Consider the following 288,358-nt stretch of genomic DNA (forward strand, 5'->3'; position numbering starts at 1 on the left):
AACCAAAAGTTAGCAACAGTGGGCGCCGCCATCTTCCCCGCCTCAGGACCCCAGCTCGTCGGCCACCTCATCGGGCCACTCATCGCCTGCAACCGCCGCTGACCAGCCACATCTCGCCTCCATCACGATCGATCAGTCCCGACCGCACAACCTCGTGATCGCGTCGACGACAGTGAAGGTCGACAGGCACAAGATATCCTGCCTTCTGGACTCCGGGAGCACTGAGAGCTTCATTCACCCCGATATGGTAAGACGCTGCTCCCTCACAGTACACCCCATTAACCAGAAAATCTCCCTGGCCTCTGGATCCCACTCCGTGGCAATCCGGGGGTACTGCACCGCAGCACTCACCATCCAGGGCGTAGAATTCAGCGACTTCCGTCTCTACATCCTCCCCTACCACCAGCTCCCCGTTCGTAAGGCAGACTGCCCGTACACCGCGTTTGAAGCGGACGGCCACCTTTACCACTTCCTTAGGGTTCCCTTAGGCGTCACTAACGGGGTCTCGGTCTTCCAACGGGAGATGGACCAAATGGTTGACCGGTACGGACTGCGGGCCACCTTCCCGTACCTGGACATCACCATCTGCGGCCACGACCAGCAGGACCACAACGCTAACCTTTCCAAATTCCTCCACACCACTAAACTCCTCAACCTAACCTACAACAAGGAGAAGCGCATGTTCAGCATGAATTGATTAGCCACCCTCGGCTATGTGTTCCAGAACCATCCAGAGCTAGGGCCTGACCCCGATCACATGCACCCCCTCATGGAACTCCCCCTTCCCCACTGCCCGGCCCTCAAACGATGCCTAGGCTTCTTCTCGTACTACGCCCAGTGGGCCCCTAACTATGCGGACAAGGCTCGCTCACTCATTCACTCCACCGTTTTCCCCCTCACCAGGCCTTCAACCGTATCAAGGCCGACATTGCCATGGCCGCGATGCACGCGGTCGACGAGACGCTCCCCTTCCAAGTTGAGAGCGATGCATCAGACGTCGCTTAAGCCGCCATCCTCAACCAGGCAGGCCCGTGGCATTCTTTTCCCGCACCCTCTATGCCTCCGAAATTCGGCACTCCTCCATCAAAAAGGAGGCCCAAGCTATCGTTGAAGCTGTTTGGCATTGGAGGCATTACCTGGCCGGCAGGAGATTCACTCTCCTTACTGACCAACGGTCGGTTGCCTTCATGTTCAACAACACACAGCGGGGTAAGATCAAAAATGATAAGATCTTAGGGTGGAGGATCGAGCTCTCCACCTACAATTATGAGATTTTGTATTGCCCCGGTAAGCTCAACAAGCCCCCCGATGCCCTATCCCGAGGTACTTGTGCCAGCGCACAAGTGGACCGACTCCGGACCCTGCACGACGATCTCTGTCACCCAGGGGTCACCCGCTTTTATCACTTCATAAAGACCCGCAATCTGCCCTACTCCATCGAGGAAGTCAGTGCTATCACCAGAGACTGCCAGGTCTGCGCGGAGTATAAATCGCACTTCTACCGGCCAGACCGAGCGCCTCAGCGTGGACTTCAAAGGGCCCCTCCCCTCCACCGACCGAAACACATACTTTCTTAATGTGGTTGACGAATATTCCAGATTCCCCTTCGCCGTCCCATGCCCCAATATGACGTCTGCCACCGTCATCAAAGCCCTCAACACCATCTTCGCTCTGTTCAGTTTCCCCGCCTACGTCCACAGCGACTGGGGATCCTCATTTATGAGCGATGCCCTGCGCCAGTACTTGCTCAACAGGGGCATTGCCTCGAGCAGGACAACCAGCTACAACCCCCGGGGAAACGGGCAGGTGGAGCGGGAGAATGGAACGGTCTGGAAGGCCGACCAGCTGGTCCTACGGTCCAGAAAAGTTTACAAATTCAGACGATCGGGCGCCTTGACCCGTCGTTGCGAGCGCTGCAGTTCTGGTGGCGATTTTGGCGGCGGTTCGGTCGTCGGTGACTCTGGGAGCGTGTCGACCTCATCTTCATCCCCGGGTGGGACCAAGGGGAGGGCGGATGGTCCTGGAGCAGGGGTTGTGGTGGGGTGCGCTGGGGGGAGGGAGGGTGGCGCCGGGGCAGCGGCCTCCCGCTGGCAGGAGGTCCTCCCTGACGCCTTTCACTCCATTCGGTCGCTCCTTTGCACTGCGACTAACAAAACTCCCCATGAACGTCTCTTTGCCTTCCCCACGTCCCAACGTGGCTGGCAGCTCCAGGACCCGTCCTCCTCCGCAAGCACGTGCGGCTACACAAGGCAGACCCGTTGGTTGAGAGGGTACAACTACTTCACGCTAATCCACAGTACGCCTACGTAGCGTACCCCGATGGCTGCCAAACCACAGTCTCCCCCAGGGACCTGGCACCAGCTGGGACCCCACAATCCCCCCCTCTGCCCCGGTGCCCCCCCCCCCCCCCAGCGCACCCCACCACAGCCCCCGCTCCAGGACCATCCGCCCTCCCCTTGGTCCCACCCGGGGATGAAGATGAGGTCAACACGCTCCCGGAGTCACCGACGACCGAACCGCCACCGAAATCGCCACCAGAACTGCAGCGCTCGCAACGACGGGTCAAGGCGCCCGATCGTCTGAATTTGTAAACATTTCCTTAAAATGTTAAACACCTGAATGTAAATAGTTTTCCACCATCCCCGCTGGACTCATTTTTAACAGGGGGTGAATGTGGTAGTCACCACTGTTGTATTGTATATACCGCATACGAGGGGTATTATGGTAAGGCCCCTTTACTACCGGTACAGAGGTAGATCCCTGCCTGCTGGCTCCGCCCAGTAGGCGGAGTATAAATGTGTGGGCTCTCCGAGCTGCGGCCATTTCGGCTGCGGGAGGCTACACATCTCTGCATAATAAAGTCTCGATTACACTCTACTCACGTCTCGTCGTAATTGATAGTGCGTCATTGGGTTTTCTAAATTTATTTTTTTAAAGTGACAAAAGGGATGATCGTGCAAATCAGAAGAGACATGGGACAAGTAAAGAAACAAACGATGGGTCTGGAGGAGGATAAAGGCGAGTAGAATTTATGTAGAAAACTCTTTCTCCATTTTGCTGAAAGCAGCTGTTGGTGATGACACTGCTTTTCCCATTTGCACCTCTTTCCTTCACCTGTTACCATCTCCTTTCGCCTTTATGTCAGCTGTGGCTCAGTATGTTGTGCTCTCCACTTCTGAGTCAGGATGTTCTTGGTTGAAGCCTCACTTGAGCACGAAAATTGATAATGCTCGCACCCAGCGCAGTATGGATGAGGTTTTGCACTAGTAGGAGATGAAATTGACATGAAAACAGTCTGCTCTCACACGTATAAGATCCCATTACATTATTCAAAGAATAGCCTGCGAGATCTCCCCGGTGCTCTGGCCAATGCTTATCCCTTAACCAACATAACTAAAACAAATTATCAGCTTGTTATTACATAGCTATATATGGGATCTTGCTGTGTGCAAATTGGCTGCTGCGTTTCCCCTAAGTTACAACAGTGACTATGTTGTACTACACTGTGAATAATAATAATAATAATAAACTTTATTGTCACAAGTAGGCTTACATTAACACTGCAAGGAAGTTACTGTGAAAAGCGCCTAGTCGCCACACTCCGGCACCTGTTCGGGTACACTGAGGGAGAATTCAGAATGTCCAATTCACCTAACAAGCACGTCTTTCAGGACTTGTGGGAGGAAACCGATGCACCCAGAGGAAACCCACGCAGACACGGGGTGAACCTGCAGACTCCGCAGACAGTGACCCAAGCCGGGAATCGAACCTGGGACAATGGCGCTGTGAAGCAACAGTGCTACAGTGCCGCCCTAAAGTGCTCTGGGACATCCCAAGGTGGAAGATGCAATATATATGCAAGCATGCAAGTCTTCCTTTCTTTGTCTTCTAATTTTGCCTTCAAACTAGTATTTATAAAATTGTATTATCAAGATAAGAAGCTAACTATGCATGACAAGTATCATCATTGATTAACAGAATAGCACAGGGCTTACCTGCAACATTGGACAAACAATCATTAAACCACTCTGTTCACGTCACTTGGAAGACATTGGTTAGCCACATCTTCTGATAATCTACCAGATTGGAAACGATTTCCAAACATGGTCATGTGGTATCTAGGTTCATTTACAACTCAGATCATCAGATATAAAGACTGAGCGAACCATTCGATCAATATAATGCATCGTGTGATCTCCATTCTCACTCCATGGTGACTGCAGCGGAATTGATTCTTTTCTAATGCAGTTTGGAGCTCTGTTGCTGGTTCAGGTCAACCATAAAACTGCAAGGCTCAGTATTATAGTTATTAGTAAAAACATGCCAATACTGAGTTACTTATAAACCAAAAACATTTTTTAACTAATGTAACGCTAACAGCAGTTGAGTTTATGTTGAAAAAAAACCAGCAACAAATTATTTTTTACTATATTCGATTAATCTTAACGTTTATGGCAAATGATGCTTGACTGCTATTAAAATGTCTGTGTCTTGAAATGTCTTCATCAATATAACCAGTAGAAAATTCTGGAATGCTGTGTCAGCCATGGCTCAGTTACCATTTTCGCTGCTGAATAGAAGTATGTGGATTCAAGGCCTACTCCAAGACTTGAGCACAACAATCTGGCCTAAGACTCCAGAGCGGAGATGAGGGAGTGCTGTACTGTGGAAGATGCCATTGTTCGGGTGAATCATCAAACCGAAGTCCCACCCACCGCCTCTCGGATCCACGACACTATTTTGAACAAGGGCAAGCGAGTTATCCCTCATTGTTTATCCCTCAATCAACAACATCAAAAAAAGTTATCTGATTATTATCCCAGTCCTGTTTGTGAGTGTCATAACCTGACAGGAGGCGCAGGGATCTGCAACATCAGAGTCCCCACGACTTCACCTGAGTCCGATTTACCCAGATGAGGGGTCGGGGCTACCCGCCTTTTCCTTGGACTGCTGGGATACAAAAACCCAAATCCGGGTTGTGGTAATACCAGGTATTGCAGTACCTGAGAGGTGGATGCCCATTGGCTAGACCTAGGAGTCTACCATTGGCTAACGTACATAGCTCCGCCCTGAGAGGCGGGGTATAAGAACCAATGCCATCCCAGCAGCCTTCACTTTCTGTATCGAAGCTGCTGGGTACAGTTCTAGCTGATTAAAGCAGATTAGGTATGACTCACCTTGTCTCGAGAGTAATTGATTGTGCATCAATTTAATCAGCTATTACTTCTGAAAGGATGGATCTCCGCATCAAGCCGGAGTGCCTTCAGCTCAGCCCCCACGCAGACAACTCCGCTGCTATCTTCAAGCACTGGCTGGAGTGTTTTAAGAGCTTTGTCGACACGGCCGCTGACACCCCCACGGAAAGGCAGAAAATGCATCTTCTACGCTCCGGGGCAGCCCTGCAATCTACCCTCTGATCGAGGAGACAGAGAATTATGCTGCAGCTATCGAGCTGCTAGAAGGACATTACATCCATCCTCTGAACCAGGTCTACGCCCGTCACCTGCTGGCAACTAGAAGGCAGAGACCAGAAGAAACACTGGAAGACTTCTATCGGGCTCTACTAGTGCTAGGCTGAAACTGTGGCTGCCCAGCAGTTACGGGGAACGAGCACACGGAACTTTTAATTCGGGATGCTTTTGTGGCAGGTATGACTTCACCCGACATCCGCAGAAGGCTTCTTGAAATGGACACACTGGGCCTCACTGAGGCACGGGCCCTGGCAGGGTCCATGGATGTTGCATACAAAAACGCACTGGCTTTTGCTCCCGGACGCACAGCGCCCCCCTGGGCTGCGTGGCACCCCGTTGCAGCAGCCCCCCAGACTTTCCCGCTAACCCCGCAGGCCTGCGCGGCAAGACGGCCCGTTTTCACCGCTGGCCAACGCTGCTTCTTCTGTGGCCAGGCGAATCATCCCGCGCGCGCTGCCCGGCCCGCACCGCCACCTGCAAAGGGTGCGGCAAGAAAGGCCACTATGTCGCAGTCTGCCAGGGCCGCGCCACGGCAGCGGTCTCCAGCGACTATCGGCAACCTTTGTTTCAGGTCCCAGCCGTCCAAGGCCCACCGCCGCCCTTCTATCCCCAGGCAACGTGCGACCCACGGTCATTTTGCCCCCCGGCCACCACGCTGGATGGATGGGTGCCGCCACTTTGTCCCTCGCTGCCGCCATCTTCTGCATCCCCGGATCCATGTGCGACCCGTGGCTGACGCCATCTTGGATGGGGCCTCAAGCCCCCAGCACAGCCGACTCCACGCTGCCCGACCAGAACTCCCCCTTGCTGCAGCTGGCCTCCATTACCCGGGACCAGAGTCGGCCCCGGACGCTAGCGAAAGCCACCACAATGATCGCCATCAACGGCCACGTGACGTCGTGCCTGATCGACTCCGGGAGCACGGAAAGCTTTGTCCACCCCGACACGGTAAGGCGCTGTTCTCTTGTCACCCATCCCGTAAACCAATGGATCTCCCTGGCCTCCGGGTCACACGCGGTGGAGATAAAGGGGTTCTGCCTAGCGAACCTCACTGTCCAAGGCAGGGAATTCCACAATTTCCGCCTGTACGTTCTGCCGCACCTCTGCGCAGCCACCCTTCTTGGGCTGGATTTCCAGTGCCACCTACAAAGCCTGACCTTTAAATTTGGCGGCCCTATACCCCCCCTTACTGTCTGCGGCCTCGCGACCCTTAAGGTCGACCCGCCTTCCCTGTTTGCGAACCTCATCCCGGATTGCAAACCCGTCGCCACCAGGAGCAGACGGTACAGTGCCCAGGACCGGATCTTTATCAGGTCCGAGGTCCAAAGGCTGCTGAAGGAAGGGGTCATCGAAGCAAGCAACAGCCCCTCGAGGGCTCAAGTAGTGGTGGTAAAGACCGGGGAGAAACATAGGATGGTCATCGACTATAGCCAGACCATCAACAGGTTTACGCAACTGGACGCGTACCCTCTCCCCCGTATAGCCGACCTGGTAAACAGGATTGCGCAGTACAAGGTTTTCTCCATGGTGGATCTCAAGTCTGCCTACCACCAGCTGCCCCTCTGTCATGGTGACCGCCAGTACACTGCCTTCGAAGCAGATGGGCGGCTCTATCACTTTTTAAGGGTTCCCTTCGGTGTCACGAACGGGGTCTCGGTCTTCCAACGTGAGATGGACCGAATGGTTGACCGGTACGGCTTACGCGCAATGTTCCCGTATCTTGCTAACGTCACCATCTGCGGCCATGACCAGCAGGGCCACGACGCCAACCTCCGAAAATTTCTCCAGACCGGAATATCCTTAATCTGACCTACAATAAGGATAAATGCGTGTTTAGCACCGACCGTCTAGCCATCCTAGGCTACGTAGTGCAAAATGGAGTCATAGGCCCTGACCTTGAACGCATGGAGTTCCCCCTCATGGAGTTCCCCCTCCCTCACTGCCCCAAGGCCCTAAAGCGCTGCCTCGGCTTCTTTAGCTATTATGCACAATGGGTCCCTAATTACGCAGACAAGGCTCGACCCCTGATCCAGTCCACAACTTCCCCCTGTCGACGGAGGCCCGCCAGGCCTTCTGCCGCATCAAAGCGGACATTGCAAAAGCCACGATGCGCGCCATCGTCGAGTCCCTCCCCTTCCAGGTCGAGAGCGATGCGTCCGACGTAGCTCTGGCGGCCACCCTCAACCAAGCGGGCAGGCCCGTGGCTTTCTTCTCCCGCACTCTCCATGCTTCCGAAATTCGCCATTCCTCGGTCGAAAAGGAGGCCCAGGCCATAGTAGAAGCTGTGCGACATTGGAGGCATTACCTGGCCGGCAGGAGATTCACTCTCCTCACGGACCAACGGTCGGTGGCCTTCATGTTCGATAATGCACAGCGGGGCAAGATTAAGAATGACAAGAGCTTGCGGTAGAGGATAGAACTCGCCACCTACAATTACGAGGTCTTGTACCGTCCCGGGAAGCTGAACGAGCCTCCTGATGCCCTGTCCCACGGCACTTGTGCCACCGCACAAGTGGACCGCCTCCGCGCCCTCCACGAGGACCTCTGCCACCCGGGGGTCACTCGTTTCTTTCATTTCATTAAGACCCGCAACCTGCCCTACTCCATCGAGGAGGTCAGGACAGTCACCAGAGACTGCCGAATCTGCGCGGAGTGCAAACCGTACTTCTACCGGCCAGAGAGAGCGCATCTGATAAAGGCTTCCCGTCCCTTTGAACGCCTCAGCATGGATTTCAAGGGCCCCCTCCTCTCCACCGACCGCAACACGTACTTCCTGAACGTGATTGACGAATACTCCCGGTTCCCATTCGCCTTCCCCTGCCCGGACATGGCCATGACCACCGTCATCAAGGCCCTCCAGGGTATTTTTACACTGTTCGGTTTCCCCGCATACATACACAGTGATAGGGGTCCACCTTTATGAGCGACGAACTGCGTCAATTCCTGCTCGGCAAAGGCATCGCCTCGAGCAGGATGACTAGTTACAACCCCCGGGGAAACGGGCGGGTAGAAAGGAAGAACGGAACAGTCTGGAAGACCGTCCTGCTGGCCCTTCGGTCCAGGAATCTCCCAGTCTCCCGCTGGCAAGAAGTCCTCCCAGTGGCCCTTCACTTCATTCGGTCCCTGCTATGTACTACCACAAACCAGACACCTCACGAACGTCTCCTTGTTTTCCCCAGGAAGTCCTCCTCCTGGACCTCGCTCCCAACCTGGCTAGCGACACCCGGACCCGTCCTGCTGCGGAAACATGTGAGGGCGCACAAGTCGGACCAGTTGGTCGAGAGGGTCCACCTGCTGCATGCCAACCCCCAGTACGCCAACGTAGCGTTCCCTGACAGTCGCCAAGACACGGTCTCCCTTCGGGACCTGGCACCCGCCGGAGCCCCACGCGCACCCACACCATTGCCCCCATCCCCACCCTACCCGCAGCACCTGACCGGAGGGTCAGTACTGCCGCCGCCCCTACTCAGCGCCGAACAGGCACCGACGCCCCCTACAGGCGCGCCCCTCCCCCCTGCCCACTTTTTGCACCAACAGCGCCGCCTAGCGGTGACGAAGCTGCCTGGGAGGAAGACACCACGTTCCCGGAGCCACAACCGCCGGGACCCCCACCAGGATCATTGCCGAAGCCCAGACGCTCCAGAAGGACGACCAGGCCACCCGATCGTCTGATTGCTGCACCATAAAACAAAAAGAAACTTTCTCTGTTACCCTCGACATCACGGTACCTCCATACCTGGTCCTACCATGCAAAAGGTGACAGTAACGCTGGCCATCACTCCGCTGGGTTCTTTTTTTAAACAGGGGATGAATGTGGTAATACCAGGTATTGCAGTACCTGAGAGGTGGATGCCCATTGGCTAGACCTAGGAGTCTACCATTGATTAACGTACATAGCTCTGCCCTGAGAGGTGGGGTATAAGAACCAATGCCATCCCAGCAGCCTTCACTTTCTGTATCGAAGCTGCTGGGTACAGTTCTAGCTGATTAAAGCCCATTAGATATGACTCACCTTGTCTCGAGAATAATTGATTGTGCATCATGGGTGCTGGAGACCCTTTGGGGAGCAGGAGGAGTGTGCAGTAAGGAGAATAAAACTGAACTTTTCTACAGTCATCGTTTCCGAGTGGTTGCTGTCGTGATCTTTATATGTGCTTGTACACAAGGGGTTAATGTGTAATCAGTAGCACCACATGATCACTAGAGGGCCGGACCAACAGGGGTATAAAAGGCAACCACCATTGGGTCTCGGGCTCTCTCGGGGGTGCACTGTGACCAGGGCAATAGCAGAGTAGTTCGGATGGCTAGTGGAGTTACGTATAGTTACTGTAGTTAGATCTTGTTAACCTTATCACTAGTATCAAAGTTAAAGAACTCATGCAATTATTGTTATAGTTACTCAATAAACCTTTTGTTACTACTGGATGAGTTTGAGTCTTCTTCATCGAGATTCAGAAGACCTCTTCATTAGCCAAGGATTGAGTAGCACATGTTACCTACCACACAGGTAACAAAACAGTCGCTTTCCTGAGACTTTGCAGTGGGAGTTTGCCGTGTGCAAGTTAGTTGCCAGGTTTCCTACATCACAACAATGACTGCACTTCAAAAAGTACTTAATTGGGGCTGGTGTAGCACACTGGGCTAATTCGCTGACTTTTAAAGCAGACCAAGGCAGGCCAGCAGCATGGTTCGATTCCTGTACCAGCCTCCCCGAACAGGCGCCGGAATGTGGCGACTAGGGGTTTTTCACAGTAACTTCATTGAAGCCTACTTGTGACAGTAAGTGATTTTCAATTTTTCAATTGACTATATTTTCAACATCTCAAAGATACAAGATGGGTTAATGAAGCAGGTGGAGCCCTTGTCCTGAGTCTTTTGTTGATGTTGTAACAGTGACTGCACTGCAAAATGCTCTGGCTTGTCCCAAGTTCATGAAAGGTGTTATAAAATGCAACAAAAGCAAAATACTGCAGATGCTGCAAATCTGAAATAAAAACAGAAAATGTTGGAAAATCTCAGCAGATCTGGCTGAAACTGTGGAGAGGAAAACAGTTAAAGTCCAATATGCAAGTTCTTTTGTCAAAATTGGTCCATGATGATCCCTTTATAGCATTGACAAAGTGGATAATATAAAGTGGCCCCTTTATGACATTGACCAAAAGGCTGCAGCGTGTAAAAGGTGTATAATATATTGAACAAGATAGAATGGTCAAGGTAGAATGGTTAGTTGAGTCAATGAAGGGATCAGGAAGACAAAAGCTGAGTAAAACAGCTCTAAAATGTTTGGGAATTCAGTGGATTATGAGCAGGGGAATCAAGAAGGAAATTTTGGAAGATAGCTGTCAAAACATGCAGCTATTCACACCCACATAGTTATGTGTAATCCTCAATACTTACTTCTAGTCGGTCTGCAAGACCGTCCCACAATTGTGGTCTATATTATGAGTGTAATAGACTGATGTGTCTGGTCTGACGTAAGGTTTTGTGAATCAAATTGCATTTTCTTGGCCTTACGTGTGTATAATCATTTCTAGTAATAATAAGGTATTGTATTTGTCACATAATAAAAAGTCATTCAAGATCAGACTTGTGATTTTACAGCCATAAATTGGGCCGTAAGATGGTAAAAATGAAGTCACCATAGTCCCAGATGACCCTACCAGGGGGAGAGCTGACTGGTGGTGATTTAACTTTTTAAAAAAAATTTAGAGGACACAATTCTTTTCTTCCCCAATTAAGGGGCAATTTAACGTGGCCAGTCCACCTACCTGCACATCTTTCGGTTGTGGAGTGAAACCCACACAGACACAGGGAGAATGTGCAAATTCCACAAGGAATGTGACCCGGGGCCAGGATTGAACCCGGGTCCGCGGTGTTGTGAGGCAGCAGCGCTAACCACTGCGCGCACGGTGGTGATTTAACCTGAGGATCACCACACCTCACGCAAGGTTGAGGTGGCCTTCATGGATAACCTCAGCTTGTACGGGAATTGGATCCTCGCTGTTGGCCTCGCCCGGCATCATGAACCAGCTGTCCTGCCAACTGAGCTGAATCAGCCTTTGAACATAAAATACGGCAAAATGATATGGCCAGCAATGCAATGTCATCATGCCATTGTTAGATATTATTGAAGATAAGCAGGCATATAAATCAATGCCTGTCTTTCATTACGAAATAATCAGTTAACAAACTGTTGAGCTTGTTAACAACCCAACCATCTGCAATATTTTGTTGCCTGCTGCATTCCTTGATTTTCAGAGGTGTAAAGTTTTGGAATGTTTTCCAGCAAGAATGACAAGACATAGGTGGAAATAAAGGCCTGCTATTGGTACTGTGACTGAATGTAGCAGCAGCCTGCTGGTAAATGTGACAATGTCTGTTTGTTTTCGGATTTCAATTGGGGGGGGGGGGCAGGGGGAGGGGTGGCAGGGCATGGGGAGGGGGGCGGGGCAGGGGGAGGGGGGTGGGACGGGGCAGGCCAGGGGAGGGAAGGGGGGCGGCAGGGGGGAGGGGCGGCAGGGAGGGGTGGCAGCGGGAGGGGGGGGCGGTGGCAGGGGGATGGTGGGGGCGGCAGAGGGGGAGGGGGGCGGCAGGGGGAGGGGGTGGCAGGGGGAGGGGGGGCGGCGGCAGGGGGGCGGCTGCAGGGGGAGGGGTGGGGGGGAGGGGTGGGGGGGGCGGCAGGGGTGGGGGGGTGGCAGGGGTTGGGGGAGCGGCAGGGTGAGGGGGGCGGCGGCAGGGGGAGGGGTGAGGGGGGGCGGCGGCAGGGGGAGGGGTGAGGGGGGGGCGGCGGCAGGGGGAGGGGTGAGGGGGGGGCGGCGGCAGGGGGAGGGGTGAGGGGGGCGGTGGCAGGGGTGAGGGGGGGCGGTGGCAGGGGTGAGGGGGGGCGGCGGCAGGGGGAGGGGTGAGGGGGGCGGCGGCAGGGGGAGGGGTGAGGGGGGGGCGGCAGGGGGAGGGGTGAGGGGGGGGCGGCAGGTGGAGGGGTGAGTGGGGGGCGGCAGGGGGAGGGGTGAGTGGGGGGCGGCAGGGGGAGGGGTGAGGGGGGGCGGCAGGGGTGGGGGGGGCGGGAGGTGTGAGGGGGGGGCGGCAGGGGGAGGGGTGAGGGGTGAGGGGGGGGCGGCAGGGGGAGGGGTGAGGGGGGCGGTGGCAGGGGTGAGGGGGGGCGGTGGCAGGGGTGAGGGGGGGCGGCGGCAGGGGGAGGGGTGAGGGGGGCGGCGGCAGGGGGAGGGGTGAGGGGGGGGCGGCAGGGGGGGGGGGTGGGGGGGGCGGCAGGTGGAGGGGTGAGTGGGGGGCGGCAGGGGGAGGGGTGAGGGGGGGGCGGCAGGGGTGGGGGGGGCGGGAGGTGTGAGGGGGGGGCGGCAGGGGGAGGGGTGAGGGGTGAGGGGGGGGCGGCAGGTGGAGGGGTGAGTGGGGGGCGGCAGGGGGAGGGGTGAGGGGGGGGCGGCAGGGGTGGGGGGGGCGGGAGGTGTGAGGGGGGGGCGGCAGGGGGAGGGGTGAGGGGTGAGGGGGGGGCGGCAGGGGGAGGGGTGAGGGGTGAGGGGGGGGCGGCAGGGGGAGGGGTGAGGGGGGCGGTGGCAGGGGTGAGGGGGGGCGGTGGCAGGGGTGAGGGGGGGCGGCGGCAGGGGGAGGGGTGAGGGGGGCGGCGGCAGGGGGAGGGGTGAGGGGGGGCGGCAGGGGGAGGGGTGAGGGGGGGGCGGCAGGTGGAGGGGTGAGTGGGGGGCGGCAGGGGGAGGGGTGAGGGGGGGGCGGCAGGGGTGGGGGGGCGGGAGGTGTGAGGGGGGGGCGGCAGGGGGAGGGGTGAGGGGTGAGGGGGGGCGGCAGGGGGAGGGGTGAGGGGGGGGCGGCAGGGGGAGGGGTGAGGGGGGGGCGGCAGGGTGAGGGGGGGGCGGCAGGGGGAGGGGTGAGGGGGGGAGAGGTGAGGGGGGGGTGAGGAGGGGGAGGGGTGAGGGGGGGCGGCAGGGGGAGGGGTGAGGGGGGGCGGCAGGGGGAGGGGTGAGGGGGGGCGGCAGGGGGAGGGGTGAGGGGGGGGCGGCAGGGGGAGGGGTGAGGGGGGGCGGCATGGGGAGGGGTGAGCGGCAGGGGGAGGGGTGAGGGGGGGGGCGGCAGGGGGAGGGGTGAGGGGGGGGGCGGCAGGGGGAGGGGTGAGGGGGGGACGGCAGGTGGAGGGGTGAGGGGGGGCGGCAGGGGGAGGGGTGAGGGGGGGGCGGCAGGGGGAGGGGTGAGGGGGGGCGGCATGGGGAGGGGTGAGCGGCAGGGGGAGGGGTGAGGGGGGGGGCGGCAGGGGGAGGGGTGAGGGGGGGACGGCAGGTGGAGGGGTGAGGCGGCAGGGGGAGGGGTGAGGCGGCAGGGGGAGGGGGGAGGGGTGAGGGGGGGGCGGCAGGGGGAGGGGTAAGGGGGGGGCGGCAGGGGGAGGGGTGAGGGGGGCGGCAGGGGGAGGGGTGAGGGGGGGCGGCAGGGGGAGGGGTGAGGGGGGAGGGGCGGCGGCAGGGGAGGGGTGAGGGGGGCGGCAGGGGGAGGGGTGAGGGGGGCAGCAGGGGGAGGGGTGAGGGGGGGCGGCAGGGGGAGGGGTGAGGGGGGGCGGCAGGGGGAGGGGTGAGGGGGGGCGGTAGGGGGAGGGGTGAGGGGGGCGGCAGGGGGAGGGTGAGGGGGGGCGGCTGGGGGAGGGGTGAGGGGGGGTGAGGGGGGGCGGCAGGGGGAGGGGTGAGGGGGGGCGGCAGGGGGAGGGGGGAGGGGGGAGGGGGGGCGGCAGGGGGAGGGGTGAGGGGGGGGCGGCAGGGGGAGGGGTGAGGGGGGGGCGGCAGGGGGAGGGGTGAGGGGGGACGGCAGGGGGAGGGGTGAGGGGGGACGGCAGGGGGAGGGGTGAGGGGGGGCGGCAGGGGGAGGGGTGAGGGGGGGGCGGCAGGGGGAGGGGTGAGGGGGGGGGCGGCAGGGGGAGGGGTGAGGGGGGGCGGCAGGGGGAGGGGTGAGGGGGGGCGGCAGGGGAGGGGGGAGGGGTGAGGGGCGGCGGCAGTTGGGGGTCAGCGCGAGGGGCGGTTGTCCGCACGAGGCTGTTTTGAGGTCAGGCAGCGCGAGCGGGTGGCGAATCCGAGCGAGCGCGAGGGGACCGCGAGCCGAGTCACACTGCGAGCGGACGGCAGTTGGCCGGGAGGTGGCGGCGGAGGAGTTGGCGCTTGGCTGGGGCTGATCCCCGTCGGGGGAGGGGGGAGAGAATCCAGACGCCGGCGGAGAGACGCTCGCTGCCAGCCACTTGCGAAGCCTGTGAAACCGGCGTCGGTGCAGCCGAGCCGATGGAGGAACTGCGGCCTAGCGGCCCCGGTATCGCGGCGCTGCTGCCGCCGGGTTTGCACGCCATCTACCAGGAGTGCAGGAGGCTTTACTCCGACCAGCCGAACCCCCTGCAAGTCACCGCCATCGTCAAGTACTGGTACGTTCCCCCATCCCGGGCTCAGCCCGTTTCCGAGGCCCCGTAATCCCACAAGAATAAGTTAACTTTAAATCCAAGCAACACAACAGTCCATTGCTTCGAGGAATTTAAACGCGGGTTAAAAAAATTATTTGTGGTTGTGCAAAATATATATTTTTTCTGCCTCCAAATCCTGTTTGTGCTGCACTGATTTCTTTGTTGAAAAGTTTACGACTGCTTCTTTTAGCGAAATAAAAGTTCTTTTTGTGTTTTGTTTTGAGAGAGTTGGGGGGGGGGGGGGTGCATAATGTTTACCTTTTTTCGCCTCAATTATTTGCAGCCAATGCGATTTGAACCGAAGTTTGGGCGACCATCAATTTATAACGTGTTTGGGAAGAAATGGGTTTGAAAGCAAAACAGTTGCTGGTTATGTTGGATTATAAGCAGGCAGCTGTATGTAGCCTGTCTGAAGCTTGCACGTTGTGGTAACATCAGGCTTTATTTTGTTTGGAACTAACTTTTCGTCCGCACCGTCAAGTTGATTTCAACTCTCGAAGTCGTCTTGTGTGCCCCGCCGACAAAGAGGGCTGGAGGATTTTCTTGACTTCCCCCAAAACAAAAACGCTGCCGTCAACATGTTTCTGTTTTGTGTCTCATGCCAGGTACCCTCACCAACCTGCCCCCCCCCCAAAAAAAAATTGAATTTGAAGATTACAATTTGTTGTTCACTCTTTTTTTTTCATCGCTAGCAATAATCCAAATCCCAACTTCTGACAAAGTTACTTCCAAAATTGTGCTTTTGAGAATTTTCTGTCTGAACTATGAGCAGTTTTGATGACATCTGCTTGAAATGGCAAATTCACATCACAACTTAACTTGCTTCAATTGGACTGTGCGCTTTTGTTTTTCTTTGGTGCGGTAGTAATTTGGTGATTTTTTTAATTCTGTTGCATTCGGTTGCAATCTCGAATCCATTCACAAAGGACTTGAGATTTGAAGAAATTGACTTTGAATTCTAAAGTGCCATTTTTTATTGACAATCCAGTTGGACATGTGTTGTTTAAATACCAGTCAATGCTACATTATCAAAACAAAAATTGTCCCATGCAGTATATTTAAATATTACGGTATTTGAAATTTTTTATTAAAGTAACATAGACAATGACATCAACATGGTATAATAAACATCCCCCCCCAATCTCAATCTTCACACACCTCAACCATACAACAACAATCCGGCCCTCATCTCCCCCCCCCCCCCCCGAAACGGGTGAACCTGACCATTGACCTTCTTAAGGTGAACTTTATTTTCTCGAGACTGAGAAACTAACCCAGGTCTCTACACTCTGGGGCTTCGAGTCCCTCCACATTAACAAGATCCGTCTCCAGGCTACCAGGGAGGCAAAGGCCAAGACGTTGGCCTCTTTCGCCCCCTGAACCCCCGGCTTTTCCGACACTCCAAAGATCACTACCTCTGGACTCGGCACCACCCATGTTTTTAGCACCGTGGACATTGCCTTAGCAAAACCCTCTAAGCTTCGGGCATGCCCAAAACATGTGGACATGATTTGTCCCATGCAGTATATTATGCAACGCTTAGGAAGTTAATGGAGGGAAGTGTTTGGATGCATTTCAGTAGTTTTGCTTTTGTTGCAAGAATCATTTCTGTGTTAATGTTTGGGACATATCTCCCTACACAGGCCAATGATGGCATGTCCATGTGATGATAGATCTGGGACTCTTGAGGCCCCATTTTGAATGTTATTGTTCCCATATGTAGAACCCAAACGGGAGAGACAACAGGAACACACGGTAGGGTAGAAATGAACGACTGGTTTATTACGGTATACATAAATAACAACATTACTACTACTACTCCTCTCCCGAAGGGCCACCCTGTCTGACCTGCAACCATGTCATGGTTTTTAAACAGACCCCACCCCCAACTACCGGGTGAATTCATCGTCAGTTTGTAAGGCGGAAATCGACTGGAGCACAGTCCTTGGCCCCCGAGGGGAGGAGGGGGCGGGCCAGGTCATTACACGATATAATAAGACTTCTTACATAGCATCCTTGTTATTCCTGTAGTTTTGGGTAATCTTACCTTTTATAGGAAACAGCATGAAAACAAGCAAAACAATGTTGGGAAGTTTTGATTATTTTGGAAACGGCTGATTTCACAACATTACTGTTGAATGTATGCAAGAAGAATTGTAATGGAAGGTTCTAACCTATAACTTGTGCACTGTTCTGCCTCAATTTGTCTTCCATCTTGTTTTCCTCTTGCTGTTGGCCTCTGCTTCATCTTTCTCTTTAATGCTCTGTTTCCTTTTTTCTTACTTCAAGGCCTAGAATGAGCACCTAGCTGCCAGACACCAAGGTCTTCCAGGTAGGGTAGTATAGATGAAAACTTTATGTCTCATTAAAGAGACAGCTAGGTGGCTCTTTATGGCCTTGTCAGCTTTTCTGGATGGATGAGTTAAGATGAGCTGAATGACCTTCCTTGTCCTTCTTCATGTGTTTGTGTGTAGTCTGTAATTGCCACTGAGATTTTGAGAGACATGAGCAAGATCATGAATTCCCTCCTCCTGTTTAGGAATGGAGAGTTAGGGCAGCACAGTGGTGCAGTGGGTTAGCCCTGCTGCTTCACGGCGCCGAGGTCCCAGGTTCGATCCCGCCTTTGGATCACTGTCCGTGTGGAGTTTGCACATTCTCCCCGTGTTTGCGTGGGGTTCGCCCCCACAACCCAAAAGATGTGCAGGGTAGGTGGATTGGCCACACTAAATTGCCCCTTAATTGAAAAAAATGAATTGGGTACTCTAAATTTATATAAAAAGAGGAATGGAGAGTTATATAATAGAAAAATGGACTGGATGGTTAATAGTGAGGAAGGTATCAATAGACTGGTCAGGTGGGTAGAAAAGTGACAAATGGAGTGACTATACCAAAAATATTGTTACAATATCCGATTAACTACCTATTTGGAAAGGGAGAGTAATGGAAAGCATAAGTTTGTCCTGTCTTGTGAACCACTTCCTAAGGGAGGGACAGGAAAGAAGTTATTAAAGTTAAGAAACACCAAAGATGTATTGCTACCTTTATCAATGCCTGATGAATTGGGCGGCACGGTGGCACAGTGGTTAGCACTACTGTCTATGGCGCTGAGGACCCGGGTTCTATCCCGGCCCTGGGTCACTGTCTGTGTGGAGCCTCTCCATGTTTGCGAGGGTTTTTAACCCCCTAACCCAAAGATGGGCAGGTAAGGTGGATTGGCCACACTAATTGCCCCTTAATTGGGAAAAAATAATTGGGAACACTAAAATTTTTTAAAAAAAAATCAATGCCTGATGAATTAACTTAGCTGCAGTCAAACTGCAAAATAGCAACCTGATGTGACATATTGATGATGCATACTGATTGCATTTAGGCTGTCAGCAAAGTTTGTGGCAATGAGTAAAATCCATGTTCACTGGGAATTTTGCTTCTTTCACTGGTGTGAAGTAATCTTTGGATTACTTCTACTACAAGTTTGCCTTTAATGCTGTCCTAGCTGGAGGCTTCCTAAATAATAAAGGGAACAGTGAAAGAAACTTGAATTAAAGGTCTGAGGCTGGCAGCAGCTATTAATTTGCTACTGAAGATCTCCTGTTGACAATATTTGACAACTGCAGGTCTAGTACTGATCCATTACGTTCCAGCTTAAATTCTTTAAAAAAAGAATTTAGTGTACCCAATTCATTTTTTTCCAATTAAGGGGCAATTTAGCTTGCACATCTTTGGGTTGTGGGGGCGAAACCCACGCAAACACGGGGAGAATGCAAATTCCATACAGAAGTGACCCAGAGCCGGGATCGAACCTGGGACCTCGGCGCCGTGAGGCAGCAGGGCTAACCCACTGCGCCACCGTGCTGCCCTCCAGCTTCAATTCTTTGGAGTTAGGTGGTTTCTGTCAGTGTTGCTGGTGGTACAATATTTGTCACAACAGCCCAGATCTGTGAACAAATTGGCAAGAAACAGCTAAAGGTACTATTTGGTACTAGTTAGAATAGGGATATTTGGACATGGCTGTTGTTCAGACTTGCACGTTACACAATTGAGTTACGCGAGAGCTGTTGATGGGCATGTGTCCCAGTATGAATTGCCTCCAAATAGAACTGAAGGACAAAAATTGGAGGGCAGGGCAACAAATGGAGAACTTTCATGCAATCTCAAATTCTCTAGATTTCCAGTGCTTGAGTAGCAAAGGGGAATTGAATAAACCACATTTAGGTTCAACTGACTCAACTCTGACTCAACTTCTGTTTGTTATGAAGATGATCTGTACTAACTTCGGAGTTATTTTATGCTGTGTGTGAATTAATCATGGTTAGTCAACATGGATTTGTTAAGAGAAGGTCGTGTCTGACTAATTTGATGGAATTCTTTGAGGAGGTAACAAGTAGGGTTAATGAGGGTAGCTCATTTGAATTAGTCCGTGTAACTATTGACCAGATCTCACAGGGCAGACTGGTCTGAAAGGCAAAACACATTGGATCCAAGGGAAAGTGGAAGCTGGATCCGAAATTGACTCGGTGGCAGAAAGCGAAGGCTGTTTACAATGGGGTTCTGCAGGGCTCTGTATTGGTTCCTTGCTTTTTGTAATTTGTGTCAATGATTAAAAAATTTGCAGATGATACAAAAATTAACTGGGATACTTAATGGTGAGGAAGAGAGCTGTAGTCTCTTGGAAGATAAACTGGTCAGGCGGGCAGGTCTTGCGCAGATCAGCTGGTGGGGGTATTTGCAGACATCTTCAACCTCTCTTTACAACAATCTGAGGTCCCTATTTGCTTCAAGAAAACAACCGTCATCCCTGTACCAAAAAAAAGCCAAGCAGCGTGCCTTCATGACTATCGTCCAGTGGCTCTGACATCCAACATCATGAAGTGCTTCGAAAGGTTAGTCATGGCACAAATCAACTCCAGCCTCCCGGATTGCCTTGATCCACTACAGTTCGCCTACCGCTGCAACAGGTCCACAGCAGACGCCATCTCCATGGCCCTGCACCCTACCCTGGAACACCTAGATAACGAAGACACCTATGTCAGACTCCTATTTATCAACTACAGCTCAGCCTTCAACCCCATCATTCCTATGAAATTCATCTCCAAACTCCGTGGCCTTGGCCTCGGCTCCTCCCTCTGCGGCTGGATCCTGAACTTTCTAACCCACAGGCCACACTCTGTAAGGATAGGCAACAACACCTCCTCCACGATCATCCTCAACACCGGTGCCCCACAAGGCTGTGTCCTCAGCCCCCTACTATACTCCTTGTACACCTCTGACTGTGGCCAAATTCCCCTCCAACTCGATTTTCAAATTTACTGATGACACCACAGTAGAGGGTCGGATTTCAAACAATGCCGAGACCGAGTACAGGAATGAGATAGAAAATCTGGTGAACTGGTGTGACGACAATAATCTCTCCCTCAATGTAAACAAAATGAAGGAGATTGTCATCGACGTCAGGAAGCGTAGTGGAGAACATGCCCCTGTCTACATCAATGGGAACGAAATAGAAAGGATCGAGAGCTTCAAGTTTTTAGGTGTCCAGATCACCAACAACCTGTCCTGGTCCCCCCATGCCGACACTATAGTTAAGAAAGCCCACCAATACTTTCTCAGAAGACTAAGGACATTTGGCATGTCACCTACGACCCTCACCAACTTCTGCAGATGCACCATAGAAAGTATTCTTTCTGGTTGTATCACCTGCTCTGCCCAAGACCACAGGAAATTACAAAAGGTCGTGATTGTAGCCCAATCCATCACGCAAACCAGCCTCCCATCCATTGACTCTCTACAATTCCCGCTGCCTCGGAAAGGCAGCCAGCAAAATTAAGGACCCCACGCACCTCGGACATACTCTATTCCACCTTCTTCCGTCAGGAAAAAGATACCACCGTTTGAGGCCACGTACCAACCAACTCAAGAACAGCTTCTTCCCTACTGCCATCAGACGTTTGAATGGGCCTGCCTCGTATTAAGTTGATCTTTTCTCTACACCTTGCTACAACTAACATTATATTCCGCAGTCACTCCTTCCTTCCCTATGTATGATATGCATTGTTTGTACAGCATGCAAGAAACAATACTTTTCACTGTATACTAATACATGTGACAATAATAAGGCAAGTCAAATCATAACTTATTTACCAGTCTCCTGCAGCACCTTGTAAAAAGCCTTCGGTAAATCCAAGTTAATCAGGTCCACTGGTTCTCCTTTGTCTAGCTTCCTGGTTACCTCCTCAAAGAACTCTTAACTGGGGCTGGTTTAGCACAGGGCTAAATCGCTGCCTTTGAAAGCAGACCAAGGCAGGCCAGCAGCACGGTTCAATTCCTGAACCAGCCTCCCCGAACAGGTGCCGGAATGTGGCGACTAGGGGCTTTTCACAGTAACTTCATTTGAAGCCTACTTGTGACAATAAGCGATTTTCATTTCAGATTTGTCAGACATGACCTCCCCTTGACAAAGCTGTGCTGACTTAGTCCTATTTTATCATGCACTTCCAAGTACTCGGCGATCTCATCTTTAATAATGGACTCTAAAATCTTACCAATGTCTGAAGTCAGGCTAACTGGCCTATAATTTTGCGTCTTCTGCCTCCCCCCTTTTTAAAAAAACAAAAAAAAATTTTTTATTAAAGGTTTTCATAAATTATCAATAACAAAATGAAAAAGGAACCCAACAGGGTTAAGTACAAAACACAGCCCAGAAAAACAACCCTCCATACCCCCCCCTGTACATAAATAATACATTAACATTAACACCCCGACTTAATACAACAAGTATATACACCCCCTCAGACCCTCCAGTGTAAATAACAAAAACAAAAAAAATAATAAAGTGGCCCCTCCCCCCTGTAGTTGCTGCTGACCAGTGTCTACCACTCTGCCAGGAAGTCTAAGAACGGTTGCCACCGCCTAAAGAACCCCTGTACCGACCCTCTCATGGCGAATTTCACCCTCTCCAACTTAATAAATCCTGCCATATCGTTGATCCAGGATTCCACGCTTGGGGGCCTCGCATCCTTCCACTGAAGAAGAATCCTTCGCCGGGCTACCAGGGACGCAAAGGCCAGAATTCCGGCCTCTTTCGCCTCTTGCACTCCCGGCTTCTCTGCCACCCCAAATATTGCGAGCCCCCAGCCCGGCTTGACCCTGGATCCTACCACCCTCAACACTGTCCTCGCTACGCCCTTCCAAAATTCCTCCAGCGCTGGGCATGCCCAGAACATATGGGTGTGATTTGTTGGGCTCCCTGAGCACCCAACACACCTGTCCTCACCCCCAAAGAACCGACTCATCCTTGTCCCGGTCATGTGTGCCCTGTGCAGCACCTTAAACTGTATGAGGCTGAGCCTCGCGCACGATGAGGAAGAGTTCACCCTCCCCAGGGCATCTGCCCACGTCCCTTCCTCAATTTTCTCTCCCAACTCCTCCTCCCACTTACCTTTTACCTCCACCACCGAGGCCTCCTCCTCCTCCTGCATCACCTGTTAAGTTTCCGAGATCTTCCCGCCTCCCCCTTCTTAAACAACATAAAAGATCTTCTCTTATTGAGCTGTCCCTTGGGATTGAGGCTGACTTGCCTCCACTCGATGGGTTCTCAGATGGCTGATAAATTCAAAGTGCAGTCCGCAGACTCTGGCACATGGGATATGTGGGGTGGGATTCTCCGGTCCTCCTGTCGCAATTTCCAGCACGGCGCACCCACACCAGCAGTGGGATCCTCCGTTCCTGCAGCCAGCCAATGGGATTTCCCATTATGGCCACCCCACACTGTCGTAAAACACGTGGGCGTGGGTGCGCTGCCGGTGGACCGGAGGATCCCGCTGATGGAGAATTCTGCTGGTCGCGCTTGAAGGTTTGGGCAGATGAGGTATTTGGAAGTCTCTGCATTCCCTCTGAAGCTTTGACCTCCTTTCTGTGTGCTCCTGACACAGTGTCTCTGTGTTTGGTGCCTTCCGAATAAACCTTTTCCATTTTGGTCGGTCACACGCCAGGCACTCCCATGCGTTGATGGAATGTTGGATCTCTTCACGGATGCTTTGAGGACATCCCTGAAATATTTTCTCTATCCTCCTCGAGTCTGCCACCAAGACTGAGTTCTGAGTATAATGATTGCTTCGGGAGTCTGGTGTCAGGCATATAAGTGACATGTCCAGTCCAATGGAGCTGTTATTTTTAGTGATCAGTGCCTCAATGCTGGGCACAATGTCTTTTTTGCAAAGGGATTTGGGGGATCTTGCGAAGGGACTACTGAAATACCTCTCTGGTGCTTTGAGGTGATGGCATACAAGGTATTCCTTTTTTGACTGAGATGTAGGATATAAGAGCAGAGAAGTTGTGCTATAACTGTATAAAACATTAGTTTGGCCATAGCTAGAGTGCTGCATGCAGTTTTGGTCACATTCCAAGAAGGCTGTGATCATACTAGAGAGGGAGGAGATTTGAGAATGTTGCCAGGAACGCAGAATTTTATCTATGCACAAAGTTTGGAAAGGATGTGGTTATTTTTGGAACAGTGGAGGCTGAGGGGAGATTTAATTGAGGTGTATCAAATTAGGACAGCTCTAGATAGAGTGGATTTCCTCAGCAGAGCGAACAATAATCCTGGGCATGGATTCAAAGTAACTTGTATATGAAATAACAGCTGGAAAGTGGGATTAGGCTGAATAGTTATTTTGGCATAAGCACAATGGGCCAAAAGCCCTTCTTCTGTGCTGTTAAATTTTATTTCTGTGATTTTGTGTAACCTGTTAAAAGTGCACATGTCAGTGCAATGTATTATCACTTTACACCAACATAAAATGGCTTGTACTGACAAACTGTGCACTTCGGGGTGCCTTTTCCAGAGCTATCTTTTTCTTTTTTTAAAATAAATTTAGAGTACCCAATTTTTTTTTTGCCAATTAAGGAGCAATTTAGCGTGGCCAATCCATCTAAGCTGCATATATTTGGGTTGTGGGGGTGAGACCCATGCAAGCACGAGGAGAATGTGCAAAGTCCATACGGACAGTGACCCAGGGCCAGGATGGAACCTGGGTCCTCGGTGCCATGAGGCAGCAGTGCTAACCACTGCGCCGCCATGCTGCCCACTTTTCCAGTGCTTTTGACCGTGTTTTTCAAACTTTATTCCCGGGACCCACTTTTGTCAACCAGCTGACCTTCGAGATCCACGCTGGCCGAACTTAGAGATCCATGGCGGCAGACCTTTGCGATCCATGCCGGCTGACCTTTGGAACTCACGCCATGTTAGCTTACCTTTAATGCGAAAGGGGAGACTGCTTGGTCCTCATGATCTCACTGCAATCAGGTTCACAGGAGGCGAGGGTAATGTGCAAATCAGGTGCAGACTTCAACCAGATTCTTTGTGCCATTTTCAACTTTGTGAGAACAGATAATCCAACCTTGCACATGTAAGCCATCGTGAAGTGCAATAGGAACAAAATTCTTGTTTTACTCAGGACAGGATACTCCTGGGAGATGCTACTCCAAAATACTGATGGCTTCATGGGCTCTTGCCGTGTTTCTGTGCTATCACAGGTCAGGTACAGCAGCATAGTCTTTTAATTTGGAGTCAGCTATAAGTTATTTTTTTCCCTAAAATTTAGAGTACCCAATTCATTTTTTCCAATTTAAAGGGGCAACTTTGCATGGCTAATCCACCTACCATGCACATCTTTGGGTTGTGGGGGTGAAACCCAAGCAAACATTGAGAGAATGTGCAAACTCCACACGGACAGTGACTCAGGGACTGGATCGAACCTGGGACCTCGGCGCCATGAGGCAGCAGGGTATCCACTGCGCCACTGTGCTGCCCGGAGTCAGCTGTAAGTTAATAACTAACTAGGGTCTCAACCTCAAATGGAATTTTTCACCGACCACTTCTCTTTCAATATCTGAAATTTCTTCTCTCATTTGCCAGTACTTCCCTGCGTATAACACACATGCATTGGCACAATTGACAAAACCATACCTCAAGAAATTGACTTTATGCTGATTTGTTACTGAGTTACATTTCTTCCTTGTAGGCTGTTAACCAGAGACCCTGGAGTTCTGTATGGAGCTAACACTAACACTTCCCTAGACTCTGCTGAGCAGCTCTCTTCAGCAGATTCCGATGTGGCTATTTGTGACTCTTTCTTGGTAAAAAAAATGATTCCTCTTCACAGTCCTCTTGCCTTGCATGCTAACAGCTAGAAAATGGAAGATCTCCCCCCATGATTTGATGGCAAATGCAGATGCAGGGCGCGCGACGTTGAGCGTACGTGCAGGGCGCGCGACATTGAGCGTACGTGCAGGGCGCGCGACATTGAGCGTACGTGCAGGGCGCGCGACGTCGAGAGTACGTGCAGGGCGCGCGACGTCGAGATTACGTGTAGGGCGCGCGACGTTGAGAGTACGTGCAGGGCGCGTGACGTCGAGAGTACGTGCAGGGCGCGTGGCGTCGAGAGTACATGCAGGGCGCGCGACGTCGAGAGTACGTGCAGGGTGCTCGGCGGTGAGCGTAAATGCAGGGGGCGAGATGCTGAGTGTACGTGCAGGGCACGCAACGGCGAGCGTGGGCACAGGGCATGCGACGCCGAGTGTGGGCGCAGGGCGCGCGACGCCGAGCGCGGGCACGGGGCGCGCAACGTCAGGATCAGGGCGCGCGTGACGTCGAGCGTGGGTGCATGGCGCGTTAGCTGCTTCTGGCTGGAAGACTGCAAACAGCCTCATTCCCTTCTCATTTAAAAGGTGGCAGCGGCTGCCATTCTCAATAAAAATGCCGAAAGTGGTCATTGAGCGCTTCCCCCACGATCAGTACCATCGCGGGAATGCCTAGATCGATCATTCCGTGACCCCCTCAACACCTGGGTTGGGATCCGCACTTGGAAAAAAAACTGTTTTAGACCATCTGGAGAAGCTTTGTCTGAATTAGTTTGTAAAATTTGACCCAGTAATGAAGAGTAAGATGTGCAACTTGGGAAGAAATTCTTAAGACAAAACTAATTAAATTTAGCCTATTGAACATGTCATCTTGTACGTTAAAGTTTATTTTTAGTGGCTAATTGCTTATTTTTAGTTGCCCTGTTAATACTATTTAAAAAAGGGAGCGAGGTAAATCAATTCTTTCCTTCCATTTATGAGATTCTCTCGCAGTACTAGCCTGTTCTTCAGAGAATAAAGCGCCAGGATAGGTCATCTTTACTTAACTCTGAATTCTCAACTTCAGAAATAAGTCTTCAACCCTCTTTCGGACTCTCTCCACAATTCTACTTCTTTCCAGTAATACAGAAATTATTTGTAATTTTCAAAGCAGATATTCCAAGACTGAACGCACTACTTTTACTTTTGGAAGCATAACATCTCATTTCACAAATTAAAATTATCATAACTGGAACCATGCCAGTCGAGGATCCAATACATGCACAATGCATCTCAAGGACAGCCATGATGAATGATCAGCAAGCGACAGTTTAAACTTTTGTTAATATCCAAACTTTTTTCAATTTAAAAAAATAAGTGAGCATCCAGGGTAAGGCCATAATACAGAACACTATTGAAGTTGCTAAAAGTAAAAAGTGAGGCAAATTGGGGAAATAATGATTCGGTTACACAATCCTGAAGATTGTAAGAGGAAGGACAATCTGAGGGAGGTGAGGAATTTCAGTCAAGTGTAGTCATTGTTGTGATGTGACAGCCAATATGCACACAGCCAGCTCCCACAAACAGCAATGTGATAATGTCCAGATAATCTGACTGTGGGGATAACTCCTCTGCTCTTTGAAATTGTGCCATGGGATCTTATACGTCTACCCAACAGGCAGAAGGAATCTTGGTTCAAAGCCTCGTCCAAAAGTGGCACCTCCAGCAGTGCAGCGCACTGTCGCCGATTTTTCCATTTACACTGGAGTGTAATCTTTAAAAAGAGCCAGTGAGTTAGAGATTGTGATGAGCAACATCAACCCAGTGATAATTTAGGGAAGACGAAGTGCATGTTTCATGCTTAGATGCAAGGAGAAAAGAAGATTCTGAGGACTGTGAACCTGAATAAAGATTTTAAAATTCAGAGCTCATATTGCAGACTTGTACAAATTGGAAGTGAAGTGGTGTTCTTCAAGGATCAGTGCTGGGACTGCTGCTGAAACCGTATTTATGTAAACAATTTGGTTTCTGGAACCAGAAGTACAATAAAACATTTTGTGGGTGACACCTAATTGGGGGAGGGTGTGCCAAGGGCTGTGACAAGATATGAGAAAACAAAATTGCAGAATGGGTTATAATTGGCAAATTAGTAAGTAAGTGTGAGGCGGTTCATTTTGGTAGGAAGCATAAGGGCCAGTAATCTAAATGCGGTAGATGAGAAAAGGGATTTGGGGGTACATGTACAAATCAGTAAAAGCAATGGTGCAGGTTAATAAAGCCACTAAAAATAAACAAAGCAGTGAGGTTAATTTCAAGAGTGTCAGAATTGAAAAGCAAGGAAGTTATGATAAACTTGTACAGAATCTTATTTAGACCACATTTGGAATGCTGTGCCCATTCCTGATATTTATAATCATAAAAAGGATAAAGAGGCATTAGAGAAAGTGCTAAAATTATTTACCAGGATGAAGTCAGAATTGAGAGGGTTGACCTGCTGGGAAAGATTGAACAGGCTGAGCATTCTTTTCTCTAGAAAACTGAAGAATGATAGGTGACCTTATAGGCCTTTAAGACAACAAAATGATTTGAGAGGTTGTTGTAAAGATGATGTTGTAACTTGCAAGGGAGACTAAATCAAGGTGATATAAATATAAGATAGTCACTAACAAATCCAGTTGGGAAGAGATTGGTTACAATGTGGAACTCGCTATCACAAGAAATCGTTGAGTCAAGTAGAATTTACATTTTTAAGCGGAAGCTAGATAACAACGAGGGTGAAAGTAATCAAAGGCTATGCTGATGGGGCTAGATGATAGGGTGAGGGGAGGCTTGCATGAAACTAAAACAGACATGGACCAAATTGACTGAATGGCCTGTTTCTGTGTTATACATTCTATGGCAATATTTTCATCATTTGCTCTTAATTAGGAAAGGTGATTTGGTAAGGGGTAAATCCACCACGAGAATGTGAAAATGGAGAAGAGCCAAGAGTTCCTTAAATCTTGCACGTAGGATTGAAAACCAGATTGGAATTTCCAGAGCTGGCAGCTTTTCAGATGCAATTAAAAGTAAAATGTAATTACTATTTGTGCAATTTGGCTGTGGAGTTAATGTTGTAAATCATAGCAGACACTGTCACTGTGTATTGCTGAAGGTGAGACCCAGAACCACATTTTGTGAAGTGAATTTGGACGGATGAACAAAAAGTAGCAATTTTCAGTTTGAAATAATGGAGGGGCTATGACTGATAACAACTGGGATGGGGAGAGAAAACAGTTGGACGATTAATAGCTAGATGGGTTCAGATCTACATTCAAGTCTCTCAATGCCAAACATTTGATAAGTTAACAAGAAATTAGAAATATAATGAATAATCGGCATAGATTTCAAAAGGGAATATCTTGCCTGACGAACCTCATTAAATTTTTTGAGGAGATAGATGTAATTTATCTAGATTTTTGAAAGGTCTTCGATAAGGTGCCCCATAATTGACTAATGAATAAGGTTAGAGAATGTGGAGTCAGGAAACAGTAGCAGAATGGGTTGCTGGCTGGTCTCAAGACAGAGGCGGAATAAAGAATAGTTTTAAGAGTTCAGAAGGTGGAAGTAGTGTGCCACAGGATCAATGCTGGGATCAGGCTTTTCACAATGATTTGGACTTTTGAACCAAAACCACAATTTCTAAATTTACAGATGACACACATTGTAGGAATAGTTGCTACTGAAGGGGACTGCAACAAATTAGAGGAGTATATTGATAAACTTGGAGAATGGGTAAATAGTTGTTCAATACAGAAAAATGGGAGAGCATACATTTTGGTAGGGAGAAAAGGGAGTTCACTGGAAGGTGCAAGTCCAGCTGGGATGGAGGATCAAAGATTTTGGAGTACAGATACATCATTAGAAAGCAAACCAAACACTAGACTTTGTTTCTAGAGAGATAGAATTAAAAATGAGGATAGTTATGGTAAACCTGTATGAAACCTTGCTTAGACCAATGTGTGCAATTCTTGTTGCCATGTTATAAAAAACGATATAGAGGCACTGGAGAGGGAGCAGAGAAGATTTAGTAGGATGATACCAGAAATACATGGGTATTGGTTATATATAATATATATAACAGCAAAGAATTGACAGGCATTGGAATGACCTAGTGGAGACCTTTAAAATTGTGAAAGATTAAAATAGTGGATGCAGAGTGAATGTTTCCTCTTGTGGGGAAGAGCATAACTAAAGGCCAATAATATAAGATAGTTACCAAAAGAATCCGATAGGGAATTCAGAAGTGACTTCTTCACCCAAAGAGTGGTAAAAATATGTAACTTACTACCACGGAGTGGTTGAAGTGCATAGTATAAATGTGTGTAAGGGGCAACCAGATAAGCACATTAGGAAGAAGGGAGCTGAAAGTAATGATGTTCGGTTTAAATCAAAAAAAGGAGGTGGTTTGGGTAGACCATGAACCGCAGCATGGACTATTTCGGCCAAATATCTGTTTCTGTGCTGTATAAATGGTCTGTTCCATTGTGAGTTGTATCATGAAAATGATGAAGAGTAAGTAAAATATGAAAGTTAAACTTGCAAGAAACGTAAAATCTGATTGAAGAACCTTTACATGCATGTAAAAAGGAAGAAATTGACAAACAAACTTGCCCTAGAGGCAAAACAAAATCAATTATAATGACGAATAAGGAAATGACAGATTTTGAACCAGGTTTGTCCAAGCGTTTTGTATGGGGGGGGGGGGGGGGAGAAACTCATTTCCAGTTTTTTTTTTTTTTTTTTTTTTTTTTTTTTTTCTCACTCGAGCTGATGAGAAGATTTAATTAACATATGAATTTCGAAAAAGTGTTGAGTGTGAAGAAAAGAAACAACTTGATAAAAAATAAAGCAATGCCAAGCAATAACGTAAAATAATTTAAAATATAAGAGTAACTCATAAAAATGGCCATTAGTGTATGTATGACTGACTCACCTGCAATCTCAGGGTGTTTACTCCCTCTCCCTCACCCACTGTGAGAGTGGATGAGAGTATGTTAGTCCATGAGGGTAACTGAGAATCCTGAGATTAGGAGTGAGCCAGACGCATGCACGCACTCACTCAGTCTCTGTCATGCTCCCTCATTCTCACCCTCTCTCCCTCTCATGTCCTCTCTCCCTCTCTTGTCCCCTGTCGCCCCCTCCCTTCACCCCTTGTCCCTTTCCCTTCACCCCCTGTCCCTTTCCCTTCCCTCTTCACCCCCCCCCCCCCATGTCCCACCCTCCTACTCTAATTTTAAAGCAATTCCCCCTAGTTCTGGACTCACCCACATAAGGAAACATCCACCTTGTCAAGACCGCTCAGGATCTTGTATACTTCAATCAAGTTGCTCCTCTTCTAAACTCAATTGGAAACAAGCCTAGTCCGTCCAACTTTTTTTCGGATGACAACCTGCTCATTCCTGTTATCCATCTAGTAAATCTCTTCGAACCACCTCCAACACATTTACATCCTTCCTTCAATAAAGAGACCAAAACTGTACACCGTATTTGAGATGCACTCTCATAATGCCCTGTATAACCGAAGCATAGCATCCTTACTTTCATGTTTAGTTCTTCTCAATGATAGCATTCCATTAACCTTCGTAATTACTTGCTGTTTCTTCGTAATTTTTTGTGACTCCTGTGCAACAACACCTAGATCCCTCTGCATCTCAGAATTCAGCTGTCGTTCTCCATTTAAGTAATACTCTGCTTTTTTATTCTTCCTGCCAAAGTGAACAACTTCACATTTTCCCACATTATACTCCATCTGTTAGATTTTTGTCCACTCATTCAAACTATTGATATCCATCTGCAACTTCCCTTTGTCCTCTTCACAACATAGTTTCCTACCTATCTTTGCATCACCTTCAGATTTAGCTACTGTGCCTTTGGACCACTCATCTAAAACATTGATATAATCTATAAAAAGTCGAGGCCCAGCACAGACCCTTGCAGAACTCCAAACGTCATATTCTGTCAGTCAGCAAAAGACCCTTCAAAGCATACTCTTATTTTTCTCTATCCATGTTACCTCCTACACCATGAAGTCCTACTTTGCGTGATGACCTTTTCTGCTTGCCCTCGTGCCTACCCGTCGTGCCCTCCCCCTCGCAGGCACCTGCCCTCCCCCTCACGCGCGCCCACCCGCCCCTTCACGATCGCTTGCTTGCCCCCCCCTGCTCACTCGCCCCCTCACTCACGTGCTCACACTCGCCCCCTCACTCATGTGCTCACACTCGCCCCTACCGCTGTCCTTAGCAGGGCAGTGCAGACAATTAAGATGAATGTATGCCTTGGTTCCCCTTCCTATTCAGAACCCTCCCAATCTTCATCCCAAGGCCTTCTTCACCAAAGTAGACAAATTAATCATGGTGTTTGTGTGGCGGGGGTGGGAGGTGGTGGTTGAAGAACCCTGGGATCCGCAGCAGTGTCCGACAGAGAAGTAGGAATACAGGGAGCCTGGCACTTCTGAACCCCTTATTCAAGCACTAAGCAGCCACCACAGAAAGCGTACGGGGATGGATCAAAGAGCTGGGAGCAAAATGGGTAAAAATGGAGGAGAGCCCCTTTGTGGGGACTCCCTCCAAGCACTAGCCATGGCCCCACTCCTATTTCCCCAGCCAAGTACTCAAGAAACCCAGTGGTGGGCAGCGTGGTGGTTAGCACTGCTGCCTCACGCGCCGAGGTCCCAGGTTTGATCCTGGCTCTGAGTCACTGTCTGTGTGCAGTTTGCACATTCACCCCGTGTTTGCGTGGGTTTCGCACCCACAACCCAAAGATGTGCAGGTTAAGTGGATTGGCCATGCCAAATTACCCCTTGGAAAAAATGAATTGGGTACTCTAAATTTAAAAAAAGAGAAGCCAAGTTGTGGTGGCCACACTGAGAATGTGGAATCAGCCTTGGCACCACTTTGGGCAGGTCATAATATCCACCATGGTCCCCATCTGCAAGAAACATAGATTTACCCCAGCGACGATTGATTCCTCCTCTAAAAGATGGAGACAGCAGGGGACTTACACATAGACGGCAGAGTACCAACACTGGGGGAACTGACGGACAAGCTCCAGAGCGGAAAGGGCTCTGATATATGCAAATAAGGAATTTCCTCCGCAAGAATACAGCAACATTCCTCAGCTACCTGGACACTCCCTACTGGACAGACTTCTAACCGCGGGTGAACCAGGGGATGGTAGCCGCGCTGTCATGTAGGGACGACTACTGAAAGAGGTACGGTCACTGCTGGATGAGACACGGGAGAAGTGGGAGAAAGAGCTAGGCATGGAGATAGGGGGCGGTCTCTGGATCGAAGCACTGCATAGGGCAAACTCCACCTCATCATATGCAGGGCTGCCTAGCGCAGCTAAAGGTAGTTCACCGGGCGCACTTGACCAGAAAACACATGAGCGGGTTCTTCACGGTGGTGGAGGCCAAATGCGAATGGTGCTAGGGAGGCCAGACCAACGACACCCACATGTTCTGGTCCTGTCCCAGACTTGTCGGATACTGGTCCATCTAATAATAATAATCTTTATTGTCACAAGTAAGCTTACATTAACACTGCAATGAAGTTACTGTGAAAAGCCCCTAGTTGCCACATTCCGGCGCCTATCGGGTACACAGGAAGAATTCAGAATGTCCAAATTGCCTAACAGCAGGTCTTTGGGGACTTGTGGGAGGAAACGGGAGCACCCGGAGGAAACCCACGTAGACACAGAGAGAATGTGCAGACTCAGCACAGACAGTGATCCAAGCCAGGAATCTAACCTGGGACCCTGGCGCTGTGAAGCAACAGTGCTACCCACTGTGCTACCGTGTTGCCCATCTTTTTCGAGGCCATGTCCAAGGTAGTAAGACTGGAGCCGTGCCTACTAGCGGCGGTCTTTGGGGTATCGGAACTGCCAGAACTCTTTATAGGGAGAGGAGCAGAGGCCCTAGCCATTGCCTCCCTGATTGCCTTCCGGAGACACCTACTCCGCTGGAGATCAGCAACGCCACCCAAGGCCGCGGACTGGCTGTCCAACTTAGCGGAATTCCTTAAATTGCGATGGATAAAATTCTTCTTTCAAGGTTCGGAAGAAGGCTTTCATCACATGCGGAAACAATTCACCAGCCTATTCCAAGACTTGTATGTAACCAGCAACCAATAAAGAAGGGGGAGGGGGTTGCGGAAGGGGGCTGGAGGGCCGTGACAGAAATGGATAACGGAAGAAGAAAAGGGGGGGATGGTGCAGGAGAAGGGAAGGGGGGCAGGGGACACCAACCAGGATACTGGACAAGCAAAGCAGAGGAGCTGGGGGAACAAAGGGCAAGGACACACATGGGTGCGATCACAAGAACGGCACGAGTAGCGCCCAGGTAGCACCAAACCCGCCCCTGGTATGTTCTAATACCAGGAGGGAACATGTGCAAAGCTAATATGGCACGGTTTTGGTTACTGATCACTGCGGGCTAAAGGTTAGTGTCTCCGTATCTGTACACGAGTTACCTTTTTGATTTCTAATTATTTTCTTTTTTCTCACATACCCACTGTGTAAATATCTCTCTATTATTGTGTGATGTTCCTTGCAATGTTATGAATACAAAAGCAATTCAAATACTTATTTAAAAAAGAATGCTATACTTAAGTTTAGGTTTTTATCTTTTATTTATGTGCATTACATTATAACTAAGTTTTTAGATATAAATCACTCATTTTATCTTGCAGATCAAAACACATAGTTGTTGTTGCTCATGACCTCAGGCTGCTTCATTTGTTTGAATGCTTTCTGCACAGCACTGAGTAAATGTTTTCAATTAAGACTGTTTATTTTTACATGGAGTTAAAATATTACCATAACTTCCGGCATAACCCAGGGCACTTGATAAATCTGGTTATTCTGGTTCTATTGTGCATTCAGTGGAGTATCTACCCAGAAGTCATTAAATTTGTAAGCACAGATATCTGTGATTTTCAGATGCATGTTTATGCTTTTTTGTTAATATATATAATTTATGGCTCCTGCTTAGTATTGATCTTTACAGATTCCTTCAGCACTAATAAAAGCCATAACGACATGGCATCTGAAGTTGAAGCACTTTTCCAGTTCTGGCATGAATCAATCAACAAGTGGTCATGTTCAGGAATCTCTTTGGATTCTGTCACTCTAGCCTCATTGAGAAACTTGCATTGATGGGGTATGTGAATAATTTTATGTGTGTGTCTCACTGTAAGACAGTGTAGAACCAAAATAAATGCATGTTGATCCAAATCACTACTCTGATTTTTATTGTTTAGTGATGGAAAAAGAGATTTTCTTGCTCATGACACCAACCTCTCCCATGCGGTTAATTCCACAGGGTGACCATTGACTCATGGTTCACAGCATTCTACACAGCGTTTATCTGTGTTTTACATTATCTTTCTGCTGTCTATGCAGTTAAGGTTATGCAAACTATTAGATGAGGATTTCTTGTGTCTGAGTGCAGAAGTTTTTCCTTTGTTCAATCTAAGCTTTGTTGGATGTATTTTGACTATTAGCCCACTGCAACAGGTATTTCCAACAAGTTACAGCAGCAGACTGTCTTTCACAAATTAGTAAATGGAGGATACAGGACTGAACGAAGCACAGAATGAAATTGAGGTTCCCACTTCCATGGTCAACCAATTGCATGTTCAAGTCCACTTTAGTATTAGTTGAAGATACTAAAGTAAACATTTGATAGGGGTGTTGTCAGTACAAAAGAGAGGCTTTCTATGCAAGATTTGTACAAGATGACTTGCAGTTCCGAACAATGTAATATCAAATAATCAAAAGATTAATTGCAGAATTTTTGGACAATTTGTAGAATTACCAAGGAACTACTTTTCATACACATTTTCATGTTAGTGAAAAAGCACAAACACTTGCAGTTAATAAAATTAAGTAGTATTTGTATACTATAGTCACGGTAAACTTCGTTACCAATTTAAAAAAATTAATTTGAGTCCAACATCATACCTCAGCATGCTGTGTACACCTCTGCTTCATTGCAGCCTATTGCCCCACATTCTCCCAATCATGGAGAAAGATATTGTACCCTTCTATACATTTATAATTCAGTACCCTGGTAGTGCGCCACCTGGGTGCCAGCCTGACGGGCACTGCCAAGGTGCCAGGCTGGCATTTTCTGTGTGCTGGTGATCAGGCAGGGGGTGCCCTGCGCAGATGTTGGGCGGGGGGGGGGGGGGGGGGGGGGGTCAGGGACTCTCCATAGTGCGTTGGGGCTTGGGGTCGAGGGTCGTGTCGGGGGCCTTGGAGATCGGGATGTTATTTTTAAATCGCGCCCAATGTTTCAAGTCTGGATGACTGTCAAAGCTGGAGAGAACTGAAAATAGGGTCAGATTTATTCTGTTATGGGGGGTGTGTGAAGCGGTGGGACTGGATAGGGGGCCAGCGGTAGATGGACAGAAACACAAGGATATTCTACTCAAATTGAAAAATTCAATTTAGCTCAACAGTGCCAAATTTTTTGTTCTCTCTCTTCCAGACAGCATCATCATTTGAAACTCTAGCACTTAAAATTTTTAAGTTCTTATTTTGCGAGGACATTTGATGCATCAGTGGCTTGTCCCTAAACTAACACCTTTGATCTCTTTTTCTCTGGCCAATGAAGTCCAGGGAACTCCTATTTATCATTTGGTAACGGGTTTGCCCTGCTGGAATTTTGGGGCCTGAAGGCTTCGAAAAGGCTGTGGTTAATGCAGTTGTCTCATTAATGGAGTATGTTCTAAGTCAGAACAGCAAAGTCTGCAATCTGCAGTTAAATACATATATGAATCAGTGGGTTATTTTGTGTGACTTGAAAGCGGCCCATGTAACCAAAAATCTTGTACACCTCTCTCTCTATCTCTCTCTCTCTCTCTCTTCACCCCACCTCAATGTCTATGCTGAATTTCTGTTTTGTCCTTTGATATCTTTTTTTCTCTTTAACATTTTTTTTCGAGTACTCAATTATTTTTTTTCCAATTAAGGGCAATTTAGCATGGCCAATCCACCTAACCTGCACATCTTTGGGTTGTGTGTGTGTGTGTGTGTTGGCGGGGGGGGGGGGGGGAGGAATGTGCAAACTCCACACGGACAGTGACCCAGGGCCGGGATTCAAACCCGGGTCCTCAGCGCCGCAGTCCCAGTGCTAATCACTGCACCGCATGTCCTTGATATCTTGATTTAATTAGGTGCTACTGGATTGAGAATTTATCTACACAAAGCAAAACTGATTTTATACCTGTTTCTTCCTGTAATATATGTTATAGCTGTTATGTAAAAATAATTATTAAAATAAATACTCCTGGGCCAGACTTATTCTCCTTTTCCTGTTGTGAATTTGGAGTGTAATATGCATTTTATTGGATAGTTAATCCGCTGTAGATTAATTAAAATTATTAGATTAATATTTTATTGAGATAGGAAATATCATTGGTTAAAATTTGCCTGACTAAGCCTATTTTTATTAGATTTTAACAATACAACACAACAAAGTAAAAAAACAACACCCAGTAATTCAGAACAAATGCCCCCCCCCCCTCATCCCCACAACACTCCACCCTAGCTCTTTAAACTGCAATATAAAGAGACCTCATCTCTTGTGGAACTCCTCACCCGCCCCCTCAAAATGAACGTAACCTTCTCCAAGTACAGAAACTCCATCAAGTCCCCCAGCGATACTGAGGCGTGGGGGGGGAGGGGGGGAGAGGCTGACCTGTAACCCAACAGGAACCCCCTGTGAGCAATCAGCGAGGCGAAGGTCCCCGCTCCCATCTACTGCTCCAGCATGTCTGACACCGCAAACGTGGCCCACAGGGGACTGGGCTCCAAATCCACATGCCGGGCTGCCCACACGATGCTGAAAAACGACTTATTGAATTTTACCAACTTGGGGCCGGACCAGAACATATGTGCATGATTGGCCAGACCACTCCCATACCGTTCACAAATGTCCTCCACCCCTCAAACAACCGGCTCATCCTAGACGTCAGGTGCGCTCTATGTACCACTTTTAGCCGAGCGCCTCACACGAGGGTTGAGGCATTCCCCCTCGCCACAACTCGTCCTCTAGCGCCATCCCCGTCTCCTCCTAAATCCTCCCATTGATCGCTGAGATGACCCCCCCCCCTCTTTCCAGCCCCATCACCGAAGATGGAGGGCGGTGCCATCAGAAAAGTCGGGATAACGTTCTTCGCAAAGTCCCGCACCTGCATGTGCCTTAAGGCGACCCCCCCCCCCCCCCGTAGAATCCCAAACCGCCCTGTCAGCACCTCCAAACTCGCGTAATGCTCTTCTAGAAATACATCCTTCATTTCCATCTCCCCCCCCCACTCCTCCCACCCCCGAAACCTAGCATCCAGCCTCACCAGCTCAAAACACATGATTCCTCGGATCGACCTCGCCCCCTAACCTAAATTGCCTCCATATCTTCAACATGGCCACCACCGGACTCCCTGAATATTTCCTCGGTCCAAATGGGAGCAGCGCTGTTGCTTGCGCCCGCAACCCTGACCCCTTGCAGGCATAATATTATCTTAAATGTCTTTTTTCCCACCCCCAAACTAGTCTCTTCTTTTGTTTTTGGTTCCTTATTCCTCCTCCACTCTCTCCCCCACCCCCCAAACCACATTAGCAATCTATAAACATTTAAACTTGAAAATTGTGTTTGACGCTTCAAAAGCCATTCTTAGTTGTCTTCTTTTCTTTCTCTTAAGGCTGGGAGGACCAGACCCACTGGACTACATTAGCATGTATAGAAATCCAGGAAGCCCAACACAGGACGTTCCAGAGCACTGGCATTATGTCAGCTTTGGGTTGAGTGACTTGTATGGTGACAATAGAGTTCATGAGTAAGTACCATAAAAGAAAAATCTCAAATGCTGGAATTCCAAAAATAATGGGAACATTGATTGTTTGGTAGTACATATTTGCACAAGATTTTTGTCTTGCACTCAAAAGGACAACTTGCACGAAAGCACCTGTAGTAAATTGAACAATTTATACTGCATGAGAAGAGATTGAGTGCTGATTGGTTAGCATGTGAACTCTGACTGTTAGAGGCTTTGCCATAGGGAATGCAGCAGGAAACAGTTAACTGCCAAGCCTCTCGTTCAAATTCAAACCAGGCAACTCGACTCTGGTCAAGGCATTATTGGGAATGGTGATCTTCCAAGCTTTTGTTTAGTTGAAAAAGGTGCAATGCATGGTCATGCACCTTTTGTCTGAAAGGACAGTGCCCTGTGTGTGAATATATGTGGCATCTAGCATGTGTAAGTGCGCCACACTGCGAGTCCGGCTGATGATCTTAAATTGGTTTTCACTATAATATTTAGCACAATCAAGATTGTTCAGCAAGAAGGCCTTGTTAACAGCACCTCCGCCGTTCTCGCTGGCTTGGCACTCCACAAGCCCAGTGGTAGTGGCAGCCCTGAGAGTGTGGGGGCAATGGAGGCAGCACATGAGACTGGAGGGGGCATTGGTGTGGTCACCGATCTGTGATAACCACCGATTCATTCCGGGGGGGGCTGGACGGGGGTTTCAGGAGGGGTGGGCAACCGGCAGGGATTGAGAGATCTGTGGACTTCATTGAGGAGGGCTTCCCGAGTCTGGAAGAGCTAGAGGAAGAGTTTACGTTACTGGGTGGGAATGGGATTTGGTACCTGCAGGTACGGGATTTTGTTTGGAGGCAGATCCCGAGCTTTCCTCGCCTCCCACTAAGGAGGCTACAGGTAAGGTGTTGTTTAAAACAGGGGTCGGGGAGGGGACGGTCTCGGAAATATACAAGGAACTGATGGAGTGGAAAGGGGTCCTAATTGGGGAGGTGAAGAGGAAGTGAGAGGAAAAGCTGGGAGGGGAGTTGGAAGTCGGGTTATGGGAGAAGGCCCTGAGGAGAGTCAATGCATCCACGTCGTGTGCCAGGCTTAGCCTGATCCAGTTTAAGGTAGTCCACAGGGCTCAAATGACTGTGGCATGGATGAGTAGATTTTTTGAGGAGGTGAGAAACAATCGAACATTACAGCGCAGTACAGGCCCTTCGCCCCTCGATGTTGCGCCGACCTGTGAAACCAATCTAAAGCCCATCTACACTATTCCATTGTCATCCATTTAAATGCCCTTAATGTTGGCGAGTCCACTACTGTTGCAGGTTGGTCGGAGGGTGTGGGGGGGTGTGTGTGGGGTGGGGTGGGGGGGGGGGGTGTGGGGGGGGTGGTGTGGTGGGGGTGTGTGGGGGGGTGTGTGGTGGGGGGGGGGGGGTGGGGTGGTGTGTGGTGGGGGGGGGTGTGTGGGGGTGTGGGGGTGTGGGGGGGGTGTGTGTGGGGGGTGTGTGTGTGGGGTGTGTGTGTGTGGGGTGTGTGTGTGTGGGGTGTGTGTGTGTGGGGGTGTGTGTGTGTGGGGGGTGTGTGTGTGGGGGGTGTGTGTGTGGGGGGTGTGTGTGTGGGGGGGTGTGTGTGGGGGGGGGTGTGTGTGAGGGGGGTGTGTGTGTGTGTGGGTGTGTGTGTGTGGGTGTGTGTGTGGGGGTGGGTGTGTGTGGGGGTGGGTGTGTGTGGGGTGGGTGTGTGTGGGGGGTGTGTGTGTGGGGGGTGTGTGTGGGGTGTGTGTGTGGGGTGTGTGTGTGTGGGGTGTGTGTGTGTGGGGTGTGTGTGTGGGGGGTGTGTGTGTGGGGGGTGTGTGTGTGGGGGGTGTGTGTGTGGGGGGTGTGTGTGTGGGGGGTGTGTGTGTGGGGGGTGTGTGTGTGGGGGGTGTGTGTGTGGGGGGTGTGTGTGTGGGGGGTGTGTGTGTGGGGGGTGTGTGTGTGGGGGGTGTGTGTGTGGGGGGTGTGTGTGTGGGGGGGGGTGGTGTGTGGGGGGGGTGGTGTGTGGGGGGGGTGGTGTGTGGGGGGGGTGGTGTGTGGGGGGGGTGGTGTGTGTGGGGGGGGTGGTGTGTGTGGGGGGGGTGGTGTGTGTGGGGGGGGTGGTGTGTGTGGGGGGGGTGGTGTGTGTGGGGGGGGGGTGGTGTGTGTGGGGGGGGGTGGTGTGTGTGGGGGGGGGGTGGTGTGTGTGGGGGGGGGTGGTGTGTGTGGGGGGGGGGTGGTGTGTGTGGGGGGGGTGGTGTGTGTGGGGGGGGTGGTGTGTGTGGGGGGGGTGGTGTGTGTGGGGGGGGTGGTGTGTGTGGGGGGGTGGTGTGTGTGGGGGGGGGTGGTGTGTGTGGGGGGGGTGGTGTGTGGGGGGGGTGGTGTGTGTGGGGGGGGGTGGTGTGTGTGGGGGGGGTGGTGTGTGTGGGGGGGGTGGTGTGTGTGGGGGGGGTGGTGTGTGTGGGGGGGGTGGTGTGTGTGGGGGGGGTGGTGTGTGTGGGGGGGGTGGTGTGTGTGGGGGGGGTGGTGTGTGTGGGGGGGGTGGTGTGTGTGGGGGGGGTGGTGTGTGTGGGGGGGGTGGTGTGTGTGGGGGGGGGTGGTGTGTGTGGGGGGGGGTGGTGTGTGTGGGGGGGGGTGGTGTGTGTGGGGGGGGTGGTGTGGGGGGGGGTGGTGCGTGGGGGGGGGTGGTGCGTGGGGGGGGGTGGTGCGTGGGGGGGGGTGGTGCGTGGGGGGGGGGTGGTGCGTGGGGGGGGGGTGGTGCGTGGGGGGGTGGTGCGTGGGGGGGTGGTGCGTGGGGGGGGTGGTGCGTGGGGGGGTGGTGTGTGTGGGGGGGGGTGGTGTGTGTGGGGGGGGTGGTGTGTGTGGGGTGGGGGGGGTGAGGGGGGGGGGGGGGGGAGCCCTGCGAATCACGTACATATGTTCTGGGCATGTCCGAGGCTGAGGGGATTCTGGCAGGGGTTTTCAGATGTCATGTCAGAGGTCCTGGAAGGGAGGGGGACTCAGAGTCCAGAGATGGCAATATTTGGAGTGTCGGAAGATCCGGGAGCCCAGGGGAGGAGAGAGCCGACGTTTTGGCCTTTGCCTCCTTGGTGGCCCGGAGACGGATTTTGCTGGGATGGAGGGACCCGGAGCCTCCAAAGTCGGGAATCTGGGTCATTGACATGGCAGACTTTCTTAAGCTGGAGAAAATTAAATTTGCCTGAAGGGGTTCGTTGCAGGGGTTCGCTGGGAGGTGGCATCCGTTCATCGACTTCTTCAAGGAAAATTGACCGTCCGCAATGGGGGTGGGGGGGGGGAATAGGCATGGAAGGGACAGATAAGGGCAGGGAATCTAAGGTTTAGGGATGGGGGGGCGGGAGGAGACTTGGGTGTGTTATTGCGGGGTTCTTGCGTGTGTTGATCTCTCTGTTTAAAATATTAATAATGTTAAAATTATAAATGCCTCAATAAAATATCTTCTTAAAAAAAAGATTGTTCAGCAAGTATTGTCAAAATGTCTTTTTGGCTTGGGCAGCACGGTGGCGCAGTGGTTAGTATTGGGACTATGAGGGTGGCATGCGGTGCAGTGGTTAGCACTGGGAATGCAGCGATGAGGACCCGGGTTCGAATCCCGGCCCTGGGTCACTGTTCGTGTGGGGTTTGCACATTCTCCCCATGTCTGCGTGGGTTTCACCCCCACAACCTAAAAGGTGTGCCGGTTAGGTGGATTGGCCATGCTAAATTGCCCCTCAATTGGAGAAAATATAATTGGATACTCTAACTTTATATTAAAAAAGTACTGGGACTATGGCGCTTAGGACCCGGGATCAGATCCCTTCCTGGGCCACTGTCCGTGTGGAGTTTGCACATTCTCCCCGTGCTTGCGTGAGTTTCACCCCCACAACCCAAAGATGTGCAGGTTAGGTGGAATGGCCATGCTAAATTGCCCCTTAATTGGAAAAATAATAATTGGGTACTCTAAATTTATAAAAACGAAAAAAATAATGTCTTTTTGGCTTGACGGCAACTGTTACGATGTAGTAGCAACAAAATTGATATTCTCCACGAACAGGATATTGCCATCAAACCAAAAAGATGTTATGCCCATCACACAAATGAGTAATGTGGTATATGAATTTTAATGCCAGTGTGATGCCTGTTATGTAGGCCATACCTCCTGATGACTGGCAGATCATATCACACAGCACATCCCGTTGCTGTTTGGAGCAGGCAAAGTAATGACCGTGCTTGCAAAACACAAAACATTTTTTGTTTTTATAAATTTAGAGTAACCAATCCATTTTGTTTTTCAATTAAGGGTAAATTTAGAGTGGCCAATCTTTGCACATCTTTGGGTTGTGGGGGCGAAACCCACGCAAACACTGGGAGAATGTGCAAACTCCACACAGACAGTGACCCAGAGCCGGGATTGAACCTGGGACTTCGGCACCGTGAGGCAGCAGGGCTAACCCTCTGCGCCACCGTGCTGCTCTCCAAAACGCAAAACATAGACACTAGATGTGATTCCATGGTTGGATTTGTTTTATCAAAAGTTACTCTAGTGAAAAGATGTAATAAACAGCATACAAATCAGATTTGACAAGGAAGCCATAACCTAAATGTAGCAGCTTTAGCTCCTTCAAGAGTTGGCCTATGGAATAGGCTGCTACCAAGCACAGTGAACGTGAACTCTAGAAGTTATTAAAAACAAATGTACTGAGTCTTATTCTAATAAGGACTTCATGTACTGGATAGACACTGTGGTAGGAGGAAGATGGGAAAATTTACAGTCTTTCCTCAACAGCATAAAACCCATCAGATTTCTACCTGTTTTCACATTTCTACCTGTTTTCACATTTCAGAACTGGGGACTGGTTATAAAGCTTTCAGAAAGGACAGGAAAGATGGCAAGGGAGTGGAGTAGCCTAATTGATTAGAAATAGTATCACCTCAGTAGTGAGGGAGGATATAATGAGGAGGAACAAAAAATGATCTAAATCTGTAATGGGGGAGGGTGTATCGGCTCACTGATACCAGTTCTGAGGCGTTAGATTGTATAAATGCAGAAATTAGGCAAGTGTGGAGCAAAGGCAGAGTAGTATTAATGGGGAATTAAAATTAAAAAAAAAAAAAATGTTTATTAAGAATTTTTAAACAAAATTTTCAGCCATACAAACAAATCATCCCCCCCCCCCCCCCCCCCCTGTAACAAAAAGAAAAGAAAATTTGCATAGCAAGACATAAACATGGCAAATCAATATGATACAGAACTTTGTACATTGGATTCCTCCCGTACATATCAGTTTTCTGGATCATTTATGTTTTTTCTTGCTCAGATTCCCCCCCCCAAGAGAGATGTCCCCCCCCCCCCCCCATCTCCCCTGGATTGCTGCTGCTGTCGACCGAACTTCATCTAACGCTCCGCGAGATAGTCTAGGAACGGTTGCCACTGCCTGGAGAACCCCTGCACAGACCCTCTCAGGGCAAACTTTATCCTCTCCAACTTGATAAACCCTGCCATGTCATTTATCCAGGCTTCCACACTGGGGGGCTTCGCATCTTTCCACACTAACAAGATCCTTCGCCGGGCTACCAGGGACGCAAAGGCCAGAATACCGTCCTCTTTCGCCTCCTGCACTCGCGGCTCGTCCGCTCCTCCAAATAATGCTAGCCCCCAACTTGGCTTGACCTGGACTTTCACCACCTTAGATATAGTTCTCGCAACTCCCCTCCAGAACCCATCCAGTGCCGGGCACGACCAAAACATATGGGTATGGTTCGCCGGGCTTCCTGAGCACCTCCCACATCTGTCCTCCACCCTAAAGAACCTACTCAGCCTCGCCCCCGTCATATGCGCTGTGTGAACAACCTTAAATTGTATCAGGCTAAGCCTGGCACACGAGGAAGAGGAATTAACCCTACTTAGGGCATCAGCCCACAGACCCTCCTCAATCTCCTCCCCCAGCTCCTCTTCCCATTTACCCTTCAGCTCCTCTACCAAAGCCTCCCCCTCTTCTTTCATCTCCTGGTATATCGCTGACACCTTGCCCTCTCCGACCCATACGCCCGAAATCACCCTGTCTTGAATCCCCTGTGCCGGGAGCAGTGGGAATTCCCTCACCTGCCGCCTCACAAACGCCCTCACTTGCATGTACCTGAAAGCGTTTCCTGGGGGTAGTCCAAACTTCTCCTCCAGCGCCCCTAAGCTCGCAAACGTCCCATCGATGAACCGGTCCCCCATTCTTCTAATCCCTGCCCGATGCCAGCTCTTAAACCGCCCGTCCATCCTTCCTGGGACAAACCGATGTTTATCTCTGATCGGGGACCACACTCGCCACTGGGGCTCTATATAGGAGCTTAACCCAACTAATAAACCCTCCCCCGAACCCAAACCTCCGCAACACTTCCCAGAGATACTCCCACTCTACTTGGTCAAAGGCCTTCTCCGCGTCCATAGCTGCCACTATCTCCACCTCTCCCTCCACCGATGGCATCATAATCACATTTAGGAGCCTCCGCACATTGTTATTTAGCTGCCTGCCCTTTACAAATCCCGTCTGGTCCTCGTGAATCACCCCCGGGACACAGTCCTCAATCCTCATAGCCAACACTTTTGCCAGCAACTTAGCATCTACGTTGAGGAGTGAGATCGGCCTATACGACCTGCATTGCAGTGGGTCCTTATCCCGCTTCAGCATCAAAGAGATCGTCGCCTCCGACATTGTTGGGGGCAATTAATGGGGAATTGTAACTTACACATAGATTGGGAGTGGCAGACAAGTACCTGTCAGAAAGCTGGTGAATTTCTGGAATATGTCTTGGATAATTTCCTGCAGCAATATGGTCTAAATGCAACAAGGGGACAGGCAATATTAGATTTAGTCGTAAGCGATGAGCCAAATTTAGTAAGTAGTCTAACTGTTTGCGAACATTTATCAAATAGTGATTACAACATGAGTGTATTCAGCGTAGCGTTTGAAAGTGGAAACCACAATTCAGATACTAGAACTTTGGACTTGGGTAAGGCTAACTTTAACAGGATGAGGTAGAGACTGTCGATGGTAAACTGGGAAGATCTGTTGATGGATCAAATAACTGAAGATCTGGGGAATATTTAACGTGATACACAGTGAGTATACCCTTGAGAGGATAAGGCTCCACTTAACAAAGAAAACAATCATGGCCAACTAAAGAGGTTAGGGTCAGCATAAAACTAAAAGAAAGGTCTTACTTAAATGCAAAACATAGAACAGATCTGGACGAATGGGATAGATACAAAGACCAGCAAAGAGTTACAAAACAGCTTATAAGAGCGACTAAAAGGGATTATGAAAGAAAACTTGCAAGGGACATCAAAATCAATCAGAAGAAATTTTATAGTTCTATAAAAGGGAAGGCAGATGGTCAAGAGCAAACTAAAAGCTGAAAATGGAGATAGTGTCAGATATGGGGGAAATGGCAGACATGTTGAACAATTACTTTGCCTCAATATTTAGAAACAGTTTTGTGAGGGCCATGAAGAATCCAGCACGAGTTTCAAGGATACAAAGAAATAACATTTATTTACTATAACATATATACATAACAGTAGCAGTAACTTCCCTTGCTACATACTCCTTCCTCCTGGTTCCTGAACTGGCCAGCTTATTTATACTAGGAGTTTACTAGTGGTTTCTCCGCCCCCCCTCATTGGGGAAGCTCATACTCCCACAGGATTGTGGGATAGTCATTAGTCCCCAGCCAATGGTAAGTAGGCAGGTTATAACACTGTACCACTGCTATAGTTTTAATAGCCATTTCCTTTTCAGACGCTTATAAGAGCGACTAAAAGGGATTATGAAAGAAAACTTGCAAGGGACATCAAAATCAATCAGAAGAAATTTTATAGTTCTATAAAAGGGAAGGCAGATGGTCAAGAGCAAACTAAAAGCTGAAAATGGAGATAGTGTCAGATATGGGGGAAGTGTCAGACATGTTGAGCAATTACCTTGCCTCAATATTTAGAACCACCCCCCCCCCCAATTGGGGAAGCTCATACTCCCACAGGATTGTGGGATTGTCATTAGTCCCCAGCCAGTGGTAAGCAGGCAGGTTATAACACCCCCCCACCCCCCCACCCCCCCACCACCCCCACCCAAAGTCCAAGGAATCCACCGAAGACCCTGGCGAAGGAGGGCGTCGGACTAGTTTTGCCGCAGGCCGGACACCATTTGCACGAGGCTCTGGATCGGACGGCGTGTAACGAGAAGGAGACCGGCGCTTCCGTGATGAACGGCATAACAGTTGTACATCCACGGCCTGTGGGCCCCGAGGATTCCCCCTCTGATGTGTCCTGTGTCTCCATCTCGGAGTCAGAGTCTGCTGCCTCTGTCATCTCGGTGTCTCTATCTCCACGCGATTCTGTAACAACCTGCGCAGGCTTTGAGTGAGGCACCAGAGGAAGATTGTGAGGACTACTTTCCATAGTCTCTGGTCTCTGTGGCTTTAGAAATTAGCTCTGGGGGTGGGGAATCTTTGGAAGGGATAGTCTTCTGGACCAAACGTGGTCTACATGTTTGCGCTGGAGACGACCCTGGGCTTGCACCTGGTAAGATATAGGGCCCGTTTGGCGAAAGATTAAGCCAGGGACCCAATAGGCACCACCAGCAAAATTGCGAACGAACACTGGGTCACCGGGCACAAACTGCCGAACTGAGAAAAACCCTGTCCCTGCCGTTCTTGTGTCCGGCGTACTTTTGCGCCAATGTCCGGGAAAACCATACTAAGGCAGGTGCGAAGTCTCCGGCCCATTAGGAGTTCTGCGGGAGCTACCCCAGTTACCGCATGGGGGATGGTCCTATATGAAAACAAAAAGCGAGCCAGTCTCGTGTCCATTGACCCGGAAGACTGCTTCTTTAGGCCTCGTTTGAATGTCTGCATTGCGCGCTCCGCAAACCCAATTGAAGCCGGGTGGTAAGGGGCAGTGCGGATATGGCGTATGCCGTTCATCTTCATGAACCTCGCAAACTCCTCACTGGTGAATGGAGTGCCGTTATCCGTGACCAGCACCTCGGGGAGGCCATGCGTACTAAAAGACAAACGCATCTTCTCAATTGTTGCGCAGGACGTTGTGCCTAGCATCTTATGCACCTCTAGCCATTTAGACTGGGCGTCGATTAATAAAAAGAACATGGATCCTTGAAAAGGGCCGGCGAAATCTGCATGCAAGCGCGCCCAAGGCCGCCCTGGCCATTCCCAGTGATGTAGGGGCGCGGCCGGCGGAAGCTTCTGATGCTCCTGACAAATGGAGCAGTTTTGGGCCACCTTCTCAATGTCGGCGTCGAGGCCTGGCCACCAAACATAACTCCGGGCCAACATTTTCATTTTGGTCACACCTGGATGCCCATTGTGCAGTCTCTTAGTACCAGCTCCTGTCCTTTTTCCGGGACAATCACACGCGTCCCCCACAAGAGAATGCCGTCTTCCACGCTGAATTCTGACAGCTTGGAGGAAAATGCACGCAACTCGCCTGGGAGCTGTCTATGCTGCCCACCATACAGGACTATGTGTCGAACCTTTGACAGGACTGGCTCCGTCTGGGTCCACTCCCTGATCTGTGATGCCGTGACAGGCAAAGTGTCCATAAAATTTAGGGTTGCAACTACCTCACCGGTCGTGGGGGTCGACATGGGGCCGGTTGATAAAGGCAATCAGCTCAGTGCGTCGACATTCGCTATCTGCGTCCCTGGTTTGTGCTCCAGAGAATACTCGTATGCAGCGAGCAACAAAGCCCAGCGCTGGATCCGTGCGGAAGCAATGGGCGGTATTGTCTTATCCTCTCTGAAAAGTCCCAGCAGAGGCTTATGATCAGTCACGATAGTGAAGTGGCGGCCATACACGTACTGGTGGAAACGTTTCACCGCAAAGACCACTGCCAGGCCCCCCTCCTCGATCTGCGCATACTTTATTTCCGCTGCAGTCAATGTGCGGGAGGTGAAAGCTATCGGCCGGTCGGCCCTGTTCTCCATCTTGTGGGACAGGACGGCCCCAATACCATACGGGGATGCATCACATGTGACGAGCAAAGGCTTTCCAGGATCATAGTGGGTTAGTAACCCAGGCAACGACAATTGTTGTTTTACCCGCCGAAAAGCGGTTTCTTGCGGCTGACCCCAAACCCAGGTGTGATTTTTCTTTAGCAGAAGATACAATGGGGCCAGCGTAGTTGCCAGATTGGGGAGGAACTTCCCGTAATAGTTTACGAGGCCGAGAAAAGAACGAAGATGTGAAGTGTCAGTCGGGGCGGGGGCCTGTTGAATCGCGCGCACCTTCTCTGCGACGGGGTGCAAACCTTCGCGGTCCACCCGATAACCCAGGTAGACTACTTCCTACGCCTGAAAGACGCACTTTTGTACGATGTAAACGGACTCCAGCCTAGGAAAAGCGTCTAAGGACAGCCTCCAGATTTTCCAAATGTTCCTGCTCCAACGTCCCTGTGATCAAAACGTCATCTAAGTAGACAGCGACACGCGGTAAACATCTCAAAATGCCCTCCATAACGCGTTGAAAAATAGCGCAGGCGGAGGATACTCCATAGGGCAAACGTGTATATTCATACAGGCCCCGGTGTGTATTAATCGTTACATATGGTCGGGAGGCAGGGTCCAGCTCCAACTGTAGGTAGGCGTGACTCATAACTAATTTTATGAACGAGGTCCACCTGCAAGCTTCGCGTAGAGATCTTCTATGCGAGGCATTGGATATCGGTCGAGTCGTGAAGCCATATTCACTAAGTTTATAGTCGCCGCACAAGCAAACTGTGGCAACTGGCTTCATTACAGGTACAATTGGTGCTGCCCAGTCAGCGAAATGGACGGGCCTGATAATACCCAAAGTTTCCAAACGAGTGAGCTCCCCTTCTACCTTCTCGAGCAAGGCGTAAGGCACCGGGCGCGCCCGGAAATAGCGCGGCATGGCTCCTGGTTCGACTTGGATACGGGCTACGGCCCCTTTTATTTTCCCCAAACCGGGCTGGAATACATCTGGGTATCGTCCAAGCACCTCAGTCAACCCTCCAGAAACTGTTTGGAGGATGTGCTGCCACTGCAAGCGCAAATTGCGCAACCAGTCCCGACCCAACAGGCTGGGCCCATGGCCACGCACCACGATAAGTGGGAACCGCCCCCTCCTGGCGTCCATAAACAACAGGGGTCATCGTAGTTCCTGCAATGTCCAATGGTTCCCCCGTGTAGGTGGCCAACCTGGCCTGTGTCGGTTAATGTAAGGGTCTATATACCCTGCTTGATGCGGTCGAATGTCCTCTGGGCGATCACGAGACCGCTGCGCCAGTGTCCAACTTCATCTCAAGCAGGTGACCATTGACCCGTACTGTCACCTTAATGGGGGTCACACGGGGAGCTGCCACACAATGCAGCTGCAGGCAGTCGTCCTCCGTCTCCACGTCCTCAGGAGTAGTCGCCGCAGGTTCATCCACATGGAAGGTACGGCCCCTGGGCTGGTCCCCGTTTCGGTCGGAACTACGGCGCCTCTGGCGCCCCCAGGACCGGCGTCCGCGACGGGGTCGGCGCCTACAAGTCTGACACGGACATGGCTCCTCATCCATTGGTTCTGGAGAAGGCTCCCTTCGGGGAGGAATGTCCGACGGCCACTGGCGTCGATCCGGACGTCGCCTCGCCCAAGGTACCGCAGGAGTGCGGGGGGACGTTTTCGGACGGAAGGGGTTGCGCCCCAAGGCATGCACTTCCATTCCCTGTAGCTCCTGCACTCCTCGTTCTGTGCTCTCTCGGGACAAAACTATTTGAATGGCCTGTTGAAAAGTCAATGTTAGCTCTGCTAACAACTTTCTCTGGGTGGCCGCATTATTAATACCGCAAACCAAACGGTCGCGTAACATTTCTGACAGGGTCTCACCATAGTCACAGTACTCCGCAAACCTGCGTGGCCTGGATAGAAAGTCGGCAAGGGATTCTCCTGGGGTCCTCAGCGGTATTAAACCGATAATGTTGGACTATCGTGGACGGGGTTGGGTTAAAATGCTGGCCCACTAAATTCACAAGTTCATCAAACGTTTTGGTGTCCGGCCCAGCTGGGTACGTAAGGCTCCTAATCACCCCAAACTTATGCGGGCCGCAGGCGGTGAGCAATATGACCACCTGGCGCTCGTTTTCGGTGATATTGTTTGTCCAGAAATAGTAACGCATCACTGGTTCCAGCTTTCCAACGCAGCATCAAAAACATCCAAATGTCTGTACAGAGACATGGTGTAATAGAAAACAACCTCCAACCTGTATCCAACAAAAATCCAGGGAGGTGGCTTCAGTAGTGTAGACAGCTATTCACTTTTTAAAAAAATATATTTTATTCAACTTTCTCGGCCATACAAAACAGTACAAAGGTTTTTCCCCCTTTTACAACAGCCAAACAATATAAATAACCGTGACCGTATTTTAACAAATAAATAAATAATATATAAATTAAATGGCAACTGCCATAACAAAAATAATAGCGCTCCCAAATAATAAAATCAGCAATTCAATATACATAACCAAGTACCAATATCTTTACAAAAACGCCCCTGAGGACCCACCTGAGCCCTCTTTTCCCCCCCCCCCCCCGGGTTGCTGCTGTTACCTTCCCATTTCCTTTATCGTTCTGCAAGGTAGTTAATGAACGGTTGCCACCGCCTGGTGAACCCCTGAGCCGAACCCCTTAGTGCAAACTTTATCCGTTCCAGTTTTATAAACCCTGCCATGTCGTTTATCCAGGTCTCCACTGGAGGCTTGGCTTCCTTCCACATAAGCAGTATCCTTCGCCGGGCTACTAGGGACGCAAAGGCCAAAACATCAGCCTCTCTCGCCTCCTGCACTCCCGGCTCTTCTGCAACCCTGAATATAGCCAGCCCCCAGCCTGGCTCGACCCGGACCCCACCACCTTTGAATGCACTTTCGCCACCCCCACCCAGAACCCCTGCAGTGCCGGGGACAGCTATTCACTTTAACCCTCATCGCCAGTTTTGTGAGGGCCACGAAGAATCCAGCACGAGTTTCAAGGATACAAAGAAATAACATATATTTACAATAACATATATATATAAAACAGCAGCAACTTCGCTTGCTGCTTACTTCTTCCTGCTGGTTCCAAACTGGCCAGCTTTATTTATACAGGGAGTCTGCTAATGATTTCTCCGCCCCCCCCCCTCATTGAGGAAGCTCATACTCTCACAGGATTGTGGGATTGTCATTAGTCCCCAACCAATGGTAAGCAGGCAGGTTATAACACACAGAAACAAAGAAGATAGAAGCAGGATGAGGCTATTTGGCCCTTTGAGCCTGCTCTGCCATTCATTATGATCATGGCTGATCATAAAGTTTAAAAAAAAATTTTAGAGTACCCAATTATTTTTTCCAATTAAGGACCAATTTAGCGTGGCCAATCCACCTATCCTGCACATCTTTGGGTTGTGGGGGCGAAACCCACGAAAACACGGGGAGAACGTGCAAACTCCACACGGACCGTGACCCAGGGCCGGGATTCAAATCCGGGTCCTGAGTGCTTTAGGCAGCAATGCAAACCACTGTGCCACCGTGCTGCCCGCTGGTCATCGTTTGATACCCTGATCCTGCTTTCTCCCCAAGATCCCTTGGTCTCTTTAGCCCCAAGATCTATATCTAATTCCTTCTTGAAATTGAACAACATTTTGGCCTCAACTACTTTCTGTGGTAGCGAATTCCACAGATTCACCACTCTGGGTGAAGAAATTTCTCCTCACCTCAGTCCCAAAATGTTTACCCCTTATCCTCAAACTATGACTCCTAGTTCTGGACACCCCCACCATCGGGAACATTTACAGTTGGAAAGGAAGATAACTTGCCCCAAGTCCTGAAAAAATTACTAGTCGATAAAGGACAGGGTCTTACTACAATCAACGTAAAGTACAGCATCAGTAACTGGAAAATTAATGGAACTGAAGAGTGACAAATCCCCAGGACCTGATGGTTTCCAGCCAAGACTGTTGAAGGAAGTAGGGGAGCACACTGTAGATACTCTAGTGTTTCAGAGTTTCCTAGATTCAGGTGTAGTCCCACTGGATTGGAAAATTTCACATGTCACTCTCACTTTTTAAGAAGGGGGGAAACCAGGCAATAACAGACCAGTTAGCCTAACATCTGTGGTGGGGAAATTACTGGGAGTCTATAATCAGGGATGGGGTAACTGAACACCTCTCAAAATGTAGGTCGATTAGGGGGAGCCAGCATGGATTTGTGAAGGGAAGGTCATGCCTGACTAATCTTATTGAATTTTTGAAGAGTTGACTGAGGTAGTGAACAGGGGAATGAATGTCTATGGATGTTATTTACATGGTCTTCCAGAAGGCATTTGAGAGAGCCCCATATAAGAACTTTATTAATTAAGGTGGAAGCCCATGGAGTTGAGGGCAAATTATTGACATGGTTCAGACACTGGTTGAGTGGCAGGCGACAGAATGTGGGGATAATGGGTAATTACTCTAATTGGAGGAAGATGACTAGTGGTGTACTGTTGGGATGAGATCTGTGTTGGGGTCTCAGTTATTCACATTATTCATTTATAACTTGGATGACGGCATGGAAAGCCATATTTCCAAATTTGCTGATGATACAAAGTTAGGTGGCACAGCCTAGATGACAGCATAAAATTTCAACGAGATATTGACAGACTAGGTGAATGGGCAAAGTTGTGGCAGATGGAATTCAGCGTAAGCAAGTGTGAGGTTATCCAGTTTGGTCCAAAAAAGTATAGAGCAGAGTAATTTCTAAATGGAAAGAGGTTAGGTACAGTGGATGCCCAAAGAGACTTGGGGGTTCAGGTGCATAAATCCTTAAAATGGCACGAACAAGTGCAGAAAATAATCAAAAAAGCTAATGGAATATTAGCCTTTATATCTAGAGGATTGTTGTATAAAGATGTAGAAGTTATGCTGTAGCTATACAAAACTCTGGTTAGACCCCATTTGCAGTACTGTCAGTAGTTCTGGACGCCACAGGAAGGATATTTTGGCCTTGGAAGGAGGTGCAACGTACGTTTACAAAAATGATACCTGGACTACAAGGGTTAAGTTACGAAAAGCTATTACACAGATTAGGCCTATTTTCGCTAGAATTTAGTAGGTTAAGGGGTGATCTGATTGAAGTATTCAAGATATTAACAGGGAAAGATGGGGTAGATATAGATAACTATTTCCGCTGGTTGGAGATTATAAAACTAGGGGGTATAGTCTAAGAAAATAGTATTTTAACCATTCAGGAGTGATGTTAGGAAGCACTTCTTCACTCAGAAAGGCGGTAGAGGTTTGGAACTCTCTCCCACAGCAGCAGTTGAAGCTAGAACAGTATTCATTTTAAATCTGAGATAGATATATTTTTGTTAAGCAAAGAAATTGCGGGATATGAGTTAAAGGCATGCATATGGAGTGAGGCCACAGATCAGCCATGATCTCATCAAATGACGGGACAGGCTTGAGGGGCTGAATGGCCTTCTGTTCTTATGTTTCTTTCTTCAGCTCTGAAGAAGAGCCATATGGACTCAAAGTCTGTTTGTTTCTCCACAGATGCTTCCAGATCTATGTTTTTCCAGCATTTCCCATATCAGATTTCCAACATCCATAAGATCATAAGACATAAAAGCAGAATTAGGCCATTCAGCCCATCGAGCCTGCTTTGCCATTCAATCATGGCTGATATGTTTCTCATCCCCATTCTCCTGCCAACTCCCCATAACCCTTGATTCCCTTATTAATCAAGAACCTATCTATCTGTCTTAAAGACACCAGTGATTTGGCTTCCACTGCCTTTTGCGACAATGAGTTCCACAGATTCACCACCCTCTGACAAGAAATTCCTCCTCATCTCTGTTTTAAAGTATCGTCCCTTCAGTCTGAGGCTGTGGCCTTGGGTTCTAGTTTTCCCTACTAGTGAAAACATCTTCTCCGCGTCCACTCTATCTATGCATCTCAGCATCCTGTAAGTTTCAATAAGATCCCCCCATATCCTTCTAAACTCCAACGAGTACAGATCCAGAGTCCTCAACCACTCCTCATATGACAAGCTCTTCATTCCAGGGACCATTCTTGTGAACCTGCTCTGGACCCTTTGCAAGGCCAGCACATCCTTCCTTAGATATGGAGCCCAAAACTGCTCACAATACTCCAATGAGGGTCTGAACTGAGCCTTATACAGCCTCCGAAGTACATCACTGGTCTTATATTCTAGCCCTCTCGACATGAATGCTAATGTTGCATTTGCCTTCCTAACTGTCGACTGAACCTGCACATTAATCTTAAGAGAATCTTGAACTAGAACTCCGAAGTCCCTTTGTGATTCTGATTTCCTAAGCCTTATGCCTCCATTCTTCCTACCAAAGTGCATGACCTCACAATTTTCCACATTGTATTCCATCTGCCACTTCTTTGCTCACTCTCCTAGCCTGTCCAAGCCCTTCTGCAGCCCCCCTGCTTCCTCAATATGACCTGTCCCACTGCATATCTTTGTATCAACTGCAAACTTAGCAACAGTGCCCTCAATTCCTTTCAGGTCGTTAATGTATATTGTGAAAAGTAGTGGTCCCAACACCGGCGCCTGAGGCACACCACTAGTCACTGGCTGCCATCCTGAAAAAGACCCTTTTATCCCCACTCTCTGCCTTCTGCTAGTTAACCAATCCTCTATCCATGCCAGTATCTTACCCTTAACACCAGGGCAGCACGTTAGCACAGTGGGTAACACTGTTGCTTCACTGCTCCAGAGTCCCAGGAGTCTGGACGTTCTCCCTGTGTCTACGTAGTTTTCCTCCGGGTGCTCCGGTTTCCTCCCACAAGTCCCGAAAGACGTGCTGTTTGCTAATTTGGGCATTCTGAATTCTCCCTCTTGTGTACCTGAACAGGCGCCGAAATGTGGCTTTTCACAGTAACTTCATTGCAGTGTTAATGTAAGTCTACTTGTGATGATAAAGATTCTTATTATTTTTTAACTTATTTAATAGCCTCCTAAAAGGTATCTTGTGAAAGGCCTTTTATACTTCGGAAAAAACTCTTGCTATCTTCTTTTATATTACGAGCTAGCTTACACTCGTATTTCATCTTCTCCCCCCTTATTGCTTTTTTTTGTTTTCCTCTGCTTGCTTTTGAAGGCTTCCCAATCCTCTGGCTACCCATTAATTCTCGCACCCTTTATGCTTTTCTTTTTGCTTTTATGCTGTCCTTGACTTCCCTCGTCAACAATGGATGCCTCGCCCTCCCCTTAGCATGTTTCCTACTCCTTGGGATGAATTTCTGTTGTGCCTCCTGAATAACCCCCAAAAACTCCTGCCATTGCTGTTCCACTGTCTTCGCTGCTAGGCTCCCCTTCCAATCAACTCTGATCAGCTCCTCCCTCATGTCTTTGAGTTATCTTTATTCAATTGTAATACCATTACATCTGATTCCATCTTCTCTCAAACTACAGGGTAAATTCTATCATATTGTGGTCACTGCCCCCTAAAAGTTCTTTCACCTTAAGTTTCCCCATCACACATCATCAAATCCAGAACTGCCTGTCCCCTAGTGGGCTCGGTCACAAGCTTGCTCCAAAAATCATCTCTTAGACATTCCACAAATTCCTTTTCTTGGGATCCACTACCAACCCGATTTTCCCAGTCCACCTGCATATTGAAGTCCCCCATTATTATTGTAATATTGCCTTTCTTATCTCCTGATTTATTTACTGGCTCACATCCTGACTACTGCTGTACATACCTCCCATCAGGGTCTTTTTTAGTTTGCGATTCCTCAACTCTCCCCACACAGATCTAAAAGTATTTTGCTTTCATTTTAGTGACTATTGGAAAGCAGTTCCACTTTGCAGGGTGTTACTTCTGATCATAATTCTGTCTTAACTGGGGGCAGCACTGTGGTGCAATGGTTAGCACTGCTGTCTCATGGCGCTGAGGTCCCAGGTTGGATCCCACCTCTGGGTCACTGTCTGTGTGGAGTGTGCACATTCACCCCGTGTTTGCGGGGGTTTCGTCCCCACAACCCAAAGATGTGCAGGTGGATTGGCCACGCTAAATTGCCCCTTAATTGGAAAAAATGAATAAACAAAATTCTATCTTAACTTGGCTATCACGGTTCAGGCTATCTTTTCTAAGAGGAATAATAGGTTAGCAACCTAGAATGGGATTTTTTCATAGTCCACTGTCCCCTCAATCTCCTTCCTTAGTAAGAGACCCTGAAGACCATGCAGGTTTCCAAATTAAAATCAAAATAACAGGCAAATTTAAAAGCATTTATAAAAAAAAAAAAATTAAAAAAAAATTTAGGATACCCAATTCTTTTTTTTCCAATTAAGGGGCAATTTACCGGGACCAATCCACCTACCCTGCACATCTTTGGGTCGTGGGGGTGAGACCCAAGCAGACGGGGGAGAATGTGCAAACTCCACACGGACAGTGACCCTGGGTCCTCGGCGCCGTGAGGCAGCAGTGCTAACCACTGCTCTACCATGCTGGCCTCTAAAAGCATCGCTAATTACAATTGGACATAATATTATAACAAAGCACAGATTTAACAATACTTAATACTTATAACATTTGAGGAGAGATAAGTAGGTTGAAAAAACAAAATGAAATGATCTGGTAGTATTAGTCTGTGATTGACCAAAAGGTCAGAACATAAGAATATCCTGGAACTACATCCATACAGAATTGAAGAACCACACAGCACAAAACGAAGCCATTCGGACCACTGTATTGTGCTACCTCTTTGAAAGCTATCCACTTGAGTTCTGCTCCCTTATGCTTTCCTTTCTAGCCCTGCAAATATTTTCTTCTCAAGTATATATCCAATTCTCTTTGAAGTTACTATTGAATCTGCTTCTAACACACTTTCAGGCAGTGCATTCCAGATCAAAACAATTTGTTGCATTATGCATTTCAGATCAAAACAATTTGTTGCATTCATAGAAAATATTTTCATCATCTCCCCTCTGCTAATTAAATGTGCCCTCTGGCTACTGACTCTCCTTCAAATAGAAACGTTCTCCTTGTTTATTCTATCAAAACCAATCATAATTTTTGAACACTTCTGTAAAACTCTCATTAAGCTCTTCTGTATTCTCTCCTGAGAACTAAAGTTTCTTATCCTTGATAATAGTTCTATTAAATCCCTTCTGTACCCTCCAAGACCTTGATACAGATGAGTTAAAAAAACGGATGATGAATGTATACTTTTTGCAGAGTATTAGAGACTGCCAAACACTGAAAATGGGTAGTGCTGGATCTATGGCAAGTAGTGGAGCATACAAGAAAGAACTTCAGGGCAACTTTATTGTCCCAGGAAAGACTGGAGTAAGGTTAATGCATGTGGCAGAAGTAAGAAATACATTTTAGATAACTTTCCAGAACATTGTTTTTCTGAAAAAAGAGACTTATCAAAGATTTTGTCTTGTACTCATCAAGACAGACTCAAGAATGCCAAATTTCAAATGGGCAGCAATTTATACTGCATGAAGAAAGGGTGTTGATTGGTTGGTAAGTTGACTCTGGTCAAGGAAATGCCATGGGGAATGTACCAGGAAACTATTGTCCTCCATGTTTTTGTTCAATTAAAAAAGGCCCGATGCCTGCAAAGGATATATCCCTGCATATGTGAGTCTGAATTATATTGAATTGGTTGTTAGTGTAATGTTGTTAGTAGTACACTTGGGATTGTTCATCAAGTGCGGAATCACATCTAACGTTAGACATTGTGTTATGAGTTTTGTAACACTAGTTGTGTACGGTCAGTACGGTGCCTATTGCGAATAGTTGAATGGATATGCAGCTTGATGTGACCCGCCAGTCGTTGGGACGTACAGCTTCCATAACTGGCATTGCACCGGCACTGAAATTCATATAACACATTACTAATTTGTGCGGTAGGCAGAAAGTCGTGTTGGCTTGATGGCAGCATCCTGTTAATGGAAATTACCACTCGTGTTGATACTGCATAGTACCAGTGTTAAGCAGCCAGCCTCACCTGTTGCTCATACTTTTGAGTTGCCTTAACCCTCCAAAGTAATCTGAGGTAGACTAGGTGTTGTTCAGCTCCAAAAGTGGCAGCCTTAGGCCCATACATGAGTATACACAATGCAGAGTGAGTATTGATCTGATTGGGGTAGACTTTATCCTGCGGGATTGCTTTAATACACCCGATTTGAGTGTCAAGCTTGCATGGTGAACAAATAGTTTATTGTAATCTGAGATTACTCATGAGGCCAATCATATGGTGCTTGAAGCTGTAGGAATCCCGATGTTTATATTTACCAGTGAAGGTAGGCTTGTGGTAGACAGAAATACAGAATCCAAAAGCAGGTTTCTACATTAGCTTGTTACATTGCTGCATTTCAAAGGTGAATTTGAGCACAGGATGGAGTACATTAAGGTGTAAGGAATCTTTTACATGTAGCTGCGGATTCAAATAAAGCAGATATTTTTGTGAGGGCCAAGAAGAATCCAGCACGAGTTTGTAGAATCAAAATAAATAACTTTATTTACAATTACATATATACAACAGCAGCAGTACTCCACCATTGCTCTCTCCTCTCTCTAGCTGGTTCCACACTGGCCAGCTCTATTTATGCAGGTGACTCTGCTAATTATTTCTCCGCCCTCCTCATTGGGGGAGCTCATACTCACAAAGGATTATGGGATTGCCATTAGTACCCAGCCAGTAGTAATCAGGCAAGTTATAACAGGTATTTTATCCACCTTTGGAAATATGCAAAGTCACTTGTCATTATACGCATAGGGATTCCCACAGCTCCATGTGCTGTAAGATTGGCCCAGTCAACAATCTGATAAATAGGGCCTGAGCACACTGTGCAAGCTTGCCACTGACATAGAACATAGAACGATACAGCGCAGTACAGGCCCTTCGGCCCACGATGTTGCACCGAAACAAAAGCCATCTAACCTACACTATGCCATTATCATCCATATGTTTATCCAATAAATATGGTGCATCAAAGCTATTCTGCAAGATAATGGCTATGATAAACAGATCATTGCTAGCTATGCTCTGTAGATACTTGCAAATGGGACGAAGGCTGCTACTTTAGGACTTGAAAGTGCCTAGACTACCCCAAATTACCGTGGAAAGGTAAGATATCTTAGAAATTTGAGCAACAGGTGAAACTAGTTTCATGTTACAACAACACGGCAATATTTTCAACTAGCAGGGAGCTTCTCTCAAGACAAAAAGACTTTCTGCATTTCAAACAAATGAGTAATGTGGTTTAAAATTTCAGTGCTGGTGCAATGCGAGTTATTTAGATCCATCCCAACTGTTGGATCTTATCTAATAGCATGTCTTTTTGGCTGTTCACAGCAAGCAGTACTCCATCAGCCAGTGCTTGCAAAATTCAGAACATACTGTCTAACATTAGATGATTAGATGTGATTCTGTGATTTGACTGCACTTGGCTGAACAATCCCAAATGTGCTCATAATTACACTAACAACCAATTTAATATTATCAGTTGTGCTCGCAATGTGGCTCACTTACACTTGTTAGACTTTTTTTTAGATTTAGAGTACCCAATTATTTTTTTCCAATTAAGGGGCAATTTAGCATGGCCAATTCACCTACCATGCACATCTTTTTAGGTTGGGGGGGTAACCCACGCAGACACGGGGGAATGTGCAAACTCCACATGGACAGTGACCCGGGGCTGAGATCGAACCACTGTGCCGCCACACTTTTCTTTTGAACAAACAATTTTATTGAGGTATTTTTTGGCATTGTAAACAGTTACAGATAACAGAAATGTGCAAACATCAATATAAAACCAATACTTCAATCAAACCATACTGCACATGCCCGTTCCTCTCCCCTAGACACTACCCGCCTATTTATCCCTCCTACTCTACTCTAATCCCGCCCCCCCATGCCACCACACTTGTTAGACATGCATGCATTCATGCACCGAAACCTGTGGAACGAAAGTCGCCATTGTCCCGAGGACCAAAGGCTGCCCTCCCCTTTTTTTGAGAGAGCTGACTGGTGGTGATTTAACCTCATGGTCACAACACCTCAACAAGTTTTGTGGTGAGGCAGCATGGTGACACAGTGGGTTAGCCCTGCAGCCTCATGGCGCCGAGGTCCCAGGTTCGATCCTGGCTCTGGGTCACTGTCTGTGTGGAGTTTGCCCATTCTCCTTGTGTTTGCGTGGGTTTCGCTCCCACAACCCAAAGATGTGCAGGCTAGGTGGATTGGCTACGCTAAATTGCCTCTTAATTGGAAAAAATTAATTGGGTACTCTAAATTTATTTTAAAAACATGTTTTGTGGTGCATTTTCCATGGCGATGCCTTGACCAATCAGTCAACTTGCTGACCAATCAGCCTCCTTTTCTCATGCAATATAAATTGTTGCTCCCATTAAAATTTGGCATTGTTGCATGTGTCCTGATGAGTGCAAGACAAAAAACTTTGTCAATATGTCTCTCTTTTCAGCAATTTTCAAGATCATTGTGTTTCTTGCTGAACAAGATAGTTTTGAGATAATAAATCGAAGCAAAGAAAGCAACTGGGGAATATTGACCACAACATAAGTTTAATTCAAGATTATAAAAGGATAATGAAGAGATCGAGGTCACTGCAGCATCAGTGTTGCCTAGAGTTGCACTATGCTCTTCAGATGCTTCTAATGCCAGTCTTGGAACCACGATCTGAAATAGAACTCAGCTGGTTCTTGATTTATACAATGGTTTAACTTTGTAGAAATGACATTTAAAAAAAGAATTATTTATGAAGTACCTTTGTATTGTATTTAACTAAATACTGCTTTGCAGCCATTTCTTCAGGTTTTTAGGTTCTAAGCATGAACTAGTTTTACAGCTGAATCAAGGTCAGAGTTAAATGTGGCTGTGAGGTGCTGCTCATGGGTGAAATAAGCAACAAGTAATTTCTTGATTTGATGTAACCTGTTCTGTGTCCATGTCTCTATATATGTATTTGAGTTTTAAATGTTGTTCCTGCATCTCTTTTTAAAAAAATTTAGCGTACCCAATTATATATATTTTTTCCAATTAAGGGGCAATTTAGTGTGGCCAATCCACCTAACCTGCACATCTTTGGGTTGTGGGGGTGAAACCCAAGGAGACATGGGGAGAATGTGCAAACTCCACATGGACAGTGATCCAGGGTCGGAATTCGAACCCGGGTCCTCAGCTATCCCAGTGCTATCCACTGCGTCACATGCCACCCTGTTCTTGCACCTCTTGACATGCCCTCAATGCAGTGAAACAAATTAATTTCTGGGGCAAGAGAATCTGGATTTTTAAAAGCTGTTCATTATACTTCTAGGGTAAGGATACAGTGCATCTTCACCAGCAATGTACCTTCCCTCAAGCTGGTTTTCTGTCCTTTTCTAGATTTAGATACTTATTTGCAATATCTCTGATGAAAGAGACCTGTTCAAAAATTAATTCCTCAAACAAGAAAGGTAGGACTTTCCAAAGTGCTTTACATCACTTTTGAGATGTAGTCATTGTTGTAATGCATTATTTGTAATTGAATATAAAAGATAACACAAAGATTATGACATTGCAGCTTTTTAATTTTTTAAGATTAATTTTTAGATAAAGTAAAGGACTGATTCAGAAGTGACTCCAGTGTCTTTTGTAACTTGTTGGCGGTGAACTTTTTCAAAGAGTGTTTGTAGTGTAATTATATGATAATTGAAAATAATTTTTTGAGACGAGGAGTAATGCAGTTATAACCTATCCTTGTAGGTCCAATAGTAATTCTGTGAGTTGCAAGTTTAAAGTATTAATATTGCTTGATCAGAGTTGCATGGTGATCTGAGAGAAAATCTGTACTTTGTGGGTTTTGTTAAAAAAAAAATTGGATTGTTTGGTGCTGCCAGCGAGATTTGCAAGCTGGCTACGGTTCAGTTGTACCTAAAGACTTGCTTAGAACTGGCCGAATTTTGTTGTCTACAATCTGTTCACCACAGACAAAGCATCAGGCTATATGAAGAAAAGCAAATTATTCATGGCTTTGTAGCTGCAGAGTAGGTTAATTGAAGTCTACTTCAGTTCTGATTACAGTATAAAATTGCAGTGACCTGCCAACCATTCATTGAACTGCATAACTTGAATACTGGTTGAGGGAAGTCTTTTGTGATTTTCCTATTGAGTAAGATCAGGAGAGGGTTGTACAACACTCCTATTTTGCTCTGAATAATTATAAGAAACCATTTAACTGAATGGTGTGGAATACAACTTCTCTATTCTTAAGGTATGCAATGACCTCAATTTTTGTCTTTAATTATAAAATAGTTTAACATTTAGATGTATGTATTTTTGGATTGTTAGTTCCAGCTAAATATACACAGGAATTTGTTCCTATCTACTGAAAGAAGAGTCACAAATGTGGGTTGTGTTCTTCCAGGGTGTTTGTACATTGTCAAGCTATTAATTGGAAGACCTAAGAATATGTTTAAATCTTGCTTGTGTGCCACCATTAGACCAAATCATTTTTGAAAATGGATTTAAATATTCTCTAATTTGCCCGTACAGTAGGCTCATTGACCAGTACGATATCAGTTTGTAGTTATTTTGACTTTTTATATTTATATTTTTCATAAATAAAATGGTGAAGCTTAATAGTTGCAGTTTAAGACTTGTTTTTATGCATTAGCTTTAATGCTAGGATTGTGGTAAATTTTTAAAAATCACCAGTTCCTTCATTTAAACTTTGGACCTTTCTGATCGCAGTATTGTGTCTATATGCTGTACATCTAAGGATGGGATGGTGTCTCTTTTCCGCTGCTTTGTTGGAAGCACATCTGCTGTTCAAAGTTTTCCATCAGATTGATTACCATGTGGAAGCTGTTTTATTTCAGACAAACCTTAATGGTTTATTGTGATGTATGAGGTGATCATCAACAAATGTTTCCCTGATTGAAAATAGCAGACTTCCGGTGGCAGCCATGGAGTGAGTGGTTGCATATTAGGTGCCCGAGGTGGAATTGTTTTGGTCCTTTTACACATTTTGCAGGGGGTTACATGGGTGGAAAGTGGAAAAGTACAGAGAACTAAGAAGTCTCCTTCAGTACAAAATGCATAGGACTTATCAAACCAGGAGTGCAACAAATAAGGGGCAACAATGAGACCAGAAGGACTCTTGAAGTGCGACAGAGGAACAGGTGGCGAAGAGCTCTGGTGTTGCTGTCCGCACAATGGTCAAACGCACAATGGTCAAACGAACAATTGGTGGAGTTTCTGATGGCTAAATTTCAGCAGCAGAGGAAGGAGGGCTCAGACGAGCTGGCCAAGATGGCCGAGTTGATTCAGGCAGCCATTGAGAGAGTGGAGCAAAAGGCTGGAGGTGCAGAATGTGTCGCTCCAGAAGGAGTCAGTGGCTGACCATGGGAAGATCGGTTGGCCTCGTTGGAGGCAGAACGCTAGTGATGGCAGAAGGCCAGAAAAAGTTGCGAGAAGGCAGCTGATCTGGAGAATTACTCGAGGAAGCAAAATCTCTGAATTGTGGGGCTGTCTGAAGGGATCGAGGGAATGCAGGCAACAAAGTATGTGGTGAGGACATTTGAGAAGTTAGTGGGGGAGTGGGTCTTCGACCGACCTCCTGAAGTCGATCGGGTGCAAAAGTCGCTGAGGAGGAAGCCGAAAGTGGGTGGAGTTGCCGAGGGCGATCATTGTGCGGCTGTACTGATACCTGGATAAGGAGAAGATTTTGTGATTGGAAAAAGGAGACGAGAGAGTGTGCCTGGGAAGGCCACGCAGTTCACATTTACCAGGACTTGGGAGTGAAGTTGGCCAAACGACAGGCCGGGTTCAATCGGGTTAAAGTGGCCCTATTCAGCAGTTTAGGGTGTTGAACCCTGCTCGTTTGTGGGTCACGTATAAGGACTAAGAGCACTATTTTGATACGCTGGAGGAGGAGAGGTTTTTTTTTCTTTTTCTTTTCCTTTATAAATTTAGAGTGCCCAATTCATTTTATCCAATTAAGGGACAATTTAGTGTGTTCAATCCACCTACCTTGCACATCTTTGGGTTTGGGGGGGGGGGGGGGGGAAACCCATGCAAACACGGGAGAATCTGCAAACTCCCCACGGACAGTGACCCAGAGCCGGGATCGAACCTGGGACCTCGGCACCGTGAGACTGCAGTGCTACCACTGCGCCACCTTGCTACCCTGAGAGTAGGTTTTTGAGGGACTGGGGGCTTGCCATTTTCAAATATATACATAACAAAGAAGAAGAGGCACAACCTTGGGGGGGGGGGAAGAGGAGGAGGATGATGTTTTATGAATCCTAGCTACCTTGCCTGTGATAAATGACAAAATCACCTATTCCGCCCCATGAAGAATTATTTTGGCAGGCAGACCGATGACCATTGAAATAAAAATAAAAACCGCGGGAAAATATTAATCTTTACCAATTGTACACAGCCTGCCAATGAGAGAGGGAAGCTGTCCCACCTCAGATCAGCCTTGACTCCCACCCCCCGTGAACATTTCAGCTCAGAATATCTCCAACTTTTCACAGCCCCAGAACATATGCGCGTGATTCGCTGGCCCCTGCCCAAAATTCTCACACTCGTCCACCACCCCCTGGAAGAACCCACTCATTCTTGCCCGAGTCAAATGTAACCTGTGTACTACCTTGAACTGTACCAGGCTCAGCTTTGCGCACGAGGAGCTCACATTTACCCTTCATGGCGCCTCACTCCATACTCCCCAGTTTATCTCCCCTCCCAGCTCTCCCTCCCACTTCTCCTTGATCTTCACCACCTGCTCACTTCCCTGCTCTCCCTGCCACCTGTATATGTCCTGATCCTATCCTCTTTCCACATCGGGAAGCAGCAATCACTCCAACAGGGTGTGCCTCGGTAACCTGGGGAACTTTTTCCAAACCATCCGTGTAAAGTCCCTTGCTTGCAGGGACCTAAGCTTACTTCCGTTCGGGAGCTCCACCCTCTCCCTCAGTCCCTCTATACTGGCAACCCCCTCTTCCAGGTACAGGTACAGATCCCTCACCTTAACCAGCCCCACTTTTCTCCACTTCCTATACATATTGTCTATACCGCCCCCCCCCAACCACCACACACACACACACACACACACACCCCCCGGTTCGAAACCGTGGTTTTCACACAGCGGCGCCTGCACCTACATCCCTTCTACCCTGAAATGTCCCCTCAGCTGGTTCCAAATCTTTACTGTGGGCTGCACCACCAGGCTCTCCACATATTTCCTTGCCGCACATTGGCAAAGCCGCCAGGGCCCTCTATTGCCTGTTATCCTGACAAGGGTGTATGATATACGAGCACAGAGGTGTCTGCTGTCTGGTATCCTGTTATACTGTGAAAATCATTCTGAGATGATTGTATGGCATGAGGGTTGTGCAGTATTTAACTGTTTTGTATGTGCTGTAAGCTGTAATCCATGCTTTTAGACTGAGGGAGCACATTTTTTTGATACCCTTCATTTTATTTATAGCTACAATGAGTAACACCAGCATGGCCTTGTAAGTCCTCATTAAGATTATTGGTATTGTGTTTTTCTTTTGTACTTTTGTTATTTTAGATTAAGAAATCCTTGCTTGTTGCCTATGAAAGTACAGACAGATCATGTATCCTGAAAAAGACTGGGTTCTTTTTTTGTTTCTGTTGTTGGCATCTTTGGTGTTGTAAGAGTAGGGGGAAATAAGTACTGGTGCATGCCCGGGTGTGGTAAGTTTTAAGAATGATGAGTATCTTTGTCTATCAGCCCCTATTCTGGTATTGTTGGTCCTTGTTTAGCTTGATTGAGTAGGTTAGGGCAGTAGTAACTAAGTTTATTCGAGTCAAGTGGAGAATATGTTGGGTAGGGGAGGTGACCCTCCCTGAGATATCCCTCTTTTGAGGGCTTCTGAACTGCTCTCCTCCTTGAGATTTTGTTCCCCTGGGGGTATAGTGGTAGCACAGTGAATAGCACTGTTGCTTTACAGCTCCTGGGTCCCAGGTTCGATTTCCAGCTTGGGTCACTGTCTCTGTGGAGTCTGCACGTTCTCCCTGTGTCTGCGTGGGTTTCCTCCGGGTGCTCCGATTTCCTCCCACAAGTCCTGAAAGTCGTGCTGTTAAGTAATTTGGACATTCTAAATTCACCCTCCGTGTACCCAAACAGACGCCAGAATGTGGCAACTAGGGACTTTTCACAGTAACTTCATTGCAGTGTTAATGTTAGCCTACCTATTTTTTAAAATATAAATTTAGTGTACCCAATTATTTTTTTTTTCCAATTAAGGGGCAATTTAGCATGGCCAATCTACCTAACCGGCACATCTTTGGATTGTGAGGGTGAAACCCACGTAGACTTGGGGAGAATGTGCAAACTCCACACAGACAGTGACCCAGGGCCGGGATTCAAACCCGGGTCCACAGCGCCGCAGTCCCAGTGCTATCCACTGCGCCACATGCCACCCTATGTAAGCCTACTTATGACAATAAAGATCATTATAATTTGGACAATCCTGTCGCTCTCCATTTTTGAACGATACAGTTTTTGGTACCTTCCAAACTTGTTCAGGTATTGTGCTTTGTATGAATCTGATTGATGTGCAGTGAGCACTTTTTTTTTTTCAGTCCCTTGCCTTGAAATCACAACTCATCCTGCAGCATGGTTGCAATTTTGGAGCCTAAATTACAAAAATCATCTGTTGTCAACTCCGGAGAGGGTTTTTCTGGTTGACACAGATGGTGTTTGTGTAGAAAATGCTGCATAAACTCCCACCACGGCAGATAATAGAATTTATACTCAATAAAATATCTTGAATTAAAAAGTCTATATGATGACAATTAAATCCTTGTCGATTGTCGGGAAAACCCATCTGGTTCATTAATGTCCTTTAGGGAAGGAAATCTGCCATCCTTACCTGGCCTGACCTAATGTGAATCTAGATCCACAGCAATGTGGTTGACTCTTAACTGTCCCTTCAAGGGCAATTAGGGATGGGCAATAAATGCTAGCACAGCCTGCGATGCCCATATTCCTCGAACGAAAAGAAAACTCAGCAGGTCTGGCTGCACTTGTGGGGAGAGAAACACAATTAATGTTTGGAGTCAATTGACCCTTCTGGGATCCAGGGACCCAGGTTCGATTCTGACCTCTGGTGACTCTTGGTGGAGTTTGCACATTCGTCCCATTTCTGCACGGGGTTTCTCCGGTTTCCTCCCACAGTCCAAAGATGTGCAGGTTAGGTGAATTGGCCACACTAAATGACCCCTTAGTGCTCAAAGGTTAGGTGGGGTTACAGGGATAAGGCAGGGAATTGGGCCTCGGTAGGCTGCTTTACCGGAGCAGGAGCCAGTACAGACTCGATGGGCTGAATGACCTCTTTCTGCACTGTAGATGTTCTATGATTCTATGATAACTAAATTCATACTTTATTCATGCCCTCCTTTATGAAGACAGAAGCAATGCACCTGAAGTTCTGAGAAATACAAGTTTTAGTGAAAAGCTGAAGGAAATCAGTATTAGTAGAGAAATGGTTTTGGGGAAAATAATGGGATTGAGGTGAATAAATCTCCAGGGCCTGATAATCTTCATCCCAGAGTATTTAAGGAAGTGGCCCTAGAAATAGTAGATCCATTGGTGTTCATTTTCCAAAATTCTTTGGACTCTGGAATAGTTCCTATAGATTGGAGGCTAGCTAATGTAAGCCTACTATTCCGGAAAGGAAGGTAGAGAGAAAACAGGGAACTATAGACCAGCGAGCCTAACGTCGGTAGTAGGGAAGTTGCTGAAGTCCATTATCAAGTGTCATGCGAGAGTGCCTTTAACACATGGATGTTTAAGCAATGTACCTTTTAAGAAAACAGTGATGTCATAGAGTTGGTGGAGCTCAGCTCGGGTCAGTCATTTTGCAGGTTTTTAGTTTCAGTTTTGAAAGCTGTGTGTGTGTGTGTCTGTTTCCAGAGAGCTGCAAGTTTTGCAGTTTGGTTTTGCAGCTAAAAAGTGCCTGGCTGGTTTTGCTGAGAGAAGTTTAAAAGTGCCTGGCTGTTTTGCTGGAGCTGAAGGCAACCAAGCTAATATATCTCTGCTATTCTACAGAAAATATATATATCCTTTAACCTGATGTGATACTGTTTAAAGGTGTGAAGTCTCTTGGAAGTTTGAAGGAACATTTTAAGGAATGATTTACTGTTGCAATATTTTCTGAGTTATCTTTGAAGTAAGGGGTGTTAAGAGATCCAATGTTTATTTAAGATGTTAAGTTGAGTTCATGGAATAAACAGTGTTTTGTGTTTAAAAACCCACGTGTCCATAATTGTAATCCCACACCTAAGGAAAAAACCGTGTGCTAGGAAAAGCAACAAATACATTAAAGGGAGAGGTTGGTTGAACTCCATGATGCATTTTGGGGTTCTGAAAACACTCGCCCAAAACACAAGAACTTTAAATCACAGCGTTTGTAAAGCAGTGGTATAATCAGCCAAAGTCAGCATGGATTTACGAAAAGGAAATCATGCTTGACAAATTCACTGGAATACTTTGAAGATGTAACAAGTAGATTTGACAAGGGAGAACCGGTGATGTGGTTTATTTCGACGTTCAGAAGGCTTTTGACAAGGTCTCACATAGCAGATAACTATGTAAAGTTAAAGTGTATGGGATTACAGGTTGTGTGTTGAGATGGATAGAAAGCTGGTTAACAGACAGGAAGCAAAATGTTGGAATAAATAAGTCTTTTTCTGATTGGCAGGTAGTGTCTAATGGGGTACTACTGTAGGGATCTGTGCTGGGACCCTAACTGTTCACATTATGATTTGGATGACGGAATTAAATGTATTATCTCAAATTGCAGATGACACAAAGTTGGGTGGGAGGGTGAGCTGTGAGGAGCGTGCAGAGATGCTTCAGTGTGATTTGGACAGGCTGAGCGAACGGCATATGCATGGCAGATGCAGTATAATGTGGATAAATATGAGGCTATCCACTTTGGTATCAAAATTAGGAAGGCAGATTATTATTTGAATGGATGTAAATTGAGAGAGATGGATGCTCTGCAAAACCTTGGTGTCTTTGTGCATGAGTTGCTGAAAGTAAGCACGCAGGTACAGCAGGTAGTAAAGAAGGCAAATGGTATGCTGGCCTTCATAGTGAGAGGATTTGAGTATAGGAATAGGGTTTACTACAATTGTATAGGGGTTGGTGAGGCCACACTTGGAATATTGTGTGCAATTTTGGTGTCCTTATCTGAACAAAGGTTTACCAAGCTGATTCCTGGGATTACAGGACTGTCATATGAGGAGAGACTAAGTCGGTTAGGATTCTATTCATTGGAGTTTGGAAGAGTGAGAGGAGATCTCATAGAAACTTGTAAAACTAACAGGATTAGACAGGCTAAATTCAGAAAGGATGTTTCTGATGGCGAGGAGTCATAGTTTGAGAGTAAGGAGTAAACCTTTTAGGACTGAGATGAGGGGAAATTTCTTCACCAGAGAGGGGTGAATCTGTGGAATTTATTACCACAAATGTAGTTGAGGCTAAAACGTTGTGTGATTTCAAGAAGGAGTTCAATAAAGCTCTTGGGGCTAAAGGGATGTGGGGGAAAGCAGGATCAGGGTATTGAATTTGATGATCAGCCACGCAGGGGCTGTTTAGCACAGGGCTAAACGCTGGGTTTGAAAGCAGACCAAGGCAGGCCAGCAGCACGGTTCAATTCCCGTAACAGCCTCCCCGAACAGGCGCCGGAATGTGGCGACGAGGGACTTTTCACAGTAACTTCATTGAAGCCTACTTGTGACGATAAGCGATTTTCATTTCATTTCATAAAGAATGGCACAGCAGGCCGGAAGAGACGAATGGTCTCCTGCTTCTATTTTCTATGTATATAGTTTCTATGTATGTTTCAATGTAAACAAGGTAAAAATGGCTTGGATGATTTGTTGCAGACTATGAAACAATGGTTAGCGGGAATGAGCCAAATAATTATGTAGGTTTGAAGGTAAGGAAAATGTTTAGTATTACCATGATAATCAGTAAAATGGTTACGTTCATAGAATTTACAGTGGAGAAGGAGACCATTCGGCCCATTGAGTCTGCACCGGCCCTAGGAAAGAGCACCCTACTTAAGCCCATACCTCCACCCTATCCCAGTAACCCACCTCCCCTTTTTGGACAGCAAGGGCAATTTAGCATGGCCAACCCACCATCTTTGGACTGTGGGAGGAAACTGAAGCACCCGTAGGAAGCCCACGCAGACACGAGGAGAATGTGCAGACTCCACAGAGACTGACCCAAGCCGGGAATCGAACCTGGGACCCTGGAGCTGTGAAGCAACAGTCAGTGCTAACCACTGTGCTACCGTGCCGCCCATTGACCATTTGCATTAGATAATTTTGGTTTGCAAAGAACTTGGAAGTTAATGTGGTGCTAATCTGTGGGCGGGCATCTGAAATATCTCAACCTGTAAACATTCAAGTTTCAAGCTCTGTAATTTCAACAGGAGGGAAGTTGAAAGTTGATTTCATTCATCAAGTTTTGCTTGACAAAAAGTTTATTCCAAAGAATGATTAAGATTATGCTGGATAGATGCCAGAAGAATTTAGGGAGGTTAGGTGGAAAGATTTTTTACCACAAGCGATTGAAGTCAAGAGTCTTAAAATGAGTTAAAGCGGCTCAAAGCAATGTTAAAACAAACAGATGTATCGCTCCTTTGGATGTTATTGCAAACCTTTAGCCCATGCCTATTTCATGTTGATGGAAAAAAATCATTGACACTATGGAATATGAGGTGAAGATGAGCTCATCCCAAATATTCCATATGGAATAATGGAATGTTTCAGCATGGAAGGAGGCATCATCACCAACTGCTTCATCAATGATCTTCCTTCCATCATAAATGGAGGTGTTTGCTAACGTTGCATAATGTTAACCATTTGCAGCTCCTCTGATACCAAAGCAATTTGTGTTCTTATGCAGCAAGACCTGGACAAAATTCAGGCTTGGGCTGATAAGTGACAAGTAACTTATATGCCACGCAAGTGCCCGGCAATGACCATCGCCAATTGGAGAGAATCTAGCAATTTATCCTAGAGAATGAACCGCTCTCAGTTCTGCGAGAAGCAGAAGTAAAACAATGGAATAATGAGCACGAAAGCAAGTCCCCACCAAAACTAAAGAACAGTTAGTTCTAGAAACTAGGGAATTAAAGATATGTTTCGGGAATTCTGGAGTCAAAGGAACAAATGGAAACTGGAATTGGATCAAGGCACTGTTCATTGAAGTTAAAGGAAAGCTGAAAAGAGTGAGAAGGAATGGGCTCGTGAGACGCCAGAGGTATCTGAAGTAATTCTAACGTTATGAGATTTTGCTACAGCCTGTGAAGTGATAGTTGAAGCAATTGTGAAGGTATTTGTGGCTGGATCTTTTGAGAGTTTATGTAAAAGCTTGAGAGATTTCAAGACAAAGAAATACTGAAAGGAGAGTTGTAAAACCTGGAAGCAGAGCCTTGTTGGGAACAGTTGGAGAAAGCATTGTTTGAAAGAAGATTCTAAAGTGTCTTCTTGAGAGTGGAGTTTGGAATCACTTGTGTAGAAACTGGAGTGCAGTGCGAAAAGTTGGCCCACGGTGGGACAATCACCTGCGGGGGGTGGTGCGGAGAAATCCACTGAAGTTCACTTGGTTTCAGAGCAGAGTGTGTCTGACTACAGTCAGCCTGTGGCCTTAAAGCAACTGAAGTGTGTTTGCTGAGACCATTACAACCTAAGATATATTTTGTAACTAGCATAAGATATATTTTGTAATCCGAATTATTCTTAAAACCTGTGAACATTTGTGAAGACAAGTGGGAGTAAAGAAGTATTGTATTATTGTCCAACTTTTCATGTTTAATAAATGTTCATTTTTGTTTTCACAAGCTAATTGGCAGTCCTGTGACTCTGTTCCTCCGTGTTTTCTAAAGTAAAGGTTATAGCCACTTGAGCCAGGGTTCCATTCTGGGACCTCCCCATCCAGTAGTCACACCAGCTGGGATCGTAACAGAAGTGACTCGGGAGGTTTCATTATGTTATATGAGTAAACGGTTGTTGTGGTGGAAGGATAGTCATTGATGAAAGCAACTGAAGATGGTTCAGCCGAGAGCACTGCCTTCAGGAACTCTGCAGTGATGTCCTGAGGCTGTGATGGTTGACTGCCAACAACTACAATCAGCTTTATTTGTGCTAAGTATGACTGCTAACCATGGGAGAGCTTACCTCAATTTCCATTGATTTGAGTCACACTCGCCTCACCACTGGAACTCAGCTCTTTTATCTATGTTTGGACCAAAGCTATCATGACGTCTGGAATCCATCCTGGCAAAATCCAACCTAAATTTGAGTGAATAGGTTATTGGTGAGTAAATGTTGCCTGATAGCACTATCGATTATGTCTTCTGACACTTGGTTGATGATTAAAAGTAGGCAGATGGGATGCCAATTGGCCAAATTGTATTTGTCCCACCTTTTGTGGACAAGACACACCTGGGCAGTTTTCTCCTTTTGTTATGTTGATGTCAGTGTTCAGTTGTACTTGAGCAGCTAGACTGGAGGTGTGGCTAATTGTGAAACACAAATTTTCAGCACTTCACTAGCATGTTGACAGGGCCCATTGATTTAGGTATATCATTTGGGGTGAAATTGAATTGGTTGAAAACTGGCCTTTGTGATGGTGGGAACCTCAGGACCATGGCTCCCTCTAAGCAGCATGGGTGTGCGGCTGCGCAACAATCATGTCATGGAAGGAATTAACAGGTCAGACTGTAATTTTAAAGGGGACTGCATTGCAACAAATGCACCAATTCAATTTCCATTTACGAACAGCGCAAAGAAATCTGAAGGTACCAGCCTGCTCCAGGAAAACCCGACCTTGAGCCCAACCATCCAGTCCAGGACCAGAAACTGTCAGACACACACACGCACACTATATTTGTGATGCAAAACATCCACGAATTGCCAAAGCAGGTGTCGCCTTTGGCACACTTCTAGGGTGGCATGGTAGAACAGTGATTAGCACTGATGCTTCACAGCACTAGGGTCTCGGATTCGATTCCCGGCTTGGGTTACTGTCTGTGCGGAGTCTGCACGTTCTCCCCGTGTCTGTGTGGGTTTCCGCCGGGTGCTTCAGTTTCCTCTTGCACTCCCAGAAAGACGTGCTGTCAGGTGAATTGGACATTCTGAATTCTCCCTCCGTGTACCCAAACAGGCGCCGGACTGTGGCGACTAGGGGCTATTAACAGTAACACATGGTGTTAATGTAAACCTACTTGTGACAATAAAGATTGCTATTATTATTATTATACATCAGTCTGGGAATGAAGAGAAGTAAAGTCTATAGAGCATTAACGCTGCCCACTATGCTCTACGCTTGCAATATTTGGGACAGAGTGTAAACATCATGCCAAGGACTTCGGTGGCTGCCATGGTGTGAGTGGCCGTATATTTGGTGGCTCCAACTCGTGGCGTTTGTTTTGGACCTTTTCACTGGTTAACGGCTGGATGTGAGGAGACAAAAAGGTGCAGGAGTACCAGCAGAAGAGAGTGACCACTGGTGCATTGAGCTGAGGGCCAGAAGTGGTCGCAAAAGAGGGGAACAGAGTGCAAAAGCTGGTGCGGCATCTGCGAGACGCGTGGAAATGGCGGAGGGTTAGGGAGCAACCCTGCTGGCTCAGTGGTCAACAGAGCAGCTGGTGGACTTCCTGAATGGGAAGTTCACCTAGCAACGTAAGGAAAATCTGAGGACCTGGCCAAGGAGGTGGACTCGATTTAAGGCAGTGATCGACCGCGTGGAGCCGAGGCTGGAGCCCAGGGTCAGGCGATCCAAAAGATGGAGGAGGTGGCAGGAGAACACGAGGAGCAACTTGCCTCGATGGCAGCAGAGATGGGGCTGATGTGGGATCAGCAGAGGCGGCTGCAGGAGAAAGTCCTGGAGAACCGGTCACAGCTCCAGGGTCCCAGGTTTGATTCTTGGCTTGGGTCACTGTCTGTACAGAGTCTGCACGTTTTCCCCGTGTCTGCGAGGGATTCCTCTCGGTGCCCTGATTTCTTCCCACAGCCCAAAGATGACCAGGTTATGTGGATTGGACACACTAAATTGCCCTTCGTGTCCAAAAAGGATAGGTGGGGTTACTGGGTTACGGGGGATAGGGTGGAGGCGTGGGCTTAAGTGGGATGCCCTTTCCAAGGCCGAATGGCCTCCTTCTGCACTGTAAATTCTAAAAAAGAAGGCATGTGGTCAGGATGTTTCTGGAAATTACAGCAAAGCATCGCAGTCATGATTTCTAATAGATTTTTATGTGGTACAGTGATCTTGCTTCGTCAGCACCATCCCTATTCACCTAGATAAAGATTTTCTTGCCGTATCTTTTTAATATAACTTTTTCTGATGCTATTGATGCATTTAGGGCATCTTGGGGTGGGCCTCACTGAGGAGGGATTCTCCCTCCCCTTTAATCTAAAGACAGGTGGGCTTGGATTACAGTGGTGCATAGCATTAGTACATAGCAAAACTATCTCATACCAGTACTACAATTAGTACAGTATTTTCGGATTAAATTTTTTAATTTATTTAGAGTAACCAATTATATTTTTCCAATTAAGGGGCAATTTAATGTGGCCAATCCACCTAACCTGCACATCTTTGGGTTGTTGGGGTGAAACCCACGCAGACACTGGGAGAATGTGCAAACTCCACACGGACAGTGACCCGGAGCTGGGATCGAACCCGGGTCCTTGGTACGTGGGCAGCAATAATAACCATTGCGCCACCATGCCGCCCGTATTTTCGGATTTTTTTTCAGTAGAGTGAGCAAGATTGCTGGAGTATTAGAAGCAGTGATAATCTCATTCTTCTCGCCTCCTTTAACTCCTCTACCTCTTGAAGAGAAGGAAGACATGGCGAATAATACTGTGTGGGCTTCGCGTGTACCTTTTGAGTGTTTTTTTTTAAAAATAATATTTTATTGAAAATTTTTGGTCAACCAACACAGTACATTGTGCATCCTTTACACAACATTGTAACAATACAGATAATAATGACCTTTTTTAAATTTAAACAAAAACAACAACAAATAAATAAATATTAAATAACAAAAAAAAAACAAAAACCTAGCCCTAATTGGCAACTGCCTTGTCTCAGGCCACATCCCCCCCCCCCCCCCCCCCCCAAGTCCTGGGCCGCTGCTGCTGCCTTCTTTGTTCTCCCCTATCTATCTTTCCGCAAGATATTCGACGAACGGTTGCCACCGCCTAGTAAACCCTTGAGCCGACCCCCTTAGGACGAACTTAATCCGCTCTAACTTTATGAACCCCGCCATATCATTTATCCAGGTCTCCACCCCCGGGGGCTTGGCTTCTTTCCACATTAGCAATATTCTGCGCCGGGCTACTAGGGACGCAAAGGCCAAAACATCGGCCTCTTTCGCCTCCTGCACTCCCGGCTCTTGTGCAACCCCAAATATAGCCAACCCCCAGCTTGGTTCGACCCGGACTCCTACTACTTTTGAAAGCACCTTTGTCACCCCCATCCAAAACCCCTGTAGTGCCGGGCATGACCAAAACATATGGGTATGATTCGCTGGGCTTCTCGAGCACCTCGCACACCTATCTTCCACCCCAAAAAATTTACTGAGCCGTGTTCCAGTCATATGTGCCCTGTGTAATACCTTAAACTGAATCAGGCTTAGCCTGGCGCACGAGGACGACGAGTTTACCCTGTTTAGGGCATCTGCCCACATCCCCTCCTCAATCTCCTCCCCTAGCTCTTCTTCCCATTTCCCTTTTAGTTCGTCCATCATAGTCTCCCCTTCGTCTCTCATTTCCCTATATATATCCGACACCTTACCGTCCCCCACCCATTTCTTTGAGATGACTCTGTCCTGCACCTCTTGTGTCGGGAGCTGCGGGAATTCCCTCACCTGCTGCCTCGCAAAAGCCCTCAATTGCATGTACCTGAATGCATTCCCTTGGGGCAACCCATATTTCTCGGTCAGCGCTCCCAGACTCGCAAACTTCCCATCCACAAATAGATCTTTCAATTGCGTTATACCTGCTCTTTGCCACATTCCATATCCCCCATCCATTCCCCCCGGGGCAAATCTATGGTTGTTTCTTATCGGGGACCCCCCCAGTGCTCCGGTCTTTCCCCTATGTCGTCTCCACTGTCCCCAAATCTTCAGTGTAGCTACCACCACCGGACTCGTGGTATAGTTCCTTGGTGAGAACGGCAATGGGGCTGTCACCATAGCCTGCAGGCTGGTCCCCCTACAGGACGCCCTCTCTAATCTCTTCCACGCCGCTCCTTCCTCCTCTCCCATCCACTTACTCACCATTGAAATATTAGCGGCCCAATAATACTCACTTAGGCTCGGTAGTGCCAGCCCCCCCCTATCCCTACTACGCTGTAAGAATCCCTTCCTCACTCTCGGAGTCTTCCCGGCCCAAACAAAACCCATAATACTCTTTTCTATCCTTTTGAAAAAAGCCTTCGTGATCACCACCGGGAGACACTGAAACACAAAAAGGAATCTCGGGAGGACCACCATCTTAACTGCCTGCACCCTCCCTGCCATTGACAATGCTACCATGTCCCATCTCTTGAAATCTTCCTCCATCTGTTCCACCAACCGCGTCAAATTTAGCCTGTGCAGTGTGCCCCAATTCTTAGCTATCTGGATCCCCAGGTAACGAAAGTCTCTTGTTACCTTCCTCAACGGTAGGTCTTCTATTTCTCTACTCTGCTCCCCTGGATGCACCACCAACAGCTCACTCTTTCCCATATTCAATTTATACCCTGAAAAATCCCCAAACTCCCCAAGTATCCGCATTATTTCTGGCATCCCCTCCGCTGGATCCGCCACATATAGTAGCAGATCATCCGCATATAAAGATACCCGGTGTTCTTCTCCTCCCCTAAGTATTCCCCTCCATCCCTTGGAACCTCTCAGCGCTATCGCCAGGGGCTCAATCGCCAGTGCAAACAGTAATGGGGACAGAGGACATCCCTGCCTTGTCCCTCTATGGAGCCGAAAATATGCCGATCCCCGTCCATTCGTGACCACACTCGCCACTGGGGCCCTATACAACAGCTGCACCCATCTAACATACCCCTCTCCGAACCCAAATCTCCTCAACACCTCCCACAGATAGTCCCACTCCACTCTATCAAATGCTTTCTCGGCATCCATCGCCACTACTATCTCCGTTTCACCCTCTGGTGGGGCCATCATCATTACCCCTAACAACCTCCGTATGTTCGTGTTCAGCTGTCTCCCCTTCACAAACCCAGTTTGGTCCTCATGAACCACCCCCGGGACACATTCCTCTATTCTCATTGCCATTACCTTGGCCAAGACCTTGGCATCTACATTGAGGAGGGAGATTGGTCTGTAGGACCCGCATTGTAGCGGATCCTTTTCCTTCTTTAAAAGAAGCGATATCGTTGCTTCTGACATAGTCGGGGGCAGTTGTCCCCTTTCCTTTGCCTCGTTGAAGGTCCTCGTCAGTAGCGGGGCGAGCAAGTCCAAATATTTTCTGTAAAATTCAACTGGGAATCCGTCCGGTCCCGGGGCCTTTCCCGTCTGCATGTTCCTAATTCCTTTCACCACTTCTTCTACCGTGATCTGTGCTCCCAATCCCATCCTTTCCTGCTCTTCCACCTTGGGAATTTCCAGCCGATCCAAAAACTCCATCATTCTCTCCCTCCCATCCGGGGGTTGAGCTTCATACAATTTTTTATAAAATGTCTTAAACACTTCATTCACTCTCTCCGCTCCCCGCTCCGTCTCTCCATCTTCGTCTCTCACCCCCCCTATTTCCCTCGCTGCTCCCCTTTTCCTCAATTGGTGTGCCAGCAATCTGCTCGCCTTCTCTCCATATTCATACTGTACACCCTGCGCCTTCCTCCATTGTGCCTCTGCAGTGCCTGTGGTCAGCAAGTCAAATTCCACATGCAGCCTTTGCCTTTCCCTATACAGTCCCTCCTCCGGTGCTTCCGCATACTGTCTGTCCACCCTCAAAAGTTCTTGCAACAACCGCTCCCGTTCCTTACTCTCCTGCTTCCCTTTATGTGTCCTTATTGATATCAGCTCCCCCCTAACCACCGCCTTCAACGCCTCCCAGACCACTCCCACCTGAACCTCCCCATTGTCATTGAGTTCCAAGTACTTTTCAATGCATCCCCTCACCCTTAAGCACACCCCCTCATCCGCCATTAATCCCATATCCATTCTCCAGGGTGGACGCCCTCTTGTTTCCTCCCCTATCTCCAAGTCTACCCAGTGTGGGGCATGATCCGAAATGGCTATAGCCGTATATTCCGTTCCCCTCACCCTCGGGATCAATGCCCTACTGCCCTACCCAACACAAAAAAGTCTATGCGTGAATAGACTTTATGGACATAGGAGAAAAACGAGAACTCCTTACTCCTAGGTCTACTGAATCTCCACGGGTCCACCCCTCCCATCTGCTCCATAAAATCCTTAAGCACCTTGGCTGCTGCCGGCCTCCTACCAGTCCTGGACTTCGACCTATCCAGCCTTGGTTCCAACACCGTGTTAAAGTCTCCCCCCATTATCAGCTTTCCGGTCTCTAGGTCTGGGATGCGTCCTAGCATTCGCCTCATGAAATTGGCATCGTCCCAATTCGGGGCATACACGTTTACCAACACCACCATCTCTCCCTGTAATTTGCCACTCGCCATCACGTATCTGCCCCCGTTATCCGCCACTATAGTCTTTGCCTCGAACATTACCCGCTTCCCCACTAATATAGCCACCCCCCTGTTTTTCGCATCCAGCCCCGAATGGAACACCTGCCCTACCCATCCTTTGCGCAACCTAACCTGATCTATCAGTTTCAGGTGCGTTTCCTGTAACATGACCACATCTGCTTTAAGTTTCTTAAGGTGTGCGAGTACTCGTGCCCTCTTTATCGGCCCGTTAAGCCCCCTCACGTTCCACGTGATCAGCCGAGTTGGGGGGCTTCCCACCCCCCCCCCTTGCCGGTTAGCCATCATCTTTTTCCAGCTTCTCGCCCAGTTCCCACGCGGCTGTATTTCTCCCAGACGGTGCCCCCCCGCCCATCCTTTCCCGCACCCACTCCCCCCTTTCCCCAGCAGCAGCAACCCAGTAATTCCCCCCTCCTCCCCCCCCCCCCGCTAGACCCCCCGCTAGCGTAATTACACCCCCCATGTTGCTCCCAGAAGTCAGCAAACTCTGGCTGACCTCGGCTTCCCCCCGTGATCACGGCTCGCCCCGTGCGGCGCCCCCTCCTTCCTGCTTCTCTATTCCCGCCATAATTATCATAGCGCGGGAACCAAGCCCGCGCCTCTCCCTCGGCCCCGCCTCCCATGGCCAACGCCCCATCTCCTCTCCCTCCCCACCTCCCCCCATCACCACCTGTGGGAGAAAGAAAAGTTACCATACCGCAGGATTAATCATACAATCCCTCTTCGCCCCCCCCCCCCCCCCCCCCCCACTCGTCCCACCACTTTGTCCAAACGTTCATTTTCGTAGTCCAATCATTCCAATTTTTCTTCTACAATAAAAGTCCACGCTTCATCCGCCGTCTCAAAGTAGTGGTGCCTCCCTTGATATGTGACCCACAGTCTTGCCGGTTGCAGCATTCCAAACTTTATCTTTTTTTTGTGAAGTACCGCTTTGGCCCGATTAAAGCTCGCCCTCCTTCTCGCCACCTCCGCACTCCAATCTTGATAGACGCGGATCACCGCGTTCTCCCATTTACTACACCGAGTTTTCTTCGCCCATCTAAGGACCATTTCTCTATCCTTAAAACGGAGGAATCTCACCACTATGGCTCTGGGAGCTTCTCCTGCTCTCGGTCCTCGCACCATAACTCGGTATGCTCCCTCCACCTCCAACGGACCCGTCGGGGCCTCCGCTCCCATTAACGAGTGCAGCATCGTGCTCACATATGCCCCGACGTCCGCCCCCTCCACACCTTCAGGAAGGCCAAGAATCCTCAGGTTGTTCCTCCTTGCGTTATTTTCCAGTGCCTCCAACCTCTCCACAGATCGTTTCTGGTGTGCCTCCTGTATCTCCGACTTCACCACCAGGCCCTGTATGTCGTTTTCATTCTCTGCTGCTTTCGCCTTCACGACCCGAAGCTCCTGCTCCTGGGTCTTTTGTTCCTCTTTCAGCCCTTCAATCGCCTGTAGTATCGGGGCCAACAACTCTTTCTTCATTTCCTTTTTTATCTCCTCCACGCAGCGTTTCAAGAACTCTTGTTGTTCAGGGCCCCATGTGAAACTGCCACCTTCCGACGCCATCTTGGTTTCTGCTTGCCTTCCTTGCCGTTGTTCCAAAGGATCCGCTGCAATCCGGCCACTTTCCTCTCCTTTTTCCATCCGTGTCCAGGGGGAACACCCTTCTGGTTTACCGCACGGTGTTTTCAGCCGTTAAAATTGCCGTTGGGGCTCCTATCAAGAGCCCAAAAGTCCGTTTCACAGGGAGCTGCCGAAACGTGCGACTCAGCTGGTCATCGCCGCACCCGGAAGTCCTACCTTTTGAGTGTTAACCAGTAAACCTGACTGTACTTGTTTGACAAATATGTTACAGATACTTAGCTGTGAAATATTTCTGTTTTGAAGATGAAGTAAAAGTTTTTTAAAAGAGGAATTTTGGCTAATTTATAGAAACCTTCTATTGGTGTAAAATTAGAGTTGGGAAGAGACGAGCTTTCCATCAAATTAATTAGTTATTAAGAAAATGGCTTAATCTCAATATTGTGCCTCATTTTACTGGAAAATAAATTGTACGTTAACAGTGCAAGACATTAATGCTCAAAACAGTCATCAAGTGCAGGATATTAAGACACAGGCTGGAATTCTCCTAAAAAAGCATGATGCGCGGTGCAATTTCCACTAGGTATTGGGCGCGATCCCGATTGCAATCCACCCACACGTAATTTTATTGAAGGGCGGGGTGTAGTTTTGCACGAGCTCAGAGATGGACGAGGCCTAAACACGCCAGCAGGTCTGGTTCTTCCAAGAGCAATGTGCCGTTTTTAAAGGGCACCCTGATCTCTTGATTAAAGTGACAGGACCTGTTGCTAACTTTCTCCTTGGTTCAATTGCTCTGTTTTATTACTTTTGCTCTCGAGTCGCCAGGTATCTTTATGATACCGCCACGAGGTTCAAGTCCGAGTAATGATCAATAACCCAATACACCGATTAGTAAGATTCAAATCAAAGCACATTTATTATACACAGTAATAAGTCATGTTGCAGCTGTATAGAACCTTAGTTAGGCCACACTTGGAGTATAGTGTTCAATTCTGGTCGCCACACTACCAGAAGGATGTGGAGGCTTTAGAGAGGGTGCAGAAGAGATTTACCAGAATGTTGCCTGGTATGGAGGGCATTAGCTTATGAGGAGCGGTTGAATAAACTCGGTTTGTTCTCACTGGAACGAAGGAGGTTGAGGGGAGACCTGATAGAGGTATACAAAATTATGAGGGGCATAGACAGAGTGGATAGTCAGAGGCTTTTCCCCAGGGTAGAGGGGTCAATTACTAGGGGGCATAGGTTTAAGGTGAGAGGGGCAAGGTTTAGAGTAGATGTATGAGGCAAGTTTTTTACGCAGAGGATAGTGGGTGCCTGGAACTCGCTAGCGGAGGAGGTGGTGGAAGCAGGGACGATAGTGACATTTAAGGGGCATCTTGACAAATACATGAATAGGATGGGAATAGAGGGATACGGACCCAGGAAGTGTAGAAGATTGTAGTTTAGTCGGGCAGCATGGTCGGCACGGGCTTTGAGGGCCGAAGGGCCTGTTCCTGCGCTGTGCATTTCTTTGTTCTTAGTTCTTCTTTTGTTCGGGTTCTGAGTCTGCGGGATTCGAAGTTGGTACGGATTGGTAGCTAGGAGCGCATATCTCGTAGCGAGCGTTGAATTAAGACTTACTTCGTTCGGTGGTCACTGCACCGGTCACGGTCAATGTTGGTTCGAGTTGCTGGGTGGCCCGGGCAGGACGAAGAGGTGAAGAGAACGATTTGAACTTGGGGCTTAACTCTTATAGTCCTCAGGGGCTTCCCGCCTTTCGGGGCGGACCCTGTACCTGGTCCCAAGTGATTGGACTTTGTCCCAATCGCTTGGTTCGATCTTTGCTTTGTGTGTCCAAAATGTTACTTATTGTTCCCGGGGATTGCTCATCAGTATGCAGATGGCTGCTACATTGTTATGGTGATGGTCGCTGGTATCGATGTTGTCTGGCCTTTTGCAGAGTTTTAATACACAGCAAACCTGCACCTGCCGGTTTCTGTCTTGGCTGAATTTCCCATCAGCCTTTGCCGTTCTCCATTTTAAATCGGGAGTTGGCCATTTTAGGTGGCTACAGACCCAGCCCCCCCCTTTCCCAGGACATTTCGACCCCTGCAGATTAGGGGAGCACCCCCAACCTGTCACCACAGAAGGGCAAACTCTTCTCCCCCCCCCCCCCCCCCACCACCACTAAATGATCATGTGCCATTCTCTTTCCCCCCCCCCCCCCCCCCAAAGCAGAGGCATCAATGCCACCCACAGTCAGAGGCATCATTGCACCCCCCCCTTGACAAAATACAAATTTCTTTACCCGTCAGTCTGGCCTCAATAAAAGTCGAGATGGATTTGCAGGTACAGCATTAGTTATTTTATTTGGCTTCTGTTGCCCGACGTATTAAGCAGTGGCCACTATGATGCCTTCGCAGGACTCTCAAGCACCTGGAGGTGTGGGCTGCCGAGACCCCCAACAAGCATCCCCAGGGGCTGTATCCCAGTAGATGAGGCCCTTAAGTAGGCAGATATTAAGAGCCTCAATTAGTGTCCAGGTGGGAAGGCTGACCACAGGGTTTTCCACCCCATACTTGATCAGGTGGAGGCAGGAAGGTGGCGGGGTCCCACCGAACACTTTCCCACCTGTTTAAATGGCTCCCTGTCTCCAAACCCACTACTGAGTGGACATTAAATTCCACTCCAAGTCTCACTCTATTGCTGAACATGCTAGTTTCCAGTCTCCCCATAGCGCAAATTAAAATATTTTATCCCCCCAATTAGCCATTGCCATCCCCAATTGCTTCATGACCGACAATATTCTCTTCCCCAGCCCGAGGCTCTGTTTCTCCAATTTTGGCCTCCTCCCTTTTTCGCATCCATGACAGCCGAGTCTTCAGCCATCTGGATCCCATGCTCAATTCTCCAGACAAAGTGGGATCATTGCCCCCGTGGAGTGAATTGAAGATCTCCGGACCTTGCTGGTTGGTTTATGCTGCTCCACTATTTTCTTTATATAAACATTTGTATTTAGTTCTCCATTATTTTTAAGGCATGTTGGATTTGCACACTAATTGGCCATTAAACTTGTTGCAGAAAGTTAAGACTAAAACAGTGCAAGTATCTTTTAGTGACATGATGACTGATAATATACCAATCAACTTCTAACCCAGAAAGGGAAAAACGTTCAACCTCATTTCTGGATTTAGTAAATCATTGTTTGAGATTTGAGACGCCAGTTGCAAGTCTTGCTGCCTTTGAGACTACTGCTTAACCTGACAGCATTCAACAAAAGCTTCTGTTCAGCTTCAAGCTCCCGCAAAACTCAAAGCTAAACTGTCTGCTACAGACCCGCTTCCTCCCATTAATTGCATCACCTTTATCCCACTCAGTTCCTCTGACCCGTTTACCTAGGTTTAAACACAATGTCTCAAATTACCTACTCTCCAGGGAATATTCTTTCTATGAATAATGGTCCATTAATTCTCTGTTTTTAAATGCATAGATGGCTGGAATGATTGTTGATCTCACTTTTATGACATCTTAATGGCCCCTTTTGCAGCCAGTGTCTGGATACCTTAACCTAGATTTGTGTATAATATTACAACAGATATGAAATACTATATATATATATATATATATATATATATATATATAAATATTGTTTCATAGTGGGTCTTATGCTGGAACTGCACACCTGTACTGGGGGATTCTTTCAGCCATTGAAGACATTGGCACAACTTACAAATTAAAGTCCAAGGGTACCACAATGAAGGGGGGGGGGGCTGGTGTTGGTGACCACATAGCAGAGGGCCTCTCTCGTGTGAGGGTGACGAATGTGATATAAAATAGCAACATAGGACTCCTGCTGTTTGGAAAGACCCCCTATTCCATGTATTAAATTGCACTCTTTGGTGTGGAATAGGAAATTGATAGCAGAGTTCTCGATGAGTTGAAGTTTATCTAGTGTTAATGATGAGAGTTTACCTAGGAGAGCATTGAAGCATTGTTACATATGGAGGTGACAAATCCATAGATATCCTTTCTTCACCGTAAAGTCAGATTTGGACTGTTAGACCGTTCATCTACTCCAGTGTTACTCCTGCAAAAGGTGTGTTCCTCATACGATCCCAGCTGATGTTACGGAGTAGAACCCAACTTGATAGATCTTAACTTTTATTTTTTGTTTAGAGATGTATTTATTCTTGGTATTTTGGTGCCTGCTGAGATGTAGTTACATACTTTACTATGAGATTTAATTTCATTTGATATTTTTGTAAGTCATGTAAATTTGATTTTTGAGATGGAAACTCTAATGAGCATTTCCCTCACTGCTGGATTGGTTTGGTGATATCACAAACTGAGACTATTCCCATGCACCCAGGAGTTACTCCATAGTGCAAGAGTATTCAGCTTTTGTCTTGGATATTCAGCTCAGCTTTTGTCATTTTGGGCTATGTAGCTGAATACTGAAAGCGCCAAGGATCGTGTGCACGCATATATTATAATTGGCAGTTTAAAATGTGATTTCTTTATGGTGAGTTATTTCCTATTTCCGTTAGAAATTCCAAAAAAAATTCATAACAAACTTTGAATGTATCTGAACAGGGTCACTGAGTTCAATCATGGATGTTGTCATGTGTAATTTCCTTCATAGTTCAGCATTCTCTTGAAAGACAGTGGGTCTTGTACTGTCCTTGTGATGGGACACTGGTAGCAATTCAAGGGTACAGTCTTCCTATTCCGAAATAAGATTAAACTTGATAGATAATCTGAGTAAATACAAACACAGAAGATGCACCCATGGCAAATAGCAAAATGATCAGAAGATAATGTTATTTTTTAAAAATTCAATCTTGGGATGTTGGCATCACTGGCAAGGCCAGCATTTATTGTCCATCCTTAATTGCCCTTGAGAAGGTGGTGATGAGCTGCCTTCTTGAACCGCTGCAGCCCTTGTGGTGTAGATACACCCACAATGCTGTCAGGGAGGGAGTTTCAGGATTTGGAGGGGAACTTCCAGCTGGTGGTGTTCCCATGTGTCTGCTGCCTTTGTCCTAGATGGTGGTGGACGTGTGTTTGGAAAGCGCTTTATAAGGAAGCTTGGTGATTTCCTACAGTGCATCCTGTAGATGGGACACACTGCTGCCACTGTGCATTAATGATGGAGGGAGTGAATGTTTGTCTATGGGGGTGCCAATTTGTCCTGGATGGTGTTACGCTTTGTGACTGTTGTTGGAGCTACATTTATCCATTCAAGTAAATAACATCCAAATTGTGACACACAAACTTTAACTGTTTAGATGAGCGTTTGAATGGCTGTATGGTTTTTGGAACTTGTATGATTTCTTGTCCCTCACTGCAATGTTGACTCGTCCCAGGATCCTGGCTGTCAGGTTACAATGGCCACCTACTACAGTTGGCAAAATGCACCTGAACGAAACCACGCACTATAAACAGTGGGACCTGCATAAAATGGGCATACTTTTTCCTGTGGATGCCACTGTGATTGCAAGCAGAAATGTGCCGTATTACTTCACTGGTATTGGAAGAAAATATCGTAAAACGTGCATGCTTGTATTGCAATCCTTGCTATTAAATTTGCTGTGGGTGCTTTTACTGATGTAAAAAGATTTTATTATAAAGTGCACTTAAAATACTCATCAATTGTTTTTTCTTAATGCTCATCAAACCCTATGTCACGAGTGTAACCATGAAAATAATGGTTTCTGTAACTTCCACTGTTTTCAGGATCTTTGTATTATTTACATGGAATTTTGACTTGGATAGCATTTTCTTTCACTTTCAAATATGATCTGATTATAACTTGGTGTGTGTTTATTTTAAGACTTTTTAAAGACATTTTCTTTTGTCTAGATTTACTGGACTGGAAGGACCAAGTGGCTTTGGTTTTGAACTGACCTTCCGGCTAAGACGAGAAACTGGAGAAACAGCACCTCCAACCTGGCCAGCTGAGCTAATGCAGGGTCTGGCCAGATATGTATTCCAGTCAGGTAAATTTCAATAATTGTTCATTGCTGACATTCTTACAAAACAAAACATCTTCTACAGCTTGTATTATATTAAGAATTTCGTGCAGTACTGAGTCAATTTTGAACCATATTGCATTTTTGTACTTTCGCCCTTGGTGTTTCCTACTCAATGATGTACCTTTACGTCTCTTGCTTCTCAAATTGGTGGGGTCCCTTATGAAGGATTCCATACCACCCTCTGTCAAACACTTGTCTCTTGCGGTCTACTTTCTCCTGTAAAAAAACAAATTGGGAATGAGCAACGCAGTGTGCTGAAAAGTGACATTGAAGGGGCGCATGTCAAAATGCAAATGTGTAAGCATTATAGTTGAGGATCTTCAAGCAGCATATATACATTTGCTGTGAAAATGAGTGCTGTTGCGAACAGATTTGGCGGAGTGAAAATTGGAGGCTGTCAGGATGCCCGCAGTAGAATATTTTGAGATAAATGCAAAAATAGCATAGCCGTCGCACATCCACCATTCTCCTGATGATGGCAGTGACCTTTTGGTACTTTATCGATGTGCTATGGACAGTTCAGCTTTTACTACTTTTTCTATTTGCTGATGTGTTTTGCATCCTGTTGTTTGACGTTTTGTTTGCCCATTGCAGAATGCAGTGCAGGCTCCCACCTTCCCACAGTCTGCCCGAGTACTCCCAGGATTTCCTCATTAAATTTCACAGCCATTTATCTTCCTCCTAGTTGTTGCCATTCTCTCCCAGAGAAGCAGAAAGCCAAAATTAAGGGACAGAATTTTTAAAACAAGAGCACAAATGCGAGGGCAAACTTTGGTTTGTGACAGTTTTAACAAGATCTTCAGGCACTTAAAAAAAAAAATTTAAATAAAGCTTCAAAACAAACCCTAGGATTAAAATATCCAAATTTAAGATTAGAAGTCTGATTTCTGACTCCCGTCTGGGTCAATATTACACGTTGTACGCAGGTTTCTAGAGCAGTGTGTTGAGGAACCGACTAGGCTATTCTAGATCTAGTATTATGTAATGAACAGGGGCTAATCAATAATTTAGTTGTAAAAGAACCTTTATAAGTGACCATAATAAGATAGAATTTTCATTATGTTTGAAAGCGAGGAAGTTCAGAGGAAGTTCAATCTGAAGGCAGGGTATTAAAGCTGAATAAAGGAAATTCTCATGGAATTTGCAGTGCAGAAGAAGGCCATTTGGCCCATTGAGCCTTGGAAAGAGCACCCCGCTTAAGCCCACCCCACCCCCATAACCCAGTAACCCCACTCAATCTTTTTGGACACCAAGGACATTTTACCATGGCCAATCCTCCTAACCTGCACACTTTTGGCTTGTGGGAGGAAACCGGAGCACCCGGAGGAAACCCTTGCAGACACGGGGAGGAAGTGCAGACTCTGCGCAGACCGTGAACCAAGCTGGGAATCAAACCTGGGACCCTGGCGCTTTGGAGCAACTGTGCTAACCACTTTGCTACTGTGCTGCCCATAATTATGAAGGCATGGGAGACAAATTGGCTGTAGTGGAGCGAGAATATATGTTAAAAGGCATGACTGTGCATAGACAATGGTAGTCTTCAAAGAACTTTTGCAAAGCTTACAGCACCAATACATTCCTTCAACTTGCAAACGCCCCAAAATGTCCAGTCAACTGTGGTTGTCAAAGGAAGTTAAGGATTATATAAATTAAAGTCTCCAGAAATAGTAGCAAACCTGAGGATTGTGAAGTTCTTAGAATGCAGCAAAGGAAGGTCAAAAAACTGATGAAGAAACTGAGAACAGACTTTAAATGCCATCTTGCAAAATTAACATGAAAACGGACTATTGAAGCTTCTATAGGTATGTGAAAAGGGAGGGTATGACTAAGACAAAAGTGAGTTAGTTAAAGGCAGAGTCAGGAGAATTCATAAGGTGAATATAGATGGCAGCGAAGTAAAATTTTTTACTTTGTGTCTGTTTTCACTAAGGAAAATAAAGGAAATCACCCAGATGTAGAGATCCAAGGGACTAGGGAGAATGCGGAGTTGAAGGAAATTAGTCTCGGTAAAACGATTGCATTGGAGAAGCTAATGGGACTGAAACTTGATCAGTCTCTCCCCCCCCCCCCCCCCCATACCTGATATTATGCAACCGCGGGTGTTGAAAGAGGTTGCCAAGACATAGCCGATGCATTTGTGATCACCTTCCAAAATTGTATTGATTCTGGAATGGTTCCTGAGGATTGGAAGGTAGCAAATGTCACTCCACTATTTAAGAAGGGAAGGAGAGAGAAAACGGGGAATTACGTGCCTGTTAGACGTACATCAGTCATTGGGAAAATGCTAGAATCTATCATAAAGGATGTGATAAATGGACACTTGATCAATCATGACCTGATCGGGCAGTCGGCATGAATTTAGGAATGGGAAATCATGTTTGACGAACTTGTTGGGAGGTTTTGAGGTTGTTATTGACAAAATTGATAAAGGAGAGTCGATGGACATGGCCTTCTGGAAATCCATATATACTAAGGTCCCCACAGAATGTTGATTGGGCGGCCCAGTAGTACAGTGGTTAGCACTGTTGCTTCACAGCACCAGGGTGCCAGGATCGATTCCTGCTTGAGTCACTGTCTGTGCGGAGTCTGCACGTTCTCCCTGTGTCTGCGAGGGTTTCCTCCAGGTGCTCCGGTTTCCTCCCACAAGTCCCAAAAGACATGCTGTTTGGTAATTTGGGCTTTCTGAATTCTCCCTCCGTGTACCTGAACAGGCGACTAGGGGCTTTTCATGGTACTTAATTGCAGTGTTAATGTAAGCCTACTTGTGACAATAAAGATTATTATTATTACGATTATCAAAATAAAAACACATGGAATAGAAAATAATATAATGGTATGGATTAGGGATTTGCTAACTAGCAGAAAACAATAGTAAGAATAAAAGGGTCATTCTTGCATTGCCAGGATGCCCCTTGCCTCAAAGGATATTATTGCCATAGAGAGAGTGCAACAAAGGTTCACCAGACTTGTTTTGGGGATGGGGTATGAAGAGAGATTGGGCAAATTGGGCTGTATTCTCAAGAGTTTTGAAGAATGAGCGGTGGTCTCATTGAAAACTACAAAAGGAATAGACAGGGTAGATGCAGGTAAGATGTTTCCCTTGGTTGAGGTGTCTACTGCCAGGGTGCATGAATTCAAAATAAGGGGATGCTTTAGGACCAAGATGAGGAGACATTTCTTTACATAGGGAGTTGTGAATCTTTGTAATACTCTAAGTCCCCGAGGGCTGTTAAAACTGAGGTCATTGAGTACGTTTAAGGTAGAGATTTCTAGATTTCTGATTAACAATAACGTAAAGGGTTATGGGGTTAGTGTGGGTAAAAAGCATTGACGTGTCAGATCAGTGATGATTCATATTGAATGGCAGAGCAAGCTTTGGCCTCCTCCCCCCAAGATGGCACCAGTGTGTGGTGACTCTCTGAACTCTCCCCCACAGATCCACTTCCTATATGTCTTATAACCGTATTAACCTTTTAAAACGTAATTATCTTATGTCCTATGTTTTTCAAGTATGGAATGGTCCGCCTGGACTGTTCACAGAACAATACTTTTCACTGTACCTCGGTACACATGACAATAAATCCAAATCCAGTGGACTACTCTTGGATGCTGACCAGCAAAACTGAAACCAGCCACCAAGTAATTAAAATCCAATTTTTGTCTTGCTTCAAAAATGTTGGGACGCATCAGAAATGTGTTTGGGGGGGGGGGGGGGGGGGGGGGGAGCTTAATGAGAGTACGGAAGTGACTGAGCTTTTGTGAGCTCTGGCACTACTCATCTTTCAACCCTTTTCTTTTATCCTGATGCACACCCCATAATTATTTGTTCCTGCTGTGCATGTCCTGCGCTATGTTCCTGGAAGATTCTGGCTAGATTTTAGAGATGGAGAACCAAATTAAGTCAAAGAAATACTAATTTGATTGAGGTGGGGGTGAGGCCCAGCTTGCAGTTTCGGTTTCGTTGGTGAGCGGGCCTAAGCTTCGCCTATGCTGTCGAAGTCGAGATGATGGCTGCCATTGTGAATCATGTTGTGGACGATGGTCTTGGTTCATTGGTTCAGGTTGTTGGTTCTCACATTAATGAACGGCGAGGTATCCTTAAGAGTGAATGAGGCGGAGAAGAGAATCCTGTCACTTGATAAGGCAGCTTCCTTGGTGGGAGCTCACCTTGGCAATCCTGTTACATGGTATGTTGAATATACTGGTCAATTTTCAAAGATGGGGCCAGACAGGGAGTAGTGTTCATGCACCCTGTCTTCTGAGGGGAGCTGGGAACGAATTCCCGGCCGTATTTGAGAATTGGCTGCCATGCTTTTGTAATCTCAATTTAAGGGCTGGTTGTTTCAAGTTAGACGGAGCACATTGTATTCGGTCTTCAAGGCCTCGGTTGGTCGGAGACCCTGATCATTGATCTTGCGCTGTCTTGTCCTCTATGTTCGTCGAGAAGGGTTGGAGGCGGCTGGAAACTTCGGGTCATCGGCTGCTGCCGGGACCTAGGTTTCTCGCTACCTGGGCTTTGGGACTACAACATGGCCGGGGTGCAGTGACTTCTATGGAACTCTGGAGGGATCCTGAATGCTGCTCGACCATCCTGTCCTGGCTTTGGCCTTTCCAGACTCAGTGGACAGTGATATTATCCTGCAGTTCATCAATAATAACCTTGTATTTATGCCGCTGATTTTGTGTTATTGTCTTTTCTCCTGACAGGGTGTACAATAAATTAGCAGAGGCGTTGTCGCCTGTTATGATGAAAATCATACTGAATTGGTAGTATGGCAAGAGATTTGTGCAGCATTTACCTAGTTTAGCTTTTTTTTAAATGTGCTGTGTAACCCTTGCGTTTACAAAGAGGGAGTTTGTTTTAGGTACAAAGAACAGTACAGCAGAGGAACAGGCCCTTCGGCCCTCTAAGCCTGTACTGGTCATGAGACCACCCTTGGTCAAAACCCTCAGCACTTCCTAGTGCTGTATTCCTCTATACCCATCCTATCCATGTATTTGTCAAGATGCCATTTGAACGCCGTTAATGTATCTGCTTCCACGGCCTCCCCTGACAGCGCGTTCCAGGCACTCACCATTTTGTTTGTTTATTTATTTATTTTTAAATTTAGTGTACCCAATTCATTTTTTCCCAATTAAGGGGCAATTTAAAGTCACCAATCCACCTACACTGCACATCTTTGTGTTGTGGGGGCGAAACCCACGCAAACACGGGGAGAATGTGCAAACTCCACACGGACAGTGACCCAGAGCCGGGATCGAAACTGGGACCTCGGCGCCGTGAGACTGCAGTGTTAACCACTGCACCACCGTGCTGCCCCACCATTTTGTTTATAGAGGAGGTGAGTAACGCCAAGGCAGAGTGGCAGGTGGATGGTTTTGTTTGGAGGTGGTTGGCTTAGTCATGCAAGTCCTTTTTATGAGTGAGGAAAGTCCTCAGTTAGGACTATCAGTGTTGTGTTTTTCTTTTGTATTTTTGTTATTTTGGGATTATAGAACCTGTGCTTACCTTCTATGAAGGTGCGGTCGGATCATGTTATCCTAGAGAGGACTGGGTTCCTTATGGTTCTTCTTTGTGGTTTGCGGCTCTGAAATTGTTGGCAGGCGCGTGCCTGGGTGTGGTCAGTTAATCCTGTTTTGGCTAATCTTCCATGGGTTGGCCTTCAATATTCATTTGGCTGCGTGGGTAGTGCCCTTCCCTGAGTCGTCCCCTTTTGGGGGCTCACGGTCTGCTGTCATTCTCGAGATAGGATTCTACTAGGGAAGTAGTAACTTGTTGGTTGCAGGGTTTGCGCAAGAGCTTGATGCTGTAGATTGGTGTTATTGTTTCAGGCTTTATTTGGTCCAAGGGTAGGCTGGGTGGAGGAGTTAGGTGCCCTCCTCCAAGTGGTCATATGCAGAGATTCCAGATTGCCCTCCTGTTGAGGCCTGGACTCTCCTGGGGAGAAGTGTCTTGTTTCTGATGAGTATATGCTGTTCTGCCCCTGTACCCTTTTTTGCGAAGGTGTATGGTGCGAGACCTTGTCTCAAATTCTTTGGCATTCTTTAGCTAATCCTGGTGTTTCTCTCTTTTCAAGGTTTCCTTTGCTGCCATGGGTAAGTAGGGTACTGATGCAGGCCCCGATTTAGTATATTGTGTTGAAGGGGTTGGGATCATACCTCTCTCAAGATGTCCAGTAGGTGGGTGTCTTGACGATTCTTTTCTTTGTTGATAGGGTTTCATCAGTGGAGGATGTTGTCAATCTTCCAGTGTCGAAGGGGTCAGAGTGGTACCTCTGATGTGGCTGGAGAGGAGTGAGGTCAGATGTGTAATGACTCTTGGCAGTGTAGTGGGTACCATTGGTTTGCCGGCTCCTGTATACAAGAGTGTAAAATGCCAGGCCATGTCTTGTACTGAGGGTGGTTTCTGTTGCTCCCTTGTGTTTGGGATGTTCCTTCTTGGCCTGGGTTGTCTGGGGAGGCTAAATGAGGTTTCGAATCAGCAACGTTTTCCTTTTTTGTCTTGTGGTGAGGGGCATGCGCCATGCTCATGGCTATATCCAAGTATTCTGAGATCTTCTGACCTTGGTAGTATCTTTTTATCTTGTCATTGTTAGTATGTTGGGAGATACCAACAGCAATGATTATAATCTGAACTAACTCTATGAATATTTGTTTGTCTTCTCTGTATAAATGTGCGAGATGATGATCACTCTGTACTGTGCTGGATTTTAGACATTTGTTGCATCTTGTGGTTATATGTAAAACATCCTGAGGATTCACCTGAGGAAGGAGCAGTGCTCTGAAAGCTAGTGTTTGAAGCAAACATGTTGTACTTTAACCTGGTGTAAGACTTCTTACTGTAAAACATCCTCTTAGAGCTAATATCTTCGCAAACTTTTTCTGTAGTTTATTCTTGTTATTTTGGGGTTAAAGGATCGTTGACTGATTCTTGCAAAGCTATAGACCGGGCTTGTATCCACAAAAAGGATATCATAATGTGTTAATGATGCCTCTGGTATGAAAAGAGTTGGAGAGATATGTTTTGGTGCGTGCCCAAACATAGCACAAAGAATTTATCCTATATTTTTGGGGGCTGTACGAGCACTCGCTGCGGGAAGGTGTGCGCCACGGTACCATGTTTTCATGACCTTGTTCTCTTCTCCCTCATTCTCTAGTTTATCCGTTGGTACATATAGAAACACCAAGTTTAATGATTAAGCTGAACAAACTGTTGTTCTCCTGTCTTTTTCTGTATTTATGTATGCTGAGGATTTGTTGCATTATTTGTAAAAATGGAAAAACTCTAATTAAAAGAAATATATAAAAAAGAAATGTGTTCAGCTTTGATCAATCCTTTCACAGATTTATATTTGGCAAACAAATGATCTAATGACTGTTGACAATATGTATTCATATGTCACTAGACATCTAATGGTATTTGCTGGATATGTGAGGAAAGCTACACTAAATTTACTAAAATTGACAGAAAACAGGTGATTACAGTTGATACATTAGCATGTGAAAAATCTGGCCCAGGTATGATCCCTTTCCCAGGAGAGACCAGGATAGTATTGCATTGTGGGGATCAGTCACCATAGAATCAATTTAATAATAATAATAATAATAATCGCTTATTGTCACAAGTAGGCTTCAATGAAGTTGCTGTGAAAAGCCCCTAGTCGCCACATTCCGGCGCTTGTTCGGGCAGGCCGGTACGGGAATTGAACTGTGCTGCTGGCATTGTTCTGCATTACAAGCCAGCTATTTAGCCTACTGTGCTAAACCAGCCCTTAATTCACAGTTGACATGCATTATATCCAGGTATAAAGACATGGACCAAGAATGGACTCTGTAGCTTTATGTTTCATACTAGTGAGCTGTCACAGGACAATTTTATCATGTGTATAGTTTTCTTTTAAAGGCTGTATTTAGGTTGATGTGCTGTACAAAGCACAAGCGAGAAATATTCATGATTCTTTTGACCTGGGCTTCGCTGCTGTAAAGACTGGCATTGCAATTTCTGTTTGTGAAATTGTATTAAGGATGAAATGAGAAAGGTTACCTCTCTGCCATGTTATTGTATGCTGTACTTTTGTCTTAAATTAAAGAGATTTTGTCTTAAATTAAAACAGAAAATGCTGGGAAAACTCAGCAGATTTGGCTGCATTTGTGGAGAGAGAAGCAGGAGTTAATATTTCAAGTCTGACATGACTCTTCGGAACTTAAAAAAAGTTATGTCGATTTAGGCTTTTAAATATTCCGAGCACTAATACTTGGTAAAGCAAACTTGTCCATGTGGGTGCCACGTTTCAATTTTTCTCACACTCTGGAGAACCGATGAGCAAATTTTGGATAGATGAGTTTCAAAAAAATCTGATGTATGAAAAAATACATCCTGCTGAGCACAAAAAAAGTCTTGACAATAAATTGATAATTAAATAAATGAGTAGGAATTAAAGATGACCATTAGAATGTGAAAGGGTGGAGAGTGTGTGTCCAGCTCACTCCTAATCTCGGTGCTCACTCGCCCTCAGCTCCTGAGAGAATGAGTGAGAGTGCCTGTTGGTGTGTGGTGTGAAGATAGAACATATAGAACAGTACAGCACAGAACAGGCCCTTCGGCACTTGATGTTGTGCCGAGCATTGTCTGAAACCAAGATCAAGCTATCCCACTCCCTGTCATTCTGGTGTGCTCCATGTGCCTATCCAATAACCGCTTGAAAGTTCCTAAAGTGACGGACTCCACTATCACAGCAGGCAGTCCATTCCATACCCTAACCACTCTCTGAGTAAAGAACCTACCTCGGACCTCGGACATGAATAAGAACCTTTAGACTGGGAGTGAGCTAGGCACACACAATCTACTCCCTATAACACCTTTCTCTCTGTCTCATTTAAATGCTTCTTCTCTCACTCAAATGCACTCACTCCCTCACTCAAACTAATTCACTCACTCAAACACCCAATCAGTTGAGGAGGATTGGTACAGTGAGAGTGGAGGGGACACTTGGAGTGAGATCTGAGGCTGAGTGGCACACGTACATGGGTGACCGCCAGGAGGAGCGCCAAGAGTCGGGTTGGAATGGAAGTGACTGGAGTCATTGACAGCCATGGTGAGCAGGGACCCAATGCTCGCAATTCAAGGTGTTTACTGCTTTTCCAATCACCACCTGTTTCTCTGTTTTTCATTATTGAACCTATTAGCAGCAAAGGCGAGAGAAACAGCTGTGATTGGAGGAGCAGTCTCCTGTCGAAATCTTCAATTTACTGACCTGCCTTACAGGCATTGTCACCGATTGACAAAGGGACCACAATGTAGTCCATGGGCCTTGGCTTGTACAAGGCAGTGATAAAGGTATTAACATTAATTTGGTATCGCAGAGAGGATGGCAGTCAAGGGGGTTGGATCTTCCGAATTTACTACATTATTTCTGGGCAGTGAATGAGGAGTTGGGTGAGAAGGTGGGGGCTCCCAGTGGGTTAGAATGGAGGAGAGTTTGTGTAGGGGGTTGGGGGCTGAGGATGTTGGCAACAGCGCCGCTCCCGATGGTCCCGGGGAAATACTCTGGGAGTCCGGTGGTGGTAACGACGTTGGAAATCTGGAGTCCGTTGTGCCAGCACTTTAGGCTGGGAACGGTGTCAAGGGAAATGTCGATTTGGGGGAATCATAGATTTGATCCAGGGAATGGGATGGGAGGAGAAGGAAGTTAGGGCACTAAAGGATTTGTTTCTGGGGGGCCGGTTTGCAGGACTGGGGGTGAAATGTTGGTTGGGGCAGGGGGAAATGTTTAGGTATATGCAGGTCTGAGATTTTGCTAAGAAGGAGATACAGAGCTTTCCGGTGGCACTAGCCCCCACGCTGTGGGAGGAGGTGCTGACGACAGGGGGAGTGGAGAGGGGGATGATGTCGGCGATTTATGGTCTGATTTTGGGAGAAGACATCACTGGAGGGGATTAAGATAAAGTGGGAGGAAGAGTTGGGGGAGAGCATGGAGGAGGGGTTGTGGTGTTAGGTGCTCCAGAGGGTGAATACTTCAACATCGTGCACGAGGTTGGGGCTGATACAGGTGAAGTTGGTGTGTAGGGAGCACCTCACAAAGATGAGGATGAGCTGAGTCTTGGAGGGTGTAGAGGATGTTTGTGAACGCTGTGGGGGACCCCTGCAAATCACGTTCATATGTTTTGGCCCTGTCCAAAACTGGAGGTGTATTGGAGGGAGGTCTTCAGGGTAATCTCCAAGGTGGTGCATGTGAAACTTGAACCAGGTCCCCTGGAAGCCATATTTGGAGTGTCGGACTGCGTATGTTGTTGGTGACTATGTATGGGGTGTTGGTGGATTCCTGATTCTTTTTCTTTGATGTTTGTATTTAAAATGTTGAGGGTTGGTTGGTGGGAGGAAGGGATTGTTGGCCAGGGGATTGCCATTGTATTTGTTACTGTTGATTGTGTGTTGGTGGGTGTAAATTTGGACGAAAATGTGAAAAAAGAGGTGACTAAAAATATTTTTTAAAAAACATTAACTTGGTATCCATAGAGATTTTCTTTCCAAAAGTGATCCTAGCATGTCCTATTGAAATGTTTTCGACTAAGTTATTTGAAAAAATATTCTCTTGTTCTCCGTTTTGTACAATAATTTGTTCCTGAAACCCTTTATAATAAACAGGTTATTTAGAATGGCTGAATCCATTGTATAATCAGGATATTAGAAAACCAGCACAATAAGGGAACAGAAGAACTATTTCAATTTTCAACTCCGTGATCATATCAAACACACTTTGCCTTAAATTATGACTGTTGACTCGCAGGTCTTGTACAGTTAATGACAATCACAAACTCAAGTCACTGATGTGGCTAATAAAACCTGTACTTTTTCTTAAAACTGGGTTACGACAACAGCTCTGGGGTCCAATAAAGTGTTGTTCAAGTGCAAAATCACTCCAATCCACAGAGACAAACATTGTCGTCTTGTTATGATTCAATAGTACAACGTAATGAAGGCATTTTGCAATGTCAGTCGACACGTGTAATGGAGTTTCCTCTGCAGCGGGTTCACCAGGAGCAGTTTTAATATTTAAAGGTAAGTGCAAGAGAGGAGTGCATTTTGTCTCTCCCAAAGCATGGAATGTACTGCAGAGCAACTATAGGCAGCTACTTCAGAGATAATCGGGGTGATTTTGAGCTTGCATTTGTTGCCAGCAGATGTAGGGAAATTAGATTCTTGCTACAATGAGGTGGATAGGAGGTGTACTTCAACACTTGTGGGATAGGGAGGAGAAGGGGACTGCCGGGAAACTTGTATGGTGGGGATCACCACAATGCTTGTGGGGTCCTCCATGTCCGGCGTGGGGAGTTTATTTTAATATGACTTGTTTAAATTTGTAAACCTGTAAGGAAAGGATACTTTGCTCCAGGAATGATTCCACGCGCACACACACGGATATGGTATATTAAAACAAACTTTATTATCAACACAGTATTAAACTACCTTAACATCGCAGAAATATAGCTCACAATTACCAGTTAAACAATGCTCAACAATAAAATGAAACAGTTTAACTCCTGACTGATACATCCTTTATCTCCAATCAAGCAAAATCCACCACATCAAAAAAACATTTTAAAATAAAGTTAGCAAACACAGGATTACTTACTGTTCTCTGAAGAGAGAGAGAGATCCTTTCAGTAAACAGCCTGCAGATCCCTGACTCAGATTAATGCTGAATCTGACCGCCTTCTGCAAAAGCTGTTATTCAGCTCACAGCTTCCAGAAAACAACTAAAACTTACTAGTACAGACCAGGCTGCTCCCATCATTTACATCTATCATCTTTATTCCGTTCAAATCCCATGACCTACTTACTTAAGTTTAAACACTCAGGTGGTGTGGGACTTGATCAAGGTGGTAAGGACGGCTCCACAGCGATTTTATTTAAATAAATTTAGAGTACCCAGTTCAGTTTTTCCAATTAAGGGGCAATTTAGCATGGCGAATCTACCTAGCCTGCACATCTGTGGGTTGTGGGGGCGAAATCCACGCAAACACGGGGAGAAGGTGCAAACTCCACACGGACAGTGACCCAGAGCCGGGATCGAACCTGGGACCTCGGCGCCGTTAGGCAACAGGGCTAACCCACTGCGCCAACATGCTGCCCGTGAAATAAAAAAATTTAAAAGGTGCAAAACTTTTAAATGTTGATGTCAAAAGAGACCTGGGTGTACTCGTAAATGGAACACAAAAGATTAGCATGGAGGTATAGCAAGCTATTAGGAGGTCAAATTACACATTGGCTTTATTCTAAGTACAAAAAGTTTTACCGCAGTGTCACAAGACTTTGGTGAGTATCCCTGGAGTACTGTCTGTAGTTTTGGTCTCCATATCTAAGGAAAGGGTATATGTGCCTGGGAATGCAAAGGTTGATCGAAAGCTAACAAGATTAGTTTCTAGAATGAGAGGTTTGTCCCAGGATGAGAGACAAAGTTTGTAAAAAATATTTTGAGTACCCCATTCCTTTTTTTCTAATTAAGGGGCAATTTAGCCAGGCCAATTCACCTACTACCCTGCACATCTTTTTGGGGTTTTTTGGGCTGAGACCCTCGCAGACTAGGGGAGAATGAGAGACTAAGTTAATGGACCTATTATCTCAGGTTTAGAAGGTGATTTCATTAAAGCAAACAATATTCTGAAGGGGCTTGATAGGATAGACGCTGAGAGGTTTCCCTCTCCCGACCCGGAGATCAAGAACATGGGGACACAACTTCAGTATAAGAGAATCAAACAATTAGGACTGAAATGGCAGGAATTTTTTCCATTCAGAGAGTTGTGAATCTTTCAAATTCTCTACCCCCAGAGGGTTGTGAATCTTTAAAATTCTCTACCGCAGATGGTTGTGGATGCTCCACCATTGGTGATATTTTATTTATTTTCTTTTTTAAATGTATTTTATTCCAAACATATTAAAAAGAAATACAAAAACATAAATAATCTGAGGAACATTCCCCCCAAAACAGTTTTACAGTCTGTACATGTTTTTCTTCTTATTCACCCCACCCCCATCCCACGAACAATTGATCAAACATGGTTGTGAACAGTCCCCACCGTGCCCCAAAGCCATCTGCTGAACCCCTCAATTCAAATTTAATCTTCTCCAACCAGAGGAAGTCGTACACGTCTCCTAGCCAGGCCGCCACCTCCGGCGGTGTTGTCGACCGCCATTCCAGCAAAGTTCTTCGCTGGGCGACCAGAGAAGCGAAGTCCACGACATCAGCCTTCCTCTCAACCATCTGCACCGGCATTTCCGATATCCCAAAAATCGCCACTATAGGGTCCGGCCCGACCTCTGCCTCCACAATCCTTGCTAGTGTCCCGAACACTTCTGCCCAGTATCTTTCTAACTTCTCACGCCCCCAGATCATATGCACATAATTTGCTGGTCCTCGCCCACACGTCTCACAGTCTTCAACAACCTCCTAAGAGAACCCACTCATCCGAGTCATGTCTACCCTGTGTACCACCTTAAACTGCATCAAACACATCCTTGCACACGAGGAGGTTAAATTCACCCTACGCAAAGCCTCACTCCACACTAGCCAACCCATGTTCCCCCTAAATCCTCCCCCCATTTCTCATTGATCTTCATCTCCCCTGCTCCCCCAGCCACCCGTATATGTCCCCTTCTCTGCCCATGACCACGCTTCTCCTCCAACCCTGCCACGTTGCATTTCCCTTTACCTCCCCCTCCCCATCCCCCCCCATAGCCAACCCTCACGGCGGCCTCCCCCACCTCACTTCTGTTCACCAGCATTACCTGCCAGTGTGGGAGCTCCTGTCCAAAGGCTCCTCCTATCTACCCCTCCACCGCTCGTCCCACCCGTTCCTCCTTGATCTGTGTAAGTGGCTTCCTGTGGACCTCCCCCTCCCCACCCAAACAAAGACACATCCAAACCCTCCTCCAAAACATAAACCATCACAGGCGGCAGAAGGGGGTGGGGAGCAATTGCCCCCATACAAACTTATTACCCCTTAACAAACAGCCATCACAATGAAATCCCCCCACCCGAGAAGAAACAAATCTCCCCCCACCCTCCAAACCCCATACTACCCGCGTCCTCCAAACTCTGCTGTGCCAACCCCTCCATCGCCCATCAAAATTCAGTTCTCCCCCAGTTTATGCTCTAATAAAGTCATTGGCCACCTCTGGGGTTTCAAAATAGTAGTCCCGGCATTCATAAGTCACCCACACTTTCACCGGGTACAGCACCCTGCAATGATCTGCTGTCGCTAGGGGGCAGCCTTGGCTCTGTTAAACCCAGCACGCCTTTTTGCTAACCCCGCTCCAATGACCTGGTATATTCAGACCTTGTTGCCCTCCCATTCACAGTTCTGTTTCCCGCTGGCCCACCTCAGGATCTTTTCCTTCTCCACAAACTTGTAGAGCCTTACAATCACCACATACGTTGGCACCCCTGCTCTCGGCTTCTGCCTTGGAGACCTGTGCACTCTATCCACCTCTGGGGCCTTGTCCAGCATCCAGATTTCCTGGGACACTCTCCTGGGACAACTAGGACACTGTTCTCAGAGGATACTAATTGTCCTTGAATTTCAAAGGGTTAAAAGTTACTGTTGTGACAGCATGTGCCAAGACATTTGCTCTCTGGCATTTAGTCTTATAATTATTGAAAGCTATTTTTCTTTTGTATGCTTTAATTCAATTCTGCTCAGCATAGATTCAAAGTATTAAAGAGACTGTTTCTGTGATCTGTTGAGATGAAAATGATTCAAGTCCAGCCAACAATGGGGGCCAGATTTTCAATTTGGCATGAAATCAGAAAAAATATGTGATGCATCTTTGTAATATTTTTGGGTTCCACTTACTTTTTTTAACTCTGGATATATTTAGCTCTAGACAACTCTGATGATCGTCTATGTCCTTCATTTGCCCTGATCTTAAGTTCAAAGCAGAACAAATGCTGGGTCTCAGCATCCTGGCAAATTGTGCCTACAACGAGACAGGTCGTTAATTCCCTCCTTTAGCGTCTTATCAATTAGTTGTCTGGAGTTTTACCTCCAAACAGACATCTAGAACTAAATTATGACTGACTGAGCATGGCAAACTGTCTTGCGTTTAACCCTGTTTCGATCAAAATGAATGATTTTTAAAAAATTTAGAGTACCCAATTCATTTTTTCCAATTAAGGGGCAATTTTAGCGTGGCCAATCCACCTCGTCTGCACATTTTTGGGCGCAGAGGCTAAACCCACGCAATCATGGGGAGAATGTGCAAACTCCACAGGGACAGTGACCCAGAACCAGGATCGAACATGGGACCTCGGCGCCGTGAGGCAGCAGTGCTAACCACTGCACCACCATGCTGCCCTTGAATGAAATTTCTTAACCCTTAGCTAAATTGCTTTCAAGCTGCTGAATGGATTAACTCTACTTTGCCAAATCATGGCAGCTAGGAAACGGAGTTTATTGTGGGTATTGAAGACATTGGGAAAGATTTTTATGCATTTAAAACACATCCAGGGTGAGAGTTTAAATCAGGCTCCAGGGCTTCAGTCTTCCTAATATTTAGTTGGAGGAAATTTCTGCTCATCCAGTACTGGATGTTCAACAAGCAATGAGAGACATTGGGAAGAGCCGAAGTAAATAGTGGTGAGATCCCTGGAGCTGGATGTTATTAGCATACTTGTGGAAGCTGACTCTTCTTCATGTTCAGAGGTAGATAAAAAAATAGGAGTGGGCTAAGGAATTATCTTTGGGGGACACCAGAAGTAAAGATGGAAGTGCAGGAATTAAAGCTATTGCAAATGATTCTCTGACTAGGATCAGAATGGAACCAGGATAATGCAGTTCCATTCAGCTGGAGAGTGGTGGAGAGGATTTGCAGGAGGCTGACCGTGTCAAAGGCTGCAGACAGCTTGAGAAGAAAGAGGAGGAACAGTTTACCTTTGTCACAGTCACATAAGAGGCCATTTGTGACTTTGATAAGAGCTCTTTCAGTACTGTGGGCAGGGCAGGAACCTAGGAAGAATTCATTCAGAGATTTTGGAAAGATGGGCACAGGAGGCAACCAAAGAAAAGAGACAGCTTGCCCTCTGGTCCTAGACTCTCCCACAAAGGGAAACAACCTTTCAGCATCTACCCTATCAAGCCACCTGAGAATCTTGTGTGTCTCAATAAGGTCGCTTCTGATTCTGCTAAACTCCAATACGTACAGGCCCAACCTACTCAATTTCTCCTCATAAGGAAATTCCTCCATACCCCAGGATCAAACTAGTTAACCTGGAATGGATCACCTCCAATGCAAGCATATTTTTCCTTCGATAAAGAGACCAAAACTGTTTGCAATATTCCAGGTGTGGTCTAACTTGTATACTCTCTATTTTTATACTCTATTCTCTTTGAAATAAAGGCCAGCATTCCATGTGCCATCCCTATTACCTGCTGAACTTGCATGCTAGCGATTTATGCACAAGGATGCCCAAATAACCCTGCTGCAGTTTTCTGCAGTCTTGCTCCATTTAAATAATATTCAGCTCGTTTATTCTTCCTACCAAAGTGCATAACTTGACATTTTCCTGCATTATATTCTATCTGCCAAGTTTTTGGCCTCTCACTTAACCTGTCTATTTCCCTCTATAGACTCTGTGTCATCCTCACCACTTGCCTTCCCACCTATTTCTGTGTCATCCGCAAACTTGACAATAGTACATTCAGTCCCCTCGATGAGACTGACATCCTGTTTTATCGGGAGGCCTATGCAAGTGTGCCTGTTTTTTTTACCGTTGAAGTATACTGTCTCATAGGCGAACCTTGTGAGGCGCAGACAAAACCTCTGGATTCTGGGAGGAATCTTTGCTAGTTCCTTGTCATGCAGGATGAGAACTAGTGCCTTGTAATCTGTTTCAATTATAACCTTGAAGTTGGTGATATCTGAATCTGAAAAATTCTTGTCTGGCATGTGACTGTGAGGGCCTCCTTTTCTCTGATGATGTATCTCATTGCGGTATTAAACAACCCTCTGGATACGTGGTACACCGGTTGGTGACTTGCATCCATAGGTCCTGGAACAGTACCGCTCCCAGGCCTGTGGGCAGGGCTGGGTCTAGTGAGCTAGAATTTCAGTAGAGAGCAACATTGGGGGTTTAGCACATCTAACTCGCTGGCTTTGAAAGCAGACCATGGCAGGCCAGCAGCACGGTTCAATTCCTGTACCAGCCTCCCTGAACAGGCGCCGGAATGTGGCGACTAGGGGATTTTCACAGTAACTTCATTTGAAGCCTACTTGTGACAATAAGCGATTTTCATTTCACTGCTTTGATGCAAGTGAAACTTCTGTTCATGGAAGTTACAGTTTGATGCTTGGTTTTCCTTAAGCAGGTGGACGCAAGAGTTCTGTGATCTGTGCCAAATTCGGTGCCAGCTGATTCACCATTTCCAAAAATTGCTGGAGGCCTGGAATTGAGGATGGGGTTGGAAACTCACTGATCGCCTTGTTTTTTTTTTTGTTGGTCTGCCGTGATGTCTTTATTGCTGACAATGTGACCCCAGAATCGAACTGATGTTTTGGAAAACTCACATTAATCAATCAGCGGCAGCCCTGATTCCTGTAGGCGCTTTAAGAAAGCTGTGAGTCTCTTATCATGTTGCACCGTGCAGTAATATATTGTCCATGTGCAAATGACTCCCTGACGTTCCTGTAAATTGGCTAAATCATACATGGGAATATTCCTGGCAGCGGCGTGATTCCAAATGGCATGTGGTTAAACCAGAATCTACTGATGGGGATACTAAATGTTGCCAGCAGCCTGGACTCTTCGTCAAGCGGGAGTTGCCAAAAGCCAAATAGATGGTCCAGCTTTGAAAATATTGTGCCCTTCGCGAGTTTAATCAGGCCCTCATCCACTGAGGACATGGAATGTACTTATCTGGCTACAATTTTATGAGCTGTGTCATGTTGACGCAGATACGATGGATGCATTCAGTTTTGGGACTGGGACCACCCTGGAACAATGTAGTTGGTTGTGTGACTGGGGCGATGACTCCATGTTGGTCATCTCATTCAGCTGCTGATGTAGCTTCTTTATGAGTGGATGGGAAATACTGTGTGGTGTGAATAGGCACACAAATTTAGTATCCTCTCAGTGTGATCTTGTGTGCAATTTTCAGTTAGCCAATCCTCTGAAGTTTCAGCATCTCACATTTGTAGATGGAGCCAGGCCCTTTTTGACAGACCTAGTCAATCCTCTGTGTAATGAAAGTTCAACTCAGGCTTGAGGCTAAATAATGAACAGACCTAGTTGTGGATCACAAAGAAGGTCTCCTGGATTTATTTATTCTTGTATCGCAAAGTCCACCTGCATACCGCCTTTCCCGGGTGGCTTTAAGCCTGCTGCCCTGTATAGGGATGTAGTGGACGGCGTCAGCCACTGGATCACCATGAGTCACCAGCTAAGGTTCTTTGTCTGACAGGACTGTTACGCTGACTCCTGTGTGTAATTTCAAATTTCTCAAATGGACATTGACAGAAGTTTCTGTGTTCCATAATGATCTTTGACCTCACCCAATAAGCATGGCTGTGTATCTTCTGGGTTTGAAGTCTCAAGCTCATGAATAGTCATAAGCTGCCAAATCTGCCGTTGGAACTTTTTCTTGGCGATTTTTCTGGAGTTTTATTCCAGGTCAGTGCTTTTTTGAATTTTTCCACAATCTTTGAGTATTTCGGCCAGAGGACTGGAGAATTGCAAATGTTGCGCCATGATTCAAAAAAGGATGTAAGGATACCCCCAGTAATTAAAGACTAGCCCGTTTAACGCTGTGGAGGGCAAGCTTCTCAAAATAATTATTCGGGATAGAATTAGTAGTCACATGGAATGTTGTAGGTTAATTAGAAAGAGCCAACATGGATTTCTAAAGGGAAAATCATGGGCATGATTTTCCCACTGCATTGTGCCTGGCGCTGATCCCGTTAAATCGGGTGAATAGTGGGAGAGGCCAAAAACGGGACTTGAGCCCGGCACCAAACAGCTTGCCATTCTCCCACCCGCTACCGATGGCGTGATCAGGATCTTGCCGAGAAAGGGTGAGAATCTGATTAAACCTAATTTGCATTCATTTTAATCCCATTTGGGAGACCATGGGCGCAAGCTACTGGCCTCATCGCACCCAACCCATTGACGCAACGAGGCAGTGCCTCTTGCGAGATTTACAACTCTCATTATGCCTCGAGAGATCTAACAAGATCTCAATGGGCTAGATCCAGATTTTCATATTCAAGTGAGCAGCTACCCAAGATGCAGGATCACAATGCCTCACCTCTGAGACCCTGCCATGGCGCAATTTAGCAATGGTTTACGCAATCATGGACCAGGTGCAACCAGTTTGGGGGGGGGGGGGGGGGGGGATATCTCAGGCGATCGGAGGCCCCCGAGTGCTCGAGCTCTGGGCAGGATGGTACCTTGGCACCCCTGATGCACTTACAGTGTCACCCTGGCACTACCAGAGTGCCCAGGTGACGCTGGCAGTGCGCATGTGCCAGGGATCGGGCCCGGGGGTGCCACTGCCCTTATGAGGTGGGGTGCGACCTTCCTGCACAGGCGAACTGAGCTCGTTAGTGCAGGAAATGAGTCTGTGCGACCTCGACGGGGCATTCCTCGCCAAAAAAGAAGATTCCCATTTAATAGCAGGGTCGTTCTCAGCAATCTGTTTTTCCCTCCGTTAAGTGTTGATGCCAGTACTGAATTGCGTGCAGTTTGCACTCACATTGGGGCCGTTATTCTGGAAGCAATTCAGGACATGCTAATGGGCCAGCACTCTGCTGCCGCGAATTCTGAGCAATTCTCGGCCCAGTGGGCGTTCTATCTGCCGGGGTCGGAGTTAGCCCCAAATAGCCTGCCAGCTGGAGCTGTTTTTAAGCGCTCAATTTACAACACACTCACTGCAGCCACCAAGGTGGCTCAGAGATGACCTGCCCCAAGAGGTGGACCCACAGCTCCATGCCAGTGAGGAGCAGAGGGACACCCTCTTCCCCACGGTGGGCTGGAGACTCAGAGCTGCCCTCCTGAACACTGCCTAGGAGATAGTGGTAGAAGCAGTCAGAGCTGCCAGTCTCACCAGGTGATCCGGAGGGTGGGGGTCACTGATGAGTTCTCTGCCCTGAGAGGGGCAGAGAACCGGAGGGTTCCAAAGGCTGTGGTGCAGGTGTCCTATGGTTGGGGTGAGCTCTGCTGATCCCCTGCTTCCTGTGCAATGATACAGTGCTTATGAGGAGTGCCAACACCTGGTAGGCTCCTGATTGAGCTTGACCCTTGATGATACAGCTGGGGTATGAGGGTGTTGAAAGGGATGGCTCCCAGATGACCAGAGGCCTTCTGAGTTATTAAAGGACAAGGCAGCCCTCACTGCTGCTCAGCAGTGTAAGCAGCCAGGAGCCTGTAGCACCAAAGGGGTGTATTTAAAATACAGACCACAGCAAGGCGGTCTGAGCCAAGCAACCCCGATCCCAAGGGGGATACCCCATTTCCACAGACATGGCACCAAGTCAATACCCGCTATTGCCCCAACCCAGGCAACCATCCCCCAGCAAGTTCGACAGTTTTCAATGGTTTTTCAGTGTTTTTTTAGCCTCCCACTCCCCCTCTGCAGCCATGGCGCCAAATAATTCACGCCTGAGAGGAATGGAGCATTGCAGAAGGAGGAGCATAGTGTGTGCAACCCACTAATCAAATTTAAATGCATGCAAATGTTGGTTTTGCAAGCTGCAGCCGGTGCAGGGCACAAACCTCGTTATCCTTATCCCCACCAGCGAGGGACCAGAGCATGGCGCCCGAATCGACACGGGGGCAAGGACCTTGATTTTGGCCGAACGCCCGATCGCAGTTTGCAGCATCGCGAGGCGGAGAAGTTCGCCCACTGTTTCACTGTCTAACGAAGGAAATGTAGTGAAGATAGAGTTTCATTGCAGTAAACCTTTCAGACAAATAATTTGGGAGGAGTGTGGAGGATGGTTTAGACTCTCCGGAGTACATATATTTTCAAAAAAACTTTGATGTAACTTGCTATTCATACATGCAATCAACCATAAACGATGGAAAATGAAGTACACCCTATTCCACTTTAAACTCTTTTTTATCAAACAGAAAACACATTATGCAGTGGTGACCATGTCTCTTGGCACAGTCCCTTGGACAACAGTGAATCCAGAATCCAACACATGCTGCTGACAGAGGACCCGCAGCTGCAACCTGTGCATACCCCCTTTGGAACAGTTGCATTTCTCCAGGTACTGGCTCAACCAAATAATTTGTTCCAGTATTGACCACGAGGGGCATTCTGCAGTTTACAATAGTAATGTTGTCAGGAAAATCACAAAGAATCTTTTATCCTCCTACCCTTGTCCTGTCCCAACCTCTGTGTAGTTATAATACTTGAACTTTTTTTGAATTTTAAGTTAATGTTCATGCTTCAGTCGAATGTCTGTATGAAACCAATTGTGCCAAAATATGTGTGACCTTTTTAAAATTTGAGACAGCTGGAAAAGCTGCATTTCTGAGATCACTGGAATTTCTATCTTTTTTTTCCTTTGTGTTCCATGCTCGGCTCACCATCAACTTTCAGAGTAAATAATCTAGCTATTACAATAAAATAGTTATCAGATCACAAGCTGATGTTTTCCAAAACATCCCACAAAAATATTGATCTTTGTTCTAAGTGACTTTCATTGAGGTGACTAATATTTTCAATGATAGAATCCTATATGATTATTTTGCTTTATTGGCTGCTTTGATTTTTCTTTTAAATTCGCATGGTTTTGTTATCAATTTTGCTTGCTTTAATATGTTCTACTCCACACTTAGGCAGCCCAAAGACAATAACTTGGGTTAATTTATTGTCTTTAATATAGATAATGCCCCAAGGTGATTTGTGAGGTGGGCTGATGGGAATAAGTCAATGGAATAATGAAGTGGAGCCAATATATGATCGAGATGACCAAATATTTTGACCAAAATGGTAGATTCTGAATAAACTTCTCAAGGTAGAGAGGGAGTTTTGGAGTAGGACCACAGAAGGTTTTCTCACTAATGATGGAGTAAAGGGAAAAGAAGACAAAAATGGTAAAGAGTTGAGTACCGATGGGGCTATAACACTGGACGTGATTGCCAATTTCGTGGAATGTGGGCAATCCTGGCACGGCTAACATTTGTTGCCATTCTCTTTTTAAAAAAAATTTAGAGTACCCAATTCATTTTTCCAATTAAGGGGCAATTTAGCATGGCCAGTCCACCTACCCTGCACATCTTTGGGTTGTGGGGGCGAAACCCACACAAACCCGGGGAGAATGTGCAAATTCCACACGGACAAGGACCCAGAGCCGGGATCGAACCTGGGACCTCGGCGCCATGAGGCTGCAGTGCTACCCACTGCGCCACCATGCTACCCCCGCCATTTATTCTTGCTAAGCTATTTCAGAAGGCAGTTAAGAGTCAACCATATTACTGTGCACCTGAAGTCACATGTATGCCAGACCAGTAAGGATGGCAAAATTCCTTCCCCAAGGGGCATTAGTGAGCCAGATGGGTTCACACCATTCGTGAGAGACAAGTTTTCAATTCTAGCTTTTATTATTTGAATTTAAATTCCACCAGCTACAATGATGGGATTTGAACCCATGTCTCCAGAGCATCAGCCTGGGCGTCTGGAATACCAATTCAGTGACATTTCCACAACACTGCTTTCACCCCCTATTGGAGGGATCACCCCCTATGAAAATGAGGATTTTACATTGATGAATTAAATATATGTCTATCAGAACAGGGATGATAGATTAAATGGACTCTCCAACTGATCTTTGGACATGTTGACAGCAATGGCTGGGAGTTTGTAAAGAAGGATATTAGAAAGATTGAATTTGTAAGTGATGAAAGGATGAATAAAGGTTTTGGTGGGGATGAGGTACTCTGGACAGAACCTAGTTTGAAGTAAGTGACCGAGCTAGGCTCAAAGCTGTGCTTGTGAATGTCTAGAGCAATTCATTTTACTTGATTTTTAACATTTGTTCATTTATCACATAGAGAGTGCCTGATATTTGCCATGACTGAACTGGAATTTGCCATGTAGAGAATGTAGGGCATAAAAAATTGTGGACCCTTGCTGCCTAATTTTATGCTTTGAATTTTGGCAATGCTAACATAATCAGGAGGCACTTGGCTAGTCCTCAGCACTGTGAATGCCATTGTGTACTCTCTGGCTTTTAGAACTGCTCTCTAACACTGGGATGACTGAAAACCTGGTCAACAAAGTATGTTTTTAAGGAGCCTTTTAAAAGAGGAAAGAAGGTAGTTTGACAAATAGACATGGGAGGAAATCCCTGAGCCTTGTACTAGGCAACCGAAGGCACGACAGCCAATGGTGGATTGAAAACTGGGGATGCACAAGAGATCAGAATTGCAGGAGCACAGAGGTCTTGTTGTGTTGTAGGCCTGGAGGAGGTTATAGAGATGGCGGGAGGTGTGGGGTGGAGGGGAGAGAGGGGTGGGGTGTGGCAGGAGGTGTGGGGTGGAGGGGAGAGAGGGGTGGGGTGTGGCAGGGGAGGGGGGCGAGATCATGGAGGGATTTGAAAACAAGGATGAGAATTTTATAATGAAGGCACTGACAGACCTGGAGCCAATGCATATTAAGGAGTGTAGGGGTAATATTCTGAGTTAGGATACAAACAGCAGCGTTTTGAATGAGTTCACATTTACGGAAGTTAGTAGTTGGAAGACGAACCAGGAAAGCACAAAAATAGGTAAGTCTAAGGGGCGGCACGGTGGCACAGTGGTTAGCACAGCTGCCTCACGGCGCCGAGAACCCGGGTATGATCCCGGCCCTGGGTCACTGTCCGTTTGGAGTTCGCACATTCTCCCCGTGTCTGCATGGATCACACCCCCACAACCCAAAGATGTGCAGGGTAAGTGGATTGGCCACACTAAATTGCCCCTTAATTGAAAAAAATAAATAATTGGGTACCCTAAATTTCTAAAAAAAAAATAGTTAAGTTTCGAGATAACAAAGGTATGGATGAGGTTTCAGCAGCAGATGAACTGAGGTGAATGCGGAAAAAGATGATGTTATAGAAGTAGCAGTAGGTAGCCATGGTGATGGAGAGGATGTGGTCAGTAATTGATCTCAGGGAAAATTGGGTGCCAAGGTTTGGTTGGGCCAAAAACAGTGGTGAGGGACGGAGTCGGTGACCAGGGAATAGAGTTTGTGTTGAGGACTGAAGATATCACTGTCCTCTCTGGCCATTGGTTGTCTGCCCAAATTATAAAATACTCCCCTAAAGTATCAAGTATTTTGGGAACCTACTAAAGTTTGTGGTCTATTTGACATCCCTATGTCCAGTTGTTAGGTTCCAAAGCTACTTGAAAATTTATCATTGACTTGAAATTGATGTGAACGACTGTTTGTGGCTGAGATTTAAGTGAGAACATTGTGAATTTGTGGGATTAATTGTATTTTGGCTTATTAAATTCAGTAAGGTTTACTTTCGTGGGCTGTTTTGTTAAAGCAGCAATGCATAGCACCACAGAGTGGTGAGATGTGGATTTTCACCTCTGATCTTCCATTGCTGCAGAGAAGCAGATTTCAAAGGGAGTGAGAGCCAGAATGTTTCTCTTATACATGCCCCTGATCACAATTTTATGTTTATCTTTGAAGAAACCGACAAAGGTTAATTCCCAATTTCTCTTATTGGTCATCTTTCAGCAGTTGTCCTTTAAATTGCTGTTTGACACAATAAGGGGGCTGCATTTTAAAAAAATTGATTATGGTGTAGGAGAAACTGGGCTAAGCAATATGTAAGAACGTCTTAGCCACATCTGCTCTTTTAAGGATATTCTGAATTGTGAAACTATCTTTTTTAATGCAACATTCTAATACCTAATAAATGTAATCGTTATTAGATAGCCAGATTTGATCACCTGTCTGAGTAAAATAATGTTTTCTCCAATCCCATTATGTCTTCAATTGCATGCAAATTAACTCCTCCACCCTCTATGCTCCATGAAGAGGTAGACTTATAAATGAATGAGGTTTAGTATCTATCTCTTCCACCCCACTCCCAAAATTGAAAGAAAGGGTTTGGTTTGCTCATAGCTGAATTGTACAGAATTAATAATATGTAAATGATAACCTTGTCAGTGGCTCACATACCTCTCTGGACACGTGTCCAATTTGTAAAAGTGCTGTGCACTGTAAATCTGAGTGCCATAGCAACATGTATTTTTAAAGCATGATGAGTTTTCTGTAGATATTGCAACAATCTGCTGTAATTTTCAATCTTCCTGAAGACGGGAGGTATTAGATTTATTTTATTTATCTTATTTTTATTTTTATCTTATTCTGAAAATATATAATTTCATGAGCATTATTAAAAACTAGTTGTAATAATGAAAATTATGCTTTTTGTGAAATTGTATTCTGTGATGAAATTTTAAACTATGTTTTCAACTGCTTATGCTTATTTTTGGCATGTCATTCATGGTCCATCTGGTAAATCAGTCATCTATGTATAAACTTAAATCTACTCCAAGCTTAATCAATGATTTTTAAAACAATGAGCATTAAGGTGCAAGATATTGCATTTATGACCATTTTAAAAATGGAAGACTTTTTGTTACCAGATCATTTTCTTTAAAAAGCCTTCAGTCCCAGGAAATTTCAGTAAAGTTCTTGCTGATGTCCATTAATCCAGCATAGAATATTGACATTTTGGTAATTTTGATTTGAGAATGTTGTTTGATTTTGCCTTCTTTATATGCTCTTGTACAATTAAACATTGCGAAATTGTACAAATTAACTTTTTAAAATTTTCCAACCCTGATTAGATTGTTGGAGTTTGTACAGAAGAACTTCAAGCAGCGCAGCAGTGGAATGGCCAAGGAATTTTGGAGCTTCTCCGGACTGTTCCTGTGTAAGTAATTTGTAAGTCTTTCATCCACAATTTGCAAGATGCAGTACACTGAGAAAGGTGAAATTACTTATTGTTAGATTGTCTGGTTTACTGAGTTGGGTAGATTTTTGGACACTTAAGAGAATCCAGGGATAGGGTGAGAAATGAAGTTGAGCTAGATGATCAGTCAGCGTCTTATTGAGTGGCAGAGCCAGCTCAAGGGATTGCATGGCCTACTCTACTCCTTTCTTTTTCCTTCGAAAGTATTTGGAAGATATAATTACACATTCTACCTATTTCATGTGAAAGTGAATTTAGTTTTTGATTCTTATTTAAGTAAATTCTATAAACAAATTTGTTGTGCATTTTCTTTGTTTTTTAATTTCTACCTACAGCTCAACTGCCCACCATCTTGAAGAATGGGGTGGGTGAATAGAAGAATGAGTTTCATATAACACTCTTTTTAAGAAACTTGTGAATTTTGATCAGATGATCATCTCCCACTCAATTGTATATGAGGCCTTGTCCTCAACAATAACCTTAGTTTTTTTCAGATCATTTTTGTTTGTTGTTGATGCACACATTTCTGTGCTGTAAAATTAAGTTTTAAAGTACACCTGTATACAATTCTGGTAATTCTGTTAACACTTTGACATATAGTTTACAATGTAAATTTTTTGAATAATGTTACTTTAGAGCTGGTTTAGCTCAGTGGGCTAGACAGCTGGTTTGTGATGCAGAACAAGGCCAGCAGCCCGGGTTCAATTCCCGTACCAGCTGAGAATTCTGAATTATCCCTTTGTGTACCCGAACAGGCGCCGGAATGTGGCGACTAGGGACTTTTCGCAGTAACTTCATTGCAGTGTTAACGTAAGCCTACTTGTGACAATAAAAATCATTATTATCATCATCTAGGATAATGCAAATTTTCCAATTATTGGTACCTCATTATTGACCCAGTGGGTGGGACTATAACAATGGACTAATCTTTGCCATCATTCGATACCAGCTCCCAGATTCAGAATTTATGTGGAATATCAGGCATCCTTCCTAGTGACAAATCAATACTGTTAGTTACTCTTTTGTATCCTGAATACAACTATTAGTAACAGATTTATGCAAGTTATATTTCTGGCATTGCTGTATCTTGGCAGAAAATTCATAAATAATGTAATCAAGTGAGGTGATAATATTTCATATTGTGTGAACCTCATGAAGGAATTATGTTCTTAGATGATTATGCCCTTTTTAAAATGATCATCCTTTTGTTTAAATCTTTTTATGGTCTCAATCCTTTCTAGCCCTGTAACACTCACGCAGCTGTACAACTCAACTCGTCTTTCTTTATCACCCTCTCCACCCCCCCTCCCCCGCTAGCTGCCCAAACTCAATATTTCTCTTGTACATATTCCCCCTTTGTGAGTCCCACCATTGATGGTTGTACCATTGAGGTTCTATGCTTTGAAATTCCTTCCCTAAACCTCTGTACCTCCTTAGAACCTATCTCTACTAAGGCTCCATGTTCATCATTGTCTGATTATGCATCTAAGAAGTGCCTTGAGATTTTTAATGTTAAAGGTGCTGTACAAATCTAAATTATTGCTATAATATCCTGACTTTATGGAGAGATTTTAATTCTTACAAATAACAAGGAACATTATGCCTATCAAACAACCTAACATCTTGTGTGATTTTCTATGTCTTGAATTTCAAATCACTTATTCAGTACCGGATACTTAAGAGTGAATGGGTTAAGTGTTATACTGTTGCCAGAATGAGGACTATATATATATTTCTCTTTTTCATTAAACTTTCTACCTAGTAGGCCACACAAAGAAGCAAGAAATTACGTCTATACATAGCCAAATCTTGCATTTCATCAATTGCATGTACATTAGCCTCATGGCTAGTTGAGGGTATTACTGAACTTGGGAAGAAGAAGTGAAGTGAAAGTTAACTGCATTCACCCATCCTGATCCATGTTTTTAGAGTGATGTATTAGATAGCATTACAAGGCATGGGGTGCATGTTTTTTGGAATTTCTGAAGTATTGATGATACTTATAAACTTGCCTGAGAACCTGGTGCATTCCTCGCCGTCATGATCAATGAGCAAACCAGTGTAATATGATGGTGAATGCTTAGTATTGATTTGCACAACTGAAGACAAAATCTTGAAGCTATTAGTCTGGTGATGCAAGAGGTATATGTCTCAATTGTTGATTTATATCTGATATTCTGGAGGGTTCTACACCCTCCTAATCCGTTCTTCTGACATTCATCTGCTTTTCTCTCTTTTGAATATATTGTGTCGTGCTAAGTACCTTAATGTCAACTTTTGTGTTATACTAAAGGATTAACTTCTGTACTGAAGAGCACAGTTAACAGGAACCTTACCATGTAAAAAATCTAATGTCCAGTTATAACCTTAAAATCAAAGTAACAATGGCGCCAAATATAAACTGTGTGCATGCAGGCCATCTTTTTTAGGGTCTAGCTATATAGGCACGCTAAATTAGACAGTGGGAAGATCTGTAGCTAGTTTGGCAAAGATGTATTTGAAAATGTAATAGACACAATTCTCTTTCATGCTAAAACTGAAAATGGTAAAAACAGCTTTCATTGGAGGAGTATGAAATTATCATATGATGTGAACAGGAAACATTTTAAATCCATTTTTAATTTTCAAATGTAGTACCATGCAAAATGGAGCTGTGGGAATATGTCTTATTTTTATTACTATTCCAGTTTGCAGTCCTTTTATCATGTTAAATTAGGGGACAATCCATCACTATTGGGCAACCTGACATTTTCTGAAAATTTTAAAATTTGACTAGAGAAAGAGTAAAAGATTGTGGATGAAATTTTCTCCTTTTTGACCATGTGTCAACTCAGATTGGAAAACAGTGTGTAGCCTGCTGGCCGGCTTTTCCTACCATACTTTATGACAGATAGTTAAAAAGAATCCTGGAGGCAGGTCCTATGATGTTGTGCTGCAGAGCCCATCCCACAAGCAACCTCAGTGCCTGACAGATTGGGTCACCCATTTTAAAGGGTGTCCTGATTTGATGAATAAAATTTAAAAAGGAACCCATCTGTCCCCAACGGACACTGGACCCACCCTTTCCCAGGGGTAAATGCAAGGGGGCACTGTGTAGGCATGGCCCCCCCCCCCCCCCCCCCCCGGGAATTATACTTCTGTGTGGTCCCGGCGGGTTCACTTGACCTGTTGTAAACTCTTACTTAAGCAAATTCTATAAACAAATTTGAGAATTCCTTACAGCGTGGAGGTCCGCTAATGTCATTTAAATGTATGGCAATGGGGGTTCCCGATTTTTGATGGCAGGAATCCCATTATGTCATTGGCACGGGATGGGAACAATCTCAACAGCAAATCCTGCCAGCGTAAATGCTGTTTTAGGACTCCCAATGGATTCTGTACCCCCTCCAGGCTCTCGCACCGCCCAAAAAATGGAGACAGAACCCCAGCATTTCTAGTGTGAAAATGAATGATCAGTTTTTGAGACCTGATACGTAAAGAATTTTAAATCAATAAATCTGTATGTTAATAAATCTGAGGCATGGGCAGTTTTTACTGTTGCAGATCTTAGAATCCTGAAAATTACTGCACCACTGCAGTGATTGAGTTAACAAAATGACGTCCCAAGAGGTTGGCTGGGACATTACTTAAGGGAAATCTATGCAATTATGCTTCTGTTTAAACTATTATCATATCCTGGCTCATAGGCAAATCAGTGAGTGTTTATATGATGCTGCCAGTTTGAAAAACGGACACCCAATGTGGAACCGGCTGCATACCGAATGTTTTGCAATATGCACATGCAATAGTGTAAATGCAGGTTTTACTTAGCAAGTTTAAAAATTAAGCATTATTGTTATTCTTTGTTGTTTCATTAAATTGCTTTTGAATATTGCAGTAAAAATGAGATAGGTACCAAGAGATTCCATATGCATATCTAAAGTATTATACATTGCCTTACAGTGCAGGTGGCTCTTGGCTAATCACAGATATGCGAAGAGGAGAAACCATATTTGAATCTGATCCCCACCTGCAAGTAAATATTCACTTGTATCAGTTATATTTTTCCCTTGTCTCTAATGTTACACCTGCATCAAAAAACATTTCTAAATTTGTGTATAAGCTGTTTAATTCAGAATTAGTATACAGTACCCTCTCTCCTTAAAATGGCAATTTTGCTTTATTTTTCAACTTGTTAATAAATCCGACTTCTGATAATAATTGTTCACGAGACAAATAGTAATATTCCTTTTTTAAATGGTAAATATGCTTTATTGACATTGGGCGAGATTCTCTGATCTACCAGCCGCATGTTTTTCGGCTGTGCGCCGTTCGCTGGCTGCAGGATTCTATCTTCCCGCCGATTGTCAATGTGGGAATTTCCCATTGTTACCACCCCACGTGGCTGCCAAACCCGTTGGTTGGGATGCGCTGCTGGCGTGAAAATTGAATCGCAACGACCGTAGACCTTTGGCCATTGTCTTTGTTTTGACTTATTTCACACCTACAGCAGCAAGCTCGCCACCACCCACTCCTTCTGACCAAGTACCTATACTGGCACGGTTCAGATAGAAGAATGTGAGAATCACAGGAAGTAGCCTGTGTTCATTATTTTGAGATGCAGTATGTTGGATCCCAGCAACAATCATAAATTTTTGCTTTCAACATTAGGATTTTTAAAAATGACTATGAACACAACCAGATGATTCACTAAATTACTGAAAGGATCTTGTATGAAATTTGGCCCGGAAATTTTCGGCCATTCATTCCAGTGGGATCGTCTGACCCTGCTGACAGCGCACCACCGCCACGATTTTTCTCGTGGTGAGGGGTGCACTCAATGGGGTGCATTCAACAGGAAACCCCGTTGACAACGGAAGAACTAGAAGATCCTGCAGAGGGTTGCTTGGTAAATCCAGCCCCTGATAGGCAGCACAGTAGCACAGTGGTTAGCACTGTGGCTTCACTGCACCTGGGTCCCAGATTCGATTCCCGGCTGGGTCACTATCTGCCCGGAATCTGCACATTCTCCCCGTGTCTGCGTGGATTTCCTCCGGGTGCTCCGGTTTCCTCCCATTAGTCCCGAAAGACGTGCTGTTAGGTGAATTGGATATTCTGAATTCTCCCTCAGTGTACCCGAACAGACACTGGAATGTGGTGACTAGGGGCTTTTCACAGTAATTTCATTGCAATGTAAACCTACTTGGGACTATAAAGATTATTATTATTAATAATATTTTTTTCCTTTGGTCGAACTGTGTTTTCACAGAACTTTATAATCTGACCTTAATTTGGATAAAATGTTCACTTTTATGGAGATAGCAATTTTTAAGTAAAATACATTAATGAGCAACAGATTTAATATGCAGGCAATATTTTTTCAGGACCATTACTTTATAATGAATCACCATAATACAAAATACATTTGAAGTTTATGATTTCTATAACTAAAATGCAATGAGTAATCTGAAATTCATTTGTTGTGATTCATATGATCAGAAACATATTTTACTGCTTAATTTGTTTTTACTTCCTTTTTCCGCCCCTCTCCTTTTAGGAAAGAGTGGACAAAGGCATAGAAACTGATGGCTCAAACCTGAGTGGTGTGAGTGCAAAATGTGCTTGGGTGGATCTAAGCCGTCCACCAGAGGATGAAGAAGATAGCAGGAGTATTTATCTTGAGATGCATCCAAGACGTTTGTCAGATAAAGGTAATGCTTGTGATAGCATTGGGGTGTGGCAGCTTAAGCTGCAGTTGCCAAAGATGGAATGATGAAAATCAAAATGCTTGAGAGACCAGAGGAGTGCAAAGAAGGTTTTGGGCTGGAGGAAGTTGCAGCGCTTGGGAGGGATTTGGAAGTGAGGGTTAGAATTTTAAAATTGTGGTATTTCTGTTGCTCAGCGAGCACAGGAGTGATGGGTGAACCGGATTTGATGTGAGTTAAGCTAAGGGCAGCAGAGTTTTTGATCAGCTGAAGAGCTACTATTGTAACCAGAAATGCTCCACTGTGACCCCCCCCCATCACCAGCAAGGACAAAGCTTGAATACAGAATCATAAGATTACAGCCCACGTAGATGTATTCCACTACCACCCTCTCCCCACCACACCCTTCCACCATCTCCCAGAGAGCACTTCAAAGTATTGTACACTGGGCATAACAATTTAATTCTGCAAAGCCAACACCCTGAACTTCTCAATGCCTGTGCAAGAAACCACATCGGAACAAATCCCAAAGTTGCCAATTGACAACTTCGTATTGGCATCACTTGAAAGCATCACTTAAAAGATGACAAGACCCAAGATAGTGACAGAACAGTGTTGCTGCCTAGCATAAAACAGCCTCAAATAAAAATGTGACAACCACAAAATACCACTCTGACTTAAAGATAGAAGCCAGTATACTATGAAAGCTCTGTGTCAGCCATCCAGGCTATGCAGCACAATTCTAAAATGCAACAGCAAAGAGGAAATACAAGCTTACACTTCATTGCTTTTATCATCAAAGCAGCAACCCAGTTGGTTGTTTACTTAATCAACTGGGATAAAGCCATCAGAATTGACGACTGGGACTGCTGCAATAATATCTATCTTTAGCATTTTAGAAGTTGTGAAGCTGCTTTATGGAGAGGAAGTTAAGTCGCTGAATGACTCGGTTCAATGCAGTGGAGGCCCATGCTTTGATTCTCGCAGTGTCTTGATAAAGGACCGAGCGCATGCATCAACAAGCTGAACCTGCTTAATGTTTCCATACTCTTCCCTCTTACTATGACAGAATGGAAGTGTAATGTTTCTATTTTGCAGCCTGATTACTTCTCTCTCCTACATGCCAAAACTGCTCATCAATTCCTTTAACTTTCTTATTCAAAGAATTGAGATGCAGCATAACCATAGTAGATTAGGTTTTATCTAATTCTATACACAACATAATTTTGTGCAGTCAATGGTTAGAAACTAGTAATCTCTACTCTGGATGGTACTCCGGATCGGTAGAATTCCTACAGTCCAGAAGGAAGCCATACAGCCCATTGAGTCTGCACCAACCCTCTGAAAGAGTACCGATCCTAGGCCACTTCCCCGCCCTTGTAACCCCACCTAACCTGCACATCTTTGGACTGTGGGAGGAAACTGGAGCACCTGAAGGAAACCCATGCAGACACCGGGAGAACGTACAAACTCCACAGTCACCTAAGGTCAGAATCGAACCTGGGTCCCTGGTGCTGTGAGGCAGCAGTACTAACCACTGGGCCACCATGCTGCCAGGATCTCTGATGATCACTAGAAGCAGGATCTTTTCTCTAATTTCAGATACAGAGCAGATCAGAGAGGTCTTGCGTAGGGGTCTGGAAATGAACACCAAACCAGCCTTACCGCCAATCAGCTCCCAGAAACCACAACAACAGAATGGAATGAACCATGATCGAGCATCGTAAGTCTTTTTTACAACTTGCATGTATTTCTTTTAAGCAGTCCACAGTCAATAAAGATTGCATGAGTTTTTTGTGGGGAGGGAATGAATGTACTGCGTTGTTAAAATTGTTGAAACCTCCCATTTGACATTCCTCAATCCTAATTCTGCTTAGTTTTGTTTTCAAAGCTTTAGACCTTAGAATAAAAAAAATTGATGTTAAAATTCAATATGTACTATTCACAAAATTTACCAAAAACATAGAAAGATAAATCTTAGGAGTTAATATAACTAAAGCTGGTTTAATGGTAGAATAGATTATGCAAATTGCCCTGTAAATAAGAGAAACACGAGATGGGGAATGAAATCGAAATTCCATTTAAAACAGTTTTGATTTTCCTTTCTTATAGTATACACCATCTGTATATGCAATTCACAATTACATGAACTGTAAGAAGGGATTACTTTCATTTGAATTAGCACATAACGTTCAGTGTTATAAAAGGCTAACTGTGTTCTTGTTAGAGACAGCTGTGAGGCAGATGTTACAAGAATCCCTTCTTCAGCGACCTTATGAAGTCGAAACAGATTTTCCCAGGCTTCCATCTCCAGTTGTGATAATTTCAGATAAGAGATTCAGCACAAAAAATTCTGCTCCTGCGCTGCTTCTTCTGAGCAGTATTTAAACTATGAAATAGTAGAATAAGGTAAAACTGAAAAGCTCCAATAAGGGTTGTGATAAAATAATTGTCTGTGTTACACAGAGGAATTCTTATGGTGAAATTATTTCCCGAACAAAGTTGCTGCCTCACCTTTTTGATAGAGCATCATTGACAATTTATAATGACAAAGTTAGTGCATTGTAGGCTTAATTGCTCAATATGTTATATCTATACATGATGTTGTGGGATGTTAAAATGTGCGCTCATATTTTCTGTTCTCTTTGCAGAAAGCTGTTGATTTTCAAAAGATAACGTGTAAACAAAAGCTGTTCGAGAAACACAAGCTAATAGTACCTGAAAGAGAAAAGTCAGCATTGTGCTGTCTTCATAACTCATGCTCTTTCAGGTGCTGGTCAGGTCTGCTGTACACTTCTGGCATTTAAATCCTCAATCTTGTACGCAACTTGGATAAGATGCTTCTTTGAAGGGAAGAGTGTAAATATCAGCAAGTAAATTAATCTTTGGTGGATATCCTGCTAGCCACTTCTCATTACATTGTTAGCTTCGGGATGTTTGTTCTGAATCTAAATTTCAAAAGGTGTCTTCATTTAACGGACTTGAGGGATTCAATCAATCCATGGTCACTCAAGGTTATGCACATTGTTGGATTAATTTCTACTTAGGCCTTATTCCACTAGAGGTTTAATGGGTTAAACTGTGTGAACAGAGAATTTTACTGTTACAAGGGTGGTTGTTTATTCAGTTATATAGCCCATTTAATTAGGGCAAAGGATATGTTTCCACTGTATCTTGAATTTCCATTTATACAGTACCTTTCACAGCATCCAGCTGTCCCAAAGCACTTCAAAGCTAAGAAGCATTTTTTGAAGTGTACCTGCTGTTGTAATATATGGAAACATGCAGCTACTTTGCCTTCAGCAAAGTCCCACAAATAAATAATCATGGCCAGATAATCTATTCTATTGATAATTGCTGATAAATGTTGGCCAGGACACTGGAAGAAATTCAGATTGTGCCATGTGATGTTTTACATCCACATGAGAGGTGTGGGATAGGATATAGACAGCAGAATTTGAATGAGCTGGTCTACAAAGGTGGAGGATGGGTGGCTGATCAGGAGAACATAGCAATTGTTGACTCTGGAGGTGGCAAAGGCATGGTTTAGGGGTTTCAACAGCAGATGGATTGAGATTGCTGCAGAAACTGGTATTGTGCATGTCGAAGTTAGTAGATTTTCTGACGGAGAGACTTTGGGCGGAATTTACTGGCTGTTTACGCCGGTGGGATATTCTGGTCCCACCGACAGATCACCCCCGCCTCAGGTTTCTGGGCAACAAGTCGTGCATTCAATGGGAAATTCCCTTGACAACGGTGGCACCAGAAAATCCCACTGGCGGACCACCTCCACCGCTGAAAAACACATGGTGGGTTGTTCGGTAAATCCCGCCCTATTGTTTGGAATCTCTGCTCAGGTTTGCAGAGCATGCCTCTAATGCTAACAGTCTCATTTAACTTGTGGCATCAGCGGGCAGCACGGTGGGTAGCACTGCTGCCTCACAGCGCCGAGGTCCCAGGTTTGATCCCGGCTCTGGGTCACTGTCCATGCGGAGTTTGAACATTCTCCCCGTCTTTGCGTGGGTTTCACCCCCACAACCCAAAGATGTGCAGGCTAGGCAGATTGGCCACGCTAAATTGCCCTTAATTGGAAAAAATGAATTGCGTACTCTAAATTTTTTTTTTTAAATTTGGGGCATCAGCTGGGGAGGAGAATGGATCCACAGTCATTATTGAGGTAGCTGAAAATAATGGTTACAAATGTTCCCAATGTTTAGATGAATGAGCTTGTGGCGCATCTTTTGCTCATCTTTGTATGTTGAGTAGTCTAACAGCACAGAGTCAGTGAAGTAGTTGAGAGCGATGGTGGGGAGATGGCGGAGGGCATGTTTTGACTGTCTCGATCTTTCTGCAGATTTTGACCCTGCCGATCAAGGAAAGAAAAGAAACCAATTGTATTTGTGTGGCATGTTTCGCCATCTCAAGACATCCCATTACACTTTTGGTGTAATCCAAGTGGCAAATTTTGCAGTGTAGTCACAATTCTAATGTAGAATACCGTAGTTGGTAATTTATGCAAAGCAAGTCCCGCTAACATAGAACACACAGTGCAGAAGGGGGCCATTCGGCCCATCGAGTCTGCACCGACCCACTGAAGCCCTCACTTCCACCCTATCCCCACAACCCAATAACCCCTCCTAACCTTTTTGGACGCTAAGGGCAATTTAGCATGGCCAATCCACCTAACCTGCACGTCTTTGGACTGTGGGAGGAAACCGGAGCACCCGGAGGAAACCCACGCAGACACGGGAAGAATGTGCAGACTCCGCACAGACAGTGACCCAAGCCGGAATTGAACCTGGGACCCTGGCGCTGTGAAGCCACTTGTGCTACCGCACTGCCCAAACAGCAAAGCTATAATTGTTCAGATAATTTTTGATTTTGGTTGAGGGATAAACGTTTGATAGGACACAAAGAACTCCCCTGATCTTCCTCTTAAAGTACTTAGGATATTTTCCAACCAAATGAGAGAGCAGATGGGGCTCACTTCATTGCCCCATCTAACAGACACAGAGCTTGAACCCATGACCTTGTGACTCGGCTAAGTGTACTACAACTGAGTCACGACTGATGTCGTAAACCACGCAGTCTAATTTAATACCTCTACTCTTTTGGACTTGAGGAAATGAAGATGGGAGCCATGTGGAGAGTAAGGGGAAGACACAGACTGGGTGAGAGTCAGGATTTCATTGGTGACACAGGCATCAAAGATGAAAGTGAGAGAATGGGCCAGCACACCAGCCTCACAATTATCATGGTAAAAGGAGAACCAAAGGCAAGATAATTGAGCGTTTGAAAATGCAATTGCAAGTGACCAAGAAGTGTTGTTCCAGTGGACACAAAAGTGAGGAATTTGGCCATGGTTAGGGTCAGGAGGATCTGATCGTGAGTGAGGCAGGTGTGGGGATGAGCAAACTGATCGCAGCACAGTGGTGCAGGGGACCTTTCAAGTTGGGGGGGGGGGGTTAAAAAATAAATCATAGAATTCCTACAGTGCAGAAGGAGGCCATTTGGCGCATCAAATCTGCACCGACCCTCTGAAAGAGCATCCTATCCAGGCCCACTCACTTGCCCTATCCCAGTAACCCCACCTAACCTGCACATCTGTGAACACTAAGGAGAAATTTAACATGGCCAAGCCACCTAACCTGCACATTTATAGACTGGAAGGAAACCGGGAGCACCGGAGGAAACCCACGCAGACACTGGGAGAACGTGCAACTCCACACAGACCGTGACCCAAGACCAGAATTGAACCGGGTCCCTGGCGCTTTGAAGCAGCAGTGCAGAAAAAAATAAAGAGTGAGAAATAAGAGTATGCGAGAAAAAGATCACCTAAAGTGAGAGTGTGAGACTGGAGAATTAATAAGAAACTCGGAAATGGCAAAGGATTTGAACAAGTATTTTGTATGCACCATCACAGCAGAAGACACAGGCTGATTTCTCTGTTCTTGAGCCTAAGACCTCCCACCAGCGGAGAATCACTACTGAGTCACTAGCTGGCACTAGGAGTGGAGTCCGGTATGCAAGTCTCTCCCCTCTCCATGCTAATTTATGCATGGAGGAGAGCTCATTGGAATCCTGGTTTCCCTCTGATACCAAGGTCTGACAACAGCCCCCCCCACCCCCCCCCCCCGAAACCCTGCCGCCCATTGACAAGTTAGGGACATTGTCTCTCTCTCTTCCCCCCCCCCCCCCCCCCCCCCCCCCCCCCAGGCACACACGAGGGTGACCCCCCACCCCAGCAACTAAGTGGTTTCACTCCCTCTTTTTCACAGCAGAAAGCACTCCGCTCCTTTCAATGTGATGAGGACCAGTCAATCATAGCAAGAGTGTCAATAAACATTGTAATTAGCATCAAATCAGGGTACTTAAATGCATTCAAGTCTGAAAGGAAAGATACATAAACAATCCACCAAGCACCTGTCTCTGGTGTAATAAACCTGTCAATCACTGACTAATGCAATGTATTGCTGTGAAATTGAATGCAAGATTTTCATTTCAAAGGCTGTCAACAGATTTGAAGCCCTTTGAAGTGTACTTGGCTTTTGAGGTAGCCTCCAACACTTGCAACAGATGCTATTTGAAAAACTTTTCTCTGAGGCAGCAGATGTTACGGAAGGGTAAATGAAAAATGCAGTGGGTTTTCACTATGCGGTATGGCAGCACAGTGGTTAGCACTGTTGCTTCACAGCGCTAGGGTCTCGGGTTCGATTCCCGGTTTGGGTCACTGTCTGTGTGGAGCCTGCATGTTCTCCCTATGCCTGCGTGGGTTTCCCTCCGGGTGCTCCGGTTTCCTCCCACAAGTCCCAAAAGACACGCTGTTAGGTCATTTGGACATTCTGAATTCTCCCTCCGTGTACCCGCCAGAATGTGGCGACTAGGGGCTTTTCAGAGTAACTTAATTGCAGTGTTAATGTAAGCCTACTTGTGATATTATTATACTGCCTGGACTCCCCTTCAGCTTTCAAGCAGGGGCGACTGATGCTGGGGGTGGGTGTTTATTGGGGAGGGTCTGATGGGGTGTTTTGGGGGGGGGGGGGGGGGGGGGGGGGGGGGGGGGGGGGGGGGGGGGGGGGGGGGGGGGGGGGGGGGGGGGGGGAGGGTGTGGAGGGATCAGGTCCGCCCTCATGCATGCATGCTGTTTGGGGGGGTGGGACAGGTTATTCCCATCGTTGGAGGTGGGAAGAATGCCCCTAACCGTCAGCAGGGGTTGGGGGTGGGTGGGATTTGCCGTGGGTGGGATTTGCCTTGTGTGGGGGAGGGGGTGCTTCTGATAAACTTTTGGGGTGCACCTCATATATGTACTGACCCCCTTTATCCGGGGTGGGGGTTGAATCAGGCTTCCGGCCAATTAATCAAATTGAAATTGGAGGCAAATTGGTGGATGGCATCCTCCAGCCAGCGTGGGGCTGGTAGCATACTGAGGCCACCGGATGGGCATTGCAATATCGTAATGGGTTTTCCGCCAATTTTTTTGGGGGGCACTCAGTTGTCTGTCCGATCGAGATTCCCGGTCACGGCGGTATGGAATGGAGAATACGGCTGCAAAAAGCATCCAAAGAATAGTTGAAAATCAAGAGGCAAAAGGGAGAGAGGAATTTAGAACAATCATTATCATTGGAGAAAACGTAATGGGAAAACTAATGGGACTTGAGGCTGACAGGAGTCCAGGACCTGATAACCTGCATCAGGTGTTAAAAGAAGCTGCTGCATGGATACTGGATGCATTGTTTGTAAACTTCCAAAATCGCTTCGATTCTGGGAAGGTCCCAGGAGATTAGAAAACCCACAAATCATTGCATCCCTACAGTTCAGAAGGAGGCCTTTCAGCCTATCAAGTCTGCACCGACTCTCTGAAAGAGCACCCTACCTAGGCCCACTTCCCCGTAGCCTGCACATTTTTAGACTCTGAAGGACAATTTAGCATGGCCAATCCACCTAATCTGCTCATCATTGGATTGTGAGTGGAAACCGGAGGACCGAGAGGAAACCCACACGGCCACAGAGAATGTGAAAACTTCACACAGCCACCCAAGGTTAGAATTGAACTTGGGTCCCTGCTTGGAGGCAGCAGTGCTAACCACTCTGCCACCATGTAACACCTCTATCAATAAAGGAGGGAGATAGAAAGTAGGATTTGCCATTGGGAAATATAAAACATATTTTGTGAAGCAGAAATCATCTTTGACAAATTTATTAGCATTATTTGAATGTGTAATAAGTAGGGTGTATAAACGGGAACCAGTGGATGTAGTGAATTTGGATTTCCAAAAAGACACTTGATAAGGTCTCACGTGAAAAGGGCCCTGGAAAGTACTGAAGATCAAAAGGACTTTGGAGTGCATATCACAGATCCCTGAAGATGGCAGGGCAGGCAGATAAGTTGATTGGGAAGGAATATGGTATACTTCCTTTTATTAGCCGAGTCATAGAATCTGGGGGAAAACTCTGCTGGTTGGAGTCTACCTGGCACAAAAGAAGATGGTTGTGGTGATTGGAGGTCTATCATCTCAGTTCCACGACATTACTGCAGGAGTGTCTCAGGGTGGTGTTCTAGGCCCAACCATCTTCAGCTGCTTCATCAATGACCACCCTTCTATCATAAGATCAGAAGTGGGGATGTTTGCGGATGACTGCACAATGTTCAGCACCATTGACGACTCCTCAGATAATGAAGCAGTCCATGTCCAAATGCAGCAAGACCTGGACAATATCCTGGCTTGGGCTGACAACTGGCAAGTTACATTTATGCCACATAAGTGCCAGGCAATGACCATCTCCTACAAGAGAGGATCTAACCACTGCCCCTTGACATTCAATGGCATTACCATCGGTGAATCCCCCACAATCAACATCCTGGGGGTTACCATTGGTCAGAAACTGAACTGGACTAGTCATATTAATACTGTGGCTACCAGGGCAGGTCAAAGGCTAGGAATCCTACAGCGAGTAACTCACCTCCTGACCCCCCCCATCTCCCCCCCCCCCACACACACACACACACACACACAAGAAACTCGACACCATCCATGACAAAGCAGCCCACTTGATTGCTCCCCCTTCCGCAAACATTCAACGAACAGTGGCAAACATGTATACCATCTACAAGATGCACTGCAGTAACTCACCAAGGTTCCTCCGACAGCACCTTCAATACCCACAACCACTACCATCTAGAAGGACAAGAGCAGCAGCTACCTCGGAACCTCACCACCCTGACTTGGAAATATATTGCCGTTCTTTCAATGTCACTGGGGCAACATCCTAGAACTCCCTCCCTAACAGCACTGTGGGTGTACCTACACCTCAAGTACTACAGTGGTTCAAGAAGGCAACTCCCCTCCATCTGATGGGAAACAAGGGATGGGCAATAAATGCTGGTCTAACCAGCGACGCCCACATCACGTAACGGAATTTTAAAAAAACATTGGAAGAGATTTAGTAGGATGATAACTGGAGTGGAATGGCGTTGCTTATGAGGGGAGACTACAGAATTTGAACATTTTTCACCAGGTTAAGCGATCTGATGGATATTTGCAATTATGTACGATTTTAAAGTAAATGGGTGAAAAAATTATCTCCAATGGTTAGAGTTGATAATTAATGGGTAGTTTAAGATCATCACCAAATATAAAACATAAAACAAATGTTTTCAAATGTTTAATAAACTTTTTCATGCCCTACCAGAAACTGCACTAATGCAGCTAAAAACATTTTTTGAAGTGAAGTAGATAAATATTTGAAAGTAGAAAAAAAGTAAAAGCAATAGGCTGAAAAATGGACCGAGAATAGGTCTTTAAGTGCTATCACAAGTGCGGTGGTTAAATGATACCTTTTGAGCTATAAAATAGTTTTTTTGTGATCCTGTTGCAAAGTATGCCACATTAGTTACAGGGCCATTTGTTTTGTACAAAAAAATTAAATGATGTACTTGGTCTGCAGTAGCAGTCGACGGGTGTTTTCCCGAATGGAGGTCTGTAACTAGTGCCGTTCCGCAGGGATCGGTACTGGGACCTCTGCGGTTTGTAATATATATAAATGACTTGGAAGAAAATGTAGCTGGTCTGATTAGCAAGTTTGCGGATGATACAAAAATTGCAGGAGTTGCGGATAGTGATGAAGATTCTCAGAGAATACAGCAGGAAATAGATAGGCTGCAACACTGGGCGGAGAAATGGCAAATGGAATTTAACATGGACAAATGCGAGGTGCTGCATTTGGGTAGATCCAATTCAGGTGGGAGTTATAAAATAAATGGCAGAACCATCAGGAGCATAGACACACAGAGATTTGGGCGTGCAGGTCCACAGTTCCTTAAAAGTGGCAGCACAGGTGGAAATGGTGGAAAGCATAAGGCATGCTTGCCTTCATCAGCCTGGGTATCGAGTATAAAAGCTCGCAAATTGTGTTACAGTTATATAGAACGTTTGCCACAGTTGGAATACTGTTTCCAATTCTGGTCACCACACAATCAGAAGGACGTGGAGGCTTTGGAGAGAGTATAGGAAAGGTTTACCAGGATAATGCTTAGTATGGAGGGTATTAGCTATGAGGAGAGATTGAATAAAGTGGGATGGTTCTCCCTAGAGAGATGGAGACTGAGGGGCGACCTGATAGAAGTTTATAAAATTATGAGGGGTATAGGTAGGGTGAACAGTTAGAGGCTTTTTCCCAGGGCGGAAATGACGATTACAAGGGGGCACAAGTTCAAGGTGAGGGGGATAGGTTCAGTGGAGATGTGGAGGACGTTATTTTACACACAGGGTGGTGGTGGCCTGGAATACACTGCCAAGTCAGGTGGTTGAGGCTGATACATTAGTGACCTTTAAGACTTATCTGGATAGACACATGAACAGACGGGGTATAGAAGGATATAGGAGGTTGGTCTCGATGGGACACGTGATTGGTGCATGTTTGGAGGGCCGAAGGGCCTGTTCCTGTGCTGTACTGTTCTTTGTTCAACCCTTGCATCAGACATCCTTTGGGGTTGACTATACTAAATTATGGGTAATGCATTCTGGCCTTCAGAAACTCATTTGAGAAAGTCTTAAATTAATTTTATACAACGCCCATGCAACTGTCCAAGAAAGGTGACATTTACCTCATTAGTTTGGACAGAATTTAAGTCCAGATTATGATGTGTAACTTGCTATTGGTGTTCCATATCTTAATTAGGCAAGTGGAACTGTTGAGCTGTCAAAGGGTGTGCGCTCCAAAACATTTAATGTGTTCTAAATGGGGAAGCTGTCTTGGGAAACCAGTAAGTATGGGAAGATTGTGGACTGAATGGCCTTGGGTACGTTACCACGTGATTATTGTGAACTTAGTAAAAGAAAATGCTTGTTATAAAAAGATGCAGGAATTGCTTATCTAAAGCACGGTTGGGCAGCACGGTAGCACAAGTGATCAGCACTGTGGCTTCACAGCTCCAGGGTCCCAAGTTCGATTCCCTGCTGGGTCACGTTCTGTGCGGAGTCTGCACGTTCTCCCCGTGTCTGCATGGGTTTCCTCCGGGTGCTCCGGTTTCCTCCCACAGTCCAAAGACGTGCAGGTTAGGTGGATTGGCCATGATAAATTGCCCTTAGTGACCAAAAACGGTTAGGAGTGGTTATTGGGTTACGCGGATAGGGTGGAAGTGAGGGTTTAAGTGGGTCGGTGCAGACTCGATGGGCCGAATGGCGTCTTTCTGCACTGTATGTTCTATGTAAACTTCCAATGACTTGAAGTAATTTTCTAATTTTTGTATTTGCATCAACTTGAGCATTTTTAAGGTCCTAAAACAAATATCATCTGTGCTAGCTAATTGTAATTTGGCTGACATTAGTTAAACGTTAGCTCACAAAACATATTATACCCGATCTTCTGCAGAATGGCAATCTGGATTGCCAATCCACTCATAGATTTTTACCTTGAAATCCAAGCAATCTTTTCTCACGCAACCTTTTGACTCAGGCGGAGAAAGAACTGTGTAGTACAATGCGTTCCTGAGGCCATTAGTCGAGGGCTAGAAATCCGGAGGTGTGGAAGGTACGCCTCTTTTTTTCCCTCTATGGCTTTAGCTGCACTAAAGCGAGCAAATTGAAAGACCCAAAAGGTTTCATGCCAGGAAGAAGGTAGGTTTGTAAGGTAAGTGGGTAGGATTGGGGAGGGGCGGGCGAGTGGTCAGTAGAAAGGTGAGGTGGTTAGGGGACGGATGGACAGTAGGGGGGTGGTGTTGAATATTTGGGGATGGTTGGGTGGTTGTAGTGGGGTGGTCAGTTGGGGGGGGGGGATATCTGATCATCGGAGAGTCCTGTTTTGGGGGGGGGGGCGATTACAAGGGGGCACAATAATAAAGCAAGAGTTGGAAGTGGGCAGCACGGTAGCATAGTGGTTAGCACAGTTGCTTCAGTGTCGCAGGATCGATTCCCGGCTTGGGTCACTGTCTGTGCGGAGTCTGCACGTTCTCCCCGTGTCTGCGTGGGTTTCCTCCGGGTGCCCCGGTTTCCTCCCACAGTCCAAAGATGTGCAGGTAAGGTGGATTGGCAATGCTAAATTGCCCTTAGTGTCCAAAAAAAGGTTGGGTGGGATTACTGGGTTATGGGGATAGAGTGATGGTGTGGACTTGGGTAGGGTGCTCTTTCCAAGGGCTGGTGCAGACTCGATAGGTCGAATGGCCTCCTTCTGCCCTGTAAATTCTATGACTATAAGTGATTTTAATTCTTCCAGCTTTTCCTGAAGAACTATTACTGTAAGACAGGCCGAACCATCCCAAGTTTGCAATATCAAATCGTACTTTCGGGTGGTTTCAATTGCAATGAAATTGCGCAATGGAAGGTTTAGCTTCCCGGACAATCTAAATATGTGTGTGGAGAGTCCAGCGCATCTTTAGGGTAGAATGTCCTGGAAGCTTGAAAGTTACATGGCTTCTCTCCAAAGAGAAATTAAGTGATTGAGGAATCAATATTTGTATTGTTTTACTCAATTGGTTTTATTTTCTGAAAAACCAACCTCTTTTGGATATATTTGTTGGTATATTTCCCTAGTTATTTGCAAGTCCTCATTGGATTTCAGGTTCGCTCGAGTTGCTTCCTTGATGTCTTCAGGCTTGGATGCTCACTGAACTTTTTAGTCTTGAATGCAGTGATTCATGAGTTTAGAGAGTAGAAGTGGCATGCCTCTATGAAGCTTGGAAAAATGGAACTAAATTGCAAATTACATATATTTTTTAAAAACTGAAAGGGAGAAGTTATTTCATCAACTTTTCTTTTCCTTCTAAGTTTGCATTAATTATTGCTGAATATTTTACTCCAATTTGATTGCCAGTGAATTTCAAAAGTTGTTTAGATCAAAAATGTTTACCATGATAATACTAATACTTGATGTTAATCTTGATAACTCTCCATGTTAAAAAGATTGGGTGTCGGGTGTTCTCATCTGGCTCTTAAAATTTGCTTCTTTAAATTCCTTTGCTACTAAATTACAAAAAATTATTATGGAATGCGACCATTGTCAAACCTTACTCGTGCAATTATTTTGAATGGAGCATTCACACTTGTTACACCAGCTAAGAATATTTGTTGCAGAATGCATTTGTGTTACAATAGTATCATTCCAAAATCTGTCCAATGGTACAATGACCTAATATTCTAGCTTAAAATATGAATAAAACATCTAAATGCCAACAAATGCAATTTTCAAAATTCCTCCAATTAAACATTCAGAAGACCAAAACCATTTGCTGGAATTTTCGGACAATTCACGCCAGTGAAATCTTCTGGTCCCACTGTGGCTCATCCTTGCCACGGATGTGCATTCAAAGGGCAACTGCGGGACCAGAATATCCCACTGACTGCCAATAGTGGGCCGCCTCCACGGGCATGAAACTTACAGCGGGTTGTACGGTAAATCCAGCTGATTGTCTTTGGCTCCATAGGCTTATGGTGTTGTAATCGTGATTTTACCGGACAAAGGCCTGGACTACTGGTCCAGATGTGATTTCAAGTCCCACCTTGGCAATTTCAGAATTTGAATTTAGTTTCAAAGAATGGAATTCTGTCAGATCGCTTTAGATATCAAACTGGTTCACTGTTGTATTTTAGGGAAGGAAACCTACCATCCTGCATGATCTGTCCTTGATATAACTCCAGACCAACATAATTGATTCTTAACTACCCTCTAAAGCGGCAGTTGTACAAGGGTAACTCAGAAGGGCAGTATGTGTTTAGCCAGTGATGGCCACATCTCAAGAATATATTAAGAAAGGGAAAACTCCATTGTATAAAACTAGCTGTCTCCCTCTCAAACCTTTTTATATTCCACTACATTGACCTCAAGTGAGACTAGTACCATGCAACATAGCATTATGTACATTAAATTGTTTAGTAGTCTTCCTATATTGATATAGCTAAGCGATTGGTTTCAGTTCACCCTCCTACCATTCACAGAATGGTATTGGTACAGAAGAAGGCTATTCGGCCCATTGTGTCTGCTGGCTCGCCAAAGGAGCAATCTACCTAGTGCCATTCCCCAGCCTTCTGCCCATAGCCCTGCACATTAATTATTTTCAGATAATACTTCAATTCCTTCTCAAAAGCATTAATTGAACCATACTCTCAGGCAATGCATTCCAGATCCCAACCACTCGCTGCGTGAAAAAGCTTTTCTTCATGTCTTCGTTGCTTATTTTGCCAATTGCCTTAAGTTTGTGTCCTCTTATAGTTTAGTTTTCCCTATCTACACTTTCTAGACGCCTCATGATTTTGTAAATCTCTATCACATCTCCTCTCAAATTTCTCTTCTCCAAAACAGTCCCAACCTCACCAATCTGTTAATGTAATTGAAGTTCCTCTTCCTTGGAGCCATTTTTGTTAAACTTTTCTGCACTCTCTCTCATGTGGTCACATCTTTCCTAAAGTGTGGTACCCCAGACTAAGCGTAGTACTAGTTGAGGTTGAACCAATATTTTGTACAAGTTTAACATAACCTCTTTGTTTTGTACTACATATGTCCGTATTGATAAACCTTAGGATGCTGTATGCTTTATTAACCACTCTCTTGAACTGTCCTGCCATCTTCCATGGCTTACACACATGCACCCTGGTATCTCTGCTCCTGTGAATCATTTCACACTTATCTGCATTAAATTTCATTTATCATGTTTCTACCTATTCTACCAACCTGTCTGTACTTTTGAAGTAAACACTATCCTCTTTACCGTCCACAGTGCTTCCAAGTTTTGTATCATCCACAAGTGTTGAAATTGTTCCCTGTACACCAATATCTAGTCATTAATATATATCAGGAAGAACAAGAATCTTAACACTGACCATATAAGATTCATACGATGACCAACCGTAATACTGTGGATGAGATGTATATTATAATAAAACATGAACATTTTATTATTCTGTAATTTTGGCACATATTCATTGTCACAATTTAAGATTATGCTACATTTGGTTTATCTTTGACCCGAGGAATTCCAACCTTAGTACTTCTCATTTATTGAACCGTAAAGGTAATCTCTAAACTATGCAGAATTTTGAAAGGATGGGGATGTCAGTGTGTGTGGTTCAGATTATATTAATTATTTGTGAATGCAGTTTATTGGGGAGGGAGTTTGAGAATATATTAAAATATTTGTTTCAAAAGTTGTAAAGAAAGAGATTTGACATGTGCTGGAGGTGAGGGTGCCTCTGAAATTTGTAGAAATATATTACTCTCGATTTTCTTAAAAACTTTTTGATATACGAATGACCTCAATTAACCTCAACTGAAATGAGAACTTCCCCCACAAATTGTTGCTGGATGATGAAGCATTGTTTTTTGTTTTTTATTGTATTAGATATATATGGCAGTATATGTACCCAATTGTGTCTTGGAATTTACCATACACTCAACATTTCATTTAACAGTAAAGTAAATATTGCACTGCATGATCCGTGTTTTTTATCCTTTTCCTTTCTTTCTTCCAGGATGTATTACTATCTGAATTCAAATAATATTAAGAACAAAAATAGGAAATATTTTAATCCCTGGTAATGTTTTGGTAGTCAAATCTACAGAGCAAAGCCAAATTGAAAATACCAAGTCAGAAAGGTCTCGGATCGAAGATTAATTCTGTCTGTGTAGCTGAGTAGATTTGTTTTTAAATTATGATTGTGATATTTTTGGTACAAATCTACCCATAATTTCTCCATAGACTAGTGCAATCAGTGGGCCATTTCCAGAGCAAGCAGACTGAAAGGTAAGAATATAATGCTTAGTTCATCTTACCCCTTCCCAGTCTATATGGGTTTGAGAAGCCCAGATTGTACTTCTATAATAATTCCTGTCTCTTGTGTATAAATCCTAGCTAAAATGAATTCTACTAAATTGAGAATTTTCAAATCTGCATTTTGTAGGGTACATGCACATTCTTGTAAGAATTCAACATTAATAAGCCAATAAGGAACACATTTTATAAGTATATAGTATTTTTATACTTAACTGCAGAGTGGAATTAGAAATAGCAAAATGCTAGCCATTCTAATATATGATACACTGCTGCAATTGACAAGTCGGCACATTGAATTTACTTGTATTTTTCGTGCAGTCAATGTTTCATTGGTTCCATTTGCAAAATTGGTTTGCCTGTAGTTATTGCTGTATAGTTTGTCCCCATTCTGTAAATGCCAGACAGCTTCTTAGAAATAATTTGAACTGACTTTTTGTGAAATACAGTAGTGGTTATTTACCCATGACTCTGGAATACTTTAGTATGTTGCTAATATTTGCAGTATAGCTGTATATTTAGGTTAGGAATACAAACTGTTTTCAAACCATTTCAAAAGCATTGTTGCCAAGTTTGATGTTTTCTTTGTTCTCATTGTGATGGAAAGCCAGAATGATTACTCTGAACTGGAAGTAAAAAATAAATGTTATAATGCAGTTTTTGTGGCGCCCTTAATATTCTTGAACTGTTCCTTTAGAACTCTGTGTATGCATCAAATAAGTTCAGTATTTTTACAGCAGTTTTTAAACTTTTGACTTATTTAAGTTTTAATTTGTTAGCACATAAGTGGACCACTGCAAGTTTCCCTCAAAGAAAAAAAATGTTTTGCAATGGAATCAAACAGACCAAAAATTATCCCTGTTTTGATGCCTTGTTTTCACTGAGTAAGTTGATAAGTCATTATAGCAATGGAATGCTGCACTTTACTCAATCTCCATGGCTCAGGAAAGTGAATTGTACTTCTGGTCAGGGTTAGTGCATTTGAAAATTAAGTGATGCTACACCATCAGATAACCTGCAACACTCCAACTGCATTCATATCTCGAGTAGCAACTTGGAGGAAATAGAATTGGGGAGAAGAAAAATGCTCTTCACTGGTCCTAAGAATATGATGGTCTACTGCATTTATTGTGTTCTTATGTTTGTGTTTATACACCGAGGTGAGCACATATGAGATGAGATGTCTGTTTGAAAAGGATGCTCAAAATGTAATTTTAAGCTATGGCACAAGCTCTCATGACATAGATTCATTTAGAATCATAGACTTGATACTGCATGCATGGAAGCCACTCAGTTCTTCATAGTAATGCCGGCTGTTTGTTAGAACTGATCCCACAACCTTGCTCCTTACAGGCCCTGCAATATTTTCATAAGTATTTATCCATTTCCATGATAAAAGTGCCAATTGAATCAATTTCTTTACACTTTTAGACAGTGCATTCCAGAGGACAAATTGATTTATAAAGAAGTTTTCTCATGTCATCTCTGGTTATTTTGCCAATCAGCTTAAATCTATGCCCTCTAGCTTCTGAATCTTCTGCCACAGGAAACACCTTTATCAAAATCTCCTTTTATTCTTTTCTGCATTTTCTCTTAGGCCTTTACATTCCTATATAGTGTAGTACCCAGAATTGGACACAATGCACTGAGGACCCGGGTTCGAATCCCGGCCCTGGGTCACTGTCTGTGTGGAGTTTGCACATTCTCTCCATGTCTGCGTAGGTTTCACCCCCACAACCCAAAGATGTGCAGGTTAGGTGGATTGGCCACACTAAATTGCCCCTTAATTGGAAAAAAAATAATTGGGTACTCTAAATTTATTTTAAAAAAGAATTGGACACATTACTCCAGCTGAGGCCTAATCTGTGTTTTATAGAAGTTCAGCATCAATTTATTGTTTCAAACTACGAGACCTATATAATAAATTGAATACGCTTGGCTTACTCTGTTACCTTATTTCAGCTATAGGATAGCTCAAGTGGTATTTTATATTATTGTATGAAAACTTCTACAATGTGGATCAATGTCTAGCTGCTCCATAGTATGATGGATTTCCATCTCAACATCCTTGGATGCTAAGGACGCCAAAATGATTTTCCCTTGCTATTTGTTTTTCCATGTGACATTCATTCATTTTTTATTTTGTTAACATTTTCAGTCACTAAGATACTTTAGAATCTAAAGCCAAACAAAAAACACCCATGTTGGAATTGGTAGTTGTCTGGAATTTTGTGATATGAAAGAGAGATTTCTTCATGTCCTGTATGTGTTCTTTTTCTTTTATGAAATGGAGTTTCAGGGTTTTAACCAGCCATAGTGAAGGAATGGCGATATAATTCTTGGAGAGGGTTGGTATATGGCTTGCTAGGCAACTTCCAGGTAGTGATGTTCCCATGCACCTTTTGCCCATGTCCTCTAGGTGGTAGAGATCGCAAGTTTGGAAGGTGCTGTTGAAGATGCCTTGGCGAGTTGCTGCACCTTGTATATGGAGTACACTTCTGCAACTGTGTCAGTAGTGGAGAGTGCTCTACCTAACATCTGACTTGTGTCTTGTAAATGACGGATGGATTTTTGCCATTAAATATCATTGGGAGAAGTTAGTTTTTATTTGAATTGGGAACAAATAAGGCCTGTGATACCTGCTACCATTCTGACAAAGGTACAATTACTGTTGTTACTTGTCACTTATCAGTCCAAGCCTGAATTTGTCCAGGTCTTGCTGCATACGAATACAAACTGCTTCAGATCTGAGGAGTCACCAATGAGCATCCCATTCCTGAGCTTATAATGAGGGAAACCATTGATGAAACATCTCAAAGTGGTTGGTCCTAAGACACTAATCTGAGGAACTCTTGCAGCAAAGTCCTGGGGCGCGATTCTCTGAAATGGAGACAAAACGCGATTGTGCCGATCTGGCCGCTTCCATGAATCGCGGGAGGGCGTCGGACCGGCATCGCGGGAAAATTTGCCGACCCAGGCGATTCTCTGAAACGGCGCGGGAGCAGAGAATCGCGCCCCTGGAGTTTCGGTGAATGGCCTCCAATAGCAGCACTGTCTTCATTTGTGCTACGTATGACTGCAACCAGTGGAGTGTTTTCCCCTATTTCCCGTTGACTCCCTTTGATGCCAGACTCAGTCAAATGCTGGTTTGATGTCAAGGGCAGTCATTCTCACCTCCCCTCTGGAATTCAATTATATTGCCCAGATTTGGACCAAGGCTGTAATGAGCTCAGGAGCCCAGTGACCCAGTGCAACCCAAACTGAGAGTCCGTGTGCAGGTTATTGCTGTGTAAGTGCCGTTTAATGGTACTGTCATTTAAATCTTCCATCACTTTGCTGATGATGGAGAGTAGACTGATGGGTCAGTAATTAGAAGATTGGATTTATTCCCGCTTTTTGTAGAGAGGAAGGTAATTGCTGAATACCTGGGTAGTTTTCCATATTGCCAGGTCGATGCAAGTGTTGTAGCTGCACCAGAAACAGCTTGGCTAGTTCCAACTGGATGTGACAGAGCTGCAGAGCTTTGATCTGATCCATTGGTTGTGGTTTCGCATAGCTTTGTCTATTGCTTGCTACTTCCGTTTAGCATGCATGTCATCCTATGTTGTAGCTTCATCAAGTTTGCACCCCAGTTTTAGGTATACCTGATGCTGTCATGACATGTTGGCCTGCAGTTCTCATTGAACCAAGGTTAATCCCTTAGCTTGATGATAATGGTAGAGTGAGGGATATGCGAAACCATGAGGTTACAGATTATCGTTGAATACAATTCTGCTGATGCTAATAGATGCTCAGTTTTGGGCTTCTAGATCTGTTCTGAATCTATCCTATTTAACATGCTGGTAGTGCCACACAATAGACAGTATCTTCATTGTGAAGATGGGACTATTTTTATAGAGACTGCAGTGGTCTCTTCAACCAATACCGTCATAGAGGGATGCATTGTCAATGAAACGTGGGACAGGTAGATTGGTGAAGATGAGGCCAAATATATTTTTCTCTCTCATTGGTTCTCTCGCCAACTTCCATAGGCCCAGTCTGGCAAATATGTCCTTCAGGACTCTGCCAGCTTGGTCAGTGATGGTGCTACCGTGCTATACCTGGTGGTGGATATTGAAGTCCCCCCACACAGAGTGCATTTTGTGCCCTTACTATCCTCTGTGCTTCTCCATGTGTTCAACATGGAGGAGTTCTGATGCATCAACTGAGGGAGGTAGGTGGTAATCTGCAACAGTTTTGTACCTTGCCCAAGTTTGATCTGATGCCATGAGACTTCATGTGGTCCAGAGTCAATGTTGGAGACTCACATGGAAAACTCCTCCTAACTATAGCAGTGTGCTGAAATGAGTTCTGGACTGACGGGACATAACCAGGCTGGTAATGGAGGGTTCTGATACCTTGGCTGTGTAAGATATGATTCTATGAGTAGGATTATGTCAGGCTGTTGCTTGACTAGTTTGTGGAACAGTTCTTCCAATTTTGGCACAAGTCCCCAGATGTTAGTAAGGAGGACTTTGTAGGATCAATCAAGCACTTAATGATTCTTAAAACAACTCAAACATCTTACAGAATTATCCTACAGAAATAATCTAAGTTGTGACTGATGAAATGAGTGGCTATAACTCACAAATGTGGTAATTAATCACTGCTCATATCTTTTGAGAAATAATATTGTATATTTGATGCATATGTCATTTGAGAAAATAAAATTCATTTGTCTTCTAAAAGTAGCACATGTTATATTGGTGGATCATGGCATTATCAGCATTTTTGCCACTTTTGCTTACAAAACTTGAGTAATTATTTATTACACCAGCAATAAATAAACAAAATAAATTTCTGTTCATTGATTTAATATGTTGAATGTCTGGGTACCATGGAAACAAAATCTGCATGACTCACCTACCTATTTCCCCTTCAGCTCAATTATGGATGATATTTGTAATGTTTCATGGATGTAGAGTGTTTCAAATTGACAGCATAATGAAAGTTTCGCAATTCTGGATTTCTACTCATCAGTGAATTTAACAATCAGCTAGGACACAGTATTTAATATGCTTTTATCTTCACTTTGCAGATCCCCATTTCAAATATTGGTCCTGATGTTGTAACATTTACCATTGAGACGTGGCATGTTTTAAAATAATTTAATTAATTCTTGCTCTCTCTCTCTCCCTCCTCCGCCCTCACAAGGATATTGTCTGCTTTCATGTGCATCTGATCACTACCCTTTATAGTCCTGCTGCTGGACAAGCATCAGATTGTGGATGAGCAAGACAAAGTAATCTATTCAGCCTGATCAGAAACTATATGTAGTTGCTTACTCAGTGCAACCTGAGGGTATATAACCTCTGTGCACCTTGGCCCTGAGCTTTATTACAAACTCTGAATCAAATCCATCGCCCAACACATTGTCTTTCTCCAACCCTACCTATCTACCATAAGTGCTAGCTGAACCCTGCATGTATATCTTTGTCACCTCTCAACACATTTTCCATGCTCGTCTTTACAGAACTCCCAAGCTCCACCTTCCATTTAAAAAGTAAATTAATTTAAATGTTTCTGTTCATGTCCTACGCTCAACTGTTCCACTAATCTTTGTTGATCTCAAATCTCTCAAACACATTGGTTCTAGTATCTTTATCCCTGACTTCATGTCCTCCCATTCCTTGTTTGGCTGCTCCTGTTTTTTACCACTACCTGCACTCCAATGACCTTGCTTTTACTCTATCAGTTGCTGTGTGTTTTCCCTCTCCCTGTAGACAGAGCCTACAATAAACGTGCCTCCTGAAGTTACCTAAATTTGTTAATTTTGCTATGTTTGTCCCCCATCTTCAAAAGCCTCCTTAAAATCCCAATCTGCATCTATACTTCAGATATACTCCTAACAACCCCCTCCTTCTGCTAACAATTGATATCTACTTGTGAAGAGCATTGTGTGATATTTACTAAATAAAAGGCATAAAATAAATGTGAGCTGCAGCTATATCACAACTGGGATACTGCAAAGGAGCTACTACAAATCTGCCCAGATTATAATGAGAAATGTCAGGCAAGATTGCTGGTACTGATCAGTAACCAGCTGGCCCTGCTTAAACAACATGTTGGGAATAGAACTGGATGTGGCTAATGTTTCCCATAATCAAACAACCTCGTGGTTCCAACTGTAAAACACGCAAATAAACAATGTTAATTTAAGTTAGGTACCGGAGGAAATGGTGCTGTCAAGAGAAATACAAGAAAATTGAAGCCGGCCAGAGGCTAGTTTAAATAGGAAGGTAGAACAGTCGGTTTGGAGTAAGGATGTAAATATGCAAATCATTTTTTTAAAAAAGAAGATAATTGGGACAAACTACTGTTGAATGGAGCATTATTGTCTCTGTGAAATAGCGACCCAGGTTTTTTAAAAGTGTGCATAATGAATGATTTATTTTAGACTTGCCTAACTTATTTTATTGCAATCCCTGAATTCAACATTGCACATGCAGCTGGTTATGTCATTTGCACTTCTGCTTGATAATTACACCAAACTTCCGTCAAGAACAAACTAAAACTTGAATGTAATAAATAACCTGCATGTGTTCTACGACTGTTATTACTGTGGAAGAGGGGGAAGAGATTATTCAGTTTAAATTGGTAATTCAGTTCTGTTAAACTGAAGAATTCTTGTTCTGCCCTTTTCCCGCCTCCACCCCCCCATTTATGCAAAAATAAAACATGATAATTCATGGGTTACACTTCAAGGAAACCATTTAACACCACACTTTTTTGTATTTGACTCACATTGTGACATTCTGTATAAACTTTCATTATCCAGTTGATTATTGATTTGGATACAGATGCTAATTTCTGAAAATGTGAAAACAGAACCTGAGTGACCAGTAAGGCAAGTGAGACTTGAGCTGAAAATTTTGGGTTTGGTTTAGCATAATGCAGTCTATCATACCTAGCAGAAAAATCTTACCTAAGGGAAATGAGAAATTTATGTATTGATCACGATAATTATATATAAGAGCATGCGCTTTTCAGGTAACGTTTATTATTCATGCACCACATTAAACCAAAGAGAACTGTATTCTGAACTGCAGCCAACTTTGGTGAACACTCCTGGACAGAGTTTAGTTACTTGGAGATGATATTCACATTACTGTAGACTACAAACATCTCAATTTAGTGAGTTGTTGTTCCTCACCTTCTGCCACTGAATTCATGTATGTCTGAAATGTAATTGGCTCCAAAGTTTTAACTTGTCGCAAGCAGAAATTAGTTTTTCATGTTTTGTTTCTTTTTTACTGAAAATCTTTCCATTGAAATATAATTTGTTTGAAATATAATTTGTTTCCCCGTTCTGTTTTCTAGGACTAGGAAAGATAGTTTGGAAAGTGAAAGCTCTGCTGCTATTGTTCCTCATGAATTGATCCGCACCAGGCAGCTGGAGAGTGTACATCTTAAATTCAACCAGGAATCTGGAACTCTTATTCCACTGTCACTGAGGTGAACAGTTATTGAGTTTTATGAAAAAACTGAAATCCAGAAAGTGTGTGAATCCTATTTGAACGAGTAATGAGCAGGATCAAAGGGAATATCTGAAATAAACAAAAGTAGTAAAATATAAAACTCCAACAACAAAGTGTGATAGAACATTTGTTCTCAATATCGTGCTGAGGTTCAAACAAGGTATTTTCCCACAGGCCGGGAAAATCTAATTCCTATTTGTCGAGTAACTAAGCAAAGATTTTCCAATCTATGTGAACTCAGACAAGGTATGTTGCATAGGGACAGTCCAGCAACATAAAAGGGAAAATAAATGGCATTTGCAAGGAATAGGTGGGGGAAAAAAAATCAAGTTTGAGCCCTGGAAGTACATAGCAGAAAATCATCTGAGAAAGATCAAAGTTTCAGCTATATGGTCCTTTCACACAGCTCCCAACACATTAATGTTCTTTCTCTGTTTGCTGCCAATTGACTGGTTTTGCATTTCCAGAGTTTTCAATATTTTCTTTTACAGCCTAGTAATTAGGCTAATATACTACTTCATGAAGCACACTAATGCATTTTGTCTTTCAATGAAGCGATAAGAGAATCCTTTTAATTAGTCTTAGCACGTCCTGTTATATAATGGATTGTTGGTGTTACTGCTACTCTTTCACAGAATATTAATAGTGGTGTAAACCTATTTTTAAAAAAGTACACTAATACAATTGGCTGATAATCACTGGATGACCAATTTAACTTTATTTCTATCACTTGGAGAGGAGCGAGAGACATGGTAATTAGGAATAATTACAAAGAGGTAAGCTTCATTTTAATTCAGATTTCATTTTGAAATGCAAGAATTATAAGGATTGAAATCATGCAGGTTAATATAATAAGGGAACTTCGTTATGAGATTAGTTTCTTCTCTATTTTAACAAAAGTGTTAACAATTTGATATAATGTTTGTCTGACATTTTGTGGCACAGTCTTGCTTCATTGGATTTTATTGGGATTTTCATAATACTTACATGCAAGTCATAATGCCACAAAATCCATGAAAGTTCTGCTCTTCTGGGTATCCGTTGACCCAAGACATTGCTGTACTCTGCTTTTATCCCAAAATTGAGTTAGAATTTTAATAGCTATGCATGCTGTTACGATCCCAGCTGTTGTTAATGCTGGACAAGTCAGATCCCAGAATGAAACCTGACTTGGTCGATCCTAACTGTGTTTTGCTTTAGAAAACTAGTGGAGGTCAATTTCTGAACACAAGAAATCTTCCAATGTGCTTTTAGCATAAAGAATAAAACATTTTTTTTAAACAAGAGAAATGAACTAAGTTACACTAGACAAAAGATTGGAAAGATTTCAATACAAATAATGAAAAATAATTCAATCTCTCACTGTTCCTTTTATCCCAGCCTGACCGACCCAAAATCCCCAGTGAAGATTTACGACTATCTCAACACCAAGGCTTGGGCTGGCTCCGTTTCAAACCATTTTCTTTTGGCGGACTTCTGAACATCCATGAGATGCTCTTCCTCAATTGGTATCTCTTCCCGAGACACCCAAAAACCATACTCTGAGTCACCATTATTTTAACTTCAAAGCAAACAAATTAGTTTCCTAAACAGTTCCACAGCAGTCTGCAGGATTTCTTCCTAAAGAATTTTACACTTTCTGCCTGCACTCTCTGATTTCCACATACTGACTGACTGAACTGCCCTTCTCTCTTTTCCTGTGTGTCTGGACACCTGTTACTAGGCAACAGCACAGTTTTTCTACTTTATGCTTTTGTTTTTACTTCACAAAGTGTGTTAGTAAGAGGGTCTGGGCCTCTGTGATCGGGACGCCACTGATCTCTCGCTACACAGGTGTTTCGGCAAACGGAGCTCCGCTGTGTACAAAACGGGGCTACGTGTGGCCTTGGCTGCGTGTTCTCCACTGAGGCCGCTTATTTAATATAAGTGCCGTTTTATAGCCATGTGTTTCTCGCCGCTTCAAGTGCCAGGAAACATGCGGCTAAACACGTTCACTATGGGACTTTGTTCCCATTTAGTTGAATCGCGCCCAAAATGTTTTACTATAATATAATACTCCTGCACCCCACCTATATCTTCACAAATGTACACAGATTTTTAAGGATAACACAAGTTACAAAATATATCTTATACTTTATCAGCAAGTACACAGTCCCTATAAACCATCAGGCCAAATGCGGTCAGACGCACCCCATTCTGAAACTAAGTGTCAGACACCACCCAATACGGCTTCTGTGGATTTCTCATCAAATCCCCCTCCCCCAGATGCTTCTCACACTGTGAGCCAAATGGTCTCACTGGATCTCTGATTTCCAGATGAGTGTTTCTAAACTTCACTCTCAAAAAGACAGGTCTTAGATTCTTCTTTCAAACGATGCTTTCTTTTAGATGCTTTATCACGGATCCACTTCCAGGATTTCAGTCTCTCCTGTCGGTATTCTTCTGCCCTGGATTGCCACATGCATTCAAGCTTCCACAGAACACCACTGCTTCATAGGCAATACTAAGGTCACCAACTTTAGGATTACTTCAGATGTCTGGCTTCTCGCTAGCTAACGTCACCGGGACTGCGCCTTTCAGCTCTTTCTTTAACTGGGAGTCTTTTTGTGCCCCTTTCTTTAACTTCAAGGAACAGTACCTTGTTAAATTTCCAGTTCCTTTTGTCCCTTTCACTTCAGTCTTCTTGGGACTTCTCTTTTATTCCCTGATTGCTAGAACTACTGCTCTCTAGCTCCTGGGACTTGCTTTCATCTCATTACTCTAATGTTCTGCCTCTGCTTCCAGAAGTGTCTGTGAGATCTTCCTCTCCAGTTACCTGGTTCCAACTGCCTTCAGTCCAGCCTAAACAAAACTCAAAAGGTTTTTCTAACATGAAGTGGCCCCTGGTTGCTCAGCCACAGCCTAATCATTCTTTAAGCTCTGTTTGTTTTCACGCCGTGAACCCATTTCGATGTAGACATAATTTGAAATTAAACCATAACCCCTCTACATGTAAATCCCTTTGTTTAACATCTAACTACAGTTTTAGCCCTTTCTTACCCAGCAGCAGACAATTAAACTCATCTAAATATATACCTTATTTCTAACATCCAACAATACAAATATAGATTACTTTAAACTGCCTGTGTCCTGACAAAATGCATGTATACATCTAGACCCCAGACTTGCTGGCAGCCAACTCTCAAAAAGACTCTAAATGAAACTAGATCCAGGTTTCACCTTTTTTTAAAATTTGGAGTACCCAATTATTTTTTCCCAATTAAGGGACAATTTAGCATGGCCAATCCACCTAACCTGCACATCTTTTGGGTTGTGGGGGTGAAACCCACGCAGACACGGGGAGAATGTGCAAACTCCACATGGACAATGACCCAGGGCTGGGATTTGAACCCGGGTCCTCAGCGCCGTAGTCCCAGTGCTAACCACTGCGCCACCGTGCTGCCCTCTGATTTCACCTTTCTTAACATACAGATATGAAATATAAATTAAACTTACATGTTGTTCCTAACAATGCCTAACAATATATTGTTTTCAGATTTAAGTGTTGAATTCCGTCCTATCTGGAAAGTAATTCCAGTTTTTTTTAAATTAAAATTCCGGCAAGTTCAAACAAATTGCACTGTAGCAATGTTTAGGTTAACTGTTCTGTAGTTTCTCAGCTCACTATACTATGATGTTGAAAGTTCTAGCATCATACTGTAATAAAGGTACTCAAACATCAAATACCTTTCTCACTGCAATACAAACACACACAGTTTTATTTAAAATGAATATTTTGCCATGGCATCCAGTTGTTCCTTCTGTTTTTAATTTTAAATTTTATCTTTTCTCTACCTAATATTCCCAACTACAGGAAGCAAAATGTTCAATCATTTAACTTCCTGGTTTACTTCTAATTCCCACTCACCCCTTGGAGATGGAAGAAGTTTTTCTTTTTAAAAGGTTTTTTTTGGATGGAGGTTGGCCTTTAATGTAAAGGTTGAGCAGGGAGGTCTGCTATCTGTTCATTTGTCATTGGCTCCCAATGCCTGACAGCTCATCCACAGAATTCAAAAGAATTAATGCAGAGACCTGTTTTCCAGTCTGGAGGAAAATAGGTCAGTGTGTTTGTGTGAATGCTCAGCAGTTGTTTGAACTTAGGAAACTTATCTATTTGAAAACAACGTAATGTTATAAGAAATATGCTTGTTCTTTTAGAGGTAGATTGTTACATGGAAGGCACTTTACTTACAAAAGCATCACAGGAGATACGGCAATCACATTTGTTTCTACTGGCGTTGAAGGTGCATTTGCTACAGAGGAACACCCATATGCAGCTCATGGTCCATGGCTACAGGTGAGTATCTGCTTTTATTGCCTTGACTTCATTTTGCTCAGCATTGTATGGGCAACTGATTCACCAATTGCTAGCATACTTGAAGCACCAAAGAGCGAAATTTATATCTCTTTGAAAAGGTAACAACCATCAACCATGTTCTTAATTATGTTTTTAGCAAGCACAATGGTAAGGAATATTGAAGTTAGGAATCTTAAAATCTATAGACCCACCTCAAAAGTTTTCTAAAATTATTTGCTTTGTATATTTCTGAAGGGACATTCTAAGACCAGTTCTTGTACCTATATTCCCCTTACACCAAAATGCTGCTGTTTTTTATTGTATTTTATTGTGTTCCAAGTGGCTCGATTTAAGCAAGTGATATATTGTGACCAACAAAGCAATGTTTAATTACAAATAAAAAGGTCTTCACATCATATTTTTACAGTCCTAACCTTCTGCCCTATGATTCCCGGCTTGGGTCACTGTCTGTGAGGAGTCTGCACGTTCTCCCCGTGTCTGCGTGGGTTTCCTCTCCGGTTTCCTCCCACAATCCAAAGACGTGCTGGTTAGGTGGATTGGCCATGCTAAATTGCCCTTCGTGTCCAATAAAAAAGGTTAGGAGAGGTTATTGGGTTACGGGGATAGGGTGGAAGTGAGGGCTTAAGTGGGTCGGTGCAGACTCGATGGGCCGAATGGCATCCTGCACTGTATGTTCTATGAGGCAGCACCTAAGGTACAACTACATATTCTGACCGTTGTGAGGGATTCTATTGTTTTGGATTTTGTCTTGTGTTTTCAGGATGATGCTGAGGATTACAACTCCCATCATGTCTCTGGCTCCAGTGCAAGTGCAGGGTGCTGCAGGGAAACATAGGAATTAGCAGGAGTGGACCACATGGTCTATCAACCCTGCTCCGCCATTCAATATGATCATGACTGACCTTGGTCTTCAACTCCATTTTCCCACATGCTCTCCATATCCCTTAATTCCCTGAGAGACCAAAATCTTTTCTATCCCAGCCATAAAAGTATTCAGCGATGGTGCATCCACAACCCTCTGGGATAGCGAATGCCAAAGATTCGCAACCCTTTGAGTGAAGAAATTTCTCTTTGTCTCATTCCTAAATCATATGCTCCTTATCCTGAGACTGCGCTCCAATGTTTTGGATCAGACTTGTCTAGCCCGGGACCTGCGAAGCCCCTCTGTTTGGCTTCCTGAGTGATTGCTGAAAATGTCAGTAAGAAGGGTCAGTGAGGTTGAAGATATCTGCCATGGTCTGCACCTCCAATCACAGCCTGCTTCGCTTCCCACATTTGAAGCTGAAAGTCAAGCAGTCTTTGGTAGTGGCGCAACTGGGAGGCAGGAACTGTGCCATAGACAGTAGTGCAGTCTGGCACATACTGTCAGACAGTGATTTGAGAGGCTGGGAGTTGAGCATTGGTTGGGGAAGTTTGAGCTAGAGTTCAATTGTCTGACAACACACTGCAGGCAGAAGCAAGAAGGCTTCCATGCTCAGTTGGAGCCACTGATGAAGGAAATTAAAGGCTACATTCTCAAAGGAGAGGAACTGAAATCTCTCGTGAGGAGATAAGAGTTTAACGGATTTTTGTCACTCACGGTGGTCACTGATGCCTGGGTGGGTTACTGAGAAAATGTGTGGGATGTGCCGTGGTTGTGTCTGCCATTTAATATGCAATTTGTGCTGCGTTCTACCATAGTTTTCCTGTTAATTCATATTTACCTTATGTTAGTCCTGGGTGTTAGCGTATAAGATGGATAGTATTGACTTTGTTTTGTGGACTTTGGATAGTTAAAATTCTTTGTTTGTGTACAAACAAGGACTTTTGTGGTTTTATCCTTTAATAAAGGGCAGCACGGTAGCATTGTGGATAGCACAATTGCTTCACAGCTCCAGGGTCCCAGGTTCGATTCCGGCTTGGGTCACTGTCTGTGCGGAGTCTGCACATCCTCCCCGTGTGTGCGTGGGTTTCCTCCGGGTGCTCCGGTTTCCTCCCACAGTCCAAAGATGTGCAGGTTAGGTGGATTGGCCATGATAAATTGCCCTTAGTGTCCAAAATTGCCCTTAATGTTGGGTGGGGTTACTGGGTTATGGGGATAGGGTGGAGGTATTGACCTTGGGTAGGGTGCTCTTTCCAAGAGCCGGTGCAGACTCGATGGGCCGAATGGCCTCCTTCTGCACTGTAAATTCTATGATAAACACCTGTGATTTCAAATTCTGTACACTTTACAAAAAAGATTACTGGTCCCTAACTGATTTGTAATGATGTGTTTGTAGGAACTTGTTCATTTCCATTTTTTACAACAAAATTTTATTACTTGATTCTAAACAACTCATTTCATTAGAAATTGATTACGGAATGAGATCATTAAGGTCATTGCAGCTGTGCCAGTGGTAATGATCAGCCTTGATGCTCTTCCTTTCTATATTCTTCCTTAATAAATTAAAATAATTTTCCTTTTGAATTAGTGTCTGCCTCAGTGTATACTCATGTCAAAAAATGTTTTTTGTTCCTAACCTCCCCTGTAATCATCTAGTGTTAATTAGTGTTGAGGCAGAAGCAATAACAATTTAAAGATGACAAGGAGAGTGCGCACACTTCCAATGGGTAGAGATGAAAAATTGGGAGTATGCCCTCTGGGCTATTTGTGCTCATAAAGGTTAGTTCAAGAACAAATGAGCTTCCTGGGATTAGGTTCCCTGTGCTAAATCTCTTAGCTGGTAATAGTACAATATAATGGACTTGCTTATTCTATTTCATACACATCCAAAGTAAATTGCATCTGCTGTGTTTCTGCTCGTTTCATTAGTTAGGATTGTCCACGAAAGACAGTTCAGTTTAATACCATGCCCCAGCTTTTACTCCACAACCTGATTGAGGCGTAGAAGATTATGAGAGGCATGGACAGGGTGGATAGGGAGCAGCTGTTCCCCTTAGTTGAAGGGTTAGTTACGAGGGGATACAAGTTCAAAATGAGGGTTGGGAGGTTTAGGGGGGATTTGAGGAAAACCTTTTTTACCCAGCGAGTGGTGACGATCTGGAATGCACTGCCTGGGAGGGTGGTAGAGGCCGGATGCCTCACTTTAAAAAAGTATCTGGATGAGCACAGATCCTTGTGGTACACCACTCGTAACTGGACTCCAGTCTGAACATTTCCCATCAACCACCATCCTCTGTCTTCCAGCTAGCCAATTTCTGATGCAAACTGCTAAATCACCCTGAATCCCATGCCTCCGTATTTTCTGCAGTAGCCTACTGTGGAGAACCTTATCAAACGCTTTACTGAAATCCATATACACCACATCAACTGCTTTACCCTCATCCACCTGTTTGGTCACCTTCTCAAAGAACTCAATAAGGTTTGTGAGGCACGACCTACCCTTCACAAAACCGTGTTGACTATCTCTAATCAAATTATCCCTTTCCAGATGATTATACATCCTATCTCTTATAAACCTTTCCAAGATTTTGCCCATAACAGAAGTAAGGCTCATTGGTCTATAGTTACCGGGGTTGTCTCTACTCCCATTCTTGAACAAGGGGACAACATTTGCTATCCTCCAGTCTTCTGGCACTATTCCTGTAGACAAAGATGACTTAAAGATCAAAGCCAAAGGCTCAGCAATCTCCTCCCTAGCTTCCCAGAGAATCCTAAGATAAATCCCATCCAGCCCAGGGACTTATCTATTTTCACAGTTTCCAGAATTGCTAACACCACCTCCTTATGAACCTCAAGCCCTTCCCGTAACAGCCTCCCCGAACAGGCGCTGGAATGTGGCGACTAGGGGCTTTTCACAGTAACTTCATTTGAAGCCTACTTGTGACGAGCGATTTTCATTTTTATTTTCATTTCATGTCTAGTCTAGTAGCCTGAATCTCAGTATTCTCCTCGACAACATTGTCTTTTTCCTGTGTGAATACTGACGAAAAATATTCATTTAGCACCTCTCCTATCTCCTTGGACTCCACGCACAACTTCCCACTACTGTCCTTGATTGGCCCTCCTCTTACCCTAGTCATTCTTTTATTCCTGACATATCTATAGAAAACTTTAGGGTTATCCTTGATCCTACCTGCCAAAGACTTCCCATGTCCGCTCTTAGCTCTCTCTTTAGGTCCTTCCCAGCTAACTTGTAACACTCGAGCGCCCTAACTGAACCTTCATGTCTCATCTTTCCATAAGCCTCCTTCTTCCTCTTGACAAGTGTTTCGACTGCTTTAGTAAACCACGGTTCTCTTGCTCGACCACTTCCTCCCTGCCTGACAGGTACACACTTATCAAGGACACACTATAGCTGCTCCTTGAACAAGCTCCACATTTCCATTGTGCCCATTCCCTGCAGTTTTCCTCTCCATCCAATGCATCCTAAGTCTTGCCTCATCGCATCATAGTGGGCAGCACGGTAGCATTGTGGTTAGCACAATTGCTTCACAGCTCCAGGGTCCCAGGTTCGATTCCCGGCTTGGGTCACTGTCTGTGCGGAGTCTGCACGTTCTCCCCGTGTGTGCGTGGGCTTCCTCCAGGTGCTCCGGTCTCCTCCCACAGTCCAAAGATGTGCAGGTTAGGTTCATTGGCCATGCTAAATTGTCCTTAGTGTCCAAAATTGCCCTTAGTGTTGGGTGGGGTTACTGGGTAATGGGGATAGGGTGGAGGTGTGGGTTTGAGTAGGGTGCTCTTTCCAAGAGCTGGTGCAGACTCGATGGGCCGAATGGCCTCCTTCAACACTGTAAATTCTATGATAATTGCCTTTCCCCCAGATATAACTCTTGCCCTGCGGTATATACCTATCCATTTCCATCACTAATGTAAACGTAATCTAATTGTGGTCACTATCACCAAAGTGCTCACCTACCTCCAAATCTAACACCTGTCCTGGTTCATTACCCAGTACCCAAATCCAATATTGCCTCGCCTCTCGTTGGCCTATCTAAATACTGTGTCAGGAAACCCTCCTGCACACATTGGACAAAAACGGACCCATCTAAAGTACTCGAACTATAGCGTTTCCAGTCAATATTTGGAAAGTTAAAGTCCCCCATAACAATTACCCTGTTGCTTTCACTCCTGTCCAGAATCATCTTTGCAATCCTTTCCTCTACATCTCTGGAGCTTTTCGGAGGCCTATAGAAAACCCCTAACAGGGTGACCTCTCCTTTCCTGTTTCTAACCTCAGCCCATACTACCTCAGTAGACGAGTCCTCATCAAACGTCCTTTCTGCCACCGTAATCTAGTCCTTGACTAACAATGCCACCCCTCCCCCTCTTTTACCACCTTCCCTGAGCTTACTGAAATATCTAAATCCCAGCACCTGCAACAACCATTCCTGCCCCTGCTCTATCCATGTCTCCGAAATGGCCACAACATAGAAGTCCCAGGTACCAACCCATGCCGCAAGTTCACCCACCTTATTCCGGATGCTCCTGGCATTGAAGAAGACACACTTTAAACCACCTTCCTGCCTGCGGCATGGGTTGGTACCTGGGACTTCGATGTTGTGGCCATTTCTGAGACATGGATAGAGCAGGGACAGGAATGTTTGGCAGGTGCCGGGATTTAGGTATTTTAGTAAGCTCCTGCAACTTTGAAACCTTACTCATGACTTCACTACTCTCAACCTCCTCTATACTGGAGCTACAATTCAGGTTCCCAATCCCCTGCTGAACTAGTTTAAACCCTCCCGAAGAGCACTAGCAACTTTCCCCCCCAGGATATTGGTACCCCTCTGGTCCAGGTGTAGATCATCCCGTTTGTAGAGGTCCCTCCGACCCCAGAATTAGCCCCAATTATTCAGAAATCTGAAACCCTCCCGCCTGCACCATCCCTGTAGCCACGTGTTCAACTCCTCTTGCTCCCTATTCCTCGCCTCGCTAGCACGTGGCACGGGTAACAACCCAGAGATAATAACTCTGTCCTAGATCTAAATTTCCACCCTAGCTCCCTGAATTCCTGCCTTACATTCCTATCCCTTTTCCTACCTATGTTTTTGGTACCTATGTGGACCACGACTTGGGGCTGCTCCCCCTCCCCCTTAAGGATCCCGAAAACACGATCCGAGACATCACACACCCTGGCACCTGGGAGGCAACACACCAACCGCAAATCTCTCGTTCCCACAAAATCTCCTATCTATCCCCCTAACTATGGAGTCTCCAATGACTAATGCTCTACTCCTCTCCCCCCCTTCCCTTCTGAGCAACAGGGACAGACTCTGTGCCAGAGACCTGTACCCCATGGCTTACCCCTGGAAAGTCCCCCCCACCCCCCAACAGTACCCAAAGCGGTATATACTTGTTACTAAGGTGAACGACCACAGGGGATCCCTGTACTGACTGCTTCCTCCCAGCCCCTCTCACTGTCACCCATCTATCTTTATTCTTCGGAGTAACTACATCCCTGAAGCTTCTATCTATGACCACCTCTGCCTCCCGAATGATCCAAAGTTCATCCAGCTCCAGTTCCCTAACGTGGTTTCTGAGGAGCTGGAGATGGGTGCACTTCCCACAGATGAAATCAGCAGGGACACTGACGGCGTCCCTCACCTCAAACATTCTGCAGGAGGAACATTGCACTACCTTGCCTGCCATCCCCTCTAGATAAAAAAGAAAGAAAGAGCTTACCTGTTATCCACTCCCCTTCTCAGCAAGCACTCACTCAGCAACCTCTGCGCCCCACACGATAACACCCTCGAGCCTTCCTCTTGATCTTTACAGCGGTTGGTTTTTTTTGGTTCGAGGAGTGGGTAGGGAGGGAAACACTGAAGAAGTGTTTCGGGTTTAAGTGTCACTTGACAACAGCTCCTCCACAAACCACCTTCAAGTTAGGGTGACCACAACGGACATATGCAAATTTCCCCCGCAGCAGCCAACAGCAGCTCCGCTCTACTGCCCTCTGCTGGATCTTAACAACCCTCTACATGAAGCAGTTTCTCATTTCCCTTCCAGTACTTCTGCCAATTATTAAAGTCTGTCATCTCTGATTATCGACCTACTTGCCACAGGAAATAGAGTAAGTAGGGAGAAAATGTCAAAAAAGTCATAATTTGGAATATCTGTATTTGCTCCCTTAACCTTCTTTGTTCTGTGGGAAATTCTCCAATCTTTGTACTTTTTAAAAAGCATTTTATTCAAACTTGTATCAAAGTATGTTACCGCAAATAAACACCCTGGGAAACATTCTTCCCAGCAATCAACTATACAGTTTGTACAGATCTTCCTCCTTTTTCCAACCCCCCCCCCCCCCGCGCGCGCGACAAACAGCTCCTCAAACACGGTCACAAACATCTCCCACCTTTTCTCAAACTCACCTGCTGATACTTTATCTTCTCTAACCGCAGGAAGTCGTACACGTCACCCAACCATGCTGCTACCCCTGGTGGAGATGCCGATCGCCACTCCAGTAAAATTCGTCGGTGTGCAATCAGAGAGGCGAAGGCCAAGACATCGGCCTTCCTCCTCTCCATGAGCTCCGGCTTCTCTGAAACCCCAAATATCGCCACCAAAGGGTCCGAGTCCGCTCCCTCCTCCACTATCCTATCTAAGACCGCGAACACTCCCGCCCAGAATCTTCCCAATTTTTCACCTCCAAAGATGTACGCATGATTCGTTGGACCCCGCTCACACCTCTCACACTCATCTGCTACCCCCTGAAAGAACCCATTCATTCTCGCCCGAGTCATATGCACCCTGTGCACCACCTTAAACTGTATCAGGCTCATCCTTGCACAAGAGGAGGTCCCGTTTACCCTTCGCAGTGCCTCACTCCATACTCCCCAATTGACCTCCATTCCCAACTCTGCTTCCCATTTCTCCTTAATCTTCACCACCTGCTCGCCTCCCTGCTCCCCCAGCCACTTATATATATCCCCAATTCTTCCCTCCCCTTCCACATCCGGAAGCAGCAGTCGCTCCAGCAGGGTGCATCCCGGCAATCTGGGGAACCCTTTCCAGACCTTTCGTGCAAAGTCCCTAACCTGTAGATACCTGAACTCACTACCCCTCGGCAGCTCTACCCTCTCCCTTAGCTCCTCCAGACTGTCGAACCCTTCCTCCAAATACAAATCCCTCACCTTCCACCTCCTGTATACACTATCTCTCTACTTTTTTTAATAACTTTTTTTTTAAATTTAGAGTACCCAATAATTTTTTTTCTAATTGAGGGGCAATTTAACGTGGCCAATCCACGTACCCTGCACATCTTTGGGTTATGGGGGTGAAACCCACGCAGGCACGGGAAGAATGTGCAAACTCCACACGGACAGTGACTCAGGGCCGTGATTCAAACCCGGGTCCTCTAGACACTGTGCCATGTGCCGCCCCAATCAATCTCTGTACTTATCTAAACTCCCATATCCTTTGTATCATCCTGGTAAACATCCCCTGAACCCACTCCAGGATCTTGACAGCTTCCTTAAAGTTGTCACCCAGAGTTGGAACAATAGTCTATCTGAGGCCGAATCTGTGATTTGTTAAAACGTTTAGCAGGACTGCTTTGTTTTTGTATTTATGAAGCCATATGCTTTCTTACCTGCTTCTCATCAAGGATTTGTGAATATCTGTCCACTCAAAATAGGATAATTGAGAATGAACTGCCTCTCAATGTTGTTTCTTCTGAAGTAGTCCATTTCATACACATCCAAAGTAAATTCCATCTGCTGTACTTCTGCTCGTTTCATTAGTTAGGATTGTCCACGCAATCCGCCACATTTTTTTGCAGCAACTGAGGCAGCCCCATTGCCGGTGGCAGGATCTTCTGGCACCACCATTGTCAACGGGGTTTCCCTTGAATGTCCCCCTCGTCACTGGAAAACCTGCGGTGAGTGTGCACCTTCTGCAAAGATCCCCCAGCGTGAATGGTTGGAAAATTCCAGCCTATGTATCTGAAATAGATTTTTTTTTAAAGTTTCTTGTTATTCCGTAATTCAGATAACTTAGAACTTCAAATAAGGTTTTACAGCATCTGTTATATTACAACTGTACTTAAATGGTCCTGTAAAACAAATGCATTTTTATGGAGTGGAGAACATTAGCTCCCAGTGAATAATTTGCTCTCCTACTGCAGGCATTAAACATAGGAACAGGAGTAGGCCATTCAGCCTCTTGAGCCTGTCCCGCCATTCAATAAGATTATGGCTGATCTGTGACCTAACTCCATATACCTGCTTTTGGCCCATATCCCTTAATATCTTTGCTTAACAAAAGCCTATCTATCTCTGATTTAAAATTAACAATCAAACTAGCTTCAACTGCTGTTTGTGGGAGAGAATTCCAAACCTCTACCACCCTTTGAGTGAAGAAGTGCTTCCTAACATCTCTCCTGGACGATTTTTCCCTACATTTTAGGCTATGCCCCTTAGTTTTAGAATCTCCAACCAGTACTTAACCAGACTGGGGCTGTTTAGCATAGAGCTAAATCGCTGGCTTTGAAAGCAGACAGAGACAGGCCATCAGCACGGTTCGATTCCCGTAACAGCCTCCCCGAACAGGCGCCGGAATGTGGCGACTCGGGGCTTTTCACAGTAACTTCATTTGAAGCCTACTTGTGACAATAAGCGATTTTCATTTTCATTTCAGTGGTTTATCTTTATCTACCCTGTCTTTCCTTGTAAATATCTTGAATACTTTGATCACATCAGCGCTTAACCTTCTAAATTCTAGGGAAAACAGATCTAATTTGAGTAATTTCTCATCATAACTCAACCCATGTAATCCAGGTATAATTTTTGTAAACCTACGTTGCACTCCCACCAAGGCCAAAATATCCGTCCTGCAGTGTGGTGCCTAGAACTGCTCACAGTACTCCATGGGCTCTAACCAAGGTTTTGAATAGCTGCAGCTTAACCCCTATGCCTTTATACTCCAATCCTCTAGATAGAACATAGAACATAGAAAATACAGCACAGAACAGGCCCTTCGGCCCACGATGTTGTGCCGAACCTTTGTCCTAGATTAATCATAGATTATCATTGAATTTACAGTGCAGAAGGAGGCCATTCGGCCCTTTGAGTCTGCACCGGCTCTTGGAAAGAGCACCCTACCCAAACTCAACACCTTCACCCAACACCAAGGGCAATTTGGACATTAAGGGCAATTTATCATTGGCCAATTCACCTAACCTGCACATCTTTGGATTGTGGGAGAAAACCGGAGCACCCGGAGGAAACCCACGCAGACACGGGGAGGACGTGCAGACTCCGCACAGTCAGTGACCCAAGCCGGAATCGAACCTGGGACCCTGGAGCTGTGAAGCAATTGTGCTATCCACAATGCTACCGTGCTGCCCTTGAGAACAAATAAATCTACACTATATCATTTAACCGTAATCCATGTACCTATCCAATAGCTGCTTGAAGGTCCCTAATGTTTCCGACTCAACTACTTCCACAGGCAGTGCATTCCATGCCCCCACTACTCTCTGGGTAAAGAACCTACCTCTGATATCCCTCCTATATCTTCCACCTTTCACCTTAAATTTATGTCCCCTTGTAATGGTTTGTTCCACCCGGGGAAAAAGTCTCTGACTGTCTACTCTATCTATTCCCCTGATCATCTTATAAACCTCTATCAAGTCGCCCCTCATCCTTCTCCGTTCTAATGAGAAAAGGCCTAGCACCCTCAACCTTTCCTCGTAAGACCTACTCTCCATTCCAGGCAACATCCTGGTAAATCTTCTTTGCACCTTTTCCAAAGCTTCCACATCCTTCCTAAAATGAGGCGACCAGAACTGTACACAGTACTCCAAATGTGGCCTTACCAAAGTTTTGTACAGCTGCATCATCACCTCACGGCTCTTAAATTCAATCCCTCTGTTAATGAACGCGAGCACACCATAGGCCTTCTTCACAGCTCTATCCACTTGAGTGGCAACTTTCAAAGATGTATGAACATAGACCCCAAGATCTCTCTGCTCCTCCACATTGCCAAGAACTCTACCGTTAACCCTGTATTCCGCATTCATATTTGTCCTTCCAAAATGGACAACCTCACACTTTTCAGGGTTAAACTCCATCTGCCACTTCTCAGCCCAGCTCTGCATCCTATCTATGTCTCTTTGCAGCCGACAACAGCCCTCCTTACTATCCACAACTCCACCAATCTTCGTATCATCTGCAAATTTACTGACCCACCCTTCAACTCCCTCATCCAAGTCATTAATGAAAATCACAAACAGCAGAGGACCCAGAACTGATCCCTGCGGTACGCCACTGGTAACTGGGATCCAGGCTGAATATTTGCCATCCACCACCACTCTCTGACTTCTATCGGTTAGCCAGTTCGTTATCCAACTGGCCAAATTTCCCACTATCCCATGCCTCCTTACTTTCTGCATAAGCCTACCATGGGGAACTTTATCAAATGCCTTACTAAAATCCATGTACACTACATCCACTATAGAAGCTAGCATTCCATTAGTCTTTTTTATTGATTTCTGCACTTGTTCCTGGCATTTTAAGGACCTGTGCACCTGAACCCCCAAGCGTCTTTGGACATCCTAACTTAACTTCCCAAACATTGAGTGGAAACTCTTTAGATCAAATAGTTTGGATGGGGTGGTGTTTGTGCAGTGTGTCCAGGAAGCTTTTCTAACACAGTATGTAGATTGTCTGACCAGAGGAGGGGCAATATTGGATTTAGTACTTGGTAATGAACCAGGGCAAGTGATAGATTTGTTAGTGGGGGAGCATTTTGGAGATAGTGACCACAATTCTGTGACTTTCACTTTGGTAATGGAGAGGGATAGATGCGTGCAACAGGGCAAGGTTTACAATTGGGGGAAGGGTAAATACGATGTTGTCAGACAAGAATTGAAGTGCATAAGTTGGGAACATAGGCTGGCAGGGAAGGACACAAGTGAAATGTGGAACTTGTTCAAGGAACAGGTACTACGTGTCCTTGATATGTATGTCCCTGTCAGGCAGGGACGAGATGGTCGAGTGAGGGAACCATGGTTGACAAGAGAGGTTGAATGTCTTGTTAAGAGGAAAAAGGAGACTTATGTAAGGCTGAGGAAACCAGGTTCAGACAAGGCGTTGGAGGGATACAAGATAGCCAGGAGGGAACTGAAGAAAGGGATTAGGAGAGCTAAGAGAGGGCATGAACAATCTTTGGCGGGTAGGATCAAGGAAAACCCCAAGGCCTTTTACACATATGTGAGAAATATGAGAATGACTAGAGCGAGGGTAGGTCCGATCAAGGACAGTAGCGGGAGATTGTGCATTGAGTCTGAAGAGATAGGAGAGTTCTTGAACGAGTACTTTTCTTCTGTATTTACAAATGAGAGGGGCCATATTGTTGGAGAGGACAGTGTGAAACAGACTGGTAAGGTTGAGGAAATACTTGTTCGGAAGGAAGATGTGTTGGGCATTTTGAAAAACTTGAGGATTGACAAGTCCCCTGGGCCTGACTGGGTATATCCAAGGATTCTATGGGAAGCAAGAGATTAAATTGCAGAGCCGTTGGCAATGATCTTTTTGTCCTCACTGTCAACAGGGGTGGTACCAGGGGATTGGCGAGTGGCGATTGTCGTGCCCCTGTTCAAGAAAGGGACTAGGGATAACCCTGGGAATTACAGGCCAGTTAGTCTTACTTCGGTGGTAGGCAAAGTAATGGAAAGGGTACTGAAGGATAGGATTTCTGAGTATCTAGAAAGACACTGCTTGATTAGGGATAGTCAGCACGGATTTGTGAGGGGTAGGTCTTGCCTTACAAGGATGAGGGGCGACTTGATAGAGGTTTGTAAGATGATCAGGGGAATAGATAGAGTAGACAGTCAGAGACTTTTTCCCCGGGTGGAACAAACCATTACAAGGGGACATAAATTTAAGGTGAATGGTGGAAGATATAGGGGGGATGTCAGAGGTAGGTTCTTTACCCAGAGAGTAGTTGGGGCATGGAATGCACTGCCTGTGGAAATAGTTGAGTCGGAAACATTAGGGACCTTCAAGCAGCTATTGGATAGGTACATGGATTACGGTAAAATGATATAGTGTAGATTAATTTGTTCTTAAGGGCAGCACGGTAGCATTGTGGATAGCACAATTGCTTCACAGCTCCAGGGTCCCAGGTTCGATTCCGGCTTGGGTCACTGTCTGTGCGGAGTCTGCACATCCTCCCCGTGTCTGCGTGGGTTTCCTCCGGGTGCTCCGGTTTGCTCCCACAGTCCAAAGATGTGCAGGTTTGGTGGATTGGCCATGATAAATTGTCCTTAGTGTCCAAAATTGCCCTTAGTGAATTATGGAAGGGCGTAGCGAGGACGGTGTCGAGGGTGGTAGGATCCAGGGTCAAACCGGGCTGGGGGCTCGCAATATTTGGGGTGGCAGAGGAGCCGGGAGTGCAGGAGGCGAAAGAGGCCGGAATTCTGGCCTTTGCGTCCCTGGTAGCCCGGCGAAGGATTCTCCTTCAGTGGAAAGATACGAGGCCCCCAAGCGTGGAATCCTGGATCAGCGATATGGCAGGGTTCATTAAATTGGAGAGGGTGAAATTCGCCTCGAGAGGGTCGGTACAAGGGTTCTTTAGGCGGTGGCAACCGTTCTTAGACTTTCTGGCAGAATGATAGACATTGGTCAATGGCAGCAGCAGCTCGGGGGGGGCGGGGGGGGGTTGACTTTATTTTTGTTTATGTTATTTACACTGGAAGGGTCTGAGGGGGTGTATACACCTGTTGTCTTAAGTCGGGGTGTTAATGTTAATTTATTAGTTAGGTACGGAGGGGAGGGGTTTGGGGAGTTGATTTTTTAGATTGTGTTTTGTACTTAACCCTGTTGGGTTCTTTTTTCTTTCTCATTTTGTTATTGATATTTTATGAAAACCTTTAATAAAAATTATTTATTTAAAAAAAAAAAAAAAAATTGCCCTTAGTGTTGGGTGGAGGTGTTAACTTTGGGTAGGGTGCTCTTTCCAAGAGCCGGTGCAGACTCAATGGGCCGAATGGCCTCCTTCTGCACTGTAAATTCAATGATAATCTATGATTAATCTAGAAGAAAGGTTCGGCACAACATCGTGGGCCGAAGGGCCTGTTCTGTGCTGTATTTTTCTATGTTCTATGTTCTATCCGCTGTACCTAAACTCTTTCCATTTAGAAAGTACTCTGCTCTATCCTTTTTTGGTCCAAAATGGATCATCTCACACTTGCTTACATTAAATTCCATTTGCCACAATTTTGCCCATTCACCTAGTTTGTCATCTCCTTGCAACTTTATGCTATCATCTCGGCTGCCTTTGTTTCCACCTAACAGTGTCATCAACAAATTTGGATATATGACTTTCTCTGCCATCATCCAAGTCATTAATGAATAGTGTGAATAATTGAGGTCCCAACACGGAACCCTGTAGTACTACTAGTCACCTTCCACCAATTACCCATTACCCCCTCTCTCTGTCGCCAGCCACTCATCCAATTTCCTAACCATGTCCATAATTTGCCCTCAATTCTGTGGACTTAGTCTCTTTAAAATATTTTTCATTAATTTTGCAATTATAATAACATAGCAAAGAACATCACACAATACTAAAGAGAAATCTACAGAATGATTTACGAGAAGAAGAAAAATAAGAACAGAAACAGGTATGCATACAAGGGTAACATATATATAGATACTGACCCTAACCCCTAACTTTGCAGACCCCCCCCCCCCAAATGATCGTTCACTGCAAACATGTTCTATTAATTTTATCCATATTGCTTCCTGGTATTAAAATATACCAAGGGGCCTAGGGAAGGTAATGCTCCTCTGGTAAAGCTAGTGTATAGATCAGTGGATGAGAAGTGCCACGAGAAAGAGAGTGCAGCTGGAGCAAGGAAGTTTTTGTGCGCCACAGGTGAAGATGGCGGAGAGCAAGAAGGCTACGTGTTCAACGGAGTACCTGGTGGATTTTTTTGAACAACAAATTCCAGCAACAGAAGAAAGAGGCTTTGGAGGATTTGGCCAGGGTGGCAGAGCCGCTGAGAGCTGCGATCGAGCGAGTGGAGCAGAGGCAGGAGGCTCAGGATCTGGCGATCCAGAAGGTGGAGGAGGTGGTGGGAGAGCCCGAGGAAAAGCTGGCCTCGCTGGACACAGAGTTGGGAATGGTATTGCACAGCCAGAAGAGGCTAAGAGAGAAATTGGAGAACCTTAAGAACTACACCAGGAGGCAGAATTTGAAGATCAAAGAACAATACAGCACAGGAACAGGCCCTTCGGCACTCCAAGCTTATACCGGTAATGACACCACCCTTGGCCAAAACCCTCAGCACTTCCTTGTGCCTTATCCCTCTACACCCATTCAGTCCATATACTTGCGAGATGCTCGTTTTAAAATAAATTTGGAGTACCCAATTATTTTTCTTTTCCAATTAAGGGGCAATTTAGCGTGGCCAATCCACCTAACCAGCACATCTTTGGGTTGTGGGGGTGAAATCCATGCAGACACAGGGAGATTGTGCAAGCTCCACACAGACAGAGACTCAGGGCCGTGATTCAAACCCGGGTCCTCAGCGCTGTAGTCCCAGTGCTAGCCACTGCGCCGCGTGCCACCCCGTTGAGATGCCTTTTGAACGCCGTTAATGTATCTGCTTCCACAAACTCCCCTGGCAACGCGTTCCAGGCACTCACCACCCTCTGTGTGAAAGGCCTGACTCGCACATCTCCTCTAAACTTTGCCCAACAGACCTTAAACCTATACCCCCTGGTGACTGACCCCTCTATCCTGAGAAAGAGTGCCTGCCATCCACTCTATCCATGCCCCTCATAATCTTGTAGATCTCTGTCAGTTCACCCCTCAACCTCCGTCGTTCTAATGAAAACAGTCCGAGTCTATTCAGTCTCTCCACATAGCTGACACCCTCCAGACCAGGCAACATCCTGGCAAACCTCTTCTGCCTCCACATCCTTCTGGTAGTGTGACGATCAGAATTGTGCGCAATATTCCAAGTGCGGCTGCACCAAGGTTCTATACAGCTGTAGCATGACTTGGCCAGTTTTTAAGCGCGATGCCCCGTCTCATGAAGGCAAGTATTCCGTATGCTTTCATGACTACCTTGATCATTTGTGTTGCCACTTTCAAAGGTCTGTGACCTGCATGCCTGGATCTCTCTGACTTTCTATATTCCAAAGAGTTTTGCCATTTACTGTATATTTCCCCTCTTATGTTAGATCTACCAAAGTGTATTACCTCACATTAGTCTGGATTGAACTCCATTTGCCATTTCTCTGCCCAAGTCTCCAACCTATCTCTGTCCTGCTGTATCTTCTGACAATCCTCAAAACCATCTGCCACTCCACCAACCTTGGTGTCATCCGCTAATTTACTAATCAGACCAGCTACAATTTCCTCCAAATTGTTTATGTATAGTACAAACAACAGATCCCTGTGGAACACCACTAGTCACAGCCTTCCATTCAGAAAAACACCCTTCTACTGCTACCCTTTGCCTTCTGTGACCGAGCCAGTTCTGTATCCATTTTTCCACCTCGAACACCATTTCATCCACCAGTAGCCCCACATCTAACCTTTACTGCGGCTGTTGGGCCTTCCCCTGAACCACCCGCAAATCCACTCACTGTGGCGCGTGGTCAGAAACCACAATCACCGAGCACCCCGAGTTGGCCACACCCGCCAGCAGCTCTTGTCCATCGCCCTCATAGATGTTTACAGCATTGGTGAGATACTGAGGGTGGACTGGAGATACTTGGTTATGCCAGAGGAGAGGTTGTTAAGGAAGAGACAGATGGAGTTTGAATTTGTGTCCACAGGGAAGGCAGTGGGGCAGTTACAGACAGCCAGAAGGGCAATGTACGAGTATAGGGAGAAGGCGAGTAGGATACTGGCCCACCAGTTGAGGAAGCAGGCAGCAGCGAGGGAGGTCGGTAGGCTGAGGGACGAGAAGGGTTAGGTGGTGACGACCGGAGGTGGTGAATGGGGCATTTGAAGCCTTTTATAGGAGTGTATGAGCCGGAACCCCCGACGGGAGAAGAGTAGTTGTGGTGGTTCCTGGATGGGTTGTAGTATCCCAGGGTGGAGGAGGAGTGGGTTCAGGGCCTCGGGACCTCGGTTAGGCTGAGGGTGTTGATGGATAACATGGGCCGATGCAGACAGGGAAGGCCCCAGGGCCGAATGGGTTCCCAGTAGAGTTTTATAAAACGTTTGGGCCACTGCTGGTGAGGATGTATAATGAAGCAAGGGGGAGGGGAGACCTCCTGTCCTGGTTGTAGGATACGTACCCGTCAATGGTTTGTGACATTCTTTTTCAGAATGCCTCGTCAGTGAGGAGTGCTGTGTCCAGCCTCCAAGGGGCACTGGGCCCGGCCTGTCTCCATCCTCACATCCATGCAGTGTGGTGTGGTCAGAGATTATTATTGCAGTGTCCTGCCCATTCCACCCCTGGAAGCACCGATTTACCCACTCCAAACAAATTGACGCGGGAGTATACTTTGTGGAGTTCAAAAAGAAGGAGAACTCCTTCTCTCTCTGATGGGTGAACCCCTATGGGTCCTCCTGCCCCTTCCCATCTACTCCAGAAAAACATTCAGCTCCCTCGTCATGGCCGATTGCCCTTCCAGGACACGCTGACCTTTACCTACTGCCTTCCTGGGTCTGTCACCGTATTTGTCGTTGTAAAGGCCGCCTCCATGTGCGACCTATTGTAACCAGCATTCTACCCTTCCCTCCGCCCCCGAGCCCATCTGCCCTGATGTCTTCCCTTCCCATACCCCTGTTGCCTACCCCCCACTTTACCCTTCTCTCTCTCTCTCTCTCTCTCTCTCTCTCTCTCTCTCTCTCTCTCTCTCTCTCTCTCCCCCGTGATCTTCTGAATGAACTCATCTGCATCCTCCGGCATGTTAAAATAATGTTCCTTATTGTCGTATGTTACCCAGAGTCTTGCCCGGTACAGCATTCCGAACCGCACCTTGTTCTTGAATAAAGCTGCCATGGCCCCATTCAGCCCAGCCCTCCCATCCACAGGGCCACACCCTTCTCACCCAGTTCAGAATTTGCTCCTTTTCTTGAAATTTATGGAGTTTTGTGTTAATCGTCCGCTGTGGTTCTCCTGCTTTGTGGCTTTGCCAGAGCAACCTGTGGTCTCAGACTACCTCTGGGAGCTTGGTGAAGCCTCTTCCTCCCTCCCTCCCTCCCCCCCCCCTCCCTCCCCGGATCAGTTTTCCGAGCATCTGTGCGTCATACTCCGTCGGGCTTCTGCCCTCTGTGCCCTCGGGTAGCCCAACAATCCTTGGGTTTTAGCGGCGGGACCTGTTATAGGATCCCCTGATCTTCCACCTTCCCCTTGATTGCTCTCTGATTTGTCACCAACCTTGCAACTTTTGCTTTGAGTGAGGCGGTATGATCGCTCTGGTCAGTGGCCAGTTTCCCCAGTTCCTACACTGTCGTCTCCTGGGTCTCCAGTCTCAGCTCCATTCTTTCCAGCGCATCTTTGAATGGGGCCAACAGAATTTCTATGGTCTTCTTTAACGGAATCCCTGTGTTTTTGGAGCTCTTGTGAGAGCAGCCCCATGCACTGCTCCGTCGGTGGGTGGGCCGGCATTCACGTTGCCGATCCAACTCGGTCCACTGTACTCTGCTCTACTTCACTTTGCATGTCCGAGGCCTGGATCATCATCTTGTGACTTTGGTTCTTACCATTTTCCCGGCTCCATGGCTGGTTTGAAAGCAGGTGGTTGTTAGTTTAGGATGAGGGTGGGGGTGTTTTTTGTTGTTTGCTGTCCGATTTACAGATTACAAGTGCCGAAATCGAAATTCCCAAGGATGAGCCACCTTTCGTGCGACTGTTCAGCACATCGCCACCACCGGAAGTCGTTTCCATCTTAGTTAACAATTGTGTGGAACTTTATCAGATGCCTTCTGGAAGTCCATATAAATGACATCCATAGGCATTCTCCTGTCCACTGCCTTAATCACCTCTTCAAAAAATTTAATATGATTAATTTAAGCGACTCTTAGACAGGCACATACATGGACAGCAGTAAATTGAAGGGGTGTAGGTTCGGTTGATCTTAGATTAGGATAAATGGTTGCACAACATGGTGGGCTGAAGGGCCTGTTCTGTGCTGTACTGTTCTATGTTCTATTAGTCAGGCATGACCTTCCCTTCACAAACCTATGCTGGCTCTCCCTGATCAACCAAAATTTTTCAATGTGTTCAATTACCCCATCCCTGATTATACGCTGCAGCAATTTCCCCACCATAGACATTTGGCTAACTGGTCTGTAATTCCCCCTTTTACCCTGCCGAAAAATAGACCATGCACCATTGGTCAATTTTGGAATGGTTACTATCTTGATGTTTCATGTTGATCGGATGAACATATTGGTTAGTTTACAAATGCAATATCAAATGATTAGGTCATTGGAGAATAATGTACAGTTTTGGCTCTGTTTCCATAGTATACATACTCTACATAAACCATTGATGTTCAAAGATCAAACAAAATATTGGGAGGGCAACTGGCTGTGACTCAACCCATTACATCAACAAATCATCTGTTTAGAAAATAGGGTATAGTTTAAACTTGACTCGCGGCAGCATGGTGGCGCAGTGGTTAGCACTGTTGCTTCACGGCACCGAGGACCCGGGTTTGATCCTGGTCCCAGGTCACTGTCCTGTGGAGTTTGCACATTCTCCCCGTGTTTGCGTGGGTCTCACCCCCACAACCCACAAAGATGTGCAAAATAGGTGAATTGGCAACCCTGAATTGCCCCTTAATAGGAAAAAAATAATTGGGTACTCTAAATTTATTTAAAAAAAAGAAAAAAACATTGTTTAACTTGACTTAACAGATTCTTGACGCTTGAAAAGGTCAAATTTGAACTGAGGGGAAGGATGGAGGGGTTCTACAATTCATGGGCGTTATTCATTATGCTCTTTCGAGAATTGAATCACATCGAACATTAGGGGGGTTGGGGGCTGGGAGGGTTGGGGGGGGGGGGGGGGGAGGAGAAGGACTATGTGCTGATGGTGACTATGGGTGATTCCTGATTCCTTTTTGTCATTTGTTTATGTTAACATGCGGGCTAATGTCTGAATGTAGAGAAAGCAATTTGCTATTAATAATTTGGAGTGAGGAATTTACTTGAAGTCCCTGCCATGCTAATGTGCTTATTTGCCCAAGAAGAGTAAGCTGGAAGAATTCTGATGGTACCGTTGAACGTTTTAATGTTCCTTTGGGTTTTTTTTAGGTTAACTTTTGTTTTGTTTCTTTTTGACTATTTAATATTTATTGAATTAGATACACGCAGGAGGACTGTGGATGGTGGTTTCAAATGAGTAATCTTTGCACAAATATGTGGGGAGATTAAAATTGCCATTTGTTACAAGAGATCCTTGACAAATACCATAAATAGACTTGGAAGGGCAGCATGTGGCTCAGTGGTTAGCACTGGGACTGCGACGCTGAGGACCCGGGTTCGAATTCCGGCCCTGGGCCACTGTCTGTGGGAGTTTTCACATTCTCCCCATGTCTGCGTGGGCTTCACCCCACAACCCAAAGATGTGCGGGTTAGGTAGATTGGCCACACTAAATTGACCCTTAATTGGGAAAGAAAATAATCGGCTACTCTAAATTTTAAATAAATAAATAGATAGATAAATAAATCAATAGACTTGGATTAAATATTCCGAAGATGTTGATTATCATTAAATTGTTTCAATGTATAGAATCCAGTTTTGAAGTAGATCTTTTAGAAATTTTCCTTTGAGCTTTGGGGAAATTGAAATACTTGGTGATACTGAAGAAATAAAATTGAGGTGACATATTTTGCAAATGCTTTCATTATGCTCGAAAAACCCTTGTATTGCTTTGAATTAAAATGCATCCATTTGTTCTTGAAACCCATAGAATTTCTAAGAACTGAAAGTGTTTAGTAGCTTATGAAAAACTTGGGTATATAGCCAGTTCAAGAACTTTTAACATAGCTTAAAAGAGAATCATTGCCATTTTAGAGAATGAGTCTGGATGAGCTCCATTTCACTTCAATCATTAAATTTCTGTAGTGCGGAGATATTTTTCTGGTTTGAAGGATGTTAATAACGACTTAATTATAAAGGGAAGAAAAACACCTCCCAACAATGTTACAGGTGTGATTATACTAATTTTGATAAAAATAATATCTCAGAGGTTGAAAAAGCTGGCTGAACACACAGTAGTATGCATATGAGCAATAAATCTTAAAATTATATGTATTTATGATATTTGTGCAGCTTAATTTTCTTTTTATATCTTCAGATTCTGCTGAACGAAGAGTTTGTGGAAAAAATGCTAGAGGATTTAGAAGACCTGACCTCTCCAGACGAAGTAAGATTTCTTAAACAAGTTAGCAGGGATCCAGAGAAATTGTTCTTCAGATTATTTTTTTCTTTCACGGGATGTTGGTGTCGCTGGCTAGGTTAACATTGCCCACCCCGAATTGTCCTTGAGAAGGTGTTGGTGAGTTGCCTCTTGAACCGCCGCAGTCCATGTGGTGTAGATTCACCCACAGTGCTGTTAGGGAAGAAGTTTAAGGTTTTGACCAAACGCCAGTGAAGGAATGGCAATATAGTTCAAAGTCTGGTTGGTATGTCGCTTGGTGGGGTATTTGCAGGTGGTAGTGTTCCCATGCAACTGCTGCCCTCATTCTTCTAGGTGGTTGAGGCCACAGGTTTGGAAGGTGCTGTCAAAAGAGCTTTGGTGAGTTGCTGAGATATACTTTGTATGTATGTATTATATTGAAAGAGAGTGAGAGATGTGAGAGTGAGATGAAGGCCCAATTTATAGTATAGGAATTTAGAAATATGACACCCAGACACTTCACCTGCCAGATTTTGGGGTCAGCTGTGAAGCAACAACATTCATTGCTGACCTCAAGCTATCTCTGTGGTATAGACTTCCCTTTTCCTGCTTACTTCAATCTGGTGCCAAGTTACATCAGACTATAGACATTGGGCCGCCTTGATGTCAGAAGCAGAATAAGCAACCAATCATATTGAAGCATTCTGGAAAGTTGCAATTGCTGATTATCCTTTACTTTTGTTTATATTTGTAAACCGCAAAATAAATCATTATGTTTGGAATATAATGGAAATTGAAATAAACTTTAAAAATGTTTTAACATTTTTATATCCTGGAGAGATTTGATATTGTACAAATATAAAATCAGCTTCTCAAGGCTAGTGAAGGTGTATAGGAGTAATTATGAATTTCGTACATCATTAAAACCACAGTTACACCTCATTCAACAAATTGTAACTTTTTCAAGTGTTTTTACAGTGAAATTATTGGAAGCTTTCCTAAATTCAGTGATAGCTTAGGGCTTGCACTCTGGGAGGATTCTCATCACGCACCATCTGTAGAATCGCTGACAGCAACTTTTAGATTTCCACATTATTCTGGACATGTACGGTGCTGAAGCATTCTGGAGGTGCTGTCAATTTCAGTGGAGTAATGATGAAGAATGCTGACAGTTGTGTTGTCATTGTCACTGCAAAAACTGGGCCAGTGTGTTCCATTTTGGCTAACAAATTTGCTATTTTGCAATACTGTTTGTATATTTGGGGTAAATGAGTAGCTTATTTCAAAAAGTTTAAATACTTTTTTGATCACCTAAATTTTGCTTTCGTTTGCACTAGTCAATTGAGCATTTTTAAAATCCTTGTTTTGTAGGAGTTTTCTTCTTTTGCGTTGCCAGTTTACATGGAGGAACTGAAATTGATTTGTGGATTGCAATAAATAAGTATTACTTTGCAGTAGTAAAAATACTCTTTTTTTTTAAATAGTAAGAGCAAATAGAGAAGAAAAGTAATTGGGCAGAAGTTTCCAGTACCCCACGACAGGTTTAATGGCATGTGGGGAGGATAGGACAGTGCAATGGGAACCAGATAATTGGTTTCCCCTGGTGTAAAATAATGGCTGGCGTATGCGTTCCCACCCAGCGGCCATTCCCACAAGAGGCCGACGTTAAATGGAATGCAGAAGAAGGCCCAACTAAAATGTTATCTTCCGCTCAATCATCTGCGCCACGAGCAGGATTTCACGCTGGTCCAGAAAACATCTGGACCAACTTGATGTGCACATGTCAGAGTTGAAGAAGGCTTGGAACTGTCTGTGAAGATCAGAGGGCCTCCAACAGCCATGGACTCTAGAACATCACATGCAGCAATGGGTGGATGGTGCATCAACCTTGTGGATCTTCAAGCTGCAGCAGTTCCAGGGGGCGGACCTTCAAACTGGAGGAGCATCCAAGAGGTGGATCTTCAAACTGGAGGAGTTTCCAAGAGGTGGATCTTCAAATTGGAGGAGCATCCAGGAGGTGGATCTTCAAACTTCAGTGGGTTCGTCCAACAGATGGATCTCCAGACTGGACTGCTTCTTCCAGGAGCTGGATCTTCAAATGGGAGCAGGTTCTTCTAGGAGGTGAACCTTCAATCCTATGGAGTTTCTGTTGAACGATGATGGTCTGTACTGGGTGGGGTGATTAGGCACGCAAAAGAGTAATGTAGAGGTGGGACAGGTGTAGTGGCCCAGAGAGCACAGTGGAGGTTAAGGGTGTACAGGGGAAAGAGAAAGATGAGACATGAGATTGGGAACGACCATGCTCGAGTGCGGGCTGCAAGGTGGTTGTGGAGGAAGAGGGCAAAGGAACTCAGTGGGATGGTCTGTGGTGTCAACGGATGAGTTCTGGGGGTTGGCCCATGATGAGGGAATTGAAGGGAAGAGATAATGAGGGCTAGAGAGGGCAGTAGGAACCAGTAGGGTGGGAGGGTCAGGGTTTGGTGGTGATGGGTGAAGGGGCGCTGAGGGTTGTCGAAGGGGGTAAGGAAAGAGAAGCTCATTCTAGGGGTTGGCAGAATGTGAGGGTTAGGGGTTGGGGATGGGTGGGGTGATGGGGACGGGCAGAAGGGCAAATGTGGGAAGGTCAAAAGTTGCACCCAGGGCAGGGTATGAAAGTAGGTGACTGGATGCCAAGATGACAACAACAACCATGGTTGCTCTTAACAATGAAGAATCTCGTGGTCGAGATCTCAAGATTCTGCATGGGAGTTGGGTCACTGGGGAGGGGCAGAGCACGAGGTTAGCTCGACTGGACAACTAAAGGGGAACCCCGGCATGTAGTGCTTGAAATATTAGGATAATGGGACAGATCAGTTTATGAATGGCAAAAGCTCAGCATGCACAGAAGACTTCTTGCCCATTGCTCTGAAGAGCCCTGGCAAATGCCTTTGCTTCCCTGCTCATGCATCATTCCGGGAGACTTCGACCCAGCTTGGGCTGTCCCTCTGAAGATGTTGGGGGGTGGGGGGTGCTGTGCATGCACAGGTTATGGGATTGCATCAGAAATAAACCACATCGATGGGCGGCATGTGGCACAGTGGTTAGCACTGGGACTGCGGCGCTGAGAACCCGGGTTCGAATCCCGGCCCTGGGTCACTGTCCGTGTGGAGTTTGCACATTCTTCCCATGTCTGCGTGGGTTTCACCCCCCACAACCCAAAGATGTGCAGGTTAGGTGGATTGGCCACACTAAATTGCCCCTTAATTGGAAAAAAATAATTGGGTACTCTAAATGTTTTTTAAAACTTATTTAAAAAAGAAATAAACCACATCAGACCTCATTAAAGTGCATGTGTATTCTATTTACAAAAATGTCACAGCATTAACAATCATAGTGTACCCATACAACCACATGTTGTATGGGTTAGGTGGATTGGCCATGCTAAATTACCCGTAGTGTCCATAAGGGTTGGGAGGGGTTATTGGGTTGCGGGGATAAGGTGGAAGTGAGGGATTAATGTGGGTCGGTGCAGACTCGATGGGCCGAATGGCCTCCTTCTGCACTGTATGTTCTATGTAATCTATGTGAAATCTTGCATTTCCTACCACTTCTTCTGACATCTGCAGCAAGGGTGGAAGCAGGCAGCTGAACTGTTTGCCCTGTTGTCTTGGATTACCTTGGTGGCCGTCCACTGGATACCCAAGGCTTGGAGGGCCCCGGCTTACTTTGGCTGCCCTGCTATGGGGCAGCTGCCCCCTCTGCATCACAGAGGTTGAAGCTGAAGAGGTCGCAGGCAAAAGGGGTTCCAAAGGGCCAGGCACCCTTAGAGAGCCCTGAGTGGGGATCCCATCGGTGTCCCAACAGCTACTGCTTCCTTTGGGACCCCAGCCTGATTCTTTGAGGGCAACGAGCGCCTGGAAGGAAGTCGACATGCCCCGTCCCCTTCTTCCATTCAAAAGCTCACCCATGGCTATAGCAATGGAGTATAGGTCTGCAAGGATCTCTGGCAAAAACTCGGCTTTCCACTGGACCATGGCATCCTCCACCCTCCCCATGGAGATCTCGCTGCATACACATGTTGGCACCACTACATCAGAGGACAGGCAGCCGTACTCTCGTGCCTCATGTGCCACACTGTTGAGGGTTGCAGGGTGCATCCCAGAGGCTTTTCGTCTGACTTGGTCTTCATAGATATCTCTTTCCCAGCAGTCCAAGTGCCAGTGAGCTTGACTGACCCTGCCTCCTGCTGCGGGCATGTGTCCATGCAGTAACCACATAGTGTGAGACCCTGCCTGAACTACATCTTGTACCCACCAATGTGTGTCCCTCTGCATTGGTGGAAAGTGCAAGTGACTCTACAGGTGCACGTTCTCCCTCCACCCCAATGTCTTCGGTCCTCTGTGGGCTGGAGGAACTGCTGGACAGTATCTCCCCTTACTTTATCCTTTCCTGTTGGTATATGTAAATGAGAGAGGAGAGAGCAAGTGACTGCGTGAACTGCCTTCAGCTTGGTGGAACCCATGACCTTTAGGTTTGTGTGTGACATGGATGGAGGATGTCCACTAAAGTCTCCATCTCCGCAGACTTGGTCTCGTCCTCCCAGCCAGCTGCGTTGCCCGCTTCCCGAAGTCAGTGAAGTTTTTGAGGGAGGCCTGTCCCCGCCTGTCTTCTCTCTCTCTCGATCATGTTGTGCCTCAACTTATCCTGTGCAGGGACTTCCGGGTGCGGCGATGACCAGCTGAGTCGCACGTTTCGGCAGCTCCCGGTGAAACGGACTTTTGGGCTCTTGATAGGAGCCCCAACGGCAATTTTGACGGCTAAAAACACTGTGCGGTAAACCAGAAGGGAATCCCCCCTGGATACGGATGAAAAAAGGAGGAGAAAGTGGCCGGATTGCAGTGGATCCTTTAGAACAGCGGCAAGGAAGGCAAGCAAAAACCAAGATGGCGTCGGAAGGTGGCAGTTTAACATGGGGCCCTGAACAGCAAGAGTTCTTGAAATGCTGTGTGGAAGAGCTCAAAAAGGAAATGAAGAAAGAGCTGTTGGCCCCGATACTACAGGCGATCGAAGGGCTAAAGGAGGAACAAAAGACCCAGGAGCGGGAGCTTCGGGTCGTGAAGGCAAAGGCAGCCGAGAATGGGGACGACATACAGGGCCTGGTGGTGAAGACGGAGATGCATGAGGCACATCAGAAACGATGTGTGGAAAGGTTGGAGGCGCTGGAGAACAACGCAAGGAGGAACAACTTGAGGATTCTTGGTCTTCCTGAAGGTGCGGAGGGAGCGGACGTCGGGGCATATGTGAGCACGATGCTGCACTCGTTAATGGGAGCGGAGGCCCCGGCGGGTCCGTTGGAGGTGGAGGGAGCATACCGAGTGATGGCGCGAGGACCGAGAGCAGGAGAAATTCCCAGAGCCATAGTGGTGAGATTCCTCCGTTTTAAGGATAGAGAAATGGTCCTTAGATGGGCGAAGAAAACTCGGAGCAGTAAATGGGAGAACGCGGTGATCTGCGTTTATCAAGACTGGAGTGCGGAGGTGGCGAGAAGGAGGACGAGCTTTAATCGGGCCAAGGCGGTGCTTCATAAAAAGAAGATAAAATTTGGAATGCTGCAACCGGCAAGACTGTGGGTCACATATAGAGGGAGGCACCACTACTTTGAGATGGCGGATGAAGCGTGGACTTTTATTGTGGAAGAAAAACTGGAATGAGCGGGTTATTAAAAAGAACGTTTGAACAAAGTGGTGGGGCGAAGAGGGGGGTTAAAAAGGGGGGAAAGAGGAGTTTTATGTACTAATCCTGCGATGTGGTAACTTTTCTCTCTTCCACAGGTGGTGATGGGGGGAGGCGGGGAGGTGGAGGAGATGGGGCGTTGGCCATTGGGGGCGGGGCCAAGGGAGAAGCGCGGGCTTGGTTCCCGCGCTATGATAATCATGGCGGGAATAGAGAAGCAGGAAGGAGGGGGCATCGCACGGTGCGAGCCGAGGTCACGGGGGGAAGCCGAGGTCGGCCAGAGTTTGCTGACTTCTGGGAGCAACATGGGGGGAGTAATTACGCTAGCGGGGGATCTAGCGGGGGGGGTGGGTGGGGGGAATTACTGGGTTGCTGCTGCTGGGGAGAGGGGGGAGCTGGTATGGGAGGGGATGGGCGGGGGGGCACCGCCTGGGGGAGATACAGCTGCGTGGGAACCGGGTGAGGAGCTGGAAAAAGGGGATGGCTAATCGACAAGGGGGGGGTAGGAAGCCCCCCAACCCGGCTGATCATGTGGAACGTGAGAGGGCTGAACGGGCCGATATACAGGGCACGGGTACTCTCACACCTTAAGAAACTTAAGGCAGATGTGGTTATGTTACAGGAAACGCACCTGAAACTGATAGACCAGGTTAGGCTACGCAAAGGATGGGTGGGGCAGGTGTTCCATTCGGGGCTAGATGCGAAAACCAGGGGGGTGGCTATATTAGTGGGGAAGCGGGTAATGTTCGAGGCAAAGACTATAGTGGCGGATAACGGGGGCAGATACGTGATGGTGAGTGGCAAACTACAGGGGGAGACGGTGGTTTCGGTAAACGTATATGAAGAACATAGATTGGGGGCGGATGTTTGAGGGCAAATCAACATCTGACATGTGGGAGGCTTTCAAGTGGCAGTTGAAAGGAATACAGGACCGGCATGTTCCTGTGAGGAAGAAAGATAAATACGGCAATTTTCGGGAACCTTGGATGACGAGTGATATTGTAGGCCTCGTCAAAAAGAAAAAGGATGCATTTGTCAGGGCTAAAAGGCTGGGAACAGACGAAACCTGCGTGGAATATAAGGAAAGTAGGAAGGAACTTAAGCAAGGAGTCAGGAGGGCTAGAAGGGGTCACGAAAAGTCATTGGCAAATAGGGTTAAGGAAAATCCCAAGGCTTTTTACACGTACATAAAAAGCAAGAGGGTAGCCAGGGAAAGGGTTGGCCCACTGAAGGATAGGCAAGGGAATCTATGTGTGGAGCCAGAGGAAATGGGCGAGGTGCTAAATGAATACTTTGCATCAGTATTCACCAAAGAGAAGGAATTGGTAGATGTTGAGTCTGGAGAAGGGGGTGTAGATAGCCTGGGTCACATTGTGATCCAAAAAGACGAGGTGTTGGGTGTCTTAAAAAATATTAAGGTAGATAAGTCCCCAGGGCCTGATGGGATCTACCCCAGAATACTGAAGGAGGCTGGAGAGGAAATTGCTGAGGCCTTGACAGAAATCTTTGGATCCTCGCTGTCTTCAGGGGATGTCCCGGAGGACTGGAGAATAGCCAATGTTGTTCCTCTGTTTAAGAAGGGTAGCAAGGATAATCCCGGGAACTACAGGCCGGTGAGCCTTACTTCAGTGGTAGGGAAATTACTGGAGAGAATTCTTCGAGACAGGATCTACTCCCATTTGGAAGCAAATGGACGTATTAGTGAGAGGCAGCACGGTTTTGTGAAGGGGAGGTCGTGTCTCACTAACTTGATAGAGTTTTTCGAGTAGGTCACTAAGATGATTGATGCAGGTAGGGCAGTAGATGTTGTCTATATGGACTTCAGTAAGGCCTTTGACAAGGTCCCTCATGGTAGACTAGTACAAAAGGTGAAGTCACACGGGATCAGGGGTGAGCTGGCAAGGTGGATACAGAACTGGCTAGGCCATAGAAGGCAGAGAGTAGCAATGGAGGGATGCTTTTCTAATTGGAGGGCTGTGACCAGTGGTGTTCCACAGGGATCAGTGCTGGGACCTTTGCTCTTTGTAGTATATATAAATGATTTGGAGGAAAATGTAACTGGTCTGATTAGTAAGTTTCCAGACGACACAAAGGTTGGTGGAATTGCGGATAGCGATGAGGACTGTCGGAGGATACAGCAGGATTTAGATTGTCTGGAGACTTGGGCGGAGAGATGGCAGATGGAGTTTAATCCGGACAAATGTGAGGTAATGCATTTTGGAAGGTCTAATGCAGGTAGGGAATATACAGTGAATGGTAGAACCTTCAAGAGTATTGAAAGTCAAAGAGATCTAGGAGTACAGGCCCACAGGTCATTGAAAGGGGCAACACAGGTGGAGAAGGTAGTCAAGAAGGCATACGGCATGCTTGCCTTCATTGGCCGGGGCATTGAGTATAAGAATTGGCAAGTCATGTTGCAGCTGTATAGAACCTTAGTTAGGCCACACTTGGAGTATAGTGTTCAATTCTGGTCGCCACACTACCAGAAGGATGTGGAGGCTTTAGAGAGGGTGCAGAAGAGATTTACCAGAATGTTGCCTGGTATGGAGGGCATTAGCTATGAGGAGCGATTGAATAAACTCGGTTTGTTCTCACTGGAACGAAGGAGGTTGAGGGGAGACCTGATAGAGGTATACAAAATTATGAGGGGCATAGACAGAGTGGATAGTCAGAGGCTTTTCCCCAGGGTAGAGGGGTCAATTACTAGGGGGCATAGGTTTAAGGTGAGAGGGGCAAGGTTTAGAGTAGATGTACGAGGCAAGTTTTTTACGCAGAAGGTAGTGGGTGCCTGGAACTCGCTACTGGAGGAGGTAGTGGAAGCAGGGATGATAGGGACATTTAAGGGGCATCTTGACAAATATATGAATAGGATGGGAATAGAAGGATACGGACCCAGGAAGTGTAGAAGATTGTAGTTTAGTCGGGCAGCATGGTCGGCACGGGCTTGGAGGGCCGAAGGGCCTGATCCTGTGCTGTACATTTCTTTGTTCTTTGTATATGCCCCGAACTGGGATGATGCCAATTTTATGAGGCGGATGCTAGGACGCATTCCGGACCTAGAGATGGGAAAGCTGATAATGGGGGGAGATTTTAATACGGTGTTGGAACCAGGGCTGGATAGGTCGAAGTCCAGGACTGGAAGGAGGCCGGCAGCAGCCAAGGTACTTAAAGATTTTATGGAGCAGATGGGAGGTGTAGACCCGTGGAGATTTAGCAGACCTAGGAGTAAGGAGTTCTCGTTTTTCTCCTATGTCCATAAAGTCTACTCGCGAAGAGACTTTTTTTGTGCTGGGAAGGGCGTTGATCCCGAAGGTGAGGGGAACGGAGTATACGGCTATAGCCATTTCGGATCACGCTCCACACTGGGTAGACTTGGAGATAGGGGAGGAAACAGGAGGGCGCCCACCCTGGAGAATGGACATGGGACTAATGGCAGATGAGGGGGGGTGTCTAAGGGTGAGGGGGTGCATTGAAAAGTACTTGGAACTCAATGATAATGGGGAGGTCCAGGTGGGAGTGGTCTGGGAGGCGCTGAAGGCGGTGGTTAGAGGGGAGCTGATATCAATAAGGGCACATAAAGGGAAGCAGGAGAGTAAGGAACGGGAGCGGTTGGTGCAAGAACTTTTGAGGGTGGACAGACAATATGCGGAAGCACCGGAGGAGGGACTGTACAGGGAAAGGCAAAGGCTACATGTAGAATTTGACTTGCTGACTACGGGCACTGCAGAGGCACAATGGAGGAAGGCACAGGGTGTACAGTACGAATATGGGGAGAAGGCGAGCAGGTTGCTGGCACACCAATTGAGGAAAAGGGGAGCAGCGAGGGAAATAGGGGGAGTGAGGGATGAGGAAGGAGAGATGGAGCGGGGAGCGGAGAGAGTGAATGGAGTGTTCAAGACATTTTATAAAAAATTATATGAAGCTCAACCCCCGGATGGGAGGGAGAGAATGATGGACTTTTTGGATCGGCTGGAATTTCCCAAGGTGGAAGAGCAGGAAAGGGTGGGACTGGGAGCACAGGTCGAGGTAGAAGAAGTGGTGAAAGGAATTAGGAGCATGCAGGCGGGAAAGGCCCCGGGACTGGATGGATTCCCAGTCGAATTCTATAGAAAATCTGTGGACTTGCTCGCCCCGGTATTGACGAGGACCTTTAATGAGGCAAAGGAAAGGGGACAACTGCCCCCGACTATGTCTGAAGCAACGATATCGCTTCTCTTAAAGAAGGAAAAGGACCCGCTACAATGCGGGTCCTATAGACCTATTTCCCTCCTAAATGTAGATGCCAAGATTCTGGCCAAGGTAATGGCAATGGGAATAGAGGAATGTGTCCCGGGGGTGGTCCACGAGGACCAAACTGGGTTTGTGAAGGGAAGACAGCTGAACACGAATATACGGAGGCTGTTAGGGGTAATGATGATGCCCCCACCAGAGGGGGAAACGGAGATAGTAGTGGCGATGGATGCCGAGAAAGCATTTGATAGAGTGGAGTGGGATTATTTGTGGGAGGTGTTGAAGAGATTTGGTTTTGGAGAGGGGTATGTTAGATGGGTGCAGCTGTTGTATAGGGCCCCGATGGCGAGCGTGGTCACGAATGGACGGGGCTCTGCATATTTTCGGCTCCATAGAGGGACAAGGCAGGGATGCCCTCTGTCCCCATTATTGTTTGCACTGGCGATTGAACCCCTGGCGATAGCGTTGAGGGGTTCCAAGAAGTGGAGGGGAGTACTTAGAGGAGGAGAAGAACACCGGGTATCTTTGTATGCGGACGATTTGTTACTATATGTGGCAGACCCGGCGGAGGGTCCTCCCGAGATTCCTCTTTGTGTTTCAGTGCCTCCCGGTGGTGATCACGAAGGCTTTTTTTAAAAGGATCGAAAAGAGCATCATGGGTTTTGTGTGGGCCGGGAAGACCCCGAGAGTGAGGAAGGGATTCTTACAGCGTAGCAGGGATAGGGGGGGGCTGGCACTACCGAGCCTAAGTGAGTATTATTGGGCCGCTAATATTTCAATGGTGAGTAAGTGGATGGAAGAGGAGGAGGGAGCGGCGTGGAAGAGATTAGAGAGGGCGTCCTGTAGGGGGACTAGCCTACAGGCTATGGTGACAGCCCCATTGCCGTTCTCACCGAGGAACTACACCACAAGCCCGGTGGTGGTGGCTACACTGAAGATTTGGGGACAGTGGAGACGGCATAGGGGAAAGACTGGAGCCTTGGGGGGGTCCCCGATAAGAAACAACCATAGGTTTGCCCCGGGGGGAATGGATGGGGGATATGGAATGTGGCAAAGAGCAGGAATAACGCAACTGAAAGATCTGTTTGTGGATGGGAAGTTCGCGAGTCTGGGAGCGCTGACCGAGAAATATGGGTTGCCCCAAGGGAATGCATTCAGGTATATGCAACTGAGGGCTTTTGCGAGGCAACAGGTGAGGGAATTCCCGCAGCTCCCGACACAAAAGGTGCAGGACAGAGTGATCTCAAAGACATGGGTGGGGGATGGTAAGGTGTCAGATATATATAGGGAAATGAGGGACGAAGGGGAGACTATGGTAGATGAACTAAAAGGGAAATGGGAAGAAGAGCTGGGGGAGGAGATCGAGGAGGGGCTGTGGGCAGATGCCCTAAGCAGGGTAAACTCGTCGTCCTCGTGTGCCAGGCTAAGCCTGATTCAGTTTAAGGTATTACACAGGGCGCATATGACTGGAGCACGGCTCAGTAAATTTTTTGGGGTGGAGGTGTGCGAGGTGCTCGAGAAGCCCAGCGAATCATACCCATATGTTTTGGTCATGCCCGGCACTACAGGGGTTTTGGATGGGGGTGACAAAGGTGCTTTCAAAAGTAGTGGGGGTCCGGGTCGAACCAAGCTGGGGGTTGGCTATATTTGGGGTTGCACAAGAGCCGGGAGTGCAGGAGGCGAGAGAGGCCGATGTTTTTGCCTTTGCGTCCCTAGTAGCCCGGCGCAGGATATTGCTAATGTGGAAAGAAGCCAAGCCCCCGGGGGTGGAGGCCTGGATAAATGACATGGCAGGGTTTATAAAGCTAGAGCGGATTAAGTTCGTTCTAAGGGGGTCGGCTCAAGGGTTCACCAGGCGGTGGCAACCGTTTGTCGAATACCTCGCAGAAAGATAGATGGAATGGAAAAAAGAAGGCAGCAGCAGCAGCCCGGATCGGAGGGGAGGGGGGACCAGAAGGACTCTCAGGGTTGTTAATATATACTGTATAATATGTATAGGTCGTTGCTACAGATAATTATATATTGGACTGTTAAATTATATTTTTGGAGAGTGTTATTTGTGATAAGGCAGTTGCCAATTAGGGTTAGTTTTCATTTTTGTTATTTATTATTTATTCATTTTCTGTTTATAAAATAGGTCAATGTTATTTGTGTTGTTATAATATTGTGTAAAGGATGCACAATGTACTGTGTTGGTTGACCAAAAATTTTCAATAAAATATTTTATTTAAAAAAAAACTTATCCTGTGCAAAGAGAAAAGATGGAATTGAGAGCATAGAACATAGAAAAATACAGCACAGAACAGGCCCTTCGGCCCACGATGTTGTGCCGAATCTTTGTCCTAGATTAATCATAGATTATCATTGAATTTACAGTGCAGAAGGAGGCCATTCGGCCCATTGAGTCTGCACCGGCTCTTGAAAAGAGCACCCTACCCAAAGTCAACACCTCCACCCAACACTAAGGGCAATTTTGGACACTAAGGGCAATTTATCATGGCCAATCCACCTAACCTGCACATCTTTGGACTGTGGGAGGAAACCGGAGCATCCGGAGGAAACCCACGCACACACTGGGAGGGTGTGCAGACTCCACACAGACAGTGACCCAAGCCGGAATCGAACCTGGGACCCTGGAGCTGTGAAGCAATTGTGCTATCCACAAGGCTACCGTGCTACCCATTAATTGGCAATCTCAATCAATAGGTTCAGTAAAGTAGTGTGGGAACTGGATTTGTTAAACGTGTATTTCTGGGATAGCTGGAAAGATTTGTTTCTTGTATAGCTGTGCTGGGAGTGTTTAATAATAGCTTAAATGCCAAAAATAAGCAAACAGTCCATTTCCCAGCACTGACATCCTTTACTGTAATTCCAAGATTCACCAAAAAAGGCAAAAAGCAACAACATGAAACATCCCAAGGCACTTCATAGAAGCATTATAAAACCCGAACAGCATAAGGTGACATTAAGTCAGATGACCAAAGAGGTAGGTTTTAGGAAATGTCTCAAAAGGAGACATGTACTGGCATCATTAGCCAGGACCTCAGCATGTACCCCTTATCCTAAAAGCAAACCTGTCGTCTTGAGAAACTCCGACTGCCCCAGGATGCCGTGCACACTCCTGCATGATCTGGAGCTGGTGGTCGCTTGCGACTTGAACATTCAGTGATTGGAACCCCTTCCTGTTGACCCATTGTGCCATCACTTACCCCTTGGATCTGGGGTATCCTGACGATTGCGGAGAATGCTGCTGCACAGGCATCTTGTTGGGCTTGATCCAGGTCAAAGTTTATATAGTCAGCTGCCAGGGCAAACAGGGCATCTGTGACTTCATGGATGCACTTGTGGGCTGTAGGTTGGGATATGCCGCACAGGTTTAGCACAGGGCTAAATATCTGGCTTTGAAAGCAGACCAAGGCAGGCCAGTAGCACGGTTCAATTCCCGTGCCAGCCTCCCCAAACAGGCTCTGAAATGTGGCGACTAGGGGTTTTTCACAGTAACTTCATTTGAAGCCTGCTTGTGAAAATAAGCAATTTTCATTTCATTTCACAAATACCCACTCAAGCCATGGAATGAAGGCCACTGGGAGCAGGTAGCCTCCTCCTCCAGGTGGTGCCAAGTCTGCAAGGACATGGCACGGATGCCTCACCATCCCCTTGTTGAGGCGGAGTCTCCTGCAGAAAATACTATCCAACATCTCCATGATCAGTGACGCCTGTACACCTTGGGCCGTTGCTGGTCTCCCCCTTTGGGTCACTCCCTGGCCTGATGTGCGGCCGGGTCCTCAGGGTGTGGGGCGGGCCCCTGCACATGGACTACCATCTTGAGCCTGCGCCGACGCTGCTGCTGCCGCTGCCGCCTTGGGCGTCTGGTCATTGGACTGTCACCAACACGAGGACAACTGTGGTGGGGTTCATGGTAGACAATGTGATATCTACAAGGAATTGGAGAGAGTGCGAGACAACTCCTCAAACAAGGTCATAAACATCCCCCATCTTGTCTCAAACACATCTGCTGAGCCCCTTAGCTCATACTATCCTTTTTCAGCCGCAGGAAGTCATACAGGCCGCTATCCCCAGTGGCGCTGCCGACCGTCAATCCAGTAAGATTCGTCACCGGGCAATCAGAGGCTCCATGAGCTCCAGCTTCTTTGAAACCCCAAATATTGCCACCAAAGTGTCCGGCTCCACCTCCTCCCCCACTATCCTTGCTAGGGCCGCGAACACTCCCACCCAAAATCTCTCCAACTTTTCACAGCCGCAGAACATGTGCACATGATTCGCTGGCCCCCCATCCACACTTCTCATACTCATCTGCTATCCCCTGGAAGAACCCACTCATTCTTGCCTGCGTCATAAGTAGGCTGTGTACAATTTTAACTGTATCAGGCTCATCCTTGCGCGTGAGGAGGTTGGGTTTACCCTGCGCAGTGCCTCACTCCATACTCCCCAATTGGTCTCCCCTCCCAATTCCCCGTCCCATTTTTCCTTAATCTTCACCACCCGCTCACCTCCCTGCTCTCCCAGCCACCTGTACGTATCTCCAATTCTACCCTCCCCATCCACATCCAGAAGCAACAATCGCTCCAGCAGGATGTACCGCAGCAACCTAGGGAATGCCTTCCAAACCTTCCGCCCAGGGTCCCTCACCTGCAAGTACCTGAATTCACTCCCTCTCGGGAGCTCTACCTCTCCCCCAGCTCCTCCAGAGTGGCAAACCCTTCCTCCAGGTATAAATCGCTCACCTTGACCAGCCCCACTATCCTCCACCTCCTATACACTGTCCATCCACCCCGGCTCAAACCCGTGATTCTCACACAACGGGGTTAACACCGACATCCCCTCCATCCTAAAATGCCTCCTCAACTGGTTCCAAATCTTCATTGTGGACTGCACCACTGGGTTCACAGAATACCTACTTGGTGCCATTGGCAACGCTGTGTCACCATAGCCCTCAAGTTAGACCCCCTACAAGATTCCTCCTCCATCCTAACCTATTCTGCCCACTCTGAATTCCCACCATTGCCGCACCTTTTCCACATTCGCTGCCTAGTAAGAATGAAGCCGGTTCGGCGAAGCCAAACCCACTGCTGCCTCTGCCTCTGTAGCAGGGTCCTCCTAACCCTTGGCACCTTCCCCGCCCATACAAAGTCCGAAATAACCGTGTCCAGTTTCCAAAAAAAATGCCTTCGGTATAAATATCGGGAGTGTCTGGAAAATAAACAAGGAACCTTGGCAGAATATTCACCTTTACCACTTGGACCCTCCCCGCCAACGTCAATTGCAATGTATCCCACCTTTTAAGATCCTCCCTGGCCTCCTCCACCAACTTTGTTAAGTTCCACTTGTGGAGCATTGTCCATTCCCTCGCTACCTGAATCCCCAAATACCTGATCCTATCCCTAGCCACTTTAAATGGCAACCCCCCTAAATTGGCTCGCCGTCCCAACTCATTCACCGGGGACACTTCGCTTTTCCCTACATTCAACTTGTATGCCGAGAACTCCCCGAACCTCCCTAGCAGGCCCATGATCCTTTCCGTACACCCCAGCGATTCTGAAAAATACAATAGGTTGTCGGCATACAGCGAAACCCGATGCTCCCTCTGTCCCCTTATAATCCCCTGCCACTCTGCCAACCCCCTAAGGGCCATTGCCAAATGCTCTGTAACCAACGCAAACAATAGCGGCGACAGCGGGCACCCCTGCCTTGTTCCCTTGTGCAATTTGAAGTTCATTCATCCACACACTCACCCTTGGTGCCACATAGAATCGTATCATCGAATCATAGAATTTACAGTGCAGAAGGAGGACATTCGGTCCATCGAGTCTGCACCAGCCCTTGGAAAGAACACCCCACCCAAGCCCACACCTCCACCATATCCCAGTAACCCTATCTAACCTTTTTGGACATGAAGGGCAATTTATCATGGCCAATCCACCTAACCTGCACATCTTTGGACTGTGGGAGGAAATCGGAGCACCCGGGAGAAACCCACGCAGACATGGGGAGAACGTGCAGACTCCCCACAGACAGTGACCCAAGCTGGGAATCGAACCTGGGACCCTGGAGCTGTGAAGTAACTGCTAACCACTGTGCTACCGTGCTGCTCATATAGCAAGCGCACCCATGCCAAAAACCTCAGGCCAAACCCAAACTTTCCCAGAACCTTAAACAAGTACCGCCACTCCAACCGGTCGAATGCAGACCCGATGGATACCTTTGAATACCTTCTCCGCGTCCATGGACACCATTACCTCCGGGATTCATCACCACATTCAACAACCTTATATTACTCGCGAGCTGCCTGCCTTTTACTAAGCCTGTTCGGCCCTCCGCAACCACACCTGGGCCAAACCCTCCATCCAACACGCCAACAACTTAGCCAGCACTTTCACATCTGTATTTAACAGTGATATGAGCCTATACGACCCACATTTCACTGGGTCCTTCACCACCTTTTTCGGGATTAACGTGATCACTGCCTGCGTCCTCGCCTCACAGATCCCCCGTCTCCGATGCCTCATTAAACGCCCTCAAGAGATGTGGTGCCAGGTCCGTCGCCAACTTCTTATAAAATTCCACCGGATATCATCCGGCCCCGGCACCTTCCCTGACTTCATACCCCTGATACTTCCTCAGCCCCAGGGCTCTTACAGTCACCTGAGGCTGGAATTGAAGCTGGGACTCTGGTGCTGTGAGGCACCAGTGCTAACCACTGTTACCACCGTGCCTTATGTCTATGCCATTGAACATACTTAATGTCCCAGCCTCTATAGCTATCTGCGATAAAGAATTCCACAGATTTACTACCCTCCGAGAGAAAATATTCCTCTTCATCTCTGTCTTAAATGGGTGGCCCCTTTGTGGTCCCAGAAAGGGAAACAACCTCTCGGCATCTACCCTGTCAAGCCTCTCAGTAAGATTGCTTCTCATTCTTCTGAACTCCAATGAGTACAGGCCCATTCTACTCAACCTCTCCTTCTAAGAAAAATCCTCCATATCCAGGATCACTGTAGTGAATCTTCTCCAGACTGCCTCCAATATCTTTCCTTAGATAAGGGGACCAAAACTGTTCACAGTATTCCAGATGGGGTCTAATTCGTGCCTTGTATAGTTTTAGCAAGGGTTCCCTATTTTTATACTCCATTCCCCTTGAGATCAAGGCCATTTGTCTTATCAGTTACCTGCTGAACTTGCATGCGATGTATCTGCGAGAGTCCCCAAATCCCCCTCTGCTGCTGATTTCTGCAATATTTCTCCATTTAAATAATATTGAGCTCCTTTATTTTTCCTACCAAAGTACATAACTTCACATTTTCTTGCGCTATATTCCTACTGCCAATTTTTTGCCCACTCTACTAATCCTGTCTACATTCCTCTGTAGACTGTGTCATCTTTACCACTTGCCTCTCCATATATTTTTATGTCATCCACAAACTTGTCAATAGCTTTCCTTGTCCAAGTCATTAATATATGTTGTAAGTAATTGTGCCCCCAGCACTGATCTCTGTGGGATGTCACTAGTTCCACTCAGGGGCTGGTTTAGCACACTGGGCTAAATAGCTGGCTTGTAATGCAGAACAAAGCAGCAGCGCGAGTTAAATTCCCGTACCAGTCTCCCCGGAAAGGCGCCAGAATGTGGCGACTAGGGGCTTTTCACAGTAACTTCATTGAAGCCTACTTGTGACAATAAGTGATTATTATTATTATTAGTTACAGGTTTCATTCTGAACATGCCCCTCATATCCCAATTCTCTGTCTTCTATCAGTTCGCCAATTCTGTATCCATGCAGAACCCACAATGGGCTCTTATTTTATTAAGTAGCCTTGTGTGCAGTGCCTTATTCAATGCTTTTTGGAATTCCAACTATTACATCTACTGGTTCCCCTTTATCTATCCTGCTCATTACCACCTCAAAGAATTCTAAGAAATTTATCAGGCATGATTTCCTCTTCATAAAGCCATGCTGACTCTGCTTGATTACATTCTGTATTTCTAGATGCTCTGCTATTAGAACCATAAAATTCCTACAGTGCAGAAGGAGGACATTCGGTCCATCGGGTCTGCACCGACCCTCTGAAAGAGCACCTTACCCAGGCCTACTTCCCTGCCCTGTCCCTGTAACCCCATAACCCACCTAACCTGCGCATCTTTGGACACTAAGGAGCAATTTAGCATGGCCATTCCACTTAGCCTGCACATTTTTGGACTGTGGGAGGAAACTCAGAGCACCCGGAGGAAACCCATGCAGACACGGAGAAAATGCAAACTCCACACAGAACCCGACCCCTGATGCTGTGAGGCAGCAGTGCTAACCACTGTGTCATTGTGCTGCCGATGTTATAAACATTGTTTACAATGGACTCTAATATTTTCCCAATGAGAGGTTCCTGTTGGGCAGCTTCTGAACCCTCACAAAGCTGCTGCGAGTGCAGACCTTGGTGAACAACAAGATACAGTGTACCTCCTTAACCAATGGGATTTAGGGATTGAGATGGTTAATTACATGGAATGGTTACAGTACAGAAGGAGGCCATTTAGCCCATCATGTCCATGTTGTCCAGTGCAGGAGCAATTCACCTGGATATAAATGAGGAAGTAAATAAATTACAATGGGTGAATTCAATGCTAAAACAGGTATTGAACGTGAAATAATGAGGGAAAGATTAGACTGAGAGAAAAAGCAAAAGAGACGAAGAAAAAGAAAAAAGCTAGCATTTGAAATGTGACATTTTTAAAAAAGCTCCAGCAATTCACTAACTGAATGAATAAGTCTTTACACATTTGTTCACTCTCTGGATAAAAGAAGTTGATTGGAAGACTAACTAATCATGCGGTTAAAAGGGTTCCTGTGCCATTAATTACTAAACTTAGCTTCATGTGGCAAGTTTAATGGGCAATTAATGTGTAAATGTAGTGATCGTGAAAATCATGGACCATTAAGGGTCAGATGCTTTTGTAAAGCTGACAGCTAAGCTGTACAAATCGTCCAGCAACTTGAGACTTGCAATCCACAAGATTTTTGCTCCTCTCCCCAAGTTGCTGACCAATTTCCACATTGTAACAGTGTGCATCGTTCACGTGCTGCTATTTTCATCATAAAAGCCGTACCATTAAGATTGCCATTCTCTTATTCACTTCAAATGCTGATGAATGTACTACTTAAAGAATTTTGTTTTTATTTTACATTTGTAACATTTACAGTTTTAGATTTTCATCTGCATATATATTTACTATTTAACATTTTCTTTTAGGTGAAACTGCCAAAGGAGTACAGCTGGCCAGAGAAAAAACTGAAAATCACAATTTTACCTGAATCGGCATTTGACAGTCCTCTGCAGTAGCCAAGAATACTAAAGATTAAATATTATCTATGTAAAAATACCTTGCATTTACTTCTTAGCTTGCAAAAGTAATTTTGCATTACGTAACAGTTTAGAAAGGATGGCTACATAGTCGTTGTAGCTTCAAGCTGTAGAAGAAGTAACACTAATATTAAATCCAATCCAATTAAACTGGAGACTGTGTACTTTAGCTCACCATGCCTAGTATATTAAAGACAATATGGGGCAGGAAATCAGTTGCACATACTTTATGGTTTTTATTGTAGCTTATCATGCCTGTCTTATCTCTGTTGACTGAAGTGCTGACCAAGTACTGCGTATCTAGAATTGTATTTGTCCTGTTGATGTGTGGATCATGCCAAAGACATATTCCACTGACAGGTAACTTATTTTGTGTTAGTTCAGATTAAGTTTTGTACTTTTGTATCCTTCCTCAGAAGATTGATTTTATTTTTAAAGAAGCAAAGGCGGGTAGGAAGACAGGATGGTAAATGGTTAAAATGGGAGATGCTCAGACATTTATGCTTTTTAATCTTTTTCCTTTCATATTGGTGACAAATCAATCTTAGAATTGCTCTGTTTGAATAAATATTTGGAAGTGCCTTACATTAACCACTTTTGTTTCCTAAAGGTTAGTTATTAGCAGTTTCAATCTTTGTTTGATGGAGTTATTTAATTTTGTCATTGCATAGAATTGTAAAGTCTAAAAGCTGAGAAGTGGGCCATTCAACCCAGTAGGTGCCAGCCCTTTGAAAGATCTATCGAGTTAATCCCACTCTCCTGCTTTTTCCCTTAAAGTGTACATCAGATCCTTTTTTTAAAGTACAATTGAATTTGTGTCCACCACTCTTTCAGGGAATGCTTTCCAGACCATAACAACTTCATACAAAAATTCTCCTAATTTTGCCATTGGTTCTTTTGCTAATTATATCAAATCTGCCTCCTGGTTATCAACTCTCCTGCTGGAAACATTTTCTCCTCAGTTACTCGATAGAAATGAATCATGATTTTGAACACCTGTATTAAATCTTCACTTGGCTATCTTCGCTCTAAGGAGAATAAACCACATTTCTCTAGTCTCACCAGAGAACGGAAAACACTCACCTTGCCATAAGTACGAAAAATTTTGCTCCACCCATTCCAACATCTTGACAGCCTTCCTAAAGTTTGGTGCCCAGAATTGGACACAGTACTGTTAGCGAAGGTATAACCTAATGATTTGTGAAGGATTAGCACTAACATGACTTGAAATATTTGGAAAATGTATGAAAAATATTGGGCAAAGTATAAAATGTTTCTTTCTAGCTTTGATTTAGTAGCTATTTCTTTTTATTGACCAATCACGTAAATAAAGCATGTATATTTTAAATAAAACATCCACCTAAGGTGATTAGTCATCACTAAAATGTCATGTCACAGATGAGTGTATACGAACCTATGAGTGTCTTCAGTCACTAGTAACAGCCTTAATCTTTAAAGAGGATGTTGCCTTGAATGATTTTTCAGAACAAAACCCGATTTGTAAATACAGGTTGTCAGGATGATCCTGTATCCAGTTGACCACTGTTTTAAAAATTACTATTTTAACAGCTCTCCCAAATAAAGCAACTTGGAAGCTGATGTGTGGTTAGTGACCGTTCAAACTCTACTTCAGTAGACTATTATGGCTCTGTTTCTGGAACTGCTTTACTCAATGGCAGTCCTTGTTATGCAGTCTTTTTTAAGGTTAGGCATGACATAAAATCCAGTATTGCGAACCGCATTCAACAGTGACTTCTGGTTGGTAACTGAGATTTAATAGTTTTAATTAATATAGTCACCAGTATCAAAGGAGGCTTAGTCAGTTCAATATTTAATGTGAGTCTTCTGGAACTGAGAAAAAAAATCCAACACCACCTTGCTTGTGGAAGTGGTTAAAGCCAGTTTTGTAGCAGGTTGGTTGAAAGAGATTCCAATTCACTACATAGTAGCATGCAATCAACTTTCTAGGTGAACATTTTTGTAGTTCATCTCTTTTTGTGTGCAGTGTTTTGTTTTTCATAGAATCTTTATACACTCCACAGATTTGATTTGAAGACCCCTGCAGAGCTGCAGTTTAGCTTTTCGTTCTTAGATACTTTTTAAAAAATGAAGATTACTAGCGCAGGTTTTTAAAAATGTTTTTATTGTGTTGTCTAATGTAAAAATTTTTAACTCCTGTTTAGTGCAGCTTGGTTTGCACTTGACTTTTGTAATATTTTTGTGAATCACTAAACTGTTCCATCAGTAATCTCTAAGTGTATTAAAATAATTTACTTGATAATTTCAAATGGATTGATTTGTTTTCTCTGTATACATTAATTTGTTTGCCTGCAAATGTTTACTCTACATAACCAAATTTCATACCTTTTGCACTCCCCGAACATTTGCAGTGAGGATTTTCATCTGATTGCTTTTTATCTGTAGAATAAAAAGGGAATAGGGATAACCCTGGGAATTACAGGCCAGTTAATCTTTCTTCGGTGGTAGGCAAAGTAATGGAAAGGGTACTGAAGGATAGGATTTCTGAGCATCTGGGAAGACACTGTTTGATTAGGGATAGTCAGTACGGATTTGTGAGGGGTAGGTCTTGCCTTACAAGTCTTATTGAATTCTTTGAGGAGGTGACCAAGCATGTGGATGAAGATAAAGCAGTGGATGTAGTGTACATGAATTTTAGTGAGGCATTTGATAAGGTTCCCCATGGTAGGCTTATGCAGAAAGTAAGGAGGCATGGGATAGTGGGAAAATTGGCCCGTTGGATAACAAACTGGCTAACTGATAGAAGTCAGAGAGTGGTGGTGGATGGCAAATATTCAGCCTGGATCCCAGTTACCAGTGGCGTACCGCAGGGATCGGTTCTGGGTCCTCTGCTGTTTGTGATTTTCATTATTAACTTGGATGAGAAGGGTGGGTCAGTAAATTTGCAGACGATACGAAGATTGGTGGAGTTTTGGATAGTGAGGAGGGCTGTTGTCGGCTGCAAAGAGACCTAGGTAGGATGCAGAGCTGGGCTGAGAAGTGGCAGATGGAGTTTAACCCTGAAAAGTGTGAGGTTGTCCATTTTGGAAGGACAAATATGAATACGGAATACAGGGTTAACGGTAGAGTTCTTGGCAATGTGGAGGAGCAGAGAGATCTTGGGGTCTTTGTTCATACATCTTTGAAAGTTGCCACTCAAGTGGATAGAGCTGTGAAGAAGGCCTATGGTGTGTTGGTGTTCATTAACAGAGGGATTGGATTTAAGAGCCGTGAGGTGATGATGCAGCTGTACAAAACTTTGGTAAGGCCACATTTGGAGTACTGTGTACAGTTCTGGTTGCCTCATTTTAGGAAGGATGTGGAAGCTTTGGAAAAGGTGCAAAGGAGATTTACCAGGATGTTGCCTGGAATGGAGAGTAGGTCTTAGAGGAAAGGTTGAGGGTGCTAGGCCTTTTCTCATTAGAACGGAGAAGGATGAGGGGCGACTTGATAGAGGTTTATAAGATGATCAGGGGAATAGGTAGAGTAGACATAGAGACTTTTTCCCCGGGTGGAACAAACCATTACAAGGGGACATCAATTTAAGGTGAATGGTGGAAGATATAGGGGGTATGTCAGAGGTAGGTTCTTTACCCAGTGAGTAGTGGGGGCATGGAATGCACCGCCTGTGGAAGTAGTTGAGTCGGAAACATTAGGGACCTTCAAGCAGCTATTGGATAGGTACATGGATTACGGTAGAATGATATAGTGTAGATTAATTTGTTCTTAAGGGCTGCACGGTACCATTGTGGATAGCACAATTGCTTCACAGTTCCAGGGTCCCATGTTTGATTCCGGCTTGGGTCACTGTGCGGAGTCTGCACATCCTCCCCGTGTGTGCGTGGGTTTCCTCCGGATGCTCCGGTTTCCTCCCACAGTCCAAAGATGTGCAGGTTAGGTGGATTGGCCATGATAAATTGCCCTTAGTGTCCAAAATTGCCCTTAGTGTTAGGTGGGGTTACTGGGTTATGGGGATAGGGTGGAGGTGTTGACCTTGGGTAGGGTGCTCTTTCCAAGAGCCGGTGCAGACTCGATGGGCCGAATGGTCTCCTTCTGCACTGTAAATTCTATGATAATCTATGTTCTATGAATATTTCTTCCACCATCACTTTAAAAAAATTCTACTTTGGATTTGCTTGATTTTTAAAATGAGAATATTAAGAACTGGGATTTCTTTCTCACGATGTCTTTGCTAGTTGCAGTCACAAAAGCCTGGATTGCTACCTGGGAGCTGTTTTATTTGTAGTTTATGATCTATTTCCCCTGATGTCTCTTAAAAGAAAAGGACATGACTGTCTCTCTTGCTTGACAGAGTAGTCTTACAGCTATTACCTAGAGTAGTAAACGTTAATATTTAAGAATGATGACTACCTTGCTCAGCAGCTGCGTTTTTCATTTTCCACCTTGTAATGACACACTGTCACCATCCCTTGTACAGCATTAATTTGGTTGTGCACTGCAACAATTCGGCTCTTGTCTTTGTTTTGTATGCTCTAACCAAGTAGAAACTTGAAATAATTTCCCTTAATAGATATGCATGAGAACTAGATGTTGGGACTGCTGACTAAGCCACCCATTGTGGCGACGAAATGCCTTTTAATGAGGATTTTTTTGAGTTTAAACCTTTGTTACTGATGTTTGTTTTTTTAACTGACATAAAAATGTTTCGAACACTTTACAGCTAGATGGTTTTACTGTAGAAGGGTGTTCTTTTTACCCACGGTTTTGTCAAGTTTATTTTCTTGAACAAATAAGAGGAAATCCTCTCTTCCATCCTCGACCTTTCTCTTACCCCTTCTGGTAAGTCACACATGCCAGTCCACCGCAATCCTGCTTCTGTCGCCATTTTGTAGAAGGGTGTTCTTTTTACCCCACAACAGGCTGGAATTGGGTGTCACAGATAGCTGTGGGTTTCTCTCCCCTGCAGGCTTTGAAATCAAAGATCCGGAAGCGTCACACTGGGACTGCTTTGCAGGGGTGAGTGAGCAAGGCTCACCGTTTATACCTGACCGGTGACCCTGACCTTATGCCACACCAGCTATCCTGACCGTCACCTATACCTGTATGACTCACTCTCTTGTCAGTGGCGAAAACTACCACTCTGAAAGTGCCTCGCTAGGGCTGCTTCACAAGAGAAGGAGGAATCCAGGTTTATCCCTAACCAGCTTGTTCCTCCTGGGTGAGAGTTTCGAGGCGCCCAGACCCCCTCAAAGATTCTCGACTGCGGAATTATGTCTTGGCACTTGAGTGTGACTTGGCCAGGGCGAGCGATAAGGGAACAGGCGAGACCACAACCAAGGTGAATTAAAATTAAGTAATTTATTCGAGAAAAGGGAAGTCCAGTTTATGAAATCCACAACCCAAATTGAAATCTACACACACACTTGCAATTATGTCTATGAGAACTAGGACAAACAGCACAACGAAAATCTTTACTTTAAACCGTTTATAGCAATGTTTTACAAGAGGTTGTTATATACCGTCCTTTACCACCCCTCTTCAACAAGCCTAGCCTAATTGGGGGTTCCTGTAACCTGACAAAATATACTCACCACTTCCTAGCTGAATGCGTCTGTTTAAAAACACACAAAATCTTTAGGCTCCCCTCTGGCTTCTCGGGTCCTAGTTCGTTATGGTCTGCCTCTGCACCTGGTTCGTGGAGATTTGCTTCTCCTGTTGGGCCTTTAGCTCTACCTTGGGGTGGTCCCTTCGTAGGTTTTTAAGAGTTTCTTCTTAGTTCTCAAATCTCCTTCAGCCTACATTTCTGTGCAAAACTTCTCAATCGGAACGTCTGAGTAAAATCTACCCAAAATCGCTCTCTCACTTGTCTGTGTCCTGTATCTTTAAGCGCACATGTTTCAATGGAGCCGGCTGGCTCCTCCCACTGATTGATTTCAAAGACAAAAGGCGTGTTAATCACCCTCAGGAAGAAGTTAACCTGATCAGTTTCTTCACATTAGCTGATGACGTCTCCGGAGCTTGCCTGATTGCTCACAAATGGCTCCTAGGAGATACTGGGACAGTTTGAATTAGTTTGCCATTAGTGGATTGGTTTCTGTCTGGTTTGGGCAGAAACTCATTTCCATAGTCATTGGCTTCCTCAGCTCACTCTGAGCCATCCACATACCTGGCATAATTTTTCTGTTGGCCCTGCCCTGGCCCATTGCCCCTTTGTTCTTCTCTGGGATGATCTTGTGATGTGTATTTCTCTGTCTGGCTGCTTCCAGCCATTTTTTTGCAGGAAGCTTTTATTTCAAAATGTCTATAGGTCTTGCCATTTCTGTTGCAATGTTGCCCTAACTGTAAATCTTGCCATTTCTGTTGCAATGTTGTCCTAACTGCAAATCTTGCCATTTCTGTAGCACTGTTGCCCTAACTGGCACAGATGGCGAGTTTCCATAACTTACACCGCTTTACTCCTTTACCACATGGTTCACAAAATCCGTCTTGACAGTGTTACAAGTTATGAAATATTTACAAAGAAGAATATATTGTGAGACAGGAGTGGCAAAGTGCATCCCCGGCTGCATCAATATGCAGTATGGTGGAGCGGAGACAGGAAAGACATACGCCCTTTTTACGTCACGAGCTGCTGTAAAGCAAGTGTTTAAAGGGACAATTTTCTTTTTTAAATTTAGAATACCCAAATCTTTTTTTTTCCAATTAAGGTGCAATTTAGTGTGGCCAATTCACCTGCACATCTTTGTGGTGTGGGGGTCAGACCCACGCAGACACAGGGAGAATGTGCAAGCTCCACACGGAACAGTGGCCCAGGGCCGGGATTGAACCCTGATTCTCGGTGGCGTGAGGCAGCAGTGCTAACCACTGTGCCGCCCTTTAAAGGGACAATATAAAGGGAGGAGGTGAGTTTAAAAGAGCAAGGCAAGTGGGAGGTGGCTGAAATCGGATGAGGGCAGAGTGGGGACAGAAGGGAGACCCTGGGGACGGTGTCATGGGGGGCAGCTGCATGAAGATTGGGCAGAGTCAGAACAGTGGAGACCCAGGGGGTAGAAATGGGCATGGGGAGTGGGGGTGGCGGTGCTGACGGGAAGGGTGTGGGCGGTCAGGCTGGGACCCATACTGGGGTCAGAACAAGATGGAGAGGGAGTGTCCAGTCGGGTCAAGGTGGGGAGGGGGGTGTCTGGTGGCGGGCCAGGGGGTGCTGCTCGGTTTGTGTTGGAGAATCGCTGGGGGAGTTGGGGATTGGTATGGTATGGGGGTCGTGGGTGTACGGGGTGGCTATTGTGGGTCTCGGTCTGCATGTTTAAAATAGGTCCTCTGGCTTTAGAAGTGCTTTTATTTCTTCTAACTCTTTCAGAGCAACTATCGGCAAAACTGGAAGAACCATCTGAAGTTCGCGATTTAGTCGCTTTGCCCTATGTTCCCAGCCCAACGCAGTTGTTCAGGGGAAGTTAGCTCTTTGGACAATTGCTGGGTAAACCATTATGTGGAATTTCCTAGAGGGATTCCCCAGGGCATCATTGGGGCACCCCCCAAATGTGACGTTGGGGCACCAGGAAATTATGGGCCAATTTGTAACAAAAACAGAAATTGCTGGTAAACGTTTCTGGAGAGAGCACATTGCCATGTGTACGCTACAGAACTTATAAATAAGAAATTAACATCAATACAGAATTAGGATACACAACCAAAATGGCGGCTCATCTAAAATCCACCTTTACTTGTTGAAATCACAACCTCATTAGTTGATCGGTCTGTGAATCACCAAAATCTTATTTAAGAAGTAAATGCATAAAGGACATGATTGTGCAGCAATTATGCATGCATTCTCTGTGTCAATTAACAATTCATTGGTGAAATATTTTAGCTTCCAAGATTCTAAGGTGCGAATGAAATAGAATCAAATGCTGGATTCTACATTAATTTTTTTTTTTGTAAAATTTGCTAAATATTTTAAGAATGATTTTTAAACTATTAACAACAAACTAACTGCTGCTGATTTCCCCCATTTCCTTCCTAGATCACTCTTTGAGCAAGCCTTTGAGATATTTGTAATAAATCTATTCTTCATTAATTTTGTTTCTCCTTTGGTAACATTTATTTTATTTGTGCTATGTAGTCGTGTGTTCAACATGCCAGCAATTACAAATGGTAAACATGAAATAGGAGCACAAATAGAGCATAGTTACTTGGACTTCAAAGGACTGCCGAGTTCAGCGAGCTGCAGGTTGGATGTCCGAGCCATAGCAAGAGCTGGCACCTTCAACGCAAATGGAGATAAAGACTAAAATTAGAAGGGGTAGAAAGAAAAGAACTTGTACTGTTATGTCATTCGGACTTCTTCTCTGGACTGCTGAAAATCATTCTTTCCTATGGGTCCAAAACCATCAACTTTGGATTAAGGTTAGGACCATGATTTTTACTCCTAATGAATGAAGTAGTTTGATTTAAACCTGCATTGACTTTTAGTTGACTGAAAATAGAATTCATTCTAATTCCACACAACGCCTGGAACTGATACAGATACTTTTACCCTTGCCCCACTTCAAAGAAAAGTTACAAAAGGGATTTCAGTTTTTTGCAGTGCCTCCAACCAATAAACTGTTGCCACCTGTTTGATGTGGAACAGGTGATGGCACATGTGCAGGCAGAAAAATGTTTATACCTCTCTGCGAAAAGAAAATGTTTGATTTATTTGCAAAAGAACACGACTCATTCAGGCATTTACAGATTATCTAAATTACTCAAGATTTTAATTTAAAAGTTCACTTTTAATCTGAGCATTCAGAAGCATTTTACACGTTTTCCCTCTTTTTTTTAATCTGGTGTTTTTGTGTTTTAATGTTGACGGCCTCAGACTGACAATGTTCGGAGAATTTCCCTTCTGGATGACATGAACAGGGAGACCTGAATGCATGTTCTGTGCAACATGAATTCCAGTATTCATTTGTGCCATGCAGAGGAAATTCTGCGTATTTGATAGTTTATAGGCAAAAAACATGAGTAAGGAAGGATTGATGTGTAATAAATGTACATATCATAGAATTTACAGTGCAGAAGGAGGCCATTCGTCCCATCGTGTCTGCACCGGCTCTTTGAAAGAGCACTCCATGTTCCCTTTTTAACAGTCCATGGTGTTTGGCAATTTGATTTGCATTGGCACAGATGAAATATATGCAAAACAAAGGGGTAATCATCCTTCAGACCTGTTATTCAAAGTTTGTCATGACCTGACTTCCCTGTTTAGGAATAAGAGGATCTGAAAGAGTCAAATTTTTAAAAGAAGTTCTCAATGAAAGCAGATTTCAGAATCACAGAAGTGTTATAATAATATTCTTTATTATTGTGACAAGTAGGCTTACAATAACACTGCAATGAAGTTACTGTGAAAAGCCCCTAGTCGCCACATTCCGGCTCCTGTTCGGGTACACAGAGAGAATTCAGAATGTCCAATTCACCTAACAGCACATCTTTCAGGATTGTGGGAGGAAATCGGATCACCCGGAGGAAACCCATGCAGACACGGGGAGAACGTGCAGACTCCGCACAGACAGTGTCCTAAGCGCGCAGGAGGAGGCCATTCGGCCCACTGTGTCTACACAGGCTCTCCAAGTGACCATTATGATTTAGTGCCATTCTCCTGACTTTTCCCCGTTCACTTGCACATTGGTCCTATTCAGATCATCATCTCATGCCCTCTTGAATGCCTCGTTTGATCTTGCCTCCACCACACTTCAAGGCCTTGCCTTCCAGACCCGAACCACTCGTCTGAAAAGGTTTTTTCTCACATCATGGTTGCTTCTTTTGAAAATAGTTTCAAATTTGTGCCCTCTCGTTCTTGATCCTTTTAGGAGCAGGAACAGTTTCTCCCTATGTACTCTGCCCAGACTCCTCATGATTTTGAACACCTCTATCAAATCTCCCCTTCTTCTCCCTCTCTCCAAGCAGAAGAGTCCCAACTTTTCTAAACTATCTTCAAAACTGAAGTTTCTCATCCCCGGAACCATTCTTGTAACAGTCCCAACTTTTCCAATCTACCTTCATTAGTGAATTTCTCATCCCTGGAACCATCCTTGTAAACCTCTTCTATATTGTCTCCGAAGTGTTCACATCCATCCTACACAATAATCCAGCTGAGGTCTAACTACTGCTTTGTATACATTCAGAGTAACCTCCTTGCTCTTGTACTCTATGCTCCTATTACTAAAGCTCCGGATACTGTATGCCTTATTAACTGCTTTCTTCATCTGTCCACCTACCACATTCAATGATCCATGCACATGTACACCTAGCACCCTGTGCTCCTGTTCTCTTCTCTTCCCCCCCCCCCCCCTTAAAATTTGTACCCATGGGGCATCCAGTGGCGGCCATGGAGTGAGCGGTCGCACATTTGGTAGATCCCGCTCAAGGTGGCATTTTCGCTCCTTTCCCCATCTGAGGGGTGAGATTTTTGGATGGGAAGAGTGCCGGGAAAAGGTGTGACTCCTCTGGTGTGGGTGGATCCACGAACTAGAGTGAGTCAAGAAGAAGGGAATTGTTGGAGCAGGAGAGTTTTCGAGATGCGCCACAGGTTAAGATGGCGGAGGGCAAAAGAGCCTGCTCTGCCCGCCCTGTGGTCAACGGAGCAACTGGTGGACCTTTTAAATGATAGATTCAGCCAGCAAAGAAGGGAGAACCTGGCCAAGGTGATGGAGCTGCTCAAAGCAGGGATTGAAGTGGAGCAGAGGCTGGAGTCCCAGGGCCGGGCGATCCAGAAAGTGGAGCAGGCATGGGGCAGCACGAGGAACAGCCCGCCTTGTTGGTGGCTGAGGTGGGGGTGATGTGGGATACCCAAAAGAGGCTGGAGAACAGCTCCAGAAGGCAAAATTTGAGGATCGTGGGGATGCCTGAAGGCATTGAAGGAGCGGAGGCCGACATGTATGTGGCCAAAATGTTGGAGACGCTGATGGGGCAGGGAGGCTTCGATTGGCCTCTGGAGGTTGACCGAGCACAAAGGGTGTTGATGAGCAGTCCGCAGGCAGGCGAACTGCCAAGGGCGGTGGTGGGGGCAGTCCACTTAGACAAAGAGAAGATTCTTTGATTGGCGAGGCAGACGAAGAAGTGCATCTGGGAGGGAACAAGCTGGGGGTGTACCAAGACCTGGGTGCAGAACTGGCGAAGAGGAGAGCCGGATCAAGGCTGCACTCTTCAAGAGGGGAGTAAAGTTTGGAGTGCCGTTTCCTACCTGTCTCTGGGTGACATTTCAGAATCGAGAATATTATTTTGGTACGCCGGAGGTGATGATGGGAGTTTTTGAGGGACAATGGACTGGCAGGAGAAGGAGGACATTGGACTTTTGAGAAGGTCTTTTCTTGTTCTTTGTTGTGCTTGGAAAACTTTCTCCTCATTGAAATATTTTGTTGAGTTTGGTGGCGGGGTGCTTGGTGCGCATCAAGCTTGGCTGCACCTTTTTCCTGTTTCTTCGTTTCTTGGGAGTGTGGAAGCGGGAAAGGGAATCGGGCAGGAGGTTTGGAGGCTATGGGCAGGGCTGCCATGATAGATGGGCGGGCTAGTTAATGGAAGCACAGTGGGGGGGTGGTCAGGAGTTAGGTAAAGGGGAGGGGGATGGCCTTGTTGTTTTGTTGGGGGTGGGGCTGCTGACAATGGAGTACAGTTGGAAAAGGAGTGGTGATGGTGGACACCCGAGGGTGGGCCTGGAGAGTCGTGTGACATGGGCTAGGGGCTGGCCCAAAAAGGGGTATGGCTGATCGGCAGGGGCGGGGGCGAGGAGCCCTCCAATTAGGCTGGTCACGTGAAAGGCGAGGGGGCTGAATGGGCCGGTCCAGTGGTCACATTGTTCACGCATCTGAGGAGTCTGAAGGTGGAAGTGGCTGGTTTGCGCGAACCACCTGTTCGAGCCTGCGAGGCTGGACACTAGGCTTGGGGGATGGAAGGAGAAGAGAGTTGCTGAGATGAAGGATTTGTTTTTGGAGGGCTGGTATGCGAGTTTTGAGGAGTTATTGGAGAGATTTAGTGCGCGATTCTCCAACGAGAGCACAACGTTGCCGGAGAATCCTGGAAGAACCCTCCAGCGGGATTTACCCAAATGAAATGAAAATCGCTTATTGTCACAAGTAGACTTCAATGAAGTTACTGTGAACAGCCCCTAGTCGCCACATTCCGGCGCCTGTTCGGGGAGGCTGTTACGGGAATCCCGCAAGGCGTGGGAATCCGAACCCCACCCAAAATGAGAGGGACCAAATGGCACTCGCAGAAGTAGGTCGTAAACCTACTTGCGACCTAACTGCCAGGGATCCACCGGCCTCCCTCGATTCTCTGCCCTCCCCAGGGAGGTGCAGCAGTGCGCCAATCAGTGCTGGTCCACCCACAATGTGGACCAGGTGGAACGGCTCCCGGTCCATCGGAGACTCTTGGGTGGTCAGGGTAAGTGCAGGGTGGCTCCCTGGTCCTCCCCCTGGAACATGGACACCTTGGCACAGTCCAGCTGGCTCCTTGACACTGCCACTCTGGCATTGCCAAGGTGCCTGGATGACACTGCCAGGATGGCAGGAGTACTGCCTAAGTGCCAGTGTGGCAGTGCAAGCGTGCCCAAGTGCCAGGGTGGCAATGCCAAGGGTCAGAAGGCGAGGGGGGCCATGACTATGAAATGAGGGTGGAGGTTGGAAGGGTGGGGGAGCGCAGGGTAGGTAAGATGGGGCCTCTGGGAGGTTGGTGGGTGGTGGTACTGGAAGGGAACAGGTGATTTAAGTGGACTTGGGGTGGGGGAGGATGAAAAAGGGGGTGCCCCCCCCCACCGACCCCATAGTGGGGTGTCCTCACTTTGTGGGTGTGGGGTAGTGTTGGGAGGGTGACATTGGCCGTGGGTGGGGGTGTGGGGGACCCACAAGCTCACCTGGGAATTAGGGCACCCTTTCAAATGGCAGCCCAATCTCGGAGTTCAGCTCCCCAGTGCTAAAACAAAATTCCAAATGTGGGCTAAACCTGTGTAAAACTCACCAGGGCCCAAAAAAGTGATTGTCATTGAATAGCATTGGGGAACCCGATGGCAGAGTCGGCGGGAAATCCCTTGAAAAACCTGCCACAAATGAACTTATAAATATTTTGAGAGAATTGCGCCCTTAGACTCTCCCATGTGGATGTATTCGGATATGTACAGGTGCGCGACTTTGCAAAGATCTTTCCGCCGTTCCCGGTGACACCCACGTCCTCATTGATGGAGAGAATTTTGTCACTGGCAGGGATGGAGGAGGATAGTACCTCAGGGGTTTAAGGGAGGCTTATGGCGGAGGAGTCAGTCTCCTTGGAAGGGGTGACGGCCAAATGGGAGGAGTTGGGATCTGAGTTGGAGGAGGGAGGTGTGTGAGATTCTGCGTAGAGTGAACACAACGTCATTATGTGCGAGGCTAAGGCTGATACAGTTGACGATAGTGCATAGGGCCCATTTGGTCAAGTCCAGGATGGGCAGGCTATTTGAGAAAGCGGATGATGAGTGTGAGCATTGTGGGAGGGACCCGGCTAACCATGTATTCATGTTGTGGTCGTGTCCTAAGCTCTTGGGGTTCTGGGTCTCCTTCTTTGGTACCATGTCGCCGATCCTACAAATTGAACTGAAGCCATGTTCCCTCGGGACCATTTTGGGATAACGGAGCTGCAGACTGGGGCGGGGGCTGATGTTCTGGGCTTCGCCTTGCTGATTGCTCGAAGGCGGGTGCTGATGGAGGTAAGCCTCTCCACCCAGTGCCTCTGTATGGCTGGAGGATCTTATGGAGCTTTTGTATCTTGAGAAAGTTAAGAGGTGCAATTGAAAGGTTTTGCTGAAGATGGCAGCCATTTATTTTGTGCTTTAAAGAGCTGGTCACCGTTAGTTGTTCGGGAGTTGTGGTAGGTTGTTGGTGGAATTTCTGTGGACCTTTTAGGTTGGGAGGGTTTTGGGGGGGCGAGGGGGAGTTTGTTACTTTTGCTTTTGTTGTATATAAAATTGAAAAAGCTGAATAAAAGTATTTTTGAAAAAGATGTACAGTTACGATAACACAAAAGCAAAATGCTGTAGATGCTGTAAATCTAATTGGGATAGAATAATTGCAGGAAAAAAAGCTCTCGTACACACCGGTGCAGTAAAGCAGCATCCTTGAGTTGGGGCTCTATCAGGTTTTTGAGATGAAACTACCAAGCATCATTGTCATTACCCTGAGAAACTGACTGCAACCTTTGGGGTCCGCACATGTGCAGGTAAACAGATCTATTATTAAGTAAGTCTTAGAAAGCATTTACATGATTAAAGTATGATCAGACAGAGATAACATTGTTTTATGAAGTAGAAATTGTGTTTTGAGGGTGTGAGGAGTAAGGGTAGTTAAAGGGGAGCTATTGGAGATGGTGTACTTTGATTTCCAAAAGGCATTTTATAACGTGCCACAGAAAAGGTTAATATGAAGATAAGTGCTTGTGGAGTTGGTGGTACGATTTTAGTATGGTTAGAGGATTGGTTAATGAATAAGAAGTTGAGGGTAAGGATAATTGGAGCATTTTCAAGTTGATGGACTGTAACTAGTAGTGTGCCGCAAGGATCAGTGCTGGAGCTTCAGCTACTTACAATCTGTATTAATGACTGAGACAGAGTGACCTGAGGAATGTATCCAAGTTTCCCAATGATGCAAAGCTAGGTGGGAATGTAAGCCGTGAGGAGGACACATAACAACTGCAAAGAGCTATACACAGATTAAGTGAGTGGGCAACAGCTTGTCAGATGTAGTTTACTGTGGGATCACAGGGTGTGGGTGTTGCGGGCTAGGCCAGCATTTATTATCCATCCCTAATTGCCCTCGAGAGGATGGTGGTGAGCCGCTAATATAAACCACTGCAGGCCATGTGGTGTAGGTACATAGTACAGTTGGAGGAATAGAAAAGCAGAATTTTTTGATGATCAGAGAAATGTGTGTGTGCCCGTACAAGGAACAAAAAAGTTAAACATTCACACATAGCAAGGAATTAGGAAGGCATATGGCACATTGACATTTTTTGCAATGATATTGGAGTAGGAAAACAAGGAAGTCTTGTTACAATTGTATAGGGCTTTTGTGAGATCACACCTGGAGTAATGTGCAGTTTTGGTCTCCATATCTAAGGAAGTATAAACTTTCATTGGAAGTGGAGCAGTAAATTTTAAATAAAGTGGTTGCTGGGATGAGAGGGTTGCTCTGATGAGAGGCTGAGTGAATTGGACTGTCTGGAGTTAGGATTCAAGGTGGTTTCATTTAATGTACAAGATTCTGAAGGTGCTTGTTACAATAGACACTTAATTGGTTGTTTCTCTTAGCTGGGAAATCTAGAACATGGACATGATCTCAAGATAGAATCATAGAATCCCTACAATGTAGAAGGAGGCCATTCAGCCCATCGAGTCTGCACTGACCCTCTGAAAGAGCACCCTACCCACCTAATTTTCACATCTTTGGACACTAAGGGCAATTTAGCGTAGCCAATCCCCCTAACCTGCACATCTTTGGACTGTGGGGCGAAACTGGAGCACCCGGAGGAAACCCACGCGGACACGGGGAGAACGTGCAACCGCCACTTACAGACACTTACCTAGAATTGAACCCACGTCCCTGGCACTGTGAGGCAGCAGTGCTAACCACTATGCCACCATGCTGGATTGAGGGTGGAGCCCGCAACATCCACACCCTGTGATCCCACATTAAACTGCATCTGACACGTTGCCCACTCACAACCTGAATACTGAAATGCAGAAGAATTTCTTAATTCATTGAGTTGTAAATCTTCAAAACTCTCGATGTCGAGGACTGGATTTCTGTCATTTAAGATTGAGATAAACAGATTGTTGATCTGAGAATCAATGGATATCGGAAGTGAACAATAACATGGAGTTGAGGCAGAAGATTCAACACGATCAAATTGAATTGCAGATCCGGCTTGAGTGACCACATGGTCTACTTTTCCTATTTTTTATTTTATTTATTTTTTAATATAAATTTAGAGTACCCAATTCATTTTTTCCAATTAAGGGGCAATTGAGTGTGGCCAATCCACCTACCCTGCACATTTTTGGGTTGTGGGGCGAAACCCACGCAAACACTGGGAGAATGTTCAAACTCCACACAGACAGTGACCCAGAGCCGGGATCAAACCTGGCACCTTGGCGTCGTGAGGCAGCAGGGCTAACCCACTGCGCCACCGTGCTGCCCCTCCTATTTTTTATGTTAATTTTCTATCGGTGTTGTTCCACAGGGTGCAGTGTTGAAGTTTTTGCAGATGGCAGTCTTTGCAGATGGCAGATGGCAAATCACTGAAAAGGTGATAACATTCCCTTTTAAGCTGTAATTTTTATTTCTATCCGTTTATGGATTGTGAACATCACAGCAACATCAGCATTTGTTCCCTATCTCAAATTGTCTCTAAGAATTTGGTGGTGAGCTACCTTCTTGATCCACTGCAGTCTATGTGGTCTCTGTAGATATGTCCATAGTGCTGTTTTTTAAATAATTAACGAGATGGTAGTGTCACTGGCTAGGCCAGCATTTATTGCCGATTCCTAGTCACTCTTGAGAAGGTGGTGGTGAACGGCCTTCTTGAACCGCTGCAGCCCCTGAGGCGTATGTACATCCACAGTGCTGTTAGGGAGTTCCAGGATTTTTACCCAACAACTGAAGGATCTATTTCCAAGTCAGGATGGTGAGTGACTTTGAGGAGAACTTCCATGTGTTGGTGTTCCTAATTGTCTGTTGCCCTTGTCCTGGATGGTAGCAGTCATGAGTTTGGGAGTTGCTGCCTAAGGAGCCTTGTTGACTTACGGCAGTGCATCTTGTAGATGGTACACGCAGCTGCTACTGTTCGTCGGTGGTAGAGAGATTGAATCCTTGTGGAAAGAGGTAGCAATCAAGCGGGCTGCTTTGTCCTGGATGGTGTTGAGTTTCTTCAGTGTTGGAGCAGCCTCACTCAGCCAGGAAAGTGGAGACTATTCCATCCGACTCTTGACTTGTGCCTTGTAGGTGGCGGAAAAGCTTTGGGGAGTTAGGAATTCAGTTACTTGCTGCCGGATTCCTAGCCTCTGACCTCTTGAAGCCACAGTGTTGAGATGGCTAATCCAGTTCAGTTTCTGGTCAATGATAACCCCAGGATATTGATAGTAGGGGATTCAGCGATGGTAATACCATTGAACGTCCAAGGCTAATGGTTAGATTCTCTTTTGTTGGCGATGGTCATTGCCTAGCACTTGTGCGGCACAAATGTTACTTGCCACTTGTCAGCCCAAGCCTAGATATTGTCTTGCTGCATTTCAGCATGGACGGTGGACTGTTTCATTGTCTGAAGAGTCACAAATAGTGCTGAACATTGTGCAGTCATCAGCGATTCTGACCTATGATGTGGGAAAAGTCATTGATAAAGTAGCTGAAGATGGCTGGACCTCGGACACTACCCTGAGGAACTCCTGCAGTAATGTCCTGGTACTGGGATGATTGGAAGGGAGTCCCAGGTTTTTGACCCTGAGTAAATGAAGGGACAGTGATTATGGTTGCAAATCAGTTTGGTGTGGCTTGATGGGGACTATGCGGGTGATATTGCTCCCAAGCATCTGTCGTTGTCTTGGAAGGTGCAGTCAGAAGTGGCTTGGTGAGATACTGCAATGCAATTCTAGCTGGTTCATACTACTGCCACTCTGCATTGATGGTGGATGGGGTATGTAGCATGCAGGCTTCTTTTTCTTGGGTGATCAGCTTCTAGAGTGTTTTTGGAACTGCAGGTATCCAGGCAAGTGTAGAATACTCCATCACACTCCTGACTTGTACCTTGTAAATGGTGGACAGGCTTTGAGAATCAGGAGGTGAGTTACTTGCTGCAGAATTCCTCGCCTCTGACCTGTTCTAGTACCCATAGTATTGATCTGGCTGATCCAATTAAGCTTCTGGTCAACGTACCCGGCACATTTGTGACCTGTCACATATCAGTCCAACCCTGAATATTGCTGGTTTGGCTGCATGCAGGCATAGAATGCTTCATTATCTGAGGAGTCTGACTGGTACTGAACACTGTGTCAATGAATTACCCTTTCCATCATGTTGCTGCTGATTGGGAGTAAACTGATGGGGCAGCATTTGGCTAGACTGGATTTGTCCTGATTTTTGCCAGCGGACATACCTGGGCAAGTTTTCATATTATTGTGTAGGTGCCAGTGTTGTGGCTGTACTGGGTGCTTGGCTAGGGGTGCAGTACTAAACCTGATTCTAAATCAGTAAGAAGTCTTACAACACCAGGTTAAAGTCCAAAAGGTTTGTTTCAAACACTAGCTTTCGGAGCACTGCTCCTTCCTCAGGTGAAGGAGCAGCGCTCCGAAAGCTAGTGTTTGAAACAAACCTGTTGGACTTTAACCTAGTGTTGTAAGACTCCCCCCAGTCCAACGCCGGCATCTCCACATCCTGATTCTAATAGTGCGGTACTGAAAAGATACACACAGGCCAAGAAAATAAACATCCACATGAGGCCCTGGCTGAATTGATACGGGCTGTCTGTGAGGACACTCAACTGAACACAAACTTATTATTGCTGTAAGGACTTCATAAAAGAACACGACCATGCAATGAATATGTAACAAATTCCTGGACACAGGTGATCAACTTTGAAGGACAGACAAAATAAGTCATCAGTCTCCATAATGGGCTGTTAGCTGGTCAGATGAGGGCAATGGGTCTTGATTGAATCACCCTGGACAAACAAGAATATCCTGTTTTTCCCCATTAACGATTTGGGGTTTGGATGTGACATTCCAGTTGTGGGCGTATACCTGTGACTCAAAGCTAGCAAATCAGTATAAAGGAAGGAACATTGGAGCAGATATTTAGCGATAACCTGGGAGTCCCCCAGGCACAACCATCGCAAGAAGAAGGGACCCTGGGATTCAAAGCCCAGGGAGAATATCCACATTGAGTGATAGTCGCCTGTCACTAAGTGCCTAGAGCTGAGCTTTGAGTCTGAGTCATACTTTGTTGAATGAGAGAATTGTGAATAAAATTGCGTTAAACCATGAACCTGCTTTGTCCTTTGTTCATCTCGCAAATAATGGCACCTGGCTAAAACTTTTGATTAATACACTGGTCAAAGTATCTGACATTTTACAAATACAACAATAGTTTTAGTGGAAAACTAATTTTATATTTGCATAATGTCAATTTTTCCATTATGATTATTTCATTTTAATACTGGAAGACAAGTCTTTAGTACTGCAGCTGGGATGTCGTCAAAGCTCATAGCCCTTGCTGCATCCATTGCCTTCAATCATTTCTTTTTTTAAATAAATTTAGAGTACCCAATTATTTTAATTTTTTTTCCAATTAAGGGGCAATTTAGCATGGCCAATCCACCTAACCAGCACATCTTCTGGGTTGTGGGGGTGAAACCCACACAGACACTGGGAGAATGTGCAAACTCCACACGGACAGTGACCCAGGGCCGGGATTCAAACCCGGGTCTTCAGCGCCGTAGTCCCAGTGCTAACCACTGCGCCACCGTGCTGCCCTGTCTTCAATCATTTCTTGATATCACCTTAGGTAAATTGAAAAGTCTGAAGACTGGCATCTATGATGGTGGGCCTCGGGAGGAGTCTGATTTTGGATGACCCATTCGATGCATCTGGCTGAAGATGGGTGCAAACGTTTCAGTCCTATCTGCACTGACATTTAATATCGCTGTTAAAAATCCCTGAGTTATTCATGCCTTGTTAATGAGATGTAACTGAGCTTTTATTGCTGCACTAAATCTAATTACTACTGAGCAATATTTCCCCTCGGAAACTGATTTTATATTTGTATAATGTCAATATTTTCCATTATGATTGTTCCATTGTTTTTAATATTTTTGTTTGTTCAGTATTTCGCCCTCTTATGTGTACACCCCGATCTTTATTTCGCTCTCTGTAAGAATCTATAACGGCTGAAGGATAATCAGTGCTTTTTACTGGGTGATTTTATATCTGTGCAAATTCTTCAGTGTGACAATTCTTCAGAGTGACTGAAGTGCTGACTGCTTACCTTGCTTCTTGACACTGCTGTTGCTGGCTGCCTGTTGACTTCCCTTGACTTGATGTGATTTTCAAATTCACATGAGAAATTGCTAGATCTTTGTGGGCAGCTTTTTTCATTTGCCTTACCATTGAGGGAGCCCTCATTTGTAGACCAGAAGCTGTTCTATGTAGAAAGTTAGCCAGTCACTCCTTGCACATCTGGCTTCCAGCTTTAAAAACCTGGGTGTGGGCTGCTTGACATTGCATTTGTCAGTGGTACTTGACATGAGAGAAGGAAAAGCAAAGAGTAGAACTGGCAATCTACCATGCAAACTATTCCAGCAGGCAGCTATATGTGGGAAAGCTTTATCTGGGTAAGGCAGCATGGTGGCACAGCGCCAGGAACCCGGGTTCGATTCCGACTTCAGGTGACTGCTGTGTGGAGTTTGCACGTTCTCCCCGTGTCTGTGTGTTTCCTCTGGGTGCTCCGGTTTTCTCCCACTGTCCAAAGATGTGCAAGTTAGGTGGATTGGTCATGCTAAATTGCCACTTAGGGTGGGGTTGCAGGAACAGGGTGGGGAATTGGGCCTAGGTAGGATAGTCTTTCGAAGGGTCGGTGCAGACTCGCTGAATTAAATGGCCTCCTGCACTGTAGGGATTTTATAATCCCAGAGTCATCTATTTTTTTCGAGAGAGGAAGACTGGCCAGTTTTACTGCTTTGAAATATGCTTGAAATGTCCTTCTTATGTGGGAAACCATTCTAACTGCATGAGCTGCGGGGGAGAGGTTATCCTCAATGTCACCATTGCCAAAATTTTCAGTGATCACTCGCTATGATTGTCCGCCTAAAAAACCCTGTGTCACTGGTCATGGGTTCTGTGGGTCTTTGCGTGCCTGTTGAGCCCGATCCTAGAGTCGCATCTTCAATCGCACATTTGGCAGATTTTTCTGGGACGTGGGATTGATCCATGTACTCAAAACTGCTGGCATTCCTTTCTCGGCTCCCTTTCCGGACCTTCTCTTGCTGCTGACTGTTCTCAAAGAATTGTGTCCCTTCAATAAGGAGGTCCACCAGGTAGGTTTCTTCGGATAAGGGTCTCCCAGGCATTGACGTCTATGTTGCATTTCTTCAGGTAAGCCTTCAGGGTGTCTTTGAAGCACTTCCTTTGTCCTCCAATTCAGCAGTCTTCCTTGAGCTGGACGATGAAGATTTGCTTTAAGAGTCGGGACTCTTGACATCCTAAGCACGTGGCCGGCCCAGCGGAGTTGGTTTCAGATGATCATGGCCTCGATGCTGGTGCTCTTGGCACCTTCAATGACGCTGATGTAAGTACGCCTGTCCTCTCAACTGATGCGGAGAATCTGTTTCAGACAGCATTGATGTTACCTCTCAAGGACCTTGAGGTACCGTCTGTATGTAGTTTCTGAGCCTGGAAGAGTTGGGAGGATGGCTGCCTTGTACACAAGACTCTTAGTATCAAAACACATGACCCAGTCACCAAAGGCTCTCATCCTTGGGCATCCGAAGGTGTCACTCGCGGATTGGAAACAATGTTGGAACGCCACGTCACTGTCAGCCTTAGATGAAAGGTGGCTTCCTGGATAGAGGAAATGTTTCATGTGTTTGCGGGTTTCTCCATTGATCTTAATGGAGGGAGAGACCGGATCTTACCTTGGGGTGAGTTGGTAAAGGACTTGAGGCTGAAACTAGGTATGCTTTTTCGAAGGCATCAAGCATGGCTTGGAGATTCTCTTCCGAGAGAGTGGAAATGCCGTTGCCGTCTGCATACTGAAGTTCGAGGAGCGATGTCAGTGTTGCTTTCTTCAACAGGTGGAAGTTGAAAGGTTTCCGTCCATCCTGTAGATAATGTCCATACCCCTGGGAAGCTTCTTCTTGACAAGGTGAAGGATGGTGGCGATGAAAATGGAGAAAAAGTTGGGGGTGATGACACATTCCTGCTTGACTGTAGTCTTGACCTTGAAGGTTTCTGTCATATTTCCGTCAGTGAGGACTGTTGCCAACATCTTGTCATGGAGGAGTCAGAGGTTGCTGCTGAATTTCTCTGGCCAGCCGGCCTTTGACAGGGCCTTCCATAGAGCTTCCTGATTGATAGAGTCAAAAGCCTTGGTCAGATTGATGAAGACCATATAGAGTGGTTGATGTTGCGCCTGGCATTTCTCTTGAAGTTGCCAAGCAGTGACAATCATGTCCATTATTCCACGGTTGGTCTGAAGCCACACTGGCTTTCCGGAAGGAGCCTGGGAGAAGGCGGCTAGTGAGAATGCAGGCAGTTATCTTCCCAGCGTTGGGTTGGAGAGTAGGGAGATTCTCGGTAGATCCGACAGTCCACTTTGTCTCCTTGAAGATGGCAGTGAGGTCGGCAGAAATGTCTTCTCTGTCCCAGATTTTCAGGAAAACTGATGGAGACGGCGGGTAAACTCTTCCCCTCCAAGATTGAAAATCTCTGCTGGAATCCTGTCCACTCCTGCAGCTTTTCCATTTTTCGTGTGTTTAATGACGGTTCGACTTTATCCACACTTGGTGAGAGTCCAAGATCACCATTGATGGGGAATTGGGGCATTTCCTCAAATAAGTCCTCACCTATGGATGGATCACACTTTAGGCTTTCTTTGAAGTGATCTCTCCATCGAAGGCTGATGTTTTCTGTCTCTCCAAAGGGTTCCGTCCTTATTCTGCACTAGTTTGAGGATAAGGATGTTGGGTCCATTTATTACCTTGTTGGTACTGAGGAAGCCCCAGGTGTCATGCATGTTTGTGAGGAGTTGCAATGCCTTGGTTTTCGCCTAGTTCTTTGTACCTACGCATTTGCCAATTGATGAGTTCTACTCTTTGCCTTGTTGGCGATGTTGTTTTGCCAGGCACGGAGCGCTTTCCTCTGAGGTCTGGTAGGTGTGGTTGGTCTTGTAAAACCGGTCTTGGTGTTTCCTGGTCTTGTAACCGATGGTTTTGTCACAGCTTGAGATGAAGGCTGTCTTCAGCTATTTCCAGTTTTGCTCCACTCCATTAGAATGGATATTTTAACGATTTTGGAGACGACGTTGTTGAAAGTTTGCTTACATGCTTGGCCCTCTTGAAGCCGTTCAACTTTGATCTTTTTTCTGAGCTGTTGCTTTAACTTGCGTGGCTTCTGGTGGAGTCTGATGGACATAGAGGAGCGAATGAGCCGGTGTTCTGTCCAGCAGTCATCTGCACTGGTCATCGCTTTGGTGATGAGGGCATCCACTCGGTCACTCGATCGGATGATGACGCAGTTGTTCAGGTGCCAGTTCTTTGATCGTGGATGGCTCCAATAAATCTTGGACTTGTCTTTTTGGCAGAACGCTGTGTTAGACGACAAGCTGGTGTTCCACACATTTGGTGCGGTTTAGCTCAGTTGGCTGGACAGCTGATTCGTAATGCAGAGCAAGGCCAGCAGTGCGGGTTCAATTCCCGTTTTAGCTGAGGTTATTCATGAAGGCCCGCCTCCTCAAATCTGCCCCTCGCCTGAGGTGTGGTGACCCTCAGGTTAAATCACCACCAGTCAGCTCTTTCCCCTCGGGTGAAAACAGCCTATGGTCACCTGGGGCTATGGCGACTCTACTTAGAAGTGGCATTGTGGCCAGTTCAGATCTCACATGGCAAGTTTTGATTTGATTTGATTTATTATTGTCACATGTATTAGTACACAGTGAAAAGTATTGTTTCTTGTATGTTGTACAGACAATGCATACCATACATAGGGAAGGAAGGAGTGACTGCAGAATATAATGTTAGTTATAGCAAGGTGTAGAGAAAGGATCAACTTAATACGAGGTAGGTCCATTCAAAAGTCTGATGGCAGTAGGGAAGAAGCTGTTCTTGAGTCAGTTGGTACGTGACCTCAAACTTGGTATCTTTTTCCTGACGGAAGAAGGTGGAAGAGAGTATGTCCGAGGTGCGTGGGGTCCTTAATTATGCTGGCTGTCTTTCTGAGGCAGCTAGATTTATAGATAGAGTCAATGGACGGGAGGCTGGTTTGCGTGATGGACTGGGCTACATTCACGACCTTTTGTAGTTTCCTGCGGTCTTGGCCAGAGCAGGCTCCATACCAAGCTGTGATACAACCAGAAAGAATGCTTTCTATGGCGCATCTGTAGAAGTTGGTGAGGGTCATAGCTGACATGCCAAATTTCCTTAGTCTTCTGAGAAAGTAGATTCGTTGGTGGGCTTTCTTAACTATAGTGTCGCATGGGGAGACCAGGACAGGCTGTTGGTGATCTGTACACCTAAAAACTTGAAGCTCTCGACCCTTTCTATTTCGTTCCCATTGATATAGACAGAGGCATGTTCTCCACTACGCTTCCTGAAGTCGATGACAATCTCCTTCATTTTGTTGACATTGAGGGAGAGATTATTGTCGTCGCTGAGATGCAGTTCACCAGGTTCTCTATCTCATTCCTGTACTCTGACTCGTCATTGTTTGAAATCCAACCCACTACGGTGGTGTCATCAGCAAATTTGAAAATCAAGTTGGAGGGGAGAAAAGTTGTGAAATAAAATTCAATAAGCTGGCACCAAAATAAAAGAGCCATAAAGGCTGCAGATTTGACTCAGTTAGATTTTTATAAAGGCAGCCTCCCCCTCTGGCTGAAATTTTAATGCTCTTTGAAGTGACCTGGCAAATCATTCTGTACAAATAGTTGCTTAAAGAAGTGGCTCTCCACATTTTCCAAAATATCAACTTGTCAAGCCAAGAACCAATAACATTTGACATATATCTTTTGTGGGCACCCTTTACTAACTTTTTTTTCCAAAAAAATTTTTTATTTCTCCTTTTTCACATTTTCTCCCACATTTACACCCATCAACAATAAACAATAATCAGTAAGATATGTCAGTCCCCATAATAACAACGATCCCATCTACCCACCAACCCCCAAACCTCAACCCGCATGTTTACATAAACAAATGACAAAAAGGAATTGGGGATTACCCGTAGTCACCCTTAATCTTACACAGCTCCCACCCCCCCACCCCAGGTCTCCAGCTCCTCCCGTCCACTGCCTCTTGTACAACTCCCCCTCCCAACCTCGGTTCCTTCCCCCCCCCCCCGGCTAGACCACTCGGACCCTGTTCTGCCAGGCTCCGATGGCCGCAGCCCCTCCCCCCACCTCACTCCCATTCACTGGCCGGCTTAAACTGGCCAGCGTGGAGGCCCCCTCCCGGGTCCCTTTCCCACTTGCCCGGCCCTAGGAAAGCCCAAAGATTCCTCTTTTAGCACACAAACCCCGCATATCCACCTACACCCCAAAGAACCCTCATTTTGAGTGAAAGTCCCGTCCCTTCCCTTGTCCAAATATATACCACATTGGCTCCTTTAATCTCTACACCCGCGCGCAGTGATACAAAAAAGAAGAAAATACAGTCATGAGGTTACATCAGCACATGGCCATTCCTCAATTTGTCAGTTCTGCCACAGTCCTTCTGTTTTCGCAAACTCCTCCGCTGCTTCCGTCGTTCCAAAATAAAAGTCCTTGAGCTTGTAAGTCACCCTCAGCTTTGCTGGATATACAATGCCGCACCGCACCTTGCTAATGTACAGTGCCCTCTTCACCCGGTTGAAGGCAGCCCGCCTCCTTGCCAGCTCCACCATAAAGTCCTGGTATACACGTATACCAGCTCCAGCCCTCTGCACCACCCGCTTCTGCTTGGCCTAGCTCAGGACCTTCTCCTTCACACTGTACCTACGGAAGCACAGAGTCACTGCACTTGGCGGCTCACTCGCCTTTGGTATAGGCCTCCACGACCGATGAGCCCGATCCAGTTCATATCGGGAGGGATCCTCCCCCAATAGTTTTGCCAACATCGCGGCAAAATATTCAGTCGGCTTCAGTCCTTCAACTCCTTCGGGCAGCCCCACAATCCTCAAATTCTGTCGCCTGGATCTGTTTTCCAGGTCTTCCATTTTTCCTCGCAGATCCTTGTTAGTATCCATCACCTTCCGCATCTCTTTCCCCATCGAGGCAAGTTGATCACCGTGCTGCAATAACGTCTCCTCCACTTCCTTCAGCGCCTCCCCTTGCTCTCGCACCTCCGCCACTGCCACCTCCGTCCTCACCGGGGAAACCGCCTCCTCCACCAGCACACTCAAAACCTCCCTCATCTCCTTCCTTACCGTCTCCATGCATTTCGCAATCTGCGCCAACTGCTTTTCAAATTCCGCAGCCATCACCTTAGTTATTTCTTCAGCCGTAAGCAGTGCGGCCTTCCCTGGTGCTCCAGCCTCCATTTTCCTTGGTGACCCCGCGGTGCCCTTTCCACTCCCCGACGGACCTTCAGCTGTTTTATTTCCGGCCGTTTTCTTGCTCACCCTCGACATTTTTCTTTGTTCTTTTTTTCCTCCTGTGTCTTCACTCTGCCTCCTCCGTGCCTTCTCCCTGCTTCTGCCGCCTCCGTGGACCCTGGGACCGGGCTTAAAGCCCCGAAAATGCCGTTGCCGAACGGGAGCCCTCCATTTGGCGGCCGCCTCCCGCCCGCCGTCACCGGAAGTCCCACCCTTTACTAACTTCTGATTAGTCATGTAAATGTTATCAATTTTAGATTTAGTGACATTTTCGGAGCACTGAGAATAACCTTCATCATGGCCACCGCTTATGGAACTGGATAGTAGTCTAAGCAAAACAGAAATGAGAAATGTCATTCATCTTTCTCTTCTCTCAGGCCCTGTTTTGAACGACTTTTAATTTCCTCTTACTTCAAATTCACGTCTCTGTACGAATCAGGGATCGGTCTAATTCATTTCTCATTGTTTCAATTGAGTCTGGATTCAGTGAACTAGTTGATGGTCGGCATACACGTCCGTGAATCTGTGTGTGAAAACATCGTTCTTCAGGAAATTTTCCTGTGGTTTCTTTATTCTCTCTTCCTCGAGGTTGCAAAAGCAATACAATTCAATCTATTTTAAATTCTTTGATTGGGTGCGTATCGCAGATACGGCTCCGACCGACCTCCCCCTCCACCCCACCACAGCCCCCTACCCCCGGGACCTCCCTCCCCTCCACCCCACCACAACCCCCACCCCTGGATTGCCGAGATTCTCCCCTACCCTCAAGTACAGACGTGACCCGACCCGACATCAAAAGGATGAAAGTGCACTAAGTGCTTTCAATCGCTCAAGCGTGTGATTTCACTGCACTTTCATCTCTTTGATGTGGACAATGTTTACAAACATCAGAGTTTCACCACTTGGGCCACTGAAGCATGAAGGGATATAAAGAACAAAGAACAATACAGCACAGGAACAGGCCCTTTGGCCCTCCAAGCCTGTACCGGTCATGATATCAATCTTGATCAGGCAGCACGGTAGCATTGTGGATAGCACAATTGCTTCACAGCTCCAGGATCCCAGGTTCGATTCCGGCTTGGGTCACTGTCTGTGCGGAGTCTGCACATCCTCCCCGTGTGCGTGGGTTTATTCTGGGTGCTCCAGTTTCCTCCCACAGTCCAAAGATGTGCAGGTTAGGTGGATTGGCCATGATAAATTTCCCTTCGTGTCCAAAATTGCCCTTAGTGTTGGGTGGGGTTACTGGGTTATGGGGATAGGGTGGAGGTGTTGACCTTGGGTAGGGTGCTCTTTCCAAGAGCCGGTGCAGACTCGATGGGCCAAATGGCCTCCTTCTGCACTGTAAATTCTATGTTAACCTCTGATAACCACTATGCTACCATGCTGCCCTCATGGCAGACTAGTACTAAAGATGAAGTCACACGGGATCAGAGGTGAGTTGGCAAGATGGATACAGAACTGGCTAGGTCATAGAAGGCAGACAGTAGCAATGGAAGGGTGCTTTTCTAATTGGAGGGCTGTGACTAGTGGTGTTCCGCAGGGATCAGAGCTGGGACCTTTGCTGTTCGTAGTGTATATATAAATGATTTGGAGGAAAATGTAACTCGTCTGATTAGTAAGTTTGCAGACGACACAAAGGTTGGTGGAATTGCGGATAGCGATGAGGACTGTCAGAGGATACAGCAGGATTTAGATTGTTTGGAGACTTGGGCGGAGAGAAGGCAGATGGAGTTTAATCCGGACAAATGTGAGGTAATGCATTTTGGAAGGTCTAATACAGGTGGGGAATATACAGTGAATGGTAGAACCCTCAAATTATTGACAGTCAGAGAGATCTAGGTGTACAGGTCCACAGGTCACTGAATGGGACAACACCGGGGGAGAAGGTAGTCAAGAAGGCATATAGCATGCTTGCCTTCATTGGCCGGGGCATTGAGTATAAAAATTGGCAAGTCATGTTGTAGCTGTATAGAACCTTAGTTACGCCACACTTGGAGTATATAATTCTGGTCGCCACACTACCAGAAGGATGTGGAGGCTTTAGAGAGGGTGAAAAAGAGATTTACCAGGATGTTGCCTGGTATGGAGGGCATTAGCTATGAGGAGAGGTTGAATAAACTTGGTTTGTTCTCACTGGAACGACGGAGGTTGAGGGGCAACCTGATAGAGGTCTACAAAATTATGAGGGGCATAGACAGAGTGGACAGTCAGAGACTTTTTCCCAGGGTAGAGGGGTCAATTGCTAGGGGGCATAGGTTTAAGGTGCGAGGGACAAGGTTTAGAGGAGATGTACAAGGTAAGTTTTTTTACACAGAGGGTAGTGGGTGCCTGGAACTCGCTGCCGGAGGAGGTGGTGGAAGCAGGGACGATAGTGACGTTTAAGGGGCATCTTGACAAATACATGAATAGGATAGGAATAGAGGGATACGGACCCCGGAAGTGTGGAAGATTTTAATTTAGATGGGCAGCATGGTCGGCTGAGGCTTGGAGGGCCGAAGGGCCTGTTCCTGTGCTGTACTTTTCTTTGTTCTTTGTTCCTTTATAACCAAACTCTAATATTTTCCGAGTGTAAATGCTAAGTTAACAGAATTATGCACGTAAATATTTTTCTCAAAAAATAGCCAGGTTAGCTACTTTCCTATCTGATGGTTAATTAACCCTAACCCTGTATTTCAAATTTTAACAAGTTACCACGCTTCATTCTATTCGGGTAGTTTGGGATACTTTCTAATCTGTTCTTGCCACCATGTTTTGATTTACCATTTTATTGCTTATTTTGGTTTCCTGTATGATCTGCGTGTAAAGGAAGACCCAAGATCACATGGATGGATAATGGGAGTGTGTACCAGCTTTTCCATGGAACAGCAGAGAATAGGAATCAGTTTATAGTGCAGCCAGCCCTTCGAATGAGGATGGATGAAATGCGAAGCATTTAAAAGGGTCTCGGGGATTTCAAGGCTTTTCAAGTGATGTGGGCTTTCATAAAGCAGCAGTTTTTAAAGCATAGTGCTGAGGGAGCAGATGTGAGCACAGTGAGTCTTCCTGGCTTGCATATTCAATGAACCGTCTGATCTGCTCATTACCTGCCAGGCTAAACAATTCAGTGAGGCCACTTCAAATTTTAAACAGGTCAGACAAGGATGATCTTGAACAGGGCTGCCTGAGATAACCAGAGTGATCTTTAGGTTACTCGGGCTGGAAGAGGCAGCTCAGTCACGGGACTCCCATCCCAGGGGAGGGTCCCGGGGTCAACTGCTTGCCCACAGCCCGAGCCCACCCAATATTCAGGACCCTTAGTGGAGACTCCTTCTGTAGCCTGACAGTGGCAAAGAGACACATAAGCAATGGGCTAACCTCAATGACACCTCTGTGTCCAGTGCGCCTGGCTAGGGTGTCACTGCCAGAGTGTCAGTGCCAAGGTGCACTGTTGGCAATGCCAGGGGTGGGACCTGAAGGGGGGTTGGCTGAGGTGGCCCTGGGGGATTGGGTGGGGGAGGTTGGGTCAGCCTCATGCATGTGTGGTGTGGGAAGTGACCCATTATTCCTGTCGTGGGGGGGAGGATGCCTCTCCTTGATGAGGGGTTGGGGTGTTCCCCTTGTCAGCAAGGAGGGTCACTATATGCATTGTGAGGGAGGGGGGGGCTTGTCTCTGGACGCTTGGATTGGGGAGCCCATTCAAAATGGGGGCCTTTCAACTTGCAAGTGCAGGAAAACCAGTGTGTTCACCGCTATGAATAATTTTGCATAGTTAAGATATGAGAATAGCACTTTGATGCTCCTAGTGCTAGCGGGACACAGTCCCAATTCTCCACTGACTGGAGCACTTAGTCTCTGAAACAGAGAATCTGTTCAGGTGAATATTATGAATTCCACAGCACTATTCATAGAAGTACAGCGAGTTTTTTCTGATATCATGGACAACCTTGCTCCCTTAACCATTAATGGTTGTGGGATTTGGACGCGCACAGTATAAATCGAGAGATTATTTAAAAACGGTCACTGCACCTTTGAGTAATCGAAAGTGAAACACGTCACAACGTTTCTGCTGGATGTAACTTTGCAAAACTTTCTTCATTCGTTCTGGATTAGTCAATTCGCTGAATTTCGTTTTTGCAATATGAAGTTGTTCTCCACACAATTAAAAATGTACTGCTTAGGTGGGCAGACCGAGATCATGGAGGGATTTGAAGATGAGGAATTTAAGGTTGAAACATTGGGTTAATGGAAACAGATGAAGTTGATGAGTGTTATCACCATGCATCTTCTGATTTAAACCATTTCAGATGTCATCAGTAAGTGCTGTGATGTCATTAGTTGTTACCTGCGTATATTCGTATTTGTCATTAATTCTAATTCTTTTCTGTTAATGTTATTTCAATGTTTACCTATCTGCTACTATTTTTTAGTCCATACTGTATTTTTAACTTTGTTATTTTTATATATTAAAGAAGATTAACTTTATTTATTTACTTCATTCCCAACATGTTTCGACTACCTTTTGTGGTCAAGTTACCACCTCTTTTTGGCGATGAGGATGGGATAAAAAAATTATTTCTGTATATTCGACACAAAGCTCTGCTAAGTTTACCAACGGAAGACAAGTTAACAGCACCATGGCTATGCTTGGGTCTATCAGTGAGTTTATGAAGAGAACGAGAACTGGGATGAATATGTGGAAAGGTTGGAACATTTTGTCTTGGCAAATGGGATCACAGACGAGGCTAGAAAATGCTCAATTCTCCTGAGAGTGTGTGGTATCTTACCAGCTATTGAGAAATTCAGCTATACCATAGAAACCGGGGGACTTTCAGTAATTGTACAAAGTTTTAAATTCCATTGTAATTTTTGGAAACCGGGACCGTCTAACTTTGTTGCTGAATTGCAGCAGTTCTCTGAACATTGGGAATCTGGGGCATTTTTGGAAGATATGCTTTGGAACAGACTAGTTTGCGGCATTGAAGAGGACAGTGTTTGCTGGGAGAAGCCACACTTATTTTAAAAAGATTCTAGAAATTTCTCAAGGCATGGAAATGGCTGTCAATACTGCAAAATATATTCAGAAGGCTGAGGATAGCGCGTGGGGCAGATGCACTGGTGTCATGTAGAAAAACAAGCTGTAAGTAAAAAGGTGAAGACTGGAGTGTTTAAGGTGTGGAGGGTCACACTATGCAGATTATTGTAAGTTTATGGATGTGTTTGTCACCAGTGCAACGCGAAGAGGCATTTAGCGAAGAAGTGCCAGGGTGCTAAGAGAAAGCTGAAGGCTGAGCAGGGAACCTCAAATGCAAGGAAGCACCAGTCGATGTGCATCGCTTCAAAAGCTCAAACCAGATAGAGGAGCCCTATTACAACATGTTTAATATGAGTGTGGGATGTGTAGAGTCTAATTATGCTAGAGTGGAGGTCAATGGACAGGAAACCAAGATGGGGTGGACACAGGAGCCTCTGCATCAGTAATCAGAGAGGAGACCTTCGGAAAGATTTGGGGCTCTAAGGCACCAGCCCTTATTCAGGCAGGAATCAACTTTCGGTCGTACACCAATGAGACTAAACATTTAATAAACATTTTCTTTAATAAATTTAGAGTACCCAATTATTTTTTTCCAATTAAGGGGCAATTTAGCATGACCAATCCACCTACCCTGCAAATCTTTGGGTTGTGGGGGTGAAACCCACGCAAACACGGGGAGAATGTGCAAACTCCACATGAACAGTGACCCAGAGCCGGGATCGAACCTGGGATCTCAGTGCCGTGAGGAAGCAGTGCTAACCACTGTGCCACCGTGCTGCCCTCCGGGGGGGCGGGGGCGGGGGAGAACCGTTATAGTGTGTTACAGATATAGGTTGAGGTATATGTAAAACTGAGGTGAGGAGGCACTACTTCTCGCAGAGGGTGGTGACTTTGTAGAACTCGCTGCCCCATAGTGCGGTGGAGTCTGACTCATTAAATGGTTTCAAGAAAGAGATAGATATATTTCTGATTTTAAAACAGGTTAAAGGGACAGGGTCAACAGACAAGGAGATGGATTTGAGATCTGGAAGAGATCAGCCATGATCTGATTGAATAGCAGAGCCAAGCTCAAAGGGCTGAATTGCCTTCTTCTGCTCCCAATTACTGTTATTATTTCGCATCTTCTTATTTAAATCCATTGTTGATGTCATCAGTAAATGCTGTGATGTCATTATTTGTTGTTACCTGTGTAAATTTGTATTTAACTGTTATTAGTTCAGATTCTTTTCTGTTACTGTTATTTTTTTTAAAAATATATTTTATTCAAGGTTTTTGGGCCAAACATAACAGTACATGGTTTTTCTTTTAAACAACAATAAAGCAATATAAATAACAGTGGCCAGTTTTAAACAAGTAAATAAATAATATATAAACAAAAACAAAACTAAATGGCAACTGCCTTGTCAAAAATAGTTACTCTCCAAAAATACAATCCAACAGTCCAATATACATTACCTATAGCAAATGTCTATAAATATACAATGACATCCCTAAGAGCCCGCCCGGATCCTCCCCCCTGGGTTGCTGCTGTTGTCTTTCTTTCTTTTCATTCCCTCTATCGTTCTGTGAGGTAGTTGACGAACGGTTGCCACCACCTGGTGAACCCTTGAGCCGAACCCCTTAATACGAACTTGATCCGTTCTAACTTTATAAACCCTGCCATGTCTTTTATCCAGGTCTCCACGCCCGGGGGTTTGGCTTCCTTCCACATAAGCAATATTCTGCGCCGGGCTACTAGGGACGCAAAGGCCAAAACATCAGCCTCTCTCGCCTCCTGCATTCCCGGCTCTTCTGCAACCCCGAATATAGCCAACCCCCAGCTTGGCTCAACCCGGACCCCCACCACCTTCGAAAGCACCTTCGCCACCCTCACCCAGAACCCCTGTAATGCCGGACATGACCAGAACATGTGGGTGTGATTCGCTGGGCTTCTCGAGCATCTCCCACACCTATCCTCTACCCCGAGAAATTTACTGAGCCGTGCTCCAGTCATATGCGCCCTGTGTAGAACCTTGAATTGTATCAGGCTTAGCCTGGCACACGAGGACGACGAGTTTACCCTACGTAGGGCATCAGCCCACAGCCCCTCCTCAATCTCCTCCCCCAGCTCTTCTTCCCATTTCCCTTTCAGCTCATCTACCATGATCTCCCCCTCGTCCCTCATTTCCCTGTATATGTCCGACACTCTACCATCCCCCACCCATGTCTCTGAGATCACTCTATCCTGCACCTCCTGCGTCGGGAGCTGCGGGAATTCCCTCACCTGTTGCCTCGCAAAAGCCCTCAGTTGCATATACCGAAATGCATTCCCTTGGGGCAACCCATATAACCTATGGTTATTTCTTATCGGGGACCGCACCGAGGCTCCCGTCCTTCCCCCATGCCGTCTCCACTGTCCCCAAATTTTTAATGTTGCCACCACCACCGGGCTTGTAGTGTATTTCTTCGGTGAAAACGGCAACGGTGCCGTCACCATTGCTTGTAAACTGGTCCCCTTGCAGGACACCCTCTCCAATCTCTTCCACGCTGCTCCCTCCCCTTCTCCCATCCACTTACACACCATTGAAATATTGGCGGCCCAGTAATAATCATTTAGGCTCGGTAGTGCCAACCCCCCACTATCCCTACTACGCTGCAAGAACCCCCTCCTCACTCTCGGGGTCTTCCCGGCCCACACAAAACTCATAATGCTTTTCTCAATTCTCTTAAAAAAAGCCTTCGTGACCATCACCATGAGGCACTGAAACACAAAAAGGAATCTCGGGAGAACCACCATTTTAACCGCCTGCACCCTACCCGCCAGTGACAGGGACACCATGTCCCATCTCTTGAAGTCCTCCTCCATCTGTTCCACCAATCGTGTTAAATTAAGCCGGTGCAAGGTTCCCCAATTCTTGGCTATCTGAATCCCCAAGTATCGGAAGTCTCTTGTTACCTTCCTCAGCGGTAAATCCTCTATTTCCCTGCTCTGCTCCCCCGGATGCACCACAAACAACTCACTTTTCCCCGTGTTCAATTTATACCCCGAAAAATCCCCAAACTCCCCAAGTATCCGCATTATCTCTGGCATCCCCTCCGCTGGGTCCGCCACATATAGCAACAAATCATCCGCATACAGAGATACCCCGTGTTCTTCTCCTCCCCGGAGTACTCAATCGCCAGTGCAAACAATAACGGAGACAGGGGACATCCCTGCCTCATCCCTCTGTAAAGCCGGAAATAATCAGACCCCCGTCCATTCGTAACCACACTCGCCATCGGTGCCCTATACAACAGCTGTACCCATCCGATATATCCATCTCCGAAGCCAAATCTCTTCAGCACCTCCCACAGATAATTCCACTCCACTCTATCAAATGCTTTCTCGGCATCCATCGCCACCACTATCTCCGCTTCCCCCTCTGGCGGGGGCATCATCATTACCCCTAGCAACCTCCGTATGTTCGTGTTCAGCTGTCTCTCCTTCACAAACCCAGTCTGGTCCTCATGTACCACCCCCGGGACACAGTCCCCTATCCTCGTCGCCATTACCTTGGCCAGAACCTTAGCATCCACATTTGAAAGAGAAATGGGCTTATAGGACCCGCATTGCAGCGGGTCTTTTTCCTTCTTTAGGAGGAGCGATATCTTTGCCTCTGACATAGTCGGGAGCAACTGCCCCCTTTCCCTAGCCTCATTCAAGGTTCTCGTCAGAAGCGGGGCCAGCAAGTCCATATACTTCCTATAAAATTCCACCGGGAATCCGTCTGGTCCCGGGGCCTTCCCCACCTGCATGCTCCCAATCCCTTTCACTACCTCCTCCATCTCAATCTGTGCTCCCAGTCCCGCCCTCTCCTGCTCCTCCACCTTTGGGAATTTCAGCTGATCCAGAAAGCACATCATTCTCTCCTTCCCTTCCGGGAGCTGAGCTTTATATAATCTTTCGTAGAATACCTTGAACACTCCATTTACTCTCTCCGCTCCCCGCTCCATCTCTCCCTCCTCATCTCTCACCCCCCTATCTCCCTCGCTGCTCCCCTCTTCCTCAGTTGGTGGGCCAACAACCGGCTCGTCTTCTCCCCATATTCATACTGTACACCCTGTGCCTTCCTCCATTGTGCCTCTGCATTACCCGTAGTCAACAAGTCAAGTTCTACATGTAGCCTTTGCCTTTCCCTGTACAGTCCCTCCTCCGGTGCCTCCGCATATTGTCTGTCCACCCTCAAAAGTTCTTTCAACAACCGCTCCCTTTCCCTACCCTCCTGCTTTCCTTTATGTGCCCTAATAGATATCAGCTCCCCTCTAACCTCTGCCTTCAACGCCTCCCAGACCACTCCCACCTGAACCTCCCCATTGTCGTTAAGCTCCAAGTACCTTTCAATACACCCCCTCACCCTTAAACATATCCCCTCATCCGCCAATAATCCCATGTCCATTCTCCAGGGCGGGTGCTGTTCTTTTTCCTCCCCTATCTCCAGGTCCACCCAATGTGGAGCGTGGTCCGAGATAGCTATTGCCATGTACTCCGTCTCTGTCACCTTCGGCTGTTAATGTTATTTTGACATTTAGCTAGCTGTTCCTGCTTTTGAGTTCATATTGCACTTTAATTTTATTTTATATATTAAAAAAGATTAACTTTACTTACTAACTTCATTAACAATGCGTTTCGATTACCATTTTATGGCCCAGTTACCACAGTGAGGCTGACATTTTCTGTAGACTTGTATTAATCAGTCGTTAGCTTTTTCATTTTTTCACTTCATCGGATATTGTTGATGCGACCATCAATTCACTCAAGGACTCGTGTCGGAGTAAAACAGTGGTTTTAATTAACTGTCAATTTTGCCTGCCTGCGACTGGTACATACTGAGGAATTCCCACAGGCCAGCTACTCTTCTACTCCTTCAATGGGGCGGAGCCATGGGCTGAGCCCGTACATGCTCCAACATCCTCCAACATCTCCCCCTGTGGGTGAAGCCATACGATGGCCCACAGATAAAACCCACAGGGTTAATAAGATAGAACATAACTGGCGAATTACCTGTATTTACATTCACCACATTCACCCCCTGTAAAAAAAATTAAAAAATAAAGTCCGGCGGGGGTGATGGGTCACAAGTTCAGCCGGTCCGGCGCCCGGATCGTGCGCTGCGACCGCCAAAGCACTGGTGTTGCAGCCGCTTCAGGTGGCTGGGGAAGTGGGTCCAGTGCAACTCCGGGAGCGGCTCTTCCTGAGCTTCATTCCTGTGGACTGGTGTGCGGGTGGAAGGGAGCGCGGGAGCCAAATGGGCGCGGGGGCGCTGGGCATGGGAGAAAGAGCAGTGTACAACGTGGGGGGTGCTGTGGATGTAGTGGTGGCGGAGCCTGCGGGCGCAAGGTCTCGGAGGGAGACGGTATCGTGTCGACCATTGGGGTGCTCAACATATGCGTAGTGCGGCTTTGAGTGCAGGAGCTGGACCTTCTCTACCAGGGGATCGGTCTTATGGGTCCGAACGTGTTTCCGGACCCGGTGTCATCAGCCAGGGTGGGAGCGAGGCCCCTGAGGTAGTCCCGCGAGGGAAAATAAACAAGCGGCCATGAGGAGTCTGGTTTGTGGCCGTGCAAAGGAGGGACCTAAGAGCATGGAGCGCATCGGGGAGGACTTCCTGCCAGTGGGAAACCGGGAGATTCCTGGACCGTAGGGTCAGTAGGACGGTCTTCCAGACCGTCGCGTTCTCCCTCTCCACCTGTCCGTTTCCCCGGGGGTTGTAACTGGTCGTCCTGCTCGAGGCGATACCTTTACTGAGCAGGTACTGACGCAGTTCGTCGCTCATGAACGACGAGCCCCTGTCGCTGTGGACGTAGTTGGGGAAACCAAACAGGGTGAAGACACTGTGCAGGGCTCTGATAACAGTGGGGGTGGTCATATCGGGGCATCGGGATTGCAAACGGGAGAACTCATCAATAATATTGAGAAAGTAGGTATTGCAATTATTCGAGGGGAGGGGCCCATTGAAATCAATACTGAGGCGTTCAAAGGGCCAGCACGCCTTCACCATATGGGCCTTATCTGGTCGGTAGACGTGCAGTTTACACTCCGCACAGATTTGGCAGTCCCTGGTTAGAGCTGTGACCTCCTCGGTGGAGTAGGGCAGGTTGCGGGCCTTGATATAATGGGCGAGCCGGGTGACCCTTGGGTGGCAGAGGTCGTCGTGGATAGTCCGTAGTCTGTCCTCTTGCGCACTGGCACATGTGCTGCGGGACAGGGCATCTGGGGACTCTTGAGCTTCCCAGGACGATATACTATATCGTAATTATAGGTGGAGAGTTCGATTCTCCACCTCAAGATCTTATCGTTCTTGATTTACGCCCCGCTGCGTATTGTCGAACATGAAGGCTACCGATCGTTGGTCGTTGACGAGGGTAAACCTCCTACCAACGAGGTAGTGCCTCCAGTGCCACACGGCTTCCACGATGTCTTGAGCCTCTTTTTCGACCAAGGAATGTCGAAGTTCAGAGGCGGTGAGAGTGCGTGACAAAAATGCAACCGTTCTGCCTGCTTGATTGAGAGTGGCGGCGAGAGCGGCCTCTGATGTGTCGCTCTCCACCTGAAAGGGGACGGACTCGTCTACCGCACGCGTCGCGGCTTTGGCGATGTCCGCCTTGATGCAGTTGAAGGCCTGGTGGGCCTAAGCTGCCAGAGGGAAAAGGGTGGCCTTAAATAGTGGGCGGGCTTTGTCCGCATACTGGGAGACCCACTGGGCGTAGTAGGAAAAAAATACAAGGCACCTCTTGAGGGCCTTGGGACAGTGAGGGAGAGGGAGTTGCAGGAGGGGGCACAGACGGTCAGGATTGGGCCCCAGGATTCCGTTTTCCACGACGTAGCCGAGGATGGTTAGCCTCGTGGTGCGGAAAACGCATTTCTTCTTATTATAGGTGAAATTAAGTTTTTGGGCGGTTTGGAGAAATCGGTGGAGGTTGGCGTCGTGGTCCTGCTGATCATGGCCGCAGATGGTGACGTTGTCCAAGTACGGAAACGTGGCCCGCAACCCGTACTGGTCCACCATTCGGTCCATTGCTCGTTGGAACACCGAAACCCCGTTCGTTGGAACACCGACACCAAAAGGGACCCGGAGAAAATGAAAAAGGCGGCCATCTGCCTCAAACGCAGTGTAGTGGCGATCCTCCGGGCGGATTGGGAGCTGGTGGTATGCAGACTTCAGATCCACTGTGGAGAACACGCGGTAGTGAGCGATCTGATTGGCCATGTCTGCAATCCGGGGAAGGGGGCACGCATCATCTTGCGTAAACCGGTTAATGGTCTGGCTGTAATCAACCACCATCCGGAGCTTCTCCCCGGTCTTGACGACCACCATCTGAGCTCTCCAGGGGCTATTGCTGGCCACGATGACTCCTTCCCGCAAGAGACGCAGGACCTCCGACCTAATAAATATTCTGTCCTGCATGCTATATCGCCTGCTGCGAGTGGCTACTGGCTAGCGGTCAGCGGTGAGATTAGCGAAGAGGGAAGGAGGGTTGTCTTTCAGCGTGGCTAGGCTGCACACAGTGAGTGGGGGCAGGGGTCCGCCAAAGCTAAGCGCAGGCTCTTGAGATTATATTGAAAATCGAGCCTTAAAAGGAGGGGGGCGCAGAGGTCTGGGAGCACGAACAGCTGGAAATTAGTGTACTCAGCGCCCTGTACCGCTAAGGTTACCGTAGTGCACCCTCGGATTTGTACCGAGTGCGACACGGAGGCGAGGGAAATTGTTGCGCAGGCAATATTGGGAGCGAACAGCGGCTTACCATATCTGGGTGGATGAAACTCTTGGTGCTCCCGGAGTCGATCAGGCAAGGTGTCTCGTACTCGTTAACCCGGACGGCCATCATTGAGCTCTTGACGTGCCTGGGTCGCGACTGGTCCAAGGTGACTGCGCTGAGTTGAGGTTAACTGGCGGCGTGGTCGGCTGTGCTGAGGCGGCCCCCCAGTGACTGTCCGAGCAGGTTGTACGCGTCGAGCGGCGTAGCAGATGGCGTCCAAGATGGTGGCCCCCGTTGATCAAGCGTGGCGGGCGTTGAGGAAGATGGCGTCCAAGATCGCGGCCCCCATGGATCGCACGTGGCCGCCCGCGTGGGGAGGATGGCCAAAATGGCGGCCTCCGTGAGTCGCACGTGCTGTACGGAGTCGGCAGGCACGCTGACACATTGCGAGGTCTGCGGGCCTGAGAGTCAGTAGTCCGGGTCTGAGAGTTTGCGTGCTTAGGCTTGGCGAGGCAGACCTAGGCGAAGTGCCCTTTTCGGCCGCAACTGTTGCAGTGCGCGTTGCGGGCCAGGCAGTGCTGTCGAGGGTGTTGAGGCTGGCCGCAAAAATAACAAGGCAACCCCCCCATGATGAGCGGGTGGGCGCGCAGCACAGGCCTGGGGTAGTCTCTGGTCGCGGGCCCACGAGGAGGTCGAGTGTTCGGCCGGAAATGCAGTGAGGCTCTGGAAAGCGACCTTCAGTGAAGTCACCAGTTTCACCGTCTCGTCCAGGTCCTGGGCCCCTTTCTCGAGCAGTCGTTGCCGCACGTAATTTGGTCTGACCCCTGCAACGTAGACGTCTCGGACGGCGAGTTCCCATGTGCTGAGTGGCCGTAACGGCCTGATACTTGCAGTTGCGCGCGAGGGCTTTGAGGTCGCGCAGATAGTCGTCGAGTGACTCCCCGGGGCGCTGGCATCGAATAGTGAGAATATGTTGCGCATAGACCTCGTTCACACGCCGCACGTAGATGCGCTCGAGGATTGCGAAAGCGGCGGTATATGAGGTGGCCTCTTCGAGTTGCACAGAAATGCGGTGACTCACCCATGCGTGGAGGAGACTCAATTTTTGTTTGTCCGTGACTGATGGAGTTGACAACGCGGCTAGGTAGGCCTTGAAACACCGCAGCCAATGTGAAAACATTTCCTTCACCTCCGCGGCATGTGCATCGAGCTCCAGTCTGTCAGGTTTGAGGGCTAACTCCATAATCGTTTTTGTTCAGATCGTTAATTAAATTGATGTGACCATCAATTCACTCAAGGACTCGTGTCGGAGTAAAACAGTGGTTTTAATTAACTATCAGCTTTGCCTGCCTGCGACTGGTACATACTGAGGACAGTCCCACAGGCCAGCTACTCTTATACTCCTTCAAAGGGGCGGAGCCATGGGCTGAGCCCGTACGTGCTCCAACATCCTCCAGCATCTCCCCCTGTGGGTGAAGCCATACGATGGCCCACAGATAAAACCCACAGGGTTAATAACATAGAACATAACTGGTGAATTAACTGTATTTACATTCACCACAATTGTAAGGATCCTCCTATTTAAACCTGATTTCCCTTGTGTATTCCCCTTATTTGTTTGTTATCTTGGTTGTTGGAACTTTTGTATCAGAACAGTTACATGTTCTATGTTCTATTACATATAGATGATAAGGGAATAGTGTAGGTGGGCTTTAGACTGGTTTCACAGGTCAGCGCAACATCGAGGGCTGAAGGGCCTGTACTGCGCTGTTATGTTCTATGTTACTGAACTCTTCCCCCCCCCCCCCCCCCCCCCCGGCAAATGTGGTATTTGGTTTGGCCTCTGGAGACCCCCAGTGCCACTGCTATATGGTCTGGCCCAGTGATATATTTTGATGGACTTGGCTGGCAGCCAATCGGCTACTTTCCTTTCCCGGGACTTCACTGACTCTCAATGATGATGGTGTTGGGTTAAGGGCTGGTTTAGCTCAGTGGTCTGGACAGCTAGTTTGTAATGCAGAATAAGGCCAACAGCGTGGGTTCAATTCCCGTACCAGCCTTACTCGAACAGGCGCCGGAATGTGGCGACTAGGGGATTTTCACAGTAACTTCATACTTGTGACAATTATATTTTTAAAAAAGAATGTTCTGCCAAACTCAGACAGGCTCCATTTTGCAGTGTGAAGTTATCTTTCGATTAAGAACCTTGGAGAGCCACAGTTCTCTTTCCCTCTCTCTCTCCTGACTACCTCTCTAAGGTCCTGAAGAAAAGGCCTTTCGCTCTCACTCCCCAGTCAGTTAAACCTGCAGGAAGTTCCAGGCCAGCACCAGACAGGCTGGTTTGTTTGTAAGCCTCTTTTTAAAATCTGATCATTGGAGAACTCTATTCTTACCTCAGTGAGACCGCCAATTGTGAGTTCTGACTGAATTCACATGCCAGAAGATCCAATCCAACTGGTGGTTTTCAACTCATTCATCCTGGGAAGACCGCCGACTACAGAGACTACAAAATCAGCAACAAGAATCTTCCATATTTTAATCCCCTATCATTTTACCGCTTTTCCTTCCTCTGTGTGCATCTGTCTTGTGTGTGTTTGGGTAGAGGATGGGACGGTCAAAGGGGAAAGTAATAGATTAGCTGGCCGTTATTCTAGTTTAATTATTACATATTTTAACTCTTCTCTTGCTTATAAGTAAAGTTATTGTGTTTTACTTACAAATCTGGTGCCTGTAACTCATTGGAACAGTCGAAGGCCAAAGATCGCGCAAACTTTATAAGAATTATTGGTTTATTCGCTTATTTGTGAGACCAGGTAAAGGGAGGCTGAAATTGACCGCAGCCTAGCCCAAGATGTCGTAACAATATTTAAAGTGATATATCGAAAATTCTCACGTCGCATTCACTCTCTGCTATATTCAAAACCTTGCATTATGTTTATGACCACAATTTGTAAGGCTAGGTACAGCATTTTTATAAATATTGAAGTTCTTACATGTTAAAACATAATTCTCTGGGTACAGGTAAAAGCCAATAATTATTTCTTAGTTGCCTTTGCGAAGGTGAGGATGAGTGTCTTCCGGAAGTGCTATGGTCCTTGTGGTGAAGATACACCCACAGTGTGTGGGTACAGGATATTGGTAAGTGACAATGAAGGAACAGCGTTTCCAGGCTAGGATTATATGTGACTTGCAGTGGAACTTACAGGTAGTGGTGTTCCCATGCATCTGTTGCTTTTGTACTTTTAGGCAATAGTGGTCACAGGTTTGGATGGTGCTGTCAAGTAGACCTTGGCGAGATGCTGCAGGACATCTTGCATACGGCAGGCATTGTCAAACTCGGGAGTGCGACCCGTGGGTGGGTCGGGGGCAGGTGTCGGGAGGGTCGCGGAGCCGTATGTGACGGCGCTCCTGATCGCGCAAATCCGCGCGCAGCAGCCGGCTGTTAAAAACGTCGGCTGCAAGCGGCCTTCGAAATGGCCGCGAACATGTTAAAAAAAAAAAATGCGCCCGCACTGCGCATGTTGCCAGGTCATCGCTGCACATGTGCATAGTTTTGCGCAGGCGCGCTGGTGATCTGGCACGCAGGCGCAGTCCGGCCGCATTTTTTTTTAAACGGTCGCAGCTTTTTGTTTTACAAGTTCGGGGCGGGGTTTTATTCATTTTATTCATTTATTTTATTCATTTAATTTTAATTTTTTTCATTTATTTTATTCATCTTATTTTTTTTTTTTACAAGTTCGGTGGGGGGGTGGTTTGAAAACATTTTACCAGAAAAAAAACTTTGGACAGATGGAGACTCCATGCTTTCCGACACCGGAAGGCTTCACCTTCATCCAACAGGTTCCATTGGAGGAGCGTGTACGAGGGCCAAAGGGACCCAAAACCAAATCCTCCATTTTTATCAGCAGCAAACAAGATAAGAGAAAATGGTGGGTCACGCAGGTCGACCGGCGTGGGTCACGAAGGTCGGCCGGCGTGGGTCCCGAAGGTCGGCCGGCGTGGGTCCCGAAGGTCGGCCGGCATGGGTCACGAAGGTCAGCCAGCGTGGGCCGCGAAGGTTGGCCGGGTTGGGTCCCGAAGGTTGGCCGGTTGGTAAAAATGGGTCTCCGGAAAAAAAGTTTGAAAAACACTGGCACACGGTACAAACTGTTATCACAATGTATTAGTGAAGAGAGTTAATGTTTAAGGTCGTGAATGGGGTGCAGATCAAACAGGCTGCTTCTTCTTTGTTATAACGCCCAAGATGCCCATGGGATCGACCCGATTAATTTCCCCGTGAGCCTCGTGGTGGACGAGCTTTCCCACTGAGGATCGGAGACCCATCAGCAGCATAGTTAACTCAGGACATTAAAGGCGCCCCAGGTTGGAGAGCTGCAGATTCGTCCCGACTGGAACTGGGACTGTTACTTGTAAATACTTTACCTCTGGTAATAAACCATTCATTTGACTCTACTTTCCAGACTCCTCTGCAACTACTAAAGTCTTGGATGAAGTTAAGCTTCCTGAGCGTAATTGGAGCTACACTTATCCAGGCAGGTGGAGGGCATTCCATCACACTCTATTTGTGATATGTAAAAGTCATCTAAATTTTGCAAAGCTTTCACCTCCTTTGTCTTCACTTCCCTTTACTCTACTGTTTTCAACAAATGATCAAGTCCTACTCTTGAAATCAGTGAATTTTGCTGGAGTATTGTTCTATAATGCCAATAGCTGTACGATACTTCATCTGAGTAACTGTTCTTCATATGTGGATCTGAACAATGAGTGGCGGATGGCTATTGCAATTTTGGGGTCTCATATTTGAAACATCCCCAGTATACATCCAAATGGAATTGTCTCCGATTTACCCACAAATAAATTCACGGTTCTATCATTGCAGGCTTACCGTCTGACAACATTTGAAACATATATGGGTAAAGGAAGATCAGAGCTTTTATTCTTTGTCTATGGAAAGCAGAAGAACTTCCTTCATTAATGATTAACATGGTCTGGAAGAATCTCTGATGCTATAATTGATAAGTAAGAGCAAATACCTAATTCCGGACATTAATTTTAATTCAATTTCCCCTCCAGTGTAAGAACAGAGGAAGTCGATTATGTTGAGTTTCCCACTTATGAGTGAACTTCATCAATAGGCTGTTAAAGCTGTGTCAGTTTTTCATTTAAAATTATTCTTCCTGATGAACTCCCATGAGATAAATATCAAAAACTTTTTTTTTAATAAAAAAAATCTTTCAAATTTGCCTGAGCTGCTAGAAGTAATTAATGTAAGGATATTGGTGGCTGTGAATTAATGTAAGAATATTGATGACTGTGAATTAATGTAAGGATATTGATGACTGAATTAATGTAAGGATATTGGTAGCTGTGAATTAATGTAAGGATATTGATGACTGAATTAATGTAAGGATATTGGTAGCTGTGAATTAATGTAAGGATATTGGTGGCTGTGAATTAATGTAAGGATATTGATGACTGTGAATTAATGTAAGGATATTGGTGGCTGTGAATTAATGTAAGGATATTGATGACTGTGAATTAATGTAAGGATATTGATGACTGAATTAATGTAAGGATATTGGTAGCTGTGAATTAATGTAAGGATATTGATGACTGTGAATTAATGTAAGGATATTGGTGGCTGTGAATTAATGTAGGGATATTGATGACTGAATTAATGTAAGGGTATTGGTAGCTGTGAATTAATGTAAGGATATTGATGACTGTGAATTAATGTAAGGATATTGGTGGCTGTGAATTAATGTAAGGATATTGGTGGCTGTGAATTAATGTAAGGATATTGATGACTGTGAATTAATGTAAGGATATTGATGACTGTGAATTAATGTAAGGATATTGGTGGCTGTGAATTAATGTAAGGATATTGGTGGCTGTGAATTAATGTAAGGATATTGATGACTGTGAATTAATGTAAGGATATTGGTGGCTGTGAATTAATGTAAGGATATTGGTGGCTGTGAATTAATGTAAGGATATTGGTAGCTGTGAATTAATGTAAGGGTATTGGTGGCTGTGAATTAATGTAAGGATATTGATGACTGAATTAATGTAAGGATATTGGTGGCTGTGAATTAATGTAAGGATATTGATGACTGAATTAATGTAAGGGTATTGGTGGCTGTGAATTAATGTAAGGATATTGATGACTGAATTAATGTAAGGGTATTGGTGGCTGTGAATACACCAACTTGTGCCGTCACACGGCTGAACTGTAACCTACAGCAAATCCTGTTTCCCTCATGGACGGAGGCTCAATGTGGCTGAATCAATGTCCAACACAAAAAAAAGAGATTTCGATTCACTGTTGGCAGGTGGAAATGGCGACATTCTTTCTTTTCTCTTCAAAGAGAATTGCAGGGTTGTAGTGTGGTATTAAATTGAGAAGCTCCGTGAAAGAGTCCGCTCGGGTAATATGGCCTAAAATGCCCCTTTCTGTGTGTGAAGGAGTGATGAAAATCTCCCCTGCTCTCCTAAAGGCACTGAACAGTTTCAGGGGTGCCAGCCATCCCCAAGCACCTTAAGCGAGTTGACGTGTGTTGAACTACAGAGAGAGTGAATGGCAGCAGGCTAATTAAAGTTGGAAGTGTCACAGACGAGCCTGATTATGGGAGGACAAATATTGACTGAATAGTTTTTGTTTGTTTGCCTGCTGATGCCTAAGTGGATTTTAGAGGCTGATCAAAGACCAGTGGATGGGGTTGAACCGGAACTTCCTTGATCTTTAAGGCGTAGTTTCACATATTTACCAACTGAAATATGTCAAGTGCAAAAAAAAAGAGAAAAGTTGACGTTTACCATTATCTTGAACGCAGGTGACATAAAAATGTACAGTGGGTGCATTGAACGTCATCAACCCTTCACTGAGCAGAATGCTCATTCCTTGGGCGGGATTCTCCACCCCCACGCCGAAGTGGCCGTGCCGTCGTGAACGCCGTTGAGGTTCACGGCGGCGCAGAACGGCCCCGGTCCCGACCGATTCAGGCCCTGACAACGGGCCAGTATCGGGGCCACGTCATCTACACGCGCCAGGTCTTGTCGCCCGCGTAAAAGCAGCGCCAAATAGATGACGCGGCCGGCGCCGCATAACGGACGTCATCCGGGCATGCGCGGGTTGGCCGGCGCCAACCCGCGCATGCGTGGTTGCCGTCCTGTCCAAATCCGCCCCGCAAGAAGATGGGGGACGGATCTTGCGGGGCCGCGGAAGGAAGGAGGTCGCTTCGCGGTCGCGAAGGATGCAGGTGGGAGAACGCGGAGGTTCGAATATACCAGGACTGGAGTGCGGAGGTGGCGAAAAGGAGGGCCGGGTACAATCGAGCGAAGGCGGTGCTGCACAGGAAGGGGTGAAGTTTGGCATGTTGCAGCCGGCGCGACTGTGGGTCACCTACAAGGACCGGCACCATTATTTTGAGTCTACGGAGGAGGCATGGGCCTTTGTTCAGGCCGAGAAGTTGGACACAGATTGAGGGTCGGGATGGGCGTTTGGGGACTGCGGTTGATATGTTAATTTTTTTTGAGGGGGGGGGGGCCTTTGCTTTGCTCCTGGTTTCTTTTTCTCTGTGTTTTTCTCTTTCGGGTTGGTGAGAGTGGTTGGGGCGGGTTGGGCACTGTTTTGGTTGGGTTGGTCGGGGGGGCTCTTGGAGGGGGGTAGGTAAACGGAACAGGGGTGGTGGCCGGTGGTGAGATGGGGCCCCGCGGGGGAGGGAGAGGCCTGAGTCGGGGGTGAGGAGACTGGGCCTGTAAAAGGAGCTGCGTCAGAGGTGGCGGGGCCGGGTAGGTGGAAAGCATGGGCTTTTTCCGTGCTGAAGACTGGAGGGGGCGGGGCCGGGGCGGGGAAGCGAGGGTTGTTTCCTGTGCTTCGAATGGAAGGGGCAGGGGGAGAGCCTATGGATGGGGAATGGGAGAGGAGGGTGTGCCACACAATGGGAGGAGTCGAAGGTGGGACGGGAGTGGCCGGGGTCAGCAGGAGTCAGCTGACTTGCGGAAGTGCAATGGGGGGAGTAAATAAGCTAGGATGGGTCCTAGACAGGGGGGGGGGGGGATCGAGTTGCTGCTGCTATGGTCAAGGGGGAGCTGGAGCGAGTGGGGGGGGGCGTCGAGACGGGGGTATGTCGCCGTGGGGAACGGGCCGGGTGTGGGGTGCGGGCGCGTGGCAAGCCGAGGAGGGGTTATGGCTAGTTGGCAGGGGAGGGGGGCGGGTAGCCCCGTGATCCGACTGATAACCTGGAATGTAAGGGGACTGAATGGGCCGGTTAAGCGGGCCCGGGTGTTCGCGCACCTGAAGGGGCTGAAGGCGGATGTGGTTATGCTCCAGGAGACACACCTGAAGGTGGTAGACCAGGTAAGACTTAGGAAAGGGTGGGTAGGTCAGGTGTTTCACTCGGGGCTGGATGCCAAAAATCGAGGTGTGGCGATCTTGGTGGGAAAGAAGGTGTCATTCGAGGCGTTGAGCATTGTGGCAGATAATGGCGGTTGGTACATAATGGTAAGTGGTAAGTTGCAGGGTGAGAGGGTGGTACTGGTCAATGTGTATGCCCCGAACTGGGACGATGCGGGTTTTATGCGGCGGATGTTGAGTCGGATCCCAGACTTGGAAGTGGGGGGCCTGATAATGGGGGGAGACTTTAACACGGTGCTGGATCCGGCACTGGATCGCTCCAGGTCTAGGACGGGTAGGAAGCTGGCGGCGGCTAGAGTGCTGAGGGGGTTTATGGACCAGATGGGAGGGGTGGACCCTTGGAGATTTGCAAGGCCGGGGGCTAGGGAATTTTCATTCTTCTCATATGTCCATAAGGCTTATTCCCGAATTGACTTTTTCATTTTGAGTAGGGCGCTGATAGCGAGAGTAGAGGATACTGAGTAATCGGCAATAGCCATTTTGGACCACACCCCGCATTGGGTGGACTTGGAGAATATGGAGGAGAGGGACCAGCGCCCGCTGTGGTGCTTGGAGGTGGGGCTGTTGGCGGACGAGGAGGTGAGCGAGCGGGTCTGAGGAAGTACAGAGAGGTACTTGGAGACCAATGACAATGGGGAGGTCCGAGTGGGGATGGTATGGGAGGCGCTGAAGGCGGTGGTGAGGGCAGAGCTGATCTCCATTAGGGCCCATAAGGAGCGGTGAGGGAGAGGCTGGTGGGGGAGATGGTGAGGGTAGACCAGGAGGTATGCGGAGGTGCCCGAGGAAGGATTGTTGAGGAAGAGGTGCAGCCTCCAGGCCGAATTCGACCTGGTGACCACGGAGGTGCAGTGGAGGAAGGCCCAGGGGGCGATTTACGAGTATGGGGAAAAGGCAACCCGGATGCTGGTGCATCAGCTTCGGAAGCGGGTCGCAGCTAGGGAGATGTCCCAGGCACTGATCACCTTGATCCTGAAGAGGGACAAGGATCCCCTGCAATGTGGGTCTTACAGACCGATTTCCATGCTAAATGTAGATGCCAAGGTGCTGGCGAAGGTCTTAGCCACGAGGATTGAGGATTGTGTGCCGCAGATCATCCATGAAGACCAGACGGGGTTTCTGAAGGGGAGACAGTTGAAAGCGAATGTGCGGAGGCTTTTAAACGTTATCATGATGCCGGCGAGGGAGGGGGAGGCGGAGATAGTAGTGGCGATGGACGCTGAGAAAGCCTTCGATAGGGTAGAGTGGTGGTACCTGTGGGAGGTGCTGGAGAGGTTCGGGTTTGGGGAGGGGTTTGGCAGGTGGGTTAGGCTGTTGTATGAGGTCCCGATGGCGAGTGTGGCCACAAACAGGAGGAGGTCCGAGTACTTTCGGTTGCACCGAGGGACGAGGCAGGGATGTCCCCTGTCCCCCCTGTTCTTCACACTGGCGATTGAACCCCTGGCTATGGCACTGAGGGAGTCAAGGAACTGGAGGGGCTTGGTGCGGGGTGGGGAGGAGCATAGGGTGTCACTCTATGCGGACGACCTGCTGCTATATGTGGTGGACCCGGTGGGGGGAATGCTGGAGGTAATGAGGATTCTTCGGGAATTCGGGGACTTTTCGGGGTACAAGCTCAACATGGGGAAGAGCAAGCTGTTCGTGGTTCACCCAGGGGACCAGGAGAGGAGGATTGGCGAGCTCCCACTAAAAAGGGCGGAGAGGAGCTTCAGGTATTTGGGGGACCAGGTGGCCAGGAGCTGGGGGGCCCTGCATAGACTTAATTTTCCAAGGCTGATGGAGCAAATGGAGGAGGAGTTCAAGAGGTGGGACGCGTTGCCGCTGTCCTTGGCGGGTAGGGTGCAGTCAATCAAAATGACGGTGCTCCCAAGGCTTTTGTTCCTGTTCCAGTGCCTCCCCGTGTTTATCCCAAAGGCTTTTTTTAGGCGGGTTAACAGGAGTATAATGGGGTTTGTGTGGGCGCGAGGGACTTCGAGGGTGAGAAGGGTGTTCCTGGAGCGGAGTAGAGATAGGGGGCGACTGGCGCTGCCCAACCTCTGTGGGTACTACTGGGCCGCCAATGCGACGATGGTGCGCAAGTGGGTGATGGAGTGGGAGGGGGCTGCATGGAAGAGGCTGGAGACGGCGTCTTGTGTGGGTACGAGTCTGGGGGCACTGGCAACGGCGCCGCTGCTGCTCCCTCCAAGGAGGTATACCACGAGCCCGGTGGTGGCGGCTGCTCTCAAAATCTGGGGGCAGTGGAGGCGGCACAGGGGGGAAGTTGGGACCTTGGCGTGGACCCCAATACGGGGGAACCACCGGTTCGCCCCAGGGAGAGCAGGTGGAGGGTTTTCGGGGTGGCACAGGGCAGGGATACGAAAGTTGGGGGACCTGTTTGTGGACGGGAAGTTCGCGAGCCTGGGTGAGCTGGAGGAGAAGTACGGGCTCCCCCCGGGGAACACCTTCAGGTACTTACAGGTAAGGGCGTTTGCCAGACGGCAGGTGGTGGAATTTCTACGGCTACTGCCACACACAGTACAGGACAGGGTGCTCTCGGGGGGGTGGGTGGGAGTGGGGAAGATCTCGGAAACGTACCAGATGATGCAGGAGGAGGAGGAGGCCTCGGTGGTGGAGGTGAAAGGTAAGTGGGAGGAGGAGTTGGGAGAGGAGATTGAGCAAGGGACGTGGGCAGATGCCCTAGGGAGGGTGAACTCTTCCTCTTCGTGCGCGAGGCTCAGCCTCATACAGTTTAAGGTGCTGCACAGGGCACACATGACCGGGACAAGGATGAGCCGGTGTTTTGGGGGTGAGGACAGGTGTGTTTAGGTGCTCAGGGAGCCCAGCAAATCACACCCATTTGTTCTGGGCATGCCCAGCGCTGGAGGAATTTTGGAAGGGCGTAGCGAGGACGGTGTCGAGGGTGGTAGGATCCAGGGTCAAACCGGGCTGGGGGCTCGCAATATTTGGGGTGGCAGAGGAGCAGGGAGTGCAGGAGGCGAAAGAGGCCGGTATTCTGGCCTTTGCGTCCCTGGTAGCCCGGCGAAGGATTCTCCTTCAGTGGAAAGATACAAGGCCCCCAAGCGTGGAATCCTGGATCAACGATATGGCGGAGTTCATTAAATTGGAGAGGGTGAAATTTGCCTTGAGAGGGTCGGTACAAGGGTTCTTTAGGCGGTGGCAACCGTTCTTAGACTTCCTGGCAGGACGGTAGACATTGGCCAATGGCAGCAGCAACTCGAGGGGGGGCGGGTTTACTTTATTTCTGTTTTTGTTATTTACACTGGAGGGTCCAGGGGGGTGTATATACCAGTTGTGTTAAGTTGGGGTGTTTATGTACAGGGGGGGTATGGAGGTTTGCTTTTGTAGACCATGTTTTGTACTTAACCCTGTTGGGTTCCTTTTTCATTTTGTTATTGATATTTTATGAAAACCTTAACAAAAATTATTTATTTTCTTTAAAAGAAAGGGAGTGTTGGGAAAGGGGCAATAGACAGTTACATTTTCTGTCCGTTTAATTCTAATACTGTACATAATAAAGGTGACTTGTGTTTTAAAGTTACAAACCTGGTGATTGTAATTTATTTGGGCTCAACCAAGGACCTCGGGTATTTTAAATAAAATCTCATTTCACCTGTGTTCCGGCTCCAGGACAAGTGGAGCTGGAATTCTCTGTGTACTAGCCCAGTGTGTTGTGAGAAAGGCTATTGATTTTTGATTTTCCACTGAAATGGATGTACCCAGAACACTGGTAAAAATCCTGCACTGCCATAATGTAAAAATAAAATTTGGTTTATTCATTCACTTGTACAGTGACCCTGTTTGTGCACAGTAACTTCTGACAGTAATGTATCCTTTATAAAAGACATTGTCATGATTTCCAGACCCGTTTCATGTTGCACACTCTGTACATATAACCAAAATCATTCAGGTCAGTGCGGTTGATCTCAATAGCCTCTCTCGTAGGAAGAAGGCATCAATTGCTGAGACAGGGTGCTTGATACTTTAGGACAAAGGATTGTTTTATTGCTGTGAAATGTTACAGGGATTCAGGCATTCAGTTATATTTAATAGGCTTTGTCAACAGGTCCAGGCGGTTTTCATTGTGTAAATTGTTTATTCTTAGTTCCAAAGTTTGTTTAATTCCCAGGTCTTTGGATGGATGAAATCAAAAGTCTGAAAAGAGAAACTGGATGTTTCAAATACCCACATGCGATTCACATCAACACAGAACTGTGAAAAATCATTTAATTAGATGCTTTATCCTATTTCAAGAACTGAAGGCCTTTAGGCTCTTAAGATATTTCTACATTGAGTAAACACTATCAACACCAGGTTGTTTTGTGCTCTCTGTCACCCTGACCTTATCCAATGGAGGTGCTATACTAATGCACATCTGGCTGTGTACAACGTTGTACCCTTCATAAATTTGAGGTCATCCAAAGGTTGACCTGTTTTCTAGCTCTCATCAAGTCCTGCTCACCCATCACCCTTGTTCTCGCTGACCTACATCTGCTCCCGATTAAGCAACTCAATTTTAAAATTCTCACCCTTGTTTTAAACTCCTCAGCCTCGCCCCTCCCCATCTCTGTAACTTCCCCTAGACTGACACACCTAATATCAGCCTCCTCCAATTCTGGCTTATTGCATATCTCTGTTTTATCACTCCACCATTGACAGCTGTGCTTTCAGCTGTCAAAAGTCCTAAGTTCTGACACTCACTCCCTAACATTTCTAACTCTATTTAGTCTTTTAAAACACTTTTTAAACCCAATCTTTTGGCCATCTGCCATAACATTGTCTTGATGGCAGATTTTGTTCAATGATATTCCTGTGAAGAATCTTGATATGTTTTAATACATTATAGGGTGCTTTGTAAATACATCTTGTTGTAATTGGATTCCTTGTCATTTTTAGCTACTAGAGTTGGGGTCCGTTGACCCCCCAAAAGGTCTTGATTGGAGCAATGGCAGGAAGTGAGTTAAATAGGGCAGAATGACATACAGAGACCACAGGTCTCTGAGCGTTGTTCTCCTAAGACCACTTATGGCAATGTAAAATGCCTTTTGTGGTCTGTAGCAAATTGCTTTCACACAGACACTTGGAAACATGAAGCCTGGCTGTAGAGGCTTCTATATTTATGTGTGGCAATCCTTTCCTATAACACACTCAGCCTCTGATATAACATGCATTGTTCATACATCCTGTTTGGCAGAGAATGTACACAGAATCTTCACTAAGCAGCCTTTAACTTTAAAAATTGGTTTTAATATGACTCCGGAATGAAGGTTGGAATGAAGGGTTGTGGGTTTCTGCTTTGAATGTATATTAAAAAATCAGCATTGAATTTGCTTTATTGTGATTCTGATTTCAGTTTACTTTCACTAAATTCTCTAAAGCATAATTTTAAAAGTCACTATTCTTCATTACATACAATTAGCTTGTGCTTGTGTTATCTTTAATCAGCTTTACAACAGGAAAATGTACTGTGGCTGCAGGGAATTATAGGCAAGACTTTGGGTGATATAGCATAAGGATACCAATTGTATCTGGGTGCATGTTGCACTATTGGCCACTTTCTGTGTAGCATTCTGGGAGGAGAGGCCACATTCCGGCAGGAGTTATTTTGGAGGGGATTTCGCGATATCCTGATGTAACTGAGCCTGATCAGCTGACCTGACACCGGCATTCCGAATTTGGGCAATACGAAGATCAGGTGCACCCTGAAGCACTGCTTAACAAAAAGGGCCAATCAATTGCAGAGGGAGTGTTTTTGAGTAGCTTTTACTTTGGAATTGATGATAGAAACTCTGTGCAGGGTTCTCTGAGGTGCTTTTTGGCAGATTCTAAATACAGTCAAGAGTTTCAACTGAGACCAGAAGTTAGGTGGGCGGCCAACACACTACAAGAAGACGGGTTGGAACTTTGAGGCTGTGAGCCTAATTGTTATTCAGGTTTTCACTGTTAACTTTCCTTGACTTGAGTTTCCTGAGTATTGGGTAATCCAAATCCTTCATCGAGCGGAGGATGTGGTTAATTGAGAAAGTAAGTGCTTTCACATCTACCTCTTGGAGACAGGTACCTGCCTGAGAAGCCTCCATGATTGAGCATCATACACCCACCCCCCAAACAACCTGAACCCTCCAATCTCACCATGAGGAGTCCCCTTTCCCCAGTACTACCAGGCCCCAATATCCACCACCACCAGGCCCCAGTTCCCCCACTACAACCACCATGCTCTGATACCCCCTGCCACCAATAGGCCCTGATACCACTACCATCAGGCTCTGATTCCCCTATCACCACCAGGCCCTGACATCCCCCCACCCCTACCCCCACCCCCACACCATCACCACCACTACCAGGCCCTGATTTCTCACCACCACCACCAGGCCCTCATTTCTCCCTGCCCCCATAACATCACCAGGGCCTGATATCTCCACCACCACCAGGCCTTGGTACCTCCACCACCAGGCCCTTATTTCTCTTCTCTCCCCTCCCGCCCCCGCCCCCCCCCCCACTCCCACCACACCTCCAACAGCACCACAACCAGGCCCTGGTTCCCCACCACCAGGCCCTGATTTCCTAACCACCACCACTACCAGGCCCAGTTTCCCCAACCACCACCGGGCCCTGATTCCCCAACCACCACCGGGCCCTGATTCCCCAACCACCACCGGGCCCTGATTCCCCAACCACCACCGGGCCCTGATTCCCCAACCACCACCGGGCCCTGATTCCCCAACCACCACCGGGCCCTGATTCCCCAACCACCACCGGGCCCTGATTCCCCAACCACCACCGGGCCCTGATTCCCCAACCACCACCGGGCCCTGATTCCCCAACCACCACCGGGCCCTGATTCCCCAACCACCACCGGGCCCTGATTCCCCAACCACCACCGGGCCCTGATTCCCCAACCACCACCGGGCCCTGATTCCCCAACCACCACCGGGCCCTGATTCCCCAACCACCACCGGGCCCTGATTCCCCAACCACCACCGGGCCCTGATTCCCCAACCACCACCGGGCCCTGATTCCCCAACCACCACCAGGCCCTGATTCCCCAACCACCACCGGGCCCTGATTCCCCAACCACCACCGGGCCCTGATTCCCCAACCACCACCGGGCCCTGATTCCCCAACCACCACCGGGCCCTGATTCCCCAACCACCACCGGGCCCTGATTCCCCAACCACCACCGGGCCCTGATTCCCCAACCACCACCGGGCCCTGATTCCCCAACCACCACCGGGCCCTGATTCCCCAACCACCACCGGGCCCTGATTCCCCAACCACCACCGGGCCCTGATTCCCCAACCACCACCAAGCCCCCATTTCCCCACCACCACCACCACCAGACCCTGATTTCTCCCCATCCCTCTACAAGTCGTGATTCCCCCACTGCGATTGGCAAATGTGTTGGTCTCCCACCATGTCCTGCTTTGAGCCACTTTCCTGTTGAAAGAATCGTGGGGGTTGGGGTAGGAAGAACGTAACAATTATCCATCTACAAGTGGCAGATAGTTCAACAGGACAATTGAGGGGCCTATTAAGGCCGTTCTCCATCTACTGACTGACCGCTGAAGCCTAAACAGCCAAGGGATGGAGGAGGCCTCATGCTGGAAGAACAGCCAGTCAGTGAGAGTTTTACCTGGCCTGTGTGCCTCTTAGCCCTGCCTCCACTGCCAGTCACAAATTCAGCAGCTGTCTAAATAGCACTGCCAGGTGCTCCCTGCCCCCACACTGGTTAATCCACAGGGCAGTGCAGTCATGCCAGGAGTGGGACATTCTGAAGGCAGCCAGGTTCTCTTCCCCACCAGAGTGGAGCACATCGTGACATTTTCAGCTGTCAAATAGAATGATTTTAAAAAAAATGTTTTTATTGGGTTTTGTTATACATAGCACAGTGTAAATATACACAATGAAAAGGCTTTTGTAAGGGGGGGGGGGCTAATGCTATTTATATTTCAATTGTATTTGCTGTTTATTTACATGAGTTTCAACTTTGGACCGTTTCTTCTTTATGTTTTTTGTTTTCTTTCCGCCTTGCTGCATTCGTTGTTGCCATTGTGTTCCCTTTTCCGTGTGTTCCCCTGCGTTTCCTTTTCCGCTCGTGTTCCTCTCTCTTTTCACCCTCCTGGTTCTCCTCCCCCTCCTTCCCTGCTGCCCCCCTCTCACTCGCTGGGTTTGGTTGCGCTTCTTGTTTCCCCAGGTCTTCCCCCTTCCCCCTCTTTCCGATTGCGTCCTGGCTACCTTATCTTAGTCCCTGGCTACTTAGTTGCCAGCCATAAACAGGTCCCGAAAGAACCGGGTGCATGGCTCCCATGTTTTGTGGAAGCCATCTTCCGACCCACGGATGGCGAATTTGATTCTCTCCATTTGAAGAAATTCCAATAGGTTGGACAGCCAGTCTGCAGCTTTAGGTGGTGCTGCTGACCGCCAGCAGAGCAGGATTTTACGGCGGGCGATCAGGGAGACAAAGGCAAGGGCGTCGGCCCTCCTCCCTTTAAACCGATCTGGCTGGTCTGATACCCCGAAGACCGCCACTTTCGGGCACAGCTCCACCCTCATCCACAACAATTTGGTCATTGTCTCGAAGAAGGCTGACCAGTACCCAGCAAGTCTGGGGCAAGACCAGAACATGTGGGCGTGGTTGGCTGGGCCTCCTTGGCACCGTTCACATCTGTCCTCCACCTCCGCGAATAATCTGCTTATTCGGTGATGTGTTGGGTGTTCTGGATCACATACGGGTCACCAACACTTGAAATAGTGCAACACATGGTGAATGTCTGTGTTGCAGGCTGTGAGCTCTGTCCTCCTAGCTAGCTGCAACTCGAATGAGCGTGAACTCTGATGCCCCCTGTCTTTATAGTGCGTGTGCTCTCACTGGTGATTGGCTGCGGTGTTGTGTGTGTTGATTGGTCCCACTGTGTGTCCATCAGTGTGTGTCTGCACCATGATATACTGGTGTATATTATGACATCCCCCCTTTTATAAAAAAATGTACCTGCGTGGCAATAAATAGTGTGTGGTAAATGTTCCTGACTACGTGTGCGCGAAATATTAACAGGACTATGTACATGAAAACTAAGCTATTTACATGGGAAGGTGCCTGGTGCAGAAAAACAGTGTGTCACAAGAATAACGAGATGAACACGATATACAAACCACTTAAACGATTAAATGGAAGAACAGAACAAATCAGAAAGTCCATGAGTCCACAAAGTTTACAAATTAAGTCTCTGAGGTGGGCGACAAATTCTGGTTGACCGCCTCAAGGGTGGACTGAGCGGCTGAAGAGCGGGCTGGACTGTGTCAGAGTGAGGAGGACGCAGAGTGACCGGAATCTCTGCATAGTCCAGGTCAGGGTCAACAGGAGGGTGTGGCAATAGTGGAGGATCATGTAGCGAGTGCAGAACGAGACGAAGGCACGTCGATTACGGCGCAGAAAGGAGCCATCCGGTAGACGAACCAGGACCGAGCGGGTGGCCACCTGCCGAAGAACCACAGCGGTTGCAGACCAGCCACCATCTGGAAGATGGATACGGACGTTGTCATCTGGAGCCAGAGCAGGGAGATCAGCTGCACGGGATTCATGAGCCGCCTTGTGCTGTGCACGAGACAGCTGCATTCGTGGAAGGACCGGAACGTGGTCGAGGTCTGGGACATGAATGGACGGCACCGTCGTCCTCAGGGTGCGACCCATGAGCAGCTGGGCTGGCGACAGGCCAGTGGACAGTGGGGCCGAGCGATAGGCCAGCAAGGCGAGGTAGAAATCGGACCCAGCATCGGCAGCCTTGCAGAGGAGCCGTTTGACTATGTGGACGCCCTTCTCCGCTTTGCCTTGGATTGGGGGTTCAGGGGACTGGATGTCACATGCACAAAGTTGTACCTCTGGTTGGACCATTCCTGGCTTGCGAAGCAGGGGCCATTGTCCGACATCACAGTGAGTGGGATGCCGTGTCGAGCAAAGGTATCCTTACAGGCACGGATGACTGCAGACGATGTGATGTCGTGTAAACGTACCTCCTCCGGGTAGTTTGAGAAGTAGTCTACAATCAAGACATAGTCCCTGCCCAGCGCGTGGAACAGGTTGATGCCCACCTTGGTCCAAGGGGACATGACCAACTCATGGGGCTGTAGGGTCTCACGTGGTTGGGCCGGCTGGAAGCGCTGACAAGTGGGGCAGTTGAGCACTGTGTTGGCTATGTCGTCATTAATGCCGGGCCAGGACACTGCCTCTCGGGCCCGTCGGCGGCACTTTTCCACGCCAAGATGGCCCTCGTGTAGCTGTTCCAAGACAAGCTGGCGCATGCTATGCGGGATGACAATGCGGTCCAGTTTCAGAAGAACCCCGTCTACTACCGCCAGATCATCTCTGACATTATAGAACTGCGGGCATTGGCCCTTGAGCCACCCGTCCGTTAGGTGCGCATGACACGCTGTAGCAAAGGGTCAGCCGCCGTTTCGCGGTGAATTTGGACGAGGCGTTCATCCGTGGCAGGTACATTGGGGGCCATGAAGGCCACATGGGCGTCAACCTGGCAGACAAATCCTGCTGGGTCACACGGCAATGATGAGGTCTTTGCCTGGGGTATATACCAGCTGGAAGTCGTATCGCCGGAGCTTGAGAAGAATACGCTGGAGGCGAGGCGTCATGTCGTTCAAGTCTTTCTGTATTATATTGACCAGCGGGCGATGGTCGGTCTCGACGGTGAATTGAGGAAGTCCGTACACATAATCATGAAACGTAACCACACCGGTCAGAAGGCCCAGGCACTCCTTTTCTATCTGCACGTAGCACTGTTTCGTGGGGATCATGGCGCGTGACGCATATGCAACGGGGACCCATGATGAGGCCACATCGCGTTGCAGGAGCACTGCCCAATGCCGGATTGGCTGGCATCGGTCGAAAATTTGGTCTCTTTTGCTGGATCAAAGAGAGCTAAGACCGGGGCCGTGGTGAGTTTGGTTTTGAGTTCTCTCCATTCGCGCTCGTGGGCAGGAAGCCATTGGAAGTCTGTCGTCTTCCTGACCAGGTTCCTGAGAGCCGTGGTATGAGAGGCGAGGTTAGGGATGAACATCCCTAAAAAGTTGACCATGCCCAGAAATCGGAGGACCGCCTTCTTGTCCTCTGGCATTTTCATGGCTGTGATAGCAGCCACCTTGTCCGCATCCGGCCGCACACCCAACTGGGAGATGTGGTCCCCGAGGAACTTGAGTTCCGTCTGTGCAAAAGAGCATTTGGCCCTGTTGAGGCGTAGGCCCTGCTCATGTATATGTTTGAATACGCGCTGGAGGCGACTGACATGCTCCTGCGGGGTGGTGGACCAAATAATTATGTCGTTGACATAGACGCAAACACCTTCAATGCCTTCCATCATTTGTTCCATGATCCTGTGGAACACTTCTGAAGCAATATGATCCCAAACGGCATCCTGTTGTAACAATATCTGCCAAAGGGGGTATTAAATGTCCACAGTTTCCTGCTGGATTTGTCGAGCTGGATTTGCCAGAATCCTTTCGAGGCGTCGAGTTTGGTGAAGAGCTTGGCGCGAGCCATCTCACATGTGATCTCTTTGCGCCTGGGAATTGGATAACGCTCCCTCATGATATTGCGATTCAGATCCTTGGGATCAATGCAAATTCTGAGCTCGCCGGAAGGCTTTTTTTACACACACCATGGAGCTGACCCAGTCGGTTGGTTCCGTAACTCTGGATCACTCCTTGGTCCTGGAGGTCCTGCAGCTGCTGCTTGAGGTGCTCCTTAAGGGGTGCTGGGACCCTTCGAGGTGCATGCACCACAGGTGTGGCGTTCTGTTTGAGTAGGATCTTGTAGGTATATGGGAGCGTGCACATGCCTTTGAAGACGTCGCGGTGCTGGTCGATGATGGCGTCGAGTTGCGCCCTGAAGTCAGCGTCCTGGAAGGCAGACGTGTCATCAGGAGAGGGAGAGTGCACTCTCTGAACCAGGTTCAACAGCTTGCATGCCTGTGTGCCAAGCAGGCAGTCTTTCGAGGAGCCCACAATCTCAAAAGGAAGGATGGATTTGCGTGACCTGTGCGTCACTTCAAGTTGGCACGAGCCGCTAGAAGAAATGATGTTGCCATTATAATCCAATAGCTGGCAGGCTGATGGAAGAATGGCTGGTTTGACACAAAGGCTTTGGAAACCAGACCACGCCATGAGATTGGTGGAGGCACCAGTGTCCAGGCGGAATCGTATTTGGGACCGGTTGACCGTCAGGGTGGGACACCACTCATCGTCTGGATCGATGCTGTATACCGACAGCGGCTGGTGTCTTTGCTTCGCGGACAGCCTGTTTTTCGTTATGACACCGACTCGAAAAGGCGCCTTCGGGTCCTTGGTGTCGCTGCTGTGTGGGAGGTCCGCATCGTACTCGGTGACCGTGGGTTGAATTGCCCGGACATTCCTGCGAGGCTGGCTGAAGCGATATGAATTGGCAGGCTGAGCTGCTCGGCAGAAGGCAGCATAGTGGCCAAGTTGCCACATCGTAGGCATTGTCAAGATTTTGCAGGGCATTGCCGCTTTAAATGGGCGGAGCCACAGTTGCCGCACGTCGTAGCATCAGCACGTTTGCTGCGCCACCGGGCATTCGCGGTGTGGTCACGCGTGGTGCGCGCCTGCACATTACGTTCTCAACGTTGCCGTCCCCTCGTTTGGTGCGCGGGAGTCTGCGAAAAGCGTGCGAAATGGCCGCCCTCATCCAGGCTGAGGCCCTGGAGGTGCTCAATCACTTGGACCCGTTAAGCCTCATGGGGACCTTGCCGCGCCGTTTCAGCTGCTTGTGTACGGGAATACCGACTCGCGGCGTTTTCATGTAAGACACAGGTCTCAATGGCGGTCGCTAGGGTGAGTTGCTTTACTTTGAGGAGCTGCTGACGTAGGGGGTCCGACTGAACACCGAAAACGATCTGGTCGCGTATCATGGAGTCGGAGGTGGGCCCGTAGCTGATAATGAATGGCTTAGATAGGGTGGACATAGGGAAGTTGTTTCCATTAGCAGGGAAGACTAGGACCCGGGGGCACAGCCTTAGAATAAAAGGGAGTCACTTTAGAACAGATGAGGAGAAATTTCTTCAGCCAGAGAGTGGTGGGTCTGTGGAATTCATTGCCACAGAGGGCGATGGAGGCCGGGACGTTGAGTGTCTTTAAGACAGAAGTTGATAAATTCTTGATTTCTCGAGGAATTAAGGGCTATGGAGAGAGAGCGGGTAAATGGAGTTGAAATCAGCCATGATTGAATGGCCTTCCTTCCACTCCTATGTCTTATGGACTGCGCAAGGATGCGGAGGTGAGTGAGAAAGGATTGGAAAGGTTCATCCTTACCCTGCAAACGCTGCTGGAACACGTAGCGCTCAAAACTTTCATTCACCTCTACGCTGCAGTGAGTGTCAAACTTGAGGAGGACCGTCTTGAACTTCGTTTTATCTTCATCATCCGCAAAGGTGAGAGAATTGAAAATGTGGATGGCATGGTCTCCGGCCGTGGAGAGGAGAAGAGCAATCTTTCTGGTATCCGAGGCCCCCTCCCTGTCTGTGGCTTCGAGGAAGAGCTGGAAGCGCTGTTTGAAAATCTTCCAGTTGGCCCCGAGGTTGCCGGCGATGCGGAGCGGCGGCGGCGGGCTGATGTTGTCCATGTTGCAGGATGACGGAATGCTGGCGGAAAGCAGATCACTTGCAGGTAGGTCTAAGAAGTGCTAATATCCCTCAACTCCTGGTATCATGATGTGTTGGGTGTTCTGGATCACATACAGGTCACCAACACTTGAAATAGTGCAACACTATTTTATTGAATCATTAACTGTTTAAACATACTCTGACTGCGGGTTAATACGATACTAGCTTTAACTAAAGACCTTTGCCTTGTCCTAACCAGTCGATGCACTCAGCACATGGTGAATGTCTGTGTTGCAGGCTGTGAGCTCTGTCCTCCTAGCTAGCTGCAACTCGAATGAGCGGGAACTCTGATGCCCCCTGTCTTTATAGTGCGTGTGCTTTCACTGGTGATTGGCTGCGGTGTTGTGTGTGTTGATTGGTCCCACTGTGTATCCATCAGTGTGTGTCTGCACCATGATATACTGGTGTATATTATGACATTCGGGTTCTTGTTAAGTGGGCTCTATCTACCACTTTTAGTTGCGTTAGGTTGAGTCTTGAGCATGTAGAGATGGAGTTGACCCTGTGTAGTGCTCTGCTCCAGAGTCCCCACCCTATCCCGACCCCCAGATCTTCCTCCCACTTCCTCCTTGTCGCATCCAGTTTGGCTTCGGCCCTCTCTATCAGTCAAGAGAATGATTTTTTAAAAATGGTAACAATTGTTGCATTACAATAGCAACTAACTTAAAAAAATACTTTATTGTCTGAGAAACACATTGGGACGTCCTGTGTCAAGAAAGGCACTATGAAAATGAAAAAGTCAAGGAAGTAACATTCATGCTTATATTCGTATCTTTCCAAATCTTGGAGTAGATAACTAACTTAGCATGTGATAATTAATTTATAGAACACAATCTATAGGGCAGCACGGTAGCATTGTGGATAGCACAACTGCTTCACAGCTCCAGGGTCCCAGGTTTGATTCCGGCTTGGGTCACTGTCTGTGCGGAGTCTGCACATCCTCCCCGTGTGTGCGTGGGTTTCCTCCGGGTGCTCCGGTTTCCTCCCACAGTCCAAAGATGTGCAGGTTCGGTGGATTGGCCATGATAAATTGTCCTTAGTGTCCAAAATTGCCCTTAGGGTTGGGTGGGGTTACTGGGTTATGGGGATAGGGTGGAGGTGTTGACCTTGGGTAGGGTGCTCTTTCTAAGAGCCGGTGCAGACTCGATGGGCCGAATGGCCTCCTTCTGCACTGTATAGAACATAGAACATACAGTGCAGAAGGAGGCCATTCAGCCCATCGCATCTACACCGACCCACTTAAGCCCTCACTTCCACCCTATCCCTGTAACCCAATAACCCCTCCTAACCTTTTTGGTCACTAAGGGCAATTTATCATGGCCAATCCACCTAACCTGCACGTCTTTGGACTGTGGGAGGAAACCGGAGCACCCGGAGGAAACCCACGCAGACACGGGGAGAACGTGCAGACTCCGCACAGACAGTGACCCAGCGGGGAATCGAACCTGGGACCCTGGCGCTGTGAAGCCGCAGTGCTATCCACTTGAGCTACCGTGCTGCCCCTGATTCTATGAATCCCGTTTTGGATGCGTTGAGTGGAATGTTTCTCAGCGACTGCAGTGCTGCGAAAGACCCCGCTAGGCAACGTCACTTGACTTTATTTGGTCTTGGCGAGGAACACCCCATTGAGTCTGCACTTACATCATTTCCTGCACTGACGAGCTAAGCTCACCAGTGCAGGACAACCTCGTGGATCCAGGCGCCATTTTTAAAGGCAGCCGTGATTTTTCAAATTCCCTCGGTGAACCCACCGCAGTCTTGGACCCCCACCCCCACTGCACACAATTAACTCTTCCAGGGTCCTCAAGCCATCCCTCACCCCATCTTTATGGACAAGGCACTGGGGCCTGGATCCAGCCCCTGGGTGCCACCTTGCCCCGGGGGCTCTAATGGCCTGGAAGATCCCCCAGGTGCCATTACACCTGATCGACATTTGTGGGCACCAGTGTTAGGACCCGTGCGGCAGGAGAATCCGACGCAGTCATATTTAAATGGCTTTTTTAATATATGCTAATCTGGATCATGCTCAGTGAGGGTGAGAGCCAGATCGCAACATCTCGTGAGATTTTGTTGAATCTCGCAAGACGTTTCGAGCATCACAAATCTCGCGAGAGGCCTCATCGCGTCACCAAGTTGCGGATTTTACTGCGGATTGTTTTTGTTTTCTCTCGCACAGGTTTTTAATATAGAATAGGGTCAGGCCACCTTTACCTTGGCTAAATATTTCACTAATGGCCACCTCTGACTGACACTAGAAGGTTAATCAGGGACGTTTGACAAGGGCAGGGTGAAGGGAAATTTGGATCGGGAACTTTGCCGTCACACTTGGTTCCTCTTTCTGTATTTTCTCTCCATGTTAGTAAAGTGTTTGCTCTTCCTAATCGCTTCCCTTGAATTCCAGGTCAGGATCAGGAATTCCAAATGTGGGGAAGCATTGTCACTGACCTGTTTCCTGCCAATCTGTGGGCCTGGGGGGGGGGACCATTTAGCTGCTCACTCAAGTAATTCACTCGAACCTGCAGCTTTGTCACCACAATGCAATAAGGAAGTGCCACATAAGATGTCCTGACTATGTTGAACTGCATTATGCTAATACTTGGCCCAGCCACCAGTACATTTATTAACTATTTCACACTTGAAATTACTCGGTGCCCCTTAGTAAGGGGCAAATTTCTCTTTAATTGTGTTACAACAAGAGGCAGCACAGTGACGCAGTGGTTAGCACTGCGGCCTCATGGCGCCGAGGACCCGGGTTCAATCCTGGCTCTGGGTCACTGTCTGTGTGGAGTTTGCACATTCTCCCCGTGTCTGCGTGGGTCTCACCCCCCACAACGCAAAGACGTGCAGGGTACGAGGATGGGCCACGCTAAATTGCCGCTTAATTCGAAAAAAAATGAATTGGGTACTTTAAATTAATTTTTTAAAATAAAAAATTGTATGAATGGTGGACGCAAAAGGTTAACCGGAACATCAATTGTGTTGTGTCAAAATGACTCGCTTTGAACTGAGCACTGCCACTGGCAACTGGCCATTAGTTCTGAAAGGTCAGGGACACTTGAATTCTCCAACTTTTTTCCTATTTTTTTACATTAAAATACCAGATTTATAATGATCATTATCATTATTTAATTATGTTTCATGTTAATATGCATCATTTTGTAGTAATAGAACCATTATTTAAATTTAGAGTACCCAATTCATTTTTTCTCAATTAAGGGGCAATTTAGCGTGGCCAATCCACCTAGCCTGCACATCTTTGGGTTGTGGGGGTGAAACCCACGCAAACACGGGAGAATGTGCAAACTCCACATGGACAGTGACCCAGAGCCGGGATCGAACCTGGGACTTTGGCGCCATGAGGCCGCAGTGCTACCCACTGCGCCACCGCGCTGCCCTTTAATAGATCCTTTGTGTTGAGACATGTTAGCCCCCAGCTGGCTGGGGAAGAAGTTCCTGTGTCGATGGTGAGGTGGGCGGTGATAAACCATGAGAAGATCCAGTGCAGCATCAACCATCACACACAGCTGATGTGAGTCAAGCTTCCTGTATCTGAAGACCCCTGCCATGCACTGATGAAATCTCCCTTCCCTTGTAGGCATGTCAGGGGAGTGGCCCAGACAGTCCATCAGCCACGTCCTAGAAAGCTCCGACACCAACACGGATGATTTTTTGTAAGTTAACATTGAAGAATTGTCCCAGCTTTCACCCACTCTCTTCACCAGCGCAGAGACACACACCTCGGTGGGACTTAGTTTTAGAGAGGCCTTGGGGTCACAAACCGTTGAGCGCCTCACCCTTTCTGATCTGCAGCAGGCAGAGACAGTGAGGTCCAAGGTTTCCAGGACTCCGAGGATGGCTGGAGGCCAGGTGATTTGGGCATCTCGTGAGAGTTTCCACTCCCATCACCAAACTCACCCGAACAAAATGGGAGTGGAAAATCTCACCCTTGTCTTCTTTCCTTCGGCCTAGGTCCTTCGGTAAACTTCTCAATTCAAGCATGAACGTAAATTGTACTGTGGGTGATTTTAATTTAAATCTTTAACGTTATCAATGTTCTGTGATAAGAGTATGGTTTAATTTATTTTTTATGGTGGGATTTTAAGGAGCGTTATGTGTTTTTAATTGTTTTTCTAAGATGTTGAGGCTTCAGCCAGTGTTGCTTGGTAGACAGTGTCCTGAGAGCAATAACAGAGCAACTCGACTCATCCTCAGAATCTGTCGGGTCTCGCTGTTGAAGCACTTCATTTTGGCATCTTGACCAGTGATATAGCCATGGTTATGAATACACCTTTTATTTTCCTTTATCTTGAGCTATTTTTGGTGCACTCAGAGCATTGGAATAGAAGTTGGCCATTTTCCCTTCAGTCGGCGACTGTGTGCCAAATGCACTTTCAGTCACATTTTGTACACTGTGCACAAGAAGAGATTGATTACATAGAATTACATAGAACACGCAGCAGAGAGACAGGCCATTCAATCCAAACAGTCCATAACAGCATTTATGCCCCACTCGGGTCTCCTCCCATCCTTCAAAATTAACAACTTCCAATTATCAAGCACAATTAAAACTTCACAGGTGTGTTATAAAGCAAAATTCCACACCTAGCCTTATATGGCAATATAAGGGCAGGTGGTCGAGCTTGGTCATTGAGCACCTTTTAAGGACCATCTTCAAATAGAGATTTAAAGGGGGAATTCAAAAGCTTGGGGCCTTGGTAACTGAAGATCACCTCAGTTGGCTCTGAGTATAATTCTCTCTTCCCTTTGCACTCGTATGTTTATCTAGCTTCCCCTGAAATGCATCATTCTATTTCACCGTTCACCTCGATTATTTCTTGTGGTTGCAGGTTCCACGTTTTACCACTCTCTGAGGAAAGAAATTTATTCTAAATTCCCGATTAGTGACTATCTTATCATGATGGCTCTAGGTTTGCTCTTCTCTCTGTCAAATTATTTAACAGTTACAGACCTGCATTAAGTTACATTTCAACCGTCCCTTTTCAAAAAATAAAAGAGCCAGACTGTTCATCCTTTCTTGAACTCATAGTTCGTGTTTCCTCCTTCTAAATCTTTTATGAGCCCTCTCCAGTGCCTCTATCTCCTTCTTATAATCTGGCAACCAAAATAATATAGAGCATTCCATGCAGTCGAATCATGGTTTGATACAGGTTTGGCATAACATTTCTACTTTTCAATTCTATCCCTCTAGAAATAAACACGTTCTTGGTTGGAAGTTCTTCTGGGCCTACTGAGTCATGTCACGACAGAACGTGATTAGTGGATTTGTACTCCCAGAACCCTTTGCTTCACTGTCCCATTTAGGTTCTTATCTTCCAAGTAATAGGAGACCTGCTTATTTTGTTTGACAAAGGTAAAATCTCGCACTCGTCTATATTTAAATGAATGTACGATTCAGTGGAATGATTCTGAACAAACCTAAGCACTAATGCTGTTGAGCCACTTGTTAAACTCAATGGGCTTAAGCCTGAAGTGTAGCCCTGTGTTGCCACAAAATGATGAGTTTGTCACAGAGGCTCAATCTTGCGCTGGACAATGAATTTCCTAACCGAACCTTTGGGAGTCCACGTAAGAACCAGAGGAGCTGAAATTCAACTCATGGCTGCTCATTTTCTAGATTAAAATTAGCATAAGACTACTTTGTGTTGTGCTCTGTGGTGGTGGTCTTGTCATTCTTATTATCAGGATGGATGTCGTAGTGTTCACAAAGATCACAGAAGCTAAGTTCAATAACAAGGCTAACATTTATTACACTACTTATTAAAGCTCAACCATTTATTCCTGTAGCAAGTAATGATCTAGTAATCTACTAACACTAGTCCCTACATCCTATCTATAACAGTACTCTGCACTCTCTAGACCTCTCCTCTGCACTCTCTCCCAGAAGCCAGAGTCAGTGCTTTATATAGTTCTGCATCTAGCTCCATCTAGTGGTCAATTATGATATTACATTAACCCTTTATATTCTAGACATTCTACATAATGTCACGCTCTGCTCTGCTGTGCCTGAGGTTTGCTGGCAACCATTTGGCTTGGGTGAATTTTAGATGTTAAAGTCATCCCCTGATCTAGCTTTAGGCTCCTTAAGTGTACAAGTCGGGGACCTATATTGGTTCTAATCAAGATGTGGAGATGCCGGCGTTGGACTGGGGTGAGCACAGTACGAAGTCTTACAACACCAGGTTAAAGTCCAACAGGTTTGTTTCGATGTCACTAGCTTTCGGAGCGCTGCTCCTTCCTCAGGTGAATGAAGAGGTATGTTCCAGAAACACATATATAGACAAATTCAAAGATGCCAAACAATGCTTGGAATGTGACCATTAGCAGGTGATTAAATCTTTACAGATCCAGAGATGGGCAGGCAGGCAGCTGACAGCCAACTTACCCTATCTCTGGATCTGTAAAGATTTAATCACCTGCTAATGGTCGCATTCCAAGCATTGTTTGACATCTTTGAATTTGTCTATATATGTGTTTCTGGAACCTACCTCTTCATTCACCTGAGGAAGGAGCAGCGCTCCGAAAGCTAGTGACATCGAAACAAACCTGTTGGACTTTAACCTGGTGTTGTAAGACTTCGTACTGGGTTCTAATCAAGGCACAAATGGGACAGGAGGCTTTGTTGGCATTCTCTGTCTGGTTGTCCCAGGTCAAGTGATCTAACCAGCAATTGTTAAAGGATAGTGAGTCTAGGACAAAGAATTAGCTTTAAAAGTCAGAGACAGGTCTTTCAGGGTGATGACAAAAAGTACTTCTTCACAACAAATGGTGGGGGGGGGGGTCTCGTATGCTCTTTTTTTTTTCTCTTTTTTTCTGCTGTTGTTGGTACCTTTCGTCGGGTTCTCTGGGTGTGCTGGAGCCTTCAATGTAACATAAAGGTGGCCGGTAAGCAATGGGGATTAAAGACGTTGGTTGGTTTTTTTTTATGTCTATGGTTTTTATGTTTGTTTTGAGTGGGTGATATACGGGTACTGTATTACTGTGTCGCTATTTTATTAATGCTCAGAAAGGGACGTGGGTTAACACTTATCTGTGTACACAGCTGGAACTGTCTTGAACCTGGAGCAGCCTCACGGTGCTGTTTGATGTTTCCACCTTGTTTGATCTTTCCCATTTTAGTGAGACTGCTCCAGTGGGTCGGAGTGGGGGATGATGTGTTGATGAGTGGGGAGATGAGGTCGGGGAAACAATGGGAGTGAGACAAGTGGGTGCCGGAGGGAGGAGTCATCGGGCTAGCAGATTGGCTAGTCAAGGGAGTCAGGTGGGGTGTGTGAATACAGTCAGTAGATGGCTGGAGTGGGGCTATCGGGAGATGCTGCTGGGGGAGAAGGGGGTGGGTGAAGTTATTCTGTTGACGTGGGAGTGGTCTGAAGTCGGTAATGGAGAGGCGGTCGGGGGTGGAGGTGGCCAGGCGCAGCGCATGGGACGGGGGCGGGCCCAAGAAATGTTATGGCTGACTGGCGTGGAGGGGGGGGGGGGGCGCGGTGGTGTGCCCCCCAACCAGGCTGATCATCTGATGTCAGGACTAAATGGGTCAGTTAAAAGGGCACGCGTGTTCGCACACTTGCGGGCTCTAAAGGCGGACGTAATTATGTTGCAGGAGACACATTTGAAAGTGTCTGACCAGCCGAGGCTAAGGAAGGGCTGGATCAGCCAAGTCTTCCACTCGGGCTTGGACTCTAAGTCCAGGAGGGTAGCAATTCTGATCAATAAGTGGGTTCAATTTGAGGCGGAGGGCGTAGTCGCAGACGGCGGGGGCAGATTCCTTATGGTAAGGGGCAAGCTGGAGGGGAGGAGAGTGGTGCTGGTGAACATATCTGCACCGAACTGGGACGACGCTGACTTTAGTAAAAGAGTGCTGTGGAAGATCCCAGACCTAGACTCACGCAAGTTGATGATGGGGGCGGGCACTTTAATACGATCCTCGACCCGGGGCTAGACTGGTCATGTCCCAGAATGGGTAGGCTCCCAGCAATGGCAAGAGAGCTGAAAGGGTTCCTGGAGCAAATGGGGGCAGTGGACCCATGGAGAGCCAGACAGCCGACGGGAAGGGGCTACTCGTTCTACTCACATGTTCATAAAGTATACTCTAGGATTGATTTATTTATCTTGAGCAGGGATTGTGTAGGGGAGGTAAAGAATACGGAATACTCGGCAATCACTATCTCGGACCATACCCCGCACTGGGTGGACCTGCAGGTCGGTGGGACGAATTACCAACACCCGCAATGGAGGTTAGACGTAGGATTGTTGTCGGAGGAGGGGATATGTGAGAGACTGCGGAGGTGTATGCAAAATTACTTGCAGGTGAACGATACGGGGGAGGCTTCAGCAGCGACCCTGTGGGAGGCGCTGAAGGCAATAGTGAGGGGGGAGCTGATCTCAATTCGGGCTCACAGGGATAGGGCGGACAGAGCAGAAATGGATAGATTGGTTAAGGAGATTCAACGGATAGACGAGGAGCATGCGGGGTCCCCGGGGGAGGACCTACTCGGGGAACAACGGAGACTGCAGGCGGAACTGGGGGGTGCTATCCACGAGTAGGGCCGTGGAACAACTTCGCAAGGCATGGGGAGAAGGCCAGCAGATTGCTAGCGCAGCAACTCAGGAAGAGGGAGGCGGCCAGGGAAATAAGTAGAGTGGTGGACGGGAAGGGGAGCAGAGTGGAGGACCCGTCAGAACTGAATAAGGTATTTCGGGACTTTTATAGTAAGCTTTCCACTTCAGAACCCCCGGAGGAGATGAAACGGTTCCTGGATGGACTAACCTTCCCAAAAATAGGCGGGGGACTAGTGGACAGGCTAGGGGCCCCGATTAGAGCAGAGGTGGTACTGGGGGGCCTAAAGACCATGCAGTCGGGGAAAACCCTGGGACCGGATGAATACCCAGTAGAGTTTTACAAAAAGTTCTCGGAGATAGTGGGACCGGTTTTTAATGAGGCGAGGGACAGAGGGACCCTGCCTCCGACGATGTCTCAAGCCACCATCTCGCTGATATTAGAGCGGGACAAGGACCCGGAATCCAGGGGGTCATACAGGCCAATCTCCCTGATCAATGTGGACGCCAAGCTCCTGGCGATTAGAATTGAGGACTGCATACCGGAGGTGATTGGGGACGACCAAACAGGGTTTATGAAATGCAGGCAGCTGACAGCCAACTTGAGAAGATTGCTTAATGTGATTATGATTCACCTGAGGAAGGAGCAGCGCTCCGAAAGCTAGTGACATCGAAACAAACCTGTTGGACTTTAACCTGGTGTTGTAAGATTTTGTACTGTGCTCACCCCAGTCCAACGCCGGCATCTCCACATTGTGATTATGATGCCCTTGATGGGCAAGGAGGTGGAGGTAGTGGTGGCAATGGACGCTGAGAAGGCCTTCGACTGGATGGAGTGGGACTATTTGTGGGAGGTACTCGGACGGTTTGGGCTCGGGGAGGGACTGGTTATTTGGGTCAGACTATTGTACCAGGCCCCAAAAGCTAGTGTAAGGACGAACAGGATAATGTCAGATTACTTCAGACTACATCGCGGGACCAGACAGGGATGCCCACTCTCCCCGTTGCTGTTTGCGCTGGTCATAGAAACGTTGGCGATTGCGCTGAGAGCTGCAAAGGGGTGGAAGGGAATGACTGTGGGGGGGGGGGGGGGGGGCTACTCCTGTATGTGTCGGAATTTGAGGGAGTTGGAGGAGAAAGCTGGGCTGGAAAGGGGAAATGACTTTAGGTACTTACAGGTACGGGACTTTGTACGCGGACAGGTCTCATCCTTCCCTCGCCTCCCGCCAATAAGGATCCAGGACAGAATAGTCTCTAGAGAAGGAGGAGAGGGTAGAGTCTCGGATATTTACAAGGTGCTCATGAAGGGGGAAGAGTCCCAGACGGAGGAACTGAAACTCAAATGGGAGGAGGTGCTCGGCGGGGAGATGGAGGACGGGGTATGGGCGGAGGCCCTGAGTAGGGTAAACTCAACCGCAACATGTGCCAGGCTCGGCCTGGTTCAGTTTAAGGTCGTTCACCGGGCCCACATGACGGTGACTCGGATGAGCAAATTCTTTGGGGTAGAGGACAAGTGCGCTCAATGCGCGGGAGGACCAGCGAACCACGTTCACATGTTTTGGGCATGTCCCAAGCTTAGTGGGTACTGGGAAGGATTTGCGGGGGTCATGTCCCGGGTGCTGAAAACAAGGGTGGTGATGAGTCCAGAGGTGGCAATTTTTGGGGTTTCGGAAGACCCGGGAGTCCAGGGGGAGAAAGAGGCAGATGTTCTGGCCTTTGCTTCCCTAATAGCCCGCCGGCGAATACTGCTGGCATGGAGGGACTCAAAACCCCCGAAGACCGAACTATGGCTTTCGGACATGTCAAGGTTTCTGGGTATGGAAAAAAATCAAGTTCGCTTTGAGGCGATCTGTATTGGGGTTCGCCCGAAGGTGGCAACCATTCATCGACTTTTTCGCGGGAGCGTGAATGTCAGCTGGGGGGGGGGGGGTTGAGATTAGAGTGGGAGGGATAAATAGGCGGGTAGTGTTCATGGGAGAGGAGCGGGTATGTGCATTATGGTTTGGTTGAAGTGTTGGTTTTCCGTTGATGTTTGCATATTTCTGTAATCTGTAACTGTTTACAATGCCAAAAAATACCTCAATAAAATTGTTTGTTTAAAAAAAAATGGAGTTCAGATGCAGGTCATCCATGATCTAAATGTGTAGCAGAACAGACCTGGGGGTCAGAATGGTCTTCATTACAAGGATTTACTTTATGGATGTGGTCACCTCTGGTAAGGCCAGCATTTTATTACCCCTCTCCAGTTCCCCATGAGAAAATGGTGATGACCTGCTTTCTTGAGCCGTTGCAGTCTATGTTGTAAAGGTACATCAACAGTGGTATTAGTCAGCGAGCTCTGGGACTGGAACCCAACAATGAAGAAATGACAATATCTTTCAAAGTCCGGGTAGTAAGCAACTTTATTTGACTAATTCATGAGGTGTGAGGGTGGCATGTGGCGCAGTGATTAGCACTGGGACTGAGGACCTGGTTTCGAATCCCGGCTCTGGGTCACTGTCCGTGTGGAGTTTGCACATTCCCCCGTGTCTGCGTGGGTTTCACCCCCACAACCCAAAGATGTGCAGGGTAGGTGGATTGGCCACACTAAATTTGCCCCTTAATTGGGGAAAAAAATAATTGGGTACTCTAAATTTAACAAAAAAATGTTTTTAAAAATTCATGAGGTGTGGACTTTGCTGGCAAGGCCAACATTTATTACCCATTCTGAAATGCGCTTGAGAAGGTGATAGTGAGCCACCTCCAGCCACTGCTGCAGTCCACGTGGTGTGGGTACACCCGTGTTGTTACGGAGTTCCAAGGTGTTTTTTTTGTTCAAATGTGAGTTGCTCATTCCGAGAGGCGGTGCACACAAAGTGGGCTGAATGGCCTTCTTCTTCACTGTAGCAATTCTGTGATTTGACACAACGACAATGAACAAATTACGATATATTTCCAACTCAGGATGACGTGTGACTTGGAGGCGAACTTACACATTGGCAGTGTTGCCATGTGTCTGCATGCTGCAGAGCAGCACGGTGGTGCAGTGGTTAGCACTACTGCCTCATAGCGCCGAGGTCCCAGGTTCGATCCCGGCCCTGGTCAATGTCCGTGTGGAGTTTACACATTCTCCCCGTGTTTGCATGACTTTTGCCCCCACAACCCAAAAGATGCGCAGGGTAGATGGATTGGCCACGTTAAATTGCCTCTTAAGTGGAAATAATGAATTGGGTACTCTAAATTTATTTTTTTTAAAGTGTCTGCATGCTGCTGTTCTTCTGGGTGGCAGAGATCTCAGGTTCGGGTTTAGTTATTGAATAAAAAATCCCGGCCTTTGGCTTATTCTTGTGGCCACAGTACTTTTATGGCTGCTCTGGTATTGTTTTTGGTCGATAGTGACTTCCAGGATGTTGGTGGTGGTGGATTCAGTGATGGTAATGCAGTTGAATGGCATAGGAAGATTTTTAAGTTTCTCTCTTTTTTTTTTTGTGGACAGTCATTCATTGGAACCTTTGTGCTGTGACTATGAAATGAAGTTTCAATGAAGTTACTGTGAAAAGCCCCTAGTCGCCACATTCCGGCGCCTGTTTGGGGAGGCTGGTACGGGAATTGAACCGTGCTGCTGGCCTGCCTTGGTCTGCTTTAAAAGCCAGCGATTTAGCCCAGTGAGCTAAACCAGCCCCTATTGCGAGCCACTTACCAGCCCAAGCCTCAGTAATTTTTTTTTAAACTTCTGAAAAAAGGTGGGAAAGCTCCTGCGGCTCACTACACACCCAACAAACAGGTTGAAGATCAGGATGAAGTATTTCTGTGTAAAAGATTTGTTTTTTAAACTTTAAATTTAGAGTACCCAATTCATTTTTTCCAATTAAGGGGCAATTTAGCATGGCCAATCCACCTAGCCTGCACATCTTTGGGTTGGGGGGGCGAAACCCATGCAAACACGGGGAGAATGTGCAAACTCCACATGGACAGTGACTCGGAGCCGGGATCGAATCTGGGACCTTGGCGCCATGAGGCAGCAGGGCTAACCCACTGCGCCACTGTGCTGCCATTTTTTTGTGTAAAAGATGTGGTCAAGGCACCGTTTGGCAAATTTTGTTCCAGATGCAAAGGAAAAAAAATCACTTTGCTCAGAATTGTTACTCTAAGCTCAACCTAACACCTGGTACCATGCAATGTTCTTGTCGTGTGGTCTGATTTATTGCAAGAACACTTGTAGCTAAATCTATAAACAAATTATTAACATTAACTGTATACAAGACAACAGATGAAAAACAGTAAAATTATGTCAAGCAACCTCTCTCTTCAACTTCCTCCAGCCAGTCTGAGGTCAGCTGACTTTAACATTCACTTATATACACGTGAGACTCTTAGTGGTGAGTCGGTGATTTACAACGCCACCATGATATCACTACACAGTCCATCTTATCAATACATCAATTTTCCCCCTACTTCAGCTCACGAGCTGTAGGGCGGCACTGAAATTAGGCCCTAATTAATTTGACGGCCGCTAGCCAGTACATGCTGTTATTGCTCCGTCAACCTTGCAACCATTTTGTGTGCATGCTGACTTGCCCCTCCACAACCTTTCCATGCCCCTTTATTCTTGGATTGTCTGATAGTGTTAATTCCACAATGTACAAAAATCTGCAGCAAAGATGTGGATTGGCCATGCTAAATTGCCCTTGGGTTAGGTGGAGTTACTGGCTTACGGGGATAGGGTGGAGGTGTGGGCTAAAGTATGGTGCTCTTTCCAAGAACCGGTGCAGACCCAATGGGCAGAATGGCCTCCTTCTGCACTGTAAATTCTGTGATTCTATGAAATCCAGGAGGCTACGACAAAGGGGAACTAATTGGGTATAACTTATTGGTGGGATTGTGCAAATATTTCTGTGAACAAAGTCATACTGGAGCCTGGGGCAGAGATTCCAAAGTCGCACACATTTCAACAGAATGCATGTGTGTGTTCTGCCAACTCCAATTGGAAATAGTTGCAACTTGACGCGAAGCCCAAAGGAAAGCCTCAAGACAGTCAAGCAAACCTGACTCATTTCCTGCTTACAACATGTTGTTCTTATTTGCAAAAGTAAAATCACAACTGGAAATGAAGCAAAGCAGGAGAAAAGGGAGAAAATACTCTTTTCTGCTCTTCAAATAAATGCTGGGCTATTTGCTTCATTAAAAGGAGTAATCTGGGAAACCCACACAAGGAAACACTTGAATTAGCTAAGGATCAGAAAGAGGACTTTCTTTCTCTAAGATACCTTAGTTGCACAACAATTATATTTCATGCACAAATAGGTGAGACTCATTCCCCGGGGGACAGACTGTAGCTCACTTGGATTGTCCAGTTAATGCTGAGCACAGTTCACATCCTTCAAATTCATATGGACTTATGAACAGTACAGTACAGAAGGAGACCATTTGCCTCACTGGCTCTTTTGAAGAAGTTTATTCCACTCACCTGTACTTTCCACATATCCCTACAATTTTTTTCTCTCCAAATATCTGTGCAGTTCCCTTTTGAACACTACATTTGAATCTGTTTCCACCACACAGTGCATTCCAGGTAAAAAACGTTTTACCTCATGATGCCTTCTTCATTTGTCAATCACCTCAAATCTGTGCCTGCTGGAATATCCTTTCTCTCTGGTACTATAATCAATACTGTCACTACTCCCTTGTCTTCCTTTCCTGTCTTTCCTAAGTACCTCGTACCCTGGAATATTTAACACCCAGTCCTGCCCTTCTTTGAGCCAGGTCTCTGTTATGGCAATATCAGAAATCCATTTTTCAACCTGTGCCTGTAGGTCACCAATTTTATTAACCACACTCTGTGTATTCACATACATGCTTATTAATCCTGATTTAGGCTTTTTAACTATCCCCTCAGTCTGACCCCATCCAATGACTTACAATTGACTCCTCTAATTCTATCAAACTCTCCAAGTATTCTAAAATAAGAGCAAATGTATTGCCGATGATGGAATCTTAAGTAAAAACAGAATATGCTGGAAAATCTCAGCAGGTCTGACAGAATGTGTGGAGAGAGAATGGAGCAAACATTTCAAGCCTGGATGATTCTTAGTCAGAGTTCTTTTGAGACAATTGAAACCGCTGTTGATTGTCATATGAAACAAAGATGTGCATCACGGTCTTGCATTGTGCAACCCAAAACAGGGTGTCATCAACAATGATCTTGCAAGGTTGGCCTGCAAAGAATTGCTCCATGCACAGCTGGAAGACCTCGCTGCCAGTGGAGATGCCATAAGGCAGGGTTTTTCAAACTGCAGGTTGTGACCCAGGGAGCGATTGGTCGCGCTGTTCCCGAGCGCAGGTGAAGTGCCCAATGGCCGTGATCGGCTTTTAAATTGAGAATGTCAGCTGTAAATGCGCACAATGCAATCTTCTCACCAGAGGTGGCGGCAGCGAGCAGGTACACTGACGTCACATGCCCTGTACTTTTGGTGCAAAATCATGGAGGAGAGATTCCTTCATTTTCTAGCTGCGAGCAAGCAAGGCAACAGGACTGTGAAGAACTGAAGATGGATCATTTTGTTATAAGGAAGAAAGGGCCAGAGAAACAAACAGGCCAGTATCTCACAACTGAATCTGCTGGAGAGAGTTGCCCAGGAGAGACCACGGCAGGACAAAGCATGCCCACACTGACTCTTGCCAACTTTTACAGATGCACCACAGAAAGCATCTTATCTGGCTGCATCACAGCCTGGTACAGTATGTTAGTGTGAGCTGTACACAGAGCTCGGGGGCCTCTGGTGAACAGCCTACTAAGAAAAAACTGAAATCGGGAACAAAGCAGTATAAAGATGATTTATTGAGGTATGGCTTTGTTAATTGGGCCAATGCAAATCAGGATGCAAAACCCTTGTGTTATATGCAGGGAAGGACTGAAATGAGAGTTTAAAAACCCTCAAAACTTGAAAGGCATTTGAAGATGGCGAGTTTGAGGACAAACTTCTTGATTTTGTTTTCAAAGAATGCAGCGAGAACTTAAATGATCAGCTGAAGTCTTTAGCAGAAATGTAACATTGAATGACAAAGCCTCTTACATGATAGCTTACCATGTGGCTAACGAGGAAATGTCTCACACTATAGCAGTGAGATTAATTCTCCATGCAGCATTAGACATGGTTCATATGTCCTCGATGAGAGGTCAGCTGAAAAACTAAAATGCATCCCACTTAGTGATAACACAGTGGCTCACCGAATTTGTGATATTGCTGAGCATTTAGAAGCCCGGCTGATTTCTGATTTAAAGTCAGCACAGGAGTTCTCAACACAACTGGATGAAAGTACAGATGTTTAAGATTACACAACCTTGCTAGTTTACGTTAGGTATGTTGGCACAATGAATTTGTTGAGGATTTGCTGTGCTGCCTGACATTACCAACCCACATGACTGGAGCAGAGATTTTTGAAGCATTGAATAGTTATGTGGTTGGAAAGTACTAGCTCGACTGGGTTCATTGCAGAGGAACCACAAGCAATGGGGCAGCCAACATGAAAAACAATGGAGTTATAATAAAGACTAAGGAGGCAGCTGGTCAGGACATTGTTTGTAATCATTGTTTTATTCACTGTGTGGCATTGACATTCCATCCGATCTTGAAGTAGTGGTGAAAAGTATTGCGAGAGTTGTGAATTTCATTAAACGCAGTGCACTCAATATCCAGCTTTTTGGATTGGATTTGTTTATTGTCACATGTACCAAGGTATAGTGAAAAGTATTTTTCTGCAAGCAGTTCAAACGGATCATTTAGTACACGAACAAAGAATAAAATAAAAAGAAAATACCTAATAGGGCAACACAAGGTATGCAATATAAATACATAGACACTGGCATCGGGTGAAGCATACAGGAGTGTAGTATTAATCAGGTCAGTCCATAAGAGGGTTGTTTAAGAGTCTGGTAACAGCGGGGTTTGTGCGTGTTCTCAGACTTGTGTATCTCTTGCCCAATGGAAAAAGTTGAAAGAGTGAATAAGACGGGTGGGAGGGGTCTTTGATTATGCTGCCCGCTTTCCCAAGGCAGCAGGAGGTGTAGATAGAGCCAATGGATGGGAGGCAGGTTTGTGTTATGGACTGGGCTGTGTTCACGACTCTCTGAAATTTCTTGCGGTCTTGGGCCAAGCAGATGCCATACCAGGCTGTGATGCAGCCCGATAGGATGCTTTTTGTGGTGCATCTGTGAAAGTTGGTAAGAGTCAGTTTGGGCATGCCAAATTTCCTTAGTTTCCTGAGGAACTATAGGCGCTGTGTTCCGATATGGAGGCTGAGCGCACACATTATTGTTCCACACAGAGGTACATTGGCTGGCATGGGGTCGGGTTCTTGTCAGAGTTTACAAACTGAGATATCAAATCCACGCTTTCCTTCTTGCGAAACCGTCCCCTCTGGCTGATTTGTTTAGTGGTGAAACTTGGATGCGAACTATATCTTACCTCGCAGGCACCTTTTCAATTCTAAATGAACTGAACCTCAAATTGCAAGGGAAGGATGATGATTATTTTCGGCACTGTGAAGAAATAGATGATTTCCAAAACTCATTGAAAGTTTGGCAAGTGCGAGTACAAAGCCCAAACTGCTACATGTTCCACACACTGCTACGACACATCGAAGAAAACAGTGCTAGTAAGAGAACTGCCAATAGACTGGTAAATCTTAGTCAGTCGTATCTGGCTGCGCTGATCAACAGTTTTTGTCGCTAATTTCCAGGGGAGAGTCTTCAGATTTTGAAAAAGAGATAGATGAAAAATATTTTGAGTTTGAGACCCTAGACTTACAGCTGACTCCAAAAGAAGAGACTGAACTTCTGCACCTCACCTGTGACAGCACATTAAAAACACACAAGTCCATGAGGCTGTCAGCATTCTGAGCTGTCAGCATTCTGGAGTAGTGTCTCCGAGGAGTATCCAGTGCTGAGAAAAACAAGCATTTTGTTGCTATTGCACTTTTACAATGACCTACATGTGCAAGGTTGGATTTTCCATCCTCACAAAGATGAAGACAGCACAAAGTAACTGGCTGAACTCTGCACCCGATGTGCGCATTGCTTTCTCCTCCTGTGAACCTGATTGGAGTGAGATGATGAGGACCAAGCAGGTTCACCTGTCGCATTAATGGTAAACAAAAATGGTGTGTTGCGAAGGTCGGCCGGTGTGGGTCCCGAGGTTCGGCCGATTGTTAAAGGTGGGTCACAGGAAAAAAAGTTTGAAAAGCACAGCCATTGGGCATACAAAGAAAGTGATATCTGTCTACCGGAGACATGAATGTGGCTATTTTCATCTGACGGGATCTGCCAGAATCCATATTTCGCCTCCGGGATACTGAACACCTTGGAATTTGTCATGTCTGCTATCACTGTCGTCATAGGGTGATGAGATCTGAGCAGCACCTTGTTCAAGTGCACTGGGTGAATGCATATCCTGACCACGCCATCTTTCTTTTCTCGACTGCCTCAGGGCCCGCTACGTTTATTAATGTGTAAGCCTGGATCTTTTTCAACTTGACAGCATGCTACACCTGCTTGAATCTTTCACAGCTATCTGCAATGTTTTCATCACAAATGAGTGAGTCGATTTATCAAAGTCCTTGTGCCATACTGCCAACACCTGGTACCATGTAAATGTATTGGGTTTCCAAATCACAGACATCAAAGACTTATAACAAGGAATAGTTTATTCACTAGCTTAGCATCTACTTCATACTTGTACTCTGCTCATGCTTGCGGGGATAAATCCTGAGCTCCCAACCTCTTTTGTACCCGTGTTATCACAGGACTACATCGACATTCTCTTTATCAATTAATACTTCTCTATTTCCCATTGCCAGTTTTTCTCCTCCCTGAAATTCCCCTCAGGTCCTCGCCCCCTGCCAAACTCATTTAACCCCTCTCCACTGGCACTAGCAAACGTGCCTGCGAGGTAATTTGTCCCAGTCTCGTTAACATGTAACCCGTCCCCAATGCCTCAGAAATCTAAAGCCCTCCCTGTTACTTCATTTCTCCAGCCATATATTGAACTGCTCAATCTTCCTATTCTTATGCGTACCAGCACGTGGCCCTGAGATTACTGCTCTTAAGCTCCTGCTTTTCAATTTTCTCCCTAACTCCCTAAAATCTACTTTCAGGACCTCATCCTTTTCCTGGTTATGTCATTGGTCCCAATCTGGACCATGACCTTTGGCTGCATGCCTTTATAACCCCCTCCCGCAGAAGAAGGAAGACTGATCTGCAGCAGCTCTGTGATATCCTGGACGCTGGCACCAGGAAGGCAACATACCTTCCTGGAGTCACAGCTACCATCACAGAAATATCTGTTTGTTCCTCTAACAATGGAATCTCCGACCACTATACCACTTCCACTCTTCCTCCTCCCCTCCTGTGCAGCTGAGCCACAAACTTGACTCTTGCTACAGTTCTGCACTCCCTAGCCGTTTGTGACCATCTCTCTAAACGTCCACGGGTAATCCTCAGCCTTGTGGATGCACCAGTGACTCCAGCCGTTGCTTACGTTCTACAACCCAGAGCACAAGTTCCTGCAGACGGGTACTTTGTGCCTGCATGACTTTCCACATCCCGTAAGCTGCACATTCCACATGGCCAAGCTGCATTGACACACCTTAAACTTTAGATAAAGTATTTACTCACCTGTAACTCACCAATCGTCTCCTTCTCTCCCTCTCAGGCCTCACTGCTCTTTCCCTCTTGCGTTCTTTTATCTCCTGGCCTTCTTTCTCTTTACAGAAAACCAAACAATTTGCTTCTTCTCCAACAAATCAAATTGCTTCTTTGCTGTGATCACACTATTTGTTTTCCCATGCCGTTTTCAATCTTCCGACTACCTCTCCGCTGAAAGAAGGAACCTTGACTTCGAAGGAGGGCCGGTCCAGCTGCAGGCGGAGGAGATCAATGGTCTATGGTCAATGTCTTTGGGTCAAGGATGATGGTTGGATGCTCCAAGGTGGTCTCGGGAACGAGAGGGTAAAGCTGGAAGGATCAAAGGAGATGGGAGGAAGATCGAGTATGGCAGAGGGCGGGTGGAGATGGATGAACTCCAGTTACAGGGTCACAGTGTTTATGTCCATCGACCTGGCTAAGAAGAAACTGCTACGTTGCTGGAGAGCAGGTGCTGCCTGGAAACATTTACCTCACAGGGGATCAGGTTCTTATGGATGAGACAGGTTTTGGGTGTGGCCCATGGAAATGTCCTGAATTCCCATTGATCATCTGTGGCTGCTCTATGAATGAAAGCCATGACAACAGAAGTGCTCACATCTCTATAATAAAAGCAAATTACTGCGGATGCTGGAATCTGAAATGAAAGAGAAAATGCTGGAAAATCTCAGGAGGTCTGGCAGCATCTGTAGGGAGAGAAAAGAGCTAACGTTTTGAGTCCGTTGACGCTTTGACAAAGAGTCATCAGACTCGAAACGTTAGCTCTTTTCTCTCTGCTCACATCTCTGCCTGCCTTCTTTACTTTGTGAATTCACAATGGGTCTCATACACCAATTGTTTTGCAACTTAGGGCAGTGGAGGAGAGGATTCAGCAGAGGGGGGCCTTGGTCCCACAACAACACAGGCCACCTGGTCATCAGACAGCACCAGCCATTGAGACGGGTGGTTGGAGGAACCAGGCTATCTTCATTACTCAAGAGCATTGACACATCACCACATTCAGACCTGTGTGTATTCCTACGATGGGACTTGGAGCCCCGTGACTTAGAAGGGATCCCCATGCCAGTCACCCTCAAGGTAACTGTGGCTCCTTCCTCCTCCTCCAGGGGCTCATTCTAGTCTACACACTGAACATGTGTGGCATTTCCCAAGCTGTAACACACAACCGCATTCAGGAGGTGACCAATTCCCTGTTCAGAAAGGCCAACGAATTCATCATATTCTCAGCCAATGATGATAGCCAGGCTACTACAGCAGTTGGCTTTGGGACCATCTCACATTTCCCATGTTGCTCTTTTTAGCCTTAGTTTATTAGCTCTGATTATGTCACCTTTGCTCACGAGTCGCCAGGTATCTTTCTGATACCGCCATGTGGTTCAAGCTCGAGTTATGATTAATAAGTCAGCACACCGCTTTGTAAGATTGAAATCAATGGTCATTTATTATATACAACAATTAATGCTTACACAATAATCCTACTATCTATATCGAAACCTACCACTACTGGCCAATACTTAACTTTAGGAAGGGCCCACCAGGTCAGGGAAATGAATGGCTTATCGAATCGGATCTGGCCCGCGGGATTCAAAAGGCTGATACGGGTCGATGGCTAGGAGTCTTTTTTTTTTTTTAATATTTTATTGAAAATTTTTGGCCAACCATCACAGTACATTGTGTATCCTTTACACAGTAATATCACAATATAAATAACAATGGCCAGTTTTATAAACAAGAAATAAATAATATATAAACAAAAACAAAAACAAAACTAAATGGCAACTGCTTTGTCCCAGATAAATATTCTCCAAAAATATGTTTTAACAGTCCAATATACAATTATCTATAACAACAACCTATACATATTATACTTATATAATTATATATTAACATCCCTGAGAATCCCTCTGGTTCCTCCCCCCTCTCCCCCCCCCCCCCCCCCCGGGTTGCTGCTGATGTCTTCTTCTTTTCCATTCCCTCTATCTTTCTGTGAGGTATTCGACGAACGGTGGCCACCACCTGGTGAACCCTTGAGCCGATCCCCTTAGGACGAACTTAATCCGTTCCAGCTTTATAAACCCCACCATGTCATTTATCCAGGCCTCCACACCCGGGGGCTTGGTTTCCTTCCACATCAACAGTATCCTGCGCCGGGCTACTAGGGACGCAAAGGCCAAAACATCAGCCTCTTTCGCCTCCTGCACTCCCGGCTCTTCTGCAACCCCGAATATAGCCAACCCCCAGCTTGGTTCGACCTGGACCCCCACCACCTTCGAAAGCACCTTTGTCACCCCCACCCAAAACCCCTGTAGTGCCGGACATGACCAGAACATGTGGGTGTGATTCGCTGGGCTTCTCGAGCATCTCGCACACCTATCCTCTACTCCAAAAAATTTACTGAGCCGTGCTCCAGTCATATGCACCCTGTGTAACACCTTAAATTGTATCAGGCTTAGCCTGGCACACGAGGACGATGAGTTTACCCTACTTAGGGCATCAGCCCACAGCCCCTCCTCAATCTCCTCCCCCAGCTCTTCTTCCCATTTCCCTTTCAGCTCATCTACCATAATCTCCCCCTCGTCCCTCATTTCCCTATATATGTCTGATACCTTACCGTCCCCCACCCATGTCTTTGAGTTTACTCTGTCCTGCACCTCCTGCGTCGGGAGCTGCGGGAATTCCCTCACCTGTTGCATCGCAAAAGCCCTCCGTTGCATATACCGGGATGCATTCCTTTGGGGCAACCCATATTTTTCGGTCAGCGCTTCCAGACTTGCAAACGTCCCATCTACAAACCGATCTCTCAATTGTGTTACTCCTGCTCTTTGCCATGTTCCAAATCCCCCATCCATTCTCCCCGGAGCAAACCTATGATTATTTCTTATCGGGGACCACACCGAGGCTCCCGTCTTTCCCCTATGCCGTCTCCATTGCCCCCAAATTTTCAGAGTAGCCACCACCACCGGGCTTGTGGTGTATTTCTTCGGTGAGAACGGCAACGGCGCCGTCACCATGGCTTGTGGCAAGTCCCCCTACAGGACGCCTTCTCCAATCTCTTCCACGCCGCTCCCTCCTCTTCTCCCATCCACTTACATACCATTGAGATGTTGGCGGCCCAGTAGTACTCACTCAGGCTCGGTAGCGCCAGCCCCCCCCTATCCCTACTACGCTGCAAAAATCCCTTCCTCACTCTCGGGGTCTTCCCGGCCCACACAAAACTCATGATACTCTTCTCAATCCTTTTGAAAAAAGCCTTCGTGATCACCACCGGGAGGCACTGAAACACAAAGAGGAATCTCGGGAGGACCACCATTTTAACTGCTTGTACCCTCCCTGCCAGTGACAGGGATACCATATCCCATCTCTTGAAGTCCTCCTCCATCTGTTCCACCAACCGCGTTAAGTTTAACCTATGCAATGTACCCCAATTCTTGGCTATCTGGATCCCCAAGTAGCGAAAGTCCCTTGTTACCTTCCTCAGCGGTAAGTCCTCTATTTCTCTGCTCTGCTCCCCTGGATGCACCACAAACAGCTCACTTATCCCCATGTTCCGCTTATATCCTGAAAATTCTCCAAACTCCTCAAGTATCTGCATTATCTCTGGCATCCCCCTCCACCGGGTCCGCCACATACACCAATAAATCGTCCGCGTAAAGAGATACCCGGTGTTCCTCTCCTCCCCTGAGTACTCCCCTCCACTTCCTGGAACCCCTCAATGCTATTGCCAGGGGCTCAATCGCCAGTGCAAACAGTAACGGGGACAGAGGACATCCCTGCCTCGTCCCTCTATGGAGCCGAAAATACGCAGACCCCCGTCCATTCGTGACCACGCTCGCCATTGGGGCCCTATACAGCAGCTGTACCCATCTAATATACTCATCTCCAAAGCCAAATCTCCTCAACACCTCCCACAAATAATCCCACTCCACTCTATCAAATGCTTTCTCGGCATCCATCGCCACCACTATCTCCGCTTCCCCCTCTGGTGGGGCATCATCATTACCCCTAGCAGCCTCCGTATATTCGTATTCAGCTGTCTCCCCTTCACAAACCCAGTTTGGTCCTCATGGACTACCCCCGGGACACAATCCTCTATCCTCATTGCCATTACCTTGGCCAGAATCTTAGCGTCTACATTTAGGAGGGAAATAGGTCTATAGGACCCGCATTGCAGCGGGTCTTTTTCCTTCTTTAGGAGAAGCGATATTGTTGCCTCCGACATAGTCAGGGGCAGCTGTCCCCTTTCCTTCGCCTCATTAAAGGTTCTCATCAGTATCGGGGCAAGCAAGTCCACATATTTCCTATAAAATTTGACTGGAAATCCATCCGGTCCCGGTGCCTTCCCCGCCTGCATACTCCTAATTCCTTTCACTACTTCCTCTATCTCGATCTGTGCTCCCAGTCCCACCCTCTCCTGCTCCTCCACCTTAGGAAATTCCAGCCGGTCCAGGAAGCACATCATTCTCTCCTTCCCATCCGGGGGCCGAGCTTCGTATGATCTTTTATAGAATGCCTTGAACACTCCATTCACTCTCTCCGCTCCCCACTCTATCTCTCCTTCCTCATCCCTCACTCCCCCTATTTCCCTCGCTGCTCCCCTTTTCCTCAATTGATGGGCCAGCAACCTGCTCGCCTTCTCCCCATGCTCATACTATACACCCTGTGCCTTCCTCCACTGTGCTTCTGCAGTACCCGTTGTCAGAAAGTCAAATTCTACGTGTAGCCTTTGCCTTTCCCTGTACAGTCCCTCCTCCGGTGCCTCCGCATATTGCCTGTCCACCCTCAGAAGTTCTTGCAGCAACCGCTCCCGTTCCCTACTCTCCTGCTTTCCTTTATATGCCCTTATTGATATCAGCTCCCCTCTAACCACTGCCTTCAGCACCTCCCAGACCACTCCCACCTGGACCTCCCCATTATCATTGAGTTCCAAGTATTTTTCAATGCACCCCCTCACCCTTAGACACACTCCTTCATCTGCCATTAGTCCCATGTCCATTCTCCAGGGTGGACGCCCTTCTGTTTCCTCCCCTATCTCCAAGTCTACCCAATGTGGAGCGTGATCCAAAATGGCTATAGCCGTATACTCCGTCCCCCTCACCTTCGGGATCAACGCCCTTCCCAAAACAAAAAAGTCTATTCGCGAATAAACTTTGTGGACATAGGAGAAAAACGAAAACTCCTTATTCCTAGGTCTGCTAAATCTCTATGGGTCTACTCCTCCCATCTGCTCCATAAAATCTTTAAGCACCTTGGCTGCAGCCGGCCTCCTTCCAGTCCTGGATCTCGACCTGTCCAGCCCTGGCTCCAGCACCGTATTAAAATCTCCCCCCATTACCAACTTTCCCGCCTCTAGATCCGGGATGCGTCCTAGCATGCGCCTCATAAAATTGGCATCATCCCAGTTCGGGGCATATACGTTTACCAAGACCACCGCCTCCCCCTGTAATTTGCCACTCACCATCACGTATCTGCCCCCCGCTATCCGCCACTATGGTCTTTGCCTCAAACATAACCCGCTTCCCCACTAGTATAGCCACCCCCGTTTTTCGCATCCAGCCCCGAATGAAACACCTGCCCCACCCATCCCTTGCGTAGTCTAACCTGGTCTATAAGTTTCAAGTGCTTCTCTTGTAACGTAACCACGTCTGCCTTAAGTTTCTTAAGGTGTGCGAGTACTCGTGCCCTCTTTATCGGCCCGTTCAGCCCTCACACATTCCACGTGATCAACCGGGTTGGGGGGCTTTTTACCCCCCCCCCCCCCTTGTTGATTAGCCATCCCTTTTTTCCAGCTCCTCATCCAGTTCCCATGCAGCTGTGTCCCCCCCAGGCGGTGCCCCCCACGCCCACCCCACCCCATTCCGGCTCCCCCCTCTCCCCAGCAGCAGCAACCCAGTAACTCCCCCCTCCCACCCCCCCCGCTAGATCCCCCACTAGCGTAGTTACACCCCCCATGTTGCTCCCAGAAGTCAGCAAACTCTGGCCGACCTCGGCTTCCCTCCGTGACCTCGGCTCGCACCGTGCGACGCCCCCTCCTTCCTGCTTCCCTATTCCCGCCATGATTATCATAGCGCGGGAGCAAAGCCCGCGCTTCCCTTTTGGCCCCGCCCCCCATGGCCAACGCCCCATCTCCTCCACCTCCCTTCCTCCCTCCACCACCACCTGTGGAAGAGAGAAAAGCTACCGCATCGCAGGATTAATAACATAAAAGATGGCTAGGAGTCTTTATCGGGTAGCGATCGCTGGAGTCAAACTTACAGTTTCTGGTCGATGTTCTTGCGAAGGTCTCGAGCAGGCGAAGAAGGGAGAGAGAGAGAGATCTGAACTTGGCCCCTCATTTGAGAGGGCCCAGGGGCTTCCCGCCTCTCGGGGTGGCCCTTGACGCTGAGTCCAAAGTGATTGGACTTGTTCCCAATCACTGGGTTCGATACGTCCAATAACGGGGCGATTCCTCGATCGGGGGGTGGTCGTTCACCTGTCTTTGTTTCGGCCACTGCAGGCGCCGACAGGTCTGGCCCGGCATTCAATTGCTAATATGTTGCAATTGTTCCCGGGGATAGCCGATTTAACTGCAGATGTCTGGGTTGATGTGCTGCTAATAGTCTTGAGTATCGATCTGGGCCGACTTCCCCAGAGCCGAATACGCTATTCTGTCTGCAGCTATCCGTTTGTGTCCTGTTGGCTGCTTTTCCCATCAGCCTTTTCGGTTAGCCATTTAAAATCGGGTTTTGGCCAAATTAATAGGGAATCAGCCATTTTAGGTGGCTACACCCACAGGTACTGGGCGTAATCAGCTGCACACACGTGGTCATTCGGGGTCCCTGGGAACAGCCAGATGCTGTGAATTAGAAGGGGTTTCACTCCCATTTTTGTTATTAATTTATGGGATGTGGGTGTCGCTGGCTTGGCCAGCATTTGTTGCCCATCCCTAATTGCCCCCAAGATAGTGGTGGTGAACTGACTTCTTGGTACAACCACAGTGCTGTTGGGGAGGGAGGCCCAGGAATTTGATCCAGTGATAGTGAAGGAACAGTCATGTTATCCAAGTCAGGATGGTGAGTAGTTTGGAGGGGAATGTCCAGTTGATGGTGTTTCCATGTTCCTGTTCATGTTGTCTGTGACTGCCAGCAAGAATTATGTAGGTGTGTGTTCATTTCAAAGCGAACACTCACGAGATCAACATCTTAAGGAATTCCCAGCTGCCACAACAACTCATTAGCCCTGCCGAGGTGCAGGGTTGGATCGTGGGTGACAAGCACTATCAGCTCAGAATGGAGCTCATGACACTCTTGGGCCGCACCAAAGAACTGAGGGGGGGTGTCACAGCTCTGCCCACTGCTCAACGAGGGCAATCATAGAGCAAACCACAGGATTGAACAAAATGCATTTCTAATGCCTTGTTTAGCCTGGATAGGCTTTATGTGCCAGAGTAGGTGTTGTCATTGTCTGCCATGTCTTGCACAAATCAGCATTGCAAAGGTGAGGAGAATTGCCATGGAGGAGCTGCTGGATGAGAATGACAGTGAGGAATATGAGGAAGAAGAGGAGATCTTGTGGCAGCTCTCCTAGATGCCAGTATCATGGAGAAATAGCCCAGGGCTGTCAGGGATAATCTCATATTCAAGTGATGCACCCATCTGCTCATCATTTCCTTGCCTGCAAACCTTTGCCAGCTCTGATGGTGTGCCCACTTCTGCCAGCCTTCATGATTGCCTCACTACACATGTCCTCTACCCCCTAGGAGACCAAAAGGAGTGGACCACCTCATACAGGATGAAAAACAACGACATGGATATTGGCTTTGCACTGGCACTGTGGTCAATTAAGCCATCTCTCCGCTCCTTGTAAACAGCACATTACTCCTTGCACTTGTCCATGACCTCAGCCAATCTCCTTGGCATGACATTTATGAGGAGGCCAGCATAATGCTGCATGTTCAGCCATGTCGCATTGCCTTGAGAATACAAAGCGCATCACACATATTACCATCCAATAAAGATTGCCCTCTAACACACTGCCAGTCTGATGCCCATACAGGTAAGACATCTCGCAGTTCCCTTCATTCAGCAAGAACTATCAAACATGGAACATGACCATGAAATATGATCTCTGAAGGAGGACAACCCAACAAATGCACAGAATAGTCAAGTGAACAAAATATAGCCCCGAGAGGGTCTGCGCAGGGGTTCTTCAGGCGGTGGCAACCGTTCCTTGACTATCTCGCGGAGCGCTAGAAGGAGCTCGGTCAGCAGCAGCAACCCAGGGAGGGGGGGGAAATATTTGGGTGGGTGGGGGAGGTTTTTTTTCCCAGGTAGTATTTGTATAAACATAGGGGAGGGTTAATATGTGTGGGAGAAACTTGTTATTTTTTTTATTACAACCAGTATACCTTGTGACATCAGCATCAAATGAAGAGGCAGACTGCTGAAAGCAATCCCCTGCCACGTGATTGCACATTTGAGACATGCCTGCTACCTGCATGGAAAAGATACACTGTGAATGTATGGGTGCTAGCTCCCACCATGTCAGCAGAAATGGCGCTCACTTTATGTCTCACCATCAGGAACCATGTTTGTCTTATTAAATTCCACCGCTTGCATCTATGCCATATAAACAAGGAAAGCTCCAGTTTAATTTCTTGATGAATGCAGTGTTAACTCATCACTGCAGGGCACAGAAGTGCCAACAAAGAGGGTGGGGCAAAAGAAAAATTAGGCAGAATTCCCACTCTTAATCACTATCGGGTGAAACTCAACAGAGAAGATATGTGTGTGGGCATTGGGTATGGACTACAGTGTGTCGTCCCATGTTGGTAACACTCATTGTTCAGACTCCCACATAAACAATGATTGCCATACTGGAAGCAGCATGTATCCGTAGAGATATATGCCATGTGAGTCAGTGTCCGCAGTATTGGCATTGAACCTGCTTGGCAAATCTCTCTGTAACAGCAGCAACTTGTAGTTATATAACAAGTTTAATGTGGAAAAAACCCCAAGACACTCGAGCGACACCAACACACATGGGGTGTGATTCCATAGGTGCAAGCTGTCTAGTTGTATGGAAAACAGAATTGAAGGGGTGTCTGAAAGCTTGGCCAAAGGCAGATGTAAGGACATTTTTAGAGGAGAGAAAGGGTGGAGAAGTTGACAGTGGGGGTTTCCAAAGATGCCATTTCTTTTCATTTCTCCTTTTCTACTTAAACATTTGTCTTCCATACAGCGAACGTTCAGAGACGCAATGACGGCCGGTGAACTTTTGAATTGGTGAAGTAAACACTCTGCCTGCTGAACCAAGCTAGCTTTTTGAAGGCAACCTTCTCTCAGACTCGTATACCTTATGCCACAGCCCAGTCAGAATCTGATAAACCGTCTGCTATTCTCAGGTAGTTTTCAGGATGGAATGACAATAAAAGGATCCAACTGCATCTGATCATCGGACTGTCAGCCAGTTTGACTTTGAGACACAGTGGGCTGGATTCTCCAAAAATAGGGCTATGTCCCCACGCCGGCGTTTCACTCCAGACTTTCCTAAAAAAAATAAAGAACAATTCACCTACCTGCAGGAGGCTAGCAGGGTCCCGGGGAGCTTCACGCAGCTTTGACTGTGGATATGGGCCCCCGTACCTCCGGTTCCGAGCCGCGATGGTGGACTCAGCGAACGGACCTGGACCAACAAACAAGGTCCCACCGATTTGACCCCTGCCGCTCCATATGACCTGCCCAATCGCCGATCGCCGCCCGGCTGCCCTTAAGGCACCCCCGGTGCTTGTTCCCCTCGTGCCCCAATAGGGCGTCTGCGGATTGAGTCCGCAGTCGCCACGCAAGAGTCCCAACCGGCCAGACGTGGTTAGAACCAAGCCGTCGGGAATTCGGCCGGTCAGGACCGGAGCATTGCTGGAAGGCCTCTGGCAGTGGCCCCCCAGCCGCACTGCGTAATTCGCGTGCAAATGATTCTCCAGGGACCGGAGCGCCGCCGGGCCCGATTCGAGCGTAAACATTGATTCTCCACCCCCACGCCAAACTCGATTTCGGCACGGGGCTGCGGAGAATCCAGCCCAACAACTTCCATACTGGAATATCCAATTGCAATCTACCTGACCACGGGTGGGTTAATCTGAATGCCTGTGTTAGCCACATACATTCATTTTAGTAGAAGGTACACTCATATTTACGTATACAGTTACTTCATGATGGGTATATTTATTCGCCAAACATCTATCATCTTTCAATAACCGAAGAACGTAAACACTCAGAACCACCAACAAACACTCCCACGCTGCTTTTCGACAGCAAAACAAACACAAAATTACGTTAAGGGCGCGATTCAGCGGACATAAAACTTAGTCCGGTTTCGGGTGTGTTTGGTGGGGTGTTTCTTGCCAGCTGCAGCACCGAGATTCACCCCGCTATTCACTGGCGCTTGCCGTTTTTTTGGGCCACAGGTAATTTCTCCCCACCAAAGCCACATTTTAGTCACTCGCCAACAGGAATGGCTCCTCACGGAACGGGACGCCATTTTGACCGTCAGCACTGATCCAGGCACCACTCACACTTTGAGGGCCCCCCTCCCACGCTTTCTGTCCCCCTTCACCCTCCTAACCTTCTATTCTTTTTAATGAATTTAGAGTACACAATTTTTTTTCCAATTAAGGAGCAATTTAGTGTGGCCAATCCACTTATCCTGCACATTTTTGTGTTTGGGGGTGAGACCCACACAGAAACGGGGAGAATGTGCAAACTCCACATGGACAGTGACCTGGGATTGGACCTGGATCCTCGGCGCTGTGAGGCAGCAGTGCTAACCACTGCGCCACCGTGCTGCCCTTTCCTAACCTTCTATTGGCCCTGGAACTCTCCCCCCCTCTAATGGGAAAAGTCCCCCCCCCCCCCCACCTGGGGCTGGGGCTGACCCCTGGCAGTGCCAACCTGGCACATGGCCACCTTGGCACAGCCAACCTGGCAATGCTCTGGCTCATTTAAATATTGTGATCTCGATCATACCCGGTGAGGGCATAATCCAGATCGGCAGAGCGAGTTGGGTCACTCGTGCGAGGTTTCGCGGATGGCACAGAGCCCAATTTAGGGCTCTCGCGTGATTCACTAGTTATGCCCAGTGTGTGGATGAATCATGTCCCAAAGTTCACATGCATATGCAAAATGAATATGATATTCAGATCACATGCCCGACAAAAGTGTATATTAACCATTTTTCATTTATTAAAATTCATTCATGGAATGTGAATATCGCTGGCAAGGCAGGCATTTTTTTTAACCTATCCTTAATTGCCCTTCAGAATATGAAGGTGGTGAGCTGCAATCCAGATACACAGTGCTTCTGGATTTGGACCTCGTGACAGTAAAGGTACAGTGATAAAGTTCCAAGTCAGGATGCTGAGCGATTTGGAGGGCAACTTGCAGGGGGCGGGGTGGTGTTCCCATGCATCAGCTTCCCTTGCTCTTCTTGGTGTGGTAGAGGTTGCAGGTTTTGTAAAGTACTGCAAAAGAGCCTTGGCAAATTGCTGCAGAGCATCTTTTATACAGTACACACTGCTGTCACGGTGCACTGGAAGTGGAGGGAGTGAAAGATTAAAGTGGTGGATGGAGTGACGATCAAGTGGGCTACTTTATCATGAATGGTGTTGACTCTCTTGTACATTGTTGGAGCTGCACTTATCCAGGCAAGTGGAAAATATTCCATTGTGTTCCTGACTTGTACTTTGTAAATGGTGGTCAGGCTTTTGGGGGGGGGGGGTCAGGAAGTGAGGTACTCGCCACAGAGTTCCCTACCTCATCTTATGAGTCTCCTCTGTGAAGTAGCAGTCTTAACACTGAAAGCATTTGAGGTCTCTAGCATGGAACACATGTAAAATCTGATCCAGTGCCTGCAAAGATGTTGCCGAGGAGCAACACAGCAACAACAAGGTGAGAGATTCATCATAGATGGTCGGGGGAAATCTGATGGTGATAAATTAGTCAGGGAGAGAAGCCATTGCTCTGTCTACATTCAAACCATGATGTGGAGATGCCGGCATTGGACTGGGGTGAGCACAGCTGCTCCTTCCTCAGGTGAAGCACCGCTCTGAAAGCTAGTGACATCGAAACAAACCTGTTGGACTTTAACCTGGTGTTGTAAGACTTCTTACTGTACATTCAAACCATGGCTGGAGGTGTAGATGAGAATTTACATACACAGAACATGCAACACAGAAACAGCCCAACCAATCTGTGCCAGTATTTTTTCCACACGTCTCCTCTCATTCGACCTGCCTTATCGCAATCTTTCAGCATACTTTTCTATTTTTTCCCCCTATCATCTAAGTTTCCAGTTGATAGCGAGTCTCTTTCAACAATGAAAGTTAACACCTATTCTGTTTGAAGTGACACAATTCAGCCAAGATCTGTGGAGAGTTGCTCGACTAGTCTGGTGAGATTCTGCTTCCTCAGGGGTCACAATTATCATTGGGGAAAGACACCCCTTGTTTGGGGTCATTCAGGTCAAAGGTTCTAAGCCAGGGCCTGAAGTGAGAATTCACGCAGAGCAGGTCTTTCTGAGTGAGAAGTGAGCCAAGTGGAAATAAAACAAAAGATTGACTATTCTGTTAGCAGATAATCCAATGTGTTTTTCTGTTCTTATGGGATGTACTAGGGGAGAAGACTAGAGCTATATGTATTTTTCAAAATAAACAAATTCCTTTGGTTTGTTGTTGAGTTTAGCATAGAACTGTACAGCACTGAGGGAGGCCATTCAGCCCATTGAATTAGTGAGCTCTTCCAAGGAGGAATTTGATTGGTCCAAGGTCCCAGAAACAGCAATATGATATTGAATAAATAGATTATTTTAGTCAGGATGTTTTTTAAAATATTGGCCATGACATTAGGGGAACATCTCCACTCCGTAACAGTACCATGGGCTAGTTTATGTCACGTGAAAGGGTAGACAGACCTCAGATTAAGATCTGAAATGTGGGGCGCGGTTTTCCCAAAAGGGAAGAAAGTTCCTAGCGATCGCATTTAGCCGCATGTTTCCTGGCACTCGCAGTGCTGAGAAACACGTAGCTATTCAACGCTACTAGTGTTGAATAAGGGGCCGAAATGGGAAACGCGTGGTCGAGGCCGCACATAGCTCCGTTTTTACAACATGGAGCTCCGCTCGTCGGAACTTCCCGTTGAAGCGAGAGATCGGGACGCCATTTTTAAGTGGCACCCGGTCACCAAGGCCCACAAAAAGCCTCTACCTCCCCTAAGCCTGAACACAACATGGGAGGGTGTGATCGGGCCGGGGTGGACAACCCCAGCCCGATCACACGCACGCAAAAAAATGCCAGCTTGGCAGTGCCAAACTGGCACCATGGCAGTGCCCTTGCCAGCTGGCAGTGCAACCTGGGCATCTTGACAGTGCCAGAATGGCACCAGGTGACACTGCCAGGGAGACAGGCTGGCACTGCCATGGTACCCAGGTGGCACCAGCCATGCCACGGCACCACCCTGCACAAAGGGCATGCAGCTGGGGGCCTCCGATCCCCTTGATCCGTCTTGTTCCCGATTGTGGAGACCAGCACCAAACGGCACTCGCCCAAAGTGAAGGAATTGAATCCCACAGCCTCAGGTACCAGGGAAACTGCACATTAGAGTAAGGCTTACTGCCTCCCTTTAATGTGCAGATTTGCCAAAAAGTGATTCCGCCCACGACTCCTTGCAACATCTCACGAGGTTGCGTTGAATCTCGCGAAGCTTTGTGAGCCGGTGGATCCCAGGAGCACGGTCTCCTGGCTTTCACCGGCCATGTTGCGCCGCAGCGAGATGCTTTTCCCGCGCAGCGTGCCGGAAGATTGCGCCCATGGCCTTTCCCTCAAGCGCTGTGCTGGAGTATGGTGGGAACTTGTGCTCTGAAGTCTCTGTAGTGGGAATTTAACCAATAAGCTTTCACCTCAGATGTGAGAGTGCTAACAATTCAGCCAAGGCTGATATATATCCATTGAGACACGACTGACAGCTGTGTGCAAAACTAGCACTAGATTATCACTCAGAGGAGCCACTGGATGGCAGGCGTGGAAAATGTCATCATGGTGCAGGAGTTTTCCACTGTGTTTTGTGCTGAGGGATAATGTTGGGCAGAGTTGCAGGAGTTTTAATGTGTATCTATCTAATCACAATATCATTACCTTTAATTTTGCAGCAGTTCTCAATCATTGGAAAGTGTTCCATTGTCCTGTACGTACATCACTCACCTTGAAAACCACAAATTTATTTTTAAAAATTTAAAGAAAATATTCGAAGATAAAACAAGAATTAATTAAAAGATTTAAATAACAAATGATATGCCGTATTTATTAAAAACATTTAATAGGAACATATTACAACTTGATTTTGTTTCATATTTCTATGGGGAAAATATTGACTGTTGAAGCTTAACTGAAGCAAATTGCTCAGTGATTCATGAAAGAAAAACCCAAAAGAAACAGTTGCCAAGTGGGGAAAGGTTAGGTGTGTGGCTGCAGACAAGGCAGACAGTGAATTAGTCATTGTTACGGCCAGCTGCCAAAATCTGGCAAACCCCAGGCCTGTTTTTACTTTGGTATTCCATGGTAGTGCAGCACTTCTAACATTTTGCTCCAAAGCGTTGTCATGATGGAGGATTGTAGCAGTGCTTCACCACACAATGAGTTCCCCATCTCAGCCATGTTGCTGTGAAGAGGAATCAAATGAAACCCGTCTTTTCCCCATTTAAAGAAAACTCGCAATTATTATAATAATAATCTTTATTGTCACAAGTAGGCTTACACTAACACTGCAATGAAGTTACTGTGAAAAGCCCCTAGTCGCCACATTGTGGCACCTGTTGGGGTACACTGAGGGAGAATTCAAAATGTCCAAATTACCCAACAGCACGTCTTTCTGGATTAGTAGGAGGAAACCGGATCCAGCACCGGAGGAAACCCACGTAGACACGGGGAGATTGTGCCGACTCCGCACAGAAAGTGACCCAAGCCGAGAATCAAACCTGGGACCCTGGCGCTGTGAAGCAATAGTGCTAACCAATGTGCTATCGTGCTTCCCAAGAATGACCCAAATGCTTTTATGCCAATTAAGTACTTTTAAAGCGTAGTCAATGTTGGACGACTAAGATAACAAGGATATACACCTTCAAGCATTAAGGTATGCAGCAGCATTAGATTTATACAGATGATGGTTTAGCACACTGGGCTAAATCGCTGGCTTTTAAAGCAGATCAAGCAGGCCAGCAGCACAGTTCAATTCCCGTACCAGCCTCCCCAAACAGGCGCTAGAATGTGGCGACTAGGGGCTTTTCACAGTAACTTCATTGAAGCCTACTTGTGACAAGCGATTTTCATTTAATTTCATGATGGATCTTTCCTTAGCTTCTCAGCCACAGAAACGAATTGCTTTTGGGGAACATAGGTGAGACAAAAGCAATGGATGGAATCTTACCAAAATGATAAAGTGTCAGTTCCGGTGAGAAGAATGGTGCAAATTCATTTTTTGTGTTGTAAGAGTACCCAATTCTTAATTCTTTTTTTTTTTCCCAATTAAGGGGCAACATAGCATAGCCAATCCATCTACCCTGCCCATCTTTTGGGTTGTGGGGATGAGATGAAACCCACGCAGACACGGGGAGAATGTACAAACTCCAACAGACAATGACCCTGGGCTGGGACCGAACCCAGGTCCTCGGTGCCATGAGGCAGCTGTGCTAACCACTGCATCACTGTGCTGCCCCACGATTTCTCACAGAAGTTTGAGCCTTTTCGCCCCCAAAAAATGGGAAATGGCTTGCGCTGTCACTCTGACGGGGTGGGGCCTCTTAGTGGCAGGAAACAGCCCTAAACATATCGAGACGCCATATTTGATGGGTGCCATGAGCACCGCTGCAGTCTAATGGCCCCCAGCCCACATCGCGGAGGTCTCAGGGGCTCCCCTGTCACCACCGCCCCCCCCCTCCCCGCCCCAATGACATTCATTGTCAGCAGCATCCCCCCCCCGCCCCAGCAAGGGGGAAGGCGAGTGGGGGAGGCACTGAAATGCATGTGGGGAGGAGGGTGCCAAGCCAAAATCTGCCAGACAGCTCTGCCTGGGATGATTTCCAGGCCAGCTACAGTAGAGCCGGCTACATTCAATTGAGGCGTAGACATTGTTAGGACCTCTTGACTCTGATTTTGGGCAAAAAGCTGCTCCACAACTTTAGATCCGTTTATGGGCCAAAGGCGAATGTGCTCTGTAGAGTTCTGACCAGTTTCACATAGCTGATTTCCTCAGCACCGCCTGCACAAGCTGCAAACATGGAATTGCTGAATTTTCTTTTGTGGGGCTGCATTTTTGTTAAAAAACAGTAACGTAGGACTTTCTAATTATATGCCGACTTGTTCCAACGCAAGGGATAGAAACAGCTCACAAAGAAAGCAGTTTGCTTATTTTAATGGATATATGAATCTCATCGTCAGCTAATAGGAAGGAAACTTTACATTTCTGCCCACAAGCACTATTAGGTAGGTCACATTAAACCATTCTACTTACAGCAGCAGGATGTTTAAATCATGCAAAAGTGAACTGTGTCCATTTAAGGTTTCCTTCTGGCAGATGCTCGTTTCATTTCCTCTAACTGTTGACTATTAAAAGGCTTAAATACCCAAGAGTTGATAGCACCCTGCTACATCATCCAGAGAAAAGATTTATCAAGTTAAACCTAACTTGCCAGCCAGTAACAAACTAGAAGCATTGACAGGAGCAATGGCCTGTCTTAGTATCATAGCCAGAACCTTTTATAAACATATACGTCAGAAGTGGGCGACTCTGAATACAACTGAATAGTTTGCTAGCTGATTTCAGAGGGGAAAGTAGGCCAGACCAGGTAGGGATGGCAGATTTCTTTCCCTAAAAGGACATTAGTGAGTCAGTTGGATTTTTATGATAATCATGTGAGTCATGCTTGACAAACTTGCTTGAATTCTTTGAGGACGTAACCAGCAAGGTGGATAATGGGGAACCTGTGGCTGTGGTTTATCTAGACTTACAGAAGGCATTTGACAAGGTGCCGCTTAAGAGGCTGATCCAGAAGATGAGATCTCGGGGATTGGGGGCAGAGTACTAGATTGGATTGAGGATTGGCTGACTGACAGAAAGCAGGTCAGGAGAAATGGGTCCTTCTCAGGCTGGTGAACTGTAACTAACGGGGGGTCGCATGGGTCAGTCCTCGGTCCTCAACTGTTTACAATCTACATAAATGATCTGCAAGCAGGGACTGAGTGTAACATTGCAAAATGTCCGAATGAAACTAAAATAGATGGGAAAGCAGGCAATGTAAAGGAGATAAAGATTACAATTTGGCAGATGGAGTTTAATGTGGGCAAGTTGAGGGTATCTATTTTGGCCGAGGAAATAGAAAGGCAAATTATTGTCCAAATAGAAAGCAGATTAAAAATGCTTTCGAGCAGAGGGACCTGGGTGTCTTTGTTCATGTATCACAGAAAGTCAGTATGCAGGTATCGCATGTCATTAAAAAGACTTCGCCCACGTAAGAAGTTTGAAGGCTGACATAATCTTCCTGCAGGAGACACACCTGAGGGAGAAGGACCGACTGTGAGTAAGAAAGGGCTTGGTGGGATAGACGTACCATTTATGCTATGGGACGAGGGCTAGGGGAGTAGCCATTCTGATTAGTAAGAGGACGATATTCACGGCGAAAAGGACAGTTACGGCCCAAGGGGGACGGTACTTCATGGCCAACGGTGTCCTGGACGAGGCACCGGTAGTCCTGGTAAATTGACTGGGATGACAGATATCATAAAAAAGACATGGCGAAAATCCCAGACGTTGACACGCACCAACTGATCATGGGGGCGGTAACTGTAACTGTGTACAGGACCTGCTGAAGGACCGATCGAACCCCAGATCGGGAAAAAGGTCGGACATGGCTAGGGTGCTGGGAACATTCATGCAGCAGATGGGGGCGGTGGACCCTTGGCGGTTCCTGCACCCCAGTAAGAAGGAATTTTCGTTCTTTTCACTGGTCCACAAAGTGTACTCAAGAGTAGACTTCTTTGCAGTGGGGAAAGCTGTGCTTCCAGGAATAGTAAGAGCGGAATATCTTGCGATAGTTATCTCCAACCACGCTTGACACTACATGGACATGAGATTGGAGATAGCCGCATCCAACGCCCCACGTGGAGGTTGGACACGGACTTACTGGCCGATAAGGGCTTCTGCCAGAAAATATCACATGCCATAGGCGAGTACATCACAAATAACCAGAGTGAGGAGGTCTCACCTTCCACGCTCTGGGAGGCACTGAAGGCAGTGATTAAGGGAGATATTATAGCCTAGAAGGCACGAAAGAGAGGATGGCCAGGCAACAACTGATCAACTCCATTCTGAAGGTCGACGGAAAGTACTCTGAGGCCCCGACCATAGAGCGTCTGGTGGAGAGGAAAGAGCTACAGATGGACTTTAACCTGCTATCCAGCCGGAAGGCAATGTTCCAACTCCGCCAGACACAGGGTCCTTCTATGAACATGGGGAAAAGGCTGGCCGCCTACTGGCTCACCAGCTGAGAAAGCAGGCAGCCACGAGAGAGATAGCTCAGGTGAGGAACAGCAGAGGCAGACTGGTAACCGAACAAAGAGCTCAACCGAGCTCTTTTACCGAGGACTGTACGCCTCCAAACGCGGGATGAAACAGTTCCTCGATGATCTGGACATGCCAGTCATGGGGGTTGATAAATCACAAAAGATCATGCCATTTGTGTGGGGGGAACAAGACCCCAAGAAAACACTGCAAAGGAGGAAAAACTTTGGTGATCTGGCTCTGCTTTTGCTTCCCTAATCGCATGCCGGAGTATTACCACTGGGCAGCCACAGCCCAGAGGATGACGGGATGGATATGAGAACCAAACACAAAATGTGTGAGGCTGGAGTCCTCCTGCTAGGGAATGGCCCTCTGAGCCCTCGCCATAGCAGCACTCCCATCCCCCCCAACAAAGTGCATAGTAGGAGCGGCCACTCTGAAAACGTGGAACCAAATGAGGCAGCTTTTCAGGTTAACCGGGATGTCCCCATGGCCCCATCTGCGGCAACCACAAATTCCCACCAGCCATGCTTGACGCCACATTTTAAAAATTGGAGACAGGATGGGGGACGCTAGTGGTCAGGAACTTTTACATAGGAGACAGACTCGTGACTGTGCAGAACTGACGGAGGACATGGACCTGCCGACAGGACAGGAGCTCAGACACCTCTAAATTAAACATTTTCTCCGCAAGCCGATGGCAAGATACCCCAAGCCCCCAAGAGATACACTACTGGAGGATCTAATAAACACGGACAGCAAGGAGAGGGGAAACTGCAGGAACATATACGGACAGTTACTGGATTGGGCAAGACTACCACTGGATGAAGCCAGACGAAAATGGGAGGACGAATTGGGGCAGAAGTGGGCTGGGGACTCTGGAGCGAAGAACTGAGTAGGGCCAACTCCACCTCCTACTGCGACAGGCTAAGCCTCATGCAGTTTAAAGTGGTGCATAGAGCTCACCTAACCAGAACCTGAATCAGCAAATTCTTTCTGGAGGTGGAGGATAAACGTGAACGGTGCCGGGCGGCCCGGCCAACTACGCCCACATGTTCTGGGCCTGCTCCAGACTTGTTGGGTTCTAGAGTCTTCTTTGAGGTGATGTCCAGGGTTGTGGGGGGTGCAACTGTGCCCGAGAGTGGCAGACTTTGGAGTATCAGGCCAGCCAGGACTACATATGGGGAAGAGGGCGGACACCCTTGCTTTTGCTTCCCTAATCGCACGCTGGAGAATCCTGCTCTGCTGGCGATCAGCAGCACCACCCATGGCTGCAGACTGGCTCATAATAATAATCTTTATTCTCACAAGTAAGCTTACATGGGCAGCACGGTGGCACAGTGGTTAGCATTGCTGCCTACGGCGCTGAGGACCTGGGTTACTATCCGTGTGGAGTCTGCACGTTCTCGCTGTGACTGCGTGGGTTTCACCCCCACAACCCAAAGATGTGCAGGTTAGGTGGATTGGCCACACTAAATTGCCCCTTAATTGGAAAAAATAATTGGGTACACTAAATTTATTTTTTTTAAAAGTAGGCTTACATTAACACTACAATGACATTACTGTGAAAAGCCCCTAGTTGCCACATTCTGAAGCCTGTTCGGGTACACAGAGAGAGGATTCAGAATGTCCAATTCACCTAACAGCCCATCTTTCGGGTCTTGTGGGAGGAAACCGGAGCACCCGGAGGAAACCCACGCAGACACGGGGAGAACGTGCAGAATCCGCACAGACAGTGACCGAAGCTGTAATCGAACCTGGGACCCTGCCGCTGTGAAGCAACAGTGCTAACCACTGTAATACCGTGCCGCCCATGGCTGGCAGAACTTTTGAAGTTCCCCCAGCTGGAGAAGATCAAGTACACCATCCGAGGGTCAGACGAGGGCTTCCACAAAGTGTGTTGGGCATTCATCAGCCTGTTCCAAGACCTGTCTGAGACCAGAAGCGACTAGGGAAACAGAGGAGGAAGGGATAGGGGGGGTGGACAAGGGAAGACACACACGGAGGAGGGGGAGGGGAGAAGGGAACACCAGATGGCCATAGGAAAAAAGGAAGAGGAGGAGGGCCCCCCCACGATAAACAATTAAAGACACCAACAGAAAGAAACGGAATGCAGTGTGTGGCACCAAAGGCAATAGGCATCACTAAGAGGGATACTAATCCACCAACAAAGGAAGGGGGAAGAAACGACATGTAAAAAGCTGTGTAAATAATAAATGACTTTATTTGTAAATATCAGACACACTTGAGCTGTTACTCTGTAAAAACTGGAAAATACCAATAAAAACACTTTAAACAAAAAAGGAAGAGATTAGCCATGATCTGGTTGAATGTGAACGGTGCCAGGGCGGCCCGGCCACGTTGAATTGCGGAACAGGTTTGAAGGGCTGAATTGCCTACTTCTGTTCCAAATTCCTAATCCAGCAGTTTCATGATCACCAGCACTGGTGTTAGTTTTTAGTCCAGATTTCTGTGCTGTACGATTCAGCTACACATTGACCACAAAATTCCATGAGGTGATGCATCAATAAATTATGCCCCTACTGATATTCTACAGAGCTGCAGCTTCCAGAATTTTATGGGGCTGCTCAATTACATATCAATGGGACGGGAGGATCCATTTGTTTTGGGCCCGTATCCAAGGATGGATGATTGAATGGCGGAACAGACTCGATGGACGAGTGGCCTAATTCTGCTCCTATGTCTGATGGTCTATGATGATTTGCATAAAAAAGGTGCCTCAAGATTTAAAAAGCTAATTCTGACTCGAGAATATAGTAGCTGTTAGAAGGACAGTGCAGAAGATCTGTTTCAAGCTTTGACCT

The 288,358-nt window shown here is 46.7% G+C and overlaps 1 protein-coding gene and 3 long non-coding RNA genes across 5 annotated transcripts; 3 read left to right on the forward strand and 1 right to left on the reverse strand.

The window, feature by feature from the left end:
- Positions 1-4,819: 4,819 nt before the first annotated feature.
- LOC140393280 (uncharacterized) lies at positions 4,820-9,891 on the forward strand. Its single transcript, XR_011935565.1, has 2 exons — positions 4,820-6,419; positions 8,651-9,891. It is a non-coding gene; the product is annotated as an uncharacterized lncRNA (long non-coding RNA).
- A 4,609-nt stretch (positions 9,892-14,500) lies between these two features.
- On the forward strand, positions 14,501-188,858 carry sufu (suppressor of fused homolog (Drosophila)). Of its 2 annotated transcripts, XM_072479577.1 has the most exons (13): positions 14,502-14,892; positions 37,788-37,922; positions 86,059-86,195; positions 107,354-107,496; positions 112,082-112,167; positions 116,149-116,221; positions 117,743-117,896; positions 119,493-119,613; positions 134,077-134,121; positions 141,508-141,642; positions 145,863-146,001; positions 167,218-167,286; positions 186,460-188,858. In XM_072479577.1, exons 1-13 carry the CDS (start codon positions 14,756-14,758, stop codon positions 186,547-186,549), a joined length of 1,464 nt encoding a protein of 487 aa, XP_072335678.1. In that variant the 5' UTR covers positions 14,502-14,755; the 3' UTR covers positions 186,550-188,858. The 2 variants fall into 2 exon arrangements, with proteins under 2 accessions (XP_072335679.1, XP_072335678.1); XM_072479578.1 differs by lacking the exon at positions 134,077-134,121 and having other exon boundaries at positions 14,501-14,892.
- A 5,765-nt stretch (positions 188,859-194,623) lies between these two features.
- LOC140393284 (uncharacterized) lies at positions 194,624-228,198 on the reverse strand. The gene is made up of 2 exons (XR_011935567.1): positions 228,008-228,198; positions 194,624-194,809 (listed from the first exon to the last, which is right to left on the reverse strand). It is a non-coding gene; the product is annotated as an uncharacterized lncRNA (long non-coding RNA).
- A 186-nt stretch (positions 228,199-228,384) lies between these two features.
- On the forward strand, positions 228,385-230,816 carry LOC140392462 (uncharacterized). Its single transcript, XR_011935375.1, has 3 exons — positions 228,385-228,427; positions 228,661-228,752; positions 230,075-230,816. It is a non-coding gene; the product is annotated as an uncharacterized lncRNA (long non-coding RNA).
- Positions 230,817-288,358: the final 57,542 nt, after the last annotated feature.

The sequence above is a fragment of the Scyliorhinus torazame genome, chromosome 16 (genome assembly GCF_047496885.1).
Source record: "Scyliorhinus torazame isolate Kashiwa2021f chromosome 16, sScyTor2.1, whole genome shotgun sequence".
Lineage (NCBI taxonomy): Eukaryota > Metazoa > Chordata > Chondrichthyes > Carcharhiniformes > Scyliorhinidae > Scyliorhinus > Scyliorhinus torazame.

What these genes read in the sequence shown, in the direction of transcription:
- sufu (XM_072479577.1), top strand. Translation starts at nt 14,756, where the DNA reads ATGGAGGAACTGCGGCCTAGCGGCCCCGGTATCGCGGCGCTGCTGCCG. An exon ending in GGTGACAATAGAGTTCATGA is followed by an intron (nt 37,923 to 86,058) that starts GTAAGTACCATA and finishes TCTTTTGTCTAG; the next exon opens with ATTTACTGGACTGGAAGGAC. An exon ending in ATGAACCATGATCGAGCATC is followed by an intron (nt 119,614 to 134,076) that starts GTAAGTCTTTTT and finishes ATTTCTCCATAG; the next exon opens with ACTAGTGCAATCAGTGGGCC.